Below are 286,102 nucleotides of genomic sequence, written 5' to 3'. Positions count from 1 at the left end.
CCCACCACGCTACACCCAGAATGAACAAAAGCATGACAACCTTTGCTGGTGACGTTTCCTGCAGGCATTCCTGCTTCCTTTCAGAGGAGCCCAGCTGGGATTTACGCAAAGGCTTCCCAGCCTGAGTAATGAGCTGTCCCAGGAAGGTGGGGCTGTGGGGTGAGATGAGCGAGTCATCGCCAATAACCTGTCGTCAGCAGCCAAGAAACAGGAGGCGCAGGAGCAAAGTCCACTCCTTCCCCTGAGAACCTGCACTCCTTCTACAACCTTTACCTCGATGAGACTATTACAACGAACTCCCATCTGCGGGTAAATAACGGAAAATGTGTAAGATCGGCCATTTTCTGACACACCTGTGTATTTATTTTCACAATGCTCTTCTTCCTCTTTCAGGTGACATTTATATTTTGGATTCCAAATGCCAGTGTCACAAGAGAGCTGAGAAGATGAATATTAGCAAAATAGCACCTTTGTTCAACATCCCTAAGCCCATTTCCCTCAGCATCGGGCATCGTTTCTAAATTCTCCTGCCTGACGTTGGAAGAGGCACCTCTGTCTTCTGACCCCTTCCGTTTAATCCAAGTGTATTTCCGAGATGCCCTGTGGCCACTCCCCTGGTCAGCCCACCCTCCTCGCCCCCCGGCCCCCCACCTTGCTAGCTCTCGCGTGTGCAGGCTGCAGGGCACATGTGTTCCGGGGCCCATTCTCTGCATTCCTCCTCTGAAGGAGAACCCAGGAATCCACTGCTATTGAAATCGCCCCTAACTACTCCAGCCTCTCCACATCCCCGCCTTCTCTGAGTCGGTGCTCACTGTACTGTTTTACACGCTCTTCATTCTGTATTTTTTCTATATCATTCTCTGACTGAAGCTGTATTTCTTCAACTCTGGGATAAGCTCCAGGAGGGCAAGTTTACGTCTCATTTTTCTAGGCTACGGCGGACAATCAAAAACAATCTGCAGGGCTTCCCTGGTGGCGCAGTGGTTGAGAATCTGCCTGCTAATGCAGGGGACACGGGTTCGAGCCCTGGTCTGGGAAGATCCCACATGCCACGGAGCAGCTGGGCCCGTGAGCCACAACTACTGAGCCTGCGCGTCTGGAGCCTGTGCCCCGCAACGGGAGGGGCCGCGATAGTGAAAGGCCCGCGCACCGCCATGAAGAGCGGTCCCCGCACCGCGATGAAGAGTGGCCCCCACTTGCCGCAACTAGAGAAAGCCCTCGCACAAACCGAAGACCCAACACAGCCAAAAATAAATAAATAAATAAATAAAGTAGCTATACAATTTAAAAAAAAAAAAAAAAAAACAATCTGCAGACTATAAGCTGCTGTCCACGGGGAAAGGAAGATGAGTGTCTGAGGTCCCAAGGGCTAACGTGATGCCTTAGGTTCTGTTTGATCAAATATGACTTTCAGGTTTTAAGTGAATAAAGCCCACCCCTGCCCAGAGGCCCTGACTTCCAGGAAACATAAAAAAATCACCTGGAAATTGGAAACTCCAATATTGTTTCAAGTAAGTAAAGCACACACTGTGTACTTGGACAACATCGCTTAGATTTTTTTCTCGATGGGAACTTGGTGTATATAAAGTGAGAGAGAGAGCAATGAACGAGAAGGCATGAGCTCAGATTACATTTTGAGAGAGAGGTCATTTCAGGAGGCGGTACCGATTACAGGAGGCCTCCTGATTAGGGTAGCAGGACACCGTTCCCTCCCCGGAGGCCCCGGTAGTTCCTGGGGGCTGCACAAAGAACAGCAGTCTGAGGGCTGCAACAGGTGCACCTTGCCGGGGTCCTTGAGTTTCTTTGCAGTTTTGAGTATTTGCTTTTGAATACGGGGGGCAAATTTCAAGTTGATCAGACAACGGTGCTGCTCTGAGTCTGTAAGACGTTCGCCCCCATCAAACATCTGTGAGTAGAGGGCTCTAGGAACCTGCTCTAATTAGGTCTGCGAAGGGACAAGGAACCACGCTCACCAGCCGGATTCTTAACAATCCAGAGCCTTCTCCATTTTCTCAGCTTCTGCACCGCAGGCTCTGGGCAGGTTTGAGAAAAGGATCAGGCTTCTGGCGATTGCCATTATGCAGCGAGATGATGGTCAATGATTTTATGGGGGCCATAAATACAGGCTATTATGTGACTTTCACAAAATAGCATCAATCTCCACAAGGAAAAGTCACCTGTGGATTGCTAATTAAGGAATGAAATAGTACCGCCGTATTCCAAAAGATGAGCCAGGTAGCAAAGACATCCGTTTTTAAAGCAAGCTTTCCACAGCAGGTAGGAAATGTTCATCAAAAGATGTTCTACAAATAAAGTGCAATTACACTAAATTCCATTGCATTCCGTAGCATGATCTCTGCTCAAAGAAAATGTCTCCAATTACCTTGATCATGCGATGCTCTTTCATACACAGTATCCATACTGTGGGCTTTTTTTGCAGCCAGGAGGAAACCGCATGCTTTCTACTTACTAGCCAACTCCCCAATTTGTACAGTTCTTCAAGGATGTCATTATTCTCATGGGGAAGATGGACTGGATAAGAAAACTCACGTAATCTTTGTCCATACACGATTTCTTCCTGAGAGACGTTCGTCTAACCAAGCTTTACTAAAAACCCATCAGACACAGAGGCCAGACTAGGGATGAGGAGCCCAGCTCAGAGGAAGAGTAAGTGGGCCGTGCACCTGGCATGAGCAATCCCTACATCTCAACCATCCCGTTAATATCCGTGCAGCAGACACACCGCTGAGGCACTTAGGACTCAGTAGGATAGCTAAATAGACACGATGCATTGGGTATCAAGGGAAAAGAGAGCAGAGGGGGTAAAGATGGTGGGATGTGAGAGACCCCAAGGGCACCGCTGAACAACAAAGAAAGGCTCCATCAAACAGGTCATCTTTTAACTGGGTTCCCAGTTGCCCTGTAATAATTAGACAGGAGGACATATATGGAAACACAATGTTCCACAGGCAAAAAAGGAATCCTTGTAGTATCTGTAAGCTTCATTCTATACAATTAAAAGTAGAAGAAGGGCAAAGTATTTGTATCATAGCATCCTACACATTTTTCTCTGCCCAGATTTGCCGGGCCAAGGGGGCAGCCTAAAAGCTCAGGGAAGGTGCAGAAACTAATTTCCCAGCCGACGCCTTCCATGGGGAGCTCTCAGTGGGAGGGGGGCCTAGGGAGGCATTGCTCACATCAGGGCAAAAATATACCCCTTCAAAACTGTCATCAAGACTGAATAAACTGATCCATTGAGGATAACCGCCACCCCACGTAACCTGAACCTTTTCACAACATCAAGTCTCTAAAACGTAGTTTGTCATTTTTTAATTCCAACAGGCTTGGATTTAAAGGCCTCCTGATCTCTCATCTACCTGAGACCAAATCTCTGAACACTGCAAGAATCAACCAAGTCTCATTCATGTTGTCAGCCTTCTACACCCCAACTTCTACAGCTCGAAAAGGGATGAAAACAGACCCAGAATATTGACTTTCAGGAACTGACCTTCCCAAGTAATACCTGGCCATCTCCAAAGCCAGAGGCCACACACACATGAACTCACCTCGCTGTCAGTGACTTCTCCGTCATTAACGATAAAGCGGTAGCTGGCGTCTGGTGATAAGTGCTCAGCCTGCAGCCAGAAGCGGACCTGGCCCTTATCAGAAATCCCATAAGCTAATTCTGACTTCAGAGGAATTGCTACAGGAAGAAAAGAAATCACAAGTCAATAATGCATGAATCCTTGTGTGAAAGAATAGCTGTATACTGTCGGAAAATATCAATCCTCATTATCAAATTTTGGGAGAATGTGAAACCCCGGAGTATTGAACTGGATTATGAAAACCAAAACAAAGAAATAAGACTCTAGTTAGCCTGGAGCTGCATTCAAAGCCTCCCTGCCCCGTGAAGCCTTGCACGTGCATGGTCTGCTTTCCTGATGGGCCCGGTGACCACAGATGGATATATTCTTTCTGAATTCAATGTAATCCAATAACTGAAGATCCCATTTGATACAATTCTCACTTGGATTCAACAGCCACACTCAACCCGAAATCCAAAACACTGCATGCAATGAAAATTGCTACGCGTTACAATATTAGCTAATACTTGTTTTGAGGGAATTGTTGACAAGTGTGTAAGCTGGAGCACGAAACGAGGCCATCCTCTCCCCAGAGCGCCCCTTCCAGAGCTGCACGCGGTAACGAACATGCCTTCCCAGAGCGCAATCCTGCTCTGAGCTCCAGGCTCACTTACTGGGATTTTTTATCTCATTGCTCAGCGCCACCAAACGTTTCAGCTCTAAAAGGAAGAAAAATATAATCACTGGTTTTGACCTGTATGTTCAGAAGCTGGCTTAAAAGCAAAGCAGAGATTTGACATCACATCACCAAGTTTAATTTGAGGCTGTGAAAGAAATTAGAACTGGGAGTTCAAAGGAGACGTGGGGTAACTGTAACTTTGAATACTTCCTCCAGTGAATTACCGACTGCAACTAAGATCCTCACCATTTAAAGAACCCACTTATTAAAGGGACCCGTTAGGACAGGTTAGGGCAGAGGTCCCTGGGAGTGGGAGGCACTGGGGGGGCAGGTGCATTTCTCGAAGAGAGGAAGACCTACAGAGGGGGTATGTAAAGGGACCCATTTCCAGATCCTCTAATTCCGTATGAACTCTTTCCTGAAATTGGTCTGGCTGGCTGAGAACGTGGCTGGTCTGTGATTTTCCTTCTGCGTTAAAAGTGTCCTGCTTCAGCACCTCTCTCACCCACCCAGAATTTCACTGTGGTGTATTATCATGAATTTAAATAATAAATAATAATGATACGTTAAAAAACAAAAATGCGTTGCTCCTAGGAGTCCCAAGAGTAAGTTAAGAAAAATTGAAGGTTCTAAACCATTTCTTTCCTTTTCCCTCCTTCCCTCCCCCCTTCCTTCCTTCCTTCCTTCTTTCCTTCCCTCCCCCCTCCCTCCCTCCTTCCCACCTCCTTCCTTCCTTCCTTTCTTCTTAAAATTAGAATTTAGAAATGAGACCATGGTCACAAAGGTCCGTATGCACCTGTTTGTTTGAAATGAACAATGAAGCAGACTTTCTGTGACCAGAAGTACCTCCACCTAGACGGCTGATTTGAGGGTGAAGGCTGACACCCCCATTAGGTCTCACAGTGGGAACTTCCATACATCAAATGAGCTAAAGCTGCAGCATCAAGGTTTTGCCTGAAATGTACTTGAGGTCCATATACAGCATAAAATGTGCTGGAAATGTTCATCCTTTGTAACGATTTAAAATTAAGGAGAAAACGTCATCTGCAAACTTTCAAATGGAACAGAGGAGTACATCACTTGTCAGAATTCTTTAAGGATGTTTTGCTAGTAAAAAGCTGTGTGAAGGCCACTGAGTGAGGGTCAGAAAGGGCAGCTTAAAAGGCAGGTGAGCAGATTCCGGTCCCTTCCCGCCCCGTCTGTGAGCAGTGAGCTTGCCAGGGAACCCAGGAAGCAGACATGGTGCAGCCCCTCTGCTGTTCTCCTGCTGGTCCCGTTAAATGCACATGGGCTCACCCCAATGCCCCCAACGTCTGCATGGGACCTGCGGACACCTGCAGCCATCAGACCCAGTCCCCTCCCCACCCGTCCTAGGCGAACCCCCTTGTATCCCTCTCCTGGGACCACACCCTTCACTGCAGCCAAACAAGATGCCAGCTGATAAGGAAAGGATTAGACTATCAAGCTTAAGGCATTTTAACTGAGGGCTCTCAGAGACTCAGAAGCTTTTAAAGGCCCAACATGGAGTTTTGAGGGTTCTGTCCAGTGCTACACAGTTCCCTCCACATCACTGACGAATCATCGTACAAACTTGTAAAACTGTCTCTGACCAGCACGGGGTGGTAGATAAGGGTTGGACACAAACATCAACCCAGGCAGTGGAAGAATCTCCTCCCGAGGCCAGTTCATTTTCTGGGGGACTCAGACCCGGGGACCTGCCTAAGAGAAACGGCTGCTTTTCCCCGGGTCATAGTAAACCGACTTCCTTCACTTCTTTCTGCTGTTTTCTGTTTATAAGAGAGTGAGTGATTTTAACTATGGAAATTAAATATTATTTCACACACATAAAAAAATATACATATAAATGTGTGTGTATATATATACATGTATGTGTTTTCTTTTATCATCCGATTATTCGATTATTCAATGTTGGGAGAAAAGGGAGGATTCTTTCATCTGTGCACCTCTCATTAATTTTACGGACTTATTTGCTAACCTGCTACTTGCCAAACTAATGAAATATAACTAAAACTCATCTCTAAAAGTACAAGTGGAAGGCTATAAAAGCAATATATACAGCAAGAAATAAAATACTCCTGGACCAGTGATTTATTTAGTGGCTAGAGTACAAACTCAAGAGTTTGTGTGATTTCCAAAGTAATTTTTGGCTTTAAAAAGGATTCCCCACTCCCAGCCTCCTGCAAACACACACCCCTTTTCTAAGCAAATCAGTCTTTTCTCTGTTAGGGTCAATCTTTGAAAGTGTTATAAAACCCCAAAAGGCAAGCCTATGTCCTACAGGTGTTACCTTCCTCATCCAAGACAAAGCTGGAGGACACACCATCCGTGTCACTGACGGACACAGAGTAAGTCCCTAAGTCCACTTTATCCAGATTCTTAAAGTACAGCTTCGAGCTGAAAGGGAAGAAAAGCCGGTACGTCAATTACTGTGTTTGTAGGCGTTCCTAAGAGGTGGTGATTGCCAACTCCAGAGTGGAACTTACTGGTCCCCCACGGTCTCGATCTTGAACCTCTCGTCACCCGCAATGTCCTCATAGGATTTGCACCACGTGAAGCGAGAGGTGTCCGCCATCTCCTGGCAGTCAAAGCTCAGGTAGATGTCGCCTTTTTCATCCACGCCCACGCTGATCTCCTTGGTGCCTGCGGAGCGAGAACGCCAGGGAGCATCTTAGGAACACAGTGTCCTTCCAAGTCTTTTTTTTGAAGAAGGGATGGCCCAGGCGGAGTGCTTGTTGTATATCAAATCATCGGTTTTTGCCTATGGTCTACCCAGGACATGGGGCAGATGTGAAAGAGCAAGCCCTCTGGGCAGCTGATGGAAAGCAGAGAAGTTCAGGTTTGGGTTTTAAGTCATCACATGTCTGTCCACTTCCTTTTCTGCATCCAGCACCACGGGAGAAAACCCTCTGGGCTGCCGATCTCGGCCATAATGATCCTTTTCCCCTTTGGGATCTGACCCCTCGCCACTCCTGGGGGCCCGGGCAGCGTGGTGAGGGCACTTGTTTCCCACACACCCGGGCTCTACTTTCTCCACTTTTTCCTTTGGGGGATTGTTTGTTTGTTTGTTTGTTTGTTTGTTTGTTCCTTTTTGACCAGGTGGACACCTGGCCCAACACAGACCAGGCAGCATCTGCCCCTTAGGAATCAGAACTGGAGGAGACACGCCGGCCTGAGCCAGGTGCACACAGACGCGCCCGTTGCCAGGAGGGCAGACGAGCCCAGAGCCGGGCGGCAGGATATCCATGGAGCCAATCTCCAGGGAGGGGAGAAATCCAGGGAAAACATGGTTTCCAGAGATCCTCCTCCCTGCATATCCCGTGAGCTCACCCCCCTCCCCTCGGAAGCACTTCCCCGCCAAGGTCCCCTCAGCTGGGCTCTTACTACTTTTAACCAAGAAAATTGTCAACGGCTTTATAATTTCTGATCAAAATTCAGCAGTAACATAAAAGACCATCGTCATCCCTGAATGTTCTACTGCTGAAATGAAGACCCCGCCACCCTTGCAGAATGACCTCACGTGCCCCTTGCTGCCCAGGATGCTGGGGGCGGGCGTGCAGTGGGTCTTTGAAGACATGCTGTACTGCGTCTGTCAATCCACCTCCTTCTGTAAATGTGACGGGCACCGTCCATGCATCCGCCGTCCATTCACACACACACGCATCCCTCCTTCCAGATCACCCTGCTGTGAGGTTTGCCCTGTTAACAGTCGAGCAGGTGAGGCTCACCTGGCCTGGCCTCCACAAGTACCATCTCCGACGTGTCTGAGGGCTTCCCCACCCCACTCTCATTTACTGCCCGGACACGGAAGATGTAGGTTTTTCCTTGGTGCAGGTTGCAGACCTTGAAAGAAGAAGGAAACATCACATGTGAACAGATAGATGAAAATGACTTCATTCTTCATCACATTTTATTACAGACGTGTTTTCTTTTTACAAATAGCCTATTCTTCCAGTCGGAATAGCAGTGCAGAGGAAGTCAGGAGTGCAGAAGGGAAAAGGAGACGGGCAGGCTCATGACCTCACTTTGCGAGAATAAACAGGGTTGCTACTGTTCTGATATATCCTCTTCTTTGTTCTCTGTATGTTTTAAAGCAGAATTAAAGTCATATCATCTAGTTTATAATCTGGTGTTGATATTTAACATAATTCTACGGGACTAAATATCATTTCAAGTGTGATTTTTTACTTTGTGCAAAATATCCCATCATTGGGGCAATATCAAAATTAAACCCATCTCTTATACATCTACAGATGATGTATATTGTAATCTGCATTGATAACCAAAAATAAAATGTATATTAGCTAATTTCTAACGAATTCATTTAGCTGGATTCTGAGCAGTTTTTGTTCGTTCAGAAGACACTGATCTTGTTTCATGTTGCCCAACTGCTTTCCAGAGGCTGCTGCCCATTTACCTGTCACTCGGGTGCGGCCTTTCTTTAAGGTAGTACATTGCCTCTCTGTCTAAACCACATTCCAGAGCCCACAGCCCAAAGAAGAAAGCCTCTGACGAGGGCAGCTGGGTCCCCGGGTCTAAGCCACTGTCACCACTAACCTGACCCCAGTGACTGGTGAATTGCAGGTGCTAAAAACAGAAATATTTGGAGAAAGAGGGGACAGAGAAATTACACGTCATAATTCCGTCAAATGTGTTTACACTGTGTGTACGTGTGTGTTTATCAGATAGACGTCCATCAGCGATCACGTGAATCGAGTGAAGTAAACATGGGCTTGGTGTGCAAAGACATAATTCTAGTCATCACTGTGGAAGGCACGTCAACACAGCCCATGACCGTGAAGTGTCAGCACCACTGGGGGTTGTCAGATGGCAGGAAGGAGAGGAAACCCATCCAGATGGTCCCCACACGCAGTCGCTCCCCAGGTCCACGGAGGGGCGGGCACCTCCTTGAACCCCGCTGGCTGGCAGCAGGGGTACCAGGTCATGTGCACAGTTCCCTGGGGGCTTCGAGCTAGACCCCCGACAGGGGTGAAACGTGTTCCCCAGGCGACAGAGCCTGGGAAGGAGTGCCGTCACCTTTAGGTAGCGATGTGCCCTGGGGGCCTCGTTGAAGGTGATCCACTCTCCGGAATCCTCCTCCTCGTAGTCGACGAAATACCCAGAGACGGGGCTGCTGCCCGAATACGCGGGGGCCTTCCAGAGCAGCACCAGGGACGTGTCCCGGACCTCACAGAACATCAGGTCGTAGGCAGGACCTGAAAAGCCAGGTGACCCTGTGGACTAATTCACGAGCCCACACGCTCGCCCGGGACCAGCAGGTACGTCTCACGGAGAGAAGGGCGTGCAGGAGAGGATCCTGAGGCACCCACCCCCCTGCTGGGCATCACAGGACTCACCCAGGGAGTCTGACCACCCGGGGAACCAACCACTCACAAGCTCCACCACCCCAGTACCCCAGGCCCGCCTGTGACAGTGACCCTGGGGGTGCCGCTGACCAAGCCCAGGTCCAGGGGAACCCTGAGCAGTAAAGGCAGGAGGCGTCCCACCCTAACCAATCACTCTAAGCCCCCAAAAGCCTCTGGGAACTTCTACAGCTTTTCCTTCCATTGACTCTTCCAAGGGGAAAAAATTAATTTCGTTAAAACAAGTATCCCCCGCCCCCCCCCCAAAAAAAAGAAGAAAAGAAAAAGCCATATAATCTGGCCACAGAATTGAACAATCGTCTCAATTTTTTGAGCTTTTCAGCTTCAACTTCAGGTTCGTTGTTTTGCCTCACTTTGTTTTGTTCAAACCATGAGCGTATTATCCATGGCATTAGGGGTCCTGATGGACTGGATACAGAGAAATCGATGCCCAGACCCTGCAGATTTGTGAAAACAGTTTTAAAACGTGGAGCCCTGAGTAAATGCAGATATTTTGTCAATGTTCACTTTAGAACCAGAGGCCCCACGTGGGGGCCTACGTGGTCCCACGTAGTCCCACGTGGTCCCACGTGGTCTGGGAGGAGGAGACCTGAGTGAATACACAGTCAGTAAGGTCCTGCTGTCCCCACTCTGGCCCAGCTGGAGCCTCTCCTGCTGGGCGCTGGCCTCCGTCTGCCCCTTTGGGAGAAGTTCACCTGGAGCAGGTCTGCCCTGGACCAGCCTCTGGCCACAGCATCCTCGACTGGGGGAGCAACCGGGGGTGGGTGCCCCCCCTGCCTCACACTTCAGTGCTAATGACTCCGTGCCTGTCACTGCCCTGTGTGTCCATGGCCCACACGACGGGGCGGGGCCACCTAAGGCACAGCTCTGCCCCGGGCCTGGCACGTGGTAGTGGTGCCGGGATCTGTGCAGAGTGACTGAAGCCTGCTGGCTGCACAGGCTGGTAAGGCCTGGGCTGGAGCCGCGGAAGCCCCCTCTCCGGCCAGCCCCGCGTGTGCACGCGAGGTACCCAGGGGTGAGTCCTGGAGAGACCGTCTTACCCGGTTCCGGCGCCGTCCAGGCCTCGCACTTGAAGAGCTTGCTGGGGTCCGACGGCGGCCCGATCCCCACGAGGTTGGTGGCGGTAATTCTGAATTCGTACAGTGAGCCCTCTGCCAAGCCCTCCACCTATTCAGAGGATGTTTAAATTATAGATGAACCCATAGACACAGAAAACAAGCTTATGGTTACCAAAGGGGAAAGGGGGGGAGGGATAAATTAGGAGGTTGGGGTTAACAGGTACACGCTCCTGTATATAAAATAGATAAACAACAAGGACCTACTGTACAGCACAGGGAACTACACTCAGTGTTTTGTAATAACCTATAAGGGAAAAGAATCTGAAGAAGAATATATATATACACATATATGTATGTATAACTGAATCACTGTTGTACACCTGAAACTAACACAACATTGTAAATCAGCCATACTTCAATTTTTTTAAATTAATTAATTAATTAATAGGTGAAACAAAAGCTGCGTTACGACCCACGAGCCATCGGGGGAAAGGGAGTATTTCTGGTTGATTTATAGATGGAATGCGAGGGTGAGGGACCTTGTCAGTAAGTCAAGTACGCGTCTGTGGAAGGTTATTGACCAACCTGCATGTCGCAGTCACCACCTTCACCCCGACACGGTTTGCCTCATTCACTCCATAAACCCTCCCCCCGGGATGACGTGACGACCCAGGCAGGGAAACAGGCTCAGAGACAAAAGCCACAAGGAGCCAGTGGAAGAACGGTGGGCGGGACCTGACCTCGGGCCCAGGGTCTCCACCCTCCACCCACGGGCGACACTGCACCTGGGGTGTCAAGGGCCCGGGACGGGAAGAGTCCTCGCCGGGGGCGGGCGGGGGGAGTGACCTGTCTCCTCCCCGCACATTGGCTGGAGGTCCCTGAGGGTCCACTCTGCCTGGTCTGTGCCACAAAAGGTGGAGGGAAGGCCCTGGACCAGACCATCAGCCCTGCCTGGTAGCCCGGCCACTGGATCAAACACAGCATCTGGATGACATTGTCTCTGAACCCAACAGCTCCCAAAGCAAGCACGAGTCACGTGGAGCCGCTTTATCCCCTGGAAGGCAGGTCTGGCCTCGTGGAATGCCGGCATTCAGAAAGTACGTGGGCATTTCCTCCGGAGTTTGGGACCTGACAGCCAATAATAAGGTGTCCGGGGACAAGCGTGGACAAAACACCAGGATCTGTGCACTGAGCTTGAATTCTGGCAATACGCGTCATACACAATAAAACGCATGATAAATACGTATTGCATAAATATAGGTATTAGCACAGAATCTTGTACAAGACAGGGATTAGAGCTCCTCTCCGCCTCCCGCAAAAACCCCTCGCTTTACCGCGTGACTCCTGTGAATGAATAGGCGGGTGTGCTGCCCTGTAACTGCGTGAGCTACCATCACCGACCCGGGTGCTCCGTTAAGTAAACACCTTCTCACTCATCCCTCTCACGAGAAGCCCTGTGCGGCGGCTCGCGGGGGCTCAGGGAGGTGAGAGCCGCTGCCCGCGGGCTGCCGAGGGTTTGCCTAGCGGCTTGATTCTGCTCTTTCTTCCTCCAAATCCATGCTGCCCCTGCTCCCTGCACCCGGACGTTACGTGTAGCTGGGCAAGAGGCTCACTGGGAGGCTTGAGTACACGCCTTCCTCGGGAAACGGGGACAAACAAGCAGAGGAGCCTCGATCGTCACCGTCTCCTGCGCATCCTGCCCCGAGGCCGAGAGCTCCAGCCACCGGGGTGGAGGCCGGATGCCGCTCACAGCAACACCTGCACCTGCAGACCACCCACCTGCAGGCTCGCCTCCTCTGCTTCGCTTCTCAAAAGAAGATGCTCCGTGACCCTAAGTTCTCATGGTGAATTGTTTCATTCATTTTTGTTTCTGTGTCAAGTTGCCACATGTCACTGAACTCTGAGACACAGAATGGGGACCCTGCCCCACATGAGAAATTGCCTGGAAAAGCAAACGAGTCCATGAGCACCCACCGTCAGGATCCTCTCTTGGACAGGCGAGACGTTGACCTCATGCCAGTTTTTGTGGTGAGCCTCTCTCTTGTCTACGTAGTAACCGAGGATGGGTGAGTCACCTCTGAACTTAGGCATCTTCCAGCCCAGGGTCATGGAGTGGCCGTCACAGTTCAGAAGGTTGATCCCGTAAGGATGGGACGGGACGGCTGCAGGAAACACAGCGGGAAAGTCACCCGGATCTTAGTGCAATAATCATTAACCTACCGCGGCCGGCTCCAGCATCTCAGAGGGACAGGCAGCAACGGGAGATGGCTCTGGGTGCCTGTACCCTCTGTCCTGTCCAGGTCTCCCTGCTCACCATCTTCGCTTGTCTTTGTCTCTTCCTTTAGAGAGAGTAAGTTTTTAAAAAGCTTCTTTCATATATATTTATTGCAATTTCTAAATACATCTTCCAGTACATACATCCATACATCCATCCTCCAATATTTCAATAATACAAGGGCCAAGAAGGAGGACACCTGAGACAACAGACTCTCCCCCTCCTCTAAGGAAAACCTTGAGAGAGCAGCTCTCTCATCATGCCCATGAAGAATGACAACCTCACCTTCCACAACCAGTGATGACCGACAGACTTAGGCCAGTGAGTCTTAACTTCCTCCATAGTTATAGAAACTTCAGATTAATTCAAATGAGTATGAATTCAAGTTTCCCTTTTGAACACCCTGTTCGGAAATGGACCATCTTTTCCTAACAGCTTGAAGAGGTTGTGTCTCTGCTTCCCCCCTCCCCAACTCTGAGCAACCTATATCCAATCATCCTCTGTTACCCGAGATACAGGTACCCGGGAATGAGCTGGTCTTATTGCAGAATTAAAACGTAAATGACTGGCTTTCATTTACTAGGAATGACTTGAAGAGGCTAGTGGTAATGTTTGAAAGTCCCTCCTGGGAAAAACTGATAGATTAAAATGAGCTTAAAATAAGAGTCAGTGTTTTACTATATTGCCCACCTAAGTATCATCAGATTTGACATTCCTTGGAAACTCCAGTAACGTTATTTTATCTATTGTTAGACGAGAGATCATAATTTCTGAAGATACTTTTAGATTTAGTTGAAGACAAAAATAAAGACCAAAACATTTCTCTCAGAAGTGAAAAGACAATACTATGATTCAAAATGTGTCTAAGAGGCGATCGTGGTTCTAAATCTTCCTGAATACTTTTAAGTCATGGGGGCCATTTTATATGAAACAACCAGAGCAACATTATACAACACAGAGCTGCACAGATCAAGTTTCCTAGGGCCCATCACTGCCAGTTCGGCCCCGAAGTGTTCTGTGTGGTCAGAATAATAATTTTTAAAGATCACTATTTATGAACAAAGCCACAGAGTTACATAAACATTTGAAATTCTCTGGAATGACGTTAAAGTTCCTTGAACTAAGAATAGCTGAAAAAGCCATCGACGTTCTGTTTTAGCACCTATTTTGAAAAGAGACGGTCACACCCTACAGCATACATTTTAATGGGGGTACGTGCGCTTGGAAACCAGTGTGACCTCTGATAATATTTTCTATTTTCAAGTTGCATTTTACTAGCATATTATCCTTTCTCCCTCTCACACTGGCAGTTCCAAGACAAGCAGCCAATTGATGAGAGGTTTCCACAGAACTGCATGTTCTCTGTTCAACAATTTACATCCACTTTTCCCCTCTGGTAATACTCCAAACGGCATCATAAAGGTTTATTCAAGCAGAAATTAAAACGTAGTGGAGAACCGAAAGCTGGCACAGAGACGCCCATGAATTACTCACTGAGGGTGGCCTGGACTTCTATGACGTCGGACTCCTGAGAATTCTCACTGGTCCCAACAGCATTCACGGCTTTAACTCGGAAGATGTACTGCTTGCCGGTGGTTAGGCCGTGCACCACGAACCTGACAAAAACACGAATCGGGGGCGTGACTACAAGGTTCAACCCTTTTTCTTCCTACAATAGACACAGAAAGCATTTTGAACACGCCATGAACATTTGTCACTGGGACTGAAAGGAAGTTTACTTTTTCGAGTGCCTCAGGGATGCATATTAATTCCAATCAACATGCCACATCCAAAAGTAAGCCAGCAACACCCAACGACACTGGGGCTGAAGGGAGCTGGACTCGGGGGGCGGCGGGGGCACCGGCTGCCGCCCGCAGGTCCTGGGGGGGCGCGGGAAGCAAAGCCCTGGAAATCCTGAGTGACCTCACTCAGTGCCAAGGCTTCCCCTTCATTTCCAAGTCTTCTGGATTTTGTCTGCATCAAAGTTCTATTCTAAAGTAGGATTCCTCTCCTTTCCTAAAAGAACTCATGTCTGTAAAACTTAGGGAGAAGGAGTTACACCACACTGGCTAAGATTTGGCTTGGAGACCGGCTTGGACACCTAACAGATTTTATGTCCTCACTCGAGTCACCTAAGCCTGGAAAGACTTTGTTTTCCCACCTGTAAAAGAGGATCATAGTACCTACTTCTCAGCACAGCCACCTTGCACATGGTAAGTACTCAGTAAACGTGAGCAATAGTTATTTATCTCTGAGTCTGCAAACGTGTATCAGGCATTCACGAAATCCCTGTCCTAGAATATTTGAGGTGTTTTGTTCTGAGAGCTCTTCCTGCACTTGCTGGCGTGGAGTGTGCATAACATCTAACTTTAGCGTCAGTTGTGTCTCTTCTTTTCCAGCCACAGCTTTTTCCAATTTACTGGTTTTTAAAGAGTGAAGAGGGAAGGGTGTCAGAGCCTTAATGGATAACCCGTCCGCAGTGGAGGATCTGACAGCTATTTTCCTAAGCACGTCCTGGGGGAACCCTAACACACCCAGGCCTTCCCTGCAGGCTCAGCATGAGACGGGAGCAAGTCAGTGTCGGCAGGAAAGATGCTCGGTCCCATTGCAGGCAGAGCCACCGTCGCCCCTGCACAGGAGCCGGGTGCCTCTCTCCACCCCCTTCCCGGCTTTGTGCAATTGGTGGCCGGAGGGAAGACCCGTCAGCTTTGTGAACAAAGCAATTTTAAAAGTTCAAAACGTCAATACAGAGAAAAAAAACACCCTTCCCGCCCCGGTCGCTACTTTAACTCTCCTGTTCAGGGTTAAGTCTTAAACGCTGAGTAGGTCAGAGGAGATGCCCTGGGGCTTTTCTTCATCAACAGACAAATCACTTCAGCCGCGCGCGAGGACTAGCTCCCCAGCTGCCAGCTCTGCAGCCCCCACGTGTGGGGGAGGAACCGGGCCCGTGGTGTGGACGTCACAGGTGTTGCTGCCGTGGCACCTGCACCTGAAGGCCCCGCGGGTCCCGGGGGGGTATGCTTCTCACGTTTTCTCGGGGGCAAGGATGTTGGCCCCAGGAGGGGGGGGGGGGACCCGGGCAGGCAGCACCTGTTGTAGCCGATGGGCTTGTGGTTGCAGGGCTCCCAGACGGTGGACCCGGCCACACAGCAGTCCACGTAGTAGCCGAGCAGGTCCTCCTTGTGCTTCGGCGGGTCCCACTGCACCACCACTGACGTCCTTGTGTTCCGGGACGCGACGACGCGGCCGGGGGCTGAGGGGACCACTGTGCAGGGGGGACAGGGACACAGGCTCAGCGGCACGGGAGTCTGGGGGCACGCCAGAGACCCACAGGCCCTCTCGTCCGCAGAGCTTGGGGCTTTAGATGAGATTTGGACAAGGAAGAAGGTGCAGGGCAAGGGGGCACCCAGGAGGTTCCGGGCAGTCCTCGTCTCCAAGTCTCTCCCTTCCGCAGAAAGAGATTCCCATCACGGAATCTCCTGCCCCTCCGCCCCTCCAGACCCATCCCCAAAGCTCCCCCAGTGACGCGCATGCTTTGCTACCTGGGAAGTAACTACGTGGGGATATAAAATTAGCCATTCAAAAAAAATAGGACACAATTCTATCAGATTCAAGGGACTCTGCAAGGGACTCAGAATCAAACCATGGATTTCTCCCCTCGCACAATTCAGAATTTCTCTAATTTGTATTTGACATCTTCTGAGAGGGAACTTCAAGCCATATGGGCAAGAAACCCTAATGCATTTAGGGTTCGGTATTTTTTTCTTTTAAAGTGGCCATTGCCTAAAAATATTGCTAATCCATTTACTGGTTTCATAAAAAGAAGATGGAACTTTGGAGAAATGTTGACCAAAACAAGGCAGAGAGATCTTCATCTCTTGTAAAACGGAATTTTAAGGCAATTTGAATTTTAAATCACATGCGACACTAACGTCTTTATCAACGCAGGTAATGGCTGTCCAACACGGGTGACGTTATTCGGGGCCCATCCTACAGTTTGGTCACTTGTGGTAACAACTCACCGATGGTGTCCTGGGCCTGAACGGGGGCGGTGATTTCTGACGGGTCGCTCAGGCCGTGCTTATTTGCTGACAACACTCGGAACACGTATGGTTTCCCCTCGGCAAGATCGAAGACGGCGTATCGGGGGGACCTCACAGCCATCTGTGCGTTTACCCGCTGCCAGCTTCCGCTCCCGACCACGGACTGCAAAGACAGGGGCCTCGATGGAGTCAAGCTCCCCAAACCCACGTGGGGGGGAGGGGGTGCTCCGCTCCGGCCCTCAATTACACTGCGGGGGACCCACAGCCCACAGCACCTCCGGGGTCATCAATACCTCTGTTCTGAATTTTAGGAAAAGGAAGCCAATTTGGAGAAGGAGGTGAGAAACTACCCAAGGTTGGAAATGTTACCAAAGAACATTTTTACATGAAAGCCAATAAACTGTGGAAATCTTCAGGGAATCAATACATAGTAGTTTTAGTAAAGACGGAATGAACTCTAAACAATTAGAGATAATTGAGGAGTAGATGTGTAAAATTCCATCATAACTGCTCACATTTCAGTTTAAGCTTTTTGCTATTTCTCAGCTATTATAGTAATAACAAAGTGACAGCAACCTAAATGACCAGCAACAGGGTAGGTACATTATGATACAAAATGATACATATATATTAAATGTAGCCATTTAAGTTATTGTATAAAGATCTTTACTCAGAGGAGAGGAATTGTGTCATTTTGTTGAATGTAATACAGGATGCCAATTGTATGTATGATATATCAAGATATAAAAACCGATGGAGAAAAAGACCAAATATGTCCCACATGTTAATAATGACTATTTTGTGTGATCAAATTATTGGTGATTTTCATTTGGTTCTATATAACATATACGTGTTTTCCAAATTTTCTACACTGCGTGTTTAAGTTTTATCATTGGTAGTTACTTTTAAAACTGGGATTGCATGTCTAATTTAGTTTTTTCCTATAGAGATAAGCCCCCTTTTTGAAAGGAATGCTGAGGTAATAAAAGTTGAGTGTACACTGACCCCACTAAGGCTGCCAGAAAGGACTGGGAAAGCATTTCGAACAACCCAGGCTTCTAGAAATTAGATTCCTGTTTAGAGAAGTCTCCTCTCATTTTAGCAAAAGTGAAGTGGCTTTCTTGGACTGATGCAGGCGTCCACAGTCAGAGGCCCCCTTGTGCCCCAGTATGTTCTCCATCTGGAGAGCAGGGGGAGGGGCAACAGGGGAGCCCTGGGCACACTTAGCTGGGCCGATGGGAGAAAAGGACCCTGGGGCTGAAGGAGGGAAGACAGGGAGGGAGTGGGGAAAACACTGCTAGGGTCTTAGAGCCAAGCTTCTAGAAAAGCTAGTGCCCATCTTCTAAGCAGGGGTGGAGGAAGTTCTTGGGGTCCTGCACCCCACGAACCGCAGGGCACCACTGCCTTCACCGCAGCCAAACTCTCAGCACACGAGCCCAACGTGGACAGGACAGGCCGTGCACCTTGGGCTGTGGCCGCACATGGGCTTTCCAAGCAGAGCTCACTCAGGGGAAGACGCATGCTTCAAACTGCGCTCAGATGCCAGGCTGTTAACCAGAGCGCCGCCGTTCCTAAGCGTCTTGTGCCTGGTCCTGACACAAAGTGGAAATACAGGACTAGACAGAGGACGCTGACTCATCACCATCCCTGCGGCTCCTTTCAGGCCTGATAGGAACTAAGGCCCCCAAAGGCCACCTTGGATGGGTTGGGGCAGGACCGTCCTCCGTGAGCAACGGAGAGAGGTGGGCGCCCTGCCCGCCCAGCTCAGCTCCCGCCCGGGCTCCCTGCTGCCCCTCCCGCCCGGGCCCCCTGGACACCGCGGCTCTCCTCAGGCTGTCCTGGAGGCTTCCTCTCCCTGACCGCACACCTGTGCTGCTGTTCACCACCCGCGGCAGTGGGTGGGGAATGGAAGGGTGCCCTCGGTGAGGCAGGCCTCTTCTTAAAAGTGGGTTTGCTAGTGGGGGGGGGGATGAAATAGGGGAAGGGGAGTCAGAGGTCCAGACCCCCAGTCCTGTAGTAAATAAGTCGAGGGATATGGTGTACAGCAGAAGAAAGATGGTCAATAATACTGTAATTACCTTGTATGGGGACAGATGGTGACTAAACTCCTTGTGGTGACCACCTCATGATGTATGCAAATGTCAAATCACTACACACTACACCCGAAACCAACAGAATACTGTACATCAACCATGTTTCAATAAAAAATAATTAAAAATTTTAAAAGATTTTTAAATGTGTTTGCTGAAACTTGGTCTTTCCGGCACTGGGTAGGTGAGTAGGAAAATGTCTCTGAAGAGGGCCTGAGAAAGCGCCTTTCCCCCTGGGAGGGCTGACCACTAGATTTTCATGATGCAAAAACAACAAGCTAGCACCCAGAAGCAAGAAGTTATCACTTGACTCTGCCCACAGGTAAGCCTTGCAGATAAGCAGAGAGAGCTGAGGGTCATTATACCGTCTGGAGCCTGAAAACTGTTCATTTCCATTCTGCTTTCCTTTACCTTGTTGTATTACACATTATTACTGTATGAGAGATATATGCTCACATTAAGAGTTGTAGACTTTATGTGTATATTACACATATTGGATTGTATATTATATTGTAATATAAATTTAGTATCACAAAACCACAGTTACAGGATTCGTATGGTTATACAGGTTTTTCAACAACGGCCCACAACCCAATCACAGGCCAGCGATCTGAATGACTGTGTCACAACCTGCATTTTTTAGTGCAATTGGACAGACCAAAGCAGGAGAGAGAACACATGGCATGGAGTAAGGATACTGTGTTTGAAATTTACTTGGTGATGTACATTCAGTGTGTGTGTGTGTGTGTCTGCAACACAAAAACTATTTCTTCCTACGCGTCCAGATCTAAAAAGTCTGCAAACCAATGATTCTGTGTAACCCTTTGCCAGCTGAAGTGTGAATTCCTCAATACAATCGCCACCAAGTGGCCACTCGGCTTATGAGCAAACTGAGAGCAGGGGCCGCTCTCCCCCTGCCCACATCCGGAATCCTCAGAACTTGGGGGCCTAGAATGTTCCAGCAGGAAGAAAGCTGGCGGCTTCCTCAGTGCGAGGCCCTCGTGTACAGCGGGGACCCGGGAGCCCGACTGGCCCCCGCGGAGGGCGGCACAGCCTGAGCGGGACATGCTCCTTGGATGCCACGCCCCTCGCAGAACCCCTCAGGCATTCAGAGCTCAGCCAGTGTCTGCAGCTTCACGTTAAATAACTGATCCGAGAGCTGCCCATCCTTCAAACACACGACGCAGCACCACGGGAAAGCCTACAGAGATCTGCTGCTTCAGGAAACCCACCCCGGGTGTACCTTCTCAATGAAATACATCAGCGGCTCCTTGCCACGGGGGGCAGGTGGGTCCCAGCTGAGGACGACATACGCCCTGCTGATTTCTGAGGCGTGGACGTTGGTGGGAGGTCCTGGAAGCTGAACTTCACCTGGAGGAGGAATCAACACCGTGAGCGCTGACAAGCCAGGACAGCCCAGTCTCTGCAGCCCGTCTTGGGAGCACGACCCTCGGCCACTTCACAGGCATTAAAGGACTCACGTATCAGGGTCGGCTTTTGCTTCATTTCTATTCTGCGAAAGCAAGCAAAACTGCAAGGACTATTTTTCCAGAGCCAAAGTATAATGAACTGGTAAAGATCGTCCAGTTACTTTTGTTTCCAATATATGCCAGTTCATAAGAACGGAATCTAATCCAAAATTCATCCAGAATTTCAATTGGAAGTGGGGGAGGCATGTACCCAGAAGAAACAGGGCATTTAACCAGAAATGCAGCTCTGACTGTATGGGGAATCTGTGCAGAGAAGGTACCAGCAATTGTGTTCTGCAGCAGGGAAGCCTTCCAAGATGGGGTCGTACTTTCTCTAAGGGCCCTCTCTGGTTGTTTTCCTCTCATTATGCCCTCGAAGCATCGAAACAATATATCGACTTCCAAAGCACACGGCTTCCCTTCCTGGGTAGATCTGTTCCACATCCACAAGCATTGCATCTATGTCTATATACTTAAAATTCCAGCGTGACACCAATTAGCAAGTAACTATAATAGAACATTCGCATCAAAGAAGCCCAATACGTCTCTTCTGACGCATGTCTCTTTTTAATAAAATGCTAGGTGGCAGGGCTTCCCTGGTGGCGCAGTGGTTGAGGGTCTGCCTGCTAATGCGGGGGACGCGGGTTCGAGCCCTGTTCTGGGAAGATCCCACATGCCACGGAGCGGCTGGGCCCGTGAGTCACAACTGCTGAGCCTGCGCGTCTGGAGCCTGTGCCCCGCAGCGGGAGGGGCCGCGATAGTGAAAGGCCCGCGCACCGTGATGAAGAGCGGTCCCCGCACCGCGATGAGGAGTGGCCCCCGCTTGCCGCAACTAGAGAAAGCCCTCGCACGAACCGAGGACCCAACACAGCCAAAAATAAATAAATAAATAAATAAAAGGAATTATTAAAAAAAAAAAAAATGCTAGGTGGCAGGCGTGTTATGTTTGGATGTGAGAACTTTTCACAAGGGGTGGAGGTTTTCCAGACACACAGTCCCAGTCATTGTGATACAAAATATTATGAGCTTCCAATTAGATTAGCACATGATTAAGGTGGTTCAAAATGTCCCCAGGACACCTCGGAGCCCTGCTCAAGATCCAGTGGTTCCCTCTGGACCGCACTGCTGGCGAGGAATTTAACAGCCACGTGGAAACGGCCCAAACAAGCCTGGGTTTCATTTCATAAGAGCCCTGTTACCGCGCTCATCACATTTTACAACAGGCAACGGGGGCGCAGAGGCACAGCCGTGGGCTTACCCAGGAGCATCTGGCAAATGGGTTGGGTTTCAAACAAGGAGTGAGAGTGTGTCCAGAAAAGTGCCAAGCGTGCCGGGTGGAGCGGGGCCCCGGCACACCCTACGCGCCTTCTCTGGATCCACCTGCCGTGTCCACACCTAAAGAGATCCAGGGAGAGGCCCTAAAGAGAGAAGACACAGATCACCCATCCTTGGGTGACGCAGCCAAGCTTCCAAACTGAGTCGTGGTGCACCTCAGAGGTACTAGATGACACAGGAACAAACCAAGGGGGCAGAAGGAAATGACGCAAATGATAAAGCAGTGTGAGCGTGGGAACACATCAGTGCAGAATCGCCTTTCCTGCACGTTCAGATCCGAATGCCTCCCTGTGTTTAGACCTGGCACATAACTTCGAGACCCAGAGGAAAATGGAATAAGAAGCACTTTATCTGAGGCCAAGACAGGAAGGAAGAATCCAGCTTTTGTCAGCAGGGACTCCCCGATCGGGGGGGGATGCTTGGGTTATGCGAACCCTCCGCCCCACCCGGGGCCGTGCACTGATGAGCCCTGGAGATCTGCAGATGACCCCAGCCCCACACAGAACAAGAGGACATTCAAAATGGCCCCGGGAGCCAAGGGGAGGACCAAGGAAATAAACTGATGTCTGTTACCGACACTCCAACCGCTGAGAGGATCCTCAGAGAGAGAAAAAGCAAATGAAGGCAAAACAAAAAGAGCGGCTACGGCCAAGTGCCTTACGGGGTGTGCTGACCACGGTGCTGCTGCTGGCGGGTCCCGCGCTTGACTCTGCCTCAGGGTCACAATGCTCCTCTGGAGCCCTGTTCTAATGAGCCATGTCAACACCGGATGAAGGGGGACATATGAGATGGAAACGCAGCTCAGGAAAACGCAGTGCTTTCCCAAGATCACACTGCTAGTGGGCGGCTGTGCAGGGGTCCAAGCCTAGGTCTTCGAATTCCAAACCCAGCTTTTCGTTCTATTGACCACAGCCTCCAGAACCTGCCCCAGAGACTCGCTTCTACGTCAGTGAAACGTAAAGTTTGTTCGGAATTGTTAGAATGCCCAAGAGGACAGAATTCAAGAGAATGAACAACTGTAAATGAGTTTGCGGCATTCAGAGCAAAGGATGAATTCAATGCGTTAGCTACAAATGACCTTGTCCAAAACAGTGCAGTAAATGCTTGGATATATAATAGTAGAACAAAAGCAATCTCATTATATCTGCGAGAGCCTATTCTGGCCTTTCCAAGAATGAGGTGTCTATTTTTCCATGGAGCAACTCAAGAGAGATAGGAAGATTTGGATGATATTGAAAGGAGAGCATGGATATTAACTTAAATGTTTGTAGGAAGACACCAACCAAGATTAAAATGATTAGAAAAGATCAAAAGAGGGACCTTCAAGATGGCAGAGGAGTAAGGCGTGGAGATCGCCTTCCTCCCCACAAATACATCTGTAATACATCTCCATGTGGAACAACTCCTAAAGAACACCCACTGAACGCTGGCAGAAGACCTCAGACCTCCCAAAAGGCAAGAGACTCCCCACGTACCTGGGTAGGGCAAAAGTAAAAACACAGACAAGGGCTTCCCTGGTGGCGCAGTGGTTGAGAATCTGCCTGCTAATGCAGGGGACACGGGTTCGAGCCCCGGTCTGGGAAGATCCCACATGCCACGGAGCAGCTGGGCCCGTGAGCCACAACTACTGAGCCTGCGCGTCTGGAGCCTGTGCCCCGCAACGGGAGGGGCCGCGATAGTGAGAGGCCCGCGCACCGCGATGAAGAGCGGTCCCTGCACCGCGATGAAGAGTGGCCCCCACTTGCCGTAACCAGAGAAAGCCCTCGCACGAACCGAAGACCCAACACAGCCAAAAATAAAGAAATAAATAAATAAAGTAGCTATAAAATTTAAAAAAAAAAAAAAAAAAGAAAAAAAGTTTAAAAAAAAAAAAAAAAAAAAAAAAACACAGACAAAAGAATAGGGATGGGACCTGCACCAGTGGGAGGGAGCTGTGAAGGAGGAAAGGTTTCCACACACTAGGAAGCCCCTTCGCAGGTGGAGATGGGGGATGGGCAGGGGGCAAGCTTCGGAGCTGTGGGGGAGAGCGCAGTCACAGGGGTGCGGAGTGCAAAGTGGAGCGATTCCCGCACAGAGGATCGGTGCCGACCAGCTCACCAGCCCGAGAGGCTTGTCTGCTCACCCGCCGGGGCGGGCCGGGGCTGGGAGCTGAGGCTCAGGCTTCAGAGGTCAGATCCCAGGGAGAGGACTGGGGTTGGCTGCGTGAACACAGCCTGAAGGGGTTACTGCACCACGGCTGGCCGGGAGGGAGTCCGGGAAAAAGTCTGGAGCTGCCGAAGAGGCAAGAGACCATTGCTGCGGGGTGTGCGAGGAGAGGGGATTCAGAGCACCACCTAAACGAGCTCCAGAGACAGGCACGAGCTGCGGCTATCAGCGCGGACCCCAGAGGCGGGCATGAGACGCTAAGGCTGCTGCTGCCGCCACCAAGAAGCCTGTGTGCGAGTACAGGTCACTCTCCACACCGCCCCTCCCGGGAGCTGGTGCAGCCCGCCACTGCCAGGGTCCCGGGATCCAGGGACAACTTCCCCGGGAGAACACACGGCGCGCCTCAGGCTGGTGCAACATCATGCTGGCCTCTGACGCCGCAGGCTCACCCCACATCCGTATCCCTCCCTCCCCCAACCTGAGTGAGCCAGAGCCCCCAGATCAGCTGCTCCTTTAACCCCGTCCTGTCTGAGCGAAGAACAGATGCCCTCAGGCGACCTACACGCAGAGGCGGGTCTGAATCCAAAGCTGAACCCTGGGAGCTGTGCGAACAGAGAAGAGAAAGGGAAATCTCTCCCAGCAGCCTCAGGAGCAGCGGATTAAACCTCCACAATCAACCTGATGTACCTGCATCTGTGGAATACCTGAAGAGACAACGAATCATCCCAAACTTGAGGCGGTGGACTTCGGGAGCAACTGTAGACTTGGGGTTTGCTTTCTGCATCTAATTTGTTTCTGGTTTTATGTTTATCTTAGTTTAGTATTTAGAGCTTATTATCATTGGTAGATTTGTTTATTGATTTGGTTGTTCTCTTCCTTTTTTTTAAATTTATATATACATATTTTTCCTTTTTTTCTCTTTTTGTGAGTGTGTATGTGTATGCATCTTTGTGTGATTTTGTCTGTATAGCTTTGCTTTTACCATTTGTCCTAGGGTTCTATCTGTCTGTTTGTGTGTGTGTGTGTGTGTGTGTGTGTCTTTTTTTAGTATAGTTTTTCACGCTCATTATCATTGGTGGATTTGTTTTTTCGTTTAGTTGCTCTCTTCTTTCTTTCTTTTTTTAATTAATTTTTTTAAATTTTAATAACTTTCTTTTCTTTTCTTTCCCTCCCTCCCTTCTTTCTTCCTTTCTCTCTCTCTCTCTCTCTCTCTCTCTCTCTCTCTCTCTCTCTCTCTCTCTCTCTCTCTCTCCCCCTCTCTCCTACAGGGCCTTGGTGCTCTAGCCTGGTGTCAGGCCTGAGCCTCTGAGGTGGGAGAGCCGACTTTAGGACATTGGACCAGCAGAGACCTCCTGGCCCCACATAATAGCAATTGGCGAGAGCTCTCCCAGAGATCTCTGTCTCAACACTAGGACCCAGCTCCACCCAATGGTCAGCAAACTCCAGTGCTGGACGCCCCATGCCAAACAACTAGCAAGACAGGAACACAGCCCCACCCATTAGCGGAGAGGCTGCCTAAAATCATACTAACTTCACAGACACCCCAAAACACACCACCGGACGAGGCTCTGCCCACCAGAAAGACAAGATCCAGCCTCATCCACCAGAACACAGGCACCAGTCCCCTCCACCAGGAAGCCTACACAAGCCACTGAACCAACCTCACCCACTGGGGGCAGATACCAAAAACAACGGGAACTACGAACTTGCAGCCTGTGAAAAGGAGACCCCAAACACAGTAAGTTAAACAAAATGAGAAGACAGAGAAATATGCAGCAGGTGAAGGAGCAAAGTAAAAACCCACCAGACCAAACAAATGAAGAGGAAATAGGCAGTCTACCTGAAAAAGAATTCAGAGTAATGATAGTAAAGACGATCCAAAGTCTTGGAAATAGAATGGAGAAAATACAAGAAATGTTTAACAAGGACCTAGAAGAACTAAAGAGCAAACAAGTGATGATGAACAACACAATAAATGAAATTAAAAATTCTCTAGAAGGAATCAATAGTAGAATAACTGAGGCAGAAGAACGGATAAGTGGCCTGGAAGATAAAATAGTGGAAATAACTGCCACAGAGCAGAATAAAGAAAAAAGAATGAAAAGAATTGAGGACAGTCTCAGAGACCTCTGGGACATTAAACGCACCAACATTCGAATTATAGAGGTCCCAGAAGAGAAAAAGAAAGGGTCTGAGAAAATATTTGAAGAGATTATAGATGAAAACTTCCCTAACATGGGAAAGGAAATAGTCAGTCAAGTCCAGGAAGTGCAGAGAGTCCCATACAGGATAAATCCAAGGAGAAACACGCCAAGACACATATCAAACTATCAAAAATTAAATACAAAGGAAAAATATTAAAAGCAGGAAGGGAAGAGCAACAAGTAACATACAAGGGGGGCTTCCCTGGTGGTGGAGTGGTTGAGAATCCACCTGCCAATGCAGGGGACATGGGTTCGATCCCTGGTCCGGGAAGATCCCACATGCTGTGGAGCAACTAAGCCCGCGTGCCACAACTACTGAGCCTGTGTTCTAGAGCCCGTGAGCCACAACTACTGAGCCCACGTGCCACAACTACTGAAGCCCGTGCACCTAGAACCTGTGCTCTGCAACAAGAGAAGCCACCACAAAGAGAAACCCACGCACCACAACTAGAGAAAGCGCGCGCGCAGCAACAAAGACCCAATGCAACAAAAAATAAATAAATAAATTTTAAAAATCAATGTGATACACCGTATTAACAAATTGAAGGATAAAAACCATACGATAATCTCAATAGATACAGAAAAAGCTTTCGACAAAATTCAATACCCATTTATGATAAAAATGCTCCAGAAAGTGGGCACACAGAGAATCTACCTCAACATAATAAAGGCCATATATGACAAACCCACAGCCAACATTGTTCTCAATGGTGAAAAACTGAAAACATTTCCTCTAAGATCAGGAACAAGACAAGGTTGCCCACTCTCACCACTATTATTCAACATAGTTTTGGAAGTTTTAGCCACAGCAATCAGAGAAGAAAAAGAAATAAAAGGAATCCAAATTGGAAAAGAAGAAGTAAAACTGTCACTATTTGCAGATGACATGATACTATACATAGAGAATCCTAAAGATGCTACCAGAAAACTACTAGAGCTAATCAATGAGTTCAGTAAAGTAGCAGGATACAAAATCAATGCACAGAAATCTCTTGCATTCCTATACACTAATGATGAAAAATCTGAAAGAGAAATTAAGGAAACACTCCCATTTACCACTGCAACAAAAAGAATAAAATACCTAGGAATAAACCTACCTAAGGAGACAAAAGACCTGTATGCAGAAAACTAGAAGACACTGATGAAAGAAATTAAAGATGATACCAACAGATGGAGAGATATACCATGTTCTTGGACTGGAAGAATCAACATTGTGAAAATGACTATACTACCCAAAGCAATCTACAGATTCAGTGCAATCCTTATCAAACTACCAATGGCATTTTTCACAGAACTAGAACAAAAAATTTCACAATTTGTATGGAAACACAAAAGACACTGAATAGCAAAAGCAATCTTGAGAAAGAAAAATGGAGCTGGAGGAATCAGGCTCCCTGACTTCAGACTATACTACAAAGCTACAGTAATCAAGACAGTATGGTACTGGCACAAAAACAGAAATACAGATCAATGGAACGGGATAGAAAGCCCAGAGATAAACCCACGCACATATGGTCACCTTATCTTTGATAAAGGAGGCAAGAAATACACAATGGAGAAAAGACAGCCTCTTCAATAAGTGGTGCTGGGAAAACCGGACAGCCTCATGTAAAAGAATGAAATTGGAACACTTCCTAACACCATACACAAAAATAAACTCAAAATGGATTAAAGACCTAAATGTAAAGCCAGACACTATAAAACTCTTAGAGGAAAACATAGGCAGAACACTCTATGACATAAATCACAGCAAGATCCTTTTTGACCCACCTCCTAGAGAAGTGGATATAAAAACAAAAATAAACAAATGGGACCTAATGAAACTTAAAAGCTTTTGCACAGCAAAGGAAACCATAAACAAGACCAAAAGACAACCCTCAGAATGGGAGAAAATATTTGCAAATGAAGCAACTGACAAAGGATTAATCTCCAAAATATACAAGCAGCTCATGCAGCTCAATATCAGAAAAACAAACAACCCAATCCAAAAATGGGCAGAAGACCTAAATAGACATTTCTCCAAAGAAGATATACAGATTGCCAACAAACACATGAAAGGATGCTCAACATCACTAATCGTTAAAGAAATGCAAATCAAAACTTCAGTGAGGTATCACCTCACACCGGTCAGAATGGCCATCATCAAAAAATCTACAAACAATAAATGCTGGAGAGGGTGTGGAGAAAAGGGAATCCTTTTGCACTGTTGGTGGGAATGTAAATTGATACAGCCACTATGGAGAACATTATGGAGGTTCCTTAAAAAACTAAAAATAGAACTACCATATGACCCAGCAATCTCACTACTGGGCATATACCCTGAGAAAACCATAACTCAAAAAGAGTCATGGGGGCTTCCCTGGTGGCGCAGTGGTTGAGAGTCTGCCTGCCAGTGCAGGGGACATGGGTTTGAGCCCTGGTCTGGGAAGATCCCACAGGCCACGGAGCGACTGGGCCCGTGAGCCACAATTGCCGAGCCTGAGCGTCTGGAGCCTGTGCTCCACAACAAGAGAGGCTGCAATAGTGAGAGGCCCACGCACCGCGATGAAGAGTGGCCCCCACTTGCCACAACTAGAGAAAGCCCTCGCACAGAAACGAAGACCCAACACAGCCATAAATAAATAAATAAATAAATAATTAAAAAAGAGTCATGTACCACAATGTTCACAGCAGGACTGTTTACAATAGCCAGGACATGGACACAACCTAAGTGTCCATCAACAGATGAATGGATAAAGAAGATGTGGCACATATGTACAATGGAATATTACTCTGCCATAAAAAGAAACGAAATTGAGTTATTTGTAGTGAGGTGGATGGACCTAGAGTCTGTCATACAGAGTGAAGTAAGTCAGAAAGAGAAAAACAAATACCATATGCTAACACATATATATGGAATCTAAAAAAAAAAAATGGTTCTGAAGAACCTAGGGGCAGGACAGGAATAAAGACGCAGACGTAGAGAATGGACTTGAGGACACAGAAAAGGGGAAGTGTAAGCTGGGAAGAAGTGACAGAGTGGCATGGACATATATACACTACCAAATGTAAAATAGATAGCTAGTGGGAAGCAGCCGCATAGCAGAGGGAGATCAGCTTGGTGCTTTGTGACCACCTAGAGGGGTGGGATAAGGAGGGTGGGAGGGAGACACAAGAAGGAGGGGATATGGGGATATATGTATATATATAGCTGATTCACTTTGTTATACAGCAGAAACTAACACAACAATGCAAAGCAATCATACTCTAATAAAGATGGTAAAAAAAAAAAAAGAAGCCATTGCTAGGAGGGAAAGACAAGTATCATATATTAACGCATATATGTGGAACCTAGAAAAATGGTACAGGTGAACCGGTTTTGCAGGGCAGAAGTTGAGACACAGATGTAGAGAACAAACGTATGGACACCAAGGGGGGAAAGTGGCGGGGGGGTGGTATGATGAATTGGGAGATTGGAATTGACATATATACACTAATATGTATAACATGGATAACTAATAAGAAACTGCTGTATAAAAAAATAAATAAAATAAAATTCCAAAAAAAATGCGTATTTTATACAGGCTGGTCTCCTGCAGCAAACATCTCTTCCAATATAACTGGGCCATTTTTTATTCACTCAAACATCTGTGTTTTCATCAGCTGTTTAGGTGGTCATAACATCCACCTTTGCTAAATTGTTTTCTTTTGTTACTTACTTGTTGGGCATCTTTCCCAGTTTCTGAGTTTTTCAGGAAGCGGAGGTTTTAACTCAGACTTTATTTTATTTTTTAAATTTTTATTGGAGTACAGTTGCTTTACAATGTTGTGTTAGTTTCTACTGTACAGCAAAGTGAATCAGCTACATGTATACATATATCCCCCCTTTTTTGGATTTCCTTCCCATTTAGGTCACCACAGAACACTGAGTAGAGTTCCCTGTGCTATACAGGAGGTTCTCACTAGTTATCTATTTTATACATAGTATCAATAGTGTATATATGTCAGTCCCAATTTCCCAATTTATCCCACCCCGCCTTCCCCCTTGGTATCCATACGTTTGTTCTCCACGTCTGTGTTTCTATTTCTGCTTTGTAAATAAGATCTTCTATACCAGTTTTTTCAGATTCCACATATATGCGTTAATATATGATATTTGTTTTTCTCTTTCTGACTTACTTCACTCTGTATGACAGACTCTAGGTCCATCCACCTCACTACAAATAACTCAATTTTTTTTCTTTTAATTTTTAAGTTTTCACTCATTGTCCTCTGTGAACTGTAGTTATAATTCCAATTAAAATCTTTGGATTCCTGGTTAATGATGCTAGATTCTCCTTCTCAGTAAATTGATCTTCCCAGATATCTAAGGACTATTAAGAAGAAGTGTTCATAAAATCCAATAGAAAAAAGGAAATGCAAACTTTCAAACCACAGGGACATTATTTGATAGGAAAACTAGTCCCTTTTAGTTAAAATGTTAGAAATAAAATTTTTGCTTAAAAAAATAATAAAACAAAATACTGTTCAGTCGTGGAGTCTGGGAGAAAGGACCCCAGCCTCGGCCAGGACTCAAGTCTCAGGTTGGGTCTGGTTACTCCTCTGTAAGTCCCCGAGGACTCCTGAGAGACCCCAGATGAAGCCATGAAGCCAGGACTCCACTGACCTCCACTCTCACTTTCATTCCCGCCCTCTGCCCTGCTGACTTTTTAAATTCCATAGACCTTAAGCTTGACCCACAGTTTTTATTTTTACATGTGAAGAGTGTACCCATCACTCTCTAATTACAACCCTAAATCCCTAGGGTATAAGCAGCTGAAACGAAATGGTAACGAGTTCCTTACCTTCAAGGTCCTCCTTATAGATTAGGATTTCTTTATCTCCCTCCCAGTGGACTGCTGCAGAGAGAAAGGTCAGTGCTGAATTTGACGTCCAGAAAGCGCTGGATTCCCAGAATCACCTTTGCATTACGATGACAGCATTCGCACTACTCTGAGGTCATCAGAGTTGATAGTTTGGAAGTGGTCTCAAAGAGATCCAGTGCTTCTCGGCTCTTTGTACTGGATTCAAAAGGCCACACAGGTAAGGAAAATGCAGTGACCCACTTAAAACCATAATTAAGGGCCCAATCCCGTTAAGGAATCTGGGTCATGCGAAATTAAAATTCAGAAAGAGAGGGGCTTGGCTTCAACGCCTTCTAAGTCTCACCATGCGTTGAAATGACAACATCAGTGGACTAAGAAAAGTCTAATTCTGAACCAATTTAACTGGATTTCAGTGAAGAGCCTTAGGAAGATGAAGCACCTTCGTTTCAAGGTGTAAATGTCAGCCTGGCATCCCCACCCCTAACGTGACCTTGACGGCCACCCGGAGCCCATGAGGCACAACTGTGCTGTGCTCAGCTCTGAAGATGTTCTCAAGGCTCAGCTACAAGACGGGGGGGAAAGAGAAAGAACAAGTCACACAAAACTGCTGGAACTTGAAGTCTGCGCGCCCTACCTTGTAACGGTTTGAGGTCAAGGGGGTCGAGGGCAACCACAGCCTCAGAGACTCTGGAAGGCCGGCTGATCCCTACACTATTGACAGCCCGCACGCGGAATATGTAGGACTTTCCTTCAAAAAGTCCGGTTACGGGGTATTTACAGATCTTCACGGGGCGGTCATTGCACTGAACCCAGCTGTCAGTTCCCACTTCACATCTTCAAATAAAAAATAAGAGTAGAGAATAACAACTATATCAGTCTAGCAAGTATATAGAGCTGTATACATACATTACGCACATATATTATATGTATATCACAGTTATAACAGGAGAACATCTCCCACTGGTAAGATGAATGCTGTCGAAATATTGAGTCACACAAATAGTAGTATAAATAAACTTTAAAAGACAGAGCTGTCTAGGAAATGTAGTATATACACATATACGTCCCTGAGCCTTTCTAACTTATAGCTGAAGCTCAATTCCCCACCTCAAACACATTTAGGCAAAATCTCCTCCAAAGGTTATTTCAGATCTATCCCTGACAGTTCTCTTTCAATTTACACCACAAAATCTCTGGGTGCCCCTAAGCTCCCTGGCATGTCTGCTGCCTAGGCCCAGGAAATCAACGGTCCTTCACCCGGTGTCCCAAAGACGCATCTTTCTCCACCGGGTCACAAAGTGAGTCCTCGCTGCGAGGCTGGCTCACCATCTACTCCAATCACGTTAAGATGTTTCTTTCTAGAACGCTTCTCTTGTGGAATTTGGAAGTCTTTAGAAAATATTAAGTCCTGACCAGAAACCTGGAAATGTAGAAAAGATTGACCTCCATTTTTCGCAGGTTGAGAAATTTCAATACAGAAAGTGCATGTCAAATTCCCAGGAGAAAAGAGAGAGTCAGAAAATTCGTCTTGTACCTGCGCTTTAGGAAGAATCAGCTCTCTTTCCTCCTAACTCTTCGGAATTTTTAATGAAAGTTCTCTGACCTGCGTATGCTGACCTGTTTCGGCCAGAGTCTGATGTGGTCAAAACTGAGAGTCTGGCAGAAACAATCTCAGCCCAGACCAACAACCGGCAGGTTACAAGGATAGGAGGGCGTCAGAAAAGAGAAGAGAGTGGAGTATTACCCGAGAAGGTGCATGACGTCGTTTTTGCCAAAAGGTTGGGAAAATGTTCTAATGTCATAGGAGAATAGACAATAGCTTTTGTTTCGGTTTTTCTGTTTCAGTTCGAGGTAAACCCTGAACAATGCAAACCTGACGCCAGCACATCAAAATATCACCCTGATGGTGACTATAGCTTTGTTGGATGGAGAAGAGAATTTAATCAACATAATGCAAACAAACTGGGCTGCTTGTTTCTTTCTGAAATAACTGCCTTATATTAATGTGTTTTACACATATAAAATCTTAAATTCCTACCCAGAGCCATCCTCTTATAACAACATAGCTTATACCCTTCTATCTTACTTCTAAATTCATTATCTTTGACTATAATTTCTCGCAGTGATTAGAATGGATGATGCATTGCATATCCAATAAATTCACAGCTCTGCTTGCTTTCCCTCCCAGGCTCTGAGCACTATTCCAAGTAAAGGAACAAGAAAAGAGTTCAAACTCCTTTGGGTTTAATGATGACCTGCATTTAAGTTATTACTCAAATTCCAATATTTTGTACCTTGAAACATCAGTATTTTTCACCTGGAAACAAGAAGAGAACATTATTTAACCGAGAAGAAGATTGGCCTTTGGGTATAAATGAGCTGGCGTCCTCAGCCCGACGTCACCACGCCCAGGTTCTCGTCCTCGGAGGGAGGAACAGGGCTGAGCACAGACCTGCCGGCCGGAGACCCATCCCAGCCCCAGGCTGGACCCTCAGCGGAGCCTGCAGGCCAGGCTCAGAGCGCGCCTGGAGAGGCAGGGTGGGATTTGATACTGGTGCCAATCAGGCAAACTGAGCCTCAGCCAGCACACAAAGGAATCGCGTGTGGGTACACGAGGCCCTGCCTGGCAGGCGATACTTTCCAATTACCCAGTCAGGAGTGACTAATAACCAAATAGTGAAGTTACCTACATCCCATCAAGAACGGCGTCACAAACTTGAGATTAGAGAAATACCTACGCAGGTCGTCCGGGGTAATACTCGTTTGAGGAACGTTTCCACCCCCAGAGGAATCAGTGGACACTCACCGATCAATGAAGTAGCCGATGACCGGGCTCTCCTTGGTCGTGTTGGGTGGCTTCCAAGTTACGATGACATAATCCCGGTTTACATCGTGGCACTGCAGGTCCATGGGCGCGCCAGGGGCCCCCGTGACCAGGGGGTCAGCGTCTGGGGTGGGAGAGGAGAGGGAAGTCACGTGATCAGGGTGCTGGGTGCGGGCGGGGGGGGGGGGACAGCTGAGGCTGGCTGACAACTTCTTCAAACTCAGCGAGCTATCTGCTTGCTCTGCCCCTGCTTCGTCCTTACGCCCTTGATGGATTGGTGACGAGAGACATGCACGTACTGATGAGTCTTTAAACTCAAAACACTCTGTCCTCTATGACACACTCAGTCTGTGATTTTCCGTAAACGAATCCAAGTTGAAGTTCGCCTTCTACTGATGGCATGTCATCACATGATGTCATGTCGTCCAAAACCGACCAATGAAACGATAATAACAATGAGGGCTTTGAACACCTGAGAGACAGTACCTTAGACACTTGTGTGTTTCAGAGTCCTCAGAAGGTCTGAGGACTTAGATTTTTTTTCCTGCAAGTCGTGAGCACACTTTGGGTCCGTACGCATGCATCTCTTCCACAGCCAATTATGATCATGCAATTACGTTTGTTTTCAAATGTTAATTACGGCGGCACTGAAGGCCAACAGAGCTATTTAGAAAGTTAATACACTGCACATTTAATCTCCTTGTGTAAAATGTGTATTTATTCAGGACCTAGGGCAGTTGGGCCTTCTTAGCAGTGTAAGCATTGTACACTTTCTTGTTCCCATCTCCTCAGCGTATTAAAAGCTAAGGATTTCTTCACACCGAGCCAAATATTGTCTCTCATATTCAAAGTCCTCAGAAAGTCGTCAGAACACTTAAACTCCCCATACGTGCATTATTTTCTTCCTGTTGGCTGCACAAGCAAGGCAATTTCAGCTACTGCATTTATTGCGCTTTCATGGGGCAAAACATCTTGCTAGAAGGCATGCACGGAGAATGGAAGGCACATTTTAATGCCAACCGAATAAAAATGGTAAAACTTTGTGGACGTGTCTAAAACCCCAGCCTTACAGGTTTATGCTGTCTGGTGGGTGGGTGGGTGTGCTTGTTGGCACTTTTTTTTTTTAAGTTAAAATATTCCCTGATGGTACAGCCCTTCCATCATGCATGGATCTAACTGAAATGGTTTGGAAAAAATAATATACCGACAGTGTTATTCCAGGCACATATAACCTGGAGCCCAAGGTGGGCATACAGGTGCAGGAGACACGGAGAACAGGGCAGGTAAGGCGGGGGTGGGGAGTGGAGGGCAGAGTGGCCAGGACCGCGGGGAGAGGAAGAGGGGGGTCCCGGTCAGGAAAGCAGCCGCCGGCCACCCAGAAGAGACTGGTGTCCCGGGAAGGGACCAGCCGGGCCTCGGCCAGGAGGAGCCTCTATGCCCGAGGCCGCTGAACGAGCCAGGGCCGGTGTAGGGTAAGGGCTCGGCTGGGGGGGCACTGCCCCGCACACAGGGCCGGGCTTCGCAGGGGCCCAGCTCCTGCTTCCTAGAGAAGGGCCCAGGCCTCTGCGCTCCACACCTTCACTGGAGAAAGAGAATATTTTCTTCCAAAACTGCTGTTAAGAATTTTAGATTATATATACATATGTGAATATGTATGTGTGTGTGTACACATATACATACACATATATACACCTGTATGTATGTATACACATATACATATATAATACATATTATATATAATTTTATCCATTTTATATATCCCTTTATCCATTTTTATATATAAAATGTACATAAAAGTATGTATATGTGACATATACATCTATACACGTATGAATATATACACCTACAAGCCTATATATGATAGGCATTTATAGATAATATATAAATATCTATGTTATACATATACATAAAGATAAATACACGTATATATACAACATCGACCGCTGTGCCTGGTATATCACGAGCTTTGTTTTCCTTTCCATGAGTGGGACGGACAAGGCTCTCATGGGCTGCTGGGAGGATGAAACATGACAACACGTGTGTCTCCTGGTGTAAACGCTCCAGAGGTGTGGCCCCCCGTGGTTACTGTCTTAAACACACATGTGACTGAAGTCAGTGGTCATGACAGTGTTGGTCCTTCCTGCCATGGCCCTGTCCCTGTCACAAGGCCTAAGTAGGGGAAGAGGGGAGGGAGGCCCAGGCGGCCCGGGAACGGGCCCTTCCACTCTGGACCCCACTCCCCGCGTGGATTTCTTCCAGAATCAGCAGTTCACTAGGCTGTTCACTCCTAGGAGTCATCCTACGAACTCCAGCAATTTATCAGCGACAGGGACACAAAGCTCCGCCTCTGCTCCATCCCCAGTGACACCTGCTTATGTCACGGATGTGATCGGGACACGCCCAGGAAACACCTCCTGGCGGTCAGACCATCTCCGGGGAGCTGCCTTGGGCTCCATCTGGGCCCCATCCCACCCCACCCGTAGCCTGCGCACCTCGGACAAACAGGAAGGCGCTGTGGTCGTGGACCCCTCCCCTGGACACGATCCTCAGGGTGTAGAGACCCTCGTCGTCCTTGTTGAGGTGGCTGAAGGACAGCGAGGCCTGGCCTCCCCCGAAGAACATCTTTGTCCACTGGGACTCCTTCAGCAGCACATCTGGAAGATGGTCAAGGGAGACGGGCTTCAGGGACATGCAGGGACCCGGGGCACACGCAGAGGACAGAGGTGCCCGCCAGCCTGACCCAGAGCACAAACACACACATGGGCCTGGGGGGACCGGGACACGCGGGACAGGACAGAGGTCAGCACTCAGAGTGTGAAAGGCAAGACTCGTCTGCAAGGGGCCCTGCTGCGGCTTCGAAACGCACTTAACCCAGACGCTGACACCAGGAAGTCCCCCACCAGCGTTCCTTAGAAATTAATAATAAAGCGTCAACAAACCACAGTCAAAAGGCAACGAAACTAAAGAAGCAAATTTCGGGAGAAGAAAGGTAAGTGATGAAAAATATTCAACACTGGATATCAAGGAGACACAAAATAAAATAATGAGAAATTATTTTTCACCTACTGATTTGGCAACATCCATAACTGGAAAGTGCAAAGAGGACAGCCTGTCAGGTGCAGCCTTGAACCTGCCTGTTCCATTCGAATCGGCCAAGACTATGAAACTGCGGGTCCCCAGAATCCCGGGCACTTCCTAGTCACGGGAACACTTTCTAAGATCCATGCCAACATCCTCTGGGAATATTAGGAGAACTCTCCTCGAATCCATTTCATTTCCAGAAAGGGTAAATTAGAATCTTAGAACTTAGCTCTTAAATCTTAAATTAGAATTGCAAAGGGTAAATTAATCTCCTTTGCCACCACAAAGAGGCTCTCTCCCTTCCTCTCTCCCTCCTGGACCATGAAGATCAGACACAACTATCCTATTCCAACCGAAGAGCGCAGGCCCAGTGCCCTCGGATCCCAACAGCGGACTCCGGGGATTGCAAGGTCACAGGCGTCTCCTCTGCACCTGGGACGCGTACCTGTTCCTCTCCTCTGTGCGTGGGCCCAGGGGTCCCCCTCCCCCTCCGCCAGCTCAGAGCCTTCTCATCTGTCAACAGCCTATTTTTTCTTTCCATAAAGCTCTCCATCTACACCGCAAACCTGCTTTCTTGGCTAACTTTGACAGTGCACGGGGCCAGTGCCATGCGTTTGGCAAATTATCACAGCCTGTTCTGGGACATTCCTTACACTTTACAGAGACTCTGCTTTACCATTTTGTGTATTTTTCCCAACTAGATTATAAATACCTTATGGGCAGGAATGGCATATGATTCTTTGTGCTATTTTGCATTGTGTTAGGCCCTGAATAAACACAGGCAGAATGTTCTGTGAGTGAATCCATAGGGAACAAGCTCCCTTTAGAAGCAGCAGCCAGAGATGAAGTTTCCTTCCACAGTCTACCCACACACCCCACACACCCCACACAACACACACACACACACCCCACACACAACACACACACAACACACACACAACACACACACACCCCACACACACCACACACACCACACACTCACACACACCACACACACAGCACACACAGCACACACACAACACACACATCACACACACCCCACACACACCCCACACACACTCACACACACCACACACACACACAGCACACACACACCACACACACAGCACACACACAACACACACATCACACACAACACACACACACCACACACACCACATACACACACACACCACACACACACCACATACACCACACATGCACACACACACCACATACACCACACACAGACACACATCACACACAGCACACACACACCACACACACCACAAACACCACACACACACCCCACACACACCACACACACACACATCACACACACCACACACCACACACACACCACATACACCACACAACACACACACACACCACATACACCACACAACACATACACACACACCCACACACAAAGCACACACACAACACACAACACACACACACACCCCACACACACCACACACACTACACACACACCACATACACACACACACATCACACACTACACACACACACACCACACAGACCCCCCACACACACCCCACACACACCACACACACACACATCACACACACCACACACACACACCCCACATACACACACACACCACACACACACAGCACACACACTACACGCACACCACACACACACCACACACACACACACACCACACACACACACACACCACACACACCACACACACACCACACACTACACACACACCACACACACACCACACACACACCACGCACACACACACACACCACACACATCACACACACACACCACACACGCACACACACACGGCCGCACAGGGCAGCCCACGCTGGCTGGCGGGAGCAGTGGGCAGGGCCCCGGGAATGGGGGGTCCCAGCCCTGCCACTTCCCGGAGGTCTGGGGGAGGGCGAGGAAGTTCCTTGTCTCAGCTGCCCACTTATGAGGGGGTTGACAACACTTCCCTCCCAAAGACCTGATGAAAATCAAGTGAGTTGTCACACTCAGAATAGAGTCCGGACGCAATAAGCTCTAATAAATGGTAGCTACTGTTTCAGCAGAGGAAAAACATAAAGAAACAGACACCCCGCTCACTCCTCCTAATCACACGGAGACCCTCTTTATGGAGCTATAACAACCCTCGATGACTCATCTACCTCCAGGCCTCCCTGTTAACCCCATTCCCCGGGAAGTTCAAGGTCAACGCGGGTCCAAGCTGTCCCCAGGTTCGCCTGCTTTGCCGCCCGCAGCTGTCGCGGAGGTGGAGAAAGCGCCAGGTCAACACTAAGGCTCAAAACTCACCATCACCCCAGTGAGGCCGGGGTCCGAGCCCACGCACGGTGGGCGTGGGCGCAGAGCGCGCAGGAGGCCGCGACACTCACCGTCCCGGTACCACTGGGCCTGCGGCTGCACCCGCTTCAGTTCCGGTGTCACCAGCAGCGTACACTTGAGAGCCAGCGTCTCGCCTTCCGTCCGGAAGGTGACGCCGAATTTCTCCAGAAACTGGACGTCGAAGTGCGTGTACGGGATCACGGAGGACAGGGGCACTGCGTGGGGCAGAGGACGCGGTCACACGTCGGGCTGGCTGGGCAAAGCGGGCTCCTCACCACCCCCTGTGCTCACTTCCCCACGGGCTGTGCTGTGGCCTGAACGCCTGTGTTCCCCCCCCACCGCCCCCCTCCGTTCTCAGGTCGAAGCCCCGCCCCCCGGTGCGAAGATATTGAGGGCGCCTTCGGGTGATTGGGCTGGATGAGGTCCTGGAGGCGGGGCCTGGGATGGGGTCAGTGCCCTTGTAAGAAGAGGACGAGACCAGAGCCCTTTCTCTCAGCTCTCCGTGAGGACATGGCGTCCCACACCTGCTAGCTGGGACGCGGTCTCCCCTCCTTGGTGGGCACCTCGACCTCGGACCTCCAGCCTCCAGAACTGAGGGAAGTAACAGTTCAAGACCCAAGTGTGGTGTTTGTTATGATGCCCGAGCTGACTCGGCCACTTCTGAAGCATCAGAAAACCAGCGTGGAGTGGAATCTGGTCATTTGTGCCGAAGAAGGATGGAAGGCAGAGTGAGCAGGGGGTGTGTGCTCTGAGCCACGTGCAAAGTGTAAAGGGTTTAAACCCTGCATCAGCCCCAAGATGTGTGAGCCCCTGAAGCCATAGCAGCGACGGTCAGCACACCAACACCAACCAGGAGAAAGGGCCTTTTGCAATACAGTTTGAAAAGAGATTTGATGCTTAGAAAATATTTTTTAATGATATGCTATGTCAGTACACATTTTTCTGCGCAAAGAAGGAAAATAATCAACTTACAACTGATCGGGAGCCCCACGGAATAGAACGGTTCCTCGTCACCTCGGAATCCTGCAAGACAGTCAGGCGATCACGGCGGAGAAAGAGGACAGAAGGTGGGGAGACAGCGCCCCATCCCCGCAAGACGGCAGACTCACTTCTCACCACCACCGCCGCGTTGGTGGACGCCTGTCCGTGCACGTTTGTTGCCACCGCCGAGTAGGTCGCAGTATCGTCAAAGTCCGCCCTTGGAGGGAAAAAAGCAAGACAGCGTCCTGAACGTGCTGTCGGGCCAGCCTGTTCTCTGAGAGTCAGTGACCCGAACTCGAGCACAGCCTTCCTCGACAGCAGCTCGTGTGACCTGGACCCCTGGTGCGTGAGTGATTTGTTTGAGAACAATGCCAGCTCTGCCCTCAGAACGAGGTATTAACTACAGACACGGGTGATGTCTGATCCCGTACGATGCATTGGCTTTGGCTTTGCGGGGGAAGAAAATGTACTAGCAGTTTCAAAGATGCTGAACTGCACCCTCAAAGAGAAGCTTGTATTCCCTCTGGTTCTGTTTTTCTACCTCCAGCATCCGTGGTTTTATCTTGTCCATGGGCAGCTCCAATGGCCTCAACCTCCAGGGGAATCAACCCCACCTCCCTCCCCACCAGGGGTTCCCTGCGCAGACCCCCAAAGCATTTGATCGCCCAGACAGGAAGCACCCACTCGTGGGTGTAACGAAGGTGCCTGGACTGGACCAACCTGAGGCCTCCGGGCCCGGAGCGTCGCGAGGGACGCGTGTCCACGCCTGGGAAGGACAATGGCCCTGGGACCGCAGAGCCCAGTTTCTCAGGGGTGGGGCTCCTCCAGCTCCCCACGTCCATCTCACGGAAGCCGAAACTTATTTTCTGGCTATGAACTGTCTTCCCACCAGCTTCCCCCCAAAACTTGACGTGAGGACTCTTACTCAACTGACTATCTGCTAGTTACTTTTCATTGGCCACTTTGTATAAAAGTCTCAAGTGCCCAGCAAGACAGTGCTATTACCCTATTAACTTGGAGAGAAAGTAGAGCCTTTAAGAAGTTGGGTAAACGAGGTCCACAAAACTCTGGACTCTGCAGCTTTCTGGTCCTTCTGCCATCTCTCCAAGCATGGGCCTCACAGGCATAGTGACAAAAACACAGAAAAAGCTTACTCAGGCCTCATGTTTAGATGCTTTAAGCATCCACTGACCCAGAGACAAACCCGTTCTTTGGGAGTCCTTCGTCATTTTATTGTATTTTCTATTCCACTTGGAGCTGAAAATAGTTTCTTTGACCAAAAAATACACAGTGTCTCCAAGAAACGAGAGAGAACATTTCAGGGACCCACGCTGCCTGGGAAGAACCCCTTCCCTGCCCCCACGAGGTTCTAATCCAGTTCCACTGCGCCCGGCAATCCCATCTGGCCTCCTGTACCTGCCGCTACCCAAGGGAGAGAGAGCCGCTACCGCAGATGTTCAAACCAGTGCATTACGTTCAGGCTCACCTTGGAGGGATACAGGCCAACCTGAAGGCCCCTCAACAAAGCTGCAGTTCTAGCCTGAACGCATCGTATTCCTTTGCCATGCCATTTCCATGTACACTGCGGGTACAGCGTATCGCCAGGGGCAGAGTAAGAGTGACGGTACAACACGTAAAAATCCCGTAAGCATAACACGGACGCTTTCCCCATCACTGGCCATTCATGTTCTCTGCTGATCTACACACACGCTGCGCGCACACACACACACACACACACACACGCCCAGCAAACAGGCCACAGCAGCTCCCTCTGGGAACACGGCTAGGGCTGGGGGTCTAGGGACGAGTGGAGAATTTCTTCTCTTCCATAACCTTAGGCATCGCTTGGATTTTTTTTAACCTTGCCCTTGGGTTATTTCTTCTAAACAATGAAACCACTGTATTTTCATAAACGCATTCTTCAAACAGGAAGTATTCTGGGATTAGCCCTGCACCTTGCTCTACAAAGATCCCTCCCCACTAGCGGGACTCACCCGCCCCGCAGACCGGAGGGTTGGGCCGCCCATGGGCATGGGCTGCGGAGTCGAGAACCAGAACAATGGGGCGGGGTGGGGAGAGGCAAAGGCTCCTGTACAGACTGCCGCATCAAACCCCCTGACCTGGGGGCTGGGATGGAACCTCACTGGGACACAGACTCAGAAGTAGGAGCCGTAAGGCAAAAACAGACACTCCACCCAGAGCCGAGAGAAGGGGCAGCCCAGCACAGGAAGTGCCCCCCCCCACTGGACCTGAACCAAGACTGTCCCCGGGCCCAGCTGGTCAGCGTCCCTACCCACTGCTGAGCGAGGAGGTTACTGGTGCCTGAACCACATCAAGGGCTCGAAAAGACCGTGTACAGACGTCACTCAGAGTGTGTCCATCGGTCACCATAAACCTGTTTTCATCTTCCTCAATACCTCCCTCAAAAGTCTTTCTGGACGTGACTTCGTATCGGTAGTCTCCAAACTGTGTCCCAGAGTTTTCAAACCAAATCTCCCAAATGTGCTATCAATTTCTTCTTCAATATGAATTTCAGCAGTTTTTAAAACAACAGTAGAAACACACCCTTGACACACCACATACTGGCCACTCACTGAAGCCCAGACACAGCTCTGTGCTGCGCTTGACTTGTTTGTGCCCTGACGGCCCTCAGGCAGAGCTGCTCACACCTTCCCTGCTTAACTGAATTACATTCTGAGATTTCAAGGTCACACTTAATGTTCCCATTTGCGACTACTAATCGCTGTGAATCAGGACTTTTCTTCAATATTGTACAATCAGAATAAAATCTGGGGCAAAATTATGTCTGCTGAGACTATTACAAGACTGCAGTCATCAGCCACAAGTTCTGATTTCAGATCTGTGCCCTGATCAGGCCAGCCTGATAAGTCTCCTCTACTGACTTTTTAACAAATAAATAGTATGTATTTAAAACTTCTCAAATACGTTTACTGAATACCTACACTTTACCTGGGGGACACGGACGATTAAATAAAACAATGCATTTGAAAATACTTTGCAGCTGTATAGTACTGTATGAACTGTGTAGATTATTAATTGAAATGTATTAGCTGAATCCTTGGACTGAAGTTCAAAAAAGGTTCCCCTTAAAAAACCACAGCCAATATGCAAGCAAAAAATACACACACGCACAAAATTGGGCAAATTAACATTTTAACACATTTTAAAAACATCCTATAAAGAATAGTGAATGTGTATTAATGTTTCTCTTTTAACAAAAAGATGAATTACAAATATATATAATTTCCTATGATTTTTAATATTAAAGTTGAGGTTTTTTTAAAGTTAAAAAAAAAAAAAAAAAGGTTCCCTTTCCCTCCCCGGAGAAGGTCCTCTCCTTTGCCTTTACATTCCAATGAAACAGCACGGATTTCTAAGCGTTTTGAGAACTGCAGTGAATTGCTCTCCATCGTTTCCCAGCTGAGAACAGCTGGAGGAACCCAAGAAGGAGGCTTGTGACGCAAAGAAGGAGTCCCAGGCACCAAGCCCACCTGGACAGCAGCGTCTCCCGCCAGAGTCTGAGCTGCTCTTCAGTTGACTCACAGAATTAGGACCCCGGAGGCAGACGTACCTAACACTCTAGCGCTGATAGCCGGTCAAGTAACCAGTTAGCACTTGGTCCTTAGCAGGAGGGACCAGGCTGGGGAAAAGGTGCCTTGGAGGCAGGATCTTGGTGCACACCTGCTCACGTGCACCTATCCAGAAGAGAGGCTCCACGGGGTCACCTGATTTGTAAAGAAGCCCATGCCCCCTAAAAATATCCGGACCCACTGATTTACTGCCACAGACCGCAGGCAGGGCGCACCCGGCTGAGGGAGTATGCAGACAAGAGTTAGAACTTCTGGTCATGCTTACTTTTGTCTCGTTCTTTTTGCACATCTCTTTTGTAAATGTTTTACATTCTATAAAATACAGTAGAACAGATATAGATCACAAATAAACACACGTGCGTGTATTGGGGGAGGGCTCATATATATTTGTTGGCTGCTCTTGCAGGGGGTGGGCTGCAGGAAGCATGGCGCCTGGGGGCACGGGACAGAGGGGACAGCGGGACAGCAAGGGACCGGGCAGGCAGGACTGTGCAGATGCGGAGGAGACTGTGGCCAACTTCAAATTCTGTTCACAGGTCAGTTGGAGACCCACATGCCTGACCACAGCCCAAGGGCCCCCCAGTCTTCCTCTCCTTCCCGAGGACACACTAGGAGAAGCACTTTGCCAGCCCACAGAGTCTATTTCGAGCCTCTACTTCATGCTGTCAGAAATTGCAAGTGAGATTAAGGGGCAAAGGGGTTTATTTTCTGTTTGGACAGCATCCCAGAATAGACAGAGGTGGTATCCTTTGGTCTCAATTTTTACAAACTTCCATGGGGCACTTTTGCAGCCCAAAGTCTCAATCTGAACTGCCCCCAAAACCACTCCAGGGGAGAAACTAATAATACTTCATCTGTTTTAAAGAGGGGCAGGCAAACGTTTAAGTGGCACATGAATTTCTCTTGGGAAGTCAGGCCCCATGTACTCAAACTCTAAGCGGTGTTGACACGGGATTTACCATTTAATTCAAAGTAGAATTTGAATATCAAAGTCTAAAAATAAAGTGCAAGAAGAGGTTAGCCCTGGAGTCGCCCTGCGAGGAGTGGGGAGTACGGAGAGGTGAGGTTAGAATAAAACACAAGATAAGATGTTCTAAACACCTTTATAAAAACACGAGAGCAGCATGAAAATTCTTTGAAGAAATAGAACTCACTCTATGAGTCCCAAGAGAAAATCTTATGAGCATATAAAATCATATCAATGACAGCTTAAATTCAAACAGTACCAAAGGGAACTAAGCTTTCTTTTCGGCACTTCAAGAATTCGGCGACAGTGGCCAAAGAATATTCATAGGAATAAATGTCACTCTTGTAACAGAAAGAAGAGCTCATTCCCCAGCCAGGGGAGAAAAGGAGCCAGCACATTCCTCACCACTTAACCGACCACAGATCAGATGATGGTAACTCAGCAGTCTGGAATGAACAGCTGAGGTCAGCTGTAATTTGTGGGCTTCCCCCTGGCTCTTTTTCTGAAGACTATTTACATTTCATCTGTTAAAAATGTCCCAATGTGGGTAAGAATACTGAGAGAAAAGTTAGTCTCAGGAATTTCCTTGTCCCAAATTCCTTAACTATTTGCAAGCTGAGGCAAACTCCAAGTAATATATCTGAGGACACCTGGATATACTGGGGCCTCACTGATTTAGTTCACCTGGTTCAAAGCTTCTCTTATTCCCAGTACAAATTTAAAAGCTGCCAACATAGTGTGAACAGGACTTTTTCATACTTGAGCAAGGGAATTCGTTTCTCTTTTCAAAACGATGACTGAAATTCAGCTTGAAAACAAACCAGTTGCTAGGGCACCCCAGGTTAGAAAAGAGTCAACCCCCCACCACCACCAAATAAAAATACTCTTCAAAATGAAGGATAGTTTCTCTTTCTAGATAGTATGGCTTACTGCCTGTGGAAATTTCTGGAAATTTTGGAAACTGAAGGAAAGTGGGATGCTTAGACCCCGCCCACTCTCAGCCTTCCGCACCCCAGCTGACGCAGGAGCCCCCAACCCCGGGGCTGATTCCGACCCCTCTTTTTCACTGACACCCACATCCGATCCATCAGCAAATCCTACAGCTCTAACTTCAAAATCGGTCCCCGCCCACCTCACCAGCTCCACCTCATCCACGTTGGTCCAAGCCCCACCATCTTTCTGGAATTTCAGCCAAGCTGTCCAAGTCTGCCCTGCTATCCGTTCACAATCAGTGACCCTCTGGAAACGTAAGTCAGATCTTTCACTTCCCCTTTGCCCCCAGTAACAGCCTTGTGACGGTTACAGGGTCGGGGGTGATCTTCACGGTGCTGGTGAGATCTCTACCCTTCTGTCCTATGACTCCCACCGGGGCTGCTGCAGCCCTGGGGTCCCGACGCTCCTTCCCGGAGCCTCCGCCCCACGCCTCTGTCCCCTCCTCCATCCCCTTAGACGTCTTCTCCTCTAAGGCCTGCCTGGCCCCCCTTTAACACCACACCCGCCCCAGCCCCAGGCCATATGCCCTGACCCCTGCACCCAGCGTCATCACCCTGATCTACCGTAAGATTCCCTCTTTATTACACTTAAGGCTTGCCGCCGTGTTCTGGACCTCCAAGTCAGGAATCGAGGTTTTGGTCGCTTTAACACAAGTTCCTAGACTGTGTGGGGCACATAGTAGGTTCTCAATAAACAGTGCCAGTGGGGCCCATGGGGCCAGGGCCTCCAGCTTTTCTAAACAGCCTCAAATTTACCTAGAGAAACAAGGTTATGACTCTACACAAATCTTAATCTTAACTGTAACCTGTTAGCCTCTGTCCTAATTCATCTGCATAATGTTATGATCTTTTTGTAAAAAATAAAAGCTGTGTATACAGAAAAGGAGAGAGTAAATGAACAGCGGAATCTCACTTTTGTTAAAAAAAAAAAAATCAAAGCATGCTCGTATGGTTGTACATGTGTGTTGTGTAAGGGAAACCAGCAGTGCTGTAAGTACACCAAAATACCGACCCTGGATGTTGGAAATACGGATGAACTTTACCTTCTTTTCGTTATCTGTATTTACTGCATGTTTTCAATTTGCTATGAGAAGAAAATAAAGGTCATATTTCCTTGAGGAGCTGAGCTTGGAACTGCTGCCCAAACCTGCAGGAGATGCAGCCCCGCTGCTGAGCAGGTGTGCGGGTGTCTGTGTTTCCCCGTGGCCCTCACACCTGGCACTGCCCTCCTTCCTTAGGCCGTTTTCTCCTTTCGTTCCCAGAACAGGAGCCCCGCAGAACCAACCACTGAATCCACATCCCTCTGGCCTGACCCCCAAGGAAACAAAGGGAAGCCTCTACCACCAATATTTAACTCAGAAACACCAGGAACATCACGCAGAATTCAGATGTGGTGTGAGCTGACCTCCGCTTCTGTGTTTGGGAGGCTGATTACCGGGGCAGGTGCTGGGGCACGGCCGTGCCCGCCAAGCCCTTACCTGTTGATCTCCAGTGTGTGCACCCCGTACTTGCTCTCAATCCTGTACTTTCCTGGCTCCTCTGCCTGGCAGATCAAGCTGCCGTCTTTATACCTAAAAGAGGGAAACACTTGTCTGAGCGTAAAGGCCCACTGGCTGTTTTGCACATGTCCCCACCTTCCTATTTCCCATCCCCCGCCGCCCCTCGCAGGCGCGCGCGCGCGCACACACACACACACACACACACACGGCACGTTTTCACTCTGCTTCTGCCTGATTCACCACTCAGATCATAGGCGGAGGGCAGAGCAGGAGCAGCTACGGGAAAGGTCCAGAGCCCACTCTTGGCTGTTTAAGGGGAGGTGGCTCTTGCAGGACTCAGACTACCTGGGCAGCCCTCAACCTGCATGGGACACAGCGTGGGCCAAAGGTCCCCTGGAACTTGTTAGGAACTCTGGATACAACATTCCACGGAAAAACGTAACCAGTGTTGGTTAGGCCCTGGTCCAGCCTCTGGAGGGAGGCCGCAGTGTAGCCGGAGTGCACGTGGAGAGACCCAACTGCTCTGGACCCTGCCTGGAGGAGGCTGGCCTCGGGGTCCCCCCAGGACAGCAGGGCCACGGCTCCCCCTAGGGCAAGGGTGGGAGGCTCTCAGCCTCCCCGGCCCGCCTCGTGAGCAGCCAGAGGGCGGAGGCACTACTCTTCTGCTCTGCTGCCAACAGCCCTAACCCAGGACGCACGTGAAAGCACGGTGTTGTGGCCAACGACAGACCCTGGGGACTTGGTACCAGCAAGTGGGAAAATAAATGAATACACAAGCTAGTTTTAGCAACATACGTTGAAACTGAAAGTGTCGGTGGGGCTTATTTAATTTTCAGCGTCACAAGGCTCGAGGAACCCTCTCACCGTGGTTCCAGAGCCTTGGAGTTTAGGGTCTCCACTTACATGAGTAAAAGCAGAGCTGCAGGTAAACACAGCTCATTTCCGGGAACCTGGTTTTCAATAAAAGTCCTCTGGAAAATCATTTGGGTCAATTGCACTAAAATGAAAACGCCTGCCTAGGATTTCCAGGGGCCCCTCCGTGTGTTTCCACGCACGCACTTCCTGGTGAGTTTCAAGAGAATTGGTCCCTGGAGTAGGTGCCGCGCGCTCCCTGCAGGTGGATCTTCTCCATCCGCTCAGGTGAGCCAACGGCTGCAGATCCTTCACAGGAAGAGCAGCGGGGCCTCCGCCCCTGGGAGGTACCCCCACTCACCACTGCACCACGGGGGTTGGGAAGCCCTGCACGGTGAAGCACAGCCCGACAGACATCTGCTCCCAGATGGTGTGCGACTGGAGCGGCACCAGGATCCTGGGGGCCCTGCTCAGCTGCTCCTCAAGGAAGTGCCTCTCCCAGGCCAGCCTGTCGTCCACCTGCCCCGGGGAGCAGCGCGTCAGGGGGCCAGGGGCGCGAGGCTCCCGCCACCAGGCCCGCGAGCATCGTGCCGACTACACGGCTGCACGGGCACCCGCCCGCCCCTACCGCGTGCTGCAGGCCGTGTCTGTCCGCGTGCTGCAGGGCGTATCTCTCCAGCTTGTCCTGGGCATGGGTGCGGGCCAGGTGCACCTCCTCCTCCAGCTGGGCCAGCTCACCGAGGAAACGCTCCCGCTTGGCCTCCGCGTAGGAAGCCACCAGTGACTGGTACCTAGGAGCCAAGAAGCCACAGAATTCTCGGGACACGTGCAAAGGGCGTGTGGCCACTGAGGGCCTGGGACCAGACATGCGGTCCCCGGGGACTTCCTACGTGGGCTCAAGGAGAAGGTGGGAGAGAAGCTACTTCTGCTTCTTTTGCAAGCTCTCCTCTTCGCAGCGACACACAGGACCCACTCGTTTTCCTGGGAGGCTGCCATTTCTGAGTGAATTTAAGACTGAAGTAAAGCCTTCTGAACTAATAGATTCAAATTAAGAAATAAGTCTGGGGGCTTCCCTGGTGGCGCAGTGGTTGAGAATCCGCCTGCCAATGCAGGGGACACGGGTTCGAGCCCTGGTCTGGGAAGATCCCACATGCCGCGGAGCAACTAGGCCCGTGAGCCACAACTACTGAGCCTGCGCGTCTGGAGCCTGTGCTCCGCAACAAGAGAGGCCGCGACAGTGAGAGGCCCGCGCACCGCGATGAAGAGTGGCCCCCGCTTGCCACAACTAGAGAAAGCCCTCGCACAGAAACGAAAACCCAACACAGCCAAAAATAAATAAATAAATAAAATAATTTAAAAAAAAGAAATAAGTCTGTATCCTAGAAAAATTAAAAGGATACAGTCAGCAGCTTCTTAATCTGTCGGGGCAGAGAAATGAGGGGCACCTTCCTTCTGGCCCGAGGGCCACCTCTGTGCGTTCCACAGGTTACATCCTGGCACTGCCAGGCCCAGCAGTGCGTCAGGCCACCCTGTCGCCCCTCCCCGGCCCCATCCCCTCCTTCACCACCGCGTTCCCGAGGCCCCAGCAGAGCCAGAGGCTTGCTGTTCCCTGGGCTGCCCGGGAAGGGAAAACGGCAGCATCAAGTGTGCAGCCGGGGAGGCGGGGACCAGGCGGACGTGGCTTATAAAGGTGGGGTGTCAGACTGGAGGACCTTCTGCTCTGCGTGGCCCAGCCGTGTGGGGAAAGCCGTCCTAGAACCCGGGCAGCTCCCGCCACCCCCCACCCCGGGCCCTCCCGCCCCACCGCAGCCCTCACTACCAGTCCTCGCTTCTCCAGACACAGCGCAAATCGCAGGCCTGGTGTCAGGTGTCCGGGAAGCTGGAGATCGAACACAGAGTTTCAGGAAACTCTGCAGCTTCTTCAAGCAGAACCGTGGAGATAGGAACTATAATAAAAGCTAAACCCCGAGCGAGTGTTGACTCAGCCTCGTCTTCACTTCCGACCAGCCCAGCCCAGCCCACACCCGCCTGCGTCCCGTCCCCGGACACACACCCACGATCTCCTCGCTGCTTAGAGGTCATCTCCTCGCCCCTCCGGCCTGTCCCCACACCCTCTGCTCATGGTGATTCTCCACGGAGGAGAACAAGCGTCTAGGTTTTTAGACACAGGTGCACACCCGTCCCATCACCCTAATCCCAAGTGCCCGGCTCCCCTTCACTCACAGAGCCACACGCACAGAAATGACTCTGTAGGTCCCTGTGGGAGAAACAGCGAGCGCCTTGCTAAGAGGGCTCGCAGGAACTGAGCCTTCTTGTCTGCAGTGAATCCCACCAAACGACAGCGTCAGCAAAGGCAAATCTCTATTCGTGCCGTAAACTGTCCTGATGAGCTTATAAAGGATCAGATGTCCCACCTGGATCTCGTTTAAAATGTCTTTGTGAATTGCGCTTGTCAATAGCACCGCCAGCCCCGAATGTTTTATAATAAATATCAGAACTAGAATTGCTCCCCCTGGCCGGCCCAGCCCCAAATACTGTGACCTGGGACATTGAGAAGGCACCTCTGCTAGTCTGTGATGGGGTGACTGTGACACTGCCCCCTTGCGCAGAATGATGTCACTCATCGTGCATTTGCCCTCAAGACAAGCCCCTCGGACAGCTGCATAACGCAGGGAGGCCCACTTTTCATAGGACAGAAGTAGAGGCATCAAAGGGACATTTCTAATCCGCTGTATCTTCCAGGAGGACATTTCCAGACCCTTCAGGGCACGCCGATGCCTCGTTGGTATTTATTTTACATGAAGACATAGCTTAACTCAAACTGATGAACCCATAACTTCATCTCTCTCCAAGGACCCATTTGTCCTGTAGGTTAAACTCATATCTGCCACAGGAGGTAAGGAATAAATATGTACTTTCAGTAACGCCTAAGGCCAGCAAGAGTAGTGAATTATCATAAAAAGGACTGGAATTCATCGAACTCCTCAAATCACACTACACCGGGCTCCCTCGAATGGCAGGGACAGAGCAGGGGTTGCAATAAAATCTCCATTAACTCCGGCCCAGCTCACCAAAACCTCCAATTACTTAGATTTACTTTTAAAGGAGGAAAGACCTAATTTCAATAAGATCTTTCACATGGGAGATATGCACATGGGTTGTGAGAATAAAATACTGTGAGGGTCCTAAAACGCAGAATCCCAAAGCATGGGTGCTGGGCTCTGTGGAGAGCTGACACAGCCCTGACCTATATCCACTGCACTTGCCCAGAGGGACTGACATTTACCCTGAGCACCAGGGACACAGTAACATTATAATCAGTCATCAAGAATCAAAATACATTCTTGAGTCAGATTTGATATTGCAAGAGTAGCTTCATGTGTTTTAGGAAGATTTCCAACAGCCAGGATTGTCACAAAAGTCATTTTTGCCGAGACCACATCAATCATGGTAACCCACTCCCTGACTGTTCAAATTAATACAAGCTTACTTTCCCCATTTATTTCACCCCAGGAAACTGAGGAATAGGAACTTTATGGGATAAGGTCACACCAAGGTATAACTGATTAAAATAAAATTATAAAGCTCTGGTCTTCTCACTCCCTGGGCCAAAACCTTAAGCATAGGAGAACCCTTTCTGAAATAATCCAACACAAAAAAATCCAATTTCTTAATGTACACATTCTGAAGTGATTCTTTTACAAAAGAAGTCTTCACTTGACAATAAAATTAATTTTCAGGGCAAAATTCCCATAAGTCATCTAAAAGACGATTCAAATTTTTTTTAAAGTAAAGGCTAATCTTTTCAGCTATACAATATTTTTACTAAACAGATTCCTTAGTCATAGTGCAACTTTCAGACTGAAACATGTTGAGCCAAATCTCATTTCCTTCCGGTTTTGAGTGTTTTAGCGATACAGAGAAAACTTTCTAGAAATAAGTAGGAGGAGAAGGTGAGGGGGAAAAAATAGAGCAGATACGAAATGAAGCATTCATGAGATGCTCAAGTGCTCTGTTCTGAAAAGATCCAAGTCAGTTGACCACCTGTTTCTCTGTGATCTGGAAATAATTTTAAGACCGACGTTCTTAGTAACCCCACCCCATTCCTGTGACATTTTCCCCATGAGCTGAGTCTGTAGAAATGTGAAGCATGAGGGTCTACAGAACCCCCTCCCTTCAGCTCTGTGTCCACACAGACACGTGACTGGAATCCTGGCCTCTCTTTGGAAGATTCCGCACTCAAGTCTCAAGCCTCACAGCTGTTCCTTAATAGCCGAAGAGGCTGGTGGTGGAAATTCAAAAACTCCAACTCAGACCTTTAGGTCTCGAGGCCTCCGAATGTGACCGCTGTGCTTTCTGGGGAAAGGGAGTGAGTTTGGGGGGAGAGGAGAGAGGCCTGAGGCCAATCCAGCTGCAACGTATGGACAGTGGCCGTGGGTCCTCTGGACCGCAGGGTTCTCTTCTGCACGAGGATGCAGAAAATCCAGCCCCAGTCGTTTCCTTGTCGGGATGAACTGAGATGATGACAGTGGAGAATAAGAATCGACTGAAAACGGTCGCGCGTGGCTTTCACTGCAGCAAGTGTTCCCTTCCCAGTTCACCCACGTCCCCTTTCGGCTATGCCCCCTGCCTCATTCTCTGACTGCAGAGCCCCTGCCCAGGCCGCGGGGCAGCGCGGGGCGCCCGGGGCTGGCCTGGCGGCGGGCAGAGAGGGCAGGGCGTTACCTGTGCCTCCTTTCCTGCTCGTCCTCTTCCAGCGCGGTGCTCACCTTCCTGGCACACAACCTGCAGGTGGTCCCCTCCTGTGCCGTCTGGCTGGACCCTCTCTGCGAGGACGACTTCTGAGTGACAGATTTCTGGGAAGACGTCTGGGTGGAAGCGCGCCTTGGCGAACATGGGAAAAATCACATGTGGTGGAGAAGTGTAAAAATGCATCGTCACAAACAACATCACTCCCTTTCCACGCCCCCAAGCCATCCTCGAAATGCAGGGCACCCACACCTGCACATGCGGACACACACACATGCACACGCCTGCAGGCACACCTGTGTGTATGCGCTTACTTGCACATGTGAACACACACACACACTCACACATCCCTAAGTGTGGCCTCCAGCCCGTCTGCACAGGCCCATCCCCCGCAGGGGCGCGCCCCCAGACTCAGCTGCCCCCCCACCCCTGCCCCTCCCTCAGGCCAGCCAGTGCCTTCCAGGCCCGTTTGGCCGGAGGCCATGATTATATATATATCTCTTAAGGGATCTGCAGCTCCCTGAGGCTGCTGGGAGGGGCAGACAATGTTTGGCTTTGTTTGTTACCAGGATGGCAGCTAACCACAAGGACCACAGGCGGTTCTAAATATAGGGGCTGGGGACGTGGACCTGAGGCCGGAGCCTGTGCCTGGTGTCCATCTCCTAAATTAACACCACAGAAACATGGGGGCCAGGGCATGTGCCACTGGCCCCTGCAGATGCAGAACCCCAGAAGCTCACAGATGAGGCTGCGGCTTGACACCAGCCTATCAGGCAGTGAACAAAAAATCTACCTTTTGCTACATTATTATTAATGTAGCAAAATTATCATTGAGATGGGCTTCCATCCGATATTCACTTGGCCCCCATTAACTTCTGTCCCACCGACGTTCTTTCCCATGGGTTTCCTTCTCATTGCCCTTGCTTTTTGGTGACCTTTTAGATTCTAGTTCTGGAAGGCATGTGAAGAAGAGTGAAGTCAAGGAGCAATTACTGAAGGTCCATGACTCATGAGCTAAACCAGGGGCTCGGAGCCAGTCTACCAGGACCTGCCGGGATCTACAGGATTTGCCAGGATCTCCCAGGATCTGCCAGGACCTGCCAAATCTGCCAGATCTTCTAGGATCTACCAGGATCTCCCAGAACATGCCAAAATCTGCCAGATCTTCTAGGATCTACCAGGATCTCCCAAGATCTGCCAGGATCTCCTAGGATCTAGCAGGATCTGCCAGGATCTCCCAAATCTTCCAGGACCTGCCAGGATCTACCAGGATCTGCCAGGACCTGCCACGATGCCATGCAGCGCCCCACACAAAGTTTGCTGTGCAGCCGGGTCAGCCACGTTCCCCGTCTGGCTCTGGACACGGGCATCGGGGAGCACGGCGCTCCCTACCTCCCCGGCTAAACCAGTTCATCTCCAGGCTTCAGGGGACTGGATAAAGCTTCTTGCCTTGAAAGTCAGACAAAGCTCGTAATCAAGGCTCGGCCTGCCCCATCAGTGAATTACAACTTACTTTTTCGCTGCATATTCATCCAGAAGGTACCTTGTTTGAATATTACGGTATGACTGGTCAAAGTTTTTGTGTCTCTTTTGGTAGAAGGGCATGGCAACAATTGACATCTTTGTGGACACCTAGAAAAAAGAATAACAAATAGAGCAGAGGTCCTGGAATTTCTAAAGTAATCAGGCTCCTGCAATTCACACTAACCTTTTAGGTTGTTCCAAAGAGGAAAATCAACTCCAATTAACAAAACCCTTGTGGGGAAAGAGAATATAAGAAAGAGTCTATAAGAGGAAATAATCTTGGACACCTATTAAGTTCCCTGGGACCTGACTTCATTTCTTGTTTGCTTCCACAAAAATTAGAAGATTGAGCCGCTCGTTTCCCTTAATTGTAAACTCACCCAATGTCTATAAACTACCTAGTTTGTTCAAGGCAATGTGAAAAGCAATGTGAGCGATAAGGATAAAAATAATTAAAGCACAGGTCAGAGAAGTAAACAAACACTTAGAATACAAGAGAGGAGGAGATAAGAGCAAAGGAGACACAAAACGTGCTGGGAAGTAAAGGGGGAGCACGTGGCCCAGGGGTGAAGCAGGTGACATTTGAGAAGAGCCCAATGGACTGGGGAGGTGATGGGCGGAGGTGGGGCGGGTGGAGGGCATCCCAGGGGCAAAGTGGGAAGCAGGAAAACACTGGGGCTCAGGATCTCGGGAAAAGCAGACAGGAAACGTCGCTCCGGAAAGCATGCAGCCGCGTGGAGGTTTCGGCATCTGCGCAGGAGGCGAAGCGTCTCCTGCTCTGAAGGAGGGTTTGAGAACAGAACAGTCTCCAGGAAGCCTTCCAGACGCAGTCCCCTAAAATCCCATCTCACTGGCTACTTGTCGGCTTGCTTGGTTGGGAGGGGCAGGCCTGGGGGCTGAGCCCAGCTCCAAAGTCTGGGGGATGCGGGGAAGTGAGCGCTCTTTGGCTAAATTCTCCCCAAACAAGAAGTCTTCGAGACCCACCCTGCAGCAAGGATGTGGGGATCTGAAGCAGCGCAGGTATTAGACGGCCGTTTGCTGCATGTGTTCACCCAAATAAGTAAAATGCCAACTTACCAGGCTGCTTGACTCTCTCTAAAAAGGGACGCAGACAATGTCCCTAAATCCCTGTGATTATCAACTTCCCAAATAAAGGGGCACAAGAACTCCCCAAACCCGAGCTCCATTTTTGTCATCTGTGTTGAAATTGGAATAATCTGCCCCAATTTAAAGAAGGATCCTTAGGAGGCCTCACAGCACAGCCCCAGGGGACACGGGGGTGGAAACGGGCAGAAAACACCAGGTCCTGTCCCGCCCGAGATGGGCCCTCACCCTCATTCCTCATTGCAGTGCACGCCTCTAAGCAAATGTTAGAAAACCTGACAAGCATAGAATTTGCTCCAAGTCTATGTCTCATGATCCGTTCCCTTTAGACTATGATTTCCTAGAATCACAGAATTATAGAGCTTGGAAAGATCCTTGGGGATTATCCAAGCCCCTATTCTATGGGGGAGGACGAGTGGAGCAGGGGACCCGATAGCCAGAGAGGAGAAGTGATTTCCCTAAAAAGATACAAAAAGTGCCTGCCCATCCGGAGGCCACCAGACTTCTCTTTCGGGGTCTTCTATACTTTTCCACACTAACTCATCTCAAAATTCCCTCCTAAAAACCAACTAGTCAACCAACTGCCACGTCTCCATTGAGGGTCCAGCATGTGTCTTGTGGTTGGCATACGTTTGACTATAAATATATAATAGAATGTTGCACCTAAAAGAACCCAATAAAAACATACCCCCTCCATCCCACCCCCATTTTAAAAGAGGTACCATAACGTTGAGGTCAAGTGCACAGGTTTTGACACCTGACAGGCCTAGGATCGACTTCCGACTCCAGCACTACTGTGAAGTGGCCTTGGGCTGACCTATCATTTCTCTGTCTTGGACGTTCTACTGAATCTGCACAGTGCTGGCACTGTACTTGGTAGGGAGGAACAAACAACCAAAACTGGGAGCCGCCCCTAGCACACTATTGTTGTTTGTTGTTGTTAAGGTGAATTCTGCAGGTAGGACAGGGTGTCTGAAAACACGCACTTATCACTTTAATATTTGCACAATATCCTCGACTGCATCTCTGGGATTTTTCAATGAGTTACTCAGGGTGAATCTTCAAGGAAAGCTTCTGCCCATAAGGTACACACTCCGTTGCTGGGGACAGGTCGCTGGATTGATGTGTTGGGGCACACGGGTCACCACTTGGAGCCAGTTTCATCTAGACGCCTTCTCCCATCACCCCTGCACTCATGGAGGAAAAGTCAGCTACAGCAGAAAAACCCAGAACAGCCCCTGCAGCTGCTGCTGCAGCAGTGGTCCTGTCCCGTCACAATGTTTACTTACATCTGTGTGGAGTTACCCTTCAGATCCGGTTGTGTTTCTTGGCAGAGGGAAGAGTCCAAAAATGGCCTAGGTGACCGGAGAGGATAAGCTATCTCAACATGTTTAGAGTGTGGCAGCTAGCACCCTCAGAGCCCCCCCCTTGGTGGGACCCTGCCTGTTCACAGCCAGCGACCTGCGGGCTCCGAGTGCAGTCAGCACCCGGCGTGTCCTGGGCTGACGTGACGCCAGCTCAAGTGGCTGGTGAGTCCTCACACATCCTGCCGGGAGCAGGCACTTTGTGGTGATCGGGCGCAGGGCCGGAGTCGAGTGCACGTGGTTCCCGTGCTCTCGCTCTGACCGTGGACTTGCTGGAGGTACAACCCCCAGGGCACCATGGGGCCGCGGTGGTACCCAGGGCTCACCCCACGTGATTCTCTGCTAGCTGAGTGGACATGATGCTGAGGGCCAGCAAGCCAGGAGGCTTCTCCCACGTCCACCCCACCCGCACTTGGAGCACCTGCTCTGCACCTGCCCTGCGCCGGCCAAGCCTGGACCAGGGGGTCATTGCATTTCAAGGACAGAGACATCTTAGGGACGCCTGCTCCAGGGAAGGCAGCAAACTCCCACCTTCAGTGCATGGGACCCCCTGCCCGCGCTCACTGACTTTATGAGCCTCAAGCCCAGCCCAGGTGCACGGGAAGGGCCACCACACAGCCCAAGCCCACGCCAGGCCACCCATTTGGGCTCTGCTCAGTGGACCTCAAATTCCAGAACCTGGGGACTTCCCTGGTGGCACAGTGGTTAAAAGTCTGCCTGCCAATGCAGGGGACACGGGTTCGAGCCCTGGCCCGGGAAGATCCCACATGCTACAGAGGAAATAAGCCCGTGAGCCACAACTACTGAGCCCGCGAGCCACAACTACTGAGCCCACAAGCCACAACTACTGAGCCCACACGCCACAACTACTGAAGCTCCCGCACCTAGAGCCCGTGCTCCGCAACAAGAGAAGCCACTGCGATGAGAAGCCAATGTACTGCAACAAAGAGTAGCCCCCGCTCGCCGCAACTAGAGAAAGCCCGCACACAGCAACGAAGACCCAGTGCAGCCAAAAATAAATAAATAAAATTTAAAAAAAATAAAATTCCAGAACCTGCCCGGGTGTCCCTGTCCCCACTGGGGGCCTGCAGACAAGGGTGAGGACGCCTCATGGAAGCGAGTTCCCTGCAGGCTCGGCACAGGCTCCGACCCCCCTCAGCCTGGGGCCGTGAGGGGCGTGGCCAGCTGTGCTCTGGGGACCCCACCGAGAGGAGGGCGTGGCGGCAGTGTGCACAGAGCTCTCTCCACTTTCTCCTCTTTAGGGAAACGACCCCCAGCTGACGCCTCAAAAGACAGCAAAGACAGCGGCCCCCAGCACAGTTCTGGGGGGTGAGTCCCGCATGGAGGGGGCGTTGGGGGCTGGATTCCAGCGCTGACCCTGCCGCCCACCCAGCTCTCGGGTCTCAGTTTGTTTCGCTGAGAACAGAGGGGCCAGAGGAGGAAGCAGGGACATTCCTTCAAGCGCCAGCGGCGCCCGGATCTGTGGCCAAGTTTAAAACCACCGGAGGCAACACCCCGCTCCGCCCACTGACCGCCCTCAAATACCAAAGAAGCAGAGTCGACCTTGGTCAAACACACAGGTTCTGGTGTTTTCAGCGATCGTGAGTGAATTTACACAACTTGAGATGCATCCCCTTATTCTGTCCCGGTTCGAATCTCGACCTTTCCTACGAGGAAACTGCTTCAGGTGATGAAACTAACCCTCAGGTCACTGGTTCCCGGTGACGGAGCCAAACTTCCATCCCGGCGTCTGACTTGGCACCGGCCTGCTTCCCACCCACTGTCGCTCCTGACACGTTTGGGAATCATGACACTGAAATGAAACGCGAGCCTGCCCTCAAGCACAGGGGGCTGTGTGTCCGTGACAGGCTCCGTCCTGATCCCTTCCTGCGAGGACTATTTGGAACAGATCTCTCATGTCACCAAGAAGGGTTTTAATCTGTGAAAACGTTTCAGTGAAAACACATTTACTTCTATTTAATAAAAGAAATTGTTTGTGCAGCTAAAGTTGTTGAAGTCCGTGAACACACCAAGTTAAAGCTCTTCTAGGGAAACAGAAAGGGTACAGTTGGTCCACAGCCCCAAGGAACTACGCCCTCAGTTCCCAAGATGGGTTCCATTCACATCGGGAACTACTTTCCCCAAGGTTTTTCCAAACTACTCGGCTCCAAAAGTAAATATAACTGAGCACAGCATAACTCTTAAAATCCTCACCATCCAACGTGGCCTGACATCTAATGTCTGTCAGCCAGCTTCCCAAGTGTCCCCCAAAGAGCCTCTCAGCCCCAGGACTGAACGTCTTAGCAGGTCCCTCAGCTACCTCTCTCCTTGAAGCTCCAGAGTTCTTCCAGGGAGCCTGATTCATCCGGCCCCCACGCTTAAGCAGGATCAAATTAGATGGAGAAACAAGATAATGCGCTGCTTCCTGGACGGGACCTTTCCAGCAGCCCAGAGACTTACCACATTTTTCATAAATTGCGAGAATTAAAAACAAATCAATGGTTACACAAATATTTCATCCCATAAAGTTTACCCACAGGTTCTCCTTGTTTTCATGAAGCACAGGCACCTGGGTGAAGGTCCCTAATTCAGAGTTAGCTTCATGCAAATTCGCTGCACATAGAACCCAGACTCAGTCTAGTAAATAACTACGCCAAATGATCTTTGCTACATGTGCTCTTCGACGCCTGTTTTACTTCTACCCAGTGAGGAAGGACCTTGAGACCAGGAGGTGGAGAGAGCTAAGCATTTCCAAGCACTGAGACCCCACGTTCCTGCCTCACTGCCCCTCCCGGGCCTTCTGGGTGCAGGCATCCAACTCCACTGCCTTTTTCTGGGGCAGCGTTTCAAGATCATGACCAGAGGAAGCTCAGGCTCTCTTAGGGGAACTGAGCCTGAAAATCCTGCAGGATCGTAATGCATCAAAAAGCACAAAGGAGAAAAGCATCATTGTGAGGTGAGAACTTAGAAATCATGACAAGAAGTACTGTTTTTGTCCCCTCCCCTAGATGCTACAGTCCAGGTCTGAGCTGAATGGCCCTGCTTTCTTTCTGTTTCTCTTAAGAAAATATCCAATTTTATTTCACACCATTTCAAACCTGCCCTCTCCTGACAGAGGCTCTCATTTCTGTGACTCGTGAAAATTGCAGACATCCATCAACCCACTCAGGGACCCAAAGGAGATGCTGCGAAAGCCAGGGTTAAAGTGCAAGGGCTGGGAAGGGGCTTGGAACCTCCTAACAACACAGGAAGTATTCAAATCCAGTCAAAGAAGCACAGACCTTGGTTCTAATTCCTGGCTGACTTCTTCTGCATAGAGTGGAGTTCGCCGGTTCCCGTGGCTTCACCCTGACACCCTCTGCTTAGGAAATCTGAGTGCAGCCAGTTTCTGTATGCTACCCTTCCCTCCTCCAAAGCCTCACATCAGAAAAGGAAAGAAGCGGAGGAAACTTACCCAGAGAGAAAGGAAGGTGGCGAAGAGGAGAGGGCGTCTGCCTCACGGGCTCACCAGGCTGCAGGCTCCGGCCGAGGGAAGCAAAGCACGTCTCCCTCCAAACGTCCGGCCTCCCTCCCATTTATGGCTGAGGAGATGCTATTTATAGACCCTTGGGAAGCCTGGCCCCTCGCTGATACCTGCATCATAAATCATCAGCCTGCTCTTAGGAGGGAAAAAGTTTAATTCGAGGAGGAAAAATCGAAAAGTGAAAAGCATCCTTCCCAACTCACAAAGTGCGTTTCTCATGCCCAGGAAACTGAGGAAGCAGGTAATGACAGAGAAAAAGAGGGCAGGGGCCTGACATCCCACCCTGCCCGCCCTCCCCAGACTCAGCTGTACTCTGAACATAAATTTGCAGACTTATTTTTAATGCTTTAGGGCTAAAGTTTCCCTGGTACATAAACGGACACTCACAGATGAGTCTCTAACACAGACTTGATTGCAATAAGCATTTTCACCATTTTGACACCAAACCCCGAGAGTGCTCAGCCATGGATGGACGGAAGGTGGCCTCTATCGTGGGGGCGGGGGGGTGTTTGGTTGGGTTTTTTAAAATTTATTTCAGAGATGACTCAAGCTCTGACTTGGTTTCTTCCTGGGGTTAATTTAGCCAGAACTTCTACCTAAAAGAGGACCCATGCCTAGTCGGCAAGTTACGTCTTATTTATAGTTACTACCACCGGCGTGCGCGGCATCTAAGCCACCCAGATGACTGCAGGGTGCAGCATGTGTCCAAGTATAAATAACACATGACTGGCACGATTGATCTGGGCTGTCACAGGGAGCCTATCGCCGAGAGGGGGGCTGAGTCGGGACGCCCCGCCTCAGAGGCCAGAGCTGACTGCAGCCATGTCCCAGGCTCGGCCGCAGTGGGGCTGTTTCCCTGCTGGCACAACGTGTGTGAGAACAACCGGCTTTTAAGTCTGTTGCAAAAATTAGTGAGAATAATATATAGGAAGTGCCCGAGAGTCCAAAAAACTCCCTGTTCCCACATCTGGTTTATCAGGAATGTAGCCAAAGACCAGCAGCACAGGTCAACGGATGAGTGAGATAAATACCACAAAGGCACGCAAGACACGGAAGCAACCCCAGTGCCCATCGACAGATGAATGGATAGAGAGGACGTGGTACATACATACGATGGAATATTACTCAGCCATAAAAAAGAATGAAATCACGCCATTTGCAGCAACGTGGATGCACCTAGAGATGATCATACTAAGTAAAGTAAGTCAGACAGAGAAAGACAAATATCATATGATATCGCTTATATGTGGAATCTAAAAAAATAGTACCAATGAATCTATATATAAAACAGAAACAGACTCAAAGACATAGAAAACAAACTTACGGTTACCAAAGGGGAAAGGCGGGGAGGGATAAATTAGGAGTTTGGGATTAACATATACACACTAGTATATATAAAATAGGTAACCAACAAGGACCTACTGTACAGCACAGGGAACTATCTTCAATACCTTGTAATAACCTATTGATATAGTGGAAAATAATCTGGAAAAGAAATATATATTGATATATATGCATAACTGAGTCACTCTGCTGTACACTTGAAACTAACACAATCTTGTAAATCAACTACACTTCAATAAAAAAACAAGCTGTCGCAAAGGCACAGAGTAAAAGCTGTTTACTTCACCGTCTGAGCATACTTGCATCCTCTCCATCCAGCCATTCACTCTCCTCCCTAAACACTGCCACCTATGTTCCGAACGTGGGCTGAACCTGCAAGCAGACAGGAGCCGAAGAGAGGAAACCCAGAGGATGTGGTCAGAGGTGCGAGTTACAGCCACCCTCCCCGGCTTCCCGACCTCAGGGATCCCTTTTCACGGAAGCCACTTGGCATTGGGTTTCCATCACGTGCGACCTAAAGAATCCTGACTAACGCAAAGAAAAACTTCAGTGATTTTACTTCTACAAATTTAGCTAAAATTTGCAATAAGATGGAGGAAAAAAAATGATATCAAGGAGAAATGTCAGAGGACATAAAAAAGGAGACTGAAAGCTAAAACGTGGCGTCAGAAACGTTCTGAATCATGGAAACCTCGGGGTCGCATGGATTACGGGGCAAAGTTAAGTCCTAAGGATTTCATGAAATTATAGCACAGGGCCAAAATAGATATTCAATGCAGAAAAATCTATTTGAATACTTGAAAAAAGTAAAATTATTCTAAGGTATTTTGTTAACTTCCATACATTCTGTCTCAGAAAGCACCAAAAGAAATGGTCTAACGCAGTTTAGAAAACGTCTATCCAAATGGCTGGATATTCGTAACTATTTTACGTTACAAAGATTGAAGGCCCATCAAAAAGAAGCTTCCAGGTTTTGGCGAGAGCACGAAGCACAGCATCAATCACGGTGGAAACGGCGCTGCTGGCTGTCTGGAACGTGTGTTGGCCTTTATTTCCTCATGTCTACAGTGGGTCCCCCACTAACAGACGGCTGCCAGGAGGGGTGCCCGGAGAACTGGGCCCCCTTAGCCCCAAATATGCCAGCTCTTTCTCCAGACTGTTCATCTCTCTGCTGTTGAGGGTTTCACGTCTCACCAAAGAATTGATCCTAACATTCTTGCTGCAGCGGCCCATCCGGAGCCTCTAAGCTGGGCACGTGCACTGCCCGACTCACCAGCCCTGCTCAGCCACCTTCCCCGCAGATGCCACCCGACAGGCCCCACAGGGGAGGGGGCAATGCCCATCACAAGTCCCCCATGAATTTCACTCCCTTCAGATTGCTGGCCTGCCTGCATGGGGGCTTAAGCCTGTCCCCCCAACCCTGCCCCCCGGACCCTGCCCGCCCTGGACCCTGCCCCCCCTGGACCCTGCCCCCCCTGGACCCTGCCCCTGGACCCTGCCTCTCCTGGACCCTGCCCCCGCCCCGGACCCTGCCCCTCCCGGACCCTGCCCCTGGACCCTGCACCCCCTGGACCCTGACCCTGGACCCTGCCTCTCCTGGACCCTGCCCGCCCTGGACCCTGCCCCCCCTGGACCCTGCCCCCCCCGGACCCTGCCCCCCCCGGACCCTGTCCCTGGACCCTGCCCCCCCCGGACCCTGCCCCTGGACCCTGCCCCCCCCCCGGACCCTGCCCCTGGACCCTACCCCTCCTGGACCCTGCCCCTGGACCCTGCCACCCCCGGACCCTGCCCCCCCGGACCCTGCCCCCCCGGACCCTGCCCCCCCCGGACCCTGCCCCTGGACCCTGCCCCCCCAGACCCTGCCCCTGGACCCTGCCCCCCCTGGACCCTGCCTCTCCTGGACCCTGCCCCCCCCAGGACCCTGCACCCCCTGGACCCTGCCCCCCCTGGACCCTGCTCCACTGAGGCAGGCACGTCCTGGAGGAGCTCAGTAAACAACTCACCCAAGAGAAACCACAGAGCAGGATTGTAAACACAAGCTTCCTGTCAATATTCTCAGTTGCTCCGAAGGCGATCAGAATTTCCTCAGCCCTCTCAAACTATCCCACATTCTAGGCAATGAAGCAGCACCTCGAATGGGAAGCGAACCCTGCATATGAGAAACGAGAACCGGAGACCGAGACAACTCCATCAGGCCATCAGCTCCATCACTGGCCCTCCTCTTCAAGCCCTGGAAATGTGCGTATCACAAAGGAGGTACACTCTGAGAAATGTGCTTTGTCCTTCTCTCTCTCTTCAGAATGTCTTTCTTCCCAGACATGTGTGTCTGTACGTTCCATATTTGGATTACACGGGAGAATGGTTTAAACCTCAAGAAGAGCACATGTCTAGATGAGAACTTTCTGGAAATGTTCGTCGTACGAGTGTGACCCTGTTCAGAGAGATGAAACCACCCCCTTTTTAAAATACCTGTGTTCAAGAAAAAAGACTACAAAATGGAGAATTTCATCAGAGAACTGGAGTTTATTTTTTTAATAACATAGATTTTTTTGGTAATTTATCCTTTACTCTTTTTTTTAAATTTATTTATTTTTGGCTGTGGTGGGTCTTTGTTGCTGTGTGTGGGCTTTCTCTAGTTGTGGCGAGCAGGGGCTACTCTTCGTTGCGGTGCGCGGGCTTCTCACTGCAGTGGCTTCTCTTGTTGCGGAGCATGGGCTCTAGGCACACGGGTTTCCGTAGCTGAGGCTCGCGAGCTCTAGACGCAGGCTCAGTAGTTGTGGTGCATGGGCTTCGTTGCTCCGCAGCATGTGGGAACTTCCCGGATCAGGGCTCGAACCCGTGTCCCCTGCATTGGCAGGCGGATTCTTAACCACTGCACCACCAGGGAAGCCCTACTCTTTTTTTTTTTAAACAGACTTTTTTAGAGCAGTTTTAGGTTCACAGCAAAATGGAGTGGAAAGTATGGCGGTTTCCATCTACTCTGGTCCCCCCACATACACACCTGCCCCCATGACCAACACTCCACAACAGGGGTGCCTTTGTTACAATTACCACTCCAAGTCCTCTTACATTAGGGGTCCCTCTTGGTGTTGTACTTTCTATGGGTTTTGGCAAATGTATGACATTTATTCACATTACAGTATCATATAGAGTAGATTCATCGACTAAAAATCTTCTGTGCTCTGTCTGTTCATCCCTCCCCCAACCCCTGGCAACCACTGATCTTTTTACTGTCTCTATAGTTTTGCCTTTTCCAGAATGTCACACAGTTTGTGGACTTTTCAGGTTGGCTTCTTTCACTCAGTGATATGCATTTGAGGTTCCTCCATGACTTTTCAAGGCCTGAAGGTTTATTTCTTCTCAGTGCTGAATAATATTCCATTGTCTGGATACACCACAGTTTATTTTATCCACTCACCTACTGAAGGACATCTTGGTTGCTTCCAAGTCTTAACAATTATGAATAAAGCTGCCATAAACATCCCTGTGCAAACTTTTATGTGAACATGAATTTTAACTCATGAAACTTGTTTTCATGAGTTTTTCAACTCATCCAGCACCATCGCTGGATCATAGGGTAAGAGGATGTTTAGTTTTGTAAGAAACTGCTCAACTGACTTCCAAAGTAGCTGTATTCCCACCTCTGCATCCCCACCAGCAGTGATGAGAGTTCCCGTTGCTCCACACCCTCACCAGCATTTCATGTTGTCAGTGCTCTGGATTTTGGCCCTTCTAATAGGTGTATAGTGGTATCTCCTTGTTTGAATTTGCATTTCCCTGATGACACGTGATGCGGAGCATCCTCTCATATGCTACTTGCCATCTTTGTATCTTCTTTGGCGAAGTGTCTGGTCAAGTCTTTTGCCCAGTTTTTAATCAGGTTTTTCATTTTCTTTTGTTGATTTTTAATAGCCCTTTGTATATTTTGGATAAGAGTCCTTTATCAGATATGTCTTTGGCAAATCTTTCTCCCAGTCTGTGACTTGTCTGTTCATTGTCTTGACAGTGTTCTGCACAGAGCAGACATTTTTAATTTTCACCAAGTCCCACTGATCAATTATTTCTTTCATGAATCGTGTCTTTGGTGTTGTACCTAAAAAGTCATCGCCATACTCAAGGTCATCTAGACTTTTCTCTTAGAATTTATTGTTTAAAAAGAATAAAATGAAAATTCTCGAACTGAAAAATCCAACTATAGAAATTAAGAACTTAATAAACATTTTTAACAACACTCCCTTTCTCTCCTCTGCTCCTAAGGCCCATATGGCCCCCTGTGCTGTGGACCCCATCCCTCTCGTGTGGAATAATCCCCAGAGCTCATAGAGGGTCAGGAACACTTTGTGAGCCCGTCAGCCAGAAAGGAAAAGCTCTCAGTTCTTGGGACATGTGAAGAGGTCCTCAACAGGGCACTGACTAAGCAACACATCAAATTACCCTAAGGTAAGGCTGCTCTCACATCACCATAAGCTCAAGAAGGAGGGAATGCATTGAACACGCTAAATAAAAACACAGACGGTATTGAGAAGATCCAAGTGAAACTTTTAGAAAGTTCCACGTCTGAGGTTTTTCAGGTACTGATGGGATTGACGGCACATTACTTCAGAAACAAATATCGCTGAATACTGAGGATGCAACAATAGAACATATACAAGATAAAATACACAGATAAAAAAGAGGGGAAAAAATAAAAGGAGCCTCAGAGAGATGTAGGACATCTTGAGGCAGGTAATACACATGGAATTCGGGTCCCCAAGGGATCGCGCTGGACAGAAGAAAATATTTGAAGAAATAACTTGCAAAATGTTCCTAAAATTGCTAAAACTATAAACCCATAGACACAAGAAGCTCAACAAACATCAAGTTCAAGAAACATGGGGCTTCCCTGGTGGCACAGTGGTTGAGAATCTGCCTGCCAATGCAGGGGACACGGGTTCGAGTCCTGGTCTGGGAAGATCCCACATGCCGCAGAGCAGCTGGGCCCGTGAGCCACAACTACTGAGCCTGCGCATCTGGAGCCTGTGCTCCGCAACAAGAGAGGCCGCGATAGTGAGAGGCCCGCGCACCGCGATGAAGAATGGCCCCCGCTTGCCGCAACTGGAGAGCCCTCGCACAGAAACGAAGACCCAACACAGCCAAAAATAAATTAATTAATTAATTAAAAAAAAAAAAAGAAACATGAATGAAACTATACAAGTCATATCGGTATCCAAGTGCTTAAAGTCAGTGATTAAGAGGAATGCTTAAAAGCAAAAAGAGAAACAAGACGTATTCTGTAGAGGAATGAACCTAAGAAGGATTTTTCACGGAAACAATGCAAAGGACAGTATTCAGCCCAAAGAAGGAAAAAACCTTTCAGAAACGAAGGTGAGCCCCGCCCATGCACACACACAGCCAGGGTGCTGTGAGTGGGAACCTGGTGGGGACCCCAGGAGACACCCCTGCCTCATACCCAGGCTGTCGGCCGAGGCCCGGGGGGCGCCTGGTCTCACCCTCCTGTCTGCTCAGGGTGTCCACGCTGTCGCCCCGCAGCCCCACTGGGCCCTTTCCCATCACTACCCGAACGTCCTTCCAGCGTCCCCCGGCCGTGGGCACAGTGCCCCCAGCCCCACACGCGCTCCGGCCACGGCCTCGCCCTCCTGGCCTGGCTCCCAACCTGCACGTGCTCGCCTTCCCCGTTTATCCCTTTTCCATTCGTCCTTTGGCCTCTTCCAAGGCACCTTCCGTTCCCATCACATCACTCACCAAAATAGCTCTAAGTCACCCACGACCCCGTGCCACCACCTCCAAGGGACGCTTCTGCTCTCAGGTTCCTCAACCTCCGGCCACCGTCTGACCCCTACAGCCACCTCCCTCCCAAGACGTGCATCTTCAGCCTTGCCATCCCACCGTGAGATGTCAAAGCTGCCCCAGGGCTCTGCTCACGGCCCCTTCTCTTCCCACCTGGGCCCCCTCCCCTTACCCTTCGGAGGCTCCACCTGGAAGCAGGTGCCGCCCCGGGCGGGGGGGGGGCCCAGCGTTTGCGTCCAGCTGCCCCTCCCTCCCCCATCTGAGCGTAGGTGGAACCTTAAACTCAACAAGGCGAAGGCTCAACTCAGGCCCCCTCCTGCTGCCCCGTCTCCGTGTCCAGCGGTCCCCACCCCACGAGCAGCACAAGGCAGGAGCCCGGGCGCCTCCCCCAGGCCCTCCTGATCCTGCACAATCTTCCTCCTGGACACCCTCGGGCCCCGCCCCCTCTGACCCCCTCCAGGGCCATCGCCCCAGGCCGAGTTGGGACCACCTCCTGCTGAACGATGACAGCCTCTCTCCGCGCCCGTCCTGGCTCCTCTAACGAGTACTCTCCAGACCACGACCAAATAAATGTCTCAGCAGGCAAATCTGAGCAGTCACCCCACGCCCCTCGAGCCCTTACGTCTTAAACTAAAGACCAGCACGGTGACGTCTGAGCCCCACCCGCAGGGTCCCGGCTGGAAGGCTCCAGGTTGGTTGCACGGTCTCCCTCTTTCCGCTCAGGTAACCCCTGTTCAGACCTCACCTCGAGCCCCAGTTTTTCAGGCGCCTTTTCCGAGCCCGGTGTGAGTGGGGTTCCTCTGTTACCTCCTCCCCAGGGCCCTCGCTGTGATTGGTAACCGCGCATGCGCAGTGACTCGGGGGCTGGTCTGGCTCGTCCATCTCACCGGGTGCTCTGCTGGCCCTGAAAATACAGGGGCTCAGCTCCAAACCCACTCAGAAAACACTCTCAACAAAGAAGAGCTTCCTAATGAATATACCAAACTAGTTAATGTGCCTCCTTCAATATTAGCAAGGAACTGTGTGGTGACCTGATCAGTGCTCGTCCCAACATCAAAGCAACCGGGTGGCCTGGAGCATTTCTCAGCGTCTCTGTAATGGAGCCCGAAGTTTTTCCATCTTTTGTAAATCAAAACTAATCCTAGGAAACCTGGCACCAGCTCTCGCCCTTGTACCTTGCAGGTATCATGTGTGCATTCTCTTCGGTGTGACCTCCGTCGCATTCCTCACCGAGATGGGGGTGCCGGGAGCCCCCAGGGCCACGGGTGACGTGCAGCCCAGCTCACCCGGGGTCAGACGTTTCCCAACTCGTGAGGTTCATCTGGACCAGACAGAGGATAAAAATTGTCTTAGCAGAGGAGAAACCCAAAGAGGCTATGAAAACCCATGTGGGAGAGGAAAGGCTGACATTGAAGTGGTTTATAGTCGTCAAGGCAACCACAGATTTCTACATCTTGGTAACGTTCAAGATTACAATGCGATCCTTAATGCAATATTCATGGCTGTGTTTTAAAACTATGAGAACTGCCACCTGACTGTTAGAACTGTACCCTGTATGCCTTTCTTCTAAACCAGCTGTCCCCAACGCCCAAGGACTGGTGCAGAGACAGGAGCTGGTTTTGATCTGCACTCTCACTTTGACCAGATCGTGCCTGGACCATCGTACAAGCTCAACAATACATTTTTACTAAATGTGAAAGCATGGCCTTTATCCTGTAGATGCTATTTACGGGTTCCTGTGTACAGCTATGGCCCTCAATTAATGGGAAGTTTATCTCTACCCTGTCATAAAATAATCATAGCAAGGCCAGAGGAGGTAAGATGTGGCCAGAGGGCCCTGAGCTGTTGTCAAGGGCACTGGCTCCGGGCCTGGTTTTCCTGTTTGTTAATCTGCTGCTGAAGCCACGCGCCTTGGGCAGACTCTCTCCACCCTCCCAGACCTTGGCTTCCCCACTGGGAAAGTGAGACTTAGCTTAGATGATCCTTGTCTAAGCCCCGATATGCTATGATTTCAGTCCTGAACGATCACGCCAGGAGAAGAGAGCCTTACCCACTCCAACACGGTCGCCAGCGGCCTGGCCCAGAATAGGATCCAGGAAACAGGAACCAGAGCACAAGATGGTCCTGCCAAGAGGATTCTGAAAGTGCTTAATGGCTTAAAGATCACCAACAACACAGCAAGCCAGGTGCTTGTAAAATAGAGGCTGTCATAAAACAAAGGTGGGTGGAAAGTGCAGGAGAGTGTTCAGCTGGCAGGGACCACATGTCCTGTGCACAGCAGGAGACAGACCACGTGCCCCTGGGCTCCGGGGGGGTGCACGTGGTGAGGACAGAGACAGGCCCAAGGTCAGTCCACGGAGGACGCTCAGAACCAGACAAAACATCCCGTCCGGCCCTCACTTCACCCTATAAACTTGGAAACTGAGGCCCAAAAAGGTTAAAAAAAGTTGGCAGGGTCACATGCCTTGCATGGGCTTGAACTAAAATTCAAATATCTTTATTTTCAGGACCTCATGATTTAGCCTCCAGGGAGGAGTTGGTTCCCACAGTGGGTGTGTGACGCCAGGTCAAGGTCAAGGTGACGGCCACGACCAGTTCAGCAAGTGACTTGGGCCACGACCCACTCAGGGAGGCCACAGCCAGGGTGAGTTATGGGGTGATCCACACACAGGTCAAGTCTGCTGAGGGGCCAGGCCCACAGGACGCATCCAAACACGGGCTCTGAGGTCCAATTCGTTTTTTTTTTTTTTTTTTTTTTAATTTTATTTATTATTTATTTATTTATTTATTTTTGGCTGTGCTGGGTCTTCGGTTCGTGCGAGGGCTTTCTCTAGTTGCGGCAAGTGGGGGCCACTCTTCATCGCGGTGCGGGGACCGCTCTTCATCGCGGTGCGCGGGCCTTTCACTATCGCGGCCCCTCCCGTTGCGGGGCACAGGCTCCAGACGCGCAGGCTCAGCAGCTGTGGCTCACGGGCCCAGCTGCTCCGTGGCATGTGGGATCTTCCCAGACCAGGGCTCGAACCCGTGTCTCCTGCATTAGCAGGCAGATTCTCAACCACTGCGCCACCAGGGAAGCCCCGTTTTTTTTTTAATTGAAGTATAGTTGATGTACAATATGACGTTACAGGTGTACAATATAATGATTCACAATTTTTAAAGGTTACACTTCATTTATAGTTATTATAAAATATAGGCTGTATTCCCTGTGCTGTACAGTCTATCCTTGCAGTTTATTTTATACCTAATAGTCTGTACCTCTTACTCCCCTCTCCCTATATTGCCCCTCCCCCTTCCCTCTCCCCGCTGGTAACCACTAGTTTGTTCCGTATATCTATGAGTCTGCTTCTTTTCTGTTATATTCACTAGTTTATTTTTAGATTCCACATATAACTGACATCGTACAGTATTTGTCTTTCTCTGACTTATTTCACTTAGCATAATGCCCTTCCTAGTCCATCCATGTTGCTGCAAATGACAAAATGTCATTCGTTTATATGGCTGAGAAGTATTCCATTGTATATATATGTACCACATCTTCTTTATCCATTCATCTGACGATGGACACTTACGTTGCTTCCATATCGTGGCGATTGTAAATAATGCTGCTATAAACATCTTTTCTAATTAGTATTTTCATTTTTTTTTGGATGTATACCCAGGAGTGAGATTGCTGGATTATATGGTAGTTCTATTTTTAGTTTTTTAAAGGAAACTCCATACTGTTCTCCATAGTGTCTGCACCAATTTACATTGCCACCAACAGTGTACGAGGGTTCCCTTTTGTCCACATCCTCACCAACATGTGCTATTTGTGTTCTTTTTGACGATGGCCATTCTGACAGATGTGAGGTTATCTCTCACGGTGGTTTTGATTTGTATTTTAAGGTCCAGTTCTTCCTAAGCACGTGGAGGTCAGGCACAGGCTGCAGAATCCAGTGCGGCTTAGCTCTCACCTCCTCGTTCCTGAGAGCAGACACAGTCAGGGGTGAGAACCAGGGTGACATTTGGGCCCAGAGACCTGCTCTGACAATAACGAGGCGTTTGAACAAGACGAGGCCTGGAAAACCACAACGATTTTCCCCAGGAGGTTCAATTCTGTGTTTACTTGAAAGCAAGAATATGTTTGTGTTTGCTCCTCAGGCTTCCTGGAAAACCCCAGATTCTCCCATTCACAGCACGTGTCCATGATTCTGTTATAATGAAGGACCTTACAACTTATCACCCAGGCTGAAGCCATCTTAAGAGTGAGAGCAAGGACCATAAAAAACACTCTGAGACAACAGGCATGTACCTACTGTCACCTGGGGTGTCCGATTTCATGTGTCACCTGGACGGGGCTGAGGGGTGCTGGGAGAGCTGGGAAACCGGTATTTCTGGGGGCGTCTGGGTGGGTGTGTCTGGAAGAGATCAGCATTTGGGGTAGTAACTGAGTAAGACCACCCTCCCAGTGTGGGCGGCTTCATCCAGTCCTCTGAGGTCCTGAATAGAACACACGAGTGGGGGAAGGGACAACGTTCTCTCTCTTCTTGAGCTGGGACGTCCATCTCCTTCTGCCCTCAGACGTCGGGGCCCCTGGTTCTCGGAAATTGGACTTGGACCAAGTCCCACCACCGGCTCTCCTGGTCCCCAGCTTGCAGATGGCTGATGGGGGGGGGCTTCTTGGCCTCTGTAACCCCACGGGCCACTTCCTATAATAAATCTCCCCTTGTGCCCATCTGCCCATCCGTCTGTCCTGCTGGCTGTCTCTCTGGAGTACCCCGACTACCACACCCTCACTACAACCAGCAAAAGCTCAGCCCCATGAATGGGGAAGTTGTTACCTCACATCCTGGGGAACCAGAACCGTTTGGGGGCCCAGATGTACTTCATAAAAAGTGAAACACTTGAGAGGCGCTCTCTCTGTGAGGATGACTTTTTTTCTCCAAAAGACTAGTATTTTTCCTTCTGGTCTGATTAAAAGCTGAGTTCACAGAGTTTTGCTATTTTTCCCATGAGCTCTGCACTTTATTTTTTTTATGCTCATGAGGAGCTTTCACAGAATCATCTCACTTGACTTGAGCTTTACATCGTCTTTCTTCTTTAAAAGATTCCTTTTCTCATCACAGACTATTTTACTTGGAGAAGACTCTGAGAAAAAAATGTACAGATGATCCCCCCAGTGGTAAAATATCCTAAGTTCATGGAACGGTTATTTACATAAAATTCTAATTTCAGCCAATTAGGTATAAAACTGCAGACCTAGGGCCTGCAGTAGGCCTAGGGCCTAAAAGTACTCAATTATTCATAAATTAAAAGATGACCTTCCTGAGTTGAATTTGGCACTGATTTTAGAAATTTGAGCAAATTATTTTCAATAATGCACATAAATAAGGCTATTATTATTCTTCCCCAGGAGAGGCAGAAACTGTGTCTCATTTTCTTTTTATTTTAAACAACTATTCCTGGGGCTGGCATAGGATAGACACACGATAAATATTCCTTATTTGATTGTTTGAAAGAAAATTAAATGAACTGACCTGAGAGATGTGGTCAAGTCAAGAGTGGAACCTGCTTTAATGCTGTGAAAAGTAAAGATACAAGTGTCAACTCTTGACTTTTTTGACGTACAAATGGAATGTTAAAGTATCAAAAATTAACAATATATAAACATTGATTATTATTTATTACCCCATTCTAGTTTTGTAATTCAACGTTACATTTTATTATGAATTATCAAGTAGTCCTTTAGCCCAAAGTTTCTTGAACATTTTAGTCAAACTTTTTGGACCCCTATGTGCCCTTAAAAATATCCCAAACAGCTTTTGCTTATGTGGGTTATATATCTACCTACATGTACCACACTAGAAATTTTAATTCACTTTAAGGTAACAAAACCTAACCCATTTTATGTTAACACAAATAACATATTTATGAAAAATAACTATATTTTTGAAAACAAAAGAATAGGTAGAGTGGCTCTCTTTCATGTTTTTACAAATCTTTCTGACGTTTGGTTTAAGAAAAGACAGCTGGGGGTGTGTTTCTGCATACAATTTGTTGCAGTCCAATTCTTGGCTGAAATGTGTGGGAAAGATCCAGTCTCACGTTGACAGACAGTTTAAGACGGCGCGGATCTTAATAGCCTTTTCAGAAGTGAATAGTGTTTTCTTTTACTGCAAACACCATCTGGTAATTTCTTAAAGATTAGTTGCAACGTGGAATCCGAAACCATAGCAATGACCTTTACATGCCTGTTACGTTACATCCTTTGGCCTGTCTTGCAGCTTGGATGCACCTTCTACCCATGCACGATTTGTGACATCCTGTGTTGGCCACTGGAAAATAAGACTTCACTGAATTTACACTGAATCTTCCAAATCCCATCATACGGTAGCAAAAACTCACACTGTTGATATAGCCACCGACCTCATCAGTATTATGAAAATGATTCTTGACACCCAGACTCTGTAAGAGGGCATCAGGAACTTCCAGGCCACTCGGGACCACATTCAGAAGTGCCGTTTTAGCCTCTGCTGAAGCTGCGAACCTTCCAGGCTTTGGAAATCTTGACAAAGTGACTATTCAACATATGGCCACTAGAGGGCGCACCAAACTGGCAGCCCGTCAAAAAATGTATTCATACCAATTCCTTTAAGAAGAAATTCAAAAGCGTTTTATAAGAGAGAGGAAAAACACCATAAGCAAATTTAAATAATTATATTACCAATAATCTTTTGCAATTTTGAAAAAAAGTTGCATTAATCCTAACTTGGTTCCAGCTAGTCACACTAGTTGTGTCAAAAACACATCAGTGTAAAAGCTCCAAGCTGAGTAACGGCAGGTTAGTTATTTGTAGTAACTCTTATACTGAAAATAAGTCTTTAAAAATCTGAGGGTGTGTGTGTGTGTGCGTCTGTGTGTACACACTGGGACATTCAATTTTATGTGTTAACTTGGCTAGGCCGTGGCACCCAGATGTTTGGTCAAACACCCACGTAGCTGTTCCTGTGAGGGTGTTTTTTGGATGGGATTAACATTTAAATCAGTGAACTCTGAGTGAAGCTGATTATCCTCCGTGATGTGAGTGGGTGGGCCTCGTCCAATCAGTTGAAGGCCTTGATAGAAAAAGACCAAGGTCCCCATAAACAGGGGGTCCACCAGCCGACCCCCTTCAGGCTCGAACTACAGCTCCCCCCCTGGTCTCCAGCCTGCCGCCTGCCCTACAGATGTTGGACGTGGCAGCCCCGCAGTCGTGCAAGCCAGTTTCAGTCTCTCTCTAGCTCGGTTTTTACATTGATTTTATGTGTTACATCCTGTTGGTTCGGCTTCTCTGGAGAACCCTGCCAAGCACACACATGCACACACACGCACACACACGCACACACACACAGGCTGACGAGGAATTCCACAAGGAACAGCAGCCTGAAGCGGAGGGAATAAGGAAGCCCCGTCCATGACAGCTGGTCACACGTAACTGTCATTTGACAGCCTCACTTAAAAGGCAGAAATCAAAATCCCGCGTCTGGAATAAGGTGAGGAATCCAGTAGGTGAGCCCCCCCCAGGAGTTCCCCAGGGGCCCCCTCAGGATGGGGACACGGTGGGTGCAATAGTACAGCCTCAGGTCAGGTCCCGTGTACCCTCAGGAGGACCGTAAGCCCTGACCTTGGCTACAGGGAGTCCCACCTCACCACCCACCCACCCAATGCCCCGCAGAGGTAAATGTACATACAATCTGAAAAAGGGCATCTCATCTGTGGGGAAAATTATTCCTCCAAATACTTTTCCAAATACAATGACTAGTATCTTGTCAAAGATAAAGTAACGTCCGTGCAAACTACAGACGAAAACAGATCCACAGAGACTTCACTTATGGCCACCGTTGGGCAGACTGTAACAAAGACGCTACAGCCTCAGCCGTCAGGGAAACGCAGACCAAAACCACAGCGAGGTGGCCCTTCACCCCCTCCACGGCAGTGAGAAGCACAGACGGGGCCAGGCCGGGGGGCCCCGAGGAGGAATTTCAGTGACACGCCCACGTTGGAGAACAGTCTGGAAGCTCCTCAAAGCACCCGACACAGAGACGCCAGGTGAAAGGATCACGTGTCCACACGACACTGGGATCCCAGCGTCCCCAGAAGCATTCCTCATAATATCCCAAAGAGTGGAAACAACTAACTGATCCATGGATAAAATAAAATGTGGTCTAATCACAAAGACCACATGTTGTGTGATCCCATTTTATGACATGTCCAGAACAGGCAAATCCACAGAGGCTGAAAGTAGATTCGTGGTCGTCTGGGGCTGAGACACTGAGGAAAAATGGTACAGGGTCCCTTCTGGGGTGATGATGATGTCCTAAAATGCACTGTGATGGTTGCACAACCCTGTAAATATACTAAAACCCATTGAATTTTATACTGTGAATGGGTGAATTGTATGGTATGTGAATTATGTCTCAACAAAGCTACAGTAGAGTGAAAAAAAATGTGAAAATGTTGAAATAAGTAAGAGACAATCCTGAAGATATCTAAGATAACAGGAAAACATATCAGATTTTAAAAACAACTAAATAGAGCTTTTAGAAATAAAAATTAAATGACCAAAATCAAAAACACAATGGATGGATTCTACTGCAGAGTTGGCACAAAAATATAAATATATGGCATTTAAATCAGAATAAATTATCCAGAGGCAAAAATTAGAGAGTGACACGGAGGCGACAGATGCAGACAGTGGAATTTTTCCAGAATGGATGAAAAATACCCATCCTCAGACCCCAGAATACTAACAAATCCCAAGAAGATTCAATTGTAGAAATCCACACCTAAATTGATCATAAGGAAACTGCAGAAAACCAGATACAAATAAAATCCTATCAGAAGGCAGAGGAAAAGAAGGGATTTCCTCAAAGTCATGACGTGTGGGAATGAGCTGACCTCTGACCAGCCACAATGCCAAGCGGCATCCACGGTGCACAGAGAGCACACAACCACCAACTTAAAACTCTACAGCCAGAGACGTGATCTTTCAAGAATGAGGCAATGTCAATAGTTTTTTCAGACAAAGAGAAAGTGAGACATTTTGCCACCAGCAGAAAATACTAAAGGACGCAATTCAGGCAGAAGGAACACAGCCAGAAGAAAAGTCTACAGGACAAAAATACATAAGGAACGGAGAAAGTAAGAAATGGTCCCAACTCTACATAAACGAACATCCATCAAATTCATGGAAATTTTTTTAAACTGGGATGAATTTTTAAGACTTTCATGACATCCTAATGGGGTATTTATGATGAATGGCCCACACCACTGGAATCTACCTCATTTGCAGGACGTATTTATTTTAGAAAAATTAGGGAAAACTGCTCTGGGCATGCACACCCAAGGCTGTGTATTTCTTCAGGTTAAGTTCAGCGGCCTTTAACCCAAAATGGCTTTTACATTTTTAAAGGGATGTTAAAACAAAACAAACAAAAACAAAGAAGACTAAGTCACAAAGACCAGTAGGTCCACCAAACTTAAAATACTTTCTGGCCCTTTACAGACAAAGCTGGCTGACTGCTGGTCCAGATCATCTAAGTTATAGGATGGTGTTTTTTTCTTTTCTGTCGTACATGCCAAAAGTTTTTAATTAAAAGAGCAGTTTGTTGTCCTCAGGCAGAGAAAATGTGTAAAGTGTGCTGGGGGTAAGTGGTAGGAAGTCAACTTATGAATTAACCCCCCAGGCGCCCATGCTGACCTGTCACCTGAAAGGGATGTCCCCAGACCCCTGTCTGGTAGGCAGCCAATCGGGTTCACTATTCGCCTCACGCTTCCTGCCCTCCTGCTGGAAAGCACAGCTTTCAAATCTTAAGTGAAGCACAAAATGTCTATCGTGCGGGACTTCCCTGAGCGCAGTGGTTAAGAATCCGCCTGCCAATGCAGGGGACATGGGTTCAATCCCTGGTCCGGGAAGATCCCACATGCCGCGGAGCAACTAAGCCCGTGCGCCGTAACTACTGAGTCTGCTCTAGAGCCCGTGAGCCACAACTACTGAAGCCCGCGTGCCACAACTACTGAAGCCCGGGCGCCTAGAGCCCGTGCTCCACAACAAGAGAAGCCACCGCAGTGAGAAGCCCGCGCACCGCAACGAAGAGTAGCCCCCGCTCGCCGCAACTAGAGAAAGCCCGCGCGCAGCAACGAGGACCCAATGCAGCCAAAAAAAAAAAAAAAATGTCTATCGTGCAATCAAGCAAAGCCTAGAATCACAATGAGCAAGGTGTGTGGATTCAGCGTGAGTGTGATGCTTTCACTCTTCCTAAGTCAAGTGTGGAGTATGAAGCCATGGGAACTGGGTGACTTACCTCCCAAAAGTTTTCTTCTCCAAATAAATGGGAAAACCAATGATGACTTAATGGCAGCACAGAATTGGTATGTATGGATTTACATTCGAAAATACAAATGCAACTTTTTAGAGGTAAACCCTTCTAAAAACATTTGAGGGTGTGACGGAAGAATGCAGTATACACTCTACAGAGAGACTCTGTATGCCAACCTGGGGGCGTCACCTTTCAAGTGACAAGTCAGCATCAGTTCCTGGGGTTTTAATTAGTACCTCAACCCCTGCCACATACTCCAGCTCTCACCACACACTCCCTTTGCCTGAGAGAAACACTACATCCCAGGCACTAGCAGGAAAAAAAGGATCTAGGATATTCATTCTTCTTTCTTCTCTCTAACAATGTCAATTCAATTCGTGTTTGTTGCATTCCTCTATCAAGCAACCTAATTTTCAACCACATCATATATTTACGTGAAGAACATTAGCTGGTGTGTTAGCTGGGAGTTTCGGGATAATTAGCTCAGAATAATCTATAACATTCGTAGTATTTACCCCGCTACTTCAGACAGCCCAGGACCCCATGCCCGCTGGAGGGCTCCGTGTCCCAGCGCTTACTTATTCTTGCAAACAAAGAAGAAACTGGGCTTGTGCGCTAGGTTTTCCCACCAGCAAAATTCTGTGTTGAAATAGTTGACCCATACCAGTTGGTGTACACAAGACACTACATAATTTTTTTTTTTTTTTGCAAAAACATAACTGTGCTCCCAGAAAGGCGGTGACATTTCAAAATCCACCCCTCTCTCTAGTGCAGGCTGCACAGGATCCCAGAGAGAGAAAATGGCCCTAAAGATGTAGTCCGGCCCCTCCTTGCACAGATTAGGAGGCTGATGTCCTCAGGAATGAACCCTGCTCACCTAGAGCCCGTGGTACCCACATCCGCTGCCCCGAAGGCCCCCATCACTTCTCTGGGTCAGCTTCCGGGAAACCCAAAGGGACGGCGTGCCGGCTTCCTCGGGCCAAGTTCCTCCGTGAGTCTTTATCCTATGACCGCCTGTCATTTGCCTTTTAAGTTAAAGAATGGCCGCCACGTGTAAACCTTTTCCCCGAGAGAGAAAGATGCTCCAGAAATATACCTACGGGAAGATTCGCTTACTTAACTTTCAACATGATCTGAAATTCTGAAGAGCAAGATGTTGGGTTAACACAGATGAACAAATCCAGTGCGTGTGGGGACCAGGCCCTCTGCTGGGGATTAGCCATTTCAGACAAAACATGCATTATTTCTGAAAAATCGTCTGCCAGGGCCAGAGAGGGCCGTGAAAGGAAGGGCCCAGGACATGGGCATGTGTAATGAAGAGGACGTGGGCCTGACCGGCCCCTGGAAAACCACGTGGGCCCTTCCGAAGGCCACACCTGTCCACCAGCCCCTGCTACTGTGCACCCACTATGTGCAGGCAATGTTCACATTTGTGGTCAAAACACCAGAGGTCACAGTAAGATGGGACCCAGACAGTTCACACAGACACGTTGGCTGGTGGTCTGCGCTGTGGGGAGAAGAGCAGGGAAGGGGCCCAGAGCCCGGCCGGCTTGTGGTCTTGGACAAGCAAATGGAGGAGGAGAGAAGCATCTCGTCAGAAGGAGATACTGTCGGATAAATTAGACAGAGGCGTCGCTTCCTCAGTATTACATGAACTTGTGGTTGCCAAATGGGAACACTTCCTAGAGTCTTCTGCTTAGGTTTCTAATTTTTTATATTATAAATCCTGGATATAATTTTTCTAGCCTCTTTAATAACTGTGGGCTGCTATTTGGGATTTTCCAAAAGGCCCCTGTTGATAGCAGGAAGCCACGTTTGTTCACTCCTGAGGGTGACTTTCACACACCGTAGTGGGCACACGTGAAGGAGCCTATCGTGTGTCGTGTTATTAACAGAAATGTGTGTCCCTGGAGGATTTAACTCATTGTAGGGCGTGCGTCACCTTTGAAAACAGAGATGCATCTCTATTCTTTAATTAACAAGCATTTATTGTGTGGATGCACTTTAAGTAATGTTAAGTGTACATAAAAGGGTTTTGAAAGTATCTTACATGTCCTGATCTATGTTATAGTAGCTGTAACGTCATTTAAAACATTTGGCTCTTTCCCCAATTCAACGTCCTGAGTATTCAGTTCACACTTGGCTCTAAAGTGTAATGTCTCCTGTTGTCCAGCAGATGGTGGTATTGGACGCAGCGCTGCCCGTCACAGCCTGGGACGCGGGGCCTCGGGTTCTAGACAGACCCCCGGAGGCCCCAGAATCGTCCCATCCGGCGGAGGAGGCCCGAGCATTTCCCCCTGCTTGTTCTGAGGTGAGAATCCAGGCTCACAAATGCAGGGGTGCAGTGGACTCGAGGTGCGGTGAGCTCTGGCCAAAACTGGAGGGGACAGAACAAAACTCCTCTTTCTCCCACTTAAAAGTATAAATTATCTCCCTAAATAGAACAGCAGCAGTGGGACCGGCTGTGCCGCGTGGGCACGGTCCACCGGCTTCTTCGCCCGGGTTCTCTCTCCACCTCCAGGGCTGCATCTGTCGTGTCAAACGTATTTGCCTCTGTGATGGTTGGTTTCATGTGTTGACTCCATGGGGCCCAGGGCTGCCCTGATTTCTGAGTAAACATCATTTCTGGGTGTGTCTGGTGGCCTCCCCCCATCCACTGCGGGCCCGAACAGAACCAAAAGACAAAGTGGGGCACATGCACTCTCTCTGCCTTTCTGCTTGAGCCCAACATCTGTCCCGGGCACTCCTGGCTCCCAGGCCCTCAGACTCGGACTGGGGTCTACACAGCAGCCCTCCAGCTCTCAGGCCTCAAGCTGCCCCCTCGGCCACCCTGCACCTTCAGCTCCAAGACAGCTCTTCACGGGGCTTCTCTGTCCCCAGCGTCACGTGAGCAAATACTTTACGACAAGTCTCTTTCTAGAAATAGATGTAGTTTTGTATGTACACAGACACAGATGTTCATCTGTGTATCTATATTGATATCAGTATCTATCTGTCTATCTCTGTACCTCCTACTGGTCCTGTTTCTCTGATGCAGCCTCCATGATCTCTAACTGGAAATCACAAACGATGCAAAGATCGCTGGGCGTGTGGCAGCAGACGTCTTATGAACAGGAGAGGAGGGTAGACAGGCGGGCACAGGAGGGCAGCAAGTGCAATGTCAAAGGCCCCTTCCCATCGCCCCAGAGGGCACATGTGTGTGAGAGAGAGAGGGAGAGAGAAGCTCTGATGTTGGTAATTCTGCCTATTTCAACTCGTATGTGAGGCTGCATCCCAGCAAACTGATTTCCTGACACGTGAGCCACAACCCGAGGTTTGAAAACACTGATCCCACTGAAGACAGCTGATTCCTGCTGGCATTTCTGTTGCTTAGAAGTTGCCCAGCTGTGTGGGGTGGGACTAAGTACTTGCTATTAGAACTGGAAAAAACAAAAACGAAACAGAAGTGGGAGGTGGGCGGGGGCATCGTGGCAGCTCTGCCTCCCACCCCCTCAGCTTCCCACTCTGTCTGCGTTCACTCCGGACGCACGTGGCGGCTACAGCATCGCCCCTCCTCCGTGCACCGCGGGGCTCCTGCCCTGCTCCCTGCAGCGATGCAGCCCTGAGACTGAGCCCAGCTTGTGTCCTTAAAGGAGGGCTGCCTGCCCCCTGCCCCCACCAGCCTGTGACTCAGATGCAGAGACGCTGAGTTCCTCCTGTCACAGGAAGGGAAGGGACACACACTTCTAAACCCCTTAAGCTGCTGCTGGCTTGAGTCTCCGCTATTCGTGACTGAACCTGCCTCAGCGCTGACACACCAGCCACATGAAACGCACCGGGAGCTCAAAAATGAAACCACGGACACGGTCTCTGCCCTCCAGGGACTCACGGCTTAGTAGGATGGGCTAAAAATAAAGTAAATAATAAATGGATGGATTGACGTGGTGAATTGAGCATTGATCAGTTTTATCAACAGTTAAGTGTATGTAATCATTGGTTTTGGTTAACAATTTGATTATAAATAACTAAGTAGAACAATTACAAGTTGTGACCAACACTGTGAAGGACAGAAAGAGATCTGGGGCTGAAACACACCAGGCAGCTGGTGGGGGGGAGGGGTCGTGGTTGGAAAAGGTGACATCCCGAGCAGACCCCCCCAGACAAGCAGGAGGGTGGAGGCCCCCAGAGACGTCGCAGGTCTGGGCTGAAGAGGATGAAGCAGTCGGGGTGGGGGTCAGAGGTGGCCACCGGGGAGTCACAGCTAGAAGAGGAGTGAACTTTGTCTCAGAGGCAGCGCATCATCCTGGCTTTCATTTTCTGCCTACTGTGATGCTCTGACATCATAAGTCCCGCCTGGCTGGGCAGAGACAACCCCCCGCCAGCCAAGGGCCCAGCCAGGAGCCCGCCTGTGACCTATGCCAACAGCCCGGCCAGGCCCGGCCTCCTCCGCCTGCCCCGCCCCCGGGGAGGTGACACTCCTCTGCCAGAAATACCCAGGCCGGGTGCCCAGAGGCTCGGGACAGCCCTGTCACCCAAAGCCCAGCAAAATCACTAAAAGCAGCCAATCGTACGTGTTCCCCCCGCCCCGCCTGCCTTTCCCCTGGAAACCCAGTAAAGGCCATGGCCTCAGTCTTCCCTCCGTCCTGTCCTCCGCCCCCTGACCCCCTGGCCATCCCCCCACGTGCCCGGCGTGGCCAGCTGTGCCCTCTTTCCAGGGGACTGTAACATGAGACCGACTTCTCCCTGCCACCACCCAGTCGCCTTTATAAATGAAGACCCAGAACAGGACAGAGAGGAGGAGAAAGTGTGCCCCCTCTCGATGTCTCAAATAATAAATTTAACATTGGTTCGGGTAGGCAGTGTTTTCTAGGAACGGTTAGCCTGTTAGTGGCAGAGAGGTGACAGGAGAGAGGGGGGAGGTGGGGAGTGCGTGAGAAGGCGGGGGCTGTGCTGACGGAGGAGGTGCCTGCAGAGGCCGGAGGGAAATGGGGAACCGGTGTGGACGCAGGGGCGTGGGCGCAGGGGCGTGGACGCAGGGGCGTGGGCTCAGGGGCGTGGACGCAGGGGTGTGTACTCAGGGTCGTGGGTGCAGTGGAGTGGACGCAGGGGCGTGGGCGCAGGCGCGTGGGTGCAGTGGAGTGGACGCAGGGGCGTGGGTGCAGGAGCTCCTGCGAAGGTGGAGGGTGGTGTGGAGGTAGCCGTGGGCGAACAGCAGGAGGAAGCAGAAAGGGGTGACCCCGAGCAGGTCACCGAATCAGCATTTCTGTGATCTGCAGGTGGCGGCTGAACAGAGAAAGGGTCCTGGGCTCCTGGCCAGGCCAGGGTCACCTGCCTGGGTCTCCGGGATGCCATCTCCCAGCCTCTGCCTCCTCTGAGCCCAGCGTTCACGGGGAAACGGAGGAGGGGGTTGGGAAGCAGTCAGGGCCCAAGGGTCTCTGCTCCCTAACACTGTCTCCCCTGACCTCAAGGTCATGGAAAGCTGGCTTTTTTTCTGGAAGATGGAGCTCACTCCTTCCTCATCTCCCGGGGGCACGGGGGACCCTTCCTCCTCTGCGTCCCTGCTCCTGAGGGAACAGAAGCCCAGCAGCCCTGGGCGCGGGCCTCGCTCACATCTGTGGTGGCCGTGCCCTTGTGTCAGCAGCACCCCGAGGACGCACGTGCCCCCCACACACAGCAAGCAGGTGAGAGGCGGGTTGGTCCAGGCCCCGTGAGCCCTGACACGCGGTCCTCCCGGCCTCGGCTTCGTGCGGGTGTCGACGGCCCTCACTCCATCCTTCTCCTCTGCCCCCACCAGCTCCCGAAGCCTCACTGGGCCCCCGGGAGGCACTGACCAGCCACACCTGGTCCTCCTGCCTCTTCCCTGGCCTCTGACACGCTCCCCAGAACCACAGCGAACCCACAGCCGGCCCTGCTCGGCCACGTGCCATCCCTCACCTGTCAGGCTCAGCCCCCCAGAGTGCAGTGTCCCGGGGTCCATCCTCCAACTGGCTGGGTACCACCTTCTCCAGGAAGCCTTCCCTGATGCTCAGGACCCCCAGTCGTGCCGGCAGCATAGACACAGCTGAGCTAGGCCTGCTCAGAGCTGGGGTCCTCACAGCTGGTCACTCCGCCCCCCCAGCCCCCGGCTGCGTCTCATTCTGTCTGCGGCTCCTGCGCAACGGGAACTCCACCGCTGTTGAGATAACGACTCCTACTTATAGTTGTGTATTATCGCCCCTCCCTAGAACACGAATCTCTGTTTGGGTTTAATGCATTTGAATTGTGCCAAATCAATGATCAGTAACCAGATGGGGCAGACCATCCATTCCTTGGGGCCAAGGGTTAGAGGATGACTTCCCTGACCCGCATGCAAATCCTCAGACCTTGACCTGAAAAGAACACAGCAAGCCCATCACGGAAAGCCCTTTAACTGCTAAGGAAAACTGTGAGGAATTAACAGATGCCTTGGCTCTTTTCTCCACCGCGGTCACCTTTCTCAGCAGCAGAGGCCCCTGCGAGGTTCCTCATTTGCTCCTGGGCGCCGTCCCACTGGAACCCAGGAAACAGTAGGAGATTCAGACCAGAGGCCGGCGGAGAGAAAGAGCCTTTGTCTGCCAGAGCGGCCGATTCCCACAGTCGCTTTCACACACACACACAAAGGAAGGCCGTGGACACTCCTCTGCTGTTTTCCTGTCCCTGGGTGTTTACAGAGCAGGACGGAAGGGAGGAAAGCGCCTGCCGTGCAGAACTCGGCCTGGGAAAGCAGGGTGTCGGTTACAGAGTCTTTCCAAGGAAAAGGTAGTGGGAGGGTGAACAGAAAAAGTGCAGAAAGAAAACCTGGAAATCGCCCTGGCAATGTCCACGCCGTGGGAGAGCTGAGGTCTGGGGCTTGTCCTGAGCCAGCTGCCCCGGAGGTCTGGTTATTTGCTAGAATTGTTTGTGACCTGCCTTGGAGGAGTTTCCAGGACGCTGCACCCTGAGGGAAGCCAAGACCGGACCTGAGGAGTCACGGCCGTCGTACTGCATCCGGGGACCGGGCTGCCCTCCCCGCTCATCCCGGGTCGCCATCCTGGGCCCGTTTCAGACCCAAAGCAAAGCGGATTCTAGAGCAGTAGAGGTGCCCACATCCTTCTATAAGTTACCACTTGAATCACAAAATCACATTTGAAGAGTAAACACTCTCTAAATGGCAACAGCTGCTGGGCAGCTCTTGCGCTGGATATGGGGGGCTAAGCCTCGACCTCCCGTGTCCCAGGGCACTGTCAAAGGAAAACAGCCTTTGTGACCTAACAGCCTTGATATCAGGTTACTCGTAGATTATTCTGGGGGCCTGTTGTCTAAAGCCCAAGAGGAAACAGAGCAGCCTGACTTGGCATGTGCAGTATACTTAAAGGGTTACACAATACTGAAAGCACAGCCATGGGCATGATGGATGTTTCTGATATATTAAATTTTTCCTTAGATTGTATGTGTAAGCCCAATTATACCATTACTGCTCAAATTTTAGAGGGTTTCCGAATTATGCCAGGGGAGCAGAAGAAAATGTTTTCAGAACGTATTAGAAGGGTTAACGTCAAATCTGCAGAAAAAGGAGTGGGTTTGGATTTGAATCTCACTAGTGCCCGAGTATCTCCCCCAGCTGGTTACTCTGTCTGCCTGAGGGCCCTGGGCTCTGCGCGTCAACCACTCCATCCGAACCGTGATACCAGGACCCTCGACCAAACTCCAGCAGGGCCGCCCGCCCCACGAGGCTGTGTCCTGGGGGGACCAGACCCCATGGAAACACCTGCCCCGAAAGCTCAGGGTCGCCGGGGGAATTCACCGTCTGTCCCACCCACACCCGGCCGTAGCCCTGGCCTTTCAGAGCGTTTACTAAGAAGGGGTGACAAGTGTGGGTCCTTCCTCTGTCCCTCCGAGACGCCCATGTACCCTCCCCCAGCTCGGGGGCATCCTTCTCAGGGGCCTGAGCGCCACGCCTTCGAGACGGAGCCTTCAGGAAGGACGGGCTGGCCTCCCAGGCCCTGGGGAGGGTGCATCCCCAACTTGGCCACTGCCAGCTACGGACACGCGGCCCCGCCGTGGAACAGGGACGGATGTCGGCACCGCCTGCTGGTCCCCTCTCTCCCATCCCCGCTCCTTCGGCCTCCTGCTGAGGCGCCGTCACCCCTGCGCGAACCCCAGGGGCCCTCGGCTCTTCCCGCCGTGGGTGGGAACTGAACAGAGCCTGTGGTCACTGCTTCAGCTGAAGTCCAGCTGTGTTTGTCTTCGACGGGCTTCAAAGGTCAGGAAACCCACAGTCACACCCAAGCCTTGATCTGGAGGGAGGCACGGTGGCTCCCAAGACATCTTGATGAGACTCGGGTGCGGTGAGTGAGACGGTGGCTTTGTAAGGATCGGGGGCCAGCGACGCGGGGGCTTTGGGCTGGGACGCTGTGGACACAGGCCCATGACAGTGGAGCTGGAGGACGGCCGGGGAGGGGAGAGAGGGGAAAATGAAACGTGAGCGCATGTGTTTGACGGTTTGGGTTTGGTGGATTCGCCTACAGAAAAATCGGGGGCCTGCTCACTAAGCGAACGGCCCTGCCTGCTCACGCGCCTTCTAAAGGCTGTTCGGACCGTGGATTTTCACAGGGAAACAGAACGTGGCCGGGTTGGTGCTGGTCACTTCCGGAGCCACGGGCTCTTCACCTCCGTCGGGGCCGCAGCTGCGCACCGTGCTTCCTCCACATAAGCGCCTCCCCAAGAGCCCGGGCCTGGCGGTGGGGCTCCTGGATGGGACGCGCCGCCCTGCAGTCATCTTGCGCTCATCCGCGGTGCCCACGGCTCACAGGTGCCAGCCGCGTGCCCGCCATCCCAGCAGCTGACCGAGAGTCTGGGGACGCAGGGGTCAAACGACCAGGCCCACCCATGTCTTCATAGAGCTTGGGGACCACAGACCACAGCAAGCAGCAAAAGACCTGCTCTAACTGGATAGCAACAACAGAGACGTGATCTACGTGGATAATAATAAAGACGTAAGTGGGTAACAGTAAGAAAGACCTGATATAAATGGATAATAAGAAAGACATGACACAATAGATATTAACAATGAAGACGTGATCTAACTGGATAACAGTAATAAAGGCCTGGGCTTCCCTGGTGGCTCAGTGGTTAAGAATCCGCCTGCCAATGCAGGGGACACGGGTTCGAGCCCTGGTCCAGGAAAAGCCCACATACCGTGGAGCAACTTAAGCCTGTGCGCCACAACTACTGAAGCCCGCGCGCCTAGAGCCCATGCTCCGCAACAAGAGAAGCCACCGCAATGAGAGGCCCGTGCACCGCAACGAAGAGTAGCCCCCGCTCGACACAACTAGAGAAAGCCCGTGTGCAGCAACAAAGACTCAACGCAGCCAAAAATTAATTAATTAATTAATTTAAAAATAATAATAGCAAAGGCCTGATACAACAGGATAGTAATAATAAAGACATGACACACTGGATGTTAACAATAAGGACACAACATAATGGATAATAAAAATAAAGACACGACCTAACTAGATATTAACAAGAGCCATCAAGGAAACCAAAACACGCTGAGTGGACAGACAGTGGCTGGGTTGGAGGGTGGTGTCGGAAGGCCGTCTCCGGGGCAGAACTGAGAGAGAGACAGGTGGACATGGGGGGCCGGAGATGTGGGGACAGAGGGCCCTGTCAGAGGGGACAACAGCAAACACTGTGGGGCAGGCACAAGCATGTCCCAGGTGAGGACCAGCAAGACAGCCTGAGTGCCTGGAAAAGCGCGAAGTGGGGGGAACGGTAGGGATGGCGTGCAGAGGTTGGCAGAAGCTGATCGTGGAGCCCTGTGGGCCAGGGCTGGAGTTTGGGGTCCACCGAGGTGTGTTAGCAAGCCACCAGGGGGTCTGTGTGGGAGAGCGACAGACCCATCCCAGAAATGGTCGCCCTCAGGGAGATGACAAAGGCCAGAAGGTGAGATTCGTGCTGAGTCCTCCCCGTGGATTTAAAACCCTGTCGGTTCTGCACAAAACCCTGCACACTTTATCCATAATCGCCAAAATGTGGAAGCAACCAAGGTGTCCTTCTGTAGGTGATGGATAAACAAACAGTGATACATCCAGACAATGGAGTATTACTTAGGGCTAAAAAGAACTGAGCCTTCAAGCCATGGAAAGGCATGAAGGAGCCTTCAATGCATATATCTGAGTGAAAGAAGCCAATCTGAAAAGGCTACAGACTGTGTGATTCCAACTCTACAACATCCTGGAAAAGGCTAAACTGTGGAGAGAGTGAAAGACGAGTGGTTGCCAGGGGTTGAGGGAAGGGGGGATGACCAGGCGGAGCACAGAAGGTTCTTAGGGCAGTGAAAGTACTCTGTACGACACGGTCATGGTGGACACCCGTCATCATGCATTTGTCCAAACCCACAGGACGTCCAACACCAAGAGTGAACCCCAGCGTGAACCAGGGACTTAGGGTGATCATGGCGTGTCAGTGTAGGTCCGGCGACTGTAGCAAATGTCCCACCTGGTGGGGACGCTGATGTCGGGGACACTGTGGCGTGTGGGCAGGGGTGTAAGGGACTACTCAGTCGGCTGCCGTCTCCACAGCTAGAAGCGCACCACGCCTGTCAGGAGGGCTCAGGAAGGGCCACTGCAGTCCTCAGGCGGAGCAGGTGTCTCCGGCCAGTGTGACTGGGCTCTCACTGCAGTTCTCGGGGGCTGTCCGGGACACCCCTGCTGTAAGTGGGGTTCCTCTGTGCCTTCCTTTATCCCGCACGTGGTTTGTGACAAACACCATCTCTTTGGGGTAATCTGAATTTAACAACACCAGGTGGCGTCTGCCAGGACAGGTGCCGGGCGAGGGTGTCAGCAGACAAGGAGCGCCACGACCCACAGTGGTGTTTGTTAAAAACACAGGTCCCTGGCTCTGCCTCAGACATATTCAATGGGACTCCCTCCTGTTCGGACCTAGGAATTCCTACTTTTAAGCAGTTCCCTAAGTGATTCTCCTGGTCTCTGAGCTTGAGAAGCAGTGACCCCACTGGACACCGTGACAGGCAAGTGCGCACACCCGACCTCGTGAGCGCGCTGCAGGGTGCTAGAATCGTATCTCACAAGTAAGGAAATGCGACATTACTGAGCCCCGTGGTCTGTCCTACAACCTAGCAAGAGACAGAACTGCAGTCCAAACGGATTGCGAGCGACCCCACAGCAGTGGTTTCCCTGCTGAGTTACAACCAGCCCCAGGGGAAGCTCTATGGAGTTCACATCACTCTTTAAAAAATATTTATTTATTATTTATTTATTTATTTTATTTATTTTTGGCTGCTTTGGGTCTTAGTTGTGGCACGCGGGATCTTCGTTGAGGCAGGCGGGGGCTTTCGTGGCGATACGTGGGCTTCTCTCTAGTTGTGGCGTGCAGGCTCTAGAGAGCATGGGCTCTGTAGTGGCAGCACGCGGGCTCTCTAGTTGAGGTGTGGGCTCAGTAGTTGTGGCGCACGGGCTTAGCTGACCTGCGGCATGTGGGATCTTAGTTCCCCAGCCAGGAATCCAACCTGCGTCCCCTGCATTGGAAGGCAGATTCTTTACCACTGGACCACCAGGGAAGTCCCGAGTTCACATCACTGATGACCAGTTGTCAGTGGTTGGTACCCACCCTCTGAGACACCCCAATATCGTGTTTACAGCATGAATTCTTTGGGATGAGGCTGGGTGCATTCAGATGCTTGATTTCCTTTGCTGAAATGTCTGGGGGCGTCTTCTAAGACGCAGGAAATCAGTCAGGCAGTTACGGGGCATCCAGCTGACTGCAGTGCCCAGGCCCCTCTGCAGTTAGTGCCGCGGGGTAGGGACACCACCTACCAGCCCGGATGGAAGTCTTCAATGTGGTGCTTTGTTTATGACCTCCCAAGAACTGTGCACAAGGAAATCTTCATAAAAATAGATTTAACTGAATTTGTCTGAAGAGGTTAGAAAACATCCTTCCTTCTCACTGGGCAGGAATATTAGACTTCTGTGAATTCTCCCCACATCCTTCCTCTGTCCCAACTTTCTTATGAGATTCATCATCTGTCTGCGAAGCCTGCGTGTTTTGTGCCATTGCATCTAATTGAAGAGATGCCAAAGGCCAAGAAAATCATTTTAACTGATTATCAAAATCCCAAAACTCAGCGGGAGAAAAACATGAAGCCATGGGTACGTTCAGGTTTAACTCTATTTCTGCAGAAGAAAATGCTTTTTAAGAACAATGCTCTGTTAGCAGCATCGCCTGCCATGAAAAAGTAAATGTTTTCAAGAGGGAAAAGTAAATGTTCAAAGAATCCCTACAAGTTAACAGCAACACTGGAGTCCATACTCATGTTCGGTGCAAACAATTGGGCGTGCACCACGTTTTTACACACTTTCCATTCCAGGAGGCTGAGTGAGGAGTGTTGGTGTGATGGAATCGGCGCGGCTGCCGAGCGGCTCAAGAGTGGGGTGCGCAGAGGACACGTGCTCCCCTCCAGAGTTGAGGGATGCAGGCTCCAAGGCACACCGAGGAGACGACCTCCGGCTTTCCTGCCCATCAGAGCCTCGCCCTGAATCCCCGTCACAGAACCCGTCTCTCCAGGGCTTCAGGCCATCTCTCCACCGTGTGCGTCAGAACCGCTTCCCCGGTACCGGTGCTGCCGCCATGACCCACCTCGGCTGCCCTGGTCTGTCTCAGACCCTGCACGCCCCTCCCAGAGCAGCTGAGGTTGACGCTTCCGTGCGCGGCAGAGGGCCAGAGCAAAGAGCACTGGAGACCTCGTTTGCAATAGCCCATGTCGGCCACACTCATCCGGACTCCAGCTCGAAACTGAACAGAGTGCGGTGCACAGCCTCTAAACAGCTGCCCCAGAGGACGGACAGTCCTCCCCACTCCTCTCTTCCCACGTGCAGGACATTTCCAGGGGGCACCTCTGGTGTCTCTCTGCACCTCGCCGCAGGGGAGGAGGGGAAGCCGAGTGCTGGATCTGGGGCAGGCCCTGCCCCCCCGCACCAGGCTCTCTCTTTGCGATCTCCGCCTGCAAGGAGCAGGCATCCGTCTGTGGCGGGTGTTAGTTTACAGAGCTGATGAGTGACAGCACGGAGAAGCCACTGAAAGAAAAATGTCGTGCTACTCACAGTGCCCTAGGGATGAGAGGCGTGAGACTGGCCGGTTTTAGTGATTTTGATGGGCTTTGGGCGACAGGGGTGTCCCCGAGCTGCCCGGCCCGGGTGTTTCGGGCAGAGGAGGGTCCCCTCCCCGGGCGCGGGGCAGGTGGAGGAGGCCGGGCCTGGCCGGGCTGTTGGCATAGGTCCCAGGCGGGCTCCTGGCTGGGCCCTTGGCTGGCGGGGCCGAGGGGGGCCATCTCGCCCCAGCCAGGCGGGACCTAAGAAGTCAGAACATCACAGTAGATGGAAAACTTCTAGTGTATACAATCCACCCGCTCCTGTGGACCTGCAGGCCCGGATCCCGCGGCCTGATTCCCTTCCAGTGGCGTGTACCAGCCACTTGGCCAGTCAACCCGAATCCCACCTTCTCTCCCTCCTGTGCCGGTTAAGTGTCCGCTTGACCGCTGAGCCTATTTCTCAGTTTATTCTGAACTTGGTGGGTGGGGCAGGGGAGCAGGAGACAATCCCCTCAGGCCCCAATTCTGTGCCCCTCTGGACGCCAGAGGGAGGAGGTGCTTTTCGGGAAACGGAGGGAAGCAGGCGGAACCCAGGGATGCGCTTCCAGCTTCACCCGACACGCTCATCGGCCCCCAACCCTCTGTGGGGCTTGGGCCGTGGGATCCACGGTTGGGTTAGGCCTCGTTTCTTTTTTTCTCTGTTGTGTGATGCTTTGACCCGGGAGAGCCTCCCCTCCCAGGGCCTGGGCTTCCTGAGAGACGGCAAAGCGCACGGGGCAGTCTCTCATCCACCCCCCCAGCCCTGCCAATCCTGCCCCAGCCGCCCCCAGCCCTGCCTCACACAAGCCAACACCTGCCCTGCCTGGCCCCCGGCGGGCACCCCGGGCGGAGCAGGGGCCCCTGCCAGCCCTCGGGATCGTTCAGAGCAGCCATGCCCAGCTGTTCACGGGAACCCTAAGAACAGATCTCCCCTCGCCCTGCGCCACGTGCCCGACAAAGCCAGCTGTGCGCTGACCCCTCTCCGGGCTGTGAGTGTGATAACCTCCCCCCGCCAACCTGGCTCCTGCTTCTCCTGTGTCCACACCAACTCTCCTAACCCACAGCCAACATCACGTCGTAGAGGACAGCCTCTCCAGGAAGCAGTGTCGGGGGGCGGCCCACGGCCTGCTGGCCGAGGGGACAGATGAGGAAAGGGGGGACCGAGGGGTTCATATGCACCTGATGAGTACGAAGAGACCCCCTGGCTTAGAACCGGAGCTGCACGGACCCTCCGGAGCCCCCAGACTCCTCATTCAGACGGGGGACTCCGGCCCTGGGCCTCGCAGGTCGGGCCGGAATCTCCCAGCCCCGGGAGCACATTCCCAGGTAAGGACACCCACCCAGGGCTCTGCTCCTAAGAAAAGACACAAGAACAGCCGTGCAGGTTTCAGGAGCACTGGCATCGCCCAGTGATTTATTTCATCTCAGGATAAACAGACGGATGCACAAGGTTTTACGCAATTGGTACCCAGGACCTAGAAACTGAAGCGTTGATCCATAAAGCATCAGCCGGCCTGATCTGTGTCTTCAAGACGCCTGTTTGCCTTTAATACTCGGCCACACTGCAGCACTGCTTACAGCTTTCAAAAGCCTCAGAGGAACTTTCATCTCACATGAGAACACACCTAGGCTTTTATTTCAATTCATCTCAAACCAATTCACCAAGCAGGTACGAAGTGCCCTGCCAGCTCCTGTGGTCCAGGCCCCTTCCTGGAAGGGGGGAAAGTGTAGTGAACGTGGCCGCTGACATACGTTCAGATGCAACCAGAAGATGACACATTCCCATCTTTAGCTCTTATTATCTTCCCATGAATAATGATATTGCAGAGGAAAGGGGAAAATAAGAACACTGATATATTTTTTTAAAACACCAAAATAAAACATTTTGTAAGCTAGGAAAGCATCTAAAATAAAACAGAACACAAAAGAGCACTTCTGTTTACATATCACCCCAGGAAGGTGTTACAACAGATTATGTCCTGAAACCATCTTAACTTCAGGAAAATGCAAAGGACCTCAAAAACATTGCATTTCATTTCAAAATCCTTCACAGGAAGTTACCCAAGAGACCCACAGATCAAACAGCAGCTACCAGAATTACTAAAGTGACACCAGAAATTAACAGGAATGGCGCAGGTGGTTCATTTTAAGTATTTGTAGCAAAACTGAAACAAAGGGAGGAGTTTTAACTAAGTAGCAAAAGAACTTCCATTCTCTTCAAGGAGATTGGTGCTGCCATAGATTCAGAAATCAAGTCACCGAGTTCCAAATCCAGTCCCATAAAGCTGCCAGAGTCCATGCCGGCACTGGGGCTGTTCCCCAAACAGAAGGTAAAAACAGAAAAGAAGTGAAGACGTCTTAACCCCATTCCTTTGGATCCCAAATGAACCTTGATTAACAATACAAAAGTCATTGCTTGTCAGCTAACCAAATGATCAAGCTTTCCCAAATTATAGCCTTTCCCCTTAAAATGCCACCACTCTCTCAAATATCTGGAAATGTCAGTGCGCGTGGGTTTCTTAATTTCATGAGAATTATGGATGCATGTCGTAAATGCACTAGCTTCGTTTGACTCAACTGATCGAAGAGCAGGCATATTTTTGCACTAACTGTTTCTCTAAATAGAGCTGCATACAGACTTAGCACATCACGTTGAATGTGACACGATCCGTCCTCAGAACGGATCAGACCTGGAGGGAAGTCTCAGCCAGGCCTGCCCCTCCCCTAGCTGTCCTACAAACCGAGGATCTTGCATGGGGTGTCTTTTCCATTGGTGTAACTGGTACACCACACTCCTGGCCCTACACCCCAGGTATTGGCCTCCAAAAGCAAATTAAACTGGTCCTCTCAGCATGCCAGGTGCTCTGTTATCTGTTCTCAGTGACATTACTATTAGAAGTGTGGTCTGTAAGGTTCTAAATCCTCTACCCATCCTTAGGCATCCTCGGGCATCTCATCCTGACAAATTCCTGGGACTCCGGGGCCAGCTCCCACAGAAAGTGACGCTATGTCTAGTCCAGGCATTTCTTCATTCAGTTAAAAGATGAAATAATATACAAACACTCCAGCTGGACATGTTATCGTGTGGCTGTCCACACGTGACATCTAACAGGTCTCCCATCGTCTACGGGGAGAGTTTACTTTGGAAGCCCACTTTCAGCGTTTACGTTTTTAAACGGTAAACATCATAGGAATGATTTCTCAAGTAAAATCACAGTGATAGTATCTCACGAGTCTGATACGGAAGGAATGAAAATATTAGCTTGGTTCCATTTCATATAAAAGTTTTACCATAAATAATGAAAGTCTAGAGAAAAATGTACTATCATATGAAATGCTCACGTCTTTAGAAGGACATTATTTGTTTATTTTGGATCTCAATTCTTTTCCTCCTGCCATGTCTCCAGTCTATTCCTACCAAAAGGCCAAAGAAGTCAGGCAATCTGAAGCCTGTTTTTCTTTCCTAAGACGATGGACCAAGTTGCCAAGCATCCTCTCAGGTCAGGAGCAGTCATGGGCAGGCACACAAGTCACCAGAATGCACCAGCTGAAACGGTAAATCCCATGCTCTGGCGCAAGCATGATTCAAGCTATCATTCCTAAACATGCTTAACTGATCACTTTCATAACCACAGACTCTTTAAAAAGCATAACCTATGTCCCACATACCCACTGATCGGCACAGAGAGAGGTAACCTCCCATCACTGGATTCACGAGTAAATCATAGTAATGTACACATGACTTCATCTACTTATGTGCCAATAACTTTCAATGTGTACTTTTCCTATTGTAATAAAAAAAAGTGGATTGGACTCAGAATCCAAATCAGTTGGCCTCTATTTATGAGCGTATACTTTATCCTTAAACTTTTAATAAACAGTAAGCCCTGTCTGTACATATTTGGAAAGTAAAATGTTATAACAAATGAGGAAAGATCAACTGATTTGTTATTAATCCTTGCGCCCTATCAAAGTACTGAATTTCATGTTACTTCTACTACAGTATTTTGGAATTCACAATTAGAAAAGTGTAGTTTACTTGCTAAACTACGTTATAAATGTATGTTATTTCCCCTTATGTGAATATGTTCATTGTCACTCTGCCACAATTTCTTAGACTGATGCTTGTAAAAATGAATTTCCCTCATCAGGATGACAGAATTCATATTTAAAACATCATAAGTAGTGGGATCAACTGTGCCTGCATGTTATTCTTTAGAACTCCCAAAAAGAAAGGATTTTAACCTTCTTTTGCGGGGGGGAATACTACTCTCTTTGAGCCCACTATGAAATATCAAAGTGGCTGACCATACCTGGTGGGCACCAAATGCTCCTTTTAAAGCAGACAAGCATCACGGCCACTGTCAGCTTTTCCTACTGATGACATGCTCTTTGGAAAAGATTCAGTCGCCAAAGATTTAAAACTCAAATAAGAGCAAATCGTTACTACATCACTTAACATGATTATTAACATCTCTTAACTTTAAAATATTAAACCCATCTCAGTTAAGTGGTGAGAAAGACCTGCTCTTGAGGTGTGTGGGCCTTTGACCACATCTGGGCCCCTGTGATGACAGAGGAGGTACTTCCAGTGCTCACTGGACAGATCTTACTGGGAATCAAAGATTTCACCCTTAATACATTCGGAGTGGAGCCAACCGCAAGTTAAGCACATGTGGCAGGAACTTTTAAACTAAGTTAGAAACGGTTTAAAAGCTTTACTTATCAGTTATAATTTTAAACCTCAAGCCGAAAAAAGTATGGCCTTCTTTCAGTCGTTCCACTAATACAGTTCACGTTGGCCTAATCTAGGATCTCAGCTCTGGGAGGTGGCCCCGAGGTCTCCTCTCATGGTGCAGGAAGCAACGGTACCTGGTACTCCACACAACTCAGGTCTGGCCTCCCGGCCACTCCGCGAGTGACACCGAGGACGGTACACCCCGGTACACTCCAGGCCTCACCCACCGCACCCAGAGGCTTCATCTCTCATTCTGTTTCTTTCTCAGGTATTTTGTATCTTATTTGTAAGGTTATCTATCTGCACACATCCTACATCTTGCCATCGACCCCATTAAGCAAAGCAAAGCAAAGCAAAAGGAATGCGGACTAGGAAGCGGGCCTTAATACAGCATCGCAAAAGGTCTTCAAGGCCCCGCGACAAGCTTCTACTTTCTAAGCCTTTAAATGATCCCGCGGGCGGGGCGGGGCCCACCGGGGCCCACCCCCGACTCTCTCCCTCCCCGCCTCCACTCCCCTCGCCCCTTGCAGTTTCCCAGTTGGGACCTCGGCCCACGGGGCGTCCCCTGACCCAGGGCTGCCGAGGGACACGCCCGGGTGACCCGGCCCACCCTACGCGGCGCCCTCCTCGCCTCGGTCTGGTTTCTCCTCCTGCAGGTTGAGCACGAACGGGAAGAGCAGGCCCCGGGCGTCCGCGGGGGCTCGGAGCGACTGAAGCTCGAAGCTGCCTTCGGGGCCCGCGTCGCCGGCGCCGGGCTCGCCGTCCGGGGGCGGCACGAAGCGCCAGGTGCCCGCGCGGCTCACGCAGTAGATGGTACCATCCAGCGCGGCGCAGCGGAAGGGCTGCAGGCCCGACGGCGCGCCCGGGGGCCGCAGGAGCGAGGCGCAGCGGCTCCACTGCTTGGCCAAGCAGTGGTAGCGGAGCACGCTGACCGCCCCCGCAGGCCCGGCCCCCGGCGCATCGCCGCGGCCTCCGCACAGGTCGAAGCGGTAGATGAAGCCGTCCAGGGCCACCATGTCAGCCGAGCGCTCGCGGCTGCTGCTGCAGGGACACTCCTGCCACTCGTCGCGCCGCGGGTCGTACTTGAGCAGGCGGTAGAAGAGGGAGCCCCCGGACACGTAGATCTCGCCGTTGCAGGTGGTGGCCTCGTGCGCCACGGCGAAGGCGCCCCGGGGCAGCGGGGCCACGGCGGCCCAGCGGTCGCCGCGCGGGTCGTAGCGCTCCACGCTGAGCAGGCACTCGCCACCCACGGCGTACAGGTGGCCGTCCAGGGCCAGCAGCTGCAGCTGCGAGCGCGCCTGGCGCAGAGGCCGCACGGCGTTCCACTGGTCGGTGGCCGGGTTGTAGCAGAAGACCCGGTCTGAGGGCCGCGCGCGGCCGTCGGGGCCTGCGGGCCCCACGCCGCCGGCCACGAAGAGGTAGTTGTAGAGCACGCACAGGCCGCAGCCCCGAGCCGGCGCGCCCTCGGGCAGCCGCGTCAGCTCGCGCCACTCGCCGGCCGCCTCGTGGAAGCAGTAGACGGCGGCGTCGCCTCGAACCTCCGCGTCCCCCGACGGGCTCTGCGGCCGGCTGCCTGCGCGCTCCCCGGCCGGGCCGAGCGCGGCGGCCAGAAGACGGGCGCGGCCGGCGCGCAGGCGGCGGCGCAGCAGCAGGTCGCGCTCGGCGCCCGACAGGCGCCCGAAGACGGCGGGCTCGCGCAGCACCTCTAGGTAGTGGTCGCTCATGAAGCGGTAGGCGGCCTCGCGCAGCTCGGCTAGCCGCTGCCGCTTGGCCGCGCTCAGCACCTCGAAGCAGTTGGTCAGGCTCAGCTGCGGCGCCACGGCGTCGGTGGCGCGCTGCGCGGCGCAGGGCAGCTGTAGGCGGCGCGCGCCGGCCACCACGTCGGCCACGTTGTCGGGCCGCACGCCCGCCATGCGCCCGCTGTACGCGTAGGCCAGCAGCAGCCGCAGCGCCGCCCAGCCCACGCCCTGCACCCGCAGCACGTCCCGCGACGCGCGCGCGCGGAAGTAGTCGCTGCGCGCCGCCAGCACCGCCTTGTGCGCCCGCAGCCGGCGGCCCGACACCTCGATGAGCAGGTCGGGCTCCCCGTGCTCCGGCCCGACGCCGGGGGGCACGGGCGCGGGGTCCCCGGGCTCTTCCGGAGACGTGGGCTCCTCGGCCGGTGGGCGCTCTCCGGGGGACGCGGGATCTTCCGGGGACGCGGACTCTTCTGGGGACGTGCGCTCCTCCTCGGGGGACACGGGATCCTCAGGGGACGCGGCGCCCGCGCTGCCGACTTCCCACTGCCTCTGCACCACCCGCCGGCCGCGGCGACAAGAGGGCGGGGAGTCGTCCCCGGAGCTGAAGCACAGGGACGCGCTGAGACTGCAGGGTGTCTGCGCCGGGGACGCAGCGCCCTCCCCCCCGGCCGCGTCCGGCGGCTGCAGGCCGCCCTCTCCCGGAGCCTCGGGAGCGCCGCCCCGGCCCCCGGCCTGGCCGCACGCTCCGTCCCCCGGGTAGAGGACGCAGGGGGCCACCGGGCTCTCCATGCGAGCGCTCGCTCCGGCTGCCGCCCCCGCTCAGCAGCCCGGCATGACTTCGCCCGGACTCGGGCTGCCCAAGGTCGATCGCTCCTCCGGGGCTCCTGGCTTCACACGCTTCTGCTGGCGCGCGATCAGATTTCACTTGTGTCCACACTGGTTTTCAAGCGCACGCAGCTCCCCTCGCGCCCTCCCGCTCTCCTCTCCGGCGAAAGGGGTGTGTCGACTGGAGCGCGCTCCCGGCTGAACTTGTGAACCAGGCAAGGTTCCCGCCGGGCGGCCGTCTGCAGGGGTCTTTGTGGCTCGGTCTCCGCGCCGCGTGGTGATGATCAGTCCGCGGACAGGACCGCCCTGCAGCCGCAGCCGCGGCTCTGTCTGGAGCTCCTGTTCTGCGGAACTGAGCTGTCAGGTGCTCCTAAGGAGCTGGGTCTACCCTTTCTTCCTGAGTCAGTGTTTATCCCTCCACATTCCATCACATCTCTGTCTCCGAGGACCAACGAATCAGAGACGGGCTGCAGTCCACACTTCAGAACACTGACTCTACTGCTGTTTTACAGGGAGCCGCCCCAGGGAGCTTTCTTTTTGTGTGTGACTCCCATGTGCGATTAAGGTTTATGGATGGTCAGCCGGACAATATCTGTGTGTGTCCTGGCATCGGCAGCGCTCCTGATGGGCCTGCCTCGACAATGTTCACCTGGAAGCGGGGAGGGCATGATTCAGTCGCCAGGTGGGTGTTAGGAAGACACAGTTACTGCACACACTAGACCGGCTTTCCTCCTTCATCCATCGGGAGCCTTCCTCTGCGACTTCCTTTGTTGGAATATCAGGTGTTTCCATGTCATGTCACCACGCTCTTTGTGTTCCTGTTTATAGGAGAAACAGACAGAATGTTGGAATTTGCATTTTTCCATAGGGCTATTTTGTGTCAGTGGCATCTACCCCATTTCCCTCCACAATTTTCAGGTTATAGGATTCAGATATGGTGGGAATGGGGATTGTGACTTTTCAGTGCTGGAAAGTTTGGTGAATAAAACATACGGGATTATTTAGATATTAAAAAACTGTTCCTCCCCTGATTTTTGAGGCCTATAAACAAGAGCCCAATTCAGCCATGAGCCTTAAATACATTGGGTTGAACCATACGAAATTGCTGGGTTTTGTGTGTGAATGCAATGGCAGTCAAATATCAGCCACTTCCTAATTTCGACCTAATGAGATGTATATGTAAAATTGAGAGCTTTTAGTGAGAAAGCATGGCCAGCCTATGAAACCTCAGTTTTATTGTGTGACAGTTTTCCTGAAATCTTTTCCAGCCAACTATCTCAAATTCATTTACAACAAATATTTGGAGAAAGGTGCTGTGGACTCTTCTCTGGAGTTGGCCTCAGAGGCTCCAACTCTGGAATCTGTTTGAACTGCTCATTCCTGGCTTTGCACCTCTGAAAAACCGCAGAGAAGCAACTCTCCAAATAGCACACGTGCAGCAAAAGAAAAGCCAAGGCAAAACAAAACAAAACCAAAACAAAAAACAAAATCCACAGAACTACTTGGAAGGCAGATGTGAGCACCTGCAGATGAATTATAAAAAAATAATAAAATATCTTTCCTAATTGGCAAAACCTTCACTGAGACTCCCCAGCCTAGAAGGGGGTCTTAGCACAAGGGGAGGGGCAAGCTGTGCTCTGGTTTTCCTAAGAAGAGGCTGCGGACAAGAGAAACGGACCAAATACATACAGCTCAGATTCGTCATCATTATAGGGTATGTTCACCTCTCAAATGGGATAAAGTGATACTTAACCACGTACCCTCAACCTCTTCTGATTTTCTACTAATCGTACTTAATACTGTTACCTGATCCCTAGAAATGCTCAGGGTTGAGAGAACGGGTGTGTATAAAAATATACGCTTGCCCTGCTCTTCCTGCTACCGTGTTACAAAAAAGGCTTTCCCATTATTCTCAGAAATACAAGTGTCTTAGAGGTGGAGATTCAAGACATTCAATTCTGTCTCTCCCTTCCTCCCCGCCTCTCTGTCTCTCTTCCCCTCCCTCTCTCTTTCTCTGTTTTCCAGAAATCTTTTAACAGTAACCTTTGGGGCATATTCACCAGGTGCAGGGCACTGTCTAGGACATGTGGAAAGGCAGCATGGAGACAGTCGGGACGAGCTGAAACTCTCACCACGGGCATGTGGGTCACGGAGGTGCCACATGTTTACACAGCTGTGCCCCAGCCCGTGATGCTGCTGGGGAGGTCCTGCGTCCACTGAGATGGAAATGCGTTCTGGCCCACAGCGACCGGAATGTGATGACAAACTGGAAAGCTGCACAGATTTTATAAGCAAAGCTTCTGGCCTCTTCCCAAACGCCAGAGGTGCTTTCTTAGTCAGCTGAGTCATTCAAGGGAAAGTCAGATAAAAAGTAAGGTATATACATATCTTTCCCAAATATACATATAAATGTCAGTGTCTGAAATAAAATCAGAGAACTGGCTCTCTTATTTGCTTCATTCTTTTCACACTTTCTCTGTATGATACAGAAGACCTTGGACCTCAGAAAACTAACTAGTTTTTTTTTTCTTTTCTTGGCCAGGAGAAGGGTTTCAGCACTTCCTGGTTCTTTCTCTTGCTTGACTCTCATCGGGATGTGCAGAAGCCCAACCTCTGAGAGTTCTCTTCGTGGAAGCCATCACAGACTCAAAGGAAAGGCAGGGAATAGGACACACTGAAAAGCCTAAGTTTGCAATTCTTATGTTTTCAAAGCTCTACAGAATCTGTTTTTTTTTTTTTTTTAGAGTGGCTCTTTTCCTGATTTAGCTTTTTTTTTTTTTTAATTTATTTATTTATTTTTGGCTGTGTTGGGTCTTCGTTTCTGTGCGAGGGCTTTCTCCAGTTGCGGCGAGCGGGGGCCACTCTTCATCGCGGTGCACGGGCCTCTCCCTGTCGCGGCCTCTCCCGTTGCAGAGCACAGGCTGCAGACGCGCAGGTTCAGTAGTTGTGGCTCACGGGCTTAGTTGCTCTGCGGCATGTGGGATCTTCCCAGACCAGGGCTCGAACCCGTGTCCCCTGCATTGGCAGGCAGATTCTTAACCACTGCGCCACCAGGGAAGCCCACAGAATCTGTTTAAAGCCTGAAAGAATCAGGCTAAGTAGACATTTTGTCGTAGCTACAAGAAGCAAGAGCTGCATGTCCACAGTGAAACAAATATGACCCAGGTAGTCAGTGGTCCAAGCAGGCACGTCCTTGCCAGCTCCCTGTGCACCCCTGGCATGGATCACAGACCAGGCTGGCAGAGCCGGGGGTGGCCCAAGACCTGGGCACAGCCATGTAATCCCATCCAAAGTGTGACAGCTGCTCACCCACTCAGCTGGCTCTCTGCCCCGTGACCAGGTCAGGAGTCCCTGTTCACCCACACAGCCAAGGTGATGCCAAACACCTGAATGTTGTCAGGTGAGACAGGAGACCGTCTGTCACTGTGATGCAGGCGGCAGTGATGCTGGATCCCACGGGCTGGGAGGCCACCCAGCAGGTCCCCTTTCTGAAGGAAGCTTCTGCAGCACGACAGGTCGTGGCCCCCGCCCGCCTGGCAGGGTAGAGGGTCAGCTTCCACAGGAGAAATGAGGAAATTAAGCAGCGGGGCCACTTCCTTTTTCAAATGATGTTAAAGAAAGTCACCATTCGGAGCTGTATCTTTTTTCCCCAGCATGGCCCATTACTGTGATTTGGCCTTAAAATGGGGGAGAAGTCAGCCCATTTTGTGAATAACAGTCCTCTGAGCACCGCAAGTCTGCCAAGACACTTAGGGTCAGATTCTTTGGATTGGAGGTCCGGGATTTGCAAGGGGACGTCCCCCCATGTTGCAGTTGGCTCCAGCATCAGAGTCCCCCTAAGGGGCTCCTGGAGGGCTCTGTGCCAGCACCCACCCTGGTGACGGCAAAATAACTGGAACTCTCCGCCCGACCGAGGCATCGGGCAGGATTTCTTCCCTGAGCACTGCTTCTGGGGTCTGTTACAGTCAGATGAACGGCAGCATCTTTGCCCTGCGTAGCGATGGGAGGGGATCTGTCGGTAGCGGTGTGGGGTGTAGTAACAGGCTCCTTCCTGACTGTAGTGAGAAAATATTTTAACAGGAACAAGTCTGCTTTAAATATAACTTAGGTAGCATTTCCCCCTGAAGGCTATACATTTCTTCTCCACATTGTAAATACCTAAACAGAATTTTTTAGTCTATGAATTTCTTCACTCTCAATTTGAATTTTTTAAAATAAATTTATTTATTTATTTTTATTTGTTTATTTTTGGCTACACTGGGTCTCCGTTGCTGCACGCGGGCTTTCTCTAGTTGCGGCGAGCGGGGGACTACTCTTCATTGTGGCGCACGGGCTTCTCATTGTGGTGGCTTCTCTTGTTGCAGAGCACGGCTCTAGGCATGCGGGCTTCAGTAGCTGTGGCACGTGGGCTCAGTAGTTGTGGCGCACGGGCTTAGTTGCTCTGCGGCACGTGGGATCTTCCCAGACCAGGGCTTGAACCCGTGTCCCCTGCATTGGCAGGCGGATTCTTAACCACTGCGCCACCAGGGAAGCCCAATATGAATTTCTTAAAGAAGATTGTCTATGATTTCCCAAATGTGGACATTATTTTTGTGCTTAAGGTGGGTATCAGGTTATTTAAAATTAAATATGCTTCATTAGAATAATATAGGTTGCTAAAGAGACTCTCCATTTCAAATAACTAGTCAGTTTTTTTTAATATTAATGAACAGACTTAGGAAGTTTATCTAAATGTCTGCAGCACCTATTGTTGTAGCCGATTCCTCCTCGGTGTTCTCCAAGTCACGCCCGACACGTATCTCATCCGTGTGTCCAGCCACACGCCTGTGACAGCAGAGGTCCGGGACCACCACCTGTGCCCTGCCCGCCGCCTGCTTCCCACACACCAGCACGACCTTGTTCACATAGTGAACAGCCAATAACTCCTGGGGTTAATTCACAAAGAAAACCACAAACAGAAGAAACATCATCGAGTCTCATAAACTTGCAGGGAATGTCAGGATATCTGTTTGATCATAGAATGTGTTGATTCCCTTCAGCTGTTCCTACAAATATTGCTGGTTCCTTCTTCCTTGGGCCCAGTTAAAATGAGGTGGCAGTTCTGGGTGCGCAGGGATGCAGGTGGGTGGGAGCGGATGCCTGGGTGGGGGTGGGGAGGGCAGCCAGTGACCTTCACCCCAGCCCTGATTCCCACGTCCTCCGCACTCATCAGTCTGCGGTCTGGCCCTAGCAAGGGCGTCATAGCGGCGTGTCTGGAACACGGAGCCCAACGCTGCCACAAGGAAGCATCGTTCACAAAATAGGTTTTCATTCCTCAGTCATCCTGGGAGCTTGGCCATCTGGCTGCTAAAAGCCGGGTGCCGTGTGGTCTCGGGAGACGCGGAGGGCACAGGGCCCGGGTCCCTGTGTACAAGGCTCTGTACACGCTTTGGCCGAGGAGACACCCACCACCTGGATGAGAGGACCCCCAAGCCGGGTGTAGGCCGTATGTTCCATGAGGTTTGGGGATGGGCGGGGCTGGTGAGCAGCCTGGTGTGTTGAATAATTAAGAGGGGAAGTGACGTCCTTCAGCAGGTCTGGTGACGTTAATCAGAGTCTATTCTGCCAGATTACAACCTATCATTTTTAATCTGCTTTTCATGAAGGACATTTCTAAGACTCAACGGGCTGTAACATAACCTGAATGCACGAGTAATCATGAAACAGCTCACGCCTATTTTGTCTATTTTAGGCACTGCTGTCACGTGTGTTACATCACAGGGACACATGTGACCCTCGCAAGCCACCCTTCTGTGGGGTCGTAGTTTTTAGCCCCGTTTTACCAAAGAGGAAATGAGATGTGAACCAATGTCACCATACAATTAATCAGCTCCACACTTACTAGGTGGCAGAGCCAGACGGGGACCCGCTGTCCGGCCTCAGCGCCCATGCCGCCAAGCACTGGGCCCAATGCTCTGTGCCCTTCTGTCTGTTACCAGTTCTGAGCGTGAAGCACTTGACTTTGCTGCCTCCATGCGCTGGGCTAGTGGACGCCTACGAGACACTCCCATGTCTGGTCCCCTGCCCAGCGCATCCTGGGAGCAGAATTCTGGTGACTCAGGACGCCCCCAGCTCTGAGAGTAAAGCAGACAGAGACACAGAGCAGGTCGTGGCGGGGATGGGCTCCCGCTGGCGCTGTCTGTGTGGGCCTGATTTAGGGGGTAACGGTGGCTGAATCTTCTGGCAGGGCTTCACTGGAGGAAGTAAAATTAGAGAATTTCCTAAAGAGAAGCTTTTACGTAATAGTTATTCTCAAAGTCCAAACTCCTTAGGCTGGTAAATGAGGCATTGAGCCATCTGTTCCCAAGTCTCCGCCGCCCTCATCTCTCCCTCCTCTGCCCAGAAGTCCTCTCCATCCTTCGCACAAGCACAGAACTGCTGCCACGCCCCGGTAAAGCCTGTGTGGGTGTGTCCGTGCATGTAAACCCCATGTAGGTGTATCTGTGTGTAAACCCCATGTAGGTGTATCTGTGTGTACAAACCCTACAGAGGTGTATCTGTGTGTACAAATCCTACAGAGGTGCATCTGTGTATAAACCCTACACAGGTGTATCTGTGTGTAAAGCCTACACAGGTGTAGCTGTATGTACACCCCATGTAGGTGTACCTGTGTATGTAACCCCTACACAGGTGTATCTGTGTGTAAACCCTACACAGCTGTATCTGTGCACGTAACCCCCGCGTAGGTACATCTGCGTATGCATTCCCACCTCAGGGTCTCTGCCCGCACAATCCCTGCCACCCAGAGCCACCTCTCCTCCTTTGAGCCAGAATTCTTGCTCATTCCCAGGCCCCCAGGGACCTGCCGTCACAGACACTGCCTTCCTCACTTCCCAGGTCAGCAACTGTGCAGTCCATGTCTGCACGGAATGTCTCATTTCAGCACCTCATATGCACGTGTGTCATCCTCCATGAGAATGTGGATTCACGACAGGGAGATGCGTTAATCGTTCTAACCTTGGCACAGGGATGGGCTCTGCCAGAGCCACCAGAAAAGGCTTGATGGATGGTGAGTGAATGAATGTTAACCAGAGAACCTAGAAAAAACAGCTCTGAAAACATCCAGATAAAAATCCATATCATAGCAAGTTCTTGCACTACATACAATGACATGATACAGCGCTCACAAAGAAAAGTTTCTTCAAAAGGGATCAGTGTTTGTGGACGTTGGGTCAGAGACAGGTTTTTACTGACTTCTATCTAGCTATGCCCAGTTTCTGTATTTCCTGAAACGAATATACACTGGCTCACAGTCAAAAAGGGTAGTGGGATTAAGTCACAGGGTTGCTCTAGCCCAGCCCACACCCCACCTTCCCAGCGCCTGGTCCCGAGAGCACGGCCCCAGGACAGGTCCTCCCGCTGAAGGGTGATGCAGGAGAAAGGCTTTGGCCCGGTGGGTGGGTCAGGGAGCTGAAATCAAGGGAAAGCTTGTCCTCGGGAGAAGAAAGTGAAGCCAACACAGAGCAAAATCTAGAAAGAGAGAGAGTGTCCTGGGTGAGTCACCCCCAGCCAGGGCTTGTGATGTCTGTGAGCTAATAAGTCTGTTTCTGGCTTCAGCGAACAGTGGGATTCGTGTCCCTGGAAACTGAAATAACTCTGACTGTAAACAAGAACCCAACTTGCTGGGTCTCCGTGGGGATTAGACGCGCGTTTGTAAAGAGCTTCGCCCCGCACAGGCCCCAGCTCCTCGTAGCCACGCACCGTGAGGTACCGACCCGGACAACGCCGGTCCCGGCTCACGGAAAGCCCCACCAGGACGGAGTACACAGCCCTGTAGCCTGTACCCAGAGCAGCTCCCAGGCCGCACGGCAATTTTCCATTTTGTCCTCATGACCCACATATGAGGACGGGTGGATTGCCATGATCCATGGCAATTGGATTACCATGAGGAATTGCCATGATCCTGATTCCAGACACGAGAAAATGCTGGAGGCCCAGAAACGCTACGTTACTCATCTCAAAAGACCAAACGAAGTTAGCAGCAGACCAAAACCAGAGAGCACTTTTCCCCTCTTTCCCCGTCTCTGGGCATTTTACACGAGGCCTCAGAAAAGATGCCTGCGGCTTGTACCCGTTCACTAAGTCAGCGGCCACGTGGGTTCACAGGCCCCACTTCTCACTGCTCGGGAGTTTCAGAAGTTTGGTGGCAACTGTGAGTGTCTCTGTGCCCTTAGCCGTTACCCATGGCAAGCTGTCTGGGGGAAGAGGAAGCCCAGGGCAGAGAGATGAAATTGACATTAATCCAGCGGGACAACTGGGTCATGAAAATCTGAATAGCTTCACTGTTCTCCTTCCTTCATCAGATCATGGGTCTTTGTTGTTAATTCAAGAGATGCAAGCAGCGTTAGAGCTTCATGACTCACAAGACAGCCCTTTGCTGGTGATGTAGTAACACACCTGAAGTCACCACGCTTTAAAGCAGGGGGACATGGGGGCATTGCTGCCGCACTCAGGGAAGCGTGTGCCTTCAACCGCCACCTAACGTGACATCACACAGACGGGCCCCGCCTCAGTCCCAGCTACGACACAGCCCTGTGCTCCCTGAAGCCAAGACCCTGAAGAACTGAAAGGAAAATGGATGAGGGTAAACCTGTGCATTCACTCAAAAGGGGGGCTCCAAGTTACTTGAGTGCAAATTATGCCCTACGTTCCGGACGTGCCTTCAGGGAGCAAACCCAGAATATTCTGCAAGAGAAGCACCTGCCTTTGCTTGTGGCTCGAGGTTCGGGAGTTGTTGACAAGCGCAGAGTGTGAACACTGAGATCCCACACAGAATCACAGAGACTCTGCAAAAGAGGCACCTGGACTGCAATCCTCCCTGGAAATTTCTAGCTATGAGACCCAATTCTGAGCAGTATTTGGGTAACCTTAACTCTTTTAAAATAAGTCTGTTGTGTGCGTCCACTGAAGTCAGAGGTGAACGTCCCAGCAGTGACGCAAAGCTGGAGCCAGAAGTGAGAGACTGCTTGGGCCAAACACACACACACTTTCCCCAAGTCTTCAATCTGTTCAAGTCCCACCAACACTGAGAAATAATTAACAATACACAGTCATTTGCTCATTCACTGAGTGGATGTATGCTGAACACCTACAGTGTCCCAGGAGGTGCCCTGGGTCCTAGAAAGTAGCAGGAACTGAACAGACTTGGCCGAGGCCCCCATGGAGCTCCCAGCGTAGGGAAGAAGACAAACATAAGCCATTACTATACGAATTCTAGAGCAAGTACAAACCACGGCAGGAAACATAAACAAGGATCCGAGAAGTAGTGATGGATAGACCTGATTTCTACTTGGGATCAGGTAAGACTCCTCTGAGAGCAAGAGGGAGGCACACACAGGGCGGGTGGAAGAGAGAACAGACACCTTGCAGTGGAAACAAGCTTGACCAGTTCCAGAAGCTGAAGAGGCGGGGTGCAGCCAGGAGCCCCAGGGTCAGAGGACCGGGCCCCTCCGTGGCGCCCTGGCATCTTAATGACAACGGGAATCCTCTGATGGCTTCAAAGAAGTGAATATGATCAGTCTTGTGTTTTAGAAAGAGTGCTTTGTGTCCTTTTGTACAAAAAGATTGATTAAGCTACTTTTAGACTGATTTTCTATCACTGCCCAAACAACCACACATATTAAAATGGATGAACTAAATCTACATGTATCAATGTGCATAAATTTCAGAAACATAATTTTGAATTTTTGAAGGTCTGCCATTTGCAGAAAGATACAGTATAATACAATTTACATACATTTAAACATGAAAAAAATACTATATGTCATTCATGGAAGTGTGAAAAGGACAGGTGTGAATTCCGGTGCAGTGGTTACTTCTGAGCAGGACGGGAGGGAGGGTTGTCTACCTGCTCTGTATCACTTGGCTTCCTGAAGATTTAAAGCATAAACAGCAAGATGAGAACATGTGTTGTCTCACTGGGATACATGAATATTTTTATTGCATTGTTTACAGTGTTTGAGTATTTTATAATTTACCACTTAAAAATGTTTTTCCATATGTTTAATCAGTACTTATCAATTAAATAGTCAATCTGGCCTGCTACTGACCCTCATGGAAGCCACACAATCTGAAGCATAATTAAGTAAAGTCACTCACTAGGTAAGAAGATTCCTAAGTCACTGTATTCTTAGTGCTGGAGTAGGTATTCGTATGTTTAAAGTTCCAGTCAAATTGAAATATGGGGAAGTTAAATAAAAACTCACATTTTATAATTTTTAAAGCTCTAAGCTCTTGGTTTGATAACAGAGAGACTTGTCCGAAATCACACGCCTATTACTGGCCGGTTAGAACCCAGATTTCTCTCCTGTTAATCTCACTTGTTTATTTACCATTATTGGCGTAAATGGAAAGACAGAAACCCCTCTCTCTGTGGTCTGTCCTGCTTTGCTCTAGTTAAGATGTAATGACAAGAGTCCCTGCCTTGCCCTCCTACTGCACCTGCGTCCTCAGGCTTTTCAGAAACGATGCTGTTGACCTAGTACATCCCCCTCCGGCTCAGCGGGTCCTGGGAAAGGGCCTGAGTCTCGCACGGAAACCGCAGCCGAGCAGAACCACCTTCTGATCGGATGTCCGGAGAGGAGTAGCATGGTGGGGAGATTACAGGGAGAGGAATTTATCCAAATGCAACACGTGCTCTCTGTCCTCAAAGCAACGAGGGTGGCTCAATGGGACAAGAAGGCAGATGAAATGCTAGCTCACCTGTTTCTGAAGCAGAAATCAAGACGGATGTTCTGACGAGTGTGAGTTCACCCACGTGAGCCTCAAGAGAGGCCGTTTCCCATCAGGCCAGTCCTGACACAGCCAGGAATGAGTGGATGCAAAGACAAAATATTTACATTATCTTGAGATTGAATCCGAGGAAACGATGTTATTAGCCTGCTGCCTTTGCAAACTCTTTTAACATCTGACTCAAAAGAGTTTACAGATGAAGGTTGCCAACATCTTGATTTTTATTGCATTTTCCCCCTAAATTGTGGGTTTGGGGTGAATGGCTGCAGTGGGTTCAAGGTGAGAGAGATCACTTCAGTCTCAGAAAGATGAGTATTTTGGAAAACGGCGCTCCACCCTGGCAAATGCCACAGTAGGTCAGGCATGTGAAGACTCTGGGGGGCTTTGCGGGCGGGCCGTCCAGTGCAGGGGGCGCGGGTTTGCTCCCTGGTCCGGGAGCTAAGATCCCACATGCCGCGGAGCCAAAAAAACCAAAACATACAACAGACGCAACTCTGTAACAAATTCAACAAATATTTTAAAAATGGTCCACATCCAAAAAAGAAATCTTAAAAAAAAAAAAAAAACAAAAACAAAACTCTGAGGCTGTGACTCCTGTGTGTGACGCTGGCACCGAGAGCCCCCACCCCCCCACCAGACAGCATCTCACCACAGTCTGTCCGTCCGGGGTCCGTAATTCCACGAGGAGGCGGCCGCTCCCCGAGTGCAAAAGGCAGCTGTAAAGCAGCACAGCGGGGCTGGGGGGATGGTGTCTGCATTCCTGGTCACAGCACAGCTTCCCCCCCACCCCACCCCCGGAGCACCTGCTCAGAGCACCCTCACCAGGAGATGTGGGCTCCGCCGCGTCAGCAGCTCAGCCGGGGGCCCCAGGCCACACAACCCATGTTCCTTCCGGGGGCCGGGCCCTCTCAGGCCATGCATCCTGCCGGCTTCCTTCTCTTTGGGGGTCTCTGGCGGGCAGCTCTGCCCCTCACAGCCCAGCCCCTGGTGACCAGGCTCTGGAAAGGGCTGTAAGTTTTAGAGAATCTTCCACAGACACCGGAACGGGCCCTTTCAGAGCCTGAGGACACGACATCATCAAGCTGCAACACCGACCCACCTTCACCCACAAGCTTATGACCTTCCAGAAGCCGTGCAGGCGGCTCTGTTCTGCTCTTGGCCCACAGCCCTCAGGGGACAGGAGACGGTCTGACCCCTCGACAAAACCCAGCCTCATCCAGAACATCACGATGTCCAGCAACTGGGACCAAAGCGCCGCTGTGGACAATCAGAGAGGCCTCCGGAGGCTTGAAGACAAGGATACTGTTCAGAGCCGTCTTACTAGGAAAACAGTGGAATGATCATCAAGGAATATGACCAGCAAATCGCACTATATTCGTATGTAGTCAGTAGAAATCCCGCTCTTGGCGGAGGGATAAATTAGGAGTTTGGGATTGACATATACACACTACTATGTATAAAATAGATAAATGACAAGGACCTACTGTATAGCACAGGGAACTATATTCAACATCTTGTAATAACCTATAAGGGAAAAGAATCTGAAAAAGAATATATATATATATATATATATATGTATGTGTAACTGAATCACTTTGCTGTATACCTGAAACTAACACAACATTGTAAATCCACTATACTTCAATAAAAAATAAATTTAAAAAAATTTATACACCCCGCCCAAAACACACACAAACACACACAATAGGGGAAAAAAGACAATGAGAATAATACCAAAAAGTTTAAAAGGCATGTTGATAGTGAGAATTATGAGTGACTTTTTTTTTCATAATTCTTGGTATCTTCAAATTGTCTATTATGAATATGTATACTTTTAGAATCAGAAAAATTATGTGTATACACATCTCTCTCTATAGATGTGTATGTGTATATATATACAAGAATGTGTACGTGTGTATATGTACATTTACATCTCTGTGTGCACGTGTATGTGTGTGCATCCCTGTGTGTGCATAAAATAAAATGACTCAAGTTTTGGTTGGACCCCAAGAAAGAATACTTGGTAGAAAAATATGGTCAAATGAAAGCTTTCTTATAATATCCAGGCTTTTAGGCACAGAACTATGAAATGAAGGATCCATTTTGTTAAATCCCCGGCCTGATTTAGGTTGTAGGTTTGAAGAAAAAAAATGTTGACACTGAAGACGTGCTGTATCTCAGAATTTCCAAGGGTTTGACGTCCCAGAATCCTTCCCCAAACTGGGAACGTTGCAGTTGAGAGATGGCAGAGCACCTGGTCCAGCCCTTCCCTGTGTTTCACACACACAGGAAGAAACAGAGACCAGAGAGGGTGAGCCACTTGCCCAGGGGCACACAGCTCATAAGTGCTGTGCTAAATTAGAAGCCACACCCTAAGACCCCTGCCCGCTTCACTCCCTGCACTATCTCAACTCCAGAAACCTAAACACACTGAGAACAAGTCCAAGACCCAGTGATTTTCATAATTTCTACAAATCCCATGACACCGCACAAGGCGCGGTTTCTGGGGTTGATGTCACAGAGCTGAGAGCTCCGGTGTTTCTTTGCCTTTGCTGGTGAAATGACCAGACAGAAGGACCTGGGAAGATCTGGCCGCCTGTGCACCTCGTCCCGGGGCTGCCGGGACTCCACAGCAGCGACAAGTGCCTGTGAGTTCACAGCCTGAGTGACCAGGCCCCGAGGCCTCCCCCCCCCACCTGGGCCACGTCGAAGCCACACGAGGTCAGCTGGATTAAAAGCCCCTGTGCAAAAGCGTAAAAGTCTTCTCAGAGCCTGTAATGCTGACCAAGAGGGGGCAGGTGCCTACAGTTCATTTCAAAGTTTCACGCAGGTATTCCACCTCATTTGGCACATAACTGGGCCTACGTCTTCCATCTCAATGTTTCTCCTCAAAATATCAAACACTTCACAATAAGTAGTAAGAACGGTTGCACAAGAAAGGAATCAAGGTGCTGTCTGTTTGACATAAAAGAAATGAAGACATTTTTTCTTTATATCTTGACTTCTACATCAAGATGATTATCTACATGGATAAAAGTACTTAGTCTTATTTCCTACTCAGTCAATCAGTGATCTCCATGCACTCGAAAGACAGGAGTTGGCGCAGGTGAGAGCCTTGTGCAAACTGACGGGATCGATACACAGCAGAGCTGTGACATAAGCTGAGGACTGGATCTGCTGCCCATCATGTTTCTATTCCCTGTGTCACCCCGGTGACTCGACTCTGCACTGACCAAAGGACCAGGGAGGGTGAGACTTCTCCCCTCACACAAGGTCCCCTGCACTCAGAGCCCAGAAGTGCCCGGCCTTTGGGAGACACAGACCTCGACATCTAGGGACCTGGGCCTCGTGGGAGGGCGGGCTGAGGGCCGCACGCAGAGCTGCCGGGTGGGTAGCACAGGCCCCGAGGAGCCACCACGGCCCCCTGACCACTGCCAGCCAGGAGGAAGGAGCTAGAGGGCAGGGGAGGCTGGAGAGTGCAGGACGCAGCACATCCTTTCCAAGGTGACCCCTCGATCCAGCCCACCCGCATGCTCTTCTCACGGGTGATGATGGCTCCCCGGACGCCTGCATATGCGCCCCGGTCTCTGGATCCTAAACACTGGCGATGATGGTGAGGTGAGGCTGTGTTGAAAACAGCAATAATACAGATTCCTCTCTTAGGACCCAGACCTCGGATGCCCGGTGCCAACGTGTAAGAAGTGCGGGGACACCAGATGCCCGGCTGGAGGGAGCACGGGGAGAGGTCACGGAGACACCGTGCTGGGCGCCGGGCCCCGCCCCGCTGCCCTCGTGCTCCCAGCCGGGCTGCAGACGTGCGTGGGTGCCTCCAGATAATCCATTTGAGCTTCCCCGCCAGACCTGCCCAGATTGCAGGTTTATAGGCCAAGCAACTCTGTTGTTTTGAGCCAGTATGTTTGGGCTGGTCGTTATGCACCCGCCTGGACGGGGCTGCCACCAGAGCAGAACCCGCAGCAAGCTCAGCGGTCCCAGCTGGGCAGCAGGCAGCCAGTGGGCAGATGCCTCTGGGCTCTGAAGCAGTTGCCAGCGGGGCTCTGAGGACAGGTGGATGGGGTTCCTGGACATGGCTCTGGAGGGCTGGGCTCAGCAGCACCGTGGCCTCGTGATGCTGGAGACGGAGGATGCGCTGGGTGGGCTGGATGATACTGGAGGAGACTTCCAGGCAGGGCCCGGGTGACCCTACTGAGCTCTGTCCCTGTGACTTGATGAGATGAGAGAGCAGAGCTGAAGAAGGAAGGGTTCCGTTTTCAAGTGCGATTTGGAGGAAATATAAAGGCACCAGGCCCCACTGGGTTGGAAGATAAAGCTCTTCTCTTTCCCAGCCCTTCCGATATTGTCAAATGAAGATGGGGCCTCAGAGCGAAGATTAATCCAGGTGGCACAATCAGATCCCCTGTTAAGACCTCATAAATATCTGAGGGGGCACTAGACAGAGGCCCTGGAGGTCCAAGGTAGAGAAAGGACTTCTGTGGATTTGTGGATGTAGCTTTTGTCTAGTGGCTTGAATCCCAACAGATCCATAGAAAACCCACAACGTTTTTAAGGTAATTGTACAGGAAGAGATACTGCCAACTTGGACTAAATGGAACAGATCAGCACAAAGAGAAACCAGGAAACAGGCTGAGAACACCACTCAGCTGCAAACACCAGGCATTTCTTATGAAAAAAGAAGGATGACTCAGAGGGCAGAACCAAGAATCCAGAAGGCAGAGCCAAGAGCACTGTAGATCACTCCCAGGAATAGGAACCCAGCCAACTCGTGCCTGACTGCACTGCAGGGCTGTCACGGGCCAGACGTCACCGTGTACCTCCATCCCCGTCTGAACAGGACAGTTGCGATGGTTAATTTTATGTGTCAGCTTGGTTGGGCCACAGGACCCAGGTGTTTGGTCAAATACCAGCCTAGACGTTGCTGTGAAGGTATTTTTAGATGGGATTAATATTCACATCAGTAGACTTGGAATAAATAGTTCACTCTCCGCAGTGTCTGATAAGACTTGCTTCCTGGTTCATAGACAGCATCTTCTCCCTGTGTCCTCACGTGGAGGAAGGGGAGAGGGAGCTCTCGGGAGTCTGTGTTATGAGGGCACTGATCCCATCATGGGGTTCCACCCTCATGCCTCATCACCTCCCAAAGCCCCCCCTTCCTAATACCATCACCAGGGGATTAAGACTCAACATGTGAATTTGGAGAAGACAGACGTTTAGTCCACGGCAGGCACTAAGTTTGTGGGGTTGGTCATTAGACAACCACGCCACCTGGAATGAGCGTCCTGTTACCCGTGCTGTGGACTACAGCCCAGGGCACTGGGAAGCTACTGGCCGTCCAACATCACAATATCTGTGTCTTTAAACGACCACCCTGACGACTGTATGAGGAACCGATCAAGGGGGAAGGGCAGCTGTGTGAAGCCCACCTGGAACCACTGCAGTGGGGGCGGGAGGTGACGGTGGCTCAGACAAAGGCAGCAGACTTGGCATCTGTACCAAGGTCCTCATGATCAAGACTTTCCAGGCAACGGTGCTAACAGCATCCAACAGCAGCACGGTGGTTACCGGCTAACAAGACGTTCTGTCCGCAACATCCCACGGAATGGGGAGCCCTTTGTGATTCAGTACATCTCAGTTCTGTAAAATTAACCCACGTCCTACTCCATCAAGGCCTAGAGAGCAAAGCTCCATCAATTTACATAGAGGAAATGCCACAATTAATTAGGAATAAAAATTACACTAAGTTACAAATCTATGACATGGTCTAGGTGCCCCTCCCGGCCTTCCTTCCGTCCTCTACTGGGCCGGGCTCCTCTGAGCACCATCTCCCCTGGGACGTCCCCTGCCGTCCTCCTTTGCCAGGCCTCCTCATCCTTCAGACCCCAACTCAAAATCCCTTCATCAGATGCTTTCATAGGGGTTTATTCCTTTCCTTCAGGCCACTTGTCTGCTTGTTATTACACATGAATTAACATGATTATATTTTTAATGCCTTTCACCTTACTGGAACCTAAGCTGCAGGGGGTGGGGGGTGAGGACCAGTGCCTGTTTTAGATGCCATGGCATTCCCAGCACCTAGAACTGTGCCTGACCTGGGGTAGACATTCGATAAATGTTTGTGAAAGAAAGAAACTGGCTTTTAATCGGTCAAATATTGCAGAAGACCTGCAATGGCTTCAATTTCCAAGGCACTGTTTAATATTTGTTCTAGCAGGAGTTGGGTTGTTGGCAAAAGGCAAACTCCTGGAAGTTTCTGCTGTATTCCAAAAGTCATTGCTCATTGTTAACTATGTCCCAAAGAGATGCAGGTGCCAACACTATACTTTTAGCATAATTACAATAAATTCAAGAGAAAAACCGAAATCAAGGCCACGGTGGAGACACTAATCCCTTGAACTCCTGAGAAAAGCAGATTTGCCCTGAGTCACCAGGGGAAGATGTGCAAAATGACGGGGCTGGTTTCTGGTCTGCACGCTGACGGCCTCTTGGGGCACCTCTGAGGCCAACCCCACATCTGTCCTCCTGGGTCACGAAGCCTTGGAGGTAGGGAGGCCGAGGGGCATTACAGCTGCCTAAGTAATTCCAGCTTCACTGCAGAGCTATGATTATGGACAATTTATGCTGTCGGCGTTTAGAAGAAAACTAAAATAGGATCCCAGATGGAGGCCCCACAGCACAGAGGGCCCCCCAGTTTGAGTACAGGGACAAAAGTGGACTAAAAAGAGGCCTCCTGCCTTCCCGCTGCCAATGTGGCTACTTGTATCAGAACATATGGAAATGAAATCAAGCGCTGGCGACTGCCAGGAAAGATGTTCAGAGATGAGGTTCCAGATCTTTCTGTTCTGCCAGGGCTGGAGCCAGCAGCAGGCAAAGTCCTCTGCAGGTGAAGGAGGGGCCGCCCTAAGGAATGCGCAGACACTAGGACAGCAAGATGACCACACAAAGCCAGGCTGCCCCAACAGCTCAGTCCTGATCTAGGATGGACACTTAACTGTTTTCTCCCCTCCTCCCAAGCCCAAGACTGCCTTAAATCCTGTAAGCAAAATCTTTGAGCTATTTTCATTGTGTTCTAATTATATTATCAGCAATGCCTGTGCAATTGACATTAAAAGCTGGAAAGACTTTCTTTCTTTAAAATTTTGCTTTGTTAGGCCCCAAAGGGAGAGTTGTAACGCCAGTTACCAGAAATGTGCATTCCCTGGGCTGTCCCTGGGCAAATCTGAGTGCGATGGAGAGCTCCCTTCTGCATTTCATGGGTGGGGACGGAGGAGGATTCCAACAATAGGACCCTATTAGCTGGGGATAAAAGGCCAAAGGGTAACATGGGCATCCATTACGGGTCCTAATTAGAGGCTGCGTAACTGCTGGTAGATGAGGATCGGAGGGAGACGACAACAGGCCAGGCACACAGTGAACTGGCCCCTCCACTGAGAGCAGCGCAGGGGCTTAAAAACCTGGCCGTAAAGCGCCTTCAGTGCTTTGAGCGAAATAAAGCTTATTACATTGATTTGTTTTTTTTCTTTCCCTTAGAATAGATGTGAGGGTGGGTGGAGACAGAGGATGTGGTTCTGTAGGAACCGAAGAACTGGTAGAATTTTTTAAAACCTTCCTTCTTTAACGTTACAGGCGCAGCCCCCCGCGGGAGGCTGGGGTCCCCCAGCACGAGCGCGGGTCGGGGGTGGGAGGCTTGCCGCGGAAATTCATGTAACCTCCCCTCCGGCCGTGTCAGCCGGTTCCACGCAGTCTTTATTTAAATGTTGCTCCTTTTCGTACCCCCTCGCCCCCGCGCCATCATGCTGTCAGGCACGTTCAAACCTGAGCGACAAGCACTGCTGGTGGGCCGTCTGGTCGGTCAGTGGGGCAAAGGCTCCGTGAAAAGAAAGCACGCGCTGTGCACCAGCCCCCAGCACCCCACAATCCCGGCAGCATAAGCAGGGGGCCCTGGGGTTCGCGGGGCTCCCGGCCGGCAGGCATCGGAAGAGAAAGCGAGAGGTGCCTCCGCATCTTCCTCCCCTCCCCCGGGGACCAGGTCCGGGAGGGACCTCCCACCCGCTTCCTGTGGCCCCGCGGGATGGACGCTCCAGAGACAGCGCGGCCCGGCCATGACCGTCCGCGAGGCAGGCCCGGGCAGCCCGGCACCGAGCCCAGGCACCCCTCGGAAGGGGGAAGCGGCCGGGCATGCCATCCTACTGCGTGGCCGCGAGCCCGGGCCGCCTGCCCAAGGAGCGCTCAGCCTGGGCAGCGGGGCGCGGGCGCGGGCGCGGGCGCGGGGTGCGGCTCCTCCCCGCTGGGCTCCGGGCCGCTCCGCCCCCGGGTTGGCTCCGGCTGGGCTGGGCGCGCGGAGGCGCGACTGGCGGCGGAAAGGACAGTGGCCACGCCGCCCCCGGGGCTGGGTCCTCGGAGGCGGTCACCGCGGGCGCAGCGCGGGGGCTGGCCGTCACCCGCTTCCGGCAGGAGCGCCCTAGGGAGTCCGCGCGCCGCGGCCCCCTCCTCCACGCGGCGCCCGGGAGCCGGACGGAGGTCCGCCCACCCCGTTCCCCACACCCCCGCAGCGAGCGGGGCCACCCCCGGCCGCCGCCCCACGCCCCGGCGGCCACCCCCGTCCCGACCAGCGCCCACCCACCCCGGGACCCCCGCCCGCTTATCCTCCGCCTGCTGGGGCGTCTCGCCGCTGCCTCCCCCGCTCGGGGCCCACCCCTACCTCTCAGCTCTGCGCCTCGCCCTCCACCCCGGCGCCCACCCGAGCCCGGGACCCGGAACCCTCGCCGGGGTCTCCAACGCGCATGCGCGGGGCTCTTCCCGCGCACCTGTGAGAACGCCCGGTGGCGGGGACGGCTGCCTTCCGCGCACCTGTGCGAGCGCCCGCGGGTTCCCGAGCATCTTCCCGCGCGGCCAGACCCGGCCCGACGAGTGCCCCCTGCGCCCCTGGCCCGCCTTGGCGGCAGCGGGCCCGGCACTCACCGCGTCCGTGGAGGCCGCGCCGGGAGCCCCGCCGCTCCGAGCAGCGCGCCGAGGCGGGGACGCGGGGACGTGGGAGGGCGGCCGCAGCCCCCGGCAGGGCGCGCAGGCTCCGGGCTGGAGCGCGCCGGCGCGGCCCCGAGTCCAGGTCAGCCCGCCCCGCGCCCTCCGCTCGCTTAACCCTTTCCAGGCGCAGGGAGGTCACGCGGACACCCGGCTCGAGGCGGGGGAGCGGCGCCCACCGCAGGCGCATCCCTGCGCGCACGGGAGGGGCGCGGGCTGGCGCTGGACCCTGCGGCACCTCATAGATGCTGAGCTTTAATCCAGCAACTCCCCCAACAAGGAGCGAGGAACAGGTTACCGCCAGCGCTCTAGGATTTGCCAGCTCTCTTTTGTGTCCTAGTCCCCCCTCAAAAAAAAAAAACCATGAAATAATGTAATTTAGTGTTTACGATTTGGAAAATTAGGGACGATGCATTGTTGAAATATTTAGTGGTTAAGAAAACTGCCTACATCCTTACAGACTCCGAATAAAAAGGAAAACATTCAGAACACCCAAGTAGAGGAAGCACTGAAACTTGTTCTTGTATCTGGAGACGTGGCCCCCACCAGCTCCGGGTCCCTGCAGCGGGATCGGGGCGCAGGGCGACGAGGGACCGCCCGAACCTCGAGCCACGGTGAGAAGCAAGATCCCCAAGGACCTGACAGCAGAGAGGGACGAAGTGCCCTCCGACCTGGGCTGCTTTCTGTTTCTGCGCGCAGCTGCTTCCTGCCGGGTCAGCTCTAGTTAAGACTGGACCCCTGACGGTAAATGCTATTTTTAAAGGTTTCGTGAACAAATGATTAAATTTCCATAAGCACAGAGAGCCTGAGCCTTTACTTCCTTTTCTTTTTAAAAACTTTGCCTTCAACAGTCTCTGCCAGTTAAATGTTATGGGCCCTTCGGTTTTCAGTACCAGAGTTAATACCCTGAGAACATCCTTAAAAAACATCTTTGTTTACTTGCTAAGTAGAACACATCAAGATTTGGGTTAAAGGAAGCAGAAACTGAGCAAACTATTGGGAAATAACTTGTTTAAATGATCAGTTAGGGACTTCCCTGGCAGTCCAGTGGTTAAGACTCCGCCCTTCCAATGCAGAGGGCACGGGTTCCATCCCTGATGGGGGAATGAAGATCCCACATGCTGGGTGGCCAAATAAATAAATAAAGTTTAAAAAAATACATCAGTTAACTCTAGCGGAAGCAGACCTTTTGGAGGCTGAAATAATTCCCATCATGTGCCATTTTTATTTTACCCATTGTATGTCAGAAATATTTTAGAATCTACTGGGATATTTTCAATGCATCTCTGTTTACCTTTTTACATGGAGACCGCATGTAACCAGCTTACCCTACACCATGATTTAAAGATGTCTGGAGGGGAGTTTAAATGCATTTCCCCAGCACCCCTGCCATCTTTTCAAGAGATACATTGCGCTGACCCACAGCATCAGGGCTTCATCTGGCCTCCCCGCCCACCTTTGTGGATAAGCCTCCAGTGACCACCCAGCTTTCCCCAGTCACAGGTGCTGTCCCCACAGAGGTCCTGGTCTGTCCTCTCCACCACTCTGCCAGCTTCCAGAGATCTGCTAATAAGTCATATTTAACTTCTCTTCCCACTGGATTTTACAGTGCTTGGCATATACTAGGTTCTCAATAAATATTTATTGAAGGAATGAAAAAAAGTAAATGAATTAACTTAAAACATCCATGCAACCTCTACACCATCTAGTAGAGGAGTGTGGGGAACCCCATTTATTTTCAGACTTTAGATGTTTTATTTTTAAAACTGCACTCTGGCCCCAATATGGTCAATGGAAATTGCAGAGGAACATGACATTTAATTAGGAGTTCATTCAAATGCCAGGGACCTCTAGATTTCCTGAAATTGAAGCTGGGGTATAAAAATGTCAAGAAGAAGGACTAGCTATCTTAAATATTTTTTAAAAACATCCATTTCAAGAGTATTTCAAGAAAACGATTTTACTGTTTAAATCCTCCGCAGCTCAGGGAGAGTCTGCTCGTGCACGGTAGACTTGAAGCGTGCAAACATATCGCCACGCAAAACCATGCCAAAAAAATAGACCCGGAGCTCATGGAATCATCCTGGGCGTGATGGTTTACAGGCCCCTGAACGCAGAGTCCGGGGACCCGGGTTCCAGGTTTGGGGGACTCTGAACCACATTTGGAAGCTGCCTGGAGCAGTGGAGAGAACAAGCCTTTGGAATTCGGCCGGCTGGATTTCCCACAACCAGTTTCACCACTCCAAGCCCTGTGCATTTTGGACAAGACACTGTGCCCACTGTCCTTCTGTGTAAAGTGGGGGTGTGGCTGCCCTCCCCACGGGACAGACCGAGATGATGGGCACGATGCCTCGTGCCTCGGGTCTTAATCTTGGGGGAGCACCACTCAACTTGTCGCTTCTAATTCTGTCACCGCCCCCCTGGGTGATCTCCAGCAAATATTTTTACCTCCCCAGTTGTGTGCTCCCCCATAGAGTTCGCGTCGTGCGCACAAGGGGGATGGCTGATAAGTCGCAGCTGCTGGTTCTGAGCCCCGTTAGGACCCTGGATGGTGTCTTCCTACGTGTGCTAGTGCCAGATAACAGATCATTTCCCCAAAGTTTTAACAGCTCATAAGAGTTCATGCACCACCCCCACTCAGCCTTCCAAAAGGGAAAAAAAAAAAAGCAATTAAATTCCAGTAGCTGTCAGGAATTGATCCAACTGCTACAAAGCACTTTGAGTCTCTTGGCATGAAAAATTAATTAGAATATCTGTGTGTTGTCGTGGAAACCGCATTCCCTGGTTCATTCTATCCATTTTGTACAAAAGGAAAGCCCTCTTCCCCCCAGTGTCCCCCCATATTCACCCAAGCCCAGCCTGACTACTCTCTTCAGCTCTGATGAACTCTGGGTGCGTCTGCATCCTTTCGTAAGCTACTCCTGAAATATTGGAAGCTCTTTTTCTCATGTCTGAGTGTTTCCAAGTATCTTATAAGCCGGTGCCTGAGAACCCTGTGCTCAGAATAGAGGATGCCGCCCAGCTCTCTGGAACATCACTGACTCCTGACTGTTAACGGTGCACATAGATGGGACCGTGCACCGGTCGTGTCACTGCAAACATTTCGTATCATACACAGTCCCTGGTCCAAGCTGATGCCTTAGTTATCCTGATTGGAACAGGACAACAGAGGCCTGTCTCTTAAGCCTCCTGCAACGGCCAGCACTGTGATGGGGCGAAGTCATCCTCAGTCACTGCTGAATCAGTGATCAAGTGATGCCTCGTTGGGCTGGGCGCCGCTCTCTATCGCGCTGCACCGCAGTCTGCGTGGAGTACGTCAGGCGGTCCTGCACGCGCTGTTCCTCAGCGGACTGCAAGCTGCCAGGAGGCGACAAATTCTCGTCAATGAGCCAATGTTACCATCATTAAATGGCCAATAAGTTTATTAGTATCGATCCTAGTAAATCTTTTTTTGGAAAAGAAACAAAAATTTGATGGTTATTTTAAAGTATTTTCAAGGTATGCATTTATAACGTTAGAACAAGTTATCTGCAATTAAATATGACTTCACAGTAAGTAGTCTCTATATAGTGTATCTATAGGTAAGTGTAGGCAGAGTTCTGCAAAATACTAGGTGTAGACACACACACACACACACACACACATACACACACACACACACACACACACACATGCAGGACCCCAGGAGGAGGGGCCTTCTCCCATTTGACAGCTGAGGAGATTTAACTCTCAAAGGGTGTAATGTAACTCTTCCATTTTGTGTGAGGTGGAGCAGGAATTCTAGCCCAACCGCAAAGCCCTTGCTTATACTCACAGTGAAACACTGTCCTTCCCAATGAATGAATGACTCCGCGCTTCAGACAGCAAATCCAGAAAGCTTATGAGCACAGGAACCATACTCCCGGTACCAGGAATCCGTGTGTCAAAAATAAAATTGGTGTCCCAGTGCATCTCGTTGCTTCCTTTCACCACACTGACTTCCGCCCCGAACCCAAAGACGCTTTGTGCTGTGAGTTAAAGGTGAACCTGCAAGCTTACACTGCCCTTGGGGGGAGGGGTGCTGCTTATGCTTCTTGAGAGGAGTCTTGCCCTAGATGTCATTCGGCTCAAGATTCCTACTTCAGACTGTGAGCCTGGAGGAAGTCTCCACACAGGGATGTCATGATGCCTGCCTGTAACTCTAGTAGGAGACAGAGTGGGACAAAAGATGCTCCGGCCGAAGGGCCAGCACAGCCTGCAAACCTGGCGCTGAGGCTGGTGGGGCTGGAGGACCCCAGGACACGGGCCGTTGCTGTTATGCCGGAAAGGGGGTCCGCAGAACCGGGGTAGGTCTTGTCGTCAAATAAGTCTGTTCTCAATCACATTGCTGTCACCTAGTAAGGAATATGAGTGATGGCTTTGATGACCTGCAAGGTTACACAGGACAGAAATCCAAATCGGAAGGTATGCACTGTGTTACTGAGCGCCCCGCTGATAATACAGTGACTGCAAAACAGTTTTAATTTTTCAAGTCATCTTTACATAGTAAAGGCCTAACTAGTAAATCCTTCAAAGTATAAACTAAATAAGCACCGCTACCTGATAGTACATTCTGGTTAACCCCAATTTAAAGGTTCTTACACGTGAACTGTTTCCCTCTCCCCCCCAAAAAATAATGTTGGAGTCCTAACCCCCAGGACCTCAGAACGTGACCTTATTTGCAGATGGGGACTTTATGAAGGGAGCCAAGTTAAAATGAGGTCCTTACGGTGGGTCCTGATTCAATAGGACCAGTGTTCTTATAAAAAGAGGAGATTCAGGCACACAACAGACACACGCAGAGGGAAGCCGTGTGAAGCCTAAGACAGATCTGAGTGGTGTGGCCACAACCAAGGGATCAGGGACACCAAGGATGCCAGCGAACGCCAGCCCCTGGAAGAGGCAGGCAGGACCCTCCCCTAGACCTTTAGAGAGAGCGTGGCCCTGTGACACCTTGACCTCAGACTTCTGCCCCAGGCTGGGAGAGGATACATTTCTGTTGTCTTAGCCCCTGTTTGGGGTCCTTTGTTCCAGCAGCCTTGGGAAACTAATACAGAGCTTTTGTGTCTTCTCTATATAAGCACTGCTTTTCAAACTGTCTGTTGTAATGAATCAGTTATTTTTTTTCTGTTTTCAATCTATTATAGACTGACCTTTCCAAAATACAGTAAAAATGAATTGCTAGAAAAAGAAAATTCCTTAAATGACATGCAAAATGCAAAGCCATGTTCTTAGTGTTCAGTTAGACACACGATCATTCTGTCCAAATGCTGTACACGTTTCCACACACTGCTTTCAGTTTTCGTCCTGGCAGGGGGTCGGCAGACGGGCAGTGGGCCACATGCCACCTCAGCAGCCCAGCTCCAAGGACGCCTGGTGATGGTGAGCGGGCAATTGTCCCTGGGAAGCTGATGCTCTTTCACGCCCCTGCTAAGACCACAGCACACAGGGTGGGTATTTCCCTGTCTTCCCAAACAATGTCTTATTGTGGAATTAAGCAATGCACCTGTGAAAAATTAGCTGGGGGTTGGCGGTTAAAATGTTTGAAAATGGGCTCTCAACTACTTCCAATAAATCTATGTGGAAATCTAACAGCCAGCCAGGCGGGCCTCTCTCTCCTGCCGATCTGGGATTCAAATGGGCGCCAGGAAAACACTTTTGGAAAACCGCTAACATCAAACTTGTAGGGCCTCTCTCTTTGAAACCCCCAGGCCTTCTTCCAGGAGGTGGGGACGCCCTTGATGTGTTTACAAGAGTGCTGGACACGGATTAGTTGCTGTTTCCCTCGGCCCCCAGCTTCTGCTCTCAGCCTCCTGGGAAGCAGGCCGGCAGCTCTGGGGGGGGGGGGAGGATGGGCTCCCCCCAGCGGGGATAGCTGCGGGCGCCAGGAGTGTGTCCCAGCAGCCACTTCCCCTCTGCCACCCCACCTCCACCCAGCAGTTTGTTCTGCAGCAGGAGGTCCAGGCGGCAGAGAGAAGGGAGGGCCGGCTGGCCTGGGGCTCCCTCAGTCGTCAGAACCCACGGCCCATCTCCTGTTGTGTCTACCCGCTACCCCGGGGGTCCTGTGGCCTCGAGGCCTGAGGCTACAAGGGCAGAGGACTCGGTTGGTGGGAGGGGACGCGGGATGGCTCCTTTCCTCACCATCCTGGATAAACAGATAACGGCCACCCTTTCCTGCCGCCCCGAAGGTGACAGTGCCACCCAGCCTGGCCTGTTCTTCCTGGAAACCACCCGTAATCCTGTGCGTGCCTCTGCCCGCTTCCAGCAAGGCCCTGTCAGGTGCTTTCGAAGCCATCAGATAAACTCCTTGTTTGTTTATCTGAACTCTCAACACAGAAAAGAGGCTTCTCGGGGTGGGGGGGGGGCCGGCCTCGCCCTCATCCCCACCCCCTGTCCTCCACCCCCAGGAAGCATCTCCCAGTCCTCATGGCCCTTCTGCAGTCACCACTTCTCCCAGGGGGACCACCACCCCAGGGCCCAGCTACCCTTCTCCCACCTCTGCTCAAGGCCTGCCCCCTCGGTGAAGCCGCTTCTGGGGGCTTCCCACCCGCTCTGTGCCCACATCTCTGTTCAGAGCTTCACTGCTGCACTGGTGCGCTGGCCCAAAGCTATCTGGTTCCGGATCCGTCCCCCTACCAAGGTCTCCTCTGCAAACCCAGCTCCCAGCACACAGGTGCTGCGTGGCCAACACTTTTTAATCCGTGTTTGTAGCTGCGTATTTACATCACACCCTGTCTTCATCAGCTCAGGCTGCGGTAAAATATGACTGTTTCTTTTCGTTCTTTCTCACGGTTCTGGCGGCCAGGACCAGGGTCCTGGAGGTCTGGAGGTCTGGACGGCACCCTCTCCCTGTGTCCTCACTCGGCAGGCAGCCAGCACACTCCGGGTGTCCTCCTCTCCCTCTAAGGACACAAATCCCATCACGGGCCCCCCCCATGACTTCACCACCTTCCTGAGCGCCCCCCTCCTGACACCATTGCACTGGGGTACGGATGGGGGGGACACACACAGGCCACAGCTCAGCCTTAGAGAAGAGCTGAAGGTCGTACACCATACAGGACCATCTCTGCCTGAGTATTTAGTTCTCTGTGCTTTTTCTTATCTCCCCCTGAAAGTATGTGGTTTTGCTTTTATCACTGGAGAGAAACAGCAAATGTGCTTATTTCCGACAGGTTTGTTTGGAGAATACGCCCCACGGGAACGCTGCTGAGCGTCTAGCCCCTCGGCTGTCACCGCTCCCCCAATCGGCCACCAGTCAGCAGGCCTGGCCTTACGCCCCGTCTAGGAACCCCTCCTCCCGTCCTGCTGCCGAGCAAGGCCTCCCCCTGCGCCCGGCTCCTCCTGCCCAAGACAGCAGGCAGCCTGTCCTCAGGCCCCCCAGGAACTGGAGAGAGTCCATGAAAGGACCCACTGGGATCTGACCGGCTCCCCGGGTTTACTGCCCTCGCCCCCCAGGGTCTCCCTGCGGGTGAAACGTAGCAGGCGGGGGGGAGCTGGGGGGTCGGGAGCCTGGGCGAGCTTCCTGACCACACCTCCAGGCTCAGGGACCTCAGCCTGCATCTGGGTTCTGGCCTTGTCCTCGGGCACTGGACACGGGCAGGGCCGAGGGGAGCTGTGTGTGCCCGGGGGAGGGGCTGGATGCCCTCGGGGTGCCCTGCTGCCCTGGGGCGCCCAGCCCCTCCCTCGCTGCAGAAGGCAGGAGGGTAGGGAGCATTCCCAAGCCTGGAAAGACCCCGGCCCACAGCCCACGTTAGCAGAGATCAAGTGAGCCGCCCCAGGTGCACCTGTACCCGCAGGTGAAAGCAGCCCCCCATCCTCACTCCTGCACCCGGGCCTAAGGAGGACACCTCGGACAACGTTTCCTGGTGGCAGGCCTCCCTCCACCCTGGCGGGCTTCTGTTCTCAGCAACGGTGCACAATGGGGGCGGGGGCTTCCCCAGACGCCCCGGGGACCGGCCCAATGTGGCCCCGCTGACTGCCCCTGTGTGCTGTCTATTCCTAACGAAACGGGACTTTTGCTTTAGTCTGCAGGACTGCATGGTTCCCTGTGGCTGCTGAGACAAACTGCCAGGAATTCAGTGGCTTCAAACAAGACAAATCTATTCCTTGCAGTTCTGTAGGTTAGAAACCCAACACGGGTCTCATCGGGCTGAAATCAACATGTCGGCAGGGCCAGTTCTGCTTGGAGAGTCTGGGGAGAATCCGTGTCCTTGCTTTTCCAGCATCTAGAGGGGCCTGTAGCACCTCCATCCGTGTCAAGGCTGGCAGGCAGCACCTTCAAACCTCTCTCTGACCTGTTCTGTCATCAGGTCTCCTTCTTTGGCCCCGACCCTCCCGCCTCTCTCCTATAAGGACCCCTGTGATGACATAGGACAGCCAGATGGCCCAGGATCAAATTCTCATCCCAAGATCTGTAATTAGTTGCAGCTGCAAAGTACGTTTTGCCACACAAGGTAACATATTCACAGTAGTGGATGACGAGGATGTGGACACCTTTGGGGCCATCATTCATCCAGCACAAGAAGTTACTGAGACGGGGGTTGTTCAAGAAGTAAAGTGAACAGCCCAGTGGGTCGGGGAGAGGCCCCACCTGCCCTGAACACCCAGCACAGGGCCTGGCCCACTGCACATGAACCCCACGTATGTGTTGAAAGGGTGAAAACATCTAAATAAGGGAGAAACTGGTGGGCTCATGAGGATAATCGTGAATTGCAGGACTGCAGGTCCAGAGGAGAACAGTATGAAGAGAAACAGCTGCTACATATTGATACCGACTGTATGCCAGGCACTGAATGAAGACCCTCCAGCCGTTGTTTCATCTAAATCTCCTGCCAACTTCATAAGGCAGCTCCTACTAACTCTGTGTACAGATGAGAAAACGAAGGTTCTAAGAAGTAACGAGCCCCTGGCTGGACGTATGGTAAACACAGCAGTAAAGCCTGTGCTCTTACCCCTGGTTTGTGTGTCTAGAAAACTACCTGAAATGGAATTCAGACGCAACACAAACTTCACGCACCAGGAAGGTGGCTTCACGTAGTTTCCTGATCATCAGTTTGGACAGTGGGATGGACCTTTCTCCCGGGGGGGCGGGGATGCAGCACAGAGCACGGTGGTCGGCATATTCTTTCTGGAAATTCACAGCCCCTGATGTCAACCGTGGACCCTGGGGAGACACGAAGACAAGGCGAAGGATCCTCGTCTAAACACGTTCTGTGCTTGAGGAATTCAACAGCGCGTCTATCGTGAGTGTGAGTATGTGGGAAGTCAGAGCTCACGTCCGTCGCTTGCGTAAATCTGGATACGCGTATGCTGAACTTGCTTAAAATATCGTATATTAAGGTGTCTCCTGCCAGCACGGGTTTCTCTTTCTCTCTCTTGGCCAAGTATGAATCCGTATCTTCTTCAGGCTATAGACTAGCCATTACAGTGAATCTTGCTTAAAGATCAATTTAAGTAAGGGTGTTTGAATGTGGGCTGTTTGCCCCTGTTCACACCTGTTAGTCTGCAGGAAAAGTTCTGTTTCAGGACCTAAACAAGGTATTTTTATACTCAAATTAGAATAACAGTGCTAAAATGAGACAGACCAGTGAGAAGTCGGGGACATCTGAGAACAGAATGGGAATCCTGTATGTTCACATCACAAAAGACACCACACTGTGTGATGTCTGCAACGGGCTGGAAGGAAACAAGGAGGAACCTCCGGGACCTGACCTCAGCCCCGGGGACGTTCGGGACGTCCTGTGCCCTGCGGGGTGTCTGGCAGCATCCCTGGCCACTATGCTCTGGATGCCTGTGGCACTCACGCCCGCACAGGTGGTGACCAGACACTGCCCCGTGGCCCCCGGGGCGGAGGGCCAGTTCACCCCGATTGAGAACCACTGAACCAAAGACAGAACAGGAATCCCATACGCTAGCACCAAAAAAGAAAAGAAGCAATTGTTTTTGATGAGCAGAAGAAGATAAAGGTAACTCCCCCATTACTTACAACTGGAGCGTCACACGCGCGGTCCCCTTCCTCACCTGGCACAGGTGTCCGGCCCTGACAACTCACCCGCGGACGCCGGGGAAGAAGGCTTCCTGGCTGCATCTCGGAGTCTCGCACCATCCCTCCCCGGGGCTCTGCTGGCTCTGTGTCCGAGGAGGCCCCCCAGCGCAGCAGGGCAGGCCCCCACCGCCCAGGCCTCGGCTTTGCTGCCCCCAGCCTGCTGCCCACGCTCCACACACGCTCTGGCTTTGCCGTCAGGCAGCAGACAGCATCCCGGACACTCAGGAAGGTCACCCCCTAAAAGGTAGCCCTACATCCTTTGCCGTACAGCCAGACAAGGTGGTCTATGTGACCCCGACTTACCGAGACCCTCTGGATGCAGGTGGACGCAACCGGGTTCGGAATTTCCAGGAGGCAAGCCACGCTAACGGGTGCTCGATTATCGTAGCAAGTGGCAGGAAACACTGAGGGAAGAGCTCCTGGATCCCCGATTTCCGTGGGCGGCTTTTCTGAGGTCTGCGCTCCCAGCCCTTGGTCTGTCTGCTCCGTGCCCTGGCTGGGCTCCAGGCAGCCGGTCACACAGTCCTGGCCACGCCCCAGCCTCCCAGCAGAGGCTCCAGCCCTTGTCTCCCTCCTTCCTCCTCTGTGGGTCCAGCCCTGTCATCCAAGATCTGGTAACTTCGGGGCAGGACGCGGGCCTACTCCAGTCCCTCTGCTGGCATCTCCTGCAGCCTCGGTGCACCCGCCAACTGGCATCCCCGCTGCCTGGCCCGCTGGCCCTTCTCTGAGCCAGTGTCCATCTGCGGGAGGACGTGAGCACAGCGGTCCCAGCCCCGTGTCTGCGAGGCTGCAATGAGTTGCCCTGGGCCCCACACTGCAGGGGGGCCCGGGGGACAGGCGAAGCTCCAGGGTCACAGCCTTCCATTTACAGGTGACAAAACGGAAGTTTCTGCCCTGACTCGGCCCCTGTCTACCTCGGAACCAGGACTCGGCCTGTTCTTACCGGAACTGGGCAGAAGCGTCACCAGATACGGGCCTGGAAGGCGAAGGAGGCACCAGGAATCCGCCTGGAAGGACCAGGATGGCATTTCCTCCATTAAGATGCTGCAGAAATGTGCCTTCATCCCCCAGAAGCTGTCAGGCAGCAAAGAGCTCACTAACCCGCTTTGCAAGGGTTAATTCTTTCAGACTCTGAGGGCCGCCTTGGCAGGGGGGCGCACGCCTGCCAGCAGGGTGGCGGAGGGGATGAAGGGAGAATAGGTTTCTGAGCCGGAGCAGGAAGCGCCCTGGGCCTGGATTAGAACTGACACACGGTAAGGAAACCTCCAGAAGAGCACCACGCAATCATCTACTCATTTTTTCTTCCACATTCACTCAGGTTTTTTTTTAAAGAAAATAAGTGAAGTGGCTGCAATCTCCACATACTGCTTTCCTCAGGAGCCGTGACTTGGCATCTGATGGCGGTTCTATGTCAACGCAGAGCTCCCGCTACTTTGAAAGCTTTATGCCTGAAAAATATCCAGTTTTATGAAATGCTTTCATGCATGTATAAATCTAAAAGCCACCAAAAAAATGTGCAGTCGCTAGGGCTTAAATTATGTCCATTTGACAGGTGAGAAAACTGTGGCTATAAATTCTCTCTCTGTCCCCAGGATCTAGAATATTTTTATCAAATTCAATATATGAAAAGATTTACAGAAAAAGATACTTTGGGACGTGATTTAGAGAATCAAATCAGATGATTCCACTTGCAAAGAATCCCATTTCCTGCAGCTTGTCAGAGAGAGAAGCAGTTACACGTACTAATTCAGGGAGTCCTCCAGCCCAGCATGAATTCTGTTCAGGCCCGGAGTCCTGTCACCGGAAAGAGACCGTCTGGAAGGAAACCTCCTCTCCGGGCTCCAGGGTCCGGACTCCTGCTCTGAGTACTGCAGATTCAAAAGGCACGGCGTCCCTCCGCCGGCTGGAACCAGGACCTCGCGGCAGGGCCGGTCCCTGAGTGACTGCTCACATTTTAATTAAAAGATGGGAATAGAATAAAGTGATATTGAAAGCTTCACCACACAGCTGGAAAGTAAAACCTGGTAAAGTGACAGATGGGCGTGAGTGACAGCAAGGCTTTCCTAAATACGTCACCAATATTACAATGTAAGTGGAAACCTCGGCTGGTACCATTTTTATTTTTATTTTTTTACTTATTTATCCCATAAGAAAATATGGTAGTCGTAAGTTGAGTTTTTTGAGGTACTGATGAAGACCAAACAGTCTTTGAGCATCAAGGTTTAAGTAAAAGGCATATCTAAGTACTTCTGTTTCATGGGGACACTGAAAACACGGCGAAACTGTATATTTTTAATCACTGCAAAGAGTATGGAGCTGACTTTAGATACTTCTCTTTATATTTTATATTAAACTAATTCAACTCATGATGTCACTCAAAATAAAAACTGGCAAGTACACGCGCCTCTAGAGAGTTTCTCAGCACCGACTTGGAATTCAAAGCACTCTTTTACACATACATTGTGCCCGTCTCTGGAATCCACACGTAAACTCTCAAATCCGCACGTGGGGATGCCACATTGGAAAGGACCACCTGACTGTCCCTCGAACCTAACTGCCCCTTTGCATTTTACAGGAAAAAAGGCAACTCACAATATTGTATTTTTAAATAAAAAGACTTTATTCATGAAATAAGATAGCAGCTAATAGTTTAAGGAAGCCTGGGGGAGATATTTCTTTCACATGGGGGCACATATGCACCTTGGAAAATATTTGGCAAAGTCATAAAATTAGCATTTTTAGTCACCTGTAAAGTGCTGAGACATTAATCTCGGGTGGACCTGCATTGTTTTAACCATCCAGTAAGTAGAACATTGATAGGTAACTACACGTGGAGCACAGTGAACTCGGATCACTCGTGCACGACGCCCGCAGAAGGGGCCCTAAGTGCCAGTCTGCTGACCAAGGGCCACCTTTCCTGTGTCCTGTGTCCGCCGCCAGCACCGGCGCCCAGCCTGACCAGCACCGTGCGTCCTTCAGGGCATGTATTCAAAGCTAGAAGCGTTCCTGGTCGACAGATGCAAACACAGCAGGAAAGGATGGACCAAGCAAGACACCTTCTACGTCTCCTGAGACACTAAAACACACACATCTCCAACGTGGATATTTTGGCATTGACGCTTGACTCTAAATGTTGATAGGCACTGAGGATTTTGGTTCAAAGCAAACATTATTTGTGAAATGTTACAGATAACATAGTGACTAAAACTTAGTTAATTTTTTTAATAGAAAAATGCGATATAAAAATACTACTTTGTTAAAAATATACAGTACACGCATTATACCACTTTGGAAAACTCAGTTCAACTCAGAAAGCATATAACACCACCCAGCCTGGTGTGTGTCACCTGGCTTTCTTCATTGCGACAAATTCTATTCTGGAGTTAAAAGATATACAATATAAATAAAAGTAGTGAATCTGAATCAAGTACAATTACTTTAAGAATTGGTAATAAACCCCCCCACCAGTGAATACGCTGTATCTCCCCGTGAGTTCTGAGTCTGCGAGTCCTCTAGGTGACAGGCTATGAGAACAGGTCTGCAGCGTCCCGTGCTTATTAAGGACCACGGGGGTCAGAGGTGAAGCATCCTCCCGGGACCCCCACCCACTCAAACGTGGCGTCCACCCCCCTTCCTCATGCGCGTCCACAGGGGGCTCCCCTGCGTGGGGTGGAGGGAGGGGCTGCCGGAGACGCCCCCTTGACGATATTGCACTCTTCGGCCCCGAGACGGTGGGCGATTCACCCCCAGCCAGTGCAGATGTGGCGGGAGCGCTCGGGGTGTCTGACTCGGCCGAAAGGCCACCCCCGGATCTCGGCCTGGGCTCACACGTTCAGCAGGGGAATCTGCCAGACCATGACGGACGAGGCCAGCTCCTCCGGCCGCTGCTGCCTGGCCTTCCTGCTCACCCGCCGGTGGCCCTGTCCCCCGCAGGCCACCAGCACGGAGCTGGCCTTGGCCTTCCTGGCCCGCCGCCCTCGGCCGGGGGAGCTGCAGGGGAGCCGCAGGGGGTCCTGGACGAAGCCCTCCTCTGAGCGGGGCCCCAGGGAGCCCGAGCCCTGGGAAGGCGTCGGGGACCCGGACGTGGAGGAGACGTCGCTGGCCTGGGCGAGGGAGCCCAGCGAAGCCCCCAGCCAGACGGTGTCGGGGCCGCGGCGGCTCGGGCAGGGCCCGGGCCCCTCACCGGCGAGCGCGTCCCTCTGGTCTTCATCCTGGGGGTCGGCACCGGGGGGCGGGCTGTCCCTGGGCTTGTCTCTGTCTGCCTTGGGGGCGGCTGTGGCCACGACCAGGAACTTGACGGGCCCGTTGTGGGCGTGGTAGGAGACCAGGCCTCGTCCTGAAAGGGCACAGCGCTCAGCAGGGCCCCGCATGCCGGGCAGGGCCCCGGGCACCCCCTGTCCACACAGCAAAACCCCGCACTCGACAGCTCAGAGTGAGAACAGCTTCCAGACCACGTTCTCGTGGATTTCTAGTGAAGTCCAAGAATGCTCTCAAAACCGTGGTCTAAAATACAACCGTGGTCTTCGTCAGCGGTATGTCAGTTCTGGTACTTGCATTGTACTTTTAAAGTGATAAAGTAGCTATTTTCCTGTTCTCTGTATAAATGCCTTCTCGCCTGCTCTAAGATAATATATTTAGGAAAAGTTCTCCTAAATCTTGGTTTTAAAAACTTAAATGCCTGAAATATGTCAATTTTAGGAATAAGATGCCTAAACTATAAGTAGCTTCCTGCCATTTTTCATTTCAAAAAGATTCTGTGGTTTAGAATAATTTAGTCCTATGGTATTGATTAAAATGGGGGCTTTTCAGTTCAAGGATGACGTGAATTGAATTTTAAAAGAAGCACCAGAAACTCCCTGTAGGTCTTTTTATGAAATGCAGACTCCCCCATAACACCGAGACTCCAAGGGCCAGGCGGGCATGGGATGTCCATTTTTAAGCGCCTCGCAGGTGAGGTGACAGAAATGGGGGGGTAGATGCCCTTTTCACCAAATGCTTTGAGGCTGAAACAGGGCCCTAGCGCCTCCCTCCCACTCTGGCCTAAGCCGAGGACGTTACAGGATTCCTCAGCTGGGCGAGGTGACTTCCTCAGTGAGTTGAAGGACAAGTCAAGAGGGATGGGGACGCCCAGACACCGGGCATGGAGGTGTGATCTGAAGCGACAGCCCAGGGGAACATCCCAGCATCACATGGTGAACCTGAACGTGATTGTTTCCTACACACCTGCGGTCCCCTCCCGGACACACAGCCAGAGAAACCCGAGTCCCTGTGAGAAGGGGTGGCCAGAGGAACCCCCCCAGAGGCATAGCACGTAACACACAGAACAGGAAACAACTAAATACCCACTGTACGTCACATGGGGAACAAAGCCACGCTACACAGCAGTGACACGCATGAGCTACAGTCACGTGACCAACAAGGATGCACCTCAGAAATAATGTGGAAAGAAAGCCGTCGGAGAGGAATACGTACGCTACGAGACAATTACAGAAAATGCTAAAATGGCACAATTAAAGACTTCTTTTTTGAAAAAGGTACAAATTAGCAAAACTATGGAGAAAAACCAACAGAACGGTGACGTGAGACCCAGCAGGAGACGGGTTATGTTTGGCTGTCGGGGAGGAGCATCCCCAGCTGTGACGGGAAGGGCTTCTGACTCCTGAGCCTTTACCACTCAAACTGCCCGTGGTCATCATGTGCAGCTTCTGCATGTACCACAGGCAGGTCATAACGAAGACGGCAGTTAAGAAATGAATAAACCAAGTTGGAATTCCATGATCCTAACAGGTGGATCGTGACAAAATAGGACTTTATCTAAAGCACAGACCTATTTGCAGTAGACCCGTGAAAGCTTGTGGAGGGAAGGAAGGGCTGCCTGCAGTCAGAGTGAAATATTCCAGTGTTGACAGTAGGAAGAAACTATAGAAAGAGATCTTCATTAATGTTCCGATGAGTTTCCTACAAATCTTTTTCTCTGAGAGTTATTACATAATCGACATAAAATTTTAAGATCTTGGTTTTACTTAACTTACAGAATTAACATTTCTCTGTATCATTCCAAGCTCTCTATTTTCACTGGCTGTGTTACGTTCTAAAATGGCAACGCGACCACTGTCTTAAGCGTCTCCCTACTCCTAATTTTGGACCTTTAGGCTGTTTCCCGTTCTTTCTGCATCATGGTTTATTCCTAGATTTGGCTGCTTCACGAGACAGACTCCTGAATTGGAAACCCTGACTCCTGACACAAAAGCATCTTCAAGTCCTAAACAACAAAGTGCTTTCCAAAAAGGCTGTGCCCATTTCAACTCCCCGCAACACTGCAAAACAGCACAACTGAGCTTTCTCAGATGTTGGGTCTCCTTCTTTGCAAAACATAAAAAGCATCCATTTTCACTGAGCAAAACTGTGTAGAATGATCAAAGCCAACAGGTGGCAGAAAAGGTAATGTGACAACACGTCTTGGTGACAAGGGTCTCCCTGGACCACTGACGTCAGAAACAGGAAGACAAAAGTATGACCTAATGATTCAAATGAATAGACATAGTCTTTACAGCAGGAAAGAAAGGAAGGAAGAAGGGAAAGGGACCAAGGGAGAGAGAAAACCACCTAAGTAATTTACACTGTTTAAGCAAAGACACAGCTGACCACAGACCCATGGGCTTGACGAGAGTACAGTACAGGACAGAGGCCTGGGAGACGCAGGCACTCGGGGGGTGTACTCACCGGTCACCTTGGGGATCCCCTGCAGACGAGGGACGGGCAGGGCCACCACGACGCCCAGGCTGGTGCCGACCATCAGCAGGCCGTGGCAGACGAGCAGGCTGGTCACAGACAGCCGCTGGTGTCCTGGGGGACAGAAGAGGCTTGTGCCCCGCAGTCTGGCCTCTGCAGCCCACACGCTGGGGCAGGGGCCCCGGGAGCTGCCCGGAAACCCTACAGACCCGCCAGAATGCTCCCCAGGCAGCCCCGAGCCCTCCCGGCCAGCGGGTGTCACCGGAGCCCTAGCCACACACTGCGACTCCTTCAGCTGGACGAGCGAGAGAGAGATCTGGGGGGCGTCCTGGCTGCACCCCGGCAGAGCACGGCCACAGCCTCAGGACACCTGCACGGCGCTCTCAGCACTGCTGGGGCGGCCCTTCCAGAGCCGATCACACACCCCCGCCCCGAACCGTCCATGTAAATCATGCACTTCCAGGCAGAGCTGCACACACACACGTACACACGTGCGCACACACGCACATGTCAGACGGCAGCCCTGTGCGAGCAAGAGCCCACCTAGGCAGGTAAGGAGAGACCTCACAGGTAGGACGGGCTCCCAGTGCAGCCCGGGCGCAGCATCACAGGGCAGAGACGCAAGCGACCATCTAAGGTTCCGTCGGAAGGAGACCTCTCATGGCCTCGGTGGGGAAGTCCGGCAAACGCGGACACAAAACACTGGAGTCCAAGGGCTTTGCAGCTTCTGGCTGTTTGCTCTGCTTTGTTTTGCTTTGCAGTCGAGGCTCTGAGGCCCAGAGAGGTGGGTCAGCCTGACAAGGTTAGGAAGTGGAGTGAAAGGTGCGTGTCTCCCCGTGACTCTCGTCTCAGGGACTGAGTCTGGGCCCCGCGCATCCCACCCCTGCCCTGACCCTGCCCACAGCTCCACCACCTTCAGCAGGGGCTTTAAGCCCCTCCTGGCGTCTCTGCTCAGCACTGAAGCTCGAGAGCAGAGAAGGGTCATGCGGGCTGCTCCCAGGAAGGAAGGGAGGGCACTTCAAAACAGCTGGATTCTTCTGCTCTCTGGAAATGAGTCATTTTCAGTATCTCTGCGTTTGACCTAAGTTCATCTTAGAAAAAGCATGAAAACAAATGGTCTAAACACCAAAGCCAAAGGCAGGTCACCATGTCCACTGAAGTTATTTTATGATTACTTAGGCAGCAGAACACTGAAACCAAACCAAGACAACAGCTACAAAAACTAAGGATCTGGTTTTACCTCTAAATACAGGCATACTTTTTGAAGAAAAGCTAATGTATTAAGTTCCCAGGAATCCAAATGCGTGCCCATGGGAGCCGCTGGGGCTTTAGAGACGCCTGGGACCTGTGTGTCTGTCTACACCTGGGCCGGGAGCTGTCGTTTCCAAACGCCAGGGAGAACTGCAGAAGCCATTTAGAAACACGGCTCTGGGCACAGCTCACAATGGTTGCTATCCAGGGGCAGGTGGTCCCGTCGTGGGGCAGCCCTTCGGAGGGGAGCTCCGTGGGCCAGGGAACGTCCCGGGACACACGGGTGCGCCTTCCAGAGCAGAAGCCTCACTTGATGCCACGTGACCTGAAGATTCCCCACAGCTACGCTCGAGACAGAAAGCAAACCCACAAAGCTGAGACCCTCCTGGAACCTTTGGTGGAAGCAGCTGGTGGAGGCGACTTTTGGAACTGGCTCACTGCTCTGTGTTTTGTTTTCTTCCAGTGAAGTACAGCCTCTGCCACTGCCCTGGTGCACAGGGGCAGCAGGTTACTTTCCATCTGGATATCTTACTTCTCAACACCAACGTGGAGAATGTCATGACAACGGGATGGACAGGGGACAGAGCTATTATTTCCCTTTTGCAGCCACTTTCTGAAGCCACCCTCCTGGAAGGAATATAGAAACTGGGGCAGTGGTATAGCCGTGTGGTCCTAGATGTGAATAAATTTCCTTTTTAACACACGAAAGTACTGGGAACAATAAAAACAAGCAGACTCTCATGACGTGATCTCAGGGCTCGGTTCAGAGGTTGGCTGTGGGTTTTTATATCATGTAAGTCCACCCACACCCTCATTTTGGTAGCCAAGTCCTGCATATAAGTGAAAACTATTTGCATGAATAAATTGTTTTGTGATTTATTTGATCGTCCTGAAATATTTTGGTCTGGGAAACTGAGTTTCCTTTAATTCTTCTCCAGAAAAGGAATTTGTGACTTAAATTTTCTTTCACAGATAATATATCATTTTTAAAATATTGGCCTAGGACTATTAAAGAAGCATCTGAAATACTTTTAATCTACCACTTGGCTTTAAAGAAAACTAATGAGGAAAAGGGAATTTCAAACAGCCCACCTCCACAGTGAGGGTTAACAGATCCTCGTAAAATATGATGTGAAATATTTCCAACCACTAATAAAAGCATTAAGAAGATCTTACTTTCGAATTACAACGGATAAAAGTTTACTACTTATTTTCATTCATAAATGCATTTTGAAAGTGACCTTTTATCCCCCTTAGGAATTTTCCCGCCTCTTTGCCTGTAAATAGCATATTAGGAACATCTGACTTTTCGTCCTGTCTCCAGCTTTTACATCTGTGTTACGTTATATGCAGTGAAAATCTGGGAAACTCTCTAGTCTTTGTAAAGAAACTCCTCTCTCCAGAAGTGGATCTTTCTAAAGAGAAAGGACAAAACAATTCAAAGGCACAGAAGGCGCCCTGTGTGGTGTCGGGATGGGGAAAAGTCACCGTGTGGGGAAAGGTTACGAAACACGATGAGAAGGGGAAAAACTACACGGTCGGTGGGAAAGACCAAAGGAAACAACCCCAGGGCTTCTGGGAGGTGCTCCTGGGAGGACCCCCCTCCAAACCTTCACTTCATCATAACAAACACGAAAGCAGGGAAAACTGGGATGTTTTTCTTTCTAACTGGTTTGAAAGCCTTCAGTTCCAGCGAATGATGGTTTGTTCCATTTTCAAAGTAGTCTAGGATTCCTCTTTAATTTCACATATGAAGTTTAACTGAATGGTAACTAGGGAACGTGGAGATTTTCCCATTCCGGAGGGTCTGCAGACAGAGCTGCTGAGAGGCGTCAGGCTACTGCTTGTGGAAGCACCAGCTGTGGCCTTCCAGGTGGGACTACAGCGCTCTGAGCTGGCCAAGCTGCGGGCAGAGGGGCCACCCACTCAGCATCAAAGGGGGAGGCGGGGCGGGAGGGCGGGGCAGAGATGCCGACAAAGGCTGCAGTTGGCATGGGGCGGAAGTGAGTTATCAACACGAAGTGGCAGGGGGAGCTGGCCGCTGTGTGATGCACGCTCTCCGGGGACCCCGCTGTCCTCTCACACGGGGACACAGGAGCACGGGGGAGGCCGGCCAGGTTTATTCAAATGCTCGCAAGAAACACACAAACAGGGGAGAGAGTAGGAGAAGCAGCCAGCCTTCCAAGTGTGCTCGGAAAGGCTATGACTGGAACCCACTCCCGGCTCCCACCCGGGACAGAGACCAGGGAGGTGGGCAGGTTAGCGCAGGATCAACTGCTGGTTAGTAATAGGATTATCTGCTGGTGAAGGAGCTGCTGGTTAGCACAGGATCAACTGCTGGTTAAGGAGCTGCTAGTTAGCTCAGGATCATCTGCTGGTACAGGAGCTGCTGGTTAGCACAGGATCAACTGCTGGTTAAGGAGCCGCTGGTTAGCGCAGGATCAACTACTGGTTGAGCAGTTGCTGGTTAGCACAGGATCAACTGCTGGTTAAGGAGCTGCTGGTTAGCGCAGGATCATCTGCTGGTGAAGGAAGCTGCTAGTTAACTCAGGATCATCTGCTGGTACAGGAGCTGCTGGTTAGCACAGGATCATCTGCTGGTACAGGAGCTGCTGGTTAGCACAGGATCAACTGCTGGTTAAGGAGCTGCTGGTTAGCGCAGGATCAACTGCTGGTTAAGGAGCTGCTGGTTAGCGCAGGATCAACTGCTGGTTAAGGAGCTGCTGGTTAGTGCGGGACCAACTGCTGGTTGAGTAGCTGCTGGTTAGCACAGGATCAACTGCTGGTTAAGGAGCTGCTGGTTAGTGCAGGACCAACTGCTGGTTGAGTAGCTGCTGGTTAGCACAGGACGCCACCAGAGCCCAGGGGTGACGAAACCCACTCCTCGGTCTGTTCCCTAACTCATAACCTTGAGTCTAGTTTAAGTTGCTGAATTCCCTTATGATGTGGTTGATGGTACTTAGAAGAGTTACACTGACTTTTGTATTAGATAGAAAGTTGTGCCACTTCACTGGTTACGTCACCCCTGGAAAGCAACGTGCTCACTCAGCGGGGACCTGGGAAGGCTAATCTGATGGGGGGCGGGGGTCTCAGCACTTTTTCATCCAAATACCCTCCCCTGACTGTTCTGGACGAAGAGGAAACAGCTGCATCCTGACCTGACTCATGCAGCCTCATGACCCGGAGGAGATGCCGCCCTCTGAACCACGGGCTGTAACCACCTCGGGGGCCAGGAAGGTTGACCGACGGCCCTTCGAAACGTGCGTGCTGACCCCGGGCGCCGCCATCCACTGTGTCTGCCAAGTAGGATGTGGTTTATGGTACAGCGCTGGAGCTAATGGTGCTCAGAACAGAGCTCCAAACCGGACAGAAAGATGCAGCTCATCGCACGAGTCACAGTCTACGGGGAAAGCACGCTGAGACCTGTAGGGAACTAAACAGGGTTCTCAATTCTGCTACAAAAAAGGCATGACTCACAGTAGAGTAGAGTAAATTTTTTTTTCAAATTGTGTTCTTTCTGGCCTGCGAAGTCTTCATCTCTAGAACCTACTGGAATTTTATACTCCAGTGAGAGCACGAAAGGACAGTTTACACGTTATTGCCATATATACATAAAAAACCCATTTGGGCAACGTCACGAACACAACTGTAGAATGAGGTTTACACACATGTGTCCAGGATGACGGTGGTCCAAGGACCTGCAATTCCACAGGCTCACACAGGGTGCACACACGCACTGACACAAGTATCTAAGTGTCAGAGAGGACACAATGAAACACTTCTCACCGTGAAACACTGGCCCAAGGGTAAGACGATTCAAAGGACAGACAGGGCTTCCCTGGTGGTGCAGTGGTTGGGGTCTGCCTGCCAATGCAGGGGACACGGGTTCGAGCCCTGGTCTGGGAAGATCCCACATGCCGCGGAGCAACTAGGCCCGTGAGCCACAACTACTGAGCCTGCGCGTCTGGAGCCTGTGCTCCGCAACAAGAGAGGCCGTGATAGTGAGAGGCCCGCGCACCACGATGAAGAGTGGCCCCCGCTTGCCACAACTAGAGAAAGCCCTTGCGCAGAGACGAAGACCCAACACAGCCATAAATAAAAATAAAAAAGAAGGACAGACAAGACATGGGTGTCTGGCCTCCCTGTTCCCCAAAATGCAAGAAAATCAGACCAACATCAGACGCCTTTCTGAGGACCACATTCAAGAACCACTGCCCGGGCGTAGCAAGAGGACTCTCATTCTGAGCGTTGCTGATTTCTGCTCTAACTGTCCACCAGGTCCAGCGGCTACAAACCTGGGAGCAAAATATGAGATGCAGACAAAGCACAAAATCCCCGGATATTGGTGAACTTGGAGGTATTTCGCATACAGCAGGAAGACGCGGGAGAACACGCCACCCAAAGGCTCCTTCTGCATGGGACATGGGCTCAGGAGAAAGAGCCTTAAGTCCTGGCACAGGGACAGGAGGCCCAGGGCAGCAGGGGCCCCGAGGAGGGGGGCAGGGACTGTGTGTGGTGATGGTGACAGCAGGCGGGGGCACACCTGCCAAGGGGCCTGGGGACATGGGGCCGCCAGGTGTCCCCACCTGACCACACGGTCTCCTGGCTCCACAGGAACCCAGGCGGATCCTGACCTGAACAGTGAAAGCCACGCCGGTGGATAAGAAACAAGGGAGTCGTTAACTGGGGGGTGGAAGGAAGGAAAGAAAACAAGATGAAGTACAGCCGGTGGCCCAGGTGCAAACAGGTTACGTGGTCACAGGTACGTAACCCCTGGGCTTTGGTCCAACAGGGACTGGGGACTCGAGCGCCCTGGGAGGGCTTCCTGCACAGGTCTGTTCACGTGGTGTGGGTGGGAGCCCACGCGCTGCACACCAGATCTTTCTCTTCTCCAGCCGGGAGCCAGGAGACGCAGCCAACGTGGGAAAGGAGGGGAATGCCGTGCGGCGTGAGCCTGGTCCTTAAAAGCCCCGTGGAGACGTGGGTCAATACACACCAGGCACACACCCCCGTACACAGCAAGCAACGCATACACATACTAGTTACATACATACACACAGTTGCAACATGCTTATATACACTAGCCACATGCCCGTACATAACAAGCCCACACGTGTACATACTAGCACAGCCCATACATAACAAGCCCACACATGTACATACTAGCCACACACCCGTACATAACAAGCCACACGTGTACATACTAGTCACATGCCCAAACCTAACAAGCCCAGGTGTATGTACTAGCCACACGCCTGTACCTAACAAGCTCACACGTGTACATACTAGCCACACGCCTATACACACCAGGCGTGCACACACCAGCCACATGCGGCTCCCACACCCCACTCCTGCACCTTGGCTGCTTTGACTCCCGCTGCCAGGAACACCCCTCCCGCGTGGGGCTGGCGGAGCCCCGTGGAGCGCCCCCACCAGAGAGTCTCCTTTTCTCTGCCCTTCAGCCTCAGATCCCTGCCCCCGCCCCCTGCCCCAGTGCTTTATTAACAGCACTAAACCGTCTGCGATGGGCGGCTCTGACCTCTAAGAAGGGCGCTTGACTCCGGGTCACCCGGCAGCCCCGAGCCCCGGCCCCGGGGGATGTGGTACCGCCCACCAGCGCCCCAGGGCCCACCTGGCAGCATGTGGTGGACCGGGGTGGCGATGTTGACGTCCTGGAGATGTTTGAGCGTCTCCGTGTGGAAGAGGCGGAGCGTGGACCCCGAGGTGAAGGCGATCCAGATGCCCACGCCGGCAATGGCCATGTGTGAGACCACCATGCCCTCCTCCTGGTGGGCCTCCAGCTGGCTCTGCGGAGACCAAGGAGAAGGGAAGGCGGGGCGTCGGGGGTACAGCACAGAGCTGCACCCCACGTCGCCGTCACGGACCCGCCCTTTGGGCTGCGCGTGAAGCCGCGGGTGCCGCTGTTGTCCCCACCGTGCCAGGGTGTCCAGCTGGCGCCCCGGATCTCACCTGCCCTCAACCACCTACAGCAAGGGCACCGTCACCCCAGATCCGCAGGTGCTGAGCAGCGCCCCTGGACACCTGTGGACCATCAGCACCCCCAAACCTGAGCGGGAACGAGGGCCACGTCTGCCTGCGAGGAGGCCTGTACGGGCAGCTAAGCCCCCGCCGAGCTCTCAGGGTCCCCTCGGTGTCCAGCCCTGTCCAGTCCCCGGGTGGCCACCTGCTGCTTCTCCGTTTGACCAGGTCCTTCCCGAGCCTCCAGGCTGTGCTCTGCCCCAGGTCTCCATCCTGACAACCCTGCTCCACGGGGCCCCCGAGAGGGAACTTTTGGAACTTGTCCCCATGGTGGACGGGCCGGTGCTGGGCAGCTGTGGTCACTGCCTACCAGGGATTGGCGGGGGGCAGGTGGGGTGAAGCTTGGAGACACATGAGAAGAAACACTACCCTCAAAGAAGTCCTCTTAGCCCACAGCAGGTCACAATCCTGCACAGCTCTCTAGCCTGAAAAGAGGTAACTTAAAACCCTCTAGGAAAAAAACAGGCTTACACCTCTGTCCCCTTCCTCAAGGACTGAGAACAGCACGGGAGGCTCTTTACGACCCACTACGCGGCCGAGGGGGCCGAAGGCGCCAGCCTCGCACGCCGACCCGCGCGGAAAGCGCTCGCCGGTTAGCCCCTCACGCTGCACCCACGCCGCGCGGCACTGCCAAGCTGCACTGAGGGGGACACGTGAGTCTCTGATTTTATCGGAAGGGAGGCTGCCCGTCCAAGGGCACCACACCTTGTTTTAAGTGAAGACTGCAGCTGGATAGGCAAGGCTGGAGAGCGGCCTGGGGGTTGTCCTGAAGCCGGGACTCAGGCGTGACAGTGATTCTGGAGTTCGCGGACACCCCCGACTGCCTGAGCACCCAGTCCTGCCATCACCACGTGCCCGGGGCCGCGCGTTCCCTCCGGAGTCCCCGCGCACCTCCCAGGAGGGAACACGAGGACCCTGCCCTCGGGGCGGGCAACTGGCTCGGGCCCTCGGCCCCTCCTGCAGCCAAAGCCGGGGAGCTGCCCTTTCCTCCAAGACGCCCGTGCTAGGCTCACCTCCACAGGCACCTCCCTCCGCGCACGTGTGCACCCTCCCACAAAGCGACCCCGATCATCACAGGTCTAATTTAAACACGTGTCAGTGGGGACGAGCCGGTGCCGGCAGTTAGGAAGGAGCCCCGAGTTCTTACAGAGTGAGTCCTCCTGAGTACACACGTATGACTGGAAGTGCTGGGCCACATGGCAACTCCACGTTTCACCTTTTGAGGAAGGACAGACTGTTTTCCAACAGCTGCCCCGTTTCACGTCCCCACCAGCGATGCGTGCAGCTCTCGACTTCTCCACGTCCTCTCGGCACTTGTTAATGTCCCTTCTCTATTGCTGTCATCCTCGTGGGCGTGCCGTGGTGTCTCATGGTTGCTTTGGTTTGCATTTCCCTAAGGACTAAGGAGAGCGCACACCCTTCCCTGGGTGGCCGCCTGTGTATCTTCTTGGTAGAAACGTCCGTTCAGATCCTTGGTCCGTTTTTGAACTGGACTATTTTTCTTTTGATCGTTGAGCTGTAAGTTATAGAAGCTGTTTGTTATGCACTCTTGGCAGATACACGATTCGTAAGTATTTTCTGCCATTCCGTGGGTCGTCTTTTCACTTTGCGGACAGCCTGTGGAGGTGGCTTGGGCTGCCCTGTACCACAGAAACAGACATGGCTTTCCTCTCTGGCAGGCTTCATGGGGAATAGCTCCCATGCTGTTTTGTGAACCGGTACAGATCCCCTCGGAGGAAGCCCACTGCCGAGACCAGGGCCGCAGGAAGTGGGAGCACGATTTCACGTCCCACTGCCCTGTGTATCACCGAGCAGTTAAGGTTTCAGCAGCAGAGCGGGGCCGACTGGGAGGAATGGGGCAAGCGGCCCACCCCTCCCACGTGTGCTGAGACTCGGCCTCACAGCTCTGCGTCTCCGAAGAGGAAAAGCCCGGCTGGTCCTCCAGGTCAGCTCAGGACAAGGCGCTCACTGCTCCCGGAAGGCCATCCCTGGCAGAGCAAGGCAGCTTCCAAAGAGAGGTTAAAAAGGGAAGAAAAACGTCACATGACGCTGAGAAGTCCTTGTGCTACCTGAGCCGTAAAGGAGCACAGGACTCGCTCTCCTTCTGGCTGCTGGCTCTTTCACAGCTACTGTTGAAACTCCTTGTGGAAGAAGCGAGAAAGTCACGGTTTGCCGGTCCTCAACCCCAGTTTCTTTCTAAGAACTCAGCAAGCCCGGGGAGGAGGGAGCCCAGAGCTGCTGCTGGTCGGGGCCCACCCTCTCCCTGCCCTCCGGCGGCTCCGTTCGGTTACTGCCTTGGCCACCCCACTCCCATCCTCTGTCTTGTGGGCTATCTTGTCCCATGCGTCCTGCATGCTGCTTCCCGGCCGTCCTGTGGCCACCTCCACCGCTGCAGCGGCTGCCCGGGTCCACCACTGTCTGCTCACGGGTCTTCAGCGTCTCACAACCGGCTGTTTTTCTTTACAGAAGTGCCTCATTCTGCAAAATCTACCTCAGAGTCTCCCTCTCTGTCCTCCACCGACGGGGAGTGGAATTTTCCCGACAGAGTTCTGGAACAACCTTCTCAGTGGGTCTTCAGTCTCCAATCTCACCCCCCTTTCAACTCCTTGCAAAAAAAAAATCCTCGGAGAAGACAGATTTCCTGGCGTCTGTCCCTTGGTTAAATCCCCACACGGCCCCGGTCGCGCACAGCGTGGCGGGGCTCAGGACGTCACGCGCCGATCTGCCCCGGGAACAGAGCCAAGAGCGGCTGCCCTCACAGTCACGGCCTCGGCCTCGCCAGCGCTGCCCAGATGGGCCCCGTGAGCGCTCACGGCAACAGAGGCGGAAACCCCGGGAACCCAGGAGGGGACTGCACGCTCCTGCGCGCAAGGGACCAGGTGCCCTCTGACCACACCTGCGCCAACCCCACGTCCCCACGCTCGGACTCACCCTGCTTCTGGGCAAAGGTCCTCCAGGAACCACCTTCTCACGTCCTGACACACAGCACTCTTCCTCTGAGATGTCGTGGGTTTTTGCCACCTGCTGAAGTCCTCCTCTCCCCAGACAGGGCGGCTTCACGGGCCTGTGACCCTCGCGGGGTCTCAGGCTCAGAGGGCCCCGCACCTGGCATGATGCTCTGGCTGCTGGCATCTCGGAATCCGGGCTGACATTGGACATGGGGCCCTGCAGATGCCGTAGCCAGTCCTGACCCCAGACCTGCCCGCAGGGGCCAGGTAGCTGGTGTTGCCCTCACCTGTTCTGGCACCGCACCTGGCCTGTGAGTTCTTCCTGGGCTTTGGGTTTTTTGTACAGCACCTGTGCTTCTTAAATGCGTGACACGTTTGTGCTGGATGACAGGTGATGTGAACGATAATTTATCTCTGGGATGCTGGCCATTGTCTCCCACCTTCTCAGAGGCTTGGTTTTCTGTGTGAAAACAGGAACTTTGGGCAACAGGGTGTCCAAGTCTCCCGCCACCTTGAAATCATGCGGATCTGATGGTCTCTGCAGGGAAGCAGGGCCGGGACCGGCAGTAGGAGTTCAAGAACCGGTCCGCCTGCCAGCTTGGGCCTGTCGCCTCTGTGCCCTGCATTCGTGTCTTTCTATACAATGACGGGAATTTATCTCATCAGGAAAAAAATGCTTCAACTCAGAAAACGCTCTACTACTAGGTCACCTTTAGTATCTTATCCATTTCATTCTTTCATTCTATTTTTCTCTTCAACGTTGGGGGTAGGGTTGGAAGGAAAGCTCTTTCTTCTTCTCCTGTCCTTCTGTCTGTCTGTCCTGAGTCAGGAACACTGCACGTTGCAGAAAATCGAGAGTAAGGAAGAACAGGTCTTACTTTAAACAGCTCCAGTAATTAAACCGAAACTACCTGTGAAATCGGGGCTCCGAGAAACAAAGCTGTGAGGTCAGCACCCGCAGAATCCACAACAAACCGCCTGCTCAACGTCAGGTTGCTTTCAGAGCTGTGTCCATGTTCCTAAAGCTCAACGTTTTCTTAAAAGGCATGAAATAAACCCCGTGAAGAAGGCCCTACGTAGCTGGGAAGGAAGAAAGACGGCGCCCCCCCCCCACCCCAGATCCAGGTGACTGCAGCTGCATTACGTGCATTTAACACTTACATTTCCCCGTCCGCTTTCCCTGACCTGGTGGGAAGGCGGGGGGTTTTATTCCTGCTGCGCTGGGCACGCACAGCCCGCCTGGCTCGGCGTCTCTGGGTGAGGTGCTCGGCGTTGCCACATCAGGACGCCGAGCTGGCACTGCAGCCCCGCTGTCCCCGCTGCAACTGTGCCAACCACTGCCATGCAGAGGCCACCGCGAGAACATTCACGCCTCTGGACCTCAGACCTCACACCCTGCTCAGCCCACCGCAGAGCGAGTGCAGCCTCGTGGCCTCACGTCGCTGGCCCTACAGACAGGGCACATTCAGGGAGCTTCCCTGTAGCAGCCGCCCTCACCCCAACCAAAGAGGCTGCAGACGCATTGCGGTTTCAAACCTGCAGAGCTGCACCGGTACCCCCACTGTGGTTTCCCTGGCCGGCGGAACTACTGGATAAATTACGTTTTTTTAATAACAGAGTAGATTTTGCTTCTCTCTCTATAAATACATTTACTCATTTTGGTACTAAAAATGCACAGAAAGGAGGCTTTTATTTAAATCCAAATATGTTACTTCTGAGTCTTCAAGATTTACGGCATATACATCCTTTGGAGCATGTGCAAATAACCCTTTAATGATAATAAGGTCATAACGTTACGTTAGTCTGGAATCGCCTTGGTGGCAGCTACAGAAACCATCCTTCCGGCTTTCGGTACGAATTTATGGCAAAATTAACGTACTGGTTTTGGAGAGATGTTCTAAAGATTGTTACGTTATTTATTCCTTCTCTGTGAAAAGAAACTGAAATACAGACTAACAGAATGCTATTTCTGGCTCTTGTATATTTATTCTAATAATAATTTATTCTAGTAATAAATAGCAACCACTACTGGCGTGCTGTTTGCTAGCAATATGACCTTTCATTTTGATGAGGAAGTTGGTTGATCGCCAGCTTACGGATCAGAGCCTGAGGCCCAGGTAAGCGGCTCACCTGAGACCACCGTGCAGTGCAGGGTTGAGTTAGGATCTGGACTCGGACCCTCACTACGTCACCGATAAGGTGAGACACTGCTGGTGTACAAGGCAGTGGAATACAAGCCAGCAGCAGTTACAGCGTCTATAAAGTGCCCTGTGCAGGGGCCGTGGTTAACGACCTCTCCACACCCCACTGAGGACTTCTTGTTACTCTGAGGCACGTGAAGTAAAAAGGAGCAGGTGGAGAGAAGTAGAAACAAGAAGTTCCCATAAAAATACTGGGCAGGGACTTCCCTGGTGGTCCAGTGGTTAGGACTCTGCACTCTCACTGCCAAGACCCCGGGTTCAATCCCTGGTCAGGGAACTAAGATCCCACAAGCCGCGCTGGGCGGTGGGGGAAAAACAAAAACAAAAAAAAACGAGCAAAAGCAATTTCACAGGTTTGTCTCCTGCCTCCTATTCTGGACATCAGCCCCGTCTCCTGTACGGCTGGCCGGCTGACCCTCTGTCACTTGAGGAGGCTCCGTCCTGCGGGCCCCTGGGGAGGTCACGTCGGAAACAACACAGATGGAAGAACGGTGTGCGGTCCGACAGCGAGAGCGCCAGCCTGAGTCCACGCAGGACCGAGCTCCTGGCCGCAGCACCTCGGCTCCCGGGCGTGGACCTGCTCCCCAAGCCGCTCACAGGGATTCGGGGCAGCATGTGAAGAGGCGCCGGATCCACAGAGAGATGGGCCCACCCCCTGCAACCCTCACCTGAACACACCTCTCTTCCCACCACCTTCCTTGTGAGGGTCGCGAGATGTTCACTTGTGAGGTAGTTCACTGGCTGCAAAAGCACCCGTGTTAGAGGAGTTTCCTTAGGGCAGCGCGGAGCAAAGAGACGGTGATGAACAGACAGGAAATAAGTAGGTCTGTCTCATTTTTAACAATAAAAGGAGTAATGTGGCTAAACATATTACACGTGTATCGCATGTTTTAGTAATGTGGCTAAAACATTCAAGAGGTCCAATAAGAAGTGAAATTCATCTTCTCCGTGTGTATATATGTATATACACATATACACGTGTATGTCTACATGTTTACGTACACCCACATGTGAGTACACTATCTGTGTGTGTGTATTGTGAGTACGTCGCCTACTTGTATTTCTTCTTCTGTGAGCTGCCTTTTCATGTCCTTTGAACATTTTCTATTAGCTTGGTTTCTTCTTTTTAATTTAGCAAGAATTCTTTTTATATAAGAACATTGACACTTGGTGGCAGATGCAGCAAATATTTTACCAATTTTCATTTACGAGAGTTTCGATACAAACAACACATAGTAGATGTTAAAGAAAAAAAAAGGTTCTAAAACTTTACCAAATTTATCATATTCTTTACCATGGCAACTTCTAGGTATACAACGTATCTGGAAAGTTCCCCCCACTGCAAAGTAATGGAACCATCCCACTGTTTGTACCTTGTAAGTCTGTGGCCTTGTTTGTATTCTAACATTCCACGCTCCGGAATGCCTACAACGGTGAAGAGCTGGGGCCTGAGACGCAGTCCTGGTTTCTCCCAATGACTATGATCTCTACTGAATAATCCATTTATCACACTGACTTGAAACGCCTCTTCAACCAAACACTAATTTTCCACATGTCCTTGAAGACTTACTAGCATGTTCATACTGAATACATCTTTTAAAGTAACGTTTGTATTAACAGCAGGTAAATAACAGACAATCAGTCCATGGATGTGGCTAGACAGGGGCTGTGGGACTTTCGAGTTAATCCTTCCTTCTAAGCCACACTAGGAGGGATTTTCCTTCAGCACAGAGCCGCAGGCAGGACACTGCCTGAGCTTTCTACCCGCGAGAGGCGATCTTCGACCTCAGCCTCGGAAGTTAGTCGGACTGGTTCTGGAGTGCGTCTTCCCGCACTGTGTAGCCACTTAAAATGACTTACCTCCACGGCGTGAGTCTCCACACTGATTACAGACACTTGACCTCCAGACGCCGCCCACAGTGTGTCTTCCATCATTAGCAGACTTCGAACTGGGAGGACGCCTAATTTTATCACTGTTTGAGGTTCGGAATTCCAGGATCCATCTTAAAAGAAGATATTTCTTTCAATTTCATTCAAATTCAGTTTCTCAAACAGACATTTCTCCAAAGAAGAAACACAGATGGCCAACAGGTACATGAAAAGGTGCTCAACATCACTCATCATCAGGGAAATGCAAATCAAACCACAGTGAGATATCACCTCGCACCTGTCAGAATGGCCATCATCAAAAACACAAGAAAATACAAGTATTGGTGAGGATGTGGAGAAATGACAACCCTCGTGCGCTCTTGGTGGGAATGTAATAAATTGGTGCAGCCACTGTGGAAAACAGTATGGAGGTTCCTCAAAAAACTAAAAATAGAACTGCCATATGATCCAGCAATTCTAGTCCTTGGTATATAACCAAACAAAACGAAAACACTAATTTGAAATGATACTTGCACCCCAATGTTCAATGCAGCACTATTTACAGCAGCCAAGACCTGCAAGCAACCTAAGTGTCTATTAACAGATGAATGGATAAAGAAGATGTGGTACCTATATACAATGGAATATTACTCAGCCATAAAAAAGAATGAAATCTTGCCATTTGTGACAACACGATGGAACTTGAGGGCATTATGCTAACTGAAATGAGTCAGACAGAGAAAGACAAATGCTGTATGATCTCGCTTTTATGTGGGATCTAAGAAAGCCAAACTCATAGAAACAGAGAGTAGAAGGGTGGTTGACAGGGGCTGTGGGTGGGAAAATGGGAGATGTTGGCCAAGGGTTCAAACTTCAGTCATAAGATGAATAAGCTCTGAGGATCTAGTGCACATCATTATGATTACAGTTAACAACACTGTATGATACACTTAAAAGTTGTTAAGAGACTAGATCTTAAATGTTCTCACCACAAAAAAGCAACGGTAAGTATGTGATGTGATGGAGGTGTGAGCTGGCAGACGGCAGCGATCATATTGCAATATGTATCAAATCAAGACATTGTATACCTTAAACCTACACAATGTTATATGTCAGTTATAGCTCAATAAAGCTGGGAAAGAAGGTTCAAATACCCCCCTCCCCAGTTAAATAAATCAAAATGAAGCCTAAATAAATTCATAACACTGGAAGAAATGGACATAAACACTCCAAATCAAGTTGGGAGGCTTGCTAGACCAGACATATTATAGTAATTTCAAAATTTCAACTAGTTAATAATTCCCATGAAATTTAATCTCTACCGGAGCAGTGGAAAAAACAACTTGAATGAGCAAAGCCGTGCTACCAAAGCTGGACAAAGGTTGCAGAGAAGAGAAACAGAGAATCCCACGATAAACACTCACGTGATTCTAAATAAATGTGTATTTAAACACAAATCACATCCAGCAGGAGAGAAACAACGCGTCCTCCGCAGAGTAATCATGCCCCGAGGTGCCCCTGACCCTGACACCCGCCCCCCCACCCCCGGAATCCGCCTTTAGAAGGAACTGCCTCTGCCCTTCCAGCCCCTCGCGCCCCAGGGACCTGCAGCAGCTCCAGCCTCAGGACTCCTGGGATGGCCGCTCATCCTCCAGGGCTCGCCTGACTGCCGTCCTCCGAAGAGCCTGGACCCCAATGCCTGCAGGCGCTCCTCCCAGAGCTCCTGAGCCCCCCCGTCTCCCCCCCAGGCTGGCCTAAGCCCTAGTTTTATGGTCTGTTTACGGTACAACCCCTCAGGGTGTGAGAAGTAGGACCCGCTGGCACGTGTGCCCACAGGTGATCAGCCCAGGGTCTCCTGAAGCAAGCTGACAATCAGATTCTCCCTGTGGTGATGGTGACACCGGGCCCCCAGCCTTGGGGGGGGTCCCAGGTACCAGGCTGGTGACAGCCACACGCCGACGGGGCATGCACTTCACTCCATCCCAAAAGAGAAGCCCCGAGGGCCTCGAGCAGGGCAGGATAAAGGCCTGCAACGAACTCATCACTTTGAGGAACACAGAGAAGCCAGCAGGAGGACGGACTCTGCAACGACTTGCGCTGCTCTTGGCGGGTGGTGGTCTATCTCACACCCTCCTTTCAGGACCGAGCGAGCCACAGGTGCCTCGGGACGAGGGGTGACAAAAGCCGATGGAACGCGAGGCTCGGTGCAGAGTGACACTCCCTCACCCGACCCCAGGCGCGGCAGTGACCCCTGCCACCCTGCAGACGCGCCTGCGCCACGCTCACCGTCCGCTCTGGCGTACACGGCCACGGCCCCGTTGACCAGGCCGGCGTACAGGCTCTGGGGCGCGCAGGCCAAGCTCATGACCGTGGATTTCTCGGGAGTGAAGAAGTGCTGGAGCCGTACCTTCTTGGAGCCTTGGCTGCTTTTATAAATGGAGATGCTGGAAAAGAGAAATGTCAGCTCATGGGTACGTTCGCTCCCAAGGAAAAGTGCCAGCCTGCCGAGCCGGAGAACCACGTTCAAGCTTCCTGCCCGTCCCCGCATCCTCCCACGCCTTCCAGAAACATCCCACTTGGCCGTACTGTAGAGACTGCTACCACTTTGATCTCTTTTTTCTTTTAAAAGAGAAGTTCTGCGTTATTAACCAAACAAACAAACAAACACCTTAGTTCTTCCTATAGATCTAGGGACTTCGCATCAGAAAAATCATCATAACTCTCCTTTACACTCTGACCATGTTCCTTGTGAGAAGAACACAGAACAAGGCTCTGTTTCATTCCAAAGTGTAAGAGTGACGTGCACTTTAAAGCATGAACAAGAATGAAGCGTGTCCACAGCAAAGGGCAGGAAGAACTAGAACTTTCCCCGCAAGGAGTTGTTGCCCCCCGGGGTTTCTTAGGGTAACTTCCTCACTCACTGGCTCCTTCAAAACTCCTGGACCCAAGAGTCTCCACCCGCATCCCAACGGAGGGGGGTCAGGGAGGGGCCGGCGGACTCCGCCGCCTCGCGGCTGGCAAAGCCGCGGGGCCCGTGTGCGACACTCACCTCCCCTCCTCCGTCCCCAGGCAGACGGTGGGGACGCCCAGCACTCGGCCCCCCGTGCTCTCGGGCTCCCGGGGCCTGTCCTCTGCGGGCACGTACACCATGCACAGGACGCGGGACTCCACGTTGAAGCACTCGATGACCTTGGGGCTGGAGTTTTGAAAGGAGACGATGGCTATCTGACCCATCTGACTGGTGCAGCTTCCGATCTGGGGGGGTTTGGGAGGGAAGAAGTGGGCTGGAAGGGGCTCCACAGCACGTGCACAGCTGACACCCCACGGCCACGGCCACGGCCATGGCAGGATCCGGCTCCCACGTGAGAACCAGCTCGCCGACGAGGACCAGATAACCTTTAAGCAGTCTGCTCACAGAGCCCCGCTCCCCTCTGCAACGTGTTTAATTAGGTCATCTTTTTCTTTTAATTTTAATAACAAGAACACAGCTTTGTTTTTGTAAAAGTCACATTTATATCCTTTAAAAACCACACACCTAGCACCACAGGATGGTAAAGGCCTATCGGTGCACAATTCAAAGTCTGAAAAAGCAGGCTGGTATCAATTTTAAACCAGGCCTTGCCTGAAAAAACAAGGACTTAAAAAGAGACAAAAAGGGGTGAGAATGGATCTCAAAGTGGGTCCCCAGCATTTAACACATCAGGGAGTGTTGCTGTTTTTCTAGAACTTGTACTACTGCTGCCATGATATTTATGAGCCCCCTGTTTGCTGGATCACTTAGGAACACTCAGCAAGGTTTGTTTCCCAACTTAAACCTAAATTTGATTGTCTGTTCAGTGGGAAGGAGCTGGATCCTGTTACCAGGGAAGAGCATGCCCGGCTCTACAAGAGAACGCTCGCCTGGTTCCGGGTTCTTCACAAATTCCTCTCCTTTTCCATCAATATTGAGGATGTCGTGACCCTCTCCTTATTCTAACGGATTTTTCCCTTCTGATCAATAAGCATCCTGCCTTTCCTGGGACAATGTCAAACTGCCAAGCCCGCTCGGGCCGACAGGAAGCGGGGGGTCTGACCAGGTGCAGGTCCTGAGATGGAAAAAACTTCCTCTAAAATTCAAAAACCCTGAGGGAATTCAGCCTATCCCTTCGTTCTGGGCTGAGTGCAGAGAGATATCAGCTCATCAGGCTGTTTTCTTTCCAAAACCCAACCAGGGACTTCAAGCAGGCCAGCGCTCTGGCTGTGAGACGGGGCGGGGTGTGTGGGGAGTTAAGCGGGGTCAGGACACCCGGGAGAGAGCCAGGTGGGGCTGGGAAAGGACAGAGGGCCCATCGTGGAGGAGGTCTGGCGGCTCCCCGCAAGGGGGGCACCAGGAGACCTGAAAACGCACCACACGAGCAATTCCTCTGGTTTGCATGAGCCAGCAATGTCTACTGCAAACGCAGGACCGTTCAAAGGCAGCGCTTCATTTGGAAGAAACTAATTTTAACTGCTAAGTTCCCAGCGTAAACAGCCAGCATGGTCTTGGAAGAGAAAAAACTCCATGCCATTTAACTGCCCAAATAGAAAAAAATCTTTCAATGTTTCTATTAGTTAATGGACTTTGGACTGAATTTAATCTGGTTAAGTTTTACAGGAAAAAGAAAAGAGAGAAATGTTTCAATGCCTTAGAATTCGACACCTTTTTCAAAAGTGATCAGCCCCCTTTCCTGTTTGTGACCCCCATGTTTATAAACACAATTTGGGACACACCAGCCACTAACAATGAGCTATCGGACCACTTAGATCTGCCACTTCTCATCTCATTAGCTGTGGATATGGATTCTTCGTGAACTTGCATTAAAAACAAACAAAAGCATCTTACCCACAGGAAACCATGAGCCATGGAAAACGAGTCTGGCTGATTCTCATTATTTAGGTAAGGCTCAGGATTATAGACGGCACATTCGATCTAAAGGGGAGAAAAAAAATCAAAGGCCCGAATTTAAAATGGGACTCAGAGGAGGCCAGAAGGCATGTCTTACACGGATGACAGCACTCTGACATAAACCACAGCAACTCCAAAAACTAAGAGAGAAGAAGATCGATGTATGAGTCTCAGAAATTTGCTTTTAGAAGCAACACATAAGTGTGCCCCGGGCAGCTGCAGCTCTGGGTTGAGGCCACACCGACGGGGCCCTTGCCTCTCCCGGGGAGCAGGCTCTGCCAGCGGGAATGGTCCCCACCAGCTGAGGGAGCTCCAGGGAAGCCCAGGTTCCAGGACTGAGTGTCGGCCAGAGACCAAAGTGAGAGAGAAAAATGTGTTTCTTAGAGAGAGACACACCCACACGTCTCTGCAGTCTGTGTGGACACCGGCCGCAGTGCTTGAGTCCACTGCACAGGGACACTGACAGAACGCCACCTGCAGATGGGCTTTGCTTCAGCCCGTCTGCAATCATGACCACGTGGAAGCCGAGCCGCCCAGCGAGGGGCACGGAGCTGCCGGACCTGAGCCGCTGGGCCTGATCGCGGGGCCTGGGAGGAAGGCCCAGCACTGGTTCCGGATGAGCAGCCTCTGGCTTCCGACCACCACTCTCCTAAATGACTTCTCCACAAACGGGCCCTGGAGGGGCCATGCCCAAGGCTGCCCCGGCGCCCCTTCCTGGTAACCACCCGCCGCCCGTCACCTTGAACTCCTGCTGCTTGGCCACCGTCACGGGCATGTGTCCCACGAGGAGGGGGTGCCTCTCCTTCTTGATCTGATTCCCGTCGTCCTCCACGTAGAACCAGCCCAGGTGGTTCTCTTCCTCTGTGCCCGCGCCGGGAGAAGGGAACAGAGGTGGGCAACGAGCACAGGCCCGGGGGCAGGGGGAGAGTCTGGCCCCTACTTTGGGTAAGACTGGAGAACTGAGGGTTTCCCTTCTGGAAAACAGCACAGCCTCTGCTCACGGGGGAGGCTGCAGACTTGCGGCTTTATGAGGCGAGCGCTCTGGCCCGAGTCTAAGGGACGCCCACTGCCACGTTCCCGCCTCGTGCACCAGCCATCGGCTGGGGGCAGGGCCACTGCGAACCATCAAAGCGTAAACCACCTGGGTCTGGTCTGTTTTCCTCCGTCCCTTTTTCAAACTAACTGAGATGTTTAGATTCAAACACCAGGGACAGAGTGAGAAGTTTTCTAACATGGCACAAAACCATGGGATAAAAAAGTATGACGAAATGAAGAAATGTTTTACTGCAAAGCAAGTCGTCCATCTCAGCTTTGAAAACGTGACGCATCTGAAGATAAACGGGAGCTTATCCTCAGAGCCTATCCGGGTCCTTGTTCACGGGGTCACCCTGAACCTGGCCTGATAAACCACTGAGTCATTCAGGGAGGGAGGGAGCCCTGTTCCGAGGATCGCAGGCCATCCCGGATGGCCCTCCTGCCACCAGCCTCAGATCACAAGGCCTATTTCTCTTCCGTATTTTATTTTCGGTTAACATTTCGGATTGTTTTGCACCTGCATGAGAGTTTTACACACACACAGACGCAGGACATCCCCGTGTTCTGAGTAACAGACCTGTGTGTGTATAAATAACATCCATGTATCTTATCCCACCCACCCATCTATCTAAATGTGTGATACACAGATCAAAAGACTGCAAGGCTAAAGGGACGTAGGGACAAGAAAATAATCAGAGTCACTCCCATCTCTGATAGAACCACGGGACTTATTTTTCATGCTTAGAGGGTCTTCAGGGACAATTCGGTCCACTCCTGTGTTTTATTTCACAGGCGAGGGGTGAGGAAACAGGCTGAGATGAACCATCACTTTCTCATCCTGTGGGCCAGGCCCAGGGCTGGGTCCTGCCTCACAGGCCACAGACTCAAAGGACTTTCACTTGTGTCGAACCATCTCAACTAATATTAGTGTTTTGTTATAATGAAAGTGAGGTTTTTTCCCTACAACCCTTACATTATAATACAAACGTCTTAAAAATCACTGCACTAGGGTTGATTTTTCCCACGCGGAAACATTCTTTCAGGTGAATGGATGAACCTATTGTAAAGTTTACTTCTCAACCATGACCTTATCCTCTTGGGCGTGCATTTCATCACAGAATAGGAACGGACATGGTGTCTTGTTTGAACATGCCTCATTTAGCTGAGACCAACCGGCTCTTACCGAGGGCGAGCTTGGCCATCTGCAGGTTGTTGATCCAGGACTCCTTGATGGCGGCGGTGAAGGTATTGAACACGGCGGTGAAGAAAGTCGGCCGGCCGGACCTGCCGGGGAGAAGAAAAGACAATTCACTCCACACAATGGGCTCCATCGTGTGAAACCCAATCACGGGGCCTGCCCCTCAGATACAATCCCCAAACCGCGAAGACATGCACATCATGACAAAGGGCCCTGTTCTTAGTTCTGGCCCGGAGGCTCCCTTCCGACGTTTACTGACTTGTCCTGCTTCCCCGGGAGCTGTAACTGGATCCGACAGCAGTCGGCCGCTCTGATCTCCTCTTCCTTCTTCAAAATAAGTCTCTGTAAACCCGAGGTCCAGTCGTGGGCTACCGACTGGTTCAAGTTCTAGGAAGGAAATGCACAAGCACACGTAAAGATGTTAATAAGACAGGACCATCCCGAGGGAGAGAAAAAACGTGATGCTGAGACATGAAAAACCCAGGGACACCAGTAACACTCATCTGATCAGGAGAAAAGCACCTTTGGGAGGCGGGTCACGTGGTGCTGGGACATTCCTAAGAGAACTGACGCTCAAGTCAGCCTCCGGATGAACAAAAGTTACACCAAAAGCGCTTCACCTTCTCCAAAATAGGAGAAAGTACACGATCAGATCGATTCTTAAAGTAACATCAGTTCTCGCTTTTGGCAGAATTGGGAGGTGGGATCACAGCTGACAACGACTTAGAAATTAAAAGAGAATTTTAAGCCAAGTGGCTTCGACTGTCACCTGATAGTTTCCTTTGAGGTTTCCAACCAGTTGAGTGATTTGACCGATGACATTTAAGTCATGCAGCAAGTTTTGTAAATCTTGATACAGCTGCCCCGGCCCCATGTAAACTCTGTCTGCAAAACAAGACAACAAAAAGAGCACAAATCTTAAGCGTGTTCACGCCGGGGCTTGAGGAAGGAGACACAAGAAGGGAGTCTAGTTCATCCAGATTTTTCTAAAAGTGAACGTTTTCAAGTAAGTAGATGCTTTTCCCTTTCCGACCTTTCATTTTGACATAATTTTAGACTTCACAGAAAAGCTGTAACAGCACAGAGTTCCCTGCACCAGGTCTTGGATGTTAACCTCGAAGAACCACAGAAGCATCGTCCAAAGCAGGAATTCACATTGCTGCAGCAACACCGGCCAGTGCGGGCTCTACTCAGACCTCACTGGCTTCCCCACGGAGGCCGGTTTCCCAGGGACCCAAAGGCGGGCCCCACGACGCATGAAGCTGTCACACCTCCGTAAGTCTCCTCCAACCTGCTAGGTCAGTGCCTCAGGCCATCTCTCCCTCATGACCTTGGCATTTTTGAAGGACGCTGGTGAGTTAGTCCATCAGATGTGTCACAATTTGTATTTTTAAAGCACTGTTGATGTAATCACTATTAGTAAAAGGTCCCTGGTCTCTAGAAACGACCTTTAATCGCAACCAAAGTTTCAACAACCGCGCTCCTCCCAACACCAACGTGAGTGCCCCAGTGAGCCTTCTCTAACGCTTTTTTAAAAGGATGGAGAGAAGGCCTGCAATGAGCTGGGTGGGTGTACAGGCTCCCAGCGCCCGCGAGAACGGCACCCACCGCTGACTCGGGCTGATCATTTAGCCAAATGATCTAAGTCTGGGGGGACATTAAGCCAACTGTTAACACACAAAGAGTTCTGAAGCTACTGGAGGGTTTCGGGAGTGAAGTGGGTGGGTGGTGAGGATGGTGACTTTCTACGCACCTCAGTGTAACTCTTGCCTGACCGGTGGAGTCATCTGGAAGCCCTGTGTGAGCAGCCATCCCAGGGGGACAGTGCAGAGATTTGGAGCTGATTTAGAACTCTGTGTCTGTAACCAAGAGGATCATAAATGAATAGGTACCTGTAAAGCCTCTTTACTCTTTATCAGAGAGTAGGTAAAGTGCAAGGTTCAGACAGAGACGGCGGAACAAGAAAGAAAAGGAAGGAAGGAAGGAAAGGGCAGATTCCTCTGTGCACCTTCTGAACACACAGGGACGCCCTGGAGGTGGGCAGAGGGTCCTCGGTGTGAAAACAAGAAGGGCTTGGGCAGCCCCAGGGGCACTCGGACTCCCGGGTCACCAGGAGCCTCCTGCCAACCCGACACACTGGACTGATGCCGTCCACTGCCCGGCAGCTGGGACCCGCCAGGCCCAGCCTGTCCAAGCAGAGGGAGGGCGGGGTGGGAGCCGCCGAGGACGAGGCCCAGCATCCAGGGTGGTCTAGAGTCACGTGTCGGAGCAGAGAGGTCGGCCGGCGCCCGGGACAGGCTCTGGAGACGGGGAAGGACAGGAAACGGGAGGTCACAGGACCGGGCCTGGTTCCCCCTTAAAGCTGCGTTCACGAGGCCCCACCAGCCCCGTCCTATCTCATCAGGGATAAAACCAACGCTGCCTGAGTCACCCCATCCCTGGAGGGAGAAGAGGACTTTTCCTGGCGGGTTAGAGAATCTTCCTTATTGGGACTAGAAAGAGTTTCTCTGCCTTTACCCAACGTGAAAACATCTCAAAATTCACACACGTGGTGAGCGTCAGAGCTGCTTTATGGAAGGGCACGCTGGGGACACAAACACACAAACAGCAAATAAGATCCTAATGAACCCAGAGGACGCGCACGAAAAACCACAGCATCCACTCAAGTTACACAAAACAGAACAAAGAGCCGTCGTTCTTTTCCCAAACGCTACTTTCAGTTTAGGAAAATTTCTTTTTCTGGCTAAATTCATATAAACAAGAGATCTGCAAATCAAGATTTCTGTTGGGTGGATTTCCCACCATCTGGTCACAATGCCCAGCACCCTGGGTTTCTGGGAGCAGACAGCTTCTCACTGCACCCGTCTCCATGGAAACCCCTGCAATTTGGCCTGAAAATGCAGGGTTTGAAAGCTCAGTGGAGTCCGTGTGGCCAAGGAAACAGCGACACTGCCCAGGGGCTCCCAGGGGTGCGGACTCAGGCCCCGGCGGGGGCGGACCGGCTGCAGCTCTGAGGCCGAGGCCCCGGCGCAACCCCAGCCACCGGGGTGGTGGGAGAGTCCAGGGCCGGGGGTCTCCAGGCAGGAGGCGGGGCGAGGAGGAGTAAACAGGGTGCGGAGACACCGCAGACGGAATCCAACCCAGAGACAGTGGGCGGCCCTGGGGTGGCGAGGGGGACGCAGGGCGGCGGCTGAGTAAACACCCCGCTGAACAAGAGAGGCAGCCCTGCCCCACCCAGCAGTCCGCAGGCCTCGGGACAAGCTCTCCTTTCCAGAACTTTCCTTTCATTCAGAAAAGTTTGATAGCTTACAGATCAAGGACTTTTTTTTAATGAGGAAGAACGGACTGTTCAAATTACGCATCTTCAGGGCACAGTCTGGCGACTGGATACGCACACGTCTGTGGGCGCCTCTCTCCCCGCCTCCCGCCTGGACCGCGCGGTGGCCTCTGCCCGGCAGACCAGCCCCCGCCGGGCACCCTGTCCCTCTCGGGCAGCTGCTTCCGCATGGGGAACACACTTCTCTGCTTCCTCGGATGGCGAGGCTGGTGCCTACAGAGGAGCCCGGGTCTAACAGGGAACTTTCCCTCCTTCTCCTTCCAGAACGGAGTCGACCCAAAGTCGCATCTGCAGCTGAAAGAAAGCGTGACGCCCTGCAGGGCGAGCATCAGCTCCGGCCCTGGACCCTGGGTCCAGGCCCCCTCCGTCTGCCTCTGAGAAGGAGCAGAGCTGGCCTCACGCGCAAGGTTAAAGCCGACCTCACGCAGGTTTCACTTCTGTTTGTATCATGAAGAGCGCCTCCTCCCTGCCCCTGAGCACTTGCTTCTTGTTTATTCTTCGCACTTCGTCTTCAGCTGGGTTCACTTCTCTGGTCTTCGCCTCCCACCCTGGTCTCTGCATGTGACTGTGGAGACCCTCCCGCGTCCCCCGAGGGGCTTAGTCCTTCTCACCCCCTGCCCGGATGCCGCTCCCTGGAGGGTAAGGATGCTTCGGTCTCTTCCGGTTTTTTATTTTTTTTAAGATTTTTCTTTTTTGGATGTGGACCACTTTTAAAATCTTTATTGAACTTGTTACAATGTTGCTTCTGTTTTATGTTTTGGTTTTTTGGCCAAGGAGGCATGTGGGATCTTAGCTCCCCGACTGGGGATCGAACGCGCTCCCCCGGCATTGGAAGGCGAAGTCTCAACCACTGGACCGCCAGGAAAGTCCCTCTTCCAGCGTACTTTTAATCATGGCAGTAGCCCCCTCCCTCGTTCCTGAGCTGCTGTACCCACTGCCCCGGCTTCCCCCTTCACAGCCAGATGGCAGGGATCCGGGCACCTGTGTTAGATTTCAGCCTACAGGGGACACACAGTAAATGCTTCAGGATGGCAAGTGACACTGGTCCAGGCAGGCTGTCAGGCTGGCCTTCCATTCTCTCTGCAAAGTTCCTGATGGCAAACAAGGGCCCCATTTCCAAACAGGGGCGTCTGGCTCCCTGGAACTGCCATCTGTTCCCCTGCAGGCTGCTGGCAGGGGGGGCGGCACAGGGCAGACCACCACCAACACGCATGTCAGCGCCGTGTCCACCACGGTTCTCCCTGGCCTGCGTCCCTGCCCCACGACAGGAAAGCTCCACAGCTGGACGCTGGTCCAGCCGCTCAGCCCCCCAGAGCCCAGGCCGGTCCTGTGCCCCTACAGTGTGTCTCGCTCTGTGACAAAGAGGCCCAGCTACGCGTCTGGCTTTTACTGCCCATTTTAAGGATTAAGTAACGAAGTGGAGAGCAATGGGCGATTTTTACGAGATGGCATGTATCAGTATTTGCACATGAAAAAGTGCTTCCCTTTAAACCAGATCCAGCTGCTTCTCACCTGTTGAAATGTCTCAGGAACCTCTCCTTGGGAAGCGTTTGCTGCTGGGTGGTGAAGGTTTCTCCTTCTTGTGTACGTGACTCTCTGAGGGTCTGGCAGCTCATCCCCCCAAGGCACCCGCGGAGCCGGCGCTGTGGCCACGGCCCCTCACACCCTCCACGGCGCCCACCTGGCACAATTCCTTGCAAACTGGGGGCGCTTTAGGGCCCACTTGTGGGAACTAAATGAAGAAAACACTCTACAGTGTCACCTTCTTTCTGGCAAAAGGGAAATTAATTTTCTCATAAACCCACCTCCTGAGACAGCGCGGAGCAGGGTGAAAATAAGACGCGATTAGCACAGAATTTTGCAAAGTCAGTTCCGGGGGTTGGAAGCTTAAACCAACCCAGGGACCCCAGCTTGCAGGGCCCTGCACTAGAGGGAAACGTTTAAGGCCATCACGTGTCACAACTCAAGGACACGGAGGGTGCAAAGGCACGCAGCAAGGGGCCAGGCTGTCTCCGCCGCTGAGTAACAGACCCAATCTTGCAGCACTGAGCTTCAGAACAGTCGTTCAAACAGCAGAACAGTCACATGAATATCGACGGGGAACAGGACTTCTAACTTGGCTGACGGGCCTTGAGTCCCGTCTTCCAGCACATACAGAATTAGCACACTTTAGTTTGTTAAAAACCATTTCTTGTAATCTAGAAGGCATTTTGAAAACCATCTACTCCACACTCCCCTTTCACAGCTCAGAGCTAACAATTAAACCCACTTTAAGGATGAGGAAACTACAGAGGCAAGCACTAAACCAGGATCCCAGGCAAACATCTGCGCCCACGGCGCTGACTGCGTCTGCCAGCATCGCCCCTGATCTCCAGACTCGGTACTCAGAGCATCCTGTCCCCCGCCCCCCCCACCCCCCCGCACTGTCTGTCCACTTGGCACCTCGACTGGTAACACCCTGCACTTAAAATGGGTGAATTGTGTTCATGTGTATCATTTTTTTTTGGATTCCGCATATAAGTGATATCATATGATATTTCTCTTTCTCTGACTTACTTCACTCAGTATGACAATCTCTAGGTCAACCAGAGGGAAAGAATCGGGGGGAAGGATAGTTAGGGAGTTTGGGATTGACATGTACACACTGCTATATTTAAAATAGATAACCAACAAGGACCTACTGTGTAGCACAGGGAACTATACTCAATATTTTGTAATAACCTATAAGGTTAAATCTTACAGGGAAAAGAACCTGAAAAAGAACAGATATATGTATATGTATAACTGTATCATTTGCTGTACACCTGAAACTAACACAACATTAGATTGTTAACCAACTATACTCCAAAATAAAATAAAAAGTTAAAAAGAAGTAACATGTAACTAGGACTATTAAAAGAGTTTTGGACAACGTGATCACCAGGATGGGCAGCGGCTCTGCAAACTGCCCTTCCCAGGACACCTGGACCGAGAACATGTCCTCCCCGGGAGTCTCCCCACCTGGAAACCTGCACCAAGACACCAGCCAGTCAAACTCCCACTGTCACAATCTGTTGATGATACAGACCTGTTAAGAGACGAATGGGCACCTTAATTCTTTCTCCTCAAGAAGCCAGCATTGCCTAAACATTAACAATCACCTTCACTCTGCTCTCCTTTATTCCAAGAGACAGATATTTTACTGCATTATCAGCAACTGTTTTGTTTTCCTTCTCTGACCTTAGCCTTTGTTCTCCTGGCGTCCGACCACACATGTAATGGAAACCATAAGAGTAAGAGGATCCTTGGATGGAGATGGATCAAGGGCCCCCGATTCTACAGCAACTTCTCAGGTCTTGAGGTCTATCTGGAGACCACTCAGTGGTCTCGGTCCTGCCTTTAAGGACTTAGCAGTATCACCAGTTGTAAAGCCAGAGTGAGCAGCTAGATAACCTGGAAGCAAAGTTCTCCTTAAACTCAGAATGAAGAAGAAGATGTGCTCTGCAGAGTGACACACTTTCTTCTGAGGGACGATGGGGACCACGTATCTGCATCTGCCATAGCTGACAGGAGCTCGTGATAACATCTAGGGCTCAAATGCAGCAGTAAACTTAGTCCAGGTTCTTTCTTGCGTGTAATATTTTACAAATTAAGTCATCCTGCTTTCTGCTTTTTAATACTGCTGACTTGAATCTTATTCTAAGTTGGCTCAGTACGAACCATAAATTAGAAGTTGAACGTGAGAACGCAGTGTTCCCTGTAACACAGCATCTATTTCATGGATTGAAAGCATCCTCGGAGATCTGAACACAATGAGGCAATCTTGATCACAAACCCATCTTGGGATTGCTTCCATTGTAATACACACAAAGGCATTATTTTTGTTCACAAAACCAAGACATAAATAGGATTTGCTATACTTCCAAGTAATGTAAACGGATTTTTAAGAACATTTAACACACAAAATCTTCACGTTGCTCTTACTAAGTAAAATTTTAATAAATCAAGCCAACTTGGAGACCGCTTCTCCCTCCCTCCCTTTCCCACTCTGTCCCCCTCCCAAAACCACTCCTCAGCTGGTCCCTCCTTACGAAAATCCATGATACAGTTTGGTATTTCGGTTGTTAGTTGAGACGGTATGCACGTTATTTAAACAGGAGCATGATTTTTTCATCAGCAATTCAGGAGTTTAGGAGCATATGCTCAAGGAACTAGCATCCCAAGCAGACCACCAAACCGCAAGACTGTTAACATCAGGCGAGGAAGAAGAACAAACAATAAAAGAGACCCCACATCAGATGGGACCCAACAGTCACTGCGACCTGTTCCCGTAAACCCAAATGAACGTGCATGTTCGCTCAGAAAAGCTGCACCTTTCAAAAGCAGCCTCCTTCTGAACGTGTCAGAAACAACACAGTCTAAAAGGTTATTGAACACACTTATTTTTAATATTATAAATTTAAATAGAAAGGCTCATTTTACATATAAAACAATTTATGGTAAGTTCCCATTCACTGTACTTTAAGTGCTCCACAATTCAGGGGCCAAGGCCACTGAGTGAGTAAAATTTAGCCAGGCTTTACTTGGATAAAAACAAAGCAAAACAAAAAGAAAACAGAAGGAGAAAGTAATGATTATGACACCAAGTTCAAGACCTAGAATCTTCAGACCGTTTAGTAACAATAACTGTATTATGAGACTGTTGAGCAAGTGCTGGGACCCTCTTCCCCCGATTCTCTGTGAAAGGCACAGGCGGGCACCACCTCCGTGGAGACGGAAGAGGAAGGGGCGGCAGAGCTGAGACCACCACCCAGGCCCACGCTCTCTGGGACCTTCTCTGCATCCACTCAACGCACCCTCCGGAGAGAGCAGGGCCCCCGCCGCAGCTGCTGGCGGGAAGCGCAGGACAGGACGGGAACCAGGAAGATGGAATGCATCCCCAGGGCAGGGCCCCCGCCCCGGACCCCGACGGGACAGGCTCAGAGAGGAGCCTCCCGGATGGCACGTGTGTCCACGTGCGCCAGCCAACGTTAAGCACGGGCCCTAGGACCGTGTCACCCGACAGATTCACCGTCTTAACCAGGTCTCCTGACACGGTGAGGGGCTGAGGACCGAGCAGGTTACATCAGAGCTATGGCGGCCCCAGACCCGCAAGCGCGTCCGTGACGCATCACTCACTTGGCTTGGTGCCGGCCACCACTGCCAGGCTCTCGGGCGCGGGCACCACGGGACCCCTGCCATTCTCCCCCGAGCCCTCGCTGCCGCCGTACTCTATCACCTCCACGTGCCCGAGAGGGACGCTCCACTTCAACAAATACCTCTGGCCGGTCGATGTCAGGGCGCCGCTGTCATGGGAGGTGCTGCAAGGAGCAGAAACCCTCGTGTCAGGCACAGCCACAGGGATCAGTCACGGGACGCTGCATCCCTTGGAGACTCAAGAGAGACGCCTCTGAACCGCGGGCTCGAGTGCTTCTGGCGTTCTCACCAGCACTGACCACGCGGTTCCACGGTGGGTTTTCACAGAGTGTAAATATACCCAAATTTAATAAGAAAAACCACAAAAACATATTTATAGAGGAACAACTAATGAGAAAGGATTTGAACGATGATACGGACAGGAACCACAGCTGATTCAGGACGGCTAGAAATGGAGTTCGGTTCAGTTTCCAGCTCTGACACCTGCCTGACGTTTACAGAGAAAACCCACCCACGCGCCCCTCAGCTCCACCAGCAGTGAGTCGGGGACCTTCCCCGGACCCATGCAAGTCACAGGACGAGAGGCTGAGCTCTGCACACACATCTGTACAGAGTGAAGGGGAAGAGAAGGCATCCGCGCACTGAGACACAGACCGCCTGTGACCATGGAGCTCCCCGCGGGGCCGTGCATCTTACTGGACACTGACCTACTGGGCGCTGACCTACTGGGTGCTGACCTGCCGGGCGCTGACCTACTGGGCGCTAACCTGCCGGGCGCTGACCTGCCGGGCGCTGACCTACCGGGCGCTGACCGTGGCGCACATGAGCACGTCATTCAGCATGAAGAGCCGGCGCTCCTTGGTTTTCACGATCTCCCCCCGGTCGTTGTAGACGGTTTCTATCACGTCGTCGGAGCGGACAAGGTAGCGACTCCCGCTGCTGAGAAGCTGGACATTCAAAGACCACCGAGAAAAAGAAGAACGATGAGAATGAAGCCTGGCAAAATACACGAGCAGACAACGTCAAGGTTTTATAGACTCTTTTTTCTCTACAGATGATCCCTCTATTCCCAATCACGCTTCGTGCACGTACGGTATAGAGTTCAAAAAGTGGCTTTTTTTTTTTTAAGGAATCTACACAGTGGCAGGGATCTCACTTCCTTATGTGAGCAGTTTCTCTAGCTATGAGATGCTGACACAGCCACGAGGGCTCTGCTGGTTTTCACCTGTCACTCAATGTGTTCTCTCTCTTTCAGTGACTCCTCGGAATACACGCTCCAATCCTTACAGACGGTCACCCCAACCCTTCCGTTACTTAGGACACCGTATCAACCGGGAATGTCTGTAAGTGAAAGTCATTATTCTGTGATTTTACTTTTCCCGAGGACAGCATACTGAAGAGAACGTCCTGACTGCTCATGGTTTGCCATGTTTTACTTCTCTGAGCCAAACAAAGTACTCTTGGTTCTTTGGAAAGAGGCTTCATATTAATTAGTAAAGTGACATAGGTCATACAGAACTTATTTTAGCCGTTCAGCCCAGAAGGAAATCCGGAGTCCTTGGCCCAGACGTCCACACTGGCCGGCCGACCTCACGGGGATGAGGTTGCATCCTCACTAGCGCAACGGCAAGCAATGCGTCACCTCTGAGGGCCCTCGGACTGTCGTGGGTTCCCAGACATTCGGGTACCATAGGGAAGCAGGATTTTAAACAACATGAGCCACCTCGAGAATATCAGTGAAGGGAATTTTCTGCTTATAAAAATTCCTGTACAAATCCTTTGGAGAATCAGGGAAAACCTAAGCTTAAAACATATGACAATAAAGTTCTTGTAGTTAAATCACTGGGTGTCAGTATCCAGTAGGAAAGTACCCCTGCCGACAAAACAAAATTATTTAACACAGCTCACATCCATTAACCTCTTCCTGTGGACTACAGCTTCAGATAAAAACGGCAAAGCCTATGTGAAATTGGATTATGGTGGCAGGAAAATGGCTTTGTAAATATGAAGCTGAGGTACAGCTTTGCTGAGGAACTGCTTTCATGCTGTGTTCTGCGTCCCTTCTTCACGATAAATACAGCCCAGTGCACGCACCGTGGATACAAGTAAGAATGCATGCGAATGTCTATGCTTCAAGTAGGACTAAGATGAAACACTGCATTTTGAAAGTAAAATTCAGCTAAAAGAGTGGCTCTTAACCTTTTTGGGGTCCTGGGTCCATTTGAGGACCTAGTCAACCTACGAGCCCCTTTCCTGAGAAAATGCACAGACTACGAAGGCTTTGTGCACACTTTGCAGCGTTCGTGACCCCGAGGCTCTCCATGGACCCTCAGTCAAGAACTCTGGGCCAAGGGACTCGCCGAGAGGTTCCAGGAGGTTAGTAATAAGTGGCTCAGAGAGCGAAGGCTCATTAGCACGAAGCAGAGCAGCCCCAGCACAGAGTGGAAAACTCTCAACCTTGTTCAGGTACCGCTCGTTTATGGCTTTTGCTATTTGTTTGATTTCGCAGCGTTGATCAGCGTCCCTCTTCCTCTCGTTTAATTTCTCTGCCAGTGTCTCAAGCTCCGTCAGCGCCATCTGGAGGGGCAGACGGTCGGGGTGTCCTCGGGGCGTGTTCTTCAGCATGTCCTTGAGGAGAAACAAGGCAGAGGGGAGGCAGACGTGTGATGTGGGGGTGGGAGCAGCGGGTGGTCACCACACACCGCCCCCCACCGACAGCATCCTGCGACTCTGGCAGCCGGAGGCTGGCCCTGGCATCCGCTGCTTCTGGGGAATAAAGTAAGCCCTGGGAAAGGGTAACAAACTCAGTGAGTCACAATTTGGCTGAACGTTCAAAGCTCCTTTTGCAAAAACAAAACTGCCTTATTAAACGGGGATGGGAATGGAAACAAGACACCGTTTTCCAGGAAGGGACCCATCCCTACTGCGAGCTCGCCAGGACCTCAGAAATCTCTGCTCTCTGGTGATGGTCAGGCTGCTGTTCTCAGCGTGAGCCAGACCAGCGGACCCACAGACGGCCGGAGTCCCCTTCCCGCCGGCGGGTCTGCGTCCTGAGCGCCCAGCTCTGAGCCGTTGGTTCGGGCGGAGCGGGGGGGCCCTGCAGGAGCACAGCACGGGCACCGACGGCACCGCGAGAGTGGTGAGAGCCAACTCCAGGCTCTGAGTCAACGTTCAAGGGGGACGTCTACGCACCGGGTGCAGTCACCTTGCCTCGCAGAGAAGGGCGAGCAAGACCGAGGCCTCCCTGCCCGGGCCACCCGGCCCGCCCGCCCCCGGGAGCTTCAGCAGCAGAGCACTGTCTTTTTAAGCTTCCTGTTCTTTTTGGTCTGGAAAGAACTCGCCGAACGATCGCATGTTCCCCGTGTGAATGAACAACACACACTGCTCCACGCGATCGTTTCCCCGTGAACCACATCAAACCCTACAAGGCAAATGAATCATCCTCACAGGAGCTCTGGTACCAGCCGGGCAGCCGGGTCGCGCCCGCCCGGATCCCAGCACCATCCGCAGAACCAGCGCCGCACGTGGACGGACAGCTGAGCGGAGGAAAGAGGGGTGCGCGGCGGCCGCCAGGCTGTTACTTATCGGGGTACAATACGGGGGAGAACACGGGAGTCGGGATAAAGACAAAGGCTCCTGGGGGACCACGTAGTGGAAACCGGCAGGCCCAGAAAAGCCAGGGGCACAGCGTGATCCCAAGCTCTGGGGGACGGCTATAGGGTCATCGCAACTACAGGTAACAGGCCCCGAGAGCCGAGGAGGGTCAGGTGTGGTGAGACGAGGAGAGGCAGGGGAGTGGCCGGGGGTCAGAGGCACGGGCCCCTCCACGCCATCCCCCTTCACTGCCCCTTCAGCGCATGCAGACGCAGCAGGGCTCGGAGCTCGGCGGGAGGGGAGTGCCTGCCCCATCTTCCACCCCACTCCTCTCCGGGAACAACTCCCAGGAGCATCTTACCCGCAAAGCGGGGTCCCTGCACACGGACCTGTAGGTATCTCTGAAGTATGGAAATACAGAAGTACAGAAACCGCCCCTCTCTGACGCCCACTGCGTTCTCCTAGGAACCAGCCCTGCCCTGTCTGAGCCCCCTGCCCCTGTGAACTGCCTGTGCTCAGACAGCAGGAAGGACTGAACACCTGCCCGCGGGAACCGCGTTCACACAAACCTGGGACCAGCCGTCTGGGTGCTGTGCTGCCATCAGGCCGGGGTGAAAGCTGTTTTCTGCCCTGGAGGGTTGGGGGCTGGCGCCCAGGTGGGGCGGGGGGGAGTGGGCGGAGGGGACCAGCTGTACAGGAAGCTCTAAGGAACCCGGGAAGGGCCAGGCCAAGCGGCCGCATCTGTCCACGAGGATGTGTGCTTAAACCAAAACCCTAGAGTCTATCGTAACTGGATTCGGACTTCAAGAATTTTCATTTGTTACTGCTCAGCAAACTGAAACATTTAGAGGTAAGTAAAAATAAAAATAAAAGGAAAGAGCAAACTTCTTACAAGGACCAATTTTTAAAATTTGGAACCGTGTGACGGGTGGGCCCATCGAGGCCTCAGGCCTTTGATGCACCCTCTCTGTCCCTGGGGATGATTTCACGGTTCATCTTTCATCACTTTTAATGACCAGGCGAGCCAACAAGTCGCCTGATTTAACTATAGAAACGAGCTGAGTGTCACTGAGAAACCAGGAGAGGCGGAGGCCACCGCAGACCCTCCTCGGAAATAACCGATTCAAACGCCTGACGCTCATCTAAGGAGGGTGAGCCCTGAGCCTGCAAGGCGCGCGGGTCCCAGGTCTCGGGGGCCTGACGGTGCATCACACGGCAGGGCAAGGCCTTCCGGATCCGACGATGCTTTATATCTGCACTCAAAGCCAGCTCTACTCTTTAAATCAACGCACGCACCTAACTGAGAATTCTTGGTCTAAGAAAACGTAGGGTCGGAGTATCTGGGAAATCTCTCTGCGCAGCTCCCACTCCCCAAGCAGCGGGTTGGCTCCGCCGCTGACCGGCAGCTTCCTGGGCCTGCCCCTCCCCTCTGGGCACACACTTGACCCCAGAGCAGGACCCTGGACATCTGGTGTCTACCTGCCTGGTGACCAGTCCGGCCCCCAGTGCACGAGCGTGTGTGGTTAATGAAAACTCACTCGGCTTTGCCCCAGTTCAGGCCCCTGGCCCAGGGCCCCTAAAGCCCTCGTAATTTCCTGAGTGATGGGGGACGTCTGGTGTTCCTAAGAAGCCTCTCTCACCCCCCAGAGTCTATGCTGATGAGGGGGGTCCCGACGGGCCCAGGAGAGGAGCTCAGGACGGGCGGGGGCCAGAGGGACCGGCAGCTGCAGGCTGGGGTCTCGCCGCCCCCGGCCCCGCCCTGATGTAAGCGACCCGGGAGCGGGGGCAGCTGAGAGCCCGGCATCTGCACGAGGAGATGCTTGGACATGGAGGGACGGACGACGGCAGGACGGGACCACTGGCCGAATCGCGCAGGAGGCCTCACCTGGAGCAGCAGGATGAACTGCGGGAACCTCTGGATGGGCTTCGTCATCAGGCTGTGCAGCGTGACGCGGTCAGGGCTGGACTCCTGGCACTGCTGTGGGGTGACAAAGGGCCGGCACTCGCGGCTCCCGCCGGGACGCAGCCCCCGGGGGAGCTCGCACCTGCTCCTCTCCACAGAGAGGCTGCCTCCAAACCTGCTCCAAACACCGTCTACACCTCACACGCCGCCAGTGCACGCTGACGTCATTCAGTCTGCAGCGAGCCCTGGCTGCTTTCTGAACTGAAACCTTCAATGTTTTTATTTGATGTGTTAAGAGCCATTTATGAGCTAATTTCAATACTCTAAGAGTCAAACTAGTTTTTAAGATTCTACAATCACAACAAAGTGCAGCTACAAAAAAAAAAAGAAAGAAGAAGAAAGTGACAGAATCCCAAGTTGGAGTAGCACGGGCCCCTAAAGGCACCTGCCCTGCGCCTGGGGCGCAGTCCCTGCGGCCGCCACGGCTTGTCCCGCATTGGGACAAACCTCCCCACTTCAGCCCTCGCTCTGCCGTGAAGACTCGGGGCGCGGCTGGGGTGTGTCTGTGTCCTGGCAAGTCTCCCCAGGGGAGGCCAGGGGGGAGGGAGTCCAGGGCCAGGCGCCCCCCTTCCTCCGCAGGGGGGCTTCTCTGGCAGGAGGGGATGCCCCAGGCTGACCATTTACAAACTGGGGAGGAGTCCCCAGCTCTCTCCAGCTGAGGGGCCGCGTGGTGCGGAGCCCGGAGCCCGGCTTGACCTCGTGGACACCAGGCGCCTGGGGGAGGACAGGAGACTGGATGGCCTGCCTTCCCAGGCCGCCGGGGGCTGGCGGCCTGACGGTGGGGCTGCAGTGGCCTCCCGTCAGGTCCTGTCGGCCAGCAGGACCACAACAAACTCCTCAGAAAAAGTATACTTTAGATCGTCCCATGTTTCCTTTCTCCTGCTGTGACGGGGGAAGGCCAGAGCGCCGACCACAGCTTTCCAGAGGCGGGTCGATCTCAGGACGGGCCACCTCCACCCCGGTCCTGCCTCAGTGGGAGCCACTATATCACATGAGAGGGAGGGGGGTATAGCTCAGCCTAAATAAGCCTTCACCCTGGGCGAGGATACCCCCCAGGGTTCACTGTGCAGGTGGCAGAACCTTCCAAGGACACAGTTCAGGTAACAGGAACAGGCTTTGGTCCCAGGTCATAATGCAAACTGGAGCCTCAGGTAGATGAAACTCCGGCCCCGGGGACTCAGTATCTGAAGGGGAACTTTATCCTGGTTCCACGGGCGGCGAGCCCTCTGGGCACGTTTACGTCCCAGCCTGTGACGGGTGTCTTTTGATGGGGATGCCGCTGATTCAATGTCACCCATCAACACCCACCGGGGACTCTCCGCAGCTGCCCTTCCCGGGAGGATGGGGAGCCCCCCACCCGACGTCAGAGGAGGAACAGACCATGCAGCCCCCCTACCCACCACGGGGGCTCATCTTTAGGGGGTCTGCTCACGGCCTGACCCAAAGAAGCCAAGGAGCCCCCGACCGAATCCGAAACCACCTTCTGTCACTCCTAACCCTGTGCTGAGCAACAGCTGGCTGCTTGGTTTGGGGTCTGACCTCCACTTTCTGACCCCTCCCATCTGTCCACATATGTCTAAGGATGTGCAAACAAAGGTTATTTTCAAAGAGCTGTGTTGTCACTAAAAACTTCATCTTCCTTTCTAGCACTGATCCAACACCTAGGGTCCTGTTGGTGCTAAAATCTTTACAGTAAATAACATCACACATTTAGAGGGAAGGTTTGTTGAAATTTCACTACAAAGTATTTTGACATCAGACCTGTTATCAGAGGGTGATAAAACACACAAAAAATTTTTAAAGCGCCTACCTTTAAAAATTCAAGAAAAGCAGGTTTTGTAGCACACGTTTTCTTAAGGATTGCCACAGCTGTGCTGAAATTATTCACGTATTCACTGTAAGCATCCAGCACCATGGACTTGGAAAACTGAAATACAGAGGAAATAGAGCAATGTAAATAACGCAGAGTCCAACTGCTTCCTCCCCAAGCTTGCAATGAAAGGCTGGAACCTGTGCTAACGATAACCTCTCGGTCACTGTGATGTTTTCATAGGATAAACTTCATTATGACTGTGTGTGATCATTGTTTTCTTTAAGCAGACTTGCTAGGAATTTTTCAATGGCTGGCTGATCTTATGTGCCAATGCTCTTCAGGGCTGCCCTGCTCAAAACTGTGGCAGTTTGGGTTTCAGTTAAGCAATGTTCCTGACTACAGTCGTATAGAGATGGTGTTGACAGACATCGTCCTTTAAATTCCTGCTGACTGGCACTTTGTGGATTTCACCTCCAGGACGGAGTGTCCTGCACCTCAGCATGTGGGGTCCCAGCATCCTGACCTAACCATCCCCTGGAGATGCTCAGGGGAGGACAGCTGACCGCACCTGTTTCCCCAGGCTGAGGGGCAACGCCACATAGGTCCACTGCCCAATTTTCCCGGAAGCGCAAAGGTTTCCAGAGGCAGAGACATTGGCCTCACTCCCTTTTATTCTTCTAAGATCCCACATATTCTTGAGGACGGACAGCAATTCCCATAAGTAGATGTGTGGCCACTTAGAGAAGAAATGCTTTCATCTAAATTATATATGTTTTAAAAAGATTTTCTTCTACATTAAAAAAATGTTCCCAAGGTAAACATTTTAAGAAGGATAGACTAAGAGTTGAAACTAATATATAAAATAGGCAGAAATGCAAAAAAAAAAGAAAATGTCCAATATCTCTTTTTTGTTTTTCATAAAGATCACTGAAGGGGATTATGCAAATTAATTTTAGTAAGAACTCTCTTTCCACAATATGTTCAAAGCATACTTTATATACCTCATTAAGCACATGCACAGAATATACAGAAAAAAGGTTTCACGTATCACATGACAGCATTCCTCTAAGTGTACGGACACTTAAAAATCTTTCAAGCTCTTGTCCCTTGACAGCGCTGCCCTCAATCAACTTCAGAATCCCTCTGCTACCTCTAGATGGAAAACTAGCCAGTCCACAGTGTGGACGATTCACAAATGGGCCGAAGATAATGGCTCGGAGCCACCCAGCGCTGGAGCTCAGGGCTGCGGCAGCTCCTGCTGGGAAAGGTCAGCGCAGCTGTGGGACCAGCTCGTGTCCCCTTGCGTCCTGTGTCACCGCGGGGCCCGGAGGCTGCGTCCGCACAACGGGACACCAGGTCAGGGAGCACAGGGCTGAGGGAAACAGGTGGGTATCTTCCCACAAGGCGGTTCCCAGGAGGGGTGAGACCCTGTGAGGGCTTAAAGCCGACAACCCCACAAAACCGTTCACAAGCAGGGCCCTGACTTGGCGACGAAACCATCGTCAAATTGCCTGTGATGCCTCTGACGGTGTGTAGTCTGAAGTGTTCCAGGGGCAGCTCCCCCGGAGCCTCTGGACGTTTCTCTCTACATCCTTCCCCTGGGCGCACACGCGTGCGCAGCTTCCCGAGCTCAGACCGGCCCCCGCGGAGAGCTCCGCAGTGTCGGCCGGGGCGCCGTGGGGTGCAGCTGGGCTCAGGCCGGCAGGACACCCACCCTGAGGCATCCGTGCGAGAAGGGAGGGGCCCTGAGCCCAGGGGAGCCCCGCAGACCCTCTGGGCACGCCGGCTCGGTTACCGAGGCCACGAAGACGTCTCCGATCATCTCCACCGAGTCCCACTCGGCCACGCGGCTGGCCAGCGCGATCTGGAACATGCAGTGGCACTGCAGGACCTCCTTGACCCGGTAGAAGACCGCCTTCAGCTTCCTCTCACTCAGGATCTTGGGTTCCATCTCAGACAGCGGCTTCTCGTATTGCTGAGTTAGAAACGCACAAGGACGGCCCAGGCTTTTCTCAGGGTTCGTGAAAGAACACGGAGAAACTCACCTGTGCAACTGCGTTTGTGTCCAAACAAACCACGCAACTTTTGATGTCAATACACAGACACAATTCTCAGATTCTTTTAAGAATTTTGCCAATTTGAGTATCTTATAATTCATAGGTTCACGAAACATATCCATTATACAATATGGCATTTAGTTACCTCCAAAATCCTCATAAGAGCGTCCACGTAGCTCTTTTCACTGTCGACAACCGAACCCAGAATATATCTTCTTACGACCTGTTGAGAATTTGAAAAGACAACAGTCAAAACCTGCCTCAGAAAACACAACAGATAAATTTGACTTCTGTTGAGGCTTGTGGACAAAAAAGTTTTTTGTTTTCAAGACAGTCCATAAGTGAAAACTCCCAAGGCCTTAAAATATATTAGTGCATTAACTACCTACCATTATGGGCACAAAACGTCGGTCCCCCATCACTACAATTCTGTTATTTGTAAACCTCAAATTATAAACCACAACTACAGCAACACAGTTAAATTATGGCATTGACAACAATTTCATTCACTCATCCAACAGTAATGGACTGAATTAACGGATTGTATTTTATGCGCCGAGCACGGAATTACATGGTATTTCATGTATACGTTAAGCATGGAAAAAAAACCTTCCAGTCTTAACTCAAAGAATGCTATTACCAACATATCTAAAATCATTATTCCAAAGTTATTAAAAAAAAAAAAACTTTTGGAAGGTGGAGGTATAGTTTTGTTTTGTTTTGAGGCCATTCGAAGCCTACAAGGCTAAGAACGCAGAGAGTAAATTACCGACGTCAATTCCAGGTGCAAAAACTCCGGAGAGCGGAGCATAGAAATTACAAGACTGCTCCTAACCCCACCCCCGGCAGCCCCATCCCGGGAACCGCGGCGCCACCTGGCGGCAGAAAGCACATCCTCCGAGGGCGCGCCTCTCGTCAAGTCACCGACATCCGCAAGGGAGCGACTCCTCTCCCTGCAAAAGGGCTGCTCCTTCACAAAATGAAGGCAAAAAGCAACCTTCAAGGACACTTAAGGAAGAAAGTGATGTGTGTAAAAGGCAGCTGAGTCCGGAGTTAAAGCACAAGCACACGCGGCCGCAGCGACGACCCCTCCCTCTGAAACGAGGGTGGCACCCCACGACCCAGACACCCCCAAACTGCGGATGGTCAAATTTGGGCCAGGCTTCTCCCAAAATTCAGATTCCCACACACTGTCTCAACTCTGGGGTCAGGATATTTGAGGACTTGCGGTGGCGGGGGGGGAGTCTAACCTAGGAATTAAATATTTTTTTTAAGTCCTGAGACGACACTAATGTGTCAGGTCAAAGGACCTAGAATTGGTATTACTGAAAAATACAAAATAAAACCCCGAATCTCCCCCGGATCCCAGGGCTCCCGCAGGTCGGGTCAGCCCCTCGGTTAAACTCAGCGCGTGGACAGCACAGCCAACACGGGTCCCCAGGCCTCAGGCTTCCCGGGACCCTGACCCCGAGGCTGCAGGGAGACCTCAGCCCTGGACCAGCTTTCCTACGAGGCCACGGGGACCCGCGGGAGACGTGCCTGGGCCAGGAGGTGATTAGTGCAATGGAGGAGGAGAAGGAGGTGTGGTGGGGGCAAAGGGGAGCGGGAGGGCAGGGAGGGGAAGGGGGAGAGGAGGAGGAGGAGAAGGAGGGGCTAAGGGGGAGGGGAGGGAAACAGGGAGGGGGAGAGGAGGAGGGGGGTAAAGCAGAGGGGGAGGGGAGGGGGAAAGCGGAGGGGAGGGGCAGAGAGGAGGAGGAGGAGGAGGAGGAGAGCAGCCCCTCCCTGTGCCTGGACCCTGGATCAGAGGCCGGAGGGCAGAGGATGCGGGCCTCATCCTGCAGCTTCAGTGCTACCTTTCAAGTAAGTGACAACCCAGGAAATAAAGGCTTTCCTCCCACCAAACAGGGCATGTAAAGAACGCTTCATTTGCAGCATTTTTCCTGACAGTTATGTTACCTTATTTCAACTTTGGAAGAAAAAAATCAAAGAGCACTGACATCCGGGTTTAATCTTTTAATGGAAAACTCCCCGGAGAACAAGCAGTAACCAGTGGGGAAGCAACCTCTGCGAATCAGGGGGTAAGAAGGAAGCCTGCTGGGAGCAGCGCAGAAACCGAAACACAAACCCTCTCCGGCCGTCGGCCGTCGTGACCCTGGCGTGGCGCGTTCAGCCCTGAGGGCCACCACACGCGTCGCGTCACTGTCTTGTCGGGCCACGAGGAAGACACCGCAGACGCCAGGTCCCCGTTTCACGGGAAGGAGGACGGCGCTCGCGGAACAAGTGAGCAGCCTGGCCGGAGTCTCCCCTGCCCCAGTGCGGGGCCCGGGGTGGGAACTGGGCCGGGGCGGGGGGCGCCTAGAGGTGCCCTTTCTGCACCAGGGACCCGTCCTCGCTGTCACCACCCGGCCCTCTGGGGGACAAAACTGACTGGCAGGTGTGTGTGTCTGTTGAGACCCTGCGGGCTCAAAACTCCCTTGTCCCCCGTCCCCTGGCCGACCCGCACGCCCTGCTGTCTCCAAGTCTCGGCCTGGCCGGGGACGCCCCGCGGCCACGTGCGTCTGCATGGCGGCCACAGTCCCTCACCCGCGGGGCCCCCCACGGGGCGGCTCCACGTGCCTCCCGACCACGTGACCCCACGCTCTCCGGGAAGAGGACCCAAGTCCTGGAGCCCCAGGGGAGGCCTCCAGGAACATCAAGAGTATTTTTGAGCAATCGATGCCCTTTTTCAGACTTGTGAGGCTAAAATGAGGTGGGCGAGCCAGGAACTTGGGCAACGAGCAGGGGGTCAGTGAACAGCACCCTCTCTGCTCCTGCAAAAACCGTCAACCCGCCCCTGCCAGCAACGCGGCCACATTCCAACCCCAGGAGCACGAGGGAGCTGAGGACGCGGGATACAGGGGGGCACTGGACCCGGCCACGCCCGCCGCCCAATGCCGCCTGACCATGAGGCCCCTCTGGGCCTGGGTGTCCTCCTGTGAATGCGCTCCACAGGGGGCATGCAAGGATGAGGGGGGTGACCCTTACACCTGCCTGATGTGTCCCCTCCTGAGCACACGAGCCCGGCCTCTCACAGCCCAGCACCCACACACCAGACACTTCACTAGCACCTTCAACCCCGCTCTCCTGCCCCCTGCAACCCAACCAAGTGCCAGCTTCCTACTCCAGCCTGACCTATGGCTAACAGCCCCTTGGCAGCCTTTTCAACACAGCTTGTCATCTTTCTTACTAGAGTCTGAACTTACCACAGAGGATTTTTATGTGGTTCTGTCTGCACGCCACATCTGTGCACACGTGTCGTGTGTATGATGCATGCATCTATCAACCACCTTGTATACCTATCACCCACCTACGTCTATCTACCTACATCATCTATTTACATCATTTGTCATCTCTTTCAGTCTCCATGACCTGCATCAGGCTGCCCACGTGGGAAAAACTCAAATCACACCCCACCCAAAACCATCAACCCCTCCCCCCAAAGCCCCCAACTCTGTGGTATGCCCTTGTCTCTGACGCCCTTGTTTCTGAAGCTTTCCTTTCCTTTTACCCAAAGATAATCAAATGGAAACCACGGAATATCTTCCCTCTGCTACCTACAGTATTTTCAGAGACGAAGAAATTCATTGATATTCGGCTAACTTCGTGAGTTGCTGGAAATCTATCTTTTAATCTCAGACTCAGGCACTATGTGCACACACACACATTTTACACAGTCACATCCAGTCCCTTTGTAGAGACGTCACATCAGTGTGAATGAGTATAAATGACCCTCACAAAGAATGCAGACATTCCACTCATTTTCACAATTACACTGGGGCTGATACTCAAAATATTTAGGACCGCTGCTGGCTTAACCCCTTCCTTGCTGGACCAGGAGAGGCCAGTGGAGGAGCCCAGGTGGATGGAATGGCTGGGAGTCTGTGCCAGCAGGTAATTCCCAGCCAGCACAGCCGTCCTGGTACAAACACGGGGGTATCTGCCCTATGCATCCTACCTGCTGCTGAGACAAGCCTTCGGGCATCGGGGTGAGGATGGCTTCCGGGTGCCTGCAGTCTACGTCGATGAACAAGTTCTGCTCCTCTTCAAGACAGGATCTGTGGTCTTAAAGGAAGACAGAATGTGCTTGTTTGACACTGAAACAGGATATAACATCACAGCGCAGTAAAGTTGGCCATCAAAGCAACGCCTTGGGTAGACACCTCAGTTCCACGTCTCCATTCCGCCCAGCAATGAGTAAAGTGAAGTTTTAACAAACCCAAGAAAATATCCTTCCCACAAGAGGAAGGTGGTGTTTGTCGATATTTGAGATTTTCAATACTTGAAGTCTAACTTCTAAAAGCAGAGGTGTCATTTGAACACCTAGATGGCAGAGTAGAAATACATATTTCAATTTCTTAATCTATAACATATCAAAGTCAGAAACAAAGAAAAGCAGCTATGAATGACTAAGAACCAATACTCGATAGTCAGGGAAAACGAAGGGAGACTTAGTAACCTCCTGACTTTCTCCCTTTCTCACTAGAAATCTGAAAAAGCACAACTTCCCCAAGATCAAAAATTCTAGACCAAAATTCAATTCATTTCTAAAAACTTAGATGCAGCTAAGTAATCTAAAGAATTCACAAAACAGCTAGAAACCAGAAAAGCACAGGAATTTTTAGGTAATAGGAACCTGGAGATTATCTAATTCAAAGATACAAAACGCTAGCTGCACAGAATAACTGTCAGAGGAGCTTTAAAAAACCTACAGTGTCTATACACCTATTGGAACGGCCAAAATCCAGAGCAGTGACAACACCAAGTGCTGGTGAGGATGTAGAGCAACAGGAACTCTCAGTCATCGCTGGTGGGGATGCAGGATGGTGCAGTCACTTTGGGAGACAGTTTAGTGCTTTCTTATAAAACTAATCATACTCTTATCACATGACCCAGCAGTCACGCTCCTCGGTGTTCACCCAAAGGAGCCAAAAACTTACAACCACACAAAAACCTGCACACGGATGTTTACAGCAGCTGTATTCACAATCGCCAAAACTCTGAAAGCAACTAAGATGTCCTTCAGTAGGTGAGTGGATAAAATAAACTGTGGTCCATCCAGACAATGGATATTATTCAGCTAAAAAGAAAGGAGCTATCAAGCCACGAAAAGACATGAAGGAACCTTAAATGCGTATCACTAAGTGAAAGAAGCCAATCTGAAAAGACTACAGACTGTATGGGTCTAACTAGAAAAGGTAAAACTATGGAGGCAGTAAAAAGATCAGCGGTTGCCAAGGTTTGGGGGGAGGGAAGGATGAACAGAGGATTTTTAGGGCAGTGGAACTACTCTCTATGATGCTATAATGATAGATATGTTTCCTTATCCATTTGTCCAAACCCACAGAACGTACAACAGCAAGAGTGAGCCCTGACGTGAACCACAGACTCTGGGTGATGGTGATGTGTCAGTGTAGGTTCACGATTGTAACACACGGACCACTTGGTGGGGATGGTGACAGTGGGGGAGGGGAGGGTGTGCATGAGTGGGGCTAGGGGTTTATGGGAAATCTCCGTACTTTTCACTCAGTTTTGCCGTGAACCTAAAACTGCTCTAAAAACAAAATAGTCTTTAAAAAAACCACAACATTCCAGTGTGCGGACGTCTCCCTCAGAGGTCCACTGACGGTCTGGGGGTGGAGGCCTGGCACACGCTATTTGTAAGAGCTCCCAGTTCCTCCCTGTGAACTCCAGGGCTAAGAGCCGCGACTTTAGCCCAGGCTTCCCACCTGACAGCTCAGGAAGCTAAGGCCGCAGGGTTCAGGGGTGTGTGTAATGGGTCCCCTCCCCCCAACCAGGGCCGATCCTATGATACTCCGCTCACTCTCCCCCTGGAGCTGGCTTCCGGCCTGCCCCATGCACCTGGACCCCGTTCCCTTGCGATCCTGGTTCAGGGGTCTCGGGTGGGCCCGAGTCGGCATTTCTGAGCAGCCCCCAGGCTCCGGGGCCCCTAACCCCAACCTCTGCACCTGTGGGGCTCTGCCCGTGTGCCCTCCCACGAAGGGCCCCCTCTGGGGCACCTGCCCCGCTGCCAGCTCCCCACCGGGGAGCACACTCTATCAGAATCCACATGTCCGTCTCAGCCCCTGACACACTCTCCATCCTATGCGAAGAGGCTGGGGGCTCCGTGAGGATCACACCTTCTCTAAAGGCTCAGGTGGCTTTACGGCCAATTACAGTCTTCCTGGGCCATTCGCAGGGGAAACACGTGACCTTAAAGTCCTCTCCCTGCACGGTTATCAGCAGCCCTGCACTGAGCCGGCACCGGCTTTACACATCAGAAGTTCGTAGTGGCAACAAAGAAACGTGCTTCTAAAGGACCAAGTCAGAGTCAGGACGGTCAATCCGCATGTAAACCCTCAGCTACCCACACAGCGGGGTACCTCCTACCACACCAGTGCCCAGACGTGCTCAGACGCTGGAGAACCCTCGCCCGGAGCTTGCTGCCGATGTGAACACACCCAGACAGGCTCTACCTTTCTGACACACAAGCGGCATGGGCTCCTGCCCCTGAGTGAAATGTTTCACAAAACCTGAGAACTCTGGAATCCTCTCACCAGCACAGAGGATCCTGAGTCCCCGCTTAGAGCCCACCATACTCAGCCTCAGCCGTGAGGGGGCAGGAAACGTGCCCAGGAGCCCCAGGCACTGTGAACGCACCCCCGTGACTGTGTTCTATTATCCACGACCCTGCTGAGAATCCTGGGGCTCTGCGGGGGGAGAGCAAGCCCCCGGGGGGACCCCCGATCACCCGACTGCTGGGAGGAGCCAGTTAAGGGGGGGCGAAATCCACCCTCTGCGAGAATTCACTCAACTTCCTGCCCCCCCAGGAGTCCCTGCTGCCCCGCGCCGGCCCTGGGCCCAGGCAGCCTCCCCGAGGCCGCGCCCCGCGGACCTGCAGAGACGAAGGACTTGGTCCTGATGAAGGAGCGGCCCCGCTTCACCACAGCCTTTGTCTTCTCCAGGCCATCCTTGGTGCCCTCCTTGGCGGCCTTCACGAGCTTCTGCATCTGCGGGGAAGGGAGGACGGGTGAGGGCGGGGTGACTCGGTAAAACCTCCTCGTTGCTTTTACTCCATTTTAAAAGAATACTGTCAAGTAGTTTGCTCTTGAAATATCATCTGAAATTGGCTTTTTGATCTGGGAGAGCTTTCTTGGCTGTTGTGAAACTGTGTGTGTGTGTGTGTGTGTGTGTGTGTGTGTGGTTTGGGGCTGTTTGGTTTTGATTTTGCTGGTTAAAAAAAAAGGAGGGGCTTCCCTGGTGGCGCAGTGGTTGAGAATCTGCCTGCTAATGCAGGGGACACGGGTTCGAGCCCTGGCCTGGGAAGATCCCACATGCCACGGAGCAGCTGGGCCCGTGAGCCACAATTGCTGAGCCTGCGCGTCTGGAGCCTGTGCCCCGCAACGGGAGGGGCCGCGATAGAGAAAGGCCCGCGCACCGCGATGAAGAGCGGTCCCCGCACCGCGATGAAGAGTGGCCCCCGCTTGCCGCAACTGGAGAAAGCCCTCGCACGAACCGAAGACCCAACACAGCCAAAAATAAATAAATAAATAAATAAATAAAAGAAAATCCTTAAAAAAAAAAAAAAAAAAAAAAAAGAAGGAAAAGCAAATTTACAAACAGAGCCCTTCCTTAACATAGTTTTTAAAAAGTCTCCTGCTGTGTTTAAAAGTCGGTCTTCGTTTTTATTACAAACACTTGGCAAAGAGCTTTGCAGAAGCCGAGTGCAGAGAGCTGAGGCCACAGGTGTGAACAGTTTGCCCAAGGTCAACGGACAGATGGCAGGAAACAGTGGAGCCCCTGGCTGGAGACCCACCAGCCGGCTCAGCCGCTGGGCACTCCCCAGCCTCCCCCGGGCTTCCCCTGGAGGCCGGTCCAGCGGCTCACAGGCCCTTTGTACTGATGGTCACAGGAATGGCCAGATGGAGAGACCTGCCGGGGTACAGACAGAGGGACGGCCCGCAGGAGGGGTCGGCAGACCTCCTCCTCCGCGGAGACTGAAGGGTTGGAAGGACCACTGGCCCCCGCAGGGGAGTTCGTCCATCCTGGTTCCCTCAAGCCAGGGTCCTGGCACAACACTTAGACTGGCCGTTAGTGCCAAAAGCTTCCAATGACGTGCTTTGGCATTTCACCCACATTTCTTATCCTTTAGACTCTAACGTCTGAGATGTTGGCCACTGGGTACCGAGCGACTGATCATTTACAGAAAACCCAGATGGCCTCTTATGACACAAGCCAACACCCTTCGGGTCTGTCTAGGTGCCGGCCTCCCCGCCCTCCTGCGATCCTCCCCTGGGGGAGAGGCTTCGACACCCGCCTGCTCACCTCCAGGGCTTCGCCTGGCCTCCCTCCGCCGGCGCTTTCTACGGGGCCACTGCCCGGTTGCCCGTCTGTGAAGAGCCGCGCCGGCTGAGGGGCTCTCGGGGGCTGAGTGTGCACCCTGGACTCGGGGGCTGTGCCCCTAGGGGGTTCCCACCCGAGGAGCCTGCAGACTGGTGCTGGACACTCGCAACTCCAGCCCTGAGCGACTCTGCAATTCCTCGCTGTCCCCGCGCCCTAGGCTGCGTCCCTGAGGATGTGCCCTGGGCCACCACCCACCTCGACGGGCACCAGATCCACGTCACACTGCCTGGCGGACCCCGACTCGGACGCCCAGCCGCTGTCCACCGCTCTACCCACCAGGTCAAACGCGGCAAAGCCACGCTGCTGCTCCGACTCCACCCACCAGGTCAAACGCGGCAAAGCCACGCTGCCTGCTCCGACTCCACCCACCAGGTCAAACGCGGCAAAGCCACTCTGCTGCTCCGACTCCACCCACCAGGTCAAACGCGGCAAAGCCACTCTGCCTGCTCCGACTCCACCCATCAGGTCAAACGCGGCCAAGCCACGCTGCCTGCTCCGACTCCTGCATCCCTTCATCCAAACGCGGCTTCGTCCGCTGACAACCCTGGGCAGCAGCCCGCCGTCCCCGCTTCTCCACAGCCACTGCTGGTGCCCCGCGCTGCCTGTGCGCCCCTGCCCGCCCGGCTGCCAGGCGCCCCTCCTTAGCCCCCTCCCCCCCCAGTCGTCCAGATCCCGCCGCCCAGACCCGGGCTGCACACGCCGTCCACGCTCCCTCCAAGGAGTCAGAGAACTAGGGACAGACGGATGGCCAGGGAGCCTGCAGGGGGCCGAGCCCCGGCTCCAGGTGAAGCCACACAGGTGCCGGGTTCCGGGCGGAGGGAATGGCCGCCCAGGGTCGCACAGCTGCGGCGACACGCCAGGCCCTGCTTCTCCTGCACAGGACGGCAGCGCGCAGCCGGCCCCAGACGAGTCACCCCACCTGCTCCTCGCCGCTCTGCCCGCCGTCTGATCGTGCACATTCCCCTCCCTTTGCTGAGCTGGCCTGCCTCGTACCCCTCCCTGGACCACCCGGCCCTGTGCTCCCTGGAAACCCCCCCGGCCTCCAGATTATCCCAGGGGCTCCGCCTGTTTCCTGCACGGAACCAGCCCGACGCCGAGCCGGAGGAGATGCTGTGATTCCGGGGGCTTCGCTCCTGCACCGAAAAGCGTGGAACAGAGCCGTGACGTTCCAGAGACGTTTCTGAGTGAACACCTGCCTCAGGTAAGTGCCTTTCAACACGTGTGAACAAATCACAACGTCAGAAGGACGAAGATCCCACTGAAGGGAAGGTTACTTGACAGTGCCCTTTTAAAACATCTCAAACAGTGGACACCACGACATTCACACCCAGCAGTTCTCAACTTTGTGGTCTCAGGAGCCCTTCACACTCAGAAAAGTCATCGAGCAGCCCAAACGGCTTTGGTTTACCTGCTTTATCTATATTATACTATATAAGGAGTTAAAATTGAGAAAAATGTTGAATATTTTTATTAATATTCATTTAAAAAATGTTACACCTGTTACATTTTGTCTCAGGTAACGTTTTATGAAAAATTACTACATTTTCCAAAACAACAAAAAAAGTGCATTGTTTTGCACTTGGGGGAACCTGCCTCACGTCTGGCGTGGAGACGGTGGATCCCACGTCCCAGCAGGCGTGGGTCACGCCCTGGGGCCTCCGTCCACACGTGGGGGGACGGGGGGGACGGAGGCGAAGGATACCCCGGAATTGACAGGAACTCGCCACTGCCCGGGTGGCCCTGGGGTTCCCTGGACCGCACCGTGAGAACCACCACCCCGGCAGAACTGGCCAGCTCTGGGGCTGAGTTTTCTCGTTAAAGGACAGTCTGCTTTTGCAGAAGCGTTTTCAGCGTGAACCACACTACCTTCAGTTCATGTTTGTGCTTTAGCTGCTGAATCTCTACCGCGCCCACCGCGTTTGCCACCAAATGTCTCATCTTTTTCTCATAGTGCTCCTTTAAGCGGGTTAGGTCATGGGAAAGCTACAGTACAAAGAGATACAAGCTTTTCACAACACGCTCTTTCCGGTGCTTTGAGACAATCTTACATTGAAAGGACTTGAGCAGCGTCTGGTGGGTGATGTTCACGCACCAAGGTCCTATTGCCCCGGGCCCCCCCTCCTAGCCCACCGGCTCTCGAGAAATAAACACATGAGTGATGAAAAACACATCATCAGAAGACAGACTCCAGGTGAGCCAGACTGGAGACTCTTCTATGCTAAACAAGAGCAAGTAAACGCACAGAAGAATGTGGGCACCATCACGCCTTTACGTTTTGGTGAAATTAAAATGATCAAAACTGTAGAACTATATATAAAATTATTCCATTGTGTCAGCACCAAAGCGAGAGAAGCTTGAATTCAAGATTGTATTGATGGGGGAAATGATCTGGGGAGGACCAGGTAGATTTTTAAGTCTCCAAACTGACATAACTTTCTCTGCAGCCCACGGGGATGAGGTGAAATCTTGTAATTCACTCCTCACGTGATCACAAACGTCTCCAATATGCAAACCGAGGCCCCCGCTCTTTAGTGAGTGTTTCCCATGTCAACCCAGACAAGGACACCTCAGCAATTGTTTTATAAAATCTGAGACTATGAGGTGAGTCTCAAATGACTTAGGGTGTTATTTTGGCAGTTTCTGAAATACGACTTTTTAAACCAGGAAACTTGGTACTCCTTAGAGCTGCCCTCGGGCCGCTGCCCCACAGGACGGATGCGTGCTGGACCCGGTGAAGACTCTGCACTCACGGCCGCCCGGGGCTGGCCCTCCACCGTCTCTGCTGCTGGGCCACCCGGCCTCCTCTGTCGGCATTGCTGGTGGTGCATCTGGGAACAGGGGTCCAGCTGGACGGCCAAGAGGGCAGAGTCTCCACTCAGTAATCGTGCCCACGGCTCAGGGGCCATCGCCTGACCAGCCCAGTTTGCACGTCATCTACCAGGCCCGCTGAAGATGAAATTGAGGAGTGTTTTAACCGTTCTCCAAGGCCCCAATGGGTGCCCCATCCTGCTGAAATCAGGCCCCAGTGCCATATTTAAAACCTCCATTTAAACCTGGAATGTTGGACTCGGCTGTAACAAGCCAAGTGTCACCTTAGTTACCAGCTCCGTTTAAAATTACAGCTGTAGCTTCATTCACTGGTTAAGTCTCAGCTGTAATAACTCTGGTGACAGAAGACAGCTAAGTTCTGGGGAAAGCTTGTTAGTAATATTGAGTAGCTGGGTTGACCACCACCAACTGGTAGATTCTTCTTGAGTTTCAGGACAAGATTACAGACTATGCAAACACTAAGCGCCCGCAGTAATCTGTCAGCCGCACTGACGTGGAGGCCACGTCCTGGGGCCCATCGGCCTGGTTACGGGGGTGCAGGCGGGGGGAGGCGTTACTGATTGATCCTGCCGTGACGTATCGATTCTGCCGTGATGACGAGGCACTAGCCACAGCCTCCACCAGCGTGCAGCCTGCATCTAGACCTCACACAGAAAGGACACGGAGCGCGCTGACGTGCCCGTGGACGGCAGTGTGAATCACCCCTTTACCGATAGCCACAACACCCAACGACACGAGTATTCGGGCTGGCCAGTCACCACTGGACACCGGCCACGTCAGTGGGGTGATTTCCCTCAGCAGAGCCTCTCTCAGGTTCCCACCCTACAACCTCCAGCCCTGGAATCCACTCCTGCAACCCGGAGCTTCTCCCTGGACCCTCATCTCGGGAGCTTCACACACACACGCTCCCTCCCTTTAAGGGTGCGCCTGGGCAGCTCAGGCGCTTTCGTCCTGTAACATCCTTCTGTAACCACGCTCTATTTTTATATCTTCCTGTTTGTGTTGGGAACACTGAGGGTCAAAACATCCCGTAAAGGACAGCAGGGCTGTGCTGTGTCCCACCCGGCCAGGCTCCATCCCCGCGGCGGGCTGGGCGCAGACAGCATTATGGGTACACAACACAAATATCCAGGGCTTATTTACGTAAATTATTCAAGAGAGCGAACCCACTTAGGGCCTTTGGAGGGATTTAGTTTATATAAGTTTAATTTTCCCATCCTGCCGAGAGATTCTATTATGTGAAATAAGGGGCGCCTTCTCTTTTGCCAACAGCCAGTGCTTTTCTCGAAGCACATATCAGCAGCTTAAAAAACGACTGTTTAAAATAGTACGCGAGTGAAAGTGACATCTTATAGTCCCGTCCACAGGTCCACGTGCGAACGTGTTGTCTCTCAGGCACACAGACGGGACACGTACTTGCTTTTTGTGGTCGCTGCGCAGGAAGGGCTGGGGGGCCCCGGCTCTGCTCTCCGAGTCGCTCTGCTCCCCATAGCTCTCAAATTCGCTCGAACTCCACCCGTACTCCAGGGAGCTGTTTCCACCTCCATCTCCATTCTCAACGTCATCATAAATCATTTCATCTGAATGCACAAATGCCGAAAAGAAATTTAAAACGTACACCCTCGCTGGCTATTGTTCTGTCTGTGCACGTTCGTCATCTGACCACATCGTTGGGAGCCGGCACCTCGGAAGAGCTTGGAGGAACGGAACCTCAGGTGTGGCTCCCCCCACCCCGGAAAGGCGCTGGACTGACGGGCGTGGGGTGACAAAGCTCTGATAAACCCCCAGCCCCATCCGCGTCCTGAGGACCACTGGTCTATGAGAAGCCACCACAATTATACCAAATGATGTCTTGCCCATAGAGAACGTCTGACAAAGGAAAATTTTTCTTTAGATCAATGTATGGAATAGAAACAGATTAGACATACAGACAGATTAACAGATCACAGACAGATGGATGATAGAGATATTCAAATATGAATGCAAGTGAAGCTTACTGCAAACAACTATAATTGTTGCTTTTGGACTAAAATAAGCCCATAGTACCTATAACCTGTGACTGTATTTAAATATCTTCATCACATCAGTCATCTTAGAATTAGTGAAGAGCACATCTGTTTACGCCGCCAGATACAATGCCAAAGGCACTGCCTGCAGAGGGGACACACCGGTCTAATAGAACAGCTGTCACCTTTGGCAGGGGCACCGCCAGCCCACCTTCTGTTGCCATTTGGTTTTTGAGACGCCAGATCAGCCCATCTGCGCTGGGAAAGGTCTACCAGAGAGGATCAATTACTCAAAAATGCATTTCAAACTTGGTTTTACAGCAACCTGCCTTTAGTCTCCACGTTATTTGCAGCAGGTACTTAAATAACTACCCCGGAGCACACTTATTCTAAGGACCTGGCAGGTTTATGCAGAAAGAGGGCCGAAGGTAAGCATTGGTCTCCTGTCATGTAGGAATCTCGGGAGGTGGCCTCCATTAGCTGAGGCCCTAACAGTGCTGGGGACCTGACAGCGTCCAAAGCATCTGTGGGATGAATAAATGAATTCACGCTTTTAATTAGGAAGTTTGCTGTCGGTTTTAAGAACATGTCCTCTATTAGGCTGGGAAAGTTCCCTCCTATCAGGAGCTTTTAACACTGGAAGGCATGGTACCAAGTACCTTCTAAGCATGTATCAGGATGAGCGTATGGTTTGTGTCATTCGCCTGGTTCTGTGGGAAATGACATGTAAAGAACCAGCCAATGTTGAAAGATACCTGAACTCTGGAGACAAACCTCCAGGGTTAGGATGGGCTTTGGCTTGTTTGCTGAGATGCTGCCAGACATGGTTTCCTGACATTTCATTTGGGGTGTCCTGCATCACGCCTTTCGGGCAAAGGGGGCTCTAAGTTTGTGCTAACACCCTCAGGGGGGTCAGAGGGGGTCAGTTCACTTGCTCACTACTCCTTCCTGCCTTCTATGGGGTTCAGTACCCCTTTCCTTGAACTATTCCTCTAGGGTCTACAAGCGGTCAAGCTCTCCAATCTGCGTCTGAGGTTGCCTGTTTCTCTCTTGTTTAAGGACAAGACTTTGGCTGGATGTGAAGATCTGAGCTGGAACACCAAGTTTTCTTCGGCACTTTGGGAACATTATCCTGCTGTGTCCCAGCCTGTTGAGAAGCTGCTGTTTTTCCCAAATTGCAGTTCCTCCCGGGTGACTGCGCCCTCGCTCCTGTTGCTGTTAAGATATTCACAGTGGGCTGTGCTCGGCAGTTGGAATTGTACACGTCTCGTGGCCGATTCATGCTCAACCTGCTTTGAATTCGTATTTCTACAATCCGGGAACTTACATCTGTAATTCTGGAGAATTCTTAGTAATTCCTTCCTCCATGACTTCCTGTATATCATTTATTAGAGACGTGCTGGCACTTCAAGCCTCCATGTTTCTTCCCTTTCCATTCATGTTTTTCACATCTTTAACTCTTCCTGCTTCATTTTTAGGGTAACTGAGAAAATTTCCCTACCTTGAGGGCTGGGATATAAACATGTGCACACACAAAACTGTACCGCACAACATCGATGAGACACCGTAAGCTTACAAAACGTGATGACACATACAGAGAGCTGTGCACCTAAGGTTTCTGCCTGCCCGCCTACATCCAGAGGGAAAGACGGTAAACTGCACCTCATAAAACTCCACCCCAGACGAAAATCAAACCTGGCTCAGAGTCTGAATTTTCTCTTGGCACGTCATCATAAATGGCTTCTTCCGGATCTGGAAGAAAAGGAAGGGAAACTTTAAAAACCGACCCCGACCGAGGGAGAGCGTCCTGCGCTTCACGGAGCTACAGACTCCTGTGATGCTACAGCTACTCAAGAAGTTAGTGTTATGATAAGGATGCCTCGTGGGGCCTTACCAAAGCACGAGCACTGTTTGTAGGGCAGAACACTTCCTCGGGATGGAAGGACATCTCTAAACGAAGCGGTTGTGAAATGTATCCAACAGGAGTTTTATGGTCTCCAAGCCAACTTATTCCATTATTTTGCATTTAATTACACATCTCTACACGGCTCTTTATAAACATTTTTAACTTTATGCAGTTGATGTGTTCTGATACACAAAAATTACAAAGGTGGCGTGCAGCCTCAGAAACAAAGGGGCAGCTTCACTGCTGCTGTCGGGTAGGAAGCTTTAAAATCAACCGATGGCTTCATCTCACTTTTCACCCATGCAGATGAAACGTGGCCACACGCGCTTATAAAAATGCTGAGCTTTGAGGACAAAACCTCTCAAACTGCATTATGTGAAACGTTAGCATCCTAGGAAACTGTAAGGTGTTTCCTTTAAAAAAAAAAAAAAGGAGGGATCCTCCACGGGCAGATGCTCCGTGTGCGTGTCAGTGGTCCTACAGGAGAGCAATGGGGTTGGAAGTTCATGCACATATTCGTTAAGAGCTCCATGCTCTACAGGGAAGCCAACCAAACTATAGGGTCCTCCATCCTGGAACCCACGAAGGTGACTGGTTACTAACCAATGGGAGACAAAATGACATAAATACAGCCTCGTCCTCCTCTGACGTGCGGCCACCGTCCCCTCCCCACATTCCCAGGACCCAGCTTCTTCTCGTGCTGCGCTCAAGCTCCCACGTCAGAGAGGCTTACTGTCCCGGAATAATGTTTCTCAACTGCGACCACGGTATCTGCACCCCCGTTAGACAGTGTCGGGGGCTGCTGATGTACAGACCTTACTTTCAAATACAGCTGTTCTACTAATAAAAACGAGTCACGGGAGAACGTCAGATTCTACTTGGGAAATAAAATTGCTTGAGGATAGTGAGGTGACAACTTAATCCTGTAATGATCCAGAGGTAATAGCCCCCTAGTAGAAGCGTCTACTTATGCTGAGTTGTTTGTTTTGACAATGTCATAATTAAAACCAGAATGAAACATTCCAGGGGAGAATTTAATCATTAGGAGATTGTTAAGATGGTTCTATCTTGTAAGTCAATCGTATAAGATAATTACACAGAAATGAGTGAGCCAGTGGAGAGTAAAAGGGATAATTAGAAAAGCAAGCTTCACTTAAAAACATAATAATGAAAAACAAGATTAGCTCTGCTTTCTGCAGCACACATGGAACAGAAGGTCTGCTGTACCGTCTGCTCAGTGGCCTGCATTAATCATCCACCGCTCCCTCTTCACAGTGGCGGCACGAGAAATCATCTCATCGGGGATCACGAGAGAGAATGCCTTGCTAATGCCTCAGTCCCCAAATCGCTAACTTGTATGACAAAAACCAAGATCTGCGCTAGAAAGAATCAATCAGGAAGAGGGAGACGCTGGGATGCAGAGAGCAGAGATGATCTGATGGGAGACAAAGTGACAGCTTCACGGGGCCCTGGGGAAGCATCTACACAGTCAGCTCTGGTCAGTACTTCAGGTGAATGGACGCAGGACAGGAGAATAATTGGCTGAGGCTGACAAATACACACTGTCCCCCGGGGGGCTCCGGGGTGGCCCTCCAGGCTCCCAGCGGCCGTGGTACTCACTTTCCATCCAGGCTGTATTGGCCGGATCTGCAACCCACCGGGCGAGGGCACTGTCCTCCTTATGGGCTGGATCTTCACTTAAAGAAAACACACCACAACATCAGGATGTTGAGAATCAGTGATGAAAAAGTCGCTGTGCGTGCAAATTGGGCACTTTCCCAGGTAGCAGTACGGGATACGCCAGGTTCAAGATTTCCTCCACAACCATATATAAATAAGTGCTTTTGAACGCCTACCACACACACACCACACGTCCAGCACAGCATCCAGTGCAACAGGACATGAAGCAATGTAGTCCCTGCCCCAAGAGGCCTGACTCGTCCTCCTGTTTCTCAGATCTTGCAGAGGGTCCACTATGTGCCCCAAACGATGCTGGGTTGTATGGACACACCCAAGTGAGACTTGGGCCTCTCAGCTCCAGCAACAGGGCGGACTTCAGTACAGTACTTTCAATATTGGATAGAAAAACCAGGCAGGAGATCAATAAGGAAACAGAAGTTGTGAACAGCACTACCGACCAACTGGACCCACGAGACCGCTACAGAACACACCCCCCAGGCTTAAGAGCTACAATTATAAAACTCTTAGAAGTAAACGATGAAAAAGCTTCAGGACATTGGTTTTGCCAATGATTTATTGGACAGGACACCAAAAACACAGGCAATAATATGAAAAAATAGATAAACTGGGCTCCAACAAAATTAAAAACTTTTGTGCCTCAAAGGACACTATCAAGAGAATGAAAAGACAACCCACAGAAAGGGAGAAAATTCACGAATCACTTATCTGATAGGTGGTTAATATTGAGACTATATAAAAAAATACCTACAACCCAACAACAACAAACCCAATTCAAAAATGGGCAAAAGGACTTGAACAACATTTCTCCAAAGAAGACATGTAAATGGCCAATAAGCACATGAAAAGATGCTCAACATCATTAGTCATCAAGGAAACACAAATCAAAACCACCACGAGATACCACTTCACACTCACCAGGATGGCGATGATTTTAAGAAGCAGGAAATACGTTTAGTAAGCTTAGAAAAACTGGAGCCCTCACACACAGCTGGTGGGAATGTAAAATGGTGCAGCTGTGATGGAAAAAAGTTTGGCTGTTCCTCAGAAAGTTAAACATAGGATTACTGTGTGATCCAGCAATTCCACTCCTAGGTATGTACCCAAAGGAATTGAGAGCAGGGACCTGAACAGATACCTGTACACCAACGTTCACAGCAGCATTATTTACAGTAGCCAAAAGGTGGAAATGAGCAGGTGTCCATCAGTAGATGGGTAGATAAACAAAATGTGGTATATACACACAATGGAATATTACTGAGCCTTAAACAGGAAGGAAATTCCAACATACACTGCAATACGGATGAACGTGGAAAACATGATGCCAAGTGAAATGAACCAGACACAAAAGGACAAATACTGTACAATTCCAATTATATGAGTTACCTAGAGTAGGCAAATTCATAGAGACGGAATGCAGAATAAAGGTCACAGGAGCTGGGAAGAGGGGGGATTGTAGGTAGGGTTTCTGTTCGAGATGATGAAAAAGTTTCAAAAGTAGATAGTGGTGATGGTTGCACAACAATGTAAATGTATTTAATGCCACCAGATTTTAAACTTTAAAATGGTTAAAACAGCAAATTTTATGGTATATATTTTTGCCACAATTTTAAAACAAATAATGCAATATACCAAAAACCACAGAATGGTCCACTTTAAATAGGTGAAATGTACCATGGTATGGGAATTATAACTCGATAGAGCCGTTTAAAAACAAAAAAATAAACACACCTACCATGCACCAAGCATGTTCCCATGCTAGGTGGTAGGTGCTCTAAGACTTGGTAAAACCTGGTCTTTGTCTTTGAAAAATTCAATCTAGTAGCAGAAGGGGACACAGAAATAACAGTGAGAGCACAAAGCCATCAATTAGAATTCAGGTGTGTGCACACAGCTGTGGAAGCGCAGAGGAGGACAGTTTCATGAAATGAGACATTTAAGCTGGGTTTTGAAGGGTGAGTAGGAGTTTGCCTAGGGGAGGGGATTTTCCTGGGAATTTCGAGCAGATGCAACAGCATTTGTGAAGGCAAGTGGCATGAAAGAAAGGCTTATGATCAAGTCAGTTTCAAGAACTTTAGATGAAAGCCGGGTTAGACAAAGTTAAAGATCCTTTCTCCCCCTCGGGATTCTGAGACCCTTCACAAGGTTAAGCACTCTGAGCGTCTCTGGCAGGGAGACGGGAGTGGCGTATCATCCAGCTCTCTTTGGCTGTGGACCCGCAGTTTTCTCTTTTTCTGCAAAGCATAATGTTAACGTCTTAAAGAGTCCTGGTGTTCAGGAAGACCCGATCTGGGGTCCCTGGGCGAGAGGGCAGAGGCTACGGAGGACAGAAAGACCAAGGGGCGGGGGAGGGGCCTGAGCAGTGAGAGCCTCGGAATCACTGCGCACGACATTTCAGGAAAAGGTCAGGGACTCCGAACATCCGTGGAAAATTAGTAAAGATACCTGTTTGTTGGATCCTCGGAACTCAAGGAATCCAACTGGCTGTCTTCTACTCCTTCCTGTGTCTCTGCCAGGAAAGAGAAAAAGTTCACATTGTTTTACGCCCGAAAGAAATGTTGAGGAAGTTGCTTTTTATCCTCAAAATGGTTTCATATTTTCCTTTCTTATCAATGAGGGGGTTACCTTATTGTAAAGATGATCAACTGATAGATTTAAGATTTTCAGTTTTTAGATCAAACGTATTCAAAATAGGATTATGATGAAGAGTGACACCCAAAGGTCTTATCAAACAACCTGAAATAAAACGGTGCCCAAAGAAACCAAGCTAGAGAAACACCATAATTATCTCCTGTTTCTTAAGTTTTCGTGGGAATTTGCAATTGTGATTTACTTGAAAATGTGTCTACATGACAAGCTCAAAAGATTCTCAAGGAAGAAGTACTGAAGTTGGTGAGATCTGATAACCAAACTCCCTGTTTTCCTCAACTGTCTTAACTGGGAAGGAAAGAACCCTCTTACTGAAGTTTCACACAAATATGCCCTGATCATGCTTCTGTGACGCCAGTGTCCTCGGGGCTACTCCTGCCCATCAGGACGTCCACACCGGGGATGGTCCTCACGGTGCGTCGCAGCACAGAACACGGAAGCAGAGCAGGTGAGAGAAGGGAAAACTCAGCCGAGAAGCCTTTACTGGGCTCATTCTGAACAGAACCGACTGCACTTCTCCAGAGGAGGGATGGTTTGTGTCTTCAGCTGCCCTCCTGACCTGGACGTGCGGGGGGTGGGAGGGGAGGAGGGAGTGGCAAGTGCCCACGGTCTTCGGCGGGACAACGGTGGGCTGCACACTCGGGCTCCGGCCGCTCCCACAAAGCTCCGCAGTCTGCGCAGCTTACGGACAACAGCCTGGAGGCTGGACGTCCAAGGTCAAGGCGCCGGCAGATGCGGTGTCTGGTGAGGTCCCTTGCTGGTTCATAGACCATCTTCTCTCTGTGTCCTCACTTGGAGGAAGGGCTGGGGGCTCTCTGGGGTCCTTTATCAGGGCCCTGAACCTATGCATGGGGGTCCATCCTCATGACCTCATCACTCCTGACACCATCACCTTGGGGGTTAGGTTTCAACATGTGACTTTCGGGGAGACGCACACTCTCCCTTTAAACCTAAAAACTCAAGCCCTGCAGAAACAGCTGATGCTGAAGCAACGCAGCCAAGGGTCATCTGCGAAGATGACGGCGGCGGCTGCTTAAACCACGTCCTCGAAGCTACACGCCTGCTCCTTCCCGCTAAGTGGAGGTGAAAGCCGTGGCTCATTAAACCAAAACCCCGGTCACGGAGCTGGGCCCCCGACAGCCGATATCACAGGTGCGGGGACAGGCTCCCTGCACCTGCCCGGCTTCCTGAGGAACCTCCTGATTCTCCCGACTCCTGCCCGCCTCCCGGGTCCTCAGTGTGCCTGCTATGCAGGCACGCACATGCACACACACAGCGCACACACGCACGCCCCAGGTGTGCAGTCTGCCCTGAGAGACGGAGAGCACCTTCTGCCCTCGCCATCCCGCCCCGCGAGGTGAGGCACAGGTGCAGCAGCGCTACCTGCGGGGCCCGTGGGGGTGAGGACGGGGCTGGAGTAGGCGGGCAGCAGCAGGGGCAGGCCGGAGGGCACGGCGTAGCCGCAGGGCACAGGCACCAAGTACCCGCTGGGCACGTGCAGGCCCCCGCCCTCCCCCTCGGCCTCCGCGTCCGGAGGCGGCGGCTGGTCCTCATGGAGGGGTGTGATGTCGATGACGGAGTAGGGGTTGACTCTCGTCGGGACCCCGGGTCTCAGTGGTTCCGCCAGGGTGTCTGCGTCCGCTCCCGTCCCATTTTCGTGTCCTGAGGGTGAGAGGAGACCGTGGCAGACACCCGGCCGTCAAGGGCACGGCCGACACGCCCTGCTGGGCCGGGGGCCCCCAGGTGACCCCCGGGCCTGGAAGCACTGTCCTTTGGAGCATCGGTGGGGTCAGCGCGACCTTGGGGGGCGGCACGCAGCCTGGCTGAGCCCAGGGAGGCTCCTCCAATGAGGCGAATGGGTGACAAGCTGCCAGAAGTGGGGGGTCACTAACCACGCGGAGAGGTGGTGACAGTCCCAACCAGACCATCGGTGAGTGAATAAAAGTCACCAACTCCACCCCCAAATTTTAAAATGTAAATTAAACTTCTACATTTCATCTCAAATGGCATTCTTTTGAAAAAATGTTTTATGCAACACAGTGACAAACTGGTGAGGCCATTTTTATTAGAAAGTAACAATACCGGTTTCCTCCAAAATATAAATAGAAAGGTAGGTAGACAAGACTGAAAATCACGAAAAATAGAAAACAAATAAGAGAATCTCGGCCAAACCTGAGTTAAGTCATTTCAGTTTACATCGTATCACAGAAACATCACAAATCTCGGGCTCCCGGACCCCACCTTCCCCGGGACGTTCCAACCCGCAGGTGGGCCGGCTGGTCGCTGGGCGGCCCAAGGACGCACCTGACCCGGCCGCGGTGTCGGTGGCGGGGATGGCGGTGTTGGCGGCGGGGCTGTCTGCTCCCGTGTCCCCTGCCTCGGGGGCGCCCGGAGCCCGTCTGTCTGCTTCTGGAGCTTCATCTCCGCTGTCGAGATCCAGCTGTTCCCCCTCCTCTTCCTCGTTGTTGTTAGTGTCGTACTTGACTTCACTCTCTGAAGTTTAAGATAACGTCAACCACAGTGTTAGCGTTTGTTACCGGGAAAGCGGCTTCCACGCTCCTGAACACACAGCAGCCAAAGTCAGCCAGCGACAAGCACCCAGATGGGCACCCGGAGGTGCTGGCGGCGCCAGGACACGCCCTCCCCCCACCCCGCCCCCCGCCGGGCTGGCCCACTGCCTTTCTGCTGGGAAGAGTTCGTGCCATCAGGCTTTGGGGCAGCGATCTGGGTTTCCTCTCAAAAGGACCCACAACTCACAGTCTGGAAAGAAAAAGCTGGAGAGACAGAAAGGAAGAGAAAAAGCACTTCCCACATTTTACACCCTGGACTTAGAACCACATTAGTACAAATCAACTTGGAATAACATTAAATAAACCACCAGGCGAGGAGCAACGTTTAATTCAGCAGTTCCTACGCGATCAGTATAATGATTTCATCCCTTCTGTTCATCCCGGCGGGCTGCATACCATCCTCACGGTTAAAATCCGCAGCTGTGAGCTACCTGTGTCACCTTGGTCATGGGAATTCTTTCCAACACTGCTCTCTTTGGGGGAAAGTGAGAGAGGATGCAAGGATTTGCTGATATAAGGGTTTTTACATGACAAACAATAAGATCCCTCATGCAGACTTTTAAAAGAAAAAAAAAAAAAGTCAGTTGAATTTAAAGGATCAGAACATTGTACCTGCCATAATCTCAAATCACTAGAGGATGACTTTCTTTAAAAATTTTTTTCAGGAAAAAAAATGTATATGCTGGAATTAAAATGTGAAATGGCATTAAAATCCTGGTCTACATGAGTTTTCTGTACATTATGTATATATATACTAAATAAATTACACTTACAAATATTTTGTTCTAAAAAGAAATGGGTGAAGGTGGTCACGGGGGAGCCTGTGTCTCAGGTCCCATGGTTCATGTTTCGTTCTGTGCCCTCCCAGATATTTTAGAGCCTATTTAATGCGAGATATTGTAAAGCTTTTTTCTAACAATTTTCATAAATTCACTTGTAGGTATATTTTATCTAATTCTCAAAGTCTGGCAGTTGTACGATGTAATCCCAAACAGGAGGTTTGACAAGAGAAAACCCCAGCATGTGGTTTGGAGTCCGTGCTCTCAAGAATCTCAACACTGCCCCGCGTGATTTGTTGTCACTAAGTCAAAACATAAGCTACTTTTTCCCCATCACTTTTGTCAGGGTATTTAATTGGTATTATTTCCCTGTCACATGTATTTGACAAACATGAATTTAAGGAAAGGATGCCAACTGTATTTGGAAAACGTTCTGAAAATTTTTATTTTTCTGTTGAAGAGATTTTTTGCTCTAATATGTGTTCGCCGGTTTATTTCAGTGAATAAACCGAGTACCTAATGATTTAGCAAAAAAAGAAGGAAAGAAAAAGGCAGGCAGCTGCAGGGGAAGGGGGAGGAGGAGAAATCCGTCAGTCCCAGCCCAACCCTGCAGCGCGCAACTCCTGGCAGACGTTAGGACCAAAGGCCACAGCCCACACAACTGACCAGGAGCCCCGGGAATCAGGATGGGCTGGCTCGGGTCCCTGGCACTCCCAGCGGGAGAGCGCTGGCCGCAGGGCTCGGGACAAAGGGCAGGGCGAGGGGGGAGCCCGGGAAGGCTGCCGCTAGGGTCATCCCTCCTCTGTGAGCAGACAACCCTCCAGGACAGCTGAAAACCCATTAACACCTTTTAAAGATATGCCACAAATTAACACATTAAGGGAAAAAAATCAAAGAGTATTTGTAAATTCAGAGATCAGAGCTAGGCATATTGTTCCTGGGGCTTGTAAGACCATAGCTGATTATAATATGCAAGCTTAACCCAAGGTATGTTTCTCTTACTTCAAATGAAGGCTATTTGTTTTTTAATTCCTTTTACTGTTACGAAGGAGAGCTTTAAGAAGCACCAGACTGCAAACAGCCCCACCAACAAGGGGCTATTCACAGCCCGTCCCCTGCTGCCTCTAGGCTCTGCGTGTCACAGCTGGGACCAGGTCCCAGAGCAGCAGGGTCCCGGAACAATGCCGCCCCCTGTCACCCGCTGGCACGCCACCCGCTGTCCTTCACTTCTGCCCGAGCTCGTCACCGGGCACCTGGTGAGGACTGTCCCGAATCAGCAGGAACATGGTGACACTGCTGACTTCCTTTCCCCACCATGACTCACTATTTTTTTGTTTTGCTATTAATCATAGAAAAGCTTTAGCTGGTAGTGACTTTACCACCATCAGAGTGTTGAGTTCTGCATCCTGAGACATCCTGGACCATCTTGTAATACGGTGTTTACATCCCGGAGCATCTTCTAACTTGACTCGCTGAGAGCCTCCAGGGGCCCCGCCTCTAGGAGCTTTGCGGATGTTACCTCCTGAGGGCGGGGCTGCTCCAGCTCCGTTATCCCAAAGGAGAAGGAAACCGAGGCCTGGAGAGATGCACACATGCTCCCGGTTATCCGCTCGTGCACCTCGGGGACCACGCTCAAACCCGAGCAGCCGTGCGCAAAGCCCTCGAAGCCGCAGCCTTCTCCGCTGCACCCCACTTCCTCCCAAATCCCGCTTTACCCGGACGATCTGACTTGTCGCCAAGGAAGCTTCTGGAAAAGGCACAGGTGCCTGATGACAGGTAACGATGGACATGGATAGAATTACCTCACCTGAACACGTAATGACACCGTGCACAGAATACTATGCAGCCACTGAGAGTGACAGCTGTGAAAGCCATGTGGTGACACGGAAAATACTTGTAAAGTTTCAAGCATGACATAAAAATGTATACTCAGCAATCTTAAAGATGTAAATTCAATGGCTGCAATTATGCAGAAGAGAAATATGAGGGAAAAGACAGAGAACGGATGAAAACACAAGTGTCCCAGTGGTGCTGGGGAGAATGGACCTCAGTGATTTCCAGCCCCTTTGTCATGTTCAAGGAAATTATTTTTTTAAAGATTTAATTTTATTTATTTTTGGCTGCGTTGGGTCTTTGTTGCTGCGCACGGACTATCTCTAGTTGTGGCGAGCGGGGGCTACTCTTTGCTGCGGTGTCGGGCTTCTCCATGCGGTGGCTTCTCTTGTTGTGGAGCACAGGCTCTAGGCACGCGGGCTTCAGTAGCTGCGGCGCACGGGCTCAGTGGTTGTGGCGCACGGGCTTAGCTGCTCCACGGCATGCGGGATTTTCCTGGACCAGGGCTCAAACTCATGTCCCCTGCATTGGCAGGTGGATTCTTAACCACTGTGCCACCAGGGAAGTCCCTCAAGGGAATTTTTAAGAGGACAGTTTCATTTTCACAATGGGGGAAATTATACCTAAAGCATCACTGAATCATCAACTACGACGCCAGGCTGTTATCCCCATTGCTAATCGTCACAAATGTTAACTACCCAGAAAATCTTGTATCAGAGTATTATCCTGTTTAAGGCATGGTACTAACATGTTTAAATCGTGGTCTTAGCCCTGGGCTGTCAGCCAGGAAGCAGCCATCGGCCCGGGGAGATGGAGCTGGTCCTCTCCCGGCATCCTCAACACCCCACGTCGGCGGGACCTCCCCAGAGGAAACCTCCCAGGCGGACCATGTAGAAGGTGGTCCACGTAGAAGGTCCCACCTTCTCCCAGCTGCGAGTCACTTCCCAGCTAAGAGGGGCCCTGCCTGGGGACAGGGTCGGGGGAGTCACCCGTGAACAGCCTGGCAGGACCGGCTGCGCCCCGGGAGCGACGGGCCTTGCCGGTGAGACTCGCTCGCGAACGTGAAGACAGCAGGCCAGCAGGGCCCAGGAGCATCTGGTGCCGGAGCAGGAAGGGGTGGGGTGGGGAGCGGCCCACTGCGGGGAGAGGACGGAGGGCACTCGTGGGAGAAGGCGGTGAACTCTGCTCGGACCCTTAGCGCCCCTCCAGCCCCCCGAGGGACGCTTCGCTCTCTGCGCCCGTCCTCTTCTGTCTTTATTGACGTATGAGTGACAAATAAAAACTGTATTTACGGCGCAGGACTGGATGATGTGATCCACCTGTACCCTGTGAAACAATCACCGCAGCCTCCACCCCACACAGGCACCGTCTTCTCTCTTCTCTGCCTTTCCCGTGGGCAGAACATGTAAGCTGCCCTCTCAGCAGACAGGCCTAAGCATCTCATCCCTGCGGCTGGACCTCGGACGCGGCCTCCTGCCAGCTGAGTCCCCGCACAGGCCTGGCTGCCACCTCGTGGTGCCTGGGCGTCTGGCCGTGCGCCCTGGGCCAAGGCCTGTCCCAGGCTTGCAGGCCCGCCCGCCAGGACGCGGTGCTGCTGGGCCAGGCCCTCTCCTCCCGGGGCCAAGCGCAGAGGTGCCTCTGGGGGTGAAGGTGGACGGGCGTTTCTGCAGAACTCGGGGCGTGACTGGGAGGCCGAGTCCATGGGGGGTGGGCACCGGCCGACATTGGGCGTTTGCCGAGAGCAGGGCGGGCAGGCGTGGCCTCCTCTGCGGAAAGCAGACCCTGTGTCCTGAAAGGACAACGCACCTGCCACCAGGTTTGAGCAGCGTGCATGTCACCCACAGTTCTAAAAACCAGGTGCAGGTGCTTCTGGGCCTGCCTTTTGTATTCTGATGCCCCCAGTAGCCGATGCCCCTTGAGCACCTCGGAGACCGGCAGCTCCCTATCCTGCATGGGTGCCGAGGGTGCCGGTGCCCCTTAGAAACAGGGAAACGGCACAGAAGACAGCGACGGATGATTTCAGTGAAAGGCCAGGAAGGAAGGGGCAGGAGGGCAGTCGGGGGGTAGGAGGGGGAACCCACTGCCCAGGCCACGCTCGGGAGCATGCGGCCAGCACCAGGAGACAGCCCAGCGCACAGAGGGCCGTGGGGACCCCAGGCCTGTCCCCGAGAGGCCACAGAGGCCACGCTGCCCAGCATCGTCTGGGCATCACCTCCTTGACGGGGATGAAAAGTGGTGAGCGGTGTTGGTCTGTCTCGCTTTCAGTTCAAACAATCAAAGTCGGGTCTAGCTTGGAAGACCCCAAAGGCCAGCCACTCACACGCAGATGAAATTGCGGCCCAGAAACAGGCCCCAGAACCCCTGGCAGACCTGGAGGAAGCCGAAAAGGAGGCTGCCTTAAGCTCCGGGGGCAGGTGCCCAGTGGCCGCAGGGTTCGGCCTAAATCTTGTCTCTGAAATGGGCCGTCACCCCCCCTACCACCTCCAGGGAGTTCTGATGGGTCGGGTGAAAGTAAACACCGGAGACCCTAGACACTGGTGTGGGCACCGCAGGGACGGGTGGAGGGGCTCGGCCAGGACCCCCAGGCCTCTGCCCCCTAGGGTCTGGGTAGACCCTCCTCCTCCCCAGGAGCTCCTAGCCCAGGCCCCACCCCGGGGGCTGCGGGTTAGTGATGTCCAGAGCACGGAGCCTGGGAAACAGCCCCAATTCACCTGCCCCGCCACCGGCCTGCAACCTGTTACCTTCCCGGGCGGGAGCCGGCGGGCCCGGCTGGTCCATGCTGCCGCGTCCACCTCGCTCCTGGGCTTGGAGGATCCGGGACCTGCGAGGATGAAACACGCTGTCAGGGTCGGGGGGAGGGTGGCCCTGGACGCCTCTGGGCACCCCGCCGACAGCCTGAGAGAAGGAAAACGCAGATTTCATCCATAGCTGCAGCGAAGATCTAAGGACGTGAGGACCGCAAACCGCCTCGAAATAACACTCAGGGCAAAGCCAAATGGAGACTCCCGGTGTCTCGACGTCGCCTTGAATTGCAGCCAGGGGTTGATTTTTGCAGCTGGATTCAATGGCCGGACCCCTCCCGGCCCAGGACGCCTTGATTCTCTGCTTAATTTCACACATGTTCTAAGGGGAGAAATAGACACGAAAGTCCAATCGTTTTTCTTCCTCCTTCAACTAAATTTTTAACAGTTTTGAATGAAGGATTAATTTCTGAGGATGAAGGAGGAGGCTGACCGTTTCCTCAAGCCCTTTCGAGCCAGCGGGTCAGTAAACCCTTGGGTCTGGGCCGGATGCCTGCATCCTGCTTTGTTTTCTTTCTCTTTTCTGCTCTTCCTGTTTCCTCACACGCTGGTCTAAGAATGAGTGTGAACCACCAGGCCGTGAGAAGGCTGGTCCCGCTCTCCTCAGCATCCTGTGAACCAAGGTCCCTGTTTATGGGTGTTCACGCCACCAACACCTGCCTGGATTCTTCCAGAACGGTCGCAGGAAAGCAAACCTCACTCGGGAAGCCACACTTTGCAGAAGCACCTTGCCGGTTCTCGGGGTCCCAGATGAGGCCCAGGGAAACCCCTTGGTGACACCCTAGCCCCACGGATGACACATGACACAGTGATGCCAACTGAGGCAGTTCACCCTCTCGGAGAGAAACTGCAGTGCGGTTTCCAAACATTTACGACAGACACATTCAGACCACAAGGGTCAGGGAACTCGAGTCCCGGAGAAACTGAGACAGTAAGCGGACGACCAAACCTTTCTCCACAGGGAGACATGCCGGCTCCTGACAGTGAACATAAAACGACTGCTTCCGTTTCAGTCAACAAACCCTCAACCAACACCTGCCACATCCTGGTCTACAAAGTCACAACAAGGGGACACGCATGCACACGTGCACAGCCACGTGACCGAGATGTGTGTGTGCACACACACATGCTCACACACGTGCATACACATGCTCACACACGTGCATACACATGCACAGAGGTGAGTGTACACACACATGCTCACACACGTGCACACACATGCACAGAGGTGAGTGTACACACACACACATGCTCACACACGTGCACACACATGCACAGAGGTGCGTGTACACACACACATGCTCACACACGTGCACACATATGCACACAGAGGTGAGTGCACACACATGCAGAGGTGAGTGCACACACACATGCTCACACGTGCACACACATGCACACACACACACACGGAGGCCCAGGGGGCTGCAGGGAGGGAACAGGAGGGAGGACGGGAGGATTCGGGGCCTCAGAAGCACACAGAACGGGGTCGATGTCCGCTGCCGTGTCCTCTCCCAAGAAGTAAATCAAAATACCCGAGTGCGTATTTAACATCCCCTTGGATTCACATCGGCTTCATGTGGCGCCAGGCCAGCAGTGACACGACACAGACACACGGACCGCGTCCGCGGTGCTGAGCCTTAGGTGACGCCCGAGAAGGAAGCAGGTGGGGCCGCTGGGCGGCCCTGGACCCGGTGCCAGGACCCCACAGGCACTGCTGGCAGGACAGACATAGGTCCGCAGGAGGAAGGCAGTGCGATCCCCGCCCTGCGAGGAAGCGAGGAAGCAGAAACTGGTCGGGGCTCCCGGGGCGATGAGGGCTCCCGTGTTACTTTACATCCTCACCACCGACTGAGGACGGAGGCTCTGCCTCACTCCCCCGGCGTGAACCAGCCAAGTCCAGAGCAGCCCGGGGACCTGCCAGGTCGGTGAGAACAGGGCCCAAGTTGCCAGGGAGCTGGGCGTCAGAGTAGAGCACCCCCCACACACCCCTCTGTGTGACCCCAGCACCGTGCCTCGCAGACACTGCTGGCACGTTGCCCGGGCTCGTCCAGAACAAGTGGGACACACAGGCATGCGGGACCTGACGGCCACGTGGCTTTCCGTGTCTTACAGATTCGGGTTTCTCAATCATGTCATTTACTCACCTTAAACCATGCTGGACAAGTCTCATTAATGCTATTTGTTTCTACTGAAAATGCACAAAACAGAGTCAAATTGACTTCTCGTTTCCCATTGCTAACGTGTGGGACAAAACAAAGAAAGACTATGCCTGTGCTTTTTCTTACTCTGATGCCTGACCCTATTAAACAACCACCGCTCACCCTCAGGGTGCTCCCAGGATGCCAAGATGGACCTCGCAGCCATCCTCGTCGTCCTACCCGAGGCTGAGAAGCCGAGAGCACGGCTCCTGTCTCCAGAGGCAGAGCGGGACTGGAATCCAGGCCCCTGGTGCCTTGGTCTGTGTGTGTGACTGCGTATGAATTTCAGTCAGACCACGACACTCAGGGACTGTTTTCTTCCAAAATCAGCATCCATGGGGAACTGCCTTCCTGGAAGCTCACACACACACACACAGGATCTGCCTCTGGATTTGGGGGGCCTGGGTGTCCGTGACCTGAACTCCACTCCATGCAGGCAACACCCAGCACTGACGTTTCAGCCCCTGGACCTCCCGGCAGCCCTAGGAAGCCTGCTCCCCGACACTGGGCACCTGCCGCCTCCTGATTGCCCTACAGGTGTTTTTCGGGACGGGATGAAGCCTGATCGGCCCACGACCGACCTCGGGATGGAGGACAAGTCTCGCTTTCACAAGCCTCCTCCCCGGCAGACGAGCAGCAGGAAATAATGCCAACCTGGGCTGCAGGGCCGTGGGGATTATCACCGTCATTTTCCAATTTAAGCATCCTGATGAGAGATTTCATCGTGCACTCCGGTTGTGGTTTCCAACAAAAAGATGACACATGCGGTAGAAGCAGCAGCCCCGAGAGACGGGCACAGAGACGGTCCCTGCAGTGCGGCTGTGACTCTGCCTCAGAGCCTGGGTGGCGACAGAAGTGCCCCAGTCACTCGATTTTTTTAATTTCATGCAAATAGCCTGAGTCTTTGCTCCAGTGAGGTTTCCAGCATCTTGGCCGTCTCTGCAGGCCTGCAGGGAGAGCACCGTGGACGCGTGGACGCTCTGAGGGACGGGACCCGCCGCCCCTCCCAGCAGGTATTCCCTGAGCAGGCGATGCCCTGGGTCCCGAGGGTGAGGAAGGCAGCGCGCTCTCCACAAGGTCCTTTCCGCTGAGAAGCAGCACGACGAGTACGCAGCGGGCTGGGAGCCTGGACTCGGGAGCCAGTCCGGGGAGACCCTGCTCGGGTCCGACCCTCCAGCTGGACAAGCTCGGTGTCCTCGCTGTGAACCGAGGCGACAGGGACATCTCTGCCGGAGGCCATGGGACCAGGAGCAGACAGCACTGGGGTTGGTTCCCCAACTCCCACCCCGGCCTCCGCGCTGACCAGTCACAAAAAGTTGGGGGACAGACTACAGGCTGAGCCTGCCCCCGACCCACCCAGCTGGGACCCGTCGAGTCCCCGCACCAGAGACTGTACCATGGTAGACAGGGGCACCCAGCGTCCCGCTCGAGGGCTGGATGTCCACTCGGAGCCCCGCGGGAGCCAGTGCACCTCAAGCCCGGAGACAGAGCCTGGGGACAGAGCCCGGGATGCGGGGGACGCAGGAATCCTCATGGCTCAGGGCCGCTGGCGCTGGGTCCGCCGTTGCCTAAAACCACGAGCTTCCCAGCGACCTCACGTTAGGAAGGTTCTACCTCCACATGGAGAGCCAGGAAGGAAGAACTGAAAGCTCACAGGACCTTACAGTATGAGTCCTGTTGGAAAGGCTCCACCTAAGTTTAACCAAACAAACTCCAGGGCAAAGCAAACACACCAACCCTTTTCACTGAACATTTTCATAGATTCTTAAGTAAACATAGTGCTCACAGAAGCAAGAAGGAAGGAAGGGACTGGGGAGAGAGGGAGGGGAAAGAAAGAAAAGCACAGTTTCTCCCTAAGCCGCACACAGAACTTAGCCGTCAGGGACGTCTATTTTGTGCTCATCGAATTTGGACCGCAAAGGGCACAGGAGTGCAGAGCACACATGGGGCCTCGCTGGGGGTGTGTCCTGGGTCCTGTGTTTCTCTGCTCACGTCAGACTAAGGCCACTTCCATGGGGCCTCCTCCCCTCCCCTCAGAAAGGAAAAAAGTGAATAGAAGTGATTTATTCCGTGTGGCAATGGCTATTACACAGCATCCAACCCACACATGTTCACCTGCTCACCATCTTTTCCAAACGGTCCCCTGTCCAGGGGATCAACCCCTCAGAACTCCTCGCGGGGTGCTCACCTGGACGGAGGGTGGGAATCGTGCCCCCCGCCCCAGGCAGCGCACCCCCTGCCATCCACACCCGCACTGCCTCAGCCCTGCTGCCCTGCCTGCAAATCTTTATGAACCAACTCCCTCCTGCATACTCCCGACCCGAACTCTCACCCTGCGAACAGCTCCCGGGTCACCTCTGCGTGTGTGTGTGGTGTGTGTGTGTCTCTGTCTCTCTGTGTCTCTCTCTCGCTGTCTCTCTCTGTGTCTCTGTTTCTGTATCTGTGTGTGTGTGTCTCTCTGTGTGTCTCTCTCTGTATCTGTGTGTCTCTCTGTGTCTGTGTATCTCTGTGTGTGTCTCTGTGTCTGTCTCTATCTCTGTGTGTGTCTCTCTGGGTCTCTCTGTATCTCTGTGTGTGTCTCTGTCTCTGTTTCTGTATCTCTGTGTGTGTGTCTGTGTCTCTGTATCTCTGTGTGTGTCTCTCTCTGTCTCTGTTTCTGTATCTCTGTGTGTCTCTCTGTGTCTGTCCCTGTATCTCTGTGTGTGTCTCTGTGTCTCTCTCTCTGTATCTCTGTGTGTCTCTCTCTGTGTCTCTGTATCTCTGTGTGTGTGTGTGTGTCTCTCTCTCTGTATCTCTGTGTGTCTGTGCCTCTCTGTATCTCTGTGTGTGTCTCTCTGTGTCTCTCTGTATCTCTGTGTGTGTCTCTCTCTGTCTCTGTTTCTGTATCTCTGTGTGTCTCTCTGTGTCTGTCCCTGTATCTCTGTGTGTGTCTCTGTGTCTCTCTCTCTGTATCTCTGTGTGTGTGTCCCTCTGTGTCTCTGTATCTCTGTGTGTGTGTCTGTGTCTCTCTCTCTGTATCTCTGTGTGTGTCTCTCTGTGTCTCTCTGTATCTCTGTGTGTGTCTATGTCTCTCTCTCTGTATCTGTGTGTGTGTCTCTCTGTGTCTCTCTCTCTGTATCTCTCCCTCCCCCTGCTGCCCCCTCCCGCACTTGCCTGCTCTCTGCTCCCGGCCGGGAGGAAGGGACACACTTGTTCCTTGGGAAGCCTGTCCCGGACCCGTGGGGCTGCCTGGGCTTGGTGACAGGAGTAAATCCTGGGGCACCGGGATGGGGCAGGTAGCAGAGACGGGAGAGGTGGACACTGGGGGGTGGGATGGGGACCACAGCTGGAGGAGCGGTGCACAGACGGCCGGTGGGGATGCAGGTTTGGCTGGAAGTCTGAGGAAAGGGAGCCCCAGCTGACGAGAGGGGAGCGGCCTCCAGCCCCGCCGGCCTCCCTGGGATCCAGACTCCAGGAGGACAGGAGCACCATCACTCTTGTTCAGACAGAGACAGAAGGGAGAGAGACGGGGCGGTGACAGCTCCGCCCCTGGTGGGTGTGCCCACCCCCTGGGGAGTCCACGTGGCTCGGGACGGGGATACAGCCCCGGAGTCTCCCCAGACACTGTCCCTGCAAACACCACAGGCCGCGACACACGGGCCCAAAAGAATGAACACGTGGAAGCTTGGCTGATGCCCAGGCCATAAACTGCACTTTTAGAGGGTGAAAACATACATTTAATTATTTATTAGGGCCTCCTAATAAGGAACAAAACCCAGAACTGTGCCTGACACGGGGTCTGCTTTCAGAAGAACACTTGTGGGGGGCGGGGGTGGACAAGGGGGAGGGGGAGGCGGAGGCGGGGCTGGGTGATGTCCCTGCCCCTCCTGCCCCCACTCTCCCTTACCTTCTCTGCCCATCACTGTTCCATCCCTTAGACACCTGGACCACAGGCCTGGCCTGGCCCAGACCGGACTGGACCAGACTGGCCTGGCCTGGACCGGACTGGCCTGCACTGCTGCTGTTCTGTGCCAGGTCCCTCCAGAATCCAGCAGGCCCTGCCCCCAGCGCAGGTCCACATCAGCCGGAATGCATGCGCCCCGAGCCAGACTCAAGCATCAGGAAGACAGCTGCCCTGCTGCCCCCCAAGGACCAAGGCACCCAGAGACTCACAGCACAAACGCTTCACGCCCCATGGACTCCTGAAGCCTGCCCGCATCCAAGGCCCCCAACACGGTTGTCCATGGCCACACAATCCAGCCCGAGAGCCTTCTCTCAAAACCTCAAAACCACCTAGACAAAAGCACAGTCGCTTCATTTCAAAACTTACCAAGGACGAAGTTAATTCTGTCTTTAATTGGCAGTGTCTTTGAGAAATGTTTTCATCAAAGGGGGTATTATATTCATAAAACAAAACAGGACAAAGTTACTCTTGCGAGGGGGTCATCACCAGACTGGCCTCTGCGTCTCCGTGTGTGACATTCTGTGCCCTCTCAGTCGGCTGGTGGGCATCTCTTCCTCCGATTAATTCTTGGGCTGCAGCCTGTCCTCTGTCTGTCCAGGCCTCCCTGTCACCTCCCCCGCCACACATGCCCCTCCAAGGACAGGCACAGAGCACCCCAGCCGCTGGCAGTTCAGGACTTGACCAAGGACGCAGAGCAAACAGGCACCAAATCACCCCAAGGAATCAGGGGAGGAGGGCGGCAAGGAGAGGAGACGGCAGGAAATGCCCCACCCCTCCTCCTATGACCCACACGTGCAGCAATTTCTTGCATGATGTAAATCCCAACTTTCAAAAACCATCCTAACAGACAAGGACATCCAGCCTCAGGAATGGAAGGAACTTGGGAAAACCCTGGGGCTGACATCCATCCCCCTGCCTTCCTTGCAGGGGCACCTGGGTCAAGGTCAAGGGTGACGGACTGTGAGGGCCCTGGCCAAGGGGCTCACATTAAAGCAGGAGTTCCCATTATTTACAGGAAACACAATGAAATTCTTCCACAGAGAAGGAAGTGTGCTGTGCGAATGTGTAATTACATCAGTCGGATGCAGACGAAGGCACTGTCCCCGCAAAGCTCCCTGGAGCCTTTCATCATGCGTCCAGGGGCAGCAGCTCAGCCCAGGGGTGGGGCGGCCTGGCTCCACCTGGTCCCACCCTACAGACGCCGTCCCCTGGGATGCTGGCACTGCCCACACACCCAGCACTGGCTCGGGCCACACTGTGGACCACTGGGGGGCGGGAAGGAGGGCTGTGTCCAGGCAGCATCTGCAATCACGTCTGCCCTGCTGCAGGGGGGCTGAGACTCCCCTAGGACGGGAGGAAGGAGGACAGAGCCAGAGTGCAGCCTCAGTGTGGGGAGCGGAGAGAGCTTTCCTGAGGAAGACTGACGGGAGGGCGGGCAGAGGAGGCTGGCCTGAGATGGGGACCTGTCCAGGGCAGAGCCTTGTCCTCAACTCAGAGGGCGCCACGGAAGGCGTTTGATCAGGGACTGATGTGGCCAGAGTTGCCTTTTTAAAAGGTCACACTGGCATCAGGTGGACAGGGCATCGGGGAGGAGGGCCAGGTGGATGGAGGCCATCCCCCAGGAGGCTGTGGGGCAAGAGGTTAGGCTCATGACCACGATGATGATGGGAATGAGGAGGGGGAGGCACAGGAGACGGCACAGAAAGTGCAACTATGGCAGCCAAGCTACAGGGATGGGCGCCTTCTGTGAATTTTCCCACTTTCTTCTGGTGGTTGATTAGCAGTTTCACACCATCGTGGTCAGAAAAGATGCTTGATATGATTTCAGTCTTCTTAAATGTATCAAGACTTGTTTTGTCGGCTAACGTGATCTATCCTGGAGAATGTTCCATGTGTGCTTGACAAAAATGTCCATTCTGCTGCTTTTGGATGGAATGTTCTGTACATATCTCATACAATTCACTAAAGTTGCAGAACATAAAGATGTCACAAGAAAAGGAAGTTATAAGCCAATATCCCTGATAAACACAGATTCAAGAATCCTCAACAAAATACTGGCAAACCAAATTCAACATTATGTTAAAAGGATTTATTCCAGGAATGCAAGGATGGTTCAACATCTGCAAATCCACCAATGTGATACACCATATTTTTTTAAAAAATGAAGGACAGGGGCTTCCCTGGTGGCGCAATGGTTAAGAATCTGCCTGCCAATACAGGCGACACGGGTTCGAGCCCTGGTCCGGAAGGATCCCACATGCCACGGGGCAATGAAGCCCATGCACCACAACTACTGAGCCCGCGCTCTAGAGCCCGCACACCACAACTAGAAGCCCACGTACCTAGAGCCCATGCTCTGCAACGGGAGAGGCCACCGCAATGAGAAGCCCGCACACTGCAGCAAAGAGTAGCCCCCACTCACTGCAACTAGAGAAAGCCCACGCGCAGCAACGAAGACCCAACGCAGCCAAAAATAAAATAAATTCTAAAAATATATAAAATAAAAAATAAATTTAAAAAGAAGGATAAAAATCATATTATCATCTCAATAGATGCAGAAAAAGCATTTGACAAAATTCAACACCGATTCAAAACAAAAATTCTCAACAAAGTGGGTGAAGAGGGAATGTGCCTCAACATAATAAAGGCCATTTATGACAAGCCCACATCTAACATCATACTCAAGAATGGAAAGCACAAAACTTTTTCTCTAAGATCAGGAACAAGGCTAGGATGCCCACTCTCACCACTTTTATTCAAAATAGTATTGGAAGTCCTAGACAGAGCAATTAGGCAAGAAAAAGAAATAAAAGGCATCCGAATCAAAAGGAAAAAGTAAAACTGTCACTAGTTGCTGACAACATTATATATAGAAAACCCTAAAGATTCCACCAAAAAAATTGTTAGAATAAACAAGTTCAGTAAAGTTGCAAGATACAAAATCAATATACAAAAATCTGTCGCATCTCTATATGCTAATAATGAACTGTCAGAAAGAGAAATTAAGAAAACAATCACATTTACAATTGCATCAAAAAGAAAAAATCTAGGAAAAAATTTAACCAAGGAGGCGAAAGACCTATACACGGAAAACTATAAGACACTGATGAAAGAAACTGAAGAAGACACACATAATAGAAAGATATTCTGTGCTCATGGACTGGATGAATTACTATCATTAAAATGTCTATACACTACTCAAAGCAATATACAGATTCAATGTAATCGCTATCAAAATTCCAATGGTTTTTTTCACAAAAATAGAACAAACAATCCTTAAATTTGTATGGAAACACACAAATAGCCAAGAGAAAGAAGGACAAAGCTGAAGGCATCACATTTCTTGACTTCAAACTGCATTGCAAAGCTATCGTAATCAAAACAGAATGGTATTGGCATAAAAATAGACACACAGATCAATGGAAAAGAACTGAGAGCCCAGAAATAAACCCATGTGTATATGGTCAATTAATCTGCAAGAAAGGAGGCAAGAACAGTCAAAGAGGAAAGGACAATTTCTTCGATGATTAGTGCAGGGAAAACTGGACAGCTATATGCAAAAGAATGAAACTGGGTCACTACCTTACACCATACACAAAAATTAACTCTAACTGGATTAAAGACTTGAATGTATGGCCTGACACCATACATCTCCTAAAAGAAAACACAGGTGATAAAGTCCTTGACATCAGTCTTAGCGATGAGGTTTTGGATTTGACACCAAAAGCAAAGGTAACAAAAGCAAAAATAAACAAGTGAGACCACATCAAACTAAAAAGTTTCTGCACAGCAAAGGAAACCATCAACAAAGTGAAAAGACGACCTACAGAATGGGAGAAAATATCTGCAAATTATCTATCTAATACGGGGTTAATGTCCAAAATACATAAAGAACTCATACAACACGATAGCCGAAAAACAACCAATCTGATTTTTAAAAACATGGGCAGAACTGAATGGACATTTTTCCAAAGAAGAAATTCAAATGAAAAGATGCTCAACATCACTAATCATCAGGGAAATGCAAATCAAAACCACAATGAGATATCACCTCAAACCTCTCAGAATGGCCATCAACAGACAGACAAGAAATAACAAGTGTTGGTGAGGATGTGGAGAAAAGGGAGCCCTCGTGCACTGTTGGTGGGAATGTAAATTGGTGCAGCCACTATGGAGAACAGTATGGAGGATCCTCAAAAATATAAAAAATAGAGCTACCGTATGACCCAGCAATCCCACCTCTGGGTATTTATTCAAAGGAAATAAAAACAGGATATCACAAAGATATCTGGCCATGCCCCCTCTCTCCTCCCCCTCCCTCCCTCCCTCCCTCCTCTCTCTCTCTCTCTCTCTCTCCCCCCTCACCATCTAATCCACCAGCAAACGCTGTCAGCTCCACCTTCAGAGCACATCCCCAACGAGGTGAGCCGTCTCTCCCTCCCTCCATGGCCACCACCCGTCTCTTGCCTGAGTTTCTGTAAAAGCCTCGTAACTGGCCTCCCTTCCCCCGTTCCTGCTCCTCTGTAACCTTCTCAAGGCTGCACCCAGCAGGTCCCGTGAAAGCACAGTCGGCGCTCGCACCCCTTTCTGTCACTGTTTCCTCCCCAAGGTTGAGCCCTGCCTCAGCCTCCATCACTCAGCACTGCGGCCACCAGCCTTCCTGCTGCTCCCAACACACTCCTGCCGCAGGGCCCTTGCACGGGCTGCTCCTTCCGCCCGCAATGCTCTTGGGTGGACATGAGCGCAGCTGTCACTCTCCATCAGGTCCTCACTCGAACATCGCCTTCCCGGTGAGGCCTTACTTGCCACCTTTGTAGCAGGCCCCTCCCGCCAGCACCCCCAGGCCTGTCTCCTGTTTTATTTCTATCATCATCTAAAGCACTACCTACTTTCCTGTCTATAGTCTCTCCCGGGCACAGGACACAAGCCCCATGAGAACAGGACCGGGTCCACCTGCTCACTGCCTAGTCTTGGGACTGAGGGCACTTGGTACTCAGCACCCAGTAGGTGCTCACTAAATATCCATCAAATTAATAAATCCCTTCCAGATTTGCTGCATCATGTGACCACCTGCACCTCTTCCTATCTGTAAAAAGGTTGTTCCTTTTTTTTAAAGTTTAAGTACAAGAACTTGATTTTTTAAATGCATGAAAACAAAATGACATTGAATGTATTTCATCAGGGGAGAGACGGAAGCCTAAGGCGATGGCCTTAATTAGATTCCCTGCTGGAAGCTCTGGACAGACGGCAGGCGCGCCCAGGGAACGGGGCCATGGAGGACGCCCAGGCGCCAGCAGGGAATGAGCCGTGGGCACAGCACCCTGGTGTGAACCCTCCTCACCTTCCCCAGGGTCCTCACCCTCCTCCCACGAAGGTGGAGAAGGGGGCGGCTCTTCTGGGGCGAGCAGGAGATGAGGCAGGGTCCCGATGCCCTCCTGTTGGCCCAGACTGGCTGCAGCGGCTGCACAGCCTGCAAACAATCTCTCCCCCCTGCAACCACCTGGGATTCGTTTCCCAAATACTTCTGTCGTCTGGCAAATGCTGCACCTTTCATTCCTTCCTATTAAATCACCAGGAGCAGCGCGTGTCTAAACGTTTTTCCAGAACAGAGGCCGGCAGCAGGTCCAGTGGGCTCCCTCCAGACCCCGGTTCTGGACCCGAGACGGGGACTCTGTCCTCCGCAGACCGTGGACCCCAACAGCCTGAGTCTGGTTTTAGTTCCAACTGAAAAGCGATCTAGGCCACGCCAGCCAGGGCAAGAACTCTGAGACGGAGGCCCATGCCCGGCACTGCTCTGGGAGAAGGGCCCCGCTGGCTGAGTCCCTGGCCACGCAGGTGACGTCCAGCCCAAGCTTCTCTGATGGACGTGAATCGGTGCCGCCCACGTGGCCGCTTCCCAGCGACCTGCGGAGTCAAGTGCTTGAGAACAAAGCATGAGTCAACGTCTTATCACTTTTGCAGCAAGAGGGCCGGCCGGCCGGGGCCAGGGGCCAAGTCCACATCCTCGGGAGGGAGCATGCGGCCAGCCCCACGACAAGCTCCAGCCCAGAGCAGGCGCCGCTACCCGGCCAGGCTCAGACCTGCACACACAGGGAGGGAAGAGACACGCCGGATTCCTGCCCTCAGAGCTCAGCGCTCCTCACCCAGAAGCAGGCTCTGGCTCCCAAAATGGGATCACGGTTAACTCTGGAATCCCTGGGCAGTATCTACAGTGGCCCACAGCGGAATCCCATCCCCACCACTAGGCAGATGCCTACACTTTCGAGCAGCCCTTGCAAGCCGCTGCTGAAGCAAGGCAGAGCCTGGCCTGAGGGCAGAGCGGCCAAGTGACTCCCCTACATCCTTCCGGGGGTCCAAGGCCTTCCAACCCCAGTGGAGATGGGCACTGAGCACGGCCTCAGCACAGACGCTACCCTTTCAGCTCAATGTTCTCCGTTCCTCGAAGTCACAAACCAGCTAAAGTCACCCCCCATCTTCCCTGCAGAGAAATAAGGCGAATAACAGAAAACACTAGGTGTGCACAGAACACTTTTATCAAAATAAAACTCCTCAGCTTTCCTGTACTGTCAGCTCCCATTCTCCACACCACTGAGAAATGACTCAAGTTTAAAGTTCGTATCTGTTTGACCTTGGAGTCTGAATGTCCACAGTGCTTTCTTAAAAAAAAAAAAACCAAAAAGATGATGTCCACACATGAGGCTCTGGTTCCCCACAGCCTGCTGGCCTCCAGCCCAAGAAAAAGAGCGAAACCACAGCCCAGGAAGCAAAGCCCTGCCCTCAGGACCCTGACACACCTCGCGTGTGAAAAGGTCCTCTGCTACATGTAGCTATCAGTGTACAGAGTATTCGGGCATCCTCACCTATTCCTTTTGTTTTCTTCCTAAATGCCCAGTTCAGGGTCACAAGTGACTCACTGAGTCAAGACCTTGGAGCCTCGGACAGGCCACCAGGTCACCAGCACCCCCACCCCCGCCCCGGTGGAAGGCTAGCTCAGCCATCTGTGTGGGAGCGCAAAGCATCACCCTCACCCACCCATGACCTTTCTTCACAGCTCCCTTTCCCAAGGGCACTGCAAGGCTGGAGAAGCTTTTGGCGCTGCATTTTACTTCAAAAAGTAATTTCTAGTATCAGAACGTAGCTCATGGAAGATAAACACTTTAAACCTAAAAAAAAGTAATAAAAACTTTAAAAAAATCTTTTGAACATTCTTTAATGAAACCATAAAACATCAACAACCCGGAGAAAGCACCTTCTACTAGCAGGTACGCATTACTTTCACGATATAAAGAAGAACAGGAAATGAAAGAATAACACCAGTGCCATGACTGCTCATTTTTATAATCAAAGTTTTGAAACCGTGCACACAAAAACAAAGAAGCAGCAAAAACAAACTTTGATGTCTGGATCTTTGAAAAGCCTGATTTGGGAAGGAGAGACAATGAGGGGGGTTATGGTGGGTGGGGGCTGGTGGCAGATATGAGGGTCCTTTGCCAGCTCTCCTGTGCCTCACTGCTCACAGCCATCACCCCAGAGCTGGCCCTGCCCCCCACCCGCAGACCTGCATGCCCCTCTGTACCGCAAAGCTCCCAGAACTTCCCCCCTCGTTTTTCTCAAATTACACTTCCAGAAGTCTTAACCGAGAGAGCAGTAATCCTACCCCATAAATGTTTAACATCTATGTTCCCCTTCTATCTTGTTTCACTCCACGTATGTTTCTACCTGTGCAAACTATGAATAATGTATGAAGTATACATGAATATGCTCTGAATATCCCAAGATGTGAATTTTTCATTGCAGCTTTTCTATCATGCCTTGTGCAATAAGAACATTGTATTTTTCAATAGGGGTCTGTATTATTGATATTACAGAGTAATACAGCCAAACTCACAGCATTTTTATTTCGCTCTAACTTATGCAGAACATCCTTATTTTAAAATGCATTTCCACACACTTGCGTTCCAGCAATTTCCAAAGTGAGTAAACAAATTCTGTGGGGACCTGACTCCCCAGGGTGGGGTGAGCAGTTCCAGAACTCAGCCCAGGGTCCAAATTCCACCAGAACCCCTCGATCTCCAAGAACTCCCAAAGAGTGAAGAAGTTCTTCTAACCCCACCAGAAAAACTGCAGAGAAAACGCGGAACGTCAAAATATCAAGATGACAACTTTGGTAAAATGAGAAAGTCAAGTTCGACTTTTAAAAGATAAAAAGCTATTTTGAATAACTTTGGATTTTACCTCATCCCTAAATGTCTATAACTGCTTTGATAGAATCTGGCCCGTATGGAGAGACTAATCTATTATGAAATACCACTTTCTATGAGTGACTTTTCTTATGGACATGAAATCAAGAAACCATAAAGAGTCATTGAGTCACCTAACTGCACATGTGGCCACTAAATCATATCCCAGGGCCAATCAAGTAAACACTGTGCGAGCTTAAGGGGTAAATTACATTTTAAAATTACAAAGAGTATATCTCATCTTTCCATTATAATAAAAGTTATTTCCTAGAAAACAGATGTCCAAAATATATTTTTTAAGCAATAAATGAACAGTGAAAACGTTATCCCTCCCAATGTTCTACCTGGAGGGATATTAAGTAACTCTTGCACAAAATCCAGAACGTTGATGACTACTTTATTTTTACTTTGTGGCTCAACCAAAGAAGAGCTAAAAATCCATTGCATTTTGAGTTAATAAGAATTTTTACCGCTAGTAACTGAAAAGAATATTACATTGCACCAAGTACGTCTGCTGCTTTCTCAGAATGTTCACGTCCTATTAAAAGCTGAAACATTTACTCAGATTTTTACGTTCAAACCGAGGGTCTCCCAGAGGGGAGATGTGGCCAGGTGGAGATGAGCAAGGCACCTGCCGACCACTGGCAGCACACCCGCTTCAGTCTCCCCAGCAATGGTAGATGGGGGGAGGGGGAGGAAACACGTACGGGATTTTTAAGTACAATAGTAATTATTTTCACTCTAAAGTGGGCCAAGGACATTTTCCTCTATCGGAAAATATACATGACTGCTCCCCACCTAAACACCCCAACTCACCACTCCTCCTGCAACGTCACTGGGGCCCCGGCCTGGGGTCCCTCCTGCACCCTCCTGACAGCCGGTGGGGTCTCGACCCGACTCCCGTTACCGCCGGGACTCGCGGTAAACGGGGGCTGTCCCGGGCCTCAGCTCCGCCACCTGCACGGTCAGTGCCCGGGGTCAGGGTGCACCCCGAGTGGCCCTCGCACAGTCACCCAAAACCTGGGGCGGGCGGGCAGCCCGGACTTCAAGGAGCGGTGGGATCTGGCCAGTTCGGGGGAGTTAGGCAGAAGTGCAACTTTCAAAGGAAAAAAAGGAAACTCCGAATCCCCGCGATAGGTGGGCTCGCTGGAGGCGCAGTTCAAGGACCCCCGCCCGCCTCCCACCCGCTCTCACCCCGCAGGACCCCCACCCGCCATCCGCCCCCCGCCCGCGCTCAACCCACAGGACCCCCGCCCATCCCTGGCCCGCACTCACCCTGCAGCCGGGACAGGACCCCGGCCCGCCGTCCCTCCGAGGACCCCTCTCCCCTTCTCTTGTCCGCGGCCCCGGGATGCGCCCCGGCCCCGCCCACAGGGAGGCCGGCCCACCCACACGCCGTGATTGGCCTCATTGGGCGGTGCCGGGCGCCCACTGGCTGCCGCGCCTGCCCGTTCCTCGGCGGCGCCCCGCCCCCGCGCCCGCGCATTCCTGCGGAGCCACGTGGCCACCCGCACCCCCTCCTTCGACTCAAAGCGCAGCCTCGCTGCGCCCACGTCGGCTGGGGGCGCCGGCAGGACCCCTAGATCCGTGTCTTTTCCCCACGGAGCCCTCGGGCTGCTCACTCGTGGGCAGGGGGGCGCCCGGCAGGACACCCCCGGACCCCCAGACCCCCATCTCTTCCCCGGGGAGCCCTCGGGCTGCACGCGCGTGGGCAGAGTCCGCCGGGCAGATCACAACCCTAGATCTCCCCACCCCCCTCGCTGTCCCCAGAGCACCCACCCCTTCCCTTCGCTCGCTGGCCCTGCCAGCAGGGGCGTTCCTGGCTCCTCAGAAGGTCAGCTGCCCCGAGGCCCGCCAAGTGTTTGGAGTTTGGAAATGCAATGATTTCACACATTGCGGAGATAATTTTTAATGCTTGCCTTTTACAGGAAAGCGCTCATTTTCACCTTTACCTTGACGGTGAACATAGGTTCTAGAATTCTGTATCTTGTAAGAGCCAAAAAGCAATGCTGTAAGAGGGAGAGCTTGACCCTGCGTTTTCACCCTTGGAATGGACAGCGCTTATTGGGCCTAAAAAGCATCCTTATACTAGGAGCCCATTTGAGGTTAAAAATCCACGCATATGCTTGGTTCCTCACAGAAGCGCCTAAGATAAACAAGAATTCCCTTCTGTGCTGTTGGAATTGTTTGCCAGGAGCATTTCTTTGTTTTATAATTTAAAAAAGGAAGCATATTATTGCTATAATTTCTGCTATAGGACAAAACTCGAGACAAAGCATCTTTAACAAGAATACAAACCAAAACGACAGCTGAAGAATGTTGCCTGTTACCTGGTAAACAAGGTAAACAGATGAGTCATGCCCTAGGCTCCTCTCCCATCTCCTGCCCAAATCTCTCAATCATAGAAGTAATTTAAAGTCAGAACGTTAGAACTGCCAGACACCTTAAAGATCTAGGGTACCATTCACTAGGTTTATAGAAGGAAGACAATGTAGCTAAATGTCAGAAAGCTAATTTGAACATTAAGTGCCCTTAAAGCCCCCATGCTCTGTAAAATTTCTTTCCCTGCAAATTGTGACTCATATAAATCATAGCTACCATATAAAGCTATGTTTTCCCAACAATGGTTGGGAAAAAATAATAGTAGGTAAGGGAATATTTTAGCAATGTTTATTATTAGCATTCTCTAATTTTATGGAAAAAGACTCAGCTGTTTTTAAATACTATTTCAGACCAATCTTAGAGCACCCTGGGAAGATACTAGAGCCTGAATCAATTGAAAAAGATACTTCCTCTCAGTGTCTTTAATAGCAGAAACATTATATGGGGTCTCTTTTCCTAGGGCTCTTTGAGTAGCTTATTCAAAGTTCTCCTACCCAATTTTCTTAGTAGCCATGGTGGACAGAGGTAGAAAGACCAAGTGAATTAGTTCTAGTTCACCACACAACAAGAAAATCCTGATACGTGTTGCATTTCTGATCTAGTGGAGCAGAGATAAGAAGGAAATTATACTGTATATGGATGAAACAAGGGATTGGGAGTCGATTTGGGGATCCTATTTTGGTTTCTAACACTAACAAGATCCTGTGTGACTTACACAGGTCTCTGAGCTTCCATCTCACGATCTAGAAAATGTGACTAATAATATCTACATCATAGATAAGATGTTTAAAAGGGAGAACCATACAAAGAACGCAGTATGATGTCTGGGAAGTGTAGATGCTCACTAAGCCATAATATAATTTGGATCTAACTTTTTTTTTTCAGGAGCAAGAAAACATATTGAATCACTATTTCTAATAGATGGCTCACAAGTTCATTTTAAGAAACTTAAGGAAGTTCAGGAGGCTGCTATTGTCATCATTTTTCACTCAGAAATCATGTTATTTTGGACCATGGGGACAATACAGTAGCAGCATCATAACTTAGAAGCACAGAGTGCAGCTTCCCCATTTCCACCATGGCTGTGTTGACCCCCTAAGCTCAGGGCCACCAGGAAGGGCAATGCTGAAGTGGGTGGGGCATGGTGCTGGGGCAGAAAGAACTCTGATTGAAGCCTCCAGTCCTGTCTAGTTTATTCTAGTGTTCTTCAGATATATCACCATTTCCTGTAAGCCCTGATGTGGAAGAGGATCAGAATTTCCATTGCAATTTCCTCTTTGACCAGTGGGATATTACATACATATATGGAGAGAGGGAGGGGGAGAGGGGGAGAGAGAGAGAGAGAAAGAGACTGAATATGAAGAAGTGGCTCACACAAGTATGGCGGCTGACAAGCCCCAGGTGTGCCGTCGGACTCGGGAAAGCCGGTGACCCAAGGGAGCCGATGGTGTGAATCCCAGCTGGAGGACAGGAGGAGATGACCTGAGATGACCCAGCTCGTCAATGAGGCAGAAAGATGGGGAATTCCTCCTTCCTCCGTCTTTTGTTTTATTCAAGCCCTCCGTTGATTGGACGATCTCCACGCACATGGGGTGGGGGCCATTTACCGAGTCCACGGGCTCAAACGCTAATCTTCTCCGGAAGCACCTGGAAAAAAATGTTCAGTCTGGGTAACCCATGGCCGTCAGTTGCCCCGTAAAATTAACCATCACAACTACACATTGTTGATGGGAGTGTAAAATGGTACAATCACTTGGAACATTTGTTTTGCAGTTTCTCGTAGGATAAGCACAGCAACCCCCCTCTTAGGTATTCCTTCAAGGTACAGGAAAACATAGGCCCGTACAAAGACCATTAGAGGAATTTTTTTATTCGTTAACAGTTCAAACTGTTCAAAACAGTGCACATAGTTCAAAACTGGGCCAAGTCAAATTGCATCAAAGGGTGGCTGTAGCCACGAAGTGTGTGGTCTGGTCCCACAGGAGAGCGCTGCGTGTAACAGCATCAGAAAGGACAGTAACAGAAAGAAATAAACTGCACTCAGTGGCTGAGATGAACCTCAAACACACTGCGTGGCATGAAAAGAGAACAGACCTGGAGCACACGCTCTGCCCAGAGCTGCGTGTCCTTCTCTACAGAAACGACCGCCGGGGTGGCTGTGTGGGTGCCTTCGCTCAGCCCCAAACCAGCGGGCTGGGCCGGAGGCGGCTGGCGAGTGGGAGGGGCTCCAGCCCCCGTGCCCTGATCCGGGCCGCTCCCTCGCTCGCTCTCGCTCGCCCTTCCGCGGCTGCAGCATCTCCACTCCGCCCCGCCCCTACCCGCGTCCCCTCCGAGGGCAAAGGGACACGAGGGGGCGGGGGAGGGAAAGCAAAGCCAAGAAGCGGCGACGAGGCGGAGGAACCCGGCAAGATCAGTGAGGCGGGTCCCGCGGCTGCCGTTTCTGGCGTCACGGGAATCTGGAGGGCGAGAAGGAAGCATTGTTCCAGGCGGAGACAGGGCTGTTCTGTTCCCAGAGCCCTTGCCGCGAGGCCCGAGCTGTTTTCTCGCTTTGCTCCGTGTCCAGCGGGGGAGGCGAAGGGCCCCGAGAAGGGCAGGCATGGCCCACCAGCCGCAGACGTGGGTCGGGAGCTGGGTGCAAGGCCTCCATCCCAGGGCTTCAGGTTCACAGGCAGGCACCCCTGAGGCCGGCAGGTGACACCTGGACTTGTGTGGGCTGGAGCGCTGTGTCTCTTCCCTCCCTCCATCCCCCCTCCCCCCGCCTCCTCTCCTCTGGCAGGACGGTTCAAAGTTTGGGGAGCTGGAGCTGGAAAGGAATGTCCAAGAAGGGACAGAGAAGGAGGACGGGTGTTCTAGAAGCTTCTTTCCTGCTCGGCGAGCCCTGGTCCTGCCCAGAATAAGCTCTAATTCTCAGCAGGGTGAGCACAGGGGTCGTCGGTGCCGAGGAGACACGCAGTCAGGAAGATGCCATGATTCGAGGAGCCCAAAGGAACGCCCCGCACCCCACTCCTGTGTGTAGGGACATCTGTTTTTCGGTCCTGGTGGCCTGAGCTTCTCCGCTGGTGAGAAGTAGGGCATCTGCAGCCCCTGACGTCCTGTAAGAGGCCAGCACACCTCAGGGTTGGGCAGTCAGCCACCTTGACCTTATTATCATCCAGGACTGCTAGGAAGAGCAGGGGGAGGGGGAATGCAGGGGGAGGAGGAGGGCCGTGTCTGGGCTCTGGGAATTCTGGTGCCGAGTGGTCTGAGCAGCGGAGGAGAGGAAGGAGGCTGCAGTGGACAGAGGGGCTCAGACCGACCCCACCCGCAGTCCCTGCTTCTAGTTCTCCCCCGTTTCTGGAGCTGCGTCACCCACGAACCTCGAGGATGTTTCCTTTGCTCGGGTTCATTCCCATCTCCACAGGGATGATCCCAGCCTTGACCATCCCACGGGGCTGACCCCCCCCCAACCACCGCTTCTCCCTCTCAGCAGGACGCTGACTCCCATTGTATCTAGAACTGCTGAGGCAGAGGGTGACCTCCCTGTGCCCACTCCCATCCACACCAGAAGGACATGAACGCCTTTCTCGGGGACGAGGAGCCCTGCTCCTGCCCAAGGCCACCTCGGCTACTCTGTAGTCCAGGTTCAGACCTCTGCCCTGTCTCTGCTTCCATCCACCCCACAGATCTCCACCCCAACTTCCAGACCTTCATCACGGTGCCTGCAGGTGGGCCCCACCTCTGTTTCTGGGACCCTTCACGTGAACTCTGAATGAGGGTCTGTGTCTGCAGAACCCGACCTGAGATGCTCACCGCTTCAATTCCCAGCTCCCCTGCCCGCTGCGCCCCCTCCCGCCTGGCTGTTGTGACACAGCTGTGACCTAGCGGGCAGATGTGTGTCTGCTCCCAGTGCCCGACACAGAGCTCCGCAATCCCCTGGGGCTTGCTGGGTGATGGGAGCATGTTTGTTCTAATGAGGCAGCTCCCGGATGGCTCAGAAATACTGAGCCAGGATGAGAGGCTTGGAACTTCCAGCCCCACCCCCATCCTCGGGGAGGGGAGAGGGCTGAAGATTGAGTTAACGATGGATCGTGCCCACGTGATGAAGCCTCCATACAAATTCACAAACCGTGGGGTTCGGAGAGCTTCCAGGTGGATGGACACATCCCCAACTCCACGGGACGGAAGCTCCTGCCCCCAGGACCCTCCCAGATCTCGCCTTCTGTGCCCCTTCATCTGGCTGTTCGTCCGTATCCTTTAATCTTATCCTTTAGTAGGTAATAAATCAATAAACGTAAGCAGTGTTTGCCTGAGTTCTGTGAGCAAATCCCTGAACCCAAGAAAGGGCCTGTGGGGACCCAAGTCAGAAGTGTGAGAGACCTGGGCTGGTGTGTGGAGCTGGGCATCGTGGCGCCAAGCCCTCAACTGCGGGATGTGATGCTAATTCCGTGTGGATGGTAGCACACCCGCTGGTGTCGGAGGATTGGTTGGCGTGCGGAAAAACCCACACGCTTGGTGTCAGAAGTGTTGTGAGTAGAAGTTCTTTCTCTTGCCATCACTCTGCTGAAATATCTGGCTGAGGACCCGGTTGGTCCCCGGCTGCTGCCCCCGGGCAGCGAGTGGGCAGCTCTGTCTCTGTGCCGAGCTCTGCACCCTGAGGCCTGGCTGCTCGAAGCTGCCTTCTCCCTTAGCTGACACGGTGCCTTCCTGGTTAAGGTGTTTTCAGACCTGCCCGTTTCTCCGCCTACACTCTCTCCCGCCCTACAGTCAGCTTTCAAGATCACAGGCCGGGCTGTGTCATGTGTCTCTGTTTTCCCTTTTTAAGTTTCATCCTCCTGACGGCCAGCGTCTGCACAGCAGCCAGAGGATGCATAAAGCAGATCGGACGCAGTCACGCCGAATCTCAGAGACCTAGGATGGTTCCCTCCTGACCTCCAGCAGAATCAAGTCCCAACCTCTACTTTACAGAAATGTAAGCTCAGGTGAGCACACAGATGCAAAAGCAGGTGGAAGGTGGCTTGTGCCTTTGCCTTGCTCTTTACCTGCAGGCTGCAGAGATCAAGGGCAGCTTGGAGTATATAATTGCAGCTGACCCTTGAACGGGTTTGAACTGCAAGGGTCTGCTTATATGCCAATTTTTTTTTCTATAAGCATAGTACCTGTATTTTCATTTTACAGATCTTTAAATTGACTAAGTTTGGGGAAAGTTTGTGTTTGATTAGAGATCACAATATGTGGAATTAAAAGAACTAGGGGTTGAGTCCTGATCCCATCCAGACTGTTTCAGTTTCCTGCCCTTGGCTGAGTCATGGACCATTTCCTTTGTTTCTGAGGCAGAGATAGCAGTACCCATGTTTTCGATGGCTTGGGGGTCAGTGCTCCCACCCCCCCATTGTTCAAGGGTCAGCTGCATTGGTTTCTGCCTTTCCCACTAGACCGTGTTAGCAGATCACACTACAGTTTAATTCTTGCAGTTATTCGAAAGATTAACTCATGAGGCAGCTCCTGGAATGATAAAGTGGAGAATTCTAACAACACCAAGTGTCGGCAAGGCTGTGGGACGACTGGAATTCTTGTATGTTGGTGATGGGGGCACAGATAGGACATTGTATTGGGAACACCGCCTGCAGTCTCATAAATTAAGTGTATAAGTGCCATCTGACCCAGCAATTCCACTAGGTATTTATCCCAACTACATAAAAAGACTTGTACAAGGAATGTTCTTGGCAGCTTTATTCAAAACAGCCCCTATGGAGACAACCCATCAATAAATAGGTGACTAGATAAACAAATCCTTTTACATCCATACAACGGAATGCTACTCGGTAATCAAAAAGAACAATATTGATAAATCTGCAAAGGTTAACTGAGTGAAAGAAGTCAGACACGTAGAACTGTCTATTCCCAGGTACATGAAGTTCTGGAACAGGCAAAATAATCTACAGTGAAGTCTAGGGCAAGAGGGGGGATGGCTTGGAAGGAGCCCCCCCAGGGTACTTGGGACGATGGAGATGTTGGCTGGGGTGCCGGTAATATAGGTGTATGCATTTTTCTAAACTCATCTCACTGTATATTTAAAATGGGTCCATTGACTTTATAGTATGTAAATTGTACCTCAAGGGAGTTCATTTTTTTAAAATAAATTTATTTATTTTATTTATTTATTTTTGGCTGCGTTGGGTCTTCATTGCTGTGCACGGGCTTTATCTAGTTGCGGTGAGTGGGGGCTACTCTTTGTTGCGGTGCGTGGGCTTCTCATTGTGGTGGCTTTGCTTGTTGCAGAGCACGGGCTCTAGGCGTGCGGGCTTCAGTAGTTGTGGCTCATGGGCTCAGTAGCTGTGGCTCGCGAGCTCAGTAGTTGTGGCGCACGGGCTTAGTTGCTCCAAGGCATGTGGGATCTTCCTGGACCAGGGCTCAAACCCGTGTCCCCTGCATTGGCAGGCAGATTCTCAACCACTGCACCACAAGGGAAGCCCCGAGTTCATTTTTTTTAAGTGAGTCAGATATCAGGGTAAAGAAGAGGCAGAATTTGAAGTGAGTTTTTTTTAAAGAGACTATTCTTTATAAGATTTTTTTTTTTTGCTGTGGACCATTTTTAAAGTCTTTATTGAATTTGTTACAATATTGCTTCTGTTTTATGTTTTGATTTTTTGGCCTCAAGGCATGTGGGATCTTAGCTCCCTGACCAGGGATCGAACCGGTACCCCTGCATTGGAAGGCGAAGTCTTAACCACTGGACTGCCAGGGAATCCCTGAAGTGAGTTTTAATGTGATAAAGAAACACTGTGAATGTTAGAGTTCATCATCCCTGCGGCCTCCTTTCAGACTCTCAAGGCTCTCCCTCCTTCCTCTCTAATTAAACTTACTTCTTTGGGGGCAGCGACATTTGATATAAAATTTAAATAATTTCATGTTCAATTCTATTATTTTTCTCTTTGGTTTACTTATGCGGATAGAAACACTGTGTTTTATATTATAGTTCCAGATGGATGGTATTGTAGCTTTGTTAGGTTTTGTGTGCTTGCCTGGGTATAAAGCATCAATCAGAGCAATACTGTCACAGATATTAACTTCAACTAATGATCAGGATAAGTTCTATGTCACAAGCCACCTTCAGCTTAGGGACACTGGGTCTACCAGACACTCCCCCATAAGGTGCCAATTTTACTGGCAAGCCCTTAGTACCAATAGATTCAGTTTTCTTACTACATCCCAAATCAGACATTTTAATTAGCTTTTATCACTTTTTACCTTTTTTGATTTTCACCTAATTATCCCCAAATTTAAATCTGACTGAATTATTTAACAAGCAGACAACAAAGAAGCTATTCTCAAATACAAAGAGCCCCACCCTTTCTGGTTCTTGGCCCCTGCTGGGTCAGATCCAGCCAAGATTTGAAAGCATTTGAGAAAAAACTATGACTCAGTGTATGCTCACAGTATTGTTGTTTTCCTATTTCCTTCCCAAATGAAACTTAGACAAGACCACCATGTTGCCGAAGATGAAAAAAATCAACAAACTAATTTGAGGGGGAAAATGATACCATTTTCTGAAATCTCCTAAGCATTTCCTTTTCTGAAAACAGACATGGGAATCTTAATTGAAAATGATAAGCTAGTTAAACATTACTCATAAGAAGCAACACCCTGGGGTAATAAAACGTGCATTTGGCTGAAAATGGAAAGATGTATGTCTTCACCTTAGCCATGCTTCAACTAGTTGGATGACTGGATAAAGTGTTTAATTTCTCAGCCCTGTGAGTTGGGATGGATGATCTCACACTTCCCCCCGGTTATACAATGGGGAATAGATAGCCTCTTTTTCTGATAAGGGGTTAATACCCAAAATATTTATAAAGGACTCATACAACTCAGTAGCCAAAAAAACCAAACAGACAATCTAATTAAAAATGGGCAGAGGAACTGAATAGACATTTTTCAAAAGAAGACATACAAATGGCCAACAGGCATATGAAAAGATGTTCAACATCACTAATCATCAGGTAAATACAAATCAAAACCACAATGAGACATCACCTCACACCAGTTAGAATGGCTATTATCAAAACGACAAGAAATGTGTTGGTGAGGATGTGGAGAAAGGGAACCCTTGTGCACTGTTGGTGGGAAAGTAAATTTGTTCAGCCACTATGGAAAATAATATGGAGAGTCCTAAAAAAATTAAAAATAGAACTGCCATATGGTCCAGTAATCCCACTTCTGGGTATTTATCCAAACGAAACAGAACTGCTATCTGGAAAAGATATCTGCACCGCCATGTTCACCACAGCATTATTTACAATAGCCAAGACATAGAAACAACCCAAGTGTCCATCAACATATTACTGGATGAAGAAGGTGTAGTGTGTGTGTGTGTGTGTGTGTGTGTGTGTATATGTGTGTGTGTGTATATATATATATATATATACACATATATATATATATGTATACATATGTGTATACAGAGATTGTATTGACAGTTGCCAGAGATGAGGGTGGGGAATGGGCGAAATGGGTGAAGAGGGTCAAAAGCTACCAACTTGCAGTTATAAGATAAGTTCTGGGGATGTAATGTACAGCATGGTGACTAAAGTTAACAATATTGTATAGTTTAAAGTTGCTAGGAGAGTAGATCTTAAAAGATCACAAGAAAAACATTGTGTAACCATGTAAGGGGATGGATGTTAACTAGAATTACTGTGATGATTATTTCACAGTATACACATATATCAAATCATTATGTTGTACACCTGAAACTAATACAATGCTATATGTCAAATATATCTTTTTTAAAAAATTAGAAAAAAACAATAAAAGTCAAGCCCGAACTTCCTTGTAAATGTAATGAAGCCTTTAATGACACAGGGGAAGTAAAAAGAGTGGTGGTGGCTGTGCTCTTATCCCTTGTATCACTATTTATTACTTGTACTACTGTTTATTGCTTGTATCACTATATATTACTTGTATCACTATTTATTACTTACACTACTATTTATTGCTTGTATCACTATTTACTGCTTGTATCACTATTTATTACTTATACTATTTATTGCTTGTATCACTATTTATTACATATACTATTTATTACTTGTATCCCTATTTATTGCTTGTATCACTATTACTTATACTACTATTTATTGCTTGTATCACTATTTATTACTTGTATCACTATTTATGGCTTGTATCACTATTTATGGCTTGTATCACTATTTATTACTTGTATCACTATTTATTGTTTGTACTGCTGTTACTTGCATCCAGCGGATGCTGAGGGATTCTGTTTTGCCAGGCACCGCAGGAAAGCAGGGCGGATTCCTACTTCATCTCTGCTGAAACTGGCCCCCAGTCTGCTCCCTTCTCCCTCCATGAAGCCCCAGTTCTAGAAGGTGGTCCAGCCCTTCTCCTTAAACCCACACTGATAGATTCTGCCCCCTGAACGAGGTTCATCACTGCCCTTCTCCTACCGGTCCACAAAGTGGAAGTACAGGGCTTGGTGAGTGGAGCTCTTGGATTTCAGCTGCCACAAGTCCCTCGTGCAGTCAACAACCTGCACGTCCATACAGGCCACACCTGTGCCCTCAGAGCTCCCATCTAACTCGGGGCTTAAGACTTGTCTCCGTTGTAGCCCCCGCCGCCTAGCGGTTTCTTCTTTCTCTGAACCCCTATAGGTCAGGTTGTTTGCTTATGTGATGCTCTAAAACACATTTTTAACTTGGGTTGTATGATTTTTAAGGCCACTTCCGTTCCTGAGGTTCTGATCCTCGGAAGGGCTGGCTGTCAGTCTAAAATAAAATATGAGATTAAGTTGAGATATTTGCTTTCCTATATTAAGTCATTCAACACTCGTCAGAGGCATTGCCCCGGGTTTCAGCGGGCATGAGACACTCTGTGTCCCCACCCAGACCCTGTTATTAGTCGGGCCAGGTTTCAACCTCGGACACTGACCGTGAGCCATTGAACGTCTCCTGGCGGCTCTATTCCTGTGATCAATCTCATTTTTAAAACCCCCTTATAAGTCAAGGATCACAGCCACATCCCTCGTTTGAGGCTCAAACTGAAACCGTGGGTAATGAGTCAGTGCATTGCACCTGCCGTGACTAATCAAGGTCATTTTAAGACTTCATATCCTCCAAGCGGCAGGGAGCCTAAACAGTAAGCTGTTTGCCTGAGCTGTTTTCCAGCAGCTTGGAGGCTCAGCTGCCTCGAGCTTAGGCTGAGCCGGTTGAGACTGGAGAGGAGTACTGACCCCTCAACTGGGCCCGCCCAAGCACTGGAGACCTGGTGACCTTGGGGAGGCCTGGCGCCTAGTTACGCCTGCGCAGAAGGACCCTTACGCACCTTCTCCTCACCCCTTTCCCTGCGCCCTCCCCGCACTGCCCACGCCCCCCACGTGCCACATGCCTCAGCCCGCCCCCCACGTGCCCCACGCTGCCCCCGCCTCAGCCCGCTTCCCACGTGCCCCACACCACCTGCCTCAGCCCGCCCCCCACGTCCCCCGCGCCCCCACCCGCGGCCTCAGCCCGCCCCCCACGTCCCCCACGCACCCCCTGCCTCAGCCCGCCCCCCACGTGCCCCACGCCGCCCCCTACCTCAGCCCGCCCCCCACGTGCCCCCCACGTCGCCCACGTCCCCCACGCCGCCCCCGCCCCTGCCTCAGCCCGCTTCCCACGTCCCCCACACGCCCCCTGCCTCAGCCCGCCTCCCACGTGCCCCATGCCCTTCCCCCGCCTCAGCCCGCCCCCCCCACGTCCCCCACGTCCCATCCCTGGCCTCAGCCCGCCCCCCACGTGCCCCACGTCCCACCCCCGGCCTCAGCCCGCCCCCCACGTGCCCCACGTCCCACCCCCGGCCTCAGCCCGCCCACCACGTGCCCCACGCCGCCCAGGCCCCGCCCCTTCCGGCCGCTTTATTCCTGACCCGGCAAAGCTTGGCCTTCGTTGAGGGGGGCTTGAGTCGCTCTCTCTTCTCTTGGTCTGGCTGTGAGTAAACCTCTTCTTGCGTCTAAACTTGTTTGCTGTGCGTTGAGCACAAACGAACTTGGTTTGGTAACAGATTTGGAAGCCGGTCGGGAGGGAGTCCGGAGGAACCTTGGCCCGAGGGTCGTGGCCCCTTTTGGGTACCGGGAGCCGGTGGCCGAGCCTGAGCCTCGGGTCCCTTGGCCCCAGGGCCGTCCCCCAGTTCCCCACCGGGCACCCCGACCTTCTGTGCTTGTTTCGTTTTGTGCCAGAAAAACGGTTTTGGGGTTTGGATAGGGAGACGTCTTCTGGGTGAGTGATCTCGTTAAAGAAACGCACCTGTGTCTCGATCGTTGGATGGTCCTGACCCGATGGTGGCTGGAGGCCCGGCTGGCGGGCGTTTGGGGGACAATAGGAAAGGTCGCGGCTGCTGAGGTACCGGGGTTGGAGGCTGGGGCTCTGGTTTCTGGTCTCATGTGTTCATGTCTGTCTGTGTCTCATTGTCTTGTTTTTAATTGTAGGGACCAGGTTCAGGAGAAAAGGGAACAAAGGAGAATGCAACAGGCTATTCTGCTGGCGGCCGCCTGAACCCAGGGAAGAGCCGGACCAAACGGAGGCCCCCATGAGGGACTCGGCAAAAGGTAGGAGGCCTCAAGCGCCCCCGCTTGAATGCGGAGCCTGATAGTGGGACCCCCCCCCAAACGTGGATATTGCGGGCAGGAGGGACGCTGGAAGAGTGCCCCATCTGAGACTCTTGAAGGTAAGCAGGTGGCAGCTCAGGTGCCCCAGGTAACTACTGATGCCAGTGACCAAGGATGATCGCTCCGAGTCCGTCATTGTCTTCCATATGGGTGACGTGGCAGTGGGAAGTCAAGGGTGGGGCTTATCAACACAGGAGGTGGGGGGAACTCGGTTTTAAATATCCGGCTTTCTAAACTTTGTCTTGAGAGTGTTAGTAATAGGGGTGTGCAGAGAGCCCTTGAGAAAACCTTTTCTCCGGCTGGGGAAGAACCACTGATAGTTTTCCGTACATGCCTGATGGCCTCACTCGCCTTCTGGGATGAGATTGACTTAATTAAATACCAGGGTTGCCTTTGCACCTGGACGCTGAGTGGATATTAAAGCACCACCAGAGCAGGCCTGCACGCTGCAGGCTCTATCACTCTAACCTCAAAAACAGTGATTCCCGGAGCGATACCACGGAGGGTGAGTCTGGGGGATGGGCGGATGGGGGGGTGCTGGGAAGAGTGGAGATGGCCACACCTGTGCGGGTCAGGCTCTGTAGGGGGGCAGACATGCCAAACTTAATGCAGTATCCATTAAAGTAGCAAGCAAAGCGTCGGGTGAACTCCTCACAGCCTCCCTGCATTATGACCCAATATTCTCTTGCTGGTCACTTGGTGATTGGTTCACAGGTGAATGTGTGTACATGATTGAAGAGCAATTAACAAGTTGTAGGAATTCATCCCTAGCCCCTAACCATCCTCTGCTAATGATTCTCTCCACAGATTCTTGTTGGGTTACCATCTTGGACTTGAAGGAGGCCTTTTTTGCACATCCTTGAGTTTTGAATCCCAAGAGTTGTCTGCTTTCTAATGGGAAGGTCGAGATAAAGGAGTTAAACTCCAGTACTGCTGGACGGTGCTTCCTCAGGGAGTTAAAAATTCTCATACTACTTGGAGAAGTCCTGGCGAGACCTGAGGGACCTTGAACTAAACGGGGGAGCCCTGATTACCAGTGAGACAAAGGACTCCTGAGACCAAGGTATGGGTTTGACTTTGACCTTCTTGGCTGAACGAGGCTGTAAGGTGTCCAAGAAAAAGGTAGATTTTCAGCCCTTTGTTAAATATTCTGGGGTTTTGAACTCAAGGACAGAGAGCTGCTCCCTGCTGGGAGGGAAGCTCTAGCCAGGACTGCAGTTGCCACCAGGAGGCAACTGTGGGATTCCTGGGAGCGACTGGGCGCTGCTACACCTGGACCCCCAAGTTTGGACTCGTAGCAAAACCCTTTTTTTTTTTTTTTAAAACCCTTTTAATGAAGCTTTTAAAGGCAGTTACACAGAAACCCTAGGCTGAAATCTTGGAGGATAAACATCCAGGAGACCGGCTTCATTCCTGCTGGACGGGACCTTGTGAGAAATGCGATGGGAAACGGAAACCACGCTGCAGAAGGAAGACCGCGACCGAGATCATCCAAATCTTGTCTGGTTCCAGACCCCGACACTGACTTCTTTCAGGGGCAGGTGAACCCCGACAGATCTTCAGCTGCTTTTCAGAAGCTGCGAGAAAGAAATCAAGGTGAGTGGGTTTGCTGCAGTGGTGGCTTTGGTCACAGCAGACGCTTCAGAAGGCAATTTAAATAACTTGTTATAAGAAGGATCTGTTCTCGTGGTAGTCCTTTGTTTCTAATTTCCTAGGTTTGGAAGGACTTCTACTTTGGTTGCTCTGGTAACCTATCAGGCTGATCACCTGACCCCTGTCTTTCCCTGGATCCCTAAAAATCCTAAATGTTAACCATGGTTGGCATTCTCTGTGCTCCGGAGCGGTATGTCTTTGCAGTTTCAGTTACCAGTCTCGGTCCCGTGGCTGCCTTGATAGCTGGTGCCTGGGTGGTATTTATTTGTTGGGTCAATGTTAACATCGAACCAGAAACAAGAAAGTACTCTCAAATGAGTGCTTGGCAGTTTGACTTCTCAAGCGCTTGTTGGCTCTCTGCCCCTTAGCAGCAGGGAGTAGCCAAAGGCATCCTCACCTCTTTCCCTGGAGGTGGAGGAACGACGAGAAGATGGCGGTGCTGAACCTCGAACCCGTGGGTTAGACGCACTCCACCTGCCATCCCTAACGAAGGTTGTGAAGACTTGCGTGGCCTCCAGGCAGCCTAATCAGTAAGTGTTTGTCGGAGTTGTTCTCCAGGAACTTGGAGTCAGCTGTGTCGAGTTAAGGCTCAGCCAGTTGAGATGGGGTCGGACCACCGACCCCTCAACTGGGCCTGCACCTGCACTGGAGACCTTGTGAACGTGCAGAGGCCTGGAGCCTAGTTACGCCTGCGCAGAAGGACGATTACACACCTTTTGCCCATCACGGCAGCCCTATTCGCTGTCCCATTAGTACCCCAGCCCCTTGCCTTCTGGGAGGCAGATCTGAGATTTGTTTTCCAGCCTCCTTGCTTGGCTGCCTTGCAGTTAAGCCCTTTTTGCTGCAGACCTCGGCAGCTCAGCGTCTTGGCTGGCCCTGCACCAGGCAGAACGAACCTGGTTCGGTAACTGTGACACTAATTCACTTGTGACGTGTCACCTAGGAGGGTGCTCGAATGCACCATCTCCAGAAAGCCCCTGACGGGAAACCTGGTCCAGCTGGGCTCAGCACCCTCAGACGCCGGGCCTTCCTAGTTGGTCTGAAAACGCAAGTAACTCGTTACCAGAAATACCTAGTCTTTCAGTTGTTTAGTTCTCAGAACTCGGAGGCAGCTCCTTCCTCCCAGTCCCGCAGTCCTCCCTTCCCTCCTGGCTAGAGCACTTCCTGAGTGGAGGACGAAGGCTGGAGGAGCCCAGGGCTCCGGATCCGGTGGGTGTAGACAACCCCCACCGCCGCCAGGACGGACACCAGCTGGTCCCGTGGACTGGTCCAGCGTCTCAGCTCCCAGGGAGGCGAGCCTGACCCGGAGCGAGGAGGTGACTGCCCGAGGTAAACGTCTAGCTTTCGGCGGAGAGGACTAGTACACGGCTCTCCTAACGACGAACCCTTCACGGCAGATGAAGCTGGAGGGGGAGGCTGACGCAGGGCAGGCAGAGCGGTGGGCTGGAGGGAGGCCGTCCCGGGGGACGGAGGTCACCTGCTGAGGGAACCTCTCTGCGCTCGGCCCGCTTGGGGACCTGAGGCTTCTACCCCTCCCCAGCCGCTCACCCTCGACACAGGCTGGGTCCTGTCTGTCTGTCCCTGGCAGCACAGATACTCCTACGCGGCTGTTCTCGGGTGAGCCGAGGGGTGGGGCTGTGGAGCCTGCAACTCGGGGGGCCATGAGGACCGGGCTCAGCTCACAGATGGAGGAGTAAGCCGGAGGGAGGGGCCAGCTGCCCGTGGCCGCAAGGCCAGTTGTCGCCACTGAGATCCAGGCCCGGGGCGCCGGGCTCTGTCCCCACGCACCGTCCTGTGCTGCGGGCTGAGCGGGTGTGTCCTTGGTGCAGCGCACGGAGTGCGGGTCTCAACCTGGGGCTTCAACATGGTAAGACGATGTTTGTGGATTTCATCAGCAGCTGTGACACAGGATTTCCTTTCCCTGATTGTACAGGTTTTTTAAAATTAATTTTTGGACACGTTGGGTCTTCGTTGCTGTGCGTGGGCTTTCTCTGGTTGTGGCGAGCGGGGTCTACTCTTCTTTGTGGTGCACGGGCTTCTCACTGCGGTGGCTTCTCATTGCAGAGCATAGGCTCTAGGCGTGCTGGCTTCAGTAGTTGTGGCACGCAGGTTCAGTAGTTGTGGCTCACAGGCTCCAGAGCCCAGGCTCAGTAGTTGTGGCGCACGGGCTTAGTTGCTCTGTGGCATGTGGGATCTTCCCGGACCAGGGCTCAAACCCGTGTTCCTTGCACCGCCAGGTGGATTCTTAACCACTGCGCCACCAGCGAAGTCTCTGATGGTACAGTTTTAATGTAATAGAAACCACAAGTGTATGTATTTCAATGTCTTCTGAGCTGTGAGGAAGCGGGGTCACTTCACAAGACATAGGTCGCCTGTGCTGCCACTTCAAAATGAAGATGCGACAGGCAGGATCCCCTCCGGGGGGGATCAAGATAAGACACTCAGACTCTACGCAGGGAACCGTGTTGTCACATCCTGGCTGATCCCGGGGCGTTGTCGCATGACCACCGGGCCAGAGCTGGAAAGGGGGTCTCACCCCAGCAAAGCCTCCGTCGGGGGAAACTGCTCACCTTTAAAAGTAAGAAGCGGACCCCGTGCCGTCAGAGCACCGAGTTCTCTGGAATTTCCTGGGGCAGCAGGGGAGGAAGGTGGCCCAGGCCTCTGGGGTCTGGAGGGCTGGCCCAGGTCTGGCCTGTGCAGCCCCTCCCGATCCACCCAAGGGGCCGACCTGCAGGACGGAGCCCTGAGGAAACAGGTACGAGGCAAACCCAGGGTCAGTAACGCTTTTCCAAGAGATGGCAGGCTCTGAACGTGAAGGACAAGGGCCGAATCCCCCGACCACTGTGGGAAATGCCGTCGTTTGCAGGGCTGAGGAGAGGGCGATGGGCAGCTGTGCCTCCTGCACGTGAGACCCCCGCCTGGTCCTGCACTGAGGGTAGGTGCTCCTTGAGCGGGACCCTGGGTGACTCTCCTGGCACTGGGTCAGTTAACACATCTCTCCCGGGTAGCTGCCGCTCACGTTTCTGCTGTTCCCCACGAGCTCTGGCGACCACTGCTCTGTGCTCTGCAGATGCTGTGTTTCTTACAGATCCAAGGTCTGTGGCAATCCTGCGTTGAGCAAATCTGGTGCCGATTCTCCAACTGCATTTGCTCATTTTGTCATGTTTTAGTTACGCTTAAGAGTGTTTCAGACTTTCATCATTTGACGTGTGACAGTGATTTTACTGATTCTGACTTGGAAAACTCAGGTGCTGGTTACTGTTTTTTAACGATGAAGTGTTAAGGTGTGTAGGTTGTTCAGATGTAAGTCTGTATACATAACAGATCGAAACATAGTGTAAGCAAGCTTTATATGCACCGGGACACCCACCAAGTCGTGTGATTCGTGTTATTGTGATCAGTTTCCGGTGATGGAGAGATCTCGGGTTCACATCTGAGGTCTGCCTGTCACACGCCCCAGGGGAGCCTGTGGAGCTCTGGGAACAGGACTGGGGCTCCAGGAACGCTGCGTCCCCCCTGCACCCTGTAGAAGGGACAGCCTGGACCAGTGTGACAGAAGTGCCATGTGGTCTGGAGCAGAGGAGGGTCACAGTCGCTCCCGGACCAAACTGGTTGGGCTCCTCTGAGCAGTTCCCAACTAGGCCCTGACCCTTCAGGCTTCAGCGTCTGTATTTTCATTGTCCATTTTAGCAAGATTCCTGTTGTGTCAGTTTAGCCAGAGCTCCCCAGGCTCAACTTCTGACCACCATCAACATCTGACTGGATTCCTCATCCCCCTTCCTCCCCTAACGAGGTCTGACCCTTTGGTCTGCCCTCAGCATGAATCCTGTACGTTGGTTTAGTGCTATGATCTGAATGTGTGTCCCCCAAACTCCTGTGGAATCCTAATGCCTGAAGTGATGGTGTTGGCCTTTGGGAGGTGATGATGTCATGAGGGTGGAGCCCCTGTGAATGGGATTAGTGCCCTGATAAGAGACCCCAGAGAGCCCCCAGCCCTTCTGCCATGTGAAGACACAGGGAGAAGACGCCGTCTGTGAACCAGGAAGAAGCCTCACCAGACATTGAATCTGCCGGCACCTTGATCCTGGACGTCCAGTCTCTAGGCTGTGAGGACTCGACTCGTGCTTAAGCCCCAAGTCCAGTCCTGTTAGAGCAGCTCAGACAGACACCTCCACCCCTGCTGTTTCCTCTGACTTCCCGTTGGTGGCACCACCTGCTCCTGGCTGTCACCCCCGCAGTGGGAGGTGAGTCTGACTTGTCCCCGTGTACAACCCCAGGGCAGGAATGAATCCCTGTCGCCTGGATCTTCTACGGTCTTGACAAGTGTTGGGTGGGACAGCGACGGGACCTAAGGATAGAGGGATGGCTGCCGTGCGTTCTGTCAGGCAGTGTCCTCACGTGTTTGGTCTCAGGACTGGACAACCCCTGACTTTACAGAGGAGAGTGTGGAGCTGGGATTTGGTGGGCTGTATCGATAGTTGTCTGAGTTTTCATTTATGGTAATCAGTAAAATATAGTAAGCCCATTATATACTAACGTAAAACATTTCTTGTTTTATGAGACCTGCTTTCCAAAAACTAACTCTCTACTGAGAAGAGTAAATTATACATTTTTGTCATCTTATCCTCGACTGACAGAAGCGAGAAGCGTTAACACCTGTTTCTGCATTTGTTGGTCGTAACGGTACCAGTGCTTGGAACCCTGGCCCGTAACTGGGGGAACGTGAGCGCGGAGGGAATAATGCCCTGGGGCTGATGGGAACCCAGCTGTGACTTCTGGGGCCCCAGGCCACCCCCAGGGAACTGCGCCGGCAGCCTGGCCGGCATGTGAGGTCTGCAGCTCCGACCCTGAGAGCAGGGCTGCTGGGGGACCTTCAGCTGAGGGCGGCTATGTGCCCACTCTAGCAACAGGGTCGCTTTGCCGTGTGGACCAGGCTGTAGGGAGCAGTGGGGCAGTGGCGGAGGCTGGGAAGCTGGGGAGACGTGGGTGGAGGTGATGGTGTGCCTTCCGGTTACATCCTTCAGGCAGAGCCAGCGGGACCTGCTGATGGAGTGGATGTTCAGGAATCAAACGGCGGAATCGAGGACAATGCCAGGAGTTGTGACGTAAACAGGCAGAAAAGATGAAGCTGAAAGAAGACAGGCTGCTGAGAAAATCAAAGCCGGTTTGGGGTGGAGTGGAGCCCGACGCCTGCCCAACACACCAGACGAGATGTTCGAGGGAAGCTGGCTGTGCAGCTGGGGCGGAGGTAAAACCTGGGAGCCTGTGGGGAACAGATGTGGCTGAAAGCTGGGCCGGGGGGCGCCTGTGGAGGGCACGATGGAGGAGAGAGGCTGGGAGATGGGGGAAAGCAGCGGGAGGACGGAAGGATCAAGACGGGGTGGTGTCCAGGACCCCCAGGAGGAGCCTTGTGAAGGGGGAGCGAGCGAGTGAACGCTGTCAGGGTCTGGTACCGGTGCCCATGGGGCGGGGACGGGTGGCGGGAGGTGGTGAGGGAGCCAGGCCTGTTGATGGGGGGGGTGGGGCAGAGGGCGCGGGCGGCTAGGGACGGGGGTGGGGTGGGGTGGGGGGGGGGCGCGTGTATGGGAGATCCTTGCCGGGTGTTCGGTGAAGAGGGAAAGTGGAGGTTGGAGGAGTGAGCTCCCGGGACCTCTCAGTGTCAGGAGCTGTCGCTGCACGTTTGTGGGCTGACTGTCATAAAGCAGAAGAGGAAATAGTCAGGTGCAGGGGGAGGGCGGCTGCTGAGAAAGGCCTGGACGGCCCCTGGCACCAGCGCAAAGAGGCCTTAGACGGGGCGCGGACAGGGCCCTCGAGGCAGCGGGAGAGGTGGACTCGAAGGTGAGAAGATCTGGATGTTCTCTTCGGTGCAGAGGCTCAGGTCCCCCTCCCCGCCGCCTGGGCTCTGATCTCCGAGACCCTCCGGACACCCTCCTCTTACAGGGCCGACTTGATCTGCCTCTGACCGTGGTGGGTCCCAGCTCCTGCCCCGTCCTCCCCAAACCCCAGCCTGTATCCACACAGGTGCAGGCTACTCTCTGGGTGCACAGTAAACACTCGTGTACCCAGTAGCGTGTACACATGGTGAAACCTTTACCTGTTTGAGATCTTGTTTTTTGTGTCCTACCCATAAATACCCAGAAGCAGGATTTTGGGGTCATGGGGGGCAGGTCTGTTAGCTTCCTGAGCAACCTCCCTAGTCCGACAGAAAGCGACCGGGTGATGCAGGAGGTGGACACCTGGAATGACCTCCAGGCCGGGCAGCTCAGTGACCCTGCTGGGCGGGGCCCCGGGGTAAGCTGAGCGGGGAGAGTGGCGGGATGCAGGAGGGTGGGCCTTGGGGCTCCGTGTTGGGGAAGCCCGGATCCTGCAGGTCCTGCCTGCGTCCTGTCCTCTGCAGACACACGTGCACGGAGGCCTCCTGTTCTGCTCCGCGGGCAAGGATGCCGGCGACTGGGGAGGCCGGCCTGGGAACACCGCCATCTGCCCCTCCCCCGGCGAGGTGACCACACACAGAGCTGGTGACTACTGCTCCTCGCCCGCTGAGCGTTCTCTAGAGACACTTATGCCACTGCCACTGCTGTGACAGGTGCCGTCACCTCCGCACTCAGTGCCTACTGAATGCGTACCGCGCAGCAGGTGCTGCAGGATCTGGAGCAGGTCGTCCCAGGGGGCCCTACAGCAGCCCGTGTCACAGGGAAGGAGGGACCCGGCGGAGGACTGTCTCTGGCTCCTGACACAGCCGGGGCTGGCCCCAGGTCCCTGTCGCCGTGAGAGGCCCGGCCCCTCGCTGGCCAGCTTCAGTTATAATGCTCACTGTGCTCACGAGTCTGGGGGTTGCCTGGGCTGTGCTGGGCGGGTCTTAGGCGCCTCCTCACAGCCCGGCAGGTGGGCGGGCGGCTGGCAGAGCGAAGGCCGGAGCTCTCAGGCCGCCCACCCCCTTCTCCTGGGCGGGCATACAGGGCCGGGAGACGCATGCAGCCGTGCTTAGACCTCGTCCACCTCAGGAGCAGGGCCGGGGCCGGAGCCCAGGGAGCACGGACCTACCCGCTGTGCCACGTTAACACTGGAGAAGGGTGGCCTGCAGATGCTCAGGCCAGGCTGACGCCTCATCTCTGAGAGGAACAGCCTGAGACAGACCAGAACTGCCTCCCCGCCCAGGAAGAAGAGTCTGGAGAGACGGGAAGAAGACCCGGCAATGCCAGGACAGCAGGGACTGCAGGTGACCTTGAACGGTGTGGGGGATGGGTTCCCTGCCCCAGCCTCACGGTCATGTCTGTGTAACCTCACTGAGGTGTAGTCAGTTAGCAGCGTCGCCTCACGGTCATGTCTGCATAACCGCACTGAGGTGTAGTCGGTCAGCAGCGTCACCTCGCGGTCACGTCTGCGTGACCGCACTGAGGTGTAGTCAGTTAGCAGCGTTCCTTTCAGATACACAGTGTGGCGATTCCAAACTTTTACATTGTACACCACTTACAGTTACTATGAAGCATCGCCTGTGTTCTCTGTGTTGTACAATACATTCTTCAAGCTTACTGTATACGTAGTAGCTTGTACCTCTTGATCCCATGCCCCAGTATTACCCCTCCTCCTCTCTCTCCTCACTGAGAGCCACTAGTTCATTCTCTGAGTGTTTTTTGTTCACGAGTTTTATTTTTTACATTCTGCATTTAAGTGATATTCACACAGTATGTTTTTCTCTAACTTATTTCATTTAGTAAAATACTCTCCATTACATCCATGTGGTTGCAAAATATCCTCCACTACATGCATGTTGAATGAGGTTTCGTTTAATCCATCTCAACCCCCAAGTAAGATGGATAACAGAGATACAGATAATACTAGGTTTAGGTTGACAGATGGTAAGATTTGATACAGTACTGACGGGGGTGCAAGTTTTTGTCGTGTTAATAGCATTGAGCCTGCTATTAACGGGATGCACTGAGAGGTGGAATGGGGATAGGCCTGGATTTATGGTTAGGGCTATTGTAGCTGCTGTTGGATTGAATATTTTTGTGATGGTTCATTGGCCGGAGTGCAAGTTAACAATAACTGCTATTATAAGTAGTATTGATGTGGCAGCTTGTGTTAGAAAATATTTAGTGGATGCTTTTATAGCTCATGGGTTAAATTTTTTTATTATAATGGGAATAATGGCTACTATATTTATTTCGAAGCTGATTCAGATTAATAATCACTGGGAGCTGGTTGTTACAATTACAGTTCAGTTCCTGAGATGATGGTTGTTAAGATGATAATAAAGATGATGGGATTTATTAGTGCAGGAAAGGTATAAACTAACATTTTTGAGGCCCAAGAGCTTATTTAGCTGACCTTATTATAGAATATGCTGTAATATGGAAGCATGAAGAATTCTGAACTCTGAAGGGTAGGTTCAATTTCTATGATCCTTAAAATAAGAGGATTTAAACCTCTGTTATTTACTCTATCAAAGTCTTTTGTCAGACATATTTCTTATGTTTGTGGAGGGATGCTTGATATAATAGGTGATGAGACGTGTCATGTGCATAGGGCTAGCGTTAGTGGTAGGAAATTTTTTCGGAGTAAATGTGTTAATCATATCAGAGTCGAGGATAGAATACTCGAATTCATAGGAAGGAGACTTAATAGTAGTTTTTTTTTTAATTTATTTTTATTTTATTTATCTTTGGCTGCATTGGGTCTTCGTTGCTGCGTGCAGGCTTTCTCTAGTTGCGGCGAGCGGGGGCTACTCCTCATTGCGGTGCATGGGCTTCTCATCACGGTGGCTTCTCGTTGCGGAGCGTGGGCTCTAGAGTGCAGGCTTAGTAGTTGTGGCACATGGGTTCAGTAGTTGTGGCTCACTGGCTCTAGAGCGCAGGCTCAGTAGTTGTGGCTCACGGGCTTAGTTGCTCTGCGGCATGTGGGATCTTCCCGGACCAGGGCTCGAACCCGTGTCCCCTGCATTGGCAGGAGAATTCTTAACCACTGTGCCACCAGGGAAGCCCAATAGTAGTGTTTTGATGATAAAATTGGTTGTATAGAGTTCTGGTATGTATAGGTTGTGGAATGCTCCTAGGAGTAAGATTGTCGTGAAGATATTTATCATAATAATGCTGGCATATTCTGCTAGGAAAAATATGGTGAATGGGCCTGCTGCATATTCTACGTTGAAACCTGATGCAAGATCAGTTTCTCCTTCTGTCAGGTAAAAGGGGTCTCGATTCGTTTCTGCTAGAATGGAAAGAAATATTATAGCCAGTGGGTTATGATGGGAAAATTAATCATAATTGTTCTTGTGTTGTGATGAGGGTTGAAAGAGTGAAAGGTCCATTTATTCGGAGAACGAATAAAAGAATAATTGCTGGCGTTACTTCATATGAAATTGTGCCACTGCTCGTAGGGCTCCGATTAGTGTGTATTTTGAGTTGGAAGCCCATCGGCATAATAAAATAGAGTATACAGCTAGGCTTGATATAGCTAGTATAAATAATACTCCCAGGTTTTTATTAATGAAGGGGTAGGCTATGGGTAGGGGGACTCATACGGTTAGGGCTAGGATTGGGGTGATGATGAATATGGAGATGGAGGATGTAGCTGGTTGTAGCCGTTCTGTGATGAATAATTTGACTGCATCAGCAATGGGTTGTAATAGGCCGTATGGTCCCACGATATTTGGCCCTTTTCGGAGTTGCATATAACCTAAAATTTTTCGTTCAGTTGGCGTTAGGTGTGCTACGGCTAAAAGAATAGGGATAACAAGCATTAAGTTGTTGATTATAAACATTTTGCTAGGGAGAGGATTTGAACCTCTGGTCATAAAGGTTTAAGTTTTATGCAGTTACCGGGCTCTGCCACCTTAACAAACCCTGGTCTAGGGTGGCTATTTTGTATTTGTTGATTAAGTTAAGATTATATCATTAATTATTTGAAGGTGCTTATGTGAAGTGGGCTTTATTTCTCTTGTACTTCCATACTGGGAGAAATATATAATAGAAACTGACCTGGATTACTCTGCTCTGAATTCAGATCACGTAGGACTTTTTTTTTTAAACATCTTTATTGGAGTATAATTGCTTTACAATGGTGTGTTAGTTTCTGCTGTATAACAAAGTGAATCAGCTATACATATACATATATCCCCATATCCCCTCCCTCTTGTGTCTCCCTCCCACCCTCCCTATCCCACCCCTCTAGGTGGTCACAAAGCACAGAGCTGATCTCCCTGTGCTATGCGGCTGCTTCCCACTAGCTAGCTATTTTACATTTGGTGGTGTATATATGTCCATGCCACTCTCTCACTTCCCCTTCCCCCTCCCCGTGTCCTCACGTCCACTCTCTACGTCTGCGTCTTTATTCCTGCCCTGCCCCTGGGTTCTTCAGAACCACCTGATCCAACATCGAGGTCGTAAACCCAGCTGTTGATATGAACTCTAGAATAGGATTGTGCTGTTATTCCTAGGATAACTTGTTCCGTTGATCAGTTTTTGGATCAATAAGGGATACTGTTTTGACTGGTAAGTCTAGATTTTAATCACTTGGAGGCTTTTTTATTCTCCGAGGTCACCCCAACCAAAATTGTTAACTCATGTGAAATTTTGTTATCCCTTGGTGGTTTAATTATATATTTTTGGATTAACTAATTAAAGCTCCATAGGGTCTTATTTTGTTATTCCTGCCTCTTCATGGGAAGGTCAATTTCACTGATTAAAAGTAAGAGACAGTAAAACCCTCGTGTGGCCATTCATACAAGTCCTTATTTAGAGAACAAATGATTATGCTACTTTGCACGGTCAGGATACCGCGGCCGTTTAACAGTTGTCACTGGGCAGGCAGTGCTTCTAATACTAGTTATACTGGAAGTGATGTTTTTGGTAAACAGGAGGGGTTTGTGTTTGCCGAGTTCCTTTTACTTTTTTAAATCTTTCCTTGGGTGCACGCCTGTGTTATATTAACAGTGCATTTAATAAATAATTTAGTGTTGAGTTGTATTTATTTACTGTTAATTATCAGCATATTATTAGTTACTGATGTAAACTTATGCAAGGAGAAATATTTCTTGTTACTCATATTAGCAGTATTGCTTCTATAACTTAATAGATTGGTCCATTAGTAAGATTAGGAGTTGATTTGTTTATTGTTGGTATTGGGATATATTTATTGTTGAGCTTGAATGCCTTCTTAATTGATGGCTGCTTTTATGCCAGCTGTGGTGGTGTTTGTTTTTTACTCTCTAGTTATGGTCGTATGCATTTCTAAAAAGCTGTACCTTTTTAGACTAACATTTAAAAATACATTAAGACTTAAAACGGTTTTTAGTACTTTTTAAGGTTGAATTGAAATTCTTTTTCTGGACAACCAGCTGTCACCAGGCTCGTTAGGCTTGTTAGCTCTACTTACGAATCTTCTCACTGTTTTGCCACATAGATGAGTTTGTTCTAATAAACTGTTCATAAGTAGCTTGTTTGGTTTTGGGTTATTTAAGTTCTCTGTTAAATTTTTGCTAGTTAAATCATGCAAAAGGTACAAGGGGTAAACTTTGCTTTTTATTACTTTTAATATTTTGTCATTCCCTTACGGTACTTCCTCTATAGCGCCAGAGGGTAATTTAAATTCTATCTCCTATACTTTAAATGTTGAGTGAATGCTTAATCCGCTTATGCTAATATAATGGGAGGGGTATTGGGCTAGCTTTAATTCAAGGCATTCATGGGATATGAAATCTCCTGGGTGGAGAGTAGGTGCTTTATTTAAGCTATGCTTTGATTTATCCAAGCACACTTTCCAGCATGCTTACCTTATGACCCGTCTCCTTGCATATGATTAGTATTTGCTAATAGATTATAGGAAATTATCATTATACTTGAGTAGGATGACGGGCGGTGTGTGCATGCTTCACGGCCTTATTCAACTAAGCACTCTATTCTTAATTTACTACTAAATGCTACTTTGGTTTTTAGATTTCATAAAAAGTTTCATGTGGCGAAAATATGTTCTAGATATAGAAAATGTAGCCCATTTCTTCCCACCCCGTAGGTTACAACTTGACCTAACGTTTTTATGTATAATAGTTATGCATGCTTGTATGCCTTTTTAGGGTTCGGTGAAGATGGCAGTATATAGACTGAACTAGCAAGGGCTGGTGAGGTTTATCGGGGTTCACCGATTATAGAAGAGGCTCCTCTAGAGGGGTGTGAAGCAGCACCAAGTCCTTTGAGTTTAAGCTGTTGCCAGTAGTACTTTGGCGAATGATTTTGTTCTTGTAATTATTTGGGTTTAGGGCTAAGCATAGTGGGGTATCTAATCCCAGTTTGGGTCTTAGCTGCTGTGTAATCAGGAAATACTAAAGTCATTTTCATCGTCTACTTTCATTTTAGTTATGGCTTAATTAAAACTTTATTTTGCATTACTCTTTAACACGCTTTATGCCGTATTTCTATTAATTTGAGTTAATCGTATGACCCTGGTGGCTAGCATGAAATTTACCAGCCCTAGTTAATATAACTTGGTCGAACTTTCATTTATAGCTTAATTTTTATCATTGCTGTTTCCTGTGGGTGTGGTTGAGCAAGGTGTTGTGAGCTGCTGGTGCCGCGTGCTTTGATGCCTGCCTCTTTCAGTCTCAGTGATCGAGAGGGCATTCTCACCGGGGCGTGGATGCTTGCATGTGTAATTTTATTAAAAACTAGTAGAACGGCTGGGACCAAACCTGTGTGTTTATGGAGTTAATGAACTCATCTAGGCATTTTCAGTGCCTTGCTTTAGGGTTTAAGCTACATTAGCAAGTTGACGTATGTGATGGATTAATATTTACATGATTATTTTATGCGGCTTATGTCAGATTCAGTATTAAAATTTTGATAAAAATGGTCGATAGATCTAGAGTGATGTCTGTTTATAGAAATGGTGAGTATCTAAGTAGTTTATTGGTACTGTTAACGACAGGTTGGCCCTGGCCATCGCCCTCTACAAGGAGGAAATCCCGTGCTGCAGCAGCTGCTCGCTTTCAGCACCCCTGAAAGGAGTTCCAGGTGGAGAGCTGAAACCAGGCTCTCTGTGCTGGGAAAACTGGCAGAACAGGTCTTCAGATAGTTAGTATTTTCAGGAGCCCATTTTATGAGCCCAATTCTTGTATCTCTTTATATCTAGAAAAGCACTAAAATCCTTCACGGCGATGCCTGCTCTTCGTGACTAGCAGTAACCTGCACAAGACTAGCAGAAACCTTCAGTAAAAAATATGTGCTTGATTGCATATATTCCCCCTGCACCAGAATCACATCTATACTGACCTTCCCCCTGCCTCTTTGGGGCAGTTTCTCAGAGCTATCTGGGATGTTGTCTCCCGGGCTGCAGTCCTCATTTTGCCCCAAATAAAACTTAACTCGCAACTCTCATGTTGTGCATTTTTTTAGAAGTCAACAGTGCGATTGGGTTATTTTCTTGTCTGTTTAATTTTGGGTAGGTGGTTAAACTCTGTACTTGCACACGTGCGTGTAATCTTATGTCCTGTAACCACTGACTGAACTTATGGTTGATGATGATGGTAAATGATGTTCAATTAAAGTCCAGTTACAATTTATTTGAGTTAAGCCCTCAGATGGCCATAGCTGAGTCCAAGCATCCCTTAAAAGTTAAATACCAAATGCATGACACCACAGTTACGTGTGAGCATGGGCTGATTAGTCATTAGTCCATCAAGATGTCTTGTTTAAGAGGAAAGAATGGGCGATTTTAGGTGAGATGGTCCTGAAATAAGAACCAGATGTCTGATAAAGTTCATCAGTAGAAACCCGCACAGATCACAGGCCCGGAGCGAGAAGAGGGACACCTGCCAAGTGGGTCGATGGTCTCACTCGGCCTGGTGATTAAGCTCGTGATCTATTGGATATGATATGCATGTTGACCTGAATTGATTTGACTTAATGTGCTGTGTACGATTAACAATGTATATGTTCTATGTAATATCAATAATAACATGCTTATAAGCACGGGGTAAATAATGTATGATTATACCTAAAATGTATTACTTATGTATGTATTGATGTGGTGATGCAGATATGCACAAAGTACACACTAGTTTATTGTAAAATGAGGTCATTTTAATACTGAAATGGTACTCAATAATTTTGTAAATGTCCCATGGCAAAAAGTTTCAGGGAATAGTGTAAGTAGAATTTCAGCTTTGGGTGCTGATGGTGGAGCTGGAGCTGGCTGCTTCCTCGAGTCTTAGGGAGATGTGTTGTTCTCCTTCTCTGGTTTATAAGACCAGGATGATGTATCTTCTACAAAGACTCTTCATTTCAGGAGATTATTTTCAACAATACTGGTTACTGGCATTAGCACTAGGATTAGAAAGAAGTATAAAATAGATGCTAGTTGTCCAATGATAATGAAAGGATGCTCTACATGTTGTCCCCCAATTCATGTTAGTGTTAATAGGTCTGCCACTAGGATTCAGAACAGACATTGGCTAAGGGGTCAGAATATTATGCTTCATTGCTTGGATGTGTGGAGCATTGGGATAAATGCTAGGATTACGATCAAAAAGATTAGGGCTAGTGTTCCTCCTAGTTTATTGGGGATTGATCGTAGGATTGTGTATGCAAATAGGAAGTACATTCTTGTTTAATGTGAGGTGGTATATTGAGAGGATTTGCTGGGGTGTAGTTGTCGGGGTCTCCTAGTAAGTCGGGTGAGAATAAGACTAATGCCATCAATTCTAGAACTAGTAATAAAGCACCTAAAGTGTCTTTAATTGTATAGTAGGGGTGAAATGGAATTTTGTCTATGTCAGATGGGATTCCTTTGGGGTTATTAGGTCCTGTTTCGTGAAGGAATAGTAGGTGGACGGCTGCTAGTGCTGCAGTGATGAATGGGAGAATGAAATGGAGGGTGAAGAATCGTGTAAAGAGTTGCTTTGTCTACCGAGAAGCCGCCTCAGACCCATTCGACAAGGTTTGTACCGATGTACGGGATTGCTGAGAGGAGGTTGGTCATATCTGTTGCTCCTCAAAATGGGATTTGTCCTCAGGGTAATACATAGCCTATGAATGCTGTGGCTATAACTGTAAATAGGATAATTCTGGTCTTCCATGTTTCTAGAAAAGCACAGGACCCATAATACAGCCCATGTCCTACATGAATAAGTAGGCAAATAATACGGAAGCTCCGTTTGCATGTACATACCGAATGATTCATCTATGATTTACGGCAGATGGGTGTCACTGATCAGAAAGCAGTTATTGTGTCTGATGTGATGTATTGCTAGGAACAAGCCTGTTAAGATTTGTAAAATCAAAGTTTCCCAACAGGGAGCCAAAATGTCATCATGATGAAATGTTTGATGAGGCTGGAATATCAATGGATGCACTGTTGATGATTTTTATTAATGGGTGTGATTTTCGGATGTTGGTCACTAGTGTTCTTATAGTTGAATAACAACGATGATTTTTCATGTCATTGGCCATGGTTAGATTGCATGTAAGAATAATGATACACTGCATTTATTTTGAGTCCTTTGTGATTTTGTGGGGTTTTTTTCAAAACCTTCCCCTGTCTGTGGAGGGCTTGGACTGATTGTGGGTGGTGGTGCTGGTTGTGGGATTGTGTTGACTTTTGGTGGTTCATTTTTAGATTTAATGGTTTTTTTCTTTTTTAAAAAAAGCAGGGAAGTAGGGTGTATTGGTGGGCCCGAGTAAGGAGGGGATGGCGCCAAGGCCCTCCTGAGCTCAGGGCCCACCACGTGTCCAGGGGCCACGACTAGGGCTGTATTTTACCCCACAGCCATCCGGGATGAGCCGCTTTTCTGCCACCATGTCATCAAATTCATCCACATTATACTTAGTAAGTCCCCACTTTGTGGAGACGTAGATCTTCTGGAGGCCAGAGCACTTGGACTTGGCCCTGCAGAGGGCCTCAGTCACGTGCTCCTCGTCCTGCAGCTTGGTGTGGATGGACATGATGACTTGGCCATCGTGGACCCTGGCCACCGTGCTCTGGAGCTCTCCAAAGGCACCTCGCATACCTGTCTGCAGCCTAGATTGGGGACAGCATGCCAGTCACGAGTGTCCACTGGAAAGGGCCGAATCCAGCGTCCCTGAGGGCAACCTGTACAGGCAACAGGCTGCACGTACCACCGAGGAGGCTGCTGTCTGCAGCCATTGCACACCGGGCCCCCACGGGGAAAGGAGCACGGTTGGCTTAACTGGCTGCAAACTAATGGCATTTTTGATTTATTTAGGGGGGATGTGGTAGTGTTTGGTAATACAACAGCTATAGCTACTGAACAGTACCCGGAAGTTTGGGTTCCTAATGAGACTGTCTTGGGTATATTTCTTTCAGGCTTAATAATAGAGTTTTCAGGGGTGTTTTATGTTTTAAAAGATGAGGAGGTAGAAACTGTACTTAAGTTTAGTGGGCTGGGGGATTGGGTAATTTATGATACAGGTGGTGAGTCTGGTTTTTTAGGGAAGAGGCTGTGGGAATTGTGGCGTTGTACAGCTGCGCTTCTTGACTGGAGATTGTTACTAGTTGGTCACTGCTTATTGGTGGTGTGGTTATTATAGAGGTTACTCGTAACTTAGAATCGTGCTCAGGGCAAGAAGAGTGAGAGGGGATGTAGCTTGATTAGGCCTTTTTGTTCTGATCCTAATGTAGATAATTTTATTCGAATAAGGGAGGTGGTTTTTGGTAAAATGCTTTCTAGGCAAATTAAGTCTCAGAGAGAAGATGCTGATTTTTGGCTTGTTGACGGGTTTCAGTAGGGTGGAAGACGGTGTGTGAGAGTGGGAAAGTATCCTGAGGGGTTGGAAAACTTGTGAGATGTCTGAGAAATACTTACATTTTAAGTTTTGAGAAGTAAGATTAAGTTCGAGGGCTAGAGTCAAGCCGAGGATAGTTACAGCAGGGGCTGCTGTTTTACGCAGTAGGGTGGGGGTATTTGAGGGGCTGTTACTGGAGGCGTGTCGTTGGAGACGATAAGCCCGGCGAAATGCTCCCAGTTAATAAGCGTTTGATGGAATTGATTAGGAATGGGTTACTTTCACTCATGAAAGTTAAGGTGGGAAAGCGAGGTTGTCCTAATAATGCAAAGAAGATAATGTGAGTACTGTGAACAGCTGTGAGGGATGTGGTGATTAGGGTTATTAGCAGGGCTCAGGCGTTGGGATAAGACGTATTAGCAGTCTTGATAATTAGGTCTTTAGAATAAAATCCAGTACAGAAAGGTATTCCTGTTGGGGCTAGGCTTCCGATAATGAGGGCTGTTGTAGTAAAGGGTATTGCTTTGATTAGGCCCCCTATTTTTCGGATGTCTTGTTCATCGTTTATGCTGTGAATAGTAGACCCAGAGCATATAAAGAATATGGCCTTAAAACAGGTGTGTGTGCAGATGTGGAGGAATGATAGATAAGGCTGGTTAATACCGGTTGTTACCATTACAAGGCCTAACTGGCTTGAAGTGGAGAAAGCAACAATTTTTTTAATATCATTTTGGGTAAGAGCACATATTGCTGTAAATAATGTAGTACTAGCCCCTAAGCATAGTGTTATTGTCTGAATAAGCTCATTATTTTCTGTTAAAGGGTAGAAGCGGATGAGCAGGAAAATACCTGCTACAACTGTTGTGCTTGAGGGGAGAAAGGCTGAAACACAGGGGTAGCACCTTCTATTGCTGAGGGAGTCAAGGGTGGAGACCAAGTTGGGTCGATTTTCCAGCTGCAGCTAGTACAAGTCCTATTAAAGGTAGGTTTGAGTGGCTTAGGTCAAGTATGAAGATTTGTTGCAGATCTCACACATGTAAATTAAACAGAAATCATGCTATTGATATAATAAATTCAGTGTCTCCAATACGGTTACACAGAATTGCTTGAAGAGCTGCTGTATTTATGTCTGCTCTTCTGTACCATCATCTGATAAGCTTGTTAGTGTACAGAAATACAACAGGTTTCTGTATATAAACTTGGTATCCTGCAACCTTACCAATTTCATTGAGCTCTAGTAGTTTTCTAGTGGCTTCTTTAGGATTTTCTATATGTGGTATCATGCCACCTGGAAACATGACAGTTTTATTTCTTCCCCAATTTGGATCCCTTTTATTGCTTTTTCTTTGATTGCTGTGGCTAGGACTTCCAAAACTATAAGTGGCGAGAGTGGACATCCTTGTCTTGTTCCTGATCTTAGAAGAAATGTTTCAGCTTTTCACCATTGAGTATGATGTTAGCTGTGGGCTTATTTATGTGGCCTTTATGTTAAGGTATGTTTCCTCTATACCCACTTTGAGGTTTTATCATAAATGGCTGTTGAGTTTTGTCAAAAGCTTTTCTGCATCTATTGAGATAATAATATGGGTTTAATTCAATTTGTTAATGTAGTGTATCACATTGATTTGTGGATATTGAACCATCCTTGTATCCCTGCTTGATCATGATGTACGATCTTTTTAATGTATCCCTGGATTCAGCTGCTAATTCACTGAGGATTTTTGCATATATGTTCATCAGTGTTACTGGCCTGTGACTTTCTTTTTTCCTTGATTTATCTGGTTTTGGTATCAGGGTGACGGTGGCTTCATAGAATGAGTTCAGAAATGTTCCTTCCTCTGCAGTTTTTTGGAATGATTTCAGAAGGGTAGGTATTAACTCTTCTCTGAAAGTCCAGTGGAATTCACCTGTGAAGCCATCTGGTCCTGGACTTTTGTTTGTTGGGAGTTTTTAAATTACTCATTCAATTTCGGCACTGGTAATTGGTCTGTTCATACTTTCTATTTCTTCCTGGTTCAGTCTCAAGATTTTGTACATTTCTAAGAACTTGTCCATTCCTTCTAGTTTGCCCATTTCATTGGTGTATAGTTGCTCATAATAGTCTCCTTATGATCCTTTGTATTTCTGTGGTGCTGGTTGTAACTTCTTTTTCACTTCTGATTTTTATTGATTGGGCCCTCTCCCTTTTTTTCTTGATTGAATCTGGGTAAAGGTTTATCTATTTTGTTTCTCTCTTCAAAAAACCAGCTCTTTGTTTCATTGATCTTTCTGTTTTTTATTCTTTTTCATTTATATCTGCTCTGATCTTCAAGATTTCTTTCCTTCTAAATGTGGGTTTTGTTTATTCTTTTTGTAGTTCCTTTGGGTGTAAGGTTATATTGTTAGAGATTTTTCTTGTTTCCTGAGGTAAACTTGTATCCCTAAAACTTCCTTCTTAGAACTGCCTTTGCTGCATCCCATAGATTTTTGGATCATTGTGTTTTTTGTTTTCATTTGTCTCTAGGTATTTTTTTTATTTCTTCTTTGACTTCTTCAGTGACCCATGGGTTGTTTAGTAGCATATTATTTAGGCTCCATGTGTTTGTGCTTTTTGCAGTTTTCTTGTCGATTTCTAGCCTCATAGCATTGTGGTCGGAAAAGATCCTTGATATTATTTCAATTTTCTTACTGAGGTTTGTATTGAGGCCTAGCATGTGATCTATCCTGGAGAATGTTTCATGTGCACTTGAAAAGAATGTGTACAGTAAGTTCCCTACACATGAATGAGTTCTGTTCTGAGAGTGCGTTCGTAAGTCCAACTTGTTTGTAAGTCCAACAAAGTTAGCCTAGGTACCCAACTAACACAGTCGGCTATATAGTACTGTACTGTAATAGGTTTATAATACTTTTCACACAAATAATACACAAAAACAAACACAAAAATTAAAACATTTTTAATCTTACAGTACAATACTTTGAAAAGGACAGTAGTACAGTACAACAGCTGGCATACAGGGGCTGGCATCAAGTGAACAGGCAAGAGTTACTGACTGGAGGAGGGAGGGGAGGTGGGAGATGGTAGAGCTGAAGGATTGTCAGCAATAGGAGACAGAGGGCAAGATGCAATTTCAGTCACCCCTGATGTTGATGGCACAGGTTCTGGTTCCTTGCTGGATTCAATTCTGTCTGCCCTCTTGAAAAAACGACCCAGTGATGTCTGGGTAGTAGCTCTTTTTTTCTCATCATAGATGACATGGTAGCATGGAATTACATTCTGAATGGCAGCTGCAACCTTTGTCTACCATTCTGTGTTTGGGTCCCGTGCCTCAAAAACTAACAGTGCCTCCTCAAATAAAGAAAGTCCCCATGCCATTTCCTGCATCATGAATCTCTTCAGTTCTTCACTTACTTCTTCTTCCTCTTGTTGCTCCATTCTCTCAGTTGTTTTCACTTTTGTTTCAATTGTTATCGCCTGGCGCTTCTTAGCAGTACCAGCTACATCACCACTGCTTTTACGCTTGCTTCCGGACATCCTGGGCTTGAAATAAAGGTACTGTACTACTGTACTCTATACAGTACTGTATAGTAAACTACACAAAAGCACAGCCACTCGTAGAGGATGCACGCACGTGACAATGTACGCCAGACGTGTGAACTAACTTATGTGATTGGACATGCGAGTGCATGTTTGCATCTTTAAAAGTTCACATCTTGAAGGTTTGTATGTAGGAGACTTACTGTATTCTGCTTTTAGATGGGATATTCTAAATATATATATATATGAAGTCCATCTGAACTAATGTGTCATTTAAGGCCAGTGTTTCCTTATTGAATTTTCTATCTGGATGATCTGTCCACTGATTTGTAAGTGGTGTTAAAAGTCCCCCACTATTACTGTGCTACTGCCAATCTCTCCCTTTATGTAAATACTTGCCTCATATATTTAGGTGTTCCTATGTTGGGTGCATATATATTTACAACAGTTGTATCTTCTTGGATTGACCCCTTGAGCATTATATAATGTCCTTCTTTGTTTCTTGTAACAGTCTTCGTTTTGAAGTCTGTTTTGTCTGATTAAGTATTGCTACCTAAGCTTTGTTTTGATTTCCATGTGCATGGAATACCACTTTCCGTCCCCTCACTTTCAGTCTGTATGTTTAGATCTGAAGTGAGTCTCTTGTAGGCAGCGTATATACAGGTTTTGCTTTTGTATCCATTCAGTCAGTCTGTCTTATTGGAGTATTTAGTCCATTTACATTAAAGTAACTATTGATATGTGTGTACTTATTGCCATTTTGTTATTTGTTTTGGGGTTGTTTTTGTAGTTTTTAAAATTCCTTTTGTTCTTTGTGATTTGATGACTATCTTTAGTGTTTAGATTTCCTCTGTTCTTTGTATCTTTGTGTAGCATTATAGATTTAGGCTTTGTCATTACCATGAGGTTATATATAGTAATATACATGTGTGATTATTTTAAGTTGCTGATCACTTAATTTCAGACGCATTTTAACAATCCTGAATTTTTACTCTCCTCATGATTACTGTCTTTGTCATATTTTACATCTGTTTTGTAGATGATCACACTAAATTGACTTTTAACTTTCTTACTTCCTTTGTACATGATTTAGTACCTTTACTAAATATTTGCCTTTACTGATGAGCTTTTTCCCTTTGTAATTTTTGTGTTTTTAGTTGTGGCCTTCTCTTTTTTTGCTTAGAAAAGTCCTATTAATATTTTTGTAAAGCTGGTTTGGTGGTGCTGAACTTTTTAGCTTTTGCTCATCTGTAAATTCTTTGATCTCTCCATCAAATCAAAGTCTTGCTGGGCAGAGTATTCTTGGTTGTAGGTTTTTCCCTTTTATCACTTTAAATATATTGTGCTCCTCCCTTCTGGCCTGCAGAGTTTGTTGAAAAGTCAGCTGGTAGCGTTATGGGAGTTCCCTTGTTGCTTTTCCTTTGCTGCTGTTAATGTTCACGCCAATTTTTGCTGTTTTACTTACAATGTGTCTTGGTGTGATCCTCCTTCGGTTGATCCTGTTTGGGACTCTCTGTGCTTCTAGGAGCTGGATGTCTGTTTCCTCTCCCAGGTTACAGAAGTTTTCAGCTATTTCTTCAAACGTGTTCTCTGCCCCTTTTTCTCTTCCCTTTCTAGGACCTTTATATGTAAATATTAGTGCACTTGAGGTCCCAGAAGTCTCTTACACTGTCATTTCTTATTTCTTCTCTTTAGCATCAGTGATTTCCACGACTGTCTTCCAGCTTACTAATCCATTCCTCTGTATCAGTCTGTTGATTTCTCCTACTGTATTCATTTCAGTTATTATATTCTTCACCTCTGTTGGGTTTTTTATGTTTTCTAACACTTTAAAACTTCTAACTTCTTGCTCCATTAATGTATTCTCCTTCTGAGTTCTTTGATCAGCTTTATGATCATTCATCCTTAGGTAGATTGCTTATCTCCACTTCACTTAGTTTTTCTCCTGGGGTTTTATCTCATTCCTTCATTTGGAATATGTTCCTCTGTCACTTCATCTTGCCTAAATCGCTGTACTTCTGCGTATCTGGCGGTTGGTTATGTTTCCCGCCCTTGGAGAAGTGGCCCTCTGTAGGAGACATCCTGAGTGCCCTGGCAGCACACTCTCCTCCTGTCGCCAGAGCTGTATGCTCTAGTGGTGCCCCCAGTGAGGGCTGCATAGGTCCTACTGCTGTGGCGGTCTGACTACTGAGGGTGCCCTGGTGGGCGTGGCTGGCCCCCATCCATGTGGTTGCCAGGCCCTGCCTTGCACAGAGGCTGCCGGATTCTGGTTGGTGGGGCCAGGTCACGAGGTGGCTGGCTGCAGAATCCCCGGGGGCGCCCCAGGCTAGTGCTGCCTCATGGGTGGGCAGAGCCAGGTCCTGGGGGCTGGCTGTAGGGCCCAGGGGTTCAGTAGCTGGTGTCAGGCTGAACAGACTGACCCCCCTGGGTGGGGTCCAGGGGTCCTGAAGCTTGTGTTGGCCTGCTGGTCAGCGGGCTGGGTCCTGTCACAGCAGGCTGCAGGGCTACAGTTGTCCTGGGGCTGGTGTCTGCCCGCTGGTAGGTGAGGGTGGCCTCAAGGCTGGAGTAGGCTTCCTGGTGGGCAGAGCTGAGTCCCAGGATCTCTGACTGCAGGGCCTGGCGCTCCCTGGTCTAGTGCCTGGGCTCCGGTGTGTGGGGCAAGGTCCTGGGCCCTCTGGTGGGCAGGGCGTGTCCAGGGGTGGCTGTGGGCTGGGGGTTCTTAAAGCAGCCTGTCCGCTGGGCGGGGCTGTGCCCCTGCCCGTTCACTGTGTAGCCTGAGGCATCCCAGTACTGGTGCCTAGAGGCTATTGGGCAGGGGTGGGGCTGGGTCCTGAGGCTGAGAAGCTAGAGGGAGGATTCCACAGTGCTGGTTGCCAGCGAGTGTCCACGCGGTACACTGGGCTCCCAGATGGCGGCTGCCAGTGTCTGTGTCCGCAGGGTGAGCCCCCAGCCTCTCCAGGAGGATGCGATGATCAGCAGGTGGGTCTGACCCAGGCTCCTGCAGGTCACTGCTGCTGCCCTGGGTCTTGCAGCTCGTGAGAGTCTGTGTGCATCCTTTAAGAGTGGAGTCTCTTCCCCACAGCCCTCGGGGTCTCCTGAAAGCAACCCCACCGGCCTTCAAAGCCAAATGGTCTGGGGACTTGTCTTCCTGGTGCAGCACCCTCACCCTGGGGAGCCGATGTGGGGCCCAGACCCCTTGCTCCTTGGGGAGCACCTCTCCAGTTGCAACTCTTCTCCCATTTGTGGGCCACCCACTCTGGGGTATGGGTCCTCTTTTTTCTGTTGAAGTATAGTTGGTCTACAATATTGTTTCAAGTATACAGCATAGTGATTCGGATTCAGTGTTTCTACAGATTGTACTGTTACAAATGACAGGATAATGAGTGTAGTGCTCTGTGCTATACAGTAAATCCTCGTTGCTTATTTTTTTATCTGCTAGTTCGTATCCGTTACTCTCTTACCCCTAATGTGTCTCTCCCCGCTTCCATCTCCCCTTTGGTAACATAAGTCTGTCTTCTAGAAGTCTGTCTGTGAATCTGTTTCTGTTTTACATATACATTCATTTGTGTTTCTTAGATTCCACATGTGAGTGTGAGTGATACCATATAGTATTTGTCTTTCTCTGACTTATTTCTCTAAGTGTAATATTCTGTAAGTCCATCCACATTGCTACAAATGGCGTTATTTCATTCTTTTTTACGGCTGAGTAATATTCCATTGTATATATGTACTACATCTTCTTTATCCATGCCTCTGTTGATGGACACTTAGGTTGCTTCTATGTCTTGGCTATTTACATATTGTAAATAGTGCAGCTATGAACATTGGGGTGCATGTATCTTTTCAAATTAGTGTTGTTTTTTCCGGAAATATGCCCGGGAGTAGCACTGCTGGATCATATGGCAGTTGTATTTTTAGTTTTTTGAGGACCATAGTGGCTGCACCAACTTACATTCCCATGAAAAGAGTACGAGGGCTCCCTTTTCTCTGTATCCTCTCCAACATGCGTTATTTGTAGGCTTTTTGATGGTAGCCATAACGACAGATTTGGGATAATACCTCATTGTAGTTTTGATTTGCATTTCTCTATTGATTAGCAAAGTTGAGCATCTCTTCATGGGCCCGTTTGCCATCCATGTGCCTTCTTTGGAAAAAATGTCAATTTGAGTTTTCTGCCCATTTTTTTGATTGGATTGTTTTTTTGGTATTGAGTTGTATGAGCTGTTGGTGTATGTTGGATATTCACCCTTTGTTGATGCGCATGATTTGCAAATAGTCCCTCCCATTCAGCAGGTTGTCTTTTTGTTTTGTTGATGGCTTCCTTTGCTGTACAAAATCTTTTATGTTTAATTAGGTCTCATTTGTCTTTATTATTATTATTATGTGTTGTTGTTTTCCTTTAATTCTTTTGCGTTAGGTGACTGACTCAAGAAATAGTGCTACCATTTATGTCAGAGTGTTCCTATGTTCTCTTGTGGTTTTGTCTTACTTTTAGATCTTAAAACCATTTTGAGTTTAGAATGTTCTCTCACACCACATATAAAAATAATCTTTCTTTTACATGTGGCTGTCCAGCTTTCCCAGCACCACTTGTTGAAAGAGACGGTCTTTTCTCCATTGTATATTCTTGCCTCCTTTGTAGATTCATTGACTGTAGGGGCATGGCTTTATTTCTGGGCTCTCTTCTCTGTGACATTGCTCTATGTCTGTTTTTCTGCCACTACAACACTGCTCTTTGATTACTGTAGCTTTGTAGTATACTCTGAAGCCTGGGAGGGTCATGCCTCCAGCTTTGCTCTTTTTTCTAAGATTGCTTTGGCAATTCATAGTCTTTTGTAGTTCTGTACAAATTTTTGGATTATTCCAGTTCTGTGAAAAAAATCTCCTCAGTATTTTGATAGGGATCGAGTTAAATGTGTAGACTGCTTTGGGTATTATGGCCATTTTAATATTCTTCCAATCCAAGAGCATGGGGTATCTTTCCATTTCTTTTATCAATGTTTTATATAGTTTTCAGCATATAGGCTTTTCACCTCCTTGGTTAAGTTTATTCCTAGGGTTTTTTTTTTTTTTAATGTGACTTTTAAATGGGATTTTAAAAAAAATTTCCCTTTCTGAAATTTCATTATTAGTGCATAGAAATGCAATGTATTTCTGTATATTTAACAAGCTTGCTGAATTCATTAGTTCTCATAGTTTTTAGGTGGAGAGACTTTAGGGTTCTTGATACACAGTGTCATGTCATCTGTAAATAGGGACAGTTGTACCTCTTTGCTTCCAATCTGGATACCCTTTATTTCTTTTTCATATCTGATTTGCTGTGCCTAGGACTTCCAATATTATGTTGAATAGAGATGGTGAGAGTAGGCGTCCTTGTCTTGTTCCTGAATTTAGCAGAAAGGCTTTCAGCTTTTCACCATTGAGTATTGTATTGGCTGTGGGTTTGCTTTAATGACTTTTATTAATGTTGAGACATGTTCCCTCTCCACTTCGGTAAGAGTTTTTATCATGTTGAATTTTATCAAATGCTTTTTCTGCAAATACTGAAATGATCATGTGGTTTCTGTCTTTCCTTTTGTTAGTGTGAAGTATCACACTGGTGTTTTTGTTTTCATTTCACATATGTTGAACCATCCTTGCAACCCTGGAATGAATCCAATTTGAGAATGGTATATGACCCTTTTTATGTATTGTTGGATTTTGTGTGCTAACATTTTGATGAGGATTTTTGCATCTTTGTTCATGAAAGATACTGGCCTGTAATTTTCTTCTTTTGTGGTGTCTTTGTCTGGTTTTGGTATCAGGATGATGGTGGCTTCATAGAATGATTTTGGCAGTGTTCCCCCTTCAGTTATTTGGAAGAGTTTTGGAAGGATAGATAGAAGTTCTTTGTTCGCTAGGTAGCATTCCCCTGTGAAACAGTCCACTTTTGTTTGCTGGAAGTATTTATTTATTTATTTTTATTACAGATTCGATTTCACTTCTAGCGATCGGTTCAAATTATCTACTTCTTGACTCAGTCTTTGCAGTCTGTAGATATCTAGAAATTTGTCCATTTCTTCTAGGTTGTCCAATTTGTTGACATATAACTAGTCATAGTAATATGATTATCTTTTATATTTCTGTGGTGTCAGTTATTTATCCTTTCTTATTTTGTTTACTTGGTCCTCTTTTCTTGGTGAGTCTGGCTAAAGGTTTATCAATTTTATCTTTTCAAATAGGTCTTTAATTAATCTTTTATTTCCTCTCTGATCTTTATTTCCTTCCTTCTGTTCACATTGGGCTTTGTTCTTTTCCTAATTCTTTTAGGTGGTAGGTTAAGTTGTTTGAGATTTTTCTTGTTTCTTGAAGGCCTATATTGCTATGAACTTCCCCCTTAGATCTACTTTTCCTGCATCCTATAGATTTTCTGGAGTTGCGTTTTTATTTTCATTTGACTTGAGGTATTTTATTTCCTCTTTGATGTCATTGTTAACCCATTGATATTTTTTTTAGAGGCATGTTTAGTCTCCACATGTTTGTTCTTTTCCCATTTTTTCTTCAGTTGATGTAATAGTGGGAAAAATGCTTGACATTATTTCTATCCTCTTATATTTGTTGAGGCTTATTTTGTGACGTGGTAGGTGCTCTATCCTTGAGAATGTTCCATGTGCACTTCAAAAAGGATTTGTGGGACTTCCCTAGTGGTGCAGTGGTTAAGAATCCACCTGCCAATGCTGGGGACACAGGTTTGATCCCTGGTCCGGGAAGATCCCACATGCCGTGGAGCAGCTAAGCCTGTGTGCCACAGCTACTGAGCCTGTGTCTAGAGCCCGCAAGCCACAACTACTGAGCCCGCGTGCCTAGAGGCTGTGCTCCGCAACAAGAGAAGCCACTGCAATGAGAAGCCCGTGCACCACAATGAAGAGTAGCCCCAGCTGGCTGCAACTAGAGAAAGCCTGGCACACCAACAAAGACCCAATGCAGACAAAAAGTAAATAAATAAATAAATGAGTTAATTAATTAAGAAAAGGATTTGTATTCTGCTTTGTTAGATGTAATATCCTATGGATATCATTTAAGTCCAACTGATCTATTCTGTCATTTAAGACTACGATTGCCTTCTTGATTTTTTTTTTTTTTTTGGTCTTACCTGCCCAGTGATGTCACTGGGGTGTTAGTCTACTCTTATTGTCAATTTCTCCCTTCATGTCTGTCAGTATTTGCTTTATATAGATGAGGTAATCCTATATTGGGTGTGTATTTGTTAACAAATATTCTCTTCTTGCATTGATCCCTTTATCATTATATAATGCTCTTCTTTGTCTCTTTTTATCCTTTGTTTTAAAGTCTGTTTTGCCTGATAGGAGTATTGCTACTCTTGCTTTCTTCTGTTTGTACGAAATCTTTTTCTATCCCCTCACTTTCAGTCTCTGTGCATCTTTCACCCTGAAGTGAGTCTCTTGTAGACAGCATATTGAAGAGCTTTGTTTTTTTAATCCAGGCAGCCACCCTATGTCTTTTTTATTTACAAAGCTATATTTTGAGCCACTAAAGAAAAAAGATACTTATTTAATGACAGTAAATAATTCAATGTACATAAAATGACTAAACTCCACAACTACTTACAACATTAAAATATAAATTGCTAGTTGTAACAGCAGAATGTGTTGAATAATGTTAATTCCAAACGTGCATGCATTAAATACTATTTCACATAGGAATGACTTTACCTGTAACTAAAATATTGCTACTGAAGGTAAAACAATATAATTATCTAAACTTATAAGCAAAAAGTATAAAACAATATCAAAGGAAGGAGTAAATAATAATTTGGTTTGGGGGCATTTTTCTTTTTTTTCTTTTTAATTTAAATTTTATTTTATATACAGATATAGTTGATTTACAATGTTGGGTTGCTTTCAGGTGTACAGCAAAGCAGTTCAGTTATACATATACATATATCCATTCTTTTTCAGATTCTTTTCCCATGTAGGTTATTACAGAATACTGAGTAGAGTTCCCTGTGCTATGCAGTAGGTCCTCATTTATTATCTATTTTAAATATAGTGGTGTGTGTATGTTAATCCCAAACTCCTACTTTATCCCTCACCCCTCCACCTTTTCCCTTTGGTAATCGTAAGTTTGTATTCAAAGTCTGTGGGACTGTTTCTGTTTTGTAAATAAATTCATTTGAATCATCTTTTTAGATTACACATATAAGTGATATCATATGAGATTTGTCTGTCTGATTGACTTCACTTAGTATGTTAATCTCTAGGTCCATCCATTTTGCTGTAAATGGCATTATTTCATTCTTTTTTTATGGATGAGTAATATTCCATTGCATATATGTACCACATCTTTTTTATCCATTGCTCTGTTGATGGACATTGAGGTTGCTTACATGTCTTGGCTACTGTAAATAGTGCTGCAGTGAACACTGGGGTGCATGTATTTTTTTGAATGATCATTTTCACTGGATATATCCCTAGGAGTGGGACTGCTGGATTATATGGTAGTTCTCTTTTTAGTTTTTTCAAGAAACCTCTATACTGTTTTCCATAGTGGCTGCACCAAATGAATTACATTCCCACCAACAGTGTAGGAAGGTTCCTTTTCCCCCCACCTTCTCCACTGTTTATTGTTCGTAGACTTTTTTTTTTAATATTATTTATTTGGCTGTGCCAGGTCTTTAGTTGCAGCATGTGGGATCTAGTTCCCTGACCGCAGATTGAACCTGTGTCCCCTGCATTGGGAAAGCAGAGTCCTAACCGCTGGACTGCCAGGGAAGTCCCTTGTTCGTAGACTTTTTGACAATGGCTATTCTGACCAGTGTGAGGTGATACCTCATTGTAAGTTTTTTTTTTTTAGATTGGGTTATAGTTGTTTTACAATGTTGTGTTAGTTTCTCCTGTACAGCTAAGTGGAGTTACCTGTGCTATACAGCAGGTTCTCATTAGTTATCTATTTTATACCGATTAGTGTATATATGTCAATCCCAATCTCTCGATTCATCCCACCCATCCTTTACCCCCTTGGTGTCCATCTGTTTGTTCTCTACATCTCTGTCTCTATTTCTGCCTTGCAAACTGGTTCGTCTGTACCATTTGTTTTTCTCTTTCTTACTTCACTCTATATGACAGTCTCTAGGTCCATCCATGTCTCTACAAATGACCCAATTTCATTCCTTTTTATGGCTGACTAATATTCTACTGTATATATTTACCACATCTTCTTTATCCATTCATCTGTTAATGGGCATTTAGGTTGGTTCCATGACCTGGCTATTGTAAACAGTGCTGCAATGAACATTGGGGTGCATGTGTCTTTTTGAATTATGATTTTCCCTGGGTATATACCCAGTAGTGGACTGCTGGGTCATATGGTAATTCTATTTTTAGTTTAAGGAACCTCTATACTGTTCTCCATAGTGACTGTATCAATTTACATTCCCACCAACAGTACAAGAGGGTTCCCTTTTCTCCAAACCCTCTCCAGCATTTATTGTTTGTAGATTTTTTGATGATGGCCATTCTGACTGGTGTGAGGTGATAATACCTCATTGTAGTTTCGATTTGCATTTCTCTAATAATTAGTGATGTTGAACTTTTTTTCATGTGCTTTTTGGCTATCTGTATGTCTTCTTTAGAGAAATGTCTATTTTGATCTTCCACCCATTTTTTATTGGGTTTTTTTTTGATATTGAGCTGCATGAGCTGTTTATGTATTTTGGAGATTAATCCCTTGTCAGTTGCTTTGTTTGCAAATATTTTCTCCCATTCTGATGGTTGTCTTTTGGTTTTGTTAATGGTTTCCTTTGCTGTGCGAAAGCTTTTAAGTTATTAGGTCCCATTTATTTACTTTTGTTTTTATTTTCATTACTCTAGGGGGTGGATAGAAAAAGATCTTGCTGTGATTTATGTCAAAGGTTGTTCTTGCTATGTTTTCCTCTTAAGAGTTTTATAGTGTCTGGTCTTACATTTAGGTCTTTAATCCATTTTGAGTTTATTTTTGTGTATGGTGTAAGGAGTGTTCAAATTCATTCTTTTACATGTAGCTGTCCAGTTTTCCCAGCACCACTTATTGAAGAGACTGTCTTTTCTCCATTGTATATCCTTGCCTCCTCTGTCATAGATTAGTTGACCATAGGTGCATGGGTTTATCTCTGGGCTTTCTATCCTGTTCCATTGATCTGTATTTCTGTTTTTGTGCCAGTACCATATTGTCTTGATTACTGTAGCTTTGTAGTATAGTCTGAAGTCAGGAGTCTGATCCCTCCAGCTCTGTTTTTTTCCCTCAAGACTGCTTTGGCTATTTGGGGTCTTTTGTGTCTCCATACAAATATTAAGATTTTTTTGTTCTAGTTCTGTAAAAAATGCCATTGGTAGTTTGATAGGGATTGCATTGAATCTGTAGATTGCTTTCGGTAGTACAGTCATTTTCACAATATTGATTGTTCCAGCCCAAGAACATGGTATATCTCTCCATCTGTTTGTATCATCTTTAATTTCTTTCATCAGTGTCTTATAGTTTTCTGCATACAGGTCTTTTGTCTCCCTAGGTAGGTTTATTCCTAGGTATTTTATTCTTTTCGTTGCAGTGGTAAATGGGAGCGTTTCCTTAATTTCTCTTTCAGATTTTTCATCATTAGTGTATAGGAATGCAAGAGATTTCTGAGCATTAATTTTGTATCCTGCAACTTTACCAAATTCACTGATTAGCTCCAGTAGTTTTCTGGTGGCATCTTTAGGATTCTCTATGTATCATGTCATCTGCAAACAGTGACAGTTTTACTTCTTCTTTTCCAATTTGGATTCCTTTTATTTCTTTTTCTTCTCTGCCATGGCTAGGACTTCCAAAACTATGTTGAATAATAGTGGTGAGAGTGGACATCCTTGTCTTGTTCCAGATCATAGAGGAAATGCTTTCAGTTTTTCACCATTGAGAATGATGTTTTCTGTGGGTTTGTCATATATGGCCTTTATTATGTTGAGGTAGGTTCCCTCTATGCCCACTTTCTGGAGAGTTTTTATCATAAATGGGTGTTGAATTTTGTCAAAAGCTTTTTCTGCATCTACTGAGTTGATCATACGGTTTTTATTCTTCAGTTTGTTAATATGGTGTATCACATTGATTGATTTGCATATATTGAAGAATCCTTGCATCCCTTGGATAAATCCCACTTGATCATGGTGTATGATCCTTTTAATGTGCTGTTGGATTCTGTTTGCTGGTATTTTGTTGAGGATTTTTGCATCTATATTCATCAGTGATATTGGTCTGTAATTTTCTTTTTTTGTAGTATCTTTGTCTGGTTTTGGTATCAGGGTGATGGTGGCCTCATTGAATGAGTTTGGGAGTGTTCCTTCCTCTGCAATTTTTTGGAAGAGTTTGAGAAGGATGGGTGTTAGCTCTTCTCTAAATGTTTGATAGAATTCACCTGTGAAGCCATCTGGTCCTGGACTTTTGTTTCTTGGAAGATTTTTAATCACAGTTTGTTTCATTATTTGTGATTGGTCTGTTCATATTTTCTGTTTCTTCCTGGTTCAGTCTTGGAAGGTTATACCTTTCTAAGAATTTGTCCATTTCTTGCAGGTTGTCCATTTTTTTGGCATAGAGTTGCTTGTAGTAGTCTCTTAGGATGCTCTGTATTTCTGCTGTTTCTGTTGTAACTTTTCTTTTTCATTTCTAATTTTATTGAGTCCACTCCCTGTTGATGAGTCTGGCTAATGGTTTATCAATTTTGTTTATCTTCTCAAAGAACCAGCTTTTAGTTTTATTGATCTCTGGTATTGTTTTTTTTGTTTCTATTTCATTTATTTCTGGTCTGGTCTTTATGATTTCTTTCCTTCTGCTAACTTTGGGTTTTGTTTGTTCTTTTTTCTCTAGTTCCTTTAGGTGTAGATTGTTTGAGATTTTTCTTGTTTCTTGAGGTAGGCTTGTATTGCTATAAACTTTCCTCTTAGAACTGCTTTTGCTGCATCCCATAGGTTTTGGATCGTCGTGTTTTGTCATTTGTCTCTAGGTATTTTTTGACTTCCTCTTTGATTTCCTCAGTGATCTCTTGGTTATTTAGTAATGTATTGTTTAGCCTCCATGTATTTGTATTTTTTATGTTTTTTTCCCTGTAATCGATTTCTAATCTCATAGCATTGTGGTCAGAAAAGATGCTTGATATGACTTCAATTTTCTTAAATTTACTGAGGTTTATTTTGTGACCCAAGATGTGATCTATCCTAGAGAATGTTCTGTGCGCACTTGAGAAGAAAGTGTAATCTGCTGTTTTTGGATGGAATGTCCTATAAATATCAATTAAATCTTTCTGGTCTGTTGTGTCATTTAAAGCTTGTGTTTCCTTATTAATTTTCTGTTTGGATGATCTGTCCGTTGGTGCAAGTGTTAAAGTCCCCCGCTATTATTGTGTTACTGTGGATTTCCTCTTTTACAGCTGTTAGTAGTTGCCTTATGTATTGAGGTGCTCCTGTGTTGGGGGCATATATATTTATAATTGCTATATCTTCTTGGATTGATCCCTTGATCATTATGTAGTGTCCTTCCTTGTCTCTTGTAACATTCTTTATTTTAAAGTCAATTTTATCTGATATGAGAATTGCTACTCCAGCCTTCTTTTGATTTCCATTTGCATGGAATATCTTTTTCCATCCCCTCACTTTCAGTCTGTATGTGTCCCTAGGTCTGAAGTGGGTCTCTTGTAGACAGCATATATATGGGTCTTGTTTTTGTATCCATTCAGCAAGCCTGTGTTAGTTGGAGCATTTAATCCATTCACATTTAAGGTAATTATTGATATGTATGTTCCTATTACCATTTTCTTAATTGTTTTGGGTTTGTTTTTGTAGGTCCTTCTCTTGTGTTTCCCACTTAGAGAAGTTCCTTTAGCATTTGTTGTAGAGCTGGTTTGGTGGTGCTGAATTTTCTTAGCTTTTGCTTGTCTGTAAAGCTTTTGATTTTCTCCATCGAATTTGAATGAGATCCTTGCCGGGTGGAGTTATCTTGGTTGTAGGTTCTTCTCTTTCATCACTTTAAACATGTCATGCCACTCCCTTCTGGCCTGTAGAGTTTCTGCTGAGAAATCAGCTGTTAACCTTATGGGAGTTCCCTTGTATGTTGTTTGTCCTTTTTCCCTTGCTGATTTCAGTAATTTTTCTTTGTCTTTAATTTTTGCCAATTTGATTACTATGTGTCTCAGCGTGTTTCTCCTTGGATTTATCCTATATGGGACTCTCTGTGCTTCCTGGACTTGGGTGGCTATTTCCTTTCCCATGGTAGGAAGTTTTCAACTATAATCTCTTCACATATTTTCTCAGGTCCTTTCTCTCTCTTCTCCTTCTGGGACCCCTATAAAGCGAATGTTGTTGCATTTAATGTTGTCCCAGAGGTCTCTTAGGCTGTCTTCATTTCTTTTCATTCTTTTTTTCTTTATCTGTTCTGCAGCAGTGAATTCTACCATTCTGCCTTCCAGGTCACTCATCCGTTTTTCTGCCTCAGTTATTCTGCTATTGATTCCTTCTAGTGTATTTTTCATTTCAGTTATTGTATTGTTCATCTCTATTTGTTTATTCTTTAATTCTTCTAGGTCTTTGTTAAACATTTCTTGCATTTTCTCGATCTTTGCCTCCATTCTTTTTCCGAGGTCCTGGATCATCTTCACTATCATCATTCTGAGTTCTTTTTCTGGAAAGTTGCCTATCTCCACTTCATTTAGTTGTTTTTCTGGGTTTTTTTCTTGTTCCTTCATCTGGTATATAGCCCTCTGCCTTTTCATCTTGTCTATCTTTCTGTAAATGTGGTTTTTGTTCCACATGCTGCAGGATTATAGTTCCTCTTGATTCTGCTGTCTGCCCTCTGGTGGATGAGGCTATCTTAGAGGCTTGTGCAAGTTTCCTGATGGGAGGGACTGGTGTTGGGTAGAGCTGGCTGTTGCTCTGGTGGGCAGAGCTCAGTAAAACTTTAATCCACTTGACTGTTGATGAGTGGGGCTGGGTTCCCTCCCTGTTGGTTGTTTGGCCTGAGGCGACCCAACACTGGAGCCTACCTGGGCTCTTTGGTGGGGCTAATGGTGGACTCTGGGATGGCTCACGCCAAGGAGTACTTCCCAGCATTTCTGCTGCCAGTGTCCATGTCCCCATGGTGAGACACAGCCACCCCCCGCCTCTGCATGAGACCCTCCAACACTAGCAGGGAGGTCTGGTTCAGTCTCCCCTGGGGTCACTGCTCCTTCCCCTGGGTCCCGATGCACACACTACTTTGTGTGTGCCCTCCAAGAGTGGAGTCTCTGTTTCCCCCAGTCCTGTCGAAGTCCTGCAATCAAATCCCGCTAGCCTTTAAAGTCTGATTCTCTAGGAATTCCTTCTCCTGTTGCCGGACCCCCAGGTTGGGAAACCTGACGTGGGTCTCAGAACCTTCACTCCAGTGGGTGGACTTCTGTGGTTTCAGTGTTGTCCAGTCTGTGAATCACCCACCCAGCAGTTATGGGATTAGATTTTATTGTGATTGTGCCCCTCCTACCGTCTCTTTGTGGCTTCTCCTTTGTCTTTCGATGTGGGGTATCTTTTTTGGTGATTTCTAGTGTCTTCCTGTAGATGCTTGTTCAGCAGTTAGTTGTGATTCTGGTGCTCTTGCAAGAGGGCGTGAGAGCCCATCTTGAAGCAATCTCGGTTCCAGTTTTTTTTGTCAATGCTTGTTCAGCTGTTGTGATTTTGGTGGGAATGCTAGGAGGGGCTCCAGCAGCAGCGACCAAGTTGAAGAAGAGGTTGGAGAGCTTTATCCCCTTCTTGCCTCTAGTTTATCTAAAGTTTTCTCCAGCCCAGAAACTGATTTATTTCCTCACACTTGTAGGAGAGGATATCAAACTTTTAATATTTTTGGCCAATGCAGAGCTCACCTTTTGGAAGGTTTGGATCCTTTCCTCCCAGGCCCAGGCAGCTCATCAGCCCCTTAGGAATAGTCAGTTGTGGAGGAGTCCAACTCAGAGAAAAATGTACACTCTGAAAAATCCACCCTGTGTCTGCTGATTGGAGCATTTAGACCACTGACAGTTAAAGTAATTAATGATAAGTACATACCTATTGCCATTTTTATTCTTTGTTTCCCAGTTTTTGTAGTTCTTCTCTGTTTGCTTTTTTCTCATGTTGTGGTTTGATTTTTCTTCGGTAGTATGCTTGGTTTCCTTTCTTTTTGGTTTTTGTGTATCTGTTGTCGGTTTTTGATTTGTGGTTACCATGGGGCTCATATGTTGACCCATAATTATATGTACTTGCTTTAAACTGATAGTCATTTAAGTTCAGACATGTTCTAAAAGATCTTTTTTTTTTTACTCCCCTTGTACACTGTGTATATTTGATGTTATAGTTTACATCTTCATGTTCATCCCTTTACTGTTAGCTGTAGTTATAATTGCTTTTACAATCTTGTTTTATGTTTCAGTCTACATACTGGTTTAAGTGATCTTAAATCCTTAGTATATATTTGCCTTTCCTATTGGGCTTTTCCCTTTCCTACAGTTTCCTGCTACTTTTCTGTTTCAGAAAGACCCTTCAACACTTCTAGAATAGTTTTAGTGTTGGTGAATTATTTTGGTTTTTGACTGCCTGAGAAATTCTTTATCCTTCTGTCTCATATGATGATCTTGCTGGGTGCAGTATCCGAGGTGGCAGGTTTTTCCTTTTGAGAACTCTGTATATATGCCGCCCCCTTTAGGCCTGCAGACTTTCCGCAGAGGAATCAGCTGATAGCGTTAGGGGGGTTCCCTTGTATATGACTCTTGTTTCCCTGTTGTTGCCTTTAGAATCCTCTGTAACTTTGGCCCTTGTGATCGTGGTATGTCTCAGTGAGTCTGTTTGTGCTCATGTTGTTTGGGACCCTCTGTGCTTCCTGTACTTGGGTATCTCCTTCCTTCTTTAGGTTTGGGAAGTTTTCAGCCATAATTTCTTAAAAATACATTTGATCCCCTTCCTTCTCCTTGTGGAGAATCCCTATTATGGAAATGCTGACAGAATTTTATATTATCCCATAGATCCTGTATGTTGCCTTCTTTTTTTCATTTGTCTTTGTTTGCTGTTCTGATTGGGTGATTTCTATTCTATCTCTCAGTTCACTTACGTGTTCTTCTGTGTCATTTAGTCTGCTGTTCATTGCTCCTAGAGTGCTTTTTAATCTCAGATTTAATTACCTGTTTTTAAAAATTATCTATTTTTGATTAGGCTGTCTTTATAGCTTCTAGTTCCTTGTTAAGAATTGATCTAAGCACAGATTATTTTAATTCAGCGTTTTTAACTCAGTGTCTGGTAGACTCATTACCTTTGTTTCATTATTTTTTTCAGGGCTTTGAAACTCTTTCAGTCGAGAGTAGCTCCCCTGCGTTGTCATTTTTCTTAAATTTCTGTGTCTATGAATTTAGGTGAAACAGTTACCTGCTGTGATCTCAAGGGGTGTTCTTAGGTGGGACCATCCCCATACAGACTGTGTCCCCAGTGCCTTTGGTGGGAGGACTGGATTTGATGTGGACACCAGCCACGTCTTCCCTCAGGGTGTGCGGCTGGTTTGCAGGAGCTGGAACCTGTGCAGGGTGTGGGCAGGGCTTCTGTGCTCAGTGGCCATCCCCACCGTCAGGACTTGGGGGGAGAGCATCTCCTCCCAAGCTGGAATGGAAGCCCTGAGGGTCAGTCTTGAGCTGGCTCTGTTCCTTGAAGTGTGTTTTTCCTTCTTTCTGCATTGGGGCCTTTGCTCCGAAGGAGGGGGTTGCTAGAGCAACTGGGGCTCGTGTGATTAGAGGTCTGTGCTGGTGTCTGCCCCTCTGCTCGGATGCAGCCCAGCGTCGCGTCTTTCCCGTGTGGCTGTCCGAGACCTAGTGCAGGGCTGTGGTGTGGAGTGGCTGGGTGAGTGGATTAGCTCAGCTGGGAGTTGGGGGATTGTGGTGTGCTGCAAGGGTTCCAGCAGCCCCACTGTTCTTAGAGGGTCTGGGCTGCCTGCGTGGTGCACTGACAGCGGCTGCCACCACCCCATCTGGACCTCACCCCGGGCCCCTAGGCCACCCCTGTGGCCCTCGATTGAGTCTCCTCCCAGGGCCTGGCTGCCCTAGAAACACTGCTGAGGTGGGGCATGGAGTGCATGGCATGTCTCCTCACTCGGACTGGGGAGCCTGGCAGGGTGGGAGCCACTAGGTCAGACCTCTCTCCAGCCTGTCCAGTGGCGAGCCAGCACCTATGCACTCCTCATGAACGGAGCCTAGGCTTCTCCAACCAGCCAAGGGAGGCTTGTCTCCACTATGCAGGGCCCCAGGCCTGGGATGCCCAGTCTGGCTTGACTGGCTCACTCCCAAGGGCAAGTGTCCACCCGCACAATCTCCCTCTTCTTAGTCCCCTCCCAGGGGCAGGGGTCCCGAACCAATGCTTTTCTTCCTGTCCTCGCTGGTTACGTATCTTGCTGCAGCCTTGGTTGTACAGCAGCTCTGCCAGTTTCCACATAGTTCCCCTGAGAACTGCTCCACATGTAGATGCATTTGACGTCTGTGGGAGGGGGTGAGCTCCACGCCCTCTGCTGCCACCTTGTTCTCCCTCCTCTGGGGGTCTCAACGGTGCTGTGACTCGGCCCCTTCTACCCAGGTTGTGGTTCCTTCTTTATCACTTGCAGATCTTTTCTGGTAGGTTTGGGTCTTTGTCAACAATATATTCTTTGCACACTGTAATTCTGGTTTGCCCATGAGAGCAGGCGAGTTCAGAGTCTCCCCTCTGCCATCTTGGGAACTCTCTCTCTCTCCTGCGTGTAACTTTTGACTCCCCCAAACTCAACTACTAATAGCCTACTATTGACCAGAAGCCTCACCAATAATGTAGTCAATTAACATATTTTCTATGTTGTGTGTATACAGTGCATTCTTACAGAAAGGTAAGCTAGAGAAAATGTTAACCTTATAAGGAAGAGAATACTTACAATACTGCATTTATCAATGATGTACGTTTACAAGATGAGTCATCTGTCAGTATGTCAATATTATGATATAAAACACTGCAGAGGTTCCACGTATTACTAACAGTAGACATCAAAAACAATGTGAAAATTCATTTTTATTTACAGGTATAATGGTCCATGCATTGATAATGAAGCAACAGCAATATGATGTATGTAGTGTGGACAAGGAGTGTCACCTGCCAGTCCAGTAACAAAGAACACTGGGCACGATCGAGCCATCAGCTGCTGTAGCTGCCCTGACGGCGTGCCCTGCGGGGATTCAGGAAACATTCTGTGCTCTGGGTACCAGCCCTAGATCGTTAAGTGCACATCTAAAGAATAATTTCAGTGAGGCCAGATTCTTCATCTTCCCATACATACAAAAGCACTAAAATTATTAACCTAAACTGTGTGGGGCTTTGGTGTGTGTGGTAAGCAGTAATCTTTGACTAAATTCTTGTCTTCCAACAAAAACTCTATGCATCTTGGCACCTCCCTTACCTCCTGAGAGGCTGTCTCCTGGGCTTAAAACTTTAACTTGCAGCTTTTGGGCTGTGTGTTTTCCTTCAGTCAGCAGCTTTGGTGACCTGAAGGGACGCGGAGCAGGCTTCTCCTCTGCCTGAGCCCTGCAGGGACTGGGGGGGACTGGCCAGCAGAGGCCTCTTGTGCCCACCTGTCTCCTTGGCGAGCCCTCCTGGTCTCAGATCTCCTGTTACTGGCTGATCCTGTTGTATTCGGTGGTGGATTAAGTCCTCACTGGAGGGGAGGAGGTTTTCCTTGAATCTAATTTCAAGAAGAAGTACCTGGGTTATCCCAGTTGGGAGAGATTGGGAAGATTTTACTCAATTGAAAGACACTGAGTTTGGTTGGACTGGGAAATTAGGTGGGAGACTGACATGTCATTTTTCCTTTATTTGGACTTTAACAGAAATTATTGGAATAAAAATGAAGATGTCCCTTCTTCGGAGCTGGAAGCCCTGATGAGCCATCTCCTTCCTGACATCTCCTTCCTGACGGCACTGGCTTGCTCAGGCAACTGGGAAACTGGTGGGAGCGCTGGAGGTAAGTCCTCATCCTGAGCTGCCGTCTGTAGAGGGAAACCCACTCATCTCAGCTGGGGACACACATAAGAGCCGGCCACTCAGTGCTGCAAGCCCCCACCATGGTCTTAAGCTACAGAAGGTAGGGACCTGTAAGAGCGCTGCAATGGCTCTAGGCCAAAATCCAGAGTAATCAAGCTCACAACCAGCACACTGGCCCACCACGGGATCATCACTAATGATTCTTATCTCAACAAATCGACCTTGCGATGGGAAACAAAGCTTTCAAAACAAAAAGGAAGGACAGATTGCCAGCCTCCAACTAACACCCAGGCCAGGTTCATGTACAATATGTATGGAATTTATACCTGCAAATACTTACTTGATTGGAGAAACCACACTAAAGGAGATCACAACCTAAAATGGCCGTATTTGGGTTCTTCTGACATTCCAGAATGTTCTTTTTTTTTTTTTTTTAAATTTTTATTTATTTATTTATTTATTTATTTATTTATTTATTTATTTTTGGCTGTGCTGGGTCTTCGGTTCGTGCGAGGGCTTTCTCTAGTTGCGGCAAGTGGGGGCCACTCTTCATCGCGGTGCGGGGACCGCTCTTCATCGCGGTGCGCGGGCCTTTCACTATCGCGGCCCCTCCCGTTGCGGGGCACAGGCTCCAGACGCGCAGGCTCAGCAGCTGTGGCTCACGGGCCCAGCTGCTCCGTGGCATGTGGGATCTTCCCAGACCAGGGCTCGAACCCGTGTCTCCTGCATTAGCAGGCAGATTCTCAACCACTGCGCCACCAGGGAAGCCCCCAGAATGTTCTTGTATATGCAGCTAGTGAAAGCAGTCCATAAGATCAGACAGACGGAATGGAACGCTTGTGGATATTTAGAAGCTTCTAAAAGAGGAAAGGATAAGCTTCTGCAGGAAAGCAACCAAAAATTACTTTATCAACATTTCTGAAAGCTGCTAGTATTAACCCTGCCCCTCCCTCTGCTCCCCCTCACTGACCCAGATGCTGTTCCCTTCTCTCTTCCATCAGCTCTGCCCCTTGCTGCTTCCTCTCCCCCCAGGAAAGGAGGACATTAAACCAGAAGTACTTCTGTCCCCCTTTAAGGAGAAACCTCTCACAGGAAGAGGTGAACTGTCCTCTGTGCTTACATACACACCCTGGACTTGAGCAAAATTTAGGGCTTTAGCTAAGGGGTTTCCTGAGCCTAGTCAAGACCCATTGGGATATGCAAAGGAATACGAGTTAACCATCCAAACCTATGAGTCTGGGTTTGCAGATCTGTATCCATTAATACAGCTATTCCTTTCTGAAAGTAAAGCAAGGCAATGGACAGAGAAAGCAGAATGGAAACACCCCTTCACTTTGATTTTCGAGTTGAATGCAAGGAATTAGCTCATAAATTACTCATTTATCCCAGAGTTTTTCCCAAAAGCCATAGCCTGGACAAAAATTCAGCAGTGCAAACAAAAACAAGATAAAATCCTAGATTATGAGGTGTGAGAACTTTTAAACAATATTCTGGCATAACACCTGAATGTTCTCTAATCACCAAAATGATCCTTTGCTTAAGTCCATTTTAGAAGGTATAAATGAGGAATTGGCTACTGTAATTAAAAAACACAACTTAGGTTGGTCAGCGTTACATACAAATGCCCTTACCACACTGGCTGACCAGCTTTTCAAAACCATTGAAGGAGAGGATATGTCTATAAAAGTCGTGAACCTTCGGGACTTCCCTGGTGGCACTGTGGTTAAGAATCCACCTGCCAACGCAGACACAGGTTCAAGCCCTGGTCTGGGAAGATCCCACATGCTGCGGAGCAACTACTGAGCCTGCGCTCTAGAGCCTGCAAGCCACAACTACTGAAGCCCGTGCTCCGCAACAAGAGAAGCCACTGCAATGAGAAGCCTGCGCACCGCAACTAGAGAAAGCCCATGCACTGACGTGCTGCAATGAAGACCCAACGCAGCTAAAGATAAATTTATTTTTTAAAAAAAGTGAACCTTCAATCGTGCCAATTAAGTAAGCAAGGTCAGGCTACAGTTAACAAACCCTGGTTCAATCCTCGACTGACAGAGAAACCTAGCTTAAAAAAAATTGGAGAAGGAACTGTAGAAAAATGAAGAAAGATTTCAAGAACAGACTAGATTTCAGATCAGAATACCGAATTACACAAGAATAGGGCTCCTCTGAGGGAACAGTGGGAGTCTTTCTTATGTAACACCCTGGGAGAAGTACACAAGACAGAGAGAAACAATTAAAGCCCTAATAGATACAGGGACCACCTTCTCAGTTTTAAATCAAAATCAGAGGCTCCCTCCCATGAAGTAATACTTCAGTGTAGATGGCAGGGATTTCTCCTGCACCTCTTAAGGCTCTTAAACCATTATCATCTTCAACATTTTACTTAGGAGAACTTAAAGGAAGGCACTCATCGTTTCTAGTAGAAAGCACCCCTATTCACCTGACAGGAAGAGATTTATTAGAAACCTATGAAGCCCATATTTCCTTACTCCTAAGGGGGAGATGTTTTTAGAGCTGATTTCCTTCATCATACAATGTTTGTGACCCATGGTCAAGGTGATGCAGACTAAGATTTGCTAGGCTTAGTACCTGAAGAATTACTGACATATGGAAATACGTTCCACACCGCCCGTTAAAACGACCAGAGATGAGAAGAACCGCGTCAGTACCCCTATGGAGGCAGGAAGCCATGGAGGGAATAACCCACCAGCTCACATTGAGAAAGGCTTCATGCCTTGCACCGGCCCTTGTAACACACTGACTCTGCCAGTTAGAAAACCTAATGGCAAGGGCTGGAGGTTTGTGTAGGGTTTGAGCTCTGGCAGTGCTATCATTACTCCTCGCCATTGTGTAGTGCCAATCCCCACACCCCACCGTCCTGTGTTCCTGAGAAGAGTGACTTCTTTTCTGTGGCCTCCACATTGCACTGTTCAGCACCCTGTGCGTCCTGGTGGCCGGTACCCTTTGCCTCTACTCGGGCTGAACGGCAGCATGCGTGGAGTGCAATGCGGCAGGGCTATACTCACCTTCCCCAGACACTAAGAACGTACGTAGATGACCTAGCTTTTCTTCATAAGTCAGTTCTGATACAGTGTGCAGATGATTTGCTGTTGTGTTCAAATTCTTTGATAAATAGTCGGGAAGACAGCCTGTACTTCAGGAACTAGCTCAAAGGGACAAAGTGTCCGAGGAAAAATTACAATTTTGTAGGGCTAATGTGAAATATTTAGGACAAATGATATCTCAAGGACCTTTAATTGATGGTGCAAGACATTTTGGCTTTCCCCGCCCCAGGACAAAAGGGCATTTAAGGGGATTTCTAGACCCTGCAGGCTATTGCAGGAACTGGATTACAAAGTTTTTTTTTTAGTGGCCCAACCATTATATAACTTGTTTAAACAAGGCCAAGCTGAACCTCGTTGGGAAATAAAACATTCTGAAGCCAGGGAGACCCTAAAAAGAACCCAGCCTTGGGGCATCCAAATTATGGTTTACCCCTTTTTCTCTTTGTACATGAAAACAGAGGTGCCACATGGAGTATTAACCCAGCAACACAGCGGTTACTACCCACCAATAGGATATACGGCCAGCAGCTAGCTGCAGTAAACAAGGGCTTCCCCCCTCCTTGTCCCGGGGCTGTCTCAGCAACAGCTGTGCTGCATCATGAGTCACACTCCCACCATTCTTTGTCCCCCATGCCATGGAAGCTTTACTAAACTCTCATCACACATATTATTCAAGCCGATTAACTTCTCATGAGATTGTCTCGCTCTCACCAAATCTCTCCCCACAGGTGTGACAAACTTCATCCAGCCACCTTGCTCCCAGAAGAATCAGATGTTAATAACGAATATCTTTTCTATCCCAGGACTGATCTTCAAGAAAGCCCAATGGATAATCCTGATTTTGTTACTCATGGGTGGTGCGTATCTGCGAGGACCTCATGGGAGGTGCCAGGCTGGCTCTGCCATTGTTCCTCCTGTGTCTGTCCTAGAAAATGGTCCCTCGTCTCATGTCTCTTCTGTCCAGCAGGCTGAACTAATAGCACTGAGAGCCTGCCAGCTGGCAGAAGGAAAGCCTGCTGATACTTACAGACGGCTGCTATGCTCTTGGGGTGGACCAGGATTTCTAACATCCCAAGGACAGCCTATTAAAAATGGTAAACATGTAGCAGACTTGTTGGATGCCATTCTCCTGCCAGGTGCACTTGCTATTCAGGTATCATTCAAAGGCTGACACTGCTGAAGCAAAAGGAAACTCTTCAGCTGATCACGTTGCCAAGACTGAGGCTGTGAAAAACGAAAACAACCAGCTAACCCCTGCCTTTCCCTTTCAGCCTCCCAGCAACCTTACTGACACGGTAAAGTTTCAAGGAACAGCACCAGAAAACAGACACCTGGACACACAAGGGAGGAAGACTGAACGCACGCAAAGAGCTGTGGATACACCCAGACAGGAAGCCTATCCTTCCGTTTGAAGCTCAATATCCTATTTTGCAATATATTCACGAGTTAACACACTGGAACCCAGATAAGACGGTATTGGGGTAAAAAATTGTCGAAAGGCTTTTGTGATAGCTCGGGAGGTGTTTATTCAAGATGTACCACTTGTCCAAAATATAACCTAGGGAGGCCGTTACATAGTTCTCAAGGGAATTTGCCATGACCTGCAGGTCCCGTTGCGATTTGGCAGACGGATTTTATACAGTGCCCCCTCTCAAGGTTATCAGTATGTTCTTGTTATGATTTGTATGTTTTCACACTGGGTTGAGGCATCCCATGCTGAAGGGCCACAGCCCAATCGGTAGGGAATTTATTTCACGAAGAGTGATGCCCCTCTGGGGGGCCCCCTCAGAACCACATGCTGACAGAGGAACTCATTTTACTGGACAAATGGTTAAGATTGGGCCCGTTACGCAGCATTTCCATTGTGCTTACCACCCCCAGTCCTCTGGGTTAGCAGAAAGAACAAAGGGAACAATTAAACCCAACTGGCTAAGATGATGAATGCTTATTCCTTACCTGGCCTAAGGCCCTTCCATTGGTTCTCCTCAACCTCGGATCCACCCGTTTCGGAAAACATTTGTCTCCTTTTGAGATGATCGTGGGAGACCAGTGAGACTGGATGAAGGACTATATGAACCTATACTAATGAGAAGGGGTATGTTACGTTATTGCAAGGGTTTAATTGCATTAACAGGACATTATAAGCTTGTTTCCGGACCTTATCACAGTACTCTTTCTTTAAATGAGGATCAGATGCCCTATGACCTACAACCAGGAGACTATGTACACTGGAAAAGGCATCATTTAAAGGACTCTCTCCAACCTAGATGGAAGGTCCCTTATCAGGTTCTTTTAAGTAGCTCATGCACAGCAAAATCGAAGGTAATTGACTCTTGGATTCATATTTCCCACCTAAAAAGGCACCGGTCTGGTCTACAGAGAGGACTGCTGACCTCAAACTCCCCTTAAAGCGATGGTCTGATAGGAAAGACACACCAACGCCAGGACGAGAAGACGACAACATCAGAAGGAGACAGCTATCCCAAGATGCTGGACCTTACCGTATGATTATTAATAACATTTTCTTGATTTCTTGGACTTTCTGCACATGAATCAAATGTTTTTCTATCATGGGTACGATCCTATGCAGATTTTAGAAGTCATTCCAGTTGTTGGGTTTGTGGTCAATTACCTACATCCACTACTTCTGGTTAGTGGGTTTCTCCTCTCCAAGGCTCTGATTGGATGGCCCATAGAAAACTTTAGAAAAAAGAAGTTAAAGTTCTGTCTGATCCGCAACTGATGCTACTATGGGAACCCCTCACTTGGCCAGTCAAGCATTCTTGCTCTGACTTTGGCCATAAATGAGTTTTCCCTTAAAAGTTACTCAAGCTCAATTAGAGCAACAGCTAAATTTCAGTCAAAAATTACAACTTCCTGACTATTAGAAGGGACACCCCCTCAGTTACGGGACAGGTTTATATGGCTAATACCAGGCTGTGGTCCCTTAAGGCGCCTCCCTATGTTGGGAACAATTAAATCACACTGAAGATATTCAGCCTAATAACACCAGAAAATTAGGCTGGGTGCCTTAATGAAAAATGTCAGTGTACCATCATTCCCCTTAAAGATGGTGATTGATATGGAACAGACTGGGTCAGGCGCCCAGGACTAGACTGGTTGCACCCAGTGGAGCTCGGTGGTCTCGTGGCACCAATCCACATCCCCGGCTTCTTCCAGGATGGATGGGAAGATGCACTTCAGGATTCCCTAGGGCTCAAGGCCACTTGTGTGCTAAGTTAGAGACGACTCCAGCAGATTTACCAAGAGATCTGTATTCCCCTGGTGTGATCAGGTAGCATCTATTTTTATGCTTTTAGTAGGATTGGAAGATGGACTTCCCCATATCAAAGCCTTAACAGAATTCACCCAAAAGCCCCTAAATGATTAATCATTGAGGCCTCTGTGATGAGAAAAGCGGTATTACAAAATCACATGGCCCTTGATAGCCTTATAGCATCTCAAGGAGGCACCTGTGCTATAATTCAAACTGAATGCTGTGTTTTCATACCAGACAAATCCTCTAATAGGATGCATTTAATGACCCACACGAAAAACCAGATTTCTGCCTTAAGTGATTTACTTCCTAGTCTTGGTGATCGTTTTAGGGAGCTGGTTTGGTTCCAGAAGCTCATGGCTTAAATCCCTACGTATGACTTTATTAATGTTACTACCTGTATGATATCCTGTCTGTTTTATAAGATCGTTGTCTCTTGTATTTACCCAATGTGTAACCAGGCCTTTGACAAAATGAATGATGGCTAAAATCTTGAGGCAGTCAGTCATATATATATATGACTCTATATTGAATAATTGGAATAGTGCCACTCTAGATATGAGAAGAAACAAGGAAAAAGACTTCCCGGATCATAACAGATTAGTTAGGACAGGTGATCCAGAGAATTTTAGGTTATCAACAGGGCCTAATCCAAAAATAAAACATTGGCCTATCAAGTCCTCATCTGACCTACGAAATGAGAACTCCCAGTGCTGTGGGACAAACTGGCCGTGAATGGAGGGTACCAGGCTCCACTCTGTGCTCTGGATACTGGCCTTAGTTAAGATGCACACCTACACCTGAAGGATACTTTCACTGAGCCCAGACTCTTGCATCTTCTCATGCATAGAAAAGCACTAAAATCATTAACCTGAGATGCCTGTTTTTGTGGTTAGCAGGAATCTTTGTTCAGAATTTCCTGTTTCAAGCAAAAAACTCCTACGTACCCTGGCTCCTCTGTAACCTCTGAGGGCTGTCTGACAGGCTATAGTCCTCAGTACGGCCCCCCAAAAAACCTGAAGGTTGTGCGTTTTTCTTCAGTCAGTCAGCAGTAGACTGGTGCGGTTGACACGAGTGCTTCACAGTGGCCTAGCCTATTTGGTAATGAATAACTCGTTACATGTTTTTTATGGCTTATAACGTCAGTCATATTCATAACACAGTATTGGAAACATTGTTACATAAAAAGACATTTACTTGTGATAGGCTAATCCACTGTCTGTCCCAACTACGAGAGACACGAAGATCTAAAACAGTAAGAGCACTAACACATTCTTAATTTTATATCAAATACCACTCGCCTTATGCCTGTGTACGGATAGACTAGTACCTACATGTATTTCATGCATTCATGACATACCTGACTCTTGTTTCAATATTTCTAGGCTGTGTGGTTTGTCTGAGTTTTTTCAAATTGTTGCAAATCTCCAAAAAAATTTCCAATATATTTATTGAATAAAATCCACCTTTAAGTGGACCCATGCAATTCAAGGTTCACCTGTATAATGGGCTGGAAGAGAGGAGAGAGTTTCTACAACCTGGCAGATGATTTACATGGGCTCTGTCCCACCTGTCTGACAGGTGAGAAAAGACATGGCTACCTGGTGAGCTCTCCCAGCCTATTGTTAGTGAACCAAACTTGGGTGCAACACTGGGTTGTGGTTAAGAAAGTGCAGCGTTTGTAAGGCATCCAACCTGGGGCCAAATGAGGACGGGCAGCTCGTGCTCAAAAGACCTGAACCCCCTGTGCCACCATCTTTTAGGGGAGGGTTTTTAAAGACGGTGCAGGAGAGGGTTGCAGGGTGTGTTGCCCTCAGTGTTCAGGATAGAAAGAAGATTCTCTAGTGAAGTTGTGACATAAGAATTTGTATCAATTTCCTTCAGTCTCACTGTGCCTGATCAATGAACAAGGACCTACCGTATAGCCCCGGGAACTATACCCAATATCTTGTAAGAGCCTATAACGGAGAAGAATTTGAAAAAGAACAGACATATGTATACATAACTGAATCACTATGCTGTACACCTGAAACAACACTGTAAATAAACTATACTTCAATAAAAAAATATATCATTGATGCTTGATTAAAAAAAAGTACCTCGTAAGAGTCCTTCCATCTAGGTTGGAAACAGTCCTTTCAGTGATGTCTTTTCCAGTATGTATGATCTTTATCCAAAGAGAGATTGCTGTGATAAGCTTCAGAAACAAACTTGAGTGTCCTTTAATAATTCAATTAAACTTGACAATTATGTAACATAATTGGGATAGTTAAGGAGTTTGGGATTAACATGTACACACTACTATATATAAAATAGATAACCAACAAGGACCTACTGCATAGCACAGGGAACTCTGCTCAATGTTATGTAAAAACCTAAATGGGAAAAGAATTTAAACAAGAATAGGTACATGTATATGTATAACTGAATCACTTTGCTGTACACCTGAGACTAACAACCTTGTTAATCAACTATATAAAATAAAAATTAAAAAAAATTACGTAACATAATGAGCTACCTGGGAGGTGAGTCTTAGTAAACAGACCTCAATTAACAAAACTAGAATTATGACATGTTATCAGGACCACCAGATTTTTCGGAATTCCATACAATTTCTAGAATATATTAACATTTACCCATACAGTATAACCTAAGGAGGCTTATCACTCATTTGAGAATGCTTCCCATGTAATTAAACATACCGAGCAATCTTAGTTTAATCTCTCTCAGATGCTTTGGGGTTCTGGGTTCTTTTTTTTTTCTTTAAACAAACCTGTCACAACTTTTTTTCCATATTAGCTTGTCCCTTATTTTCTTTCTTTCCCATTTAGAAATAACTAGCTTTAGGACCAAATTACTTTTCCCCTTAACAAAATGCATTTTCAGTCCTCATATACCTTCTTTTAATGAAAACAAACATCCTACTTTTCTTATATACTGGAATGTTTCCCTTATTTTAGTAGCTTTACATACATATATTACAAGTTTTAACCCTTAAAAACTAATCTCTGGCAAAAAACAAGAAGCAATTGTGATCATACCACCGTTTCCTGATTGGAAAACTTAAGAATATATTCTACAACCTCCAGAAACATACATCTTCTCATAGCATAATTTCTTTCCTCAATGTGGTATAAGACGTGTGTCTAAAAAACCCAAACATGTTTAGGTTTTCTCTCATAAGACAAAAGTGGGTAACCTTAGACTCATTTAGCAAAACTCTAAAGTTTCAAGTTGCCAAAATCTGGAGAGACTATTTTTAAGTAGGTTTTCTAAAACATAGTTATTCCGAAAGTTCAACTCCCAGAAATCTTATTTACATTTAACTTACTTAAAAGTTCCATTGTATCAAGTAATTTTCCTTGTGATGATTCTGTAACAGGATTAATAAGATCTTATTAACTTTCCTAAATACAATAAAAATTATAGTTCATGCCTCTGAAGGCATCTCTGCCTTCAGGCATCAACAAGCTTAAACTTTAACACCAGATATTAATTTAATACTGAATATTCACAGATCATGTGAACCTGAAATTCATTTGGGTTAGTTACTTTTATATTTCTGAGAATTTAGATAAGTATTTAATTTCCTTTAAGCCAATTACATAGAGCTCATTTACAAATTAATTTTGATATCATCTGGAGGTAAAGACATATCTCTATAACATACACAGACACCCATGTAGACACAGATCTCAGTTTTCCTGCTTGAGTTAAAACTCTCCTTCCCTTTTTTCTCTTGAGTCTCAGGAATTGGAGATTGTCAGAACATTTGTATCTCAAAGGCACAGGGAGAGTAAAGCAAGTTCCTCTTAGAAAGCCAGCTTCCCCTCACTGCATATGCAAAAACCAGTCTTTTAGAACATCAAGAGAGCCCCATTTTGGCCATTTTCAAGGTGAGATTTCCTTCAGCACCCAAATAGCCGATTCAGTTTAAATAACAGACAGACAATAGTACATATCATTCACTCACATTCACACAGCTCGCTTCCGGGCAAACCTGTAGGTGGCTCTGAATCCGGCTCAAGAGCAGATTAAGCTGTCAGTTCCTACGAGGGTCTACACCACGTTCAGGTTACTGGGGCCCTCTAACGAGGGTCAATACCAGGACAGTCTCTGACAACAATTCTTTCAATTTCTTTCCTACCAGTGGGGTCTCCCCCAAAACCAGGACCCCCTAACAAGGTTCAAAACCAGGAAGAGAAAACAGGGTTTGAACTCATGTACCACGACACAAGCACATACATACCCAAGATAAGAGCCAAACCCATTCCAAAAGGCTCACTTTGATTCAATAGCATAAAGGCTAAGGAATTTCATACCATTTACCTTCCCCAGTTTTAGATGAAATATGGTGGCGTGATTTAGAGAGCTACTGGGGCCATTTCTCCCTGGACCCCAAGAAATAATGGGGCTAAGCAGTGTTACAATAAAATAACATTTTCTTCCTTTACATGGGAGCCTAGCTGAAAATGTCCCAGTTTTGTAAAATACACCCTAGGGGACTCCAAGATGGAATAGAGCTCTGATTTCACATTCTTTCACACAGCCAGTGTCACCAGAACCAGACTCGTGTCCAGGGCTTCTCAGGGGCACAGTTCCCTAGTACAAGAATGGAAAGTTTCCTACCTGCTGTTCCAACCGGGGTGCAGATGAGCCGTGGTCTAATAGGGGGTGACCGTAGGCAGTGCTGGATGACCGAGAGACTCCTCGACCCAGAAGGGAAAACCCAGTTAAAGTGGTGCTCTGCTCAAAACCAGATGACTAAGTCCTATGCCTCCCCTCTCCCCAAAAGGAAAATCCCAACCAAGGCACCCAGTAGGGAAGAAAACCTGTGTTGACACACAGGTTCCACCACTTACCAGATGTCTCAGACCAGGACCACAGCCTTGCTTCCTTCATCAGGGAATCGAAAGCGCTGTGGCCCAGCGATGCCCAGTCAGCGGCAGGCACTGGGGGCTGTCCCTGAGACAAAAGCGCCCGGGCAGCTGCTGGACGGGATCCCAGAGCCGCCACCAGCCAGGGGCTGATGTGACACAGGTGGGAAACCACTCAGCACGAATGTTCCGTCTGGGTCACCAAAACTGTTACCGAAGCGAAGTCCGCTCGCCTGATAGGCACACAGCGAAGCCAATCTGACACCGGGTTGTGGTGAAGGGAAGTGCACAGGAGTCCACTGCGTTTCCTGCAAGCAAAGGAAGAAAAGGTTGAAAGTACAAGGTTAAAAAGAGATGCGCCGGGCGAGTCCCACCAACGTACATACGTCATTGTAAGGAAACAGGACGGCGCACAGGGTGGGGCAAAGGGGGCAGAGACGGAGACTTGAGACAGACACTTCCCAAGCTTGCGCCGTTACGTTTGCATGGAAATTAATACCCAACAGAGGCTGTAATTCTTAAAAAGTATACGTGGAAGGTCTATGAAATATGATCATGTATCACGAAAAGTGTACTCGGCAATAAAGGAAAACACAATAAATTCCAAAGTAACAAAGTGGTCATGTTCTTTCTAGCACAGGACAATAAATGTCAAATACCAAAATGATAGACTTTTTTTTTTTAAATACCACATTTTTGGAAAGAAAATAACATTACAAAATAACACTTGGGTTTAAAAGTAAATCAGAAGGGGGTTAAGAAATATTTAGAACTGAATGAAAATGAAAACAAAAATGTCAGAATTTGTGGGACAAAGTTAAAGCAATACTTAAAGGAAAACAAAATATTCAATATAAAAATTTACAAAGAGGAAAACAAACTCAAAGTAACAAGGAAGGACATAAATATAAGGACAAATAAATAGATTATTGGAAAAAAAGAAAAGAATAACCAAAAAACCCTACTGCTTGGAAAGATGAATGATATAAACAAGTCTTGAGGAGATACAAATAAAATATAGAACCAACCAAAAAAACTAGACATTAAGAGGTTTGCCAAAATAAAGTGTTATTTTTAAAAACTATGCATTAACAATTATGAAGTGTAGATGACATTTTTTGAAAATATAAATGGTAAAATTGCAACGAGCAAAGAGGAAACTTGAATCAATACACATTATAGAAACTGAAGGACAATCTACGCTCTCATGTCACACGATACGGAATAAGCTGCACTGTGAAGGTGAAGGATGAAGAACGCGATTCCCAGAGCAACCCCTGAAAACTGAGCGTGCGGTTAGCAAGGAGGAGAATTAAAATGGAGTATGAGAACAACGGACCCACTCAGAAGAGGCATGGGCACGATGAACAAGAACAGATCAGGCCTGCGTCCATCCAGATAAGTAGTTACATTAGATGATGCGTCAGACTAAACAGAACCATGGCTGTTGGGCTGGAGAACGCGCTCTCACGAGACCCTCACCTGCGAGACCTGCAGAGGCGCAGAGAGCCTGGAGGTGACGGGTGGGGAGACGCCGACTCCGAGGAGCTCGACGGGCAGCCGGGGTTCAAGAGAAGCAGAATCATCAGGAAAAAAGAGGGACACCTCCCACCGAAAACAGATCATTCATCAGGAATAGGGAACCCGCACGATGAGCCTGCCCCGGGCGACACAGCTGGCAAGCACGGGGAGGCACACGGGCGGGAGGGGCGGTGCCGGCACCCCAGCGCCTGCTCAGTCCCCGGCAGGCAGCGGGCGAAGCCACGCAGACCTGAGCCCCCCGGTGTCAGCCGGGAGAAGGAGATCCGCGGAGGCCTGGACCCAGCACTTCCACTCCTGCGATCACCCCAAAGCTCCGGCCCACAGCAGGTGGGGCACACGGGTGTCCCCTGCAGCACGGCTGGTGACCCTGCAGAGCCGGAGCCCGTCTGGGTGGGCAGTGCTGAAGGCCTGGATCGGAGCGACGTGGGTCCCAGACCGGACCTGGAAACGACAGAGAGAACGTCTGTCTCCACACAAAAAAGTACTGAGCGGGAAAATAACCAACATCCGTACCCAATGCCATTTATACAAAATGACAACAATACGTGTTTTTAAAGGAACATGTTCACATAAAACTTGCAGCCAACAAATACAGTCGGCGCTCTGACCATGTCCCCTGGCCAGCTTGTCCCTCTGTCTGCAGAGTGGCTGCACGCAGGGCAGGCAGGGAAAGGCTGGCACTGACGCCCAGAGCAGCCCACCCACTACTGCCGAGCCGGCCCTCAGGGCTGTCCGTGCCTCCCGGGACCAGGACCCATCCGGCTGCCCGCGGTGCACTGAGAGCGGGCCTCGTCCCCTTCCTGCTCCACCCGCCTCCCTCTAGCACCCGGGTGCGCTGCCCGCCCTCGTCTCAGCGTCTGCTGGGAAGGGATCCGACGCGGGACAGCAGCGCAGGGCGAAGCCCACAGAGGACCGGGGGACAGAGCGGGGACAGGAAAGAAAGTCACAGATCCTTCAGGGGAAAGGGTCCTGCCGCTGACCAGTGGTGCTCACGTCCAGGACCTAAGCAGGGTGATGGGCCCAGTGTCCTCCCCTGAGGCCTGACAACAAAGGCTCTGCCTGCCCTGATCTCAGGAGGCGGCCGAGGAGGACAGTGGTTCCTACTTGAACTTTTTAAGGGTAAACAATTCTTTTATAGACCGAGTATACTAAAGCTTTCTCCTCATAGCCCAAGAGCCTGTATGATTTGTACACTGAACTAGAAACTAACTGGGCTCAAATTCGTGTCCATAAGTTTCAGAGTTTTGTTAACTGGCCTATAACATTTCCACTGACAAAACAGTAAGTGATTTTTATTTTCATCTTCTGCTTAACAGGCCCAGTCAGGTGACTGTTCGGCCTGAATGTTAAAAGCTACGAGTTTATTATTTGCAGGATTGTAAATGACACCCAAGATACTGAAAGTAATTGTCAACTGATGTATTAAAAACTTGAGTTTCATTTCCCAAATTGTGCGTTCTAGCATGATTTCATTTACTAGAACACATTACACTAGAACTAAGAAAGACAAGAAAAAAAATTATCACCACATAGTTACATGCACAGAATCAGTTATCTCAAAATTCTCTTTTAAATTTTGAAATCTGAATTTTCTATTTTGAGTCTCTTAAGAAACTTATTGAGGGGCTTCCCTGGTGGCACAGTGGTTGTGAATCCGCCTGCCAATGCAGGGGACACGGGTTCGATCCCTGGTCTGGGAAGATCCCACATGCCGCAGAGCAACTAAGCCCGTGCGCCACACCCACTGAGCCTGTGCTCTAGAACCCGTGTGCCACAACTACTGAAGCCCGTGCACCACACCTACTGAGCCTGTGCTCTAGAACCCGTGTGCCACAACTACTGAAGCCCGTGCACCACACCTACTGAGCCTGTGCTCTAGAACCCGTGTGCCACAACTACTGAAGCCCGTGCACCACACCTACTGAGCCTGTGCTCTAGAGCCCGTGTGCCACGACTACTGAAGCCCATGTGCCTAGAGCCCATGCTCCACAATAAGAGAAGCCACTGCAATGAGAAGCCCGCGCACTGCAACGAAGAGTAGCCCCCGCTGGCCACAGCTGGAGAAAACCCTCGCACAGCAACG

At 50.1% G+C, this 286,102-nt stretch overlaps 3 protein-coding genes, 1 long non-coding RNA gene, 2 other non-coding genes and 2 pseudogenes across 17 annotated transcripts in view; all 8 read right to left on the bottom strand.

The window, feature by feature from the left end:
* The window catches only part of MYOM2 (myomesin 2), an 82,942-nt gene extending 22,391 nt beyond the window's left edge, over positions 1 to 60,551 (bottom strand). The window contains exons 1-25 of one of the 2 annotated variants that reach the window (XM_057537272.1): positions 60,453 to 60,551; positions 54,520 to 54,638; positions 52,983 to 53,141; positions 48,886 to 49,048; positions 48,619 to 48,776; positions 47,385 to 47,477; positions 40,465 to 40,553; positions 40,328 to 40,378; positions 39,406 to 39,570; positions 36,445 to 36,606; positions 33,935 to 34,076; positions 31,763 to 31,962; positions 31,108 to 31,161; positions 20,375 to 20,502; positions 17,021 to 17,204; positions 16,089 to 16,263; positions 14,493 to 14,614; positions 12,698 to 12,885; positions 10,706 to 10,832; positions 9,319 to 9,497; positions 8,010 to 8,124; positions 6,768 to 6,924; positions 6,572 to 6,678; positions 4,259 to 4,303; positions 3,567 to 3,703 (exon numbers count right to left, since the gene is read on the bottom strand). In XM_057537272.1, coding sequence (XP_057393255.1) covers positions 3,567 to 3,703; positions 4,259 to 4,303; positions 6,572 to 6,678; positions 6,768 to 6,924; positions 8,010 to 8,124; positions 9,319 to 9,497; positions 10,706 to 10,832; positions 12,698 to 12,885; positions 14,493 to 14,614; positions 16,089 to 16,263; positions 17,021 to 17,204; positions 20,375 to 20,502; positions 31,108 to 31,161; positions 31,763 to 31,962; positions 33,935 to 34,076; positions 36,445 to 36,606; positions 39,406 to 39,570; positions 40,328 to 40,378; positions 40,465 to 40,553; positions 47,385 to 47,477; positions 48,619 to 48,776; positions 48,886 to 49,048; positions 52,983 to 53,141; positions 54,520 to 54,626 — 3,207 coding nt within the window. In that variant the 5' untranslated portion in view covers positions 54,627 to 54,638; positions 60,453 to 60,551. Of the gene's footprint in view, positions 1 to 3,566; positions 3,704 to 4,258; positions 4,304 to 6,571; positions 6,679 to 6,767; positions 6,925 to 8,009; positions 8,125 to 9,318; positions 9,498 to 10,705; positions 10,833 to 12,697; positions 12,886 to 14,492; positions 14,615 to 16,088; positions 16,264 to 17,020; positions 17,205 to 20,374; positions 20,503 to 31,107; positions 31,162 to 31,762; positions 31,963 to 33,934; positions 34,077 to 36,444; positions 36,607 to 39,405; positions 39,571 to 40,327; positions 40,379 to 40,464; positions 40,554 to 47,384; positions 47,478 to 48,618; positions 48,777 to 48,885; positions 49,049 to 52,982; positions 53,142 to 54,519; positions 54,639 to 54,714; positions 54,733 to 60,452 lie in introns of those variants that run through there. The other variant, XM_057537271.1, reaches the window with a different exon arrangement.
* Positions 60,552 to 60,613: 62 nt separating this feature from the next.
* On the bottom strand, positions 60,614 to 69,804 carry LOC103001440 (uncharacterized). Its single transcript, XR_451630.2, has 4 exons — positions 69,703 to 69,804; positions 68,828 to 68,973; positions 63,869 to 64,014; positions 60,614 to 62,237 (listed from the first exon to the last, which is right to left on the bottom strand). It is a non-coding gene; the product is annotated as an uncharacterized LOC103001440 (long non-coding RNA).
* A 22,692-nt stretch (positions 69,805 to 92,496) lies between these two features.
* On the bottom strand, positions 92,497 to 118,292 carry KBTBD11 (kelch repeat and BTB domain containing 11). Of its 4 annotated transcripts, none has more exons than XM_057537389.1 (2): positions 118,161 to 118,292; positions 92,497 to 99,235 (listed from the first exon to the last, which is right to left on the bottom strand). In XM_057537389.1, the coding sequence occupies exon 2, from the start codon at positions 98,379 to 98,381 to the stop codon at positions 96,465 to 96,467; it is 1,917 nt and encodes a 638-aa protein (XP_057393372.1). In that variant the 5' UTR covers positions 98,382 to 99,235; positions 118,161 to 118,292; the 3' UTR covers positions 92,497 to 96,464. The 4 variants fall into 4 exon arrangements, with proteins under 4 accessions (XP_057393372.1, XP_057393374.1, XP_057393375.1 ...); XM_057537391.1 differs by having other exon boundaries at positions 118,050 to 118,166; XM_057537392.1 differs by lacking the exon at positions 118,161 to 118,292 and adding an exon at positions 118,007 to 118,085.
* Positions 118,293 to 130,897: 12,605 nt separating this feature from the next.
* Positions 130,898 to 217,674, bottom strand: ARHGEF10 (Rho guanine nucleotide exchange factor 10). Of its 7 annotated transcripts, XM_057537244.1 has the most exons (30): positions 217,586 to 217,645; positions 201,870 to 201,949; positions 198,675 to 198,871; positions 196,251 to 196,439; positions 195,330 to 195,608; positions 193,743 to 193,806; positions 191,220 to 191,296; positions 189,389 to 189,445; positions 187,104 to 187,267; positions 184,725 to 184,841; positions 181,351 to 181,465; positions 178,414 to 178,520; positions 174,565 to 174,642; positions 174,158 to 174,337; positions 172,360 to 172,476; positions 170,472 to 170,564; positions 167,450 to 167,620; positions 165,794 to 165,939; positions 164,975 to 165,156; positions 157,250 to 157,365; positions 156,740 to 156,867; positions 156,466 to 156,566; positions 154,987 to 155,108; positions 154,185 to 154,271; positions 152,373 to 152,578; positions 151,610 to 151,767; positions 149,315 to 149,457; positions 141,899 to 142,073; positions 135,007 to 135,129; positions 130,898 to 132,619 (listed from the first exon to the last, which is right to left on the bottom strand). In XM_057537244.1, exons 3-30 carry the CDS (start codon positions 198,718 to 198,720, stop codon positions 132,108 to 132,110), a joined length of 4,053 nt encoding a protein of 1,350 aa, XP_057393227.1. In that variant the 5' UTR covers positions 198,721 to 198,871; positions 201,870 to 201,949; positions 217,586 to 217,645; the 3' UTR covers positions 130,898 to 132,107. The 7 variants fall into 7 exon arrangements, with proteins under 7 accessions (XP_057393227.1, XP_057393225.1, XP_057393226.1 ...); XM_057537242.1 differs by lacking the exon at positions 198,675 to 198,871 and having other exon boundaries at positions 201,840 to 201,949; positions 217,586 to 217,674; XM_057537243.1 differs by lacking the exon at positions 198,675 to 198,871 and having other exon boundaries at positions 170,472 to 170,561; positions 201,840 to 201,949; positions 217,586 to 217,674.
* Positions 217,675 to 246,248: 28,574 nt separating this feature from the next.
* Positions 246,249 to 247,420, bottom strand: LOC130706175 (cytochrome b-like; annotated as a pseudogene).
* A 612-nt stretch (positions 247,421 to 248,032) lies between these two features.
* On the bottom strand, positions 248,033 to 248,167 carry LOC114238705 (small nucleolar RNA SNORA70). The gene has a single exon (XR_003624006.1). It is a non-coding gene; the product is annotated as a small nucleolar RNA SNORA70 (small nucleolar RNA).
* A 377-nt stretch (positions 248,168 to 248,544) lies between these two features.
* LOC130706174 (NADH-ubiquinone oxidoreductase chain 5-like) lies at positions 248,545 to 249,852 on the bottom strand (annotated as a pseudogene).
* A 20,418-nt stretch (positions 249,853 to 270,270) lies between these two features.
* The window catches only part of LOC103000590 (CLN8 transmembrane ER and ERGIC protein), a 22,462-nt gene continuing 6,630 nt past the window's right edge, over positions 270,271 to 286,102 (bottom strand). The window contains exons 5-10 of one of the 2 annotated variants that reach the window (XR_009006548.1): positions 283,960 to 286,102; positions 282,463 to 282,785; positions 282,230 to 282,309; positions 280,932 to 280,973; positions 276,280 to 276,405; positions 270,271 to 271,266 (exon numbers count right to left, since the gene is read on the bottom strand). The exon at positions 283,960 to 286,102 is cut by the window's right edge and continues 2,256 nt beyond it. This is a non-coding gene — a transcript (CLN8 transmembrane ER and ERGIC protein). Of the gene's footprint in view, positions 271,267 to 275,553; positions 276,406 to 280,931; positions 280,974 to 282,229; positions 282,310 to 282,462; positions 282,786 to 283,959 lie in introns of those variants that run through there. The other variant, XR_009006547.1, reaches the window with a different exon arrangement.

This window comes from Balaenoptera acutorostrata, chromosome 21 (assembly GCF_949987535.1).
Source record: "Balaenoptera acutorostrata chromosome 21, mBalAcu1.1, whole genome shotgun sequence".
In the NCBI taxonomy this organism is placed as follows: domain Eukaryota; kingdom Metazoa; phylum Chordata; class Mammalia; order Artiodactyla; family Balaenopteridae; genus Balaenoptera; species Balaenoptera acutorostrata.
Note: the sequence above shows the minus strand (reverse complement) of the source record. Positions and strands in the feature narration are given on the sequence as shown.

Bases quoted from the DNA above. Each gene is read 5' to 3' on its own strand.
- ARHGEF10 (XM_057537242.1), bottom strand. From the start codon at position 201,906: ATGGACCAGCCGGGCCCGCCGGCTCCCGCCCGGGAAGGTAACAGGTTG. The intron at 191,297-193,742 runs GTATCTTTACTA...GTTTTCTTTAAG, and splicing joins TCCGAGGATCCAACAAACAG to TGAAGATCCAGCCCATAAGG. The intron at 142,074-149,314 runs GTAAGTCATTTT...TGGTCTCCGCAG, and splicing joins TGGAGACTCACGCCGTGGAG to AGCCAGCTGGAGGCCCACCA.
- KBTBD11 (XM_057537389.1), bottom strand. From the start codon at position 98,381: ATGGAGAGCCCGGTGGCCCCCTGCGTCCTCTACCCGGGGGACGGAGCG.